At 44.0% G+C, this 288358-nt stretch overlaps 1 protein-coding gene and 1 long non-coding RNA gene across 5 annotated transcripts; both read left to right on the top strand.

The window, feature by feature from the left end:
* The first annotated feature begins 130825 nt into the window (after positions 1-130825).
* On the top strand, positions 130826-232984 carry JCAD (junctional cadherin 5 associated). Of its 4 annotated transcripts, XM_016962882.4 has the most exons (5): positions 130826-130973; positions 150668-150858; positions 198299-198638; positions 215987-219732; positions 227862-232984. In XM_016962882.4, exons 3-5 carry the CDS (start codon positions 198358-198360, stop codon positions 227894-227896), a joined length of 4062 nt encoding a protein of 1353 aa, XP_016818371.4. In that variant the 5' UTR covers positions 130826-130973; positions 150668-150858; positions 198299-198357; the 3' UTR covers positions 227897-232984. The 4 variants fall into 4 exon arrangements, with proteins under 4 accessions (XP_016818371.4, XP_009456473.5, XP_016818370.4 ...); XM_009458198.5 differs by lacking the exon at positions 150668-150858; XM_016962881.4 differs by lacking the exons at positions 130826-130973; positions 150668-150858 and adding an exon at positions 186857-186963.
* An 11499-nt stretch (positions 232985-244483) lies between these two features.
* Positions 244484-254640, top strand: LOC129136268 (uncharacterized). Its single transcript, XR_008537760.2, has 2 exons — positions 244484-244807; positions 252509-254640. It is a non-coding gene; the product is annotated as an uncharacterized LOC129136268 (long non-coding RNA).
* Positions 254641-288358: the final 33718 nt, after the last annotated feature.

The following is a 288358-nucleotide window of genomic DNA, read 5'->3' as shown; positions in this document are numbered from 1 at the left end:
CAGCTACTAGGGAGGCTGAGGCAGGAGAACCGCTTGAACCTGGGAGGTGGAGGTTGCAGTGAGCCAAGATTGCACCACCACACTCCAGCCCGGGTGACAGAGCTAGACTCCGTCTCAAAATAAATAAAAAATAAATAAAAAGGAAATGTAAAATGCAAGCTTGATTTTTAAATGTCAGATTCAATAGACATTATATCCTATACTGTTACTTTGAATTTCTGCATTTATCTTGTCACAGGCCAATAATACAGACGTCACAGACCCAAGCCAGTCTGCAGGGATCCTGGTCTAGAATGTGGTGGGGCTCACTTGTCCTCTAATCAATCTTGTTAATTCCTGCCTCACTTATTGTTGACTAAAAAGATGGCATGCCTCCTCTGGTGATTTGATGCTCAGAGGCCCCAGCTAGGGAAACAGTGCTGCCCTCATTTGTCCAGTAAACAAGTCTATGCACACGCAGCATGAATTCTGTTTGCACTTTCTCCAGTCTCTCAGAGTCTGGGTTAATCTATTTTTGTTTGTTTGTTTTTGTTTTCCAGGCCTTACAGAAAGTCTCTCAAAGGCAACTTCCCTCTTCAGTCTTTTTAGCACAAACTTCATGAGAGTTTCAGTTTTCCATCTCTTTTCTTTAGAGACAGGATCTTGCTCTGTCCCCCAGACTGGAGTGCAGTGGTGCGGTGGCCCAATTACGGCTCACTGCAGCCTTGATGTCCCGGGCCCAAGTGACCCCCGACCTCAGCCTCCTAAGTATCTGGGACCACAGGCTCTTGCCACCACGCCTGGCTGATTTTTTAAATTTTTTTAGAGTTGAGCTCTCCCTATGTTGCCCAGGCTGGTCTTGAACTCCTGAACTCAAGTGACCCTACTCCCTTGGCCTCCCAAAGTGCTGGGATTATAGGAATGAGCCACCAAGCCTCGCCAATTTTCCATCTTTTTAATACAATTATAACAGGGAGTTAGATTTGAGCCTAAAATGAGTTTCATATAGGATTCAAACAGATCAAAAGAATGAAAAGGAAAGCCAGCCAGTGGTCTCACTGAGTGCCTGAGGGGTCTCTTCCTGGGAGAGAATGGACCAGGAGCATTGACACTGCTGCTGCGACAAGAGACAGAGCCCTCGCTCCACAGGACGATGCTTACTCATGGCTTAATAACCATTTGTCCAGCACCTCCTGTGCATAGACCATGTGCTTTATATAGATTATGACCTTTAGCACTTCCCCTGAAATCAGGGAGCAGGGCTAAATATAATTTAATTCTTTATTTGTATTTATTTACTCATTTATTTTGATACAGAGTCTCGCTCTGTTACCCAGGCTGGAATGAAATGGCATCATCTTCGCTTACTGCAACCTCCATCTCCCGGGTTCAAGCAATTCTCCTGCCTCAACCTCCTGAGTAACTGGGATTACAGGTGTGAGCCACGGTGCCCAGCCTATAATTTTATTCTTTGGAGATAAAACTTTCACTTAGTTCAAAATTCAAAATTTACAAAAGGATATGCAGTGAAAACACAGCAAAAAGTCTTTCTCTCATCCTGTCTCATGCCACCCAGGTGTTCTTGACACTGGCACCCATTTTTATAAGCTTCTTGTGTATCTTCCTAGACATCTTTCATGCTTCTGCAAAGACACATTTTTTCCCCATTGTTTTGTCTCTCTCCTCCATTTGTCATTGTATCATGGTAATTATTCTAGATCAGATATTAAGTGCTTCCTCATCCATTTTTAGAGCTGCAAACATTTCCTTTGAATGGATAAATTATCATTTATTTAACCAGCCTCCTACTGTCAGAAATTTGTTTCTAGTGTTTTTTTTTTGCAATTGTAAACAATGCTGCAAATAATATATTGCATCATTGTTACTTGTTTTATGTATTAATGTATTATGTATTAATGTATGTGTGGGATAAATTCCTAGAAATAGACTTCCTGGGCCAAAGGGTTTGTGCATTTGTAATTTTGAGAGTACTTCCAATCTGCCTTCTCAGCAATGTGTGAGAGTGCCTATTACTTTATTTTTAATTTTTATTTTATTTTATTATTTTTTTGAGACTGAGTCACTCTGTCACCCAAGCCAGAGTGCAGTGGCAAAATTTTGGCTCACTGCAACCTCCGCCTCCCAGGTTCAAGTGATTCTCCCACCTCAGCTTCCCAGGTAGCTGGGATTACAGGCGTGCGTCACTACACACTGGCTATTTTTAAAATTATTATTATTTTTAGTAGAGACGGGGTTTCACTATGTTGGCCAGGCTGGTCTCGAACTCCTGACCTCAAGTGATCCTCCTGCCTCGGCCTCCCAAAATGCTGAGATTGCAGGCATGAGCCACTGTGCCTGGCCGAGGGTGCCTATTACTTTAAACCCTCACCAAGAGAGTAGCATCAATTTTTTTCTAATATAAGTAAAAACTGGTGTCATTGTTTTACTTTGCATTTATTTTCTCATAAGTTAGGTTGAGTATCTTTTAGAGTTTTAGGCTCATTTGAATTTTCTATTCTGTTAACTATAGCTTTTGTAAAACTTTTAATTATCTTTTCTATTGTTTTATGATAATTATTTCTAAATTAGGGAGATTAGTTCCTTGACTACAATGTGCCCCCTCATTTGCCATTTGTCCTTTGACTTTGGTATTGTAGCTTTTGCTATGTAAATATTTTTAATTTTATATGATAAAATATATTAATTTTTTTTTCTTTGCTTAGAGCTAAGAAAGGCTTCCCCATTTCAGGATTATTTTAAAATTATCTCATTGTTTCTTCTAATTCTTTGTGATTTTATTGCTTGCATTTAAGACTTTACAGTATCCAGAATTTGGGCCAGGCACTGGTGGGTCACACCCATAATCCCAGCACTTTGAGAGGCCAAGGCAGGCACATCACTTGAGGCCAGGAGTTCAAGAGCAGCCTGGCCAACATGATGAAAACCTGTCTCTACTAAAAATACAAAAATTAGCTGGGCGTGGTATTGCGCACCTGTAATCCCAGCTACTCAGGAAGCTGAGGCAGGAGAATTACTTGAACCCAGGAGGCGGAGGTTGCAGTAAGCCAAGATGGCTTCCAGCCTGGGTGAGAGAGGAAGTCTCTGTCTCCAAAACCAAACTAGCAAAAATGTATCTGGAATTTATCCTAGTATAATATATGAATAGTATCTAATTTATTTTTTTCTAGGTGGCTACCCATTTGTCCCACCGCCATTTATTAAATAATCCATCTTTTTCTCAGGAATTTAAATCCTACCTTTAATATATAGTAAATGTCCATTTGTATTGGGGTCTGTTTTTTTGTATTGATTTGTCTATTCATGTGCCAATATATCATACTGTTTTAACTTTACAGCTTTATGTTTTAATATCTGAAATGGCTTATCACTCTTATTTTCAGAAACTCCCTTGCTTTTTTTTATTGTTGTTTGTTTTTTGTTGTTGTTGTTGTTGTTTTTTTGAAATGGAGTTTTTGCTCTGTCACCCAGGCGGGAGTGCAGTGGCTCACTGCAACCTTTGCTTTATGGACTCAAGCGATTCTCCTGCCTCAGCCTCCTGAGTAGCTGGGACTACAGGTGCACGCCACCATGCCTGGCTAATTTTTAAGTTTTTAGTAGAGACGGAGTTTCACCATGTTGGCCAGGCTGGTTGCTGTCTGTTTACTTTTTAACATGAACTTTAGAATCTGTTTGCCAAGTTCCAACAAAACCTGGTTGGTATTTTTATTGGGATTGTATTAAATTAATAGATGAATTTAGAAAGAATTAACATCTACGTGATGTTTTGTCTTCCTGCAAACGTGATGGACCCTCCCATTTGTTTACATTTTTTTGTTTCTCTCAGTAGTGTGTTTAAAGTTTTCTTCATATAAATCATGCCCATTTCCTGTTATGTTTGTTCTTAGATTGTTTATCTTTTTTTATTGCTACTATAAAGATAGAGTTTTTTTTTCCATTATGTTTACTCATCTACTTTTTTTTTTTTTTTTTAAGAGATGGGGGTCTTACTATGTTGCCCAGGCTGAGCTCATCCTCCCACCTGGGCTTCCCAAAATGCTGAGTGACTGTTTTCAGTATTCTTTTTCTTTTTCAGACAGGTTCTTGCTCTGTCACCCAGGCTGGAGTGCAGTGGCGCGGTCTCGGCTCACTGCAACCTCCACCTCCCGGATTCAAGGGATCCTCCTGCCTCAGCCTCCTGAGTAGCTGGGACGACAGGCACCTGCCATCATGTCTGGCTAATTTTTGTATTTTAGTAGAGACGGGGTTTCACCATGTTGGCCAGGCTGGTCTCGAGCTCCTGACCTCAGGTGATCCACCTACCTTGGCCTCCCAAAGTGCTGAGATTACAGGCATGAGCCACCGTGCCTGGCCCCAGTGTTCTTATTTTTACAGATGAGTAGACTGATACTGAGAGAGGTGACTCACTCAAAATCTCACCACGAGTTATGGCAGAGATGGAACTTGACCCTAGGTCTTCTGATTATACCCTCTACACCAACTTGGAGATAGAAACCATCCTCTCTTTAACATACACTTTGGTGACAAATACCTATGATGGCTCTCACATGTTTGTTCCTTCTTAGAGCTTAAAGGAACCTCAAAAATGATCTAGCCCATTCTCGTTTTAGTCATGAGGAGAATGGCGCAGTATTATCAAAGAGCAGACTGAAATTCACAGGTGCAAGGGGGAAAATAGATTTCTATGTGCTCCTGTCATCTTTGACCAATTCCTTTTTCATGAGAGCAGCTTCAAAATGTGAGGGAGGCTTCTCTCCATTGGAGCTGGAAATCATAACTTGCAGCCTGGATTTATACTTTAATTGGTAATGCTATTTTATTCACGCTGCTGAATTTTTTCATGAAACTGAAATTACCAGGACGGTTTCTATTTTACATACTTGTTTAAAATACTGCATTTTGCTCTGCTACTATAAAATGCACAACAGAAAGTTGTTGGTTTTTTTCTTCTTTTTTGGTTTCAGCACATTTCATTTTATTTTAAAGTAATTGTAGTTTCTGCTGACTACCGTCTTCTATTTTTTCAAGGAACCCAAGAATGGAAAGGTGGCCAGTTATTACTCTCAGGGACCTGCAGAGGGAGCTCAGTGGTTTGTTTGTTTATTTTTTTCTCCAATGCCTGTGGGTCCATTGGTTAATGTGGGAGAGCTTAGAACTATGTCATCATCAGCTTGCTGCTTATCAACTCTGTATTTTTGAGGAGTCAAGGTAATTGTTCCTTTCCTTACAGCTTCACTATATAATGGATTACCACTCTGGGACCGGGATCAGTGCATAGGTAGTTTTAGTCAAATGTACTCTGCAGTGCTTCTGAAAACCTCTGGAAAATCTCCCTTCTAGGGATGGACCACAATACATCTTCTGGCTTGGGTGCTGGGGAAATGTGGTATTAGACCAGGAAGCCCCAGAAACAAAGAAGCTTCCTACTGGGCCTGGGGATGATCATCTCTTTCTTTCTTTCTTTCTTTCTTTCTTTCTTTCTTTCTTTCTTTCTTTCTTTCTTTCTTTCTTCTTTCTTTCCCTTTCTTTCTTTCTTTCTTCCTTTCCTTCCTTCCTTCCTTTCTTTCTTTCTTTTTCTTTCTTTCTTCCTTTCCTCCTCCTCCTTCTTCTTCTTCTCCTTCTCCTTCTTCCTTCTTTTCTTTTCTTTTCTTTTTTTTGAGATGGAGTCTTGCTCTGTCACCCAGGCTGGAGTGCAGTGGCATGATCTTGGCTCACTGCAACCTCTGCCTCCCAGTTTCAAGTGATTCTCCTATCTCAGCCTCCCAAGTAGCTGGGACTACAGGTGACCACCACCACGCTGGGTTAATTTCTATACTTTTAGTAGAGATGAGGTTTCACCATGTTAGACAGGCTGGTCCCGAACTCCTGACCTCAGGCAATCCACCTGCTTTGGCTTCCCAAAGTGCTGGGATTATAGGCGTGAAACACCACGCCCAGTCTTTTTCTTTTTTTAAAAAATAATAAATTAGGCTGAGGGTGATGGCTCACATCTGTAATCTCAGCACTTTGGGAGGCTGAGGTGGGAGGATCACTTGAGCCCAGGAGGCAGAGGTTGCAGTAAGCTGAGATCGTGCCACTGTATTCCACCCTGGGTGACAGAACAAGGCCCTGTCTCGAAAACAAATAAATAATTTCATCTGCATTTCCTTAGACTGGTTTTTTTCTTGGTAAAATGTTTTCCCGCTGAGCGAGGTCCCCTTAGCATCTCAACAATGAAAAGTAACAGAAGTCGTAACAGATAAAAAGCTAACACCAATTTAAAGAGCAGCATTTTATTTTTTACTGTTTAGAGACGGGGTCTCACTATGCTGCCCAGGCTGAGCTCCAACTTCTGGCCTCAAGCGATCCTCCACACTCAGCCTCCTGAGTTACAGGTGTGAGCCACTGCACCTGGCCCAAGAGCAGCATTTTAAATCAAGGGGCACTACAATTGCAAAGCGTTCTGATCTGTTGATCTACATAGTGCTTTTGTAAGAGGTGCTGAGAAGCCAAGGTTCTACAGAAGTGAGGAAGATATTTTTTAAAACAGTGATCTCGCTGAAAAAAATCCCCCAGATTTCCCTCCCAAAAAGCTGAAGGTATTTCCTGAGGGTGAAGTCAAACCTAAAAGGGCTATCATCCTAGTCAGACTGTGGTTCAGACTTAGGCAAAGTGAGATGAAAAATGTTCTTTCAGCAGGAATCATTTTCTGAATCTGTTATGCAGGATGATTTCATTCAAATGGGACTACCAATTTTCCAATTAAAATGTGAGACGAGAAAATAATATTGTAGGTGCACATTTCCTATGTGGCACAGACTTTATTTTATTTCGGTAATGGGTAGGGATGCGGCACAGCCTTGATTAAACACTGAGGAACTCAATGAAGGATCTGAATTAGTTGCAGTAGAATAATTCCTGGGGCCTTTGTTAGCATGCATGAACTTATTTATGAACCAGGGAAGCCTTATTCTCGGAGGTAGAATTTTTGTAATCTTGCCAGAGGAGGCGTTTATGGTTTATATCTACGTCAAAGGCAACGTTATTGTTGTGATCTTTGTTTAACAACCTCCACCACAACAAAAAGCACCAGAACAGTATGGTGGAAGAGGCTGATTAAATTTTTAAGTTAATGTCCTTGAATTCAAGGTTGCATGACCTAAAAGCATGGCATTTGTCACATGTCTAGGTGCTCAGTAAACATATGTTGAATGAATTAAATGAATTACTTTTGTCTCCCACTATGAACTGTACACCTGGGCCCATTTCCTGAGATGACATAAAGGAAACACCTATGCGTCTCTACAGGTTATTGAGGGTCTTCTTGGGCTGGACTCAGAAAACAAAGGGTAAGCAGCTGACCCAGGGCGGCTCAGATAGCTGCCAAGAGACACAGCTGGAGACGTGGGGCTTGCGGGAAAAAACCTGGCTGGCTTGGGTGCTGGGGAAATGTGGCGTTAGACCAGGAAGCCCCAGAAACAAAGAAGCTTCCTGCCGGGCCAGGGGACGATCATCTTCTTTCTTCTTCTTTTTTAAAAAATAATAAATTAATTAGGCCAGGTGCGGTGGCTCATGTCTGTAATCCCGGCACTTTGGGAGGCTGAGGTGGGAGGATCGCTTGAGCCCAGGAGTTCGAGACCAGCCTGGGCAACATGGAGAAACCCTATTTCTACTTACTGAAAATACAAAAAAATTAGCCAGGCATGGTGGCCTACACCTATAGTCCCAGCTACTCAGGAGGCCAAGGGAAGAGGATCACCTGAGCTATAGAAGTGGAGGCTGCAGTGAGCCATGATTGTGCCACTGCACTCCATCCTGGGTGATGGGAGTGAGACACTGTCTCAAAAATAAATAAATAAATAAAATTAATTAATTAATTCTCCCAGCTTTATTAAGGTATAACTGACAAATAAAAATTGTATATGTTACAGTACATAATATGATGTTTTGAACTACATATACATTGTAAAATGACTAAATTCAGCTAATGTACATATCCATTCCCTAACATATTTATCATTTTAAAAAATAATTTATTTTTTATTTTTACTTTTGAGGCATGGTCTCCCTCTGTCACTCAGGCTGGAGTGCAGTGGCACGGTCATGGCTCACTGCAGCCTTGACCTTCTGGGCTCAAGTGATCTTCCCACCTCAGCCTCCAGAGCAGCAGGGACCACAGGTATGCACCAGCATGCGAGGCTAATTTTTTTACTTTTTGAAGAGATGGTGTTTCACTATGTTGCCCAGGCTGGTCTCGAACTCCTGGGCTCAAATGATCCTCCCTGCTTGGCCTCCCAAAGTGCTGGGATTATAGGCATGAGCCACCACACATGGCCTTTATAAGGCACTTTTTTTTGTGAGGAGAACATTAAAGATCTACTCTCAGTAATTTTCAAGTATAGGCTACATTAGCTACATTATTATTAACTGTAGTCTTCATGCTGTACAGTAGATCTCCAGAACTCTTTCATTCAGTCTAACTGAAATTTTGTACCCTTTGACCAACCTCTCCCCATTCCCTGCCAAGACCATCTCCTTCCTTCTGACCCTGACTTCCACCCCCATCCACCCCCATCCAGCTACATCGATTTCTTTACTTTTGAAATTGTGTGTTATTTGTTTCAAATCTCAGGAGTAATGTGTGTTCCTTGTGAAAATAAAAGCTAAAGCACAAAGGAGAAAGTTACCCATAATCCTGGTACCCAGGGCAGAGATCATGCATATTTTAGTGTATGACGCTTTCGTGCTTGTGCCTAAATATGCCTGTGTATAAATATGACTTTTATACGAGCATACATGTGTGTTTTTACAATATTAGGATTTATGATACGTATTGTTTCACATGGTTAGTGTTATTAAAACACAGTGTTTCTTAGAACATGTGTTTTATGCCTCCATAACCTAATCAATGCATGTGACATGTGGTTCTGGAGACTAACTCCCTCAGATCAAATGGTGGCTCTTGGCTCTTCTATTTGATCGTTAGGTGACTTCCGGCAAATTACTAATTTCCGTGTACTTTTAGTTTTCTTTTCTTTCTCTTTTTTAATTTAAAAATGTTAATCCCATTATTTACTTAATGAGTTTCCTTATCTCTAAAATGAGAAAGATAATATCTATCTCACATTGTTGTAATGGAGATTAAAATATGTTAATCAGTAAAGTGTTTAGAACATCGCCTGGCATGTAGTGAACTCTTAATAAATATTATCATTTACCACTAATATTAGTAATATGAGCAATAGCATGAGGAGTAATTTAACAACTCTCTTAATTGTGGGATATTCAGGTCTCAAGTTTTCGATACTATAAATAATTCATTAGAACATCCTTGTAGACAAATTTCTGCATACATATCTGAGTATTTCCTCCAAGTATAATTGCTGGGTGTGCATATTTAAAAGTTTTGGTCCATTTTGCAAACTGTGCTCTGGAAAATTTGCACCATTTCACTTTACAGTCAACACTGAAAAGATGCCAATGTACTTCCTTCAGCACTAAAGATTGTTATTTAAAAATCTGTATGTGAATTCATTTTTTCTTTAATTAGAAGAGAATTATTTTCATATGTTTATAATCAGTTGTATTAAATCTTTTGTGGGTTGCCTCCTTTTCCATGAATTGAATTAAATTGAACACATAAGTTTAATCTATTTATATTTTATATATTGTTATAATTCAGTGTATATTTTATATAACCCACATTTATTGTAATTTAAACACTTTATTTCTACCATATTATTTTGTGTTTTCTGTTTACTATATATATACATTTTCTTTTTTTCTTATTTTGTTCTTTTCTGCTTTCTACTGGAATGTTTTCTTCTTCCTTTTCTTACTTACTTGACTGCTTCTTGGGAAGGTATATATTCTATTATTCTATTTCTATTCTTCTGTGGCTACTTTTCAATTTTTAACTTTGTTCCTGAATTAACAAATTCTTTACTTGTTCTTTTTTTTTTTTTTTTTTTTTTTTGAGACAGCGTCTCGTTCTGTTGCCCAGGCTGGAGTGCAGTGGCACAATCTCAGCGCAACCTCCACCTCCCGGGGGTGAAGCGATTCCCATGCCTCAGCCTCTTGAGTAATGGGGATTACAGGTGTGTACCATGACATCCGGCTAATTTTTGTATTTTTAGTAGAGATGGGGTTTCGCCATGTTGGTTAGGCTGGTCTCGAACTCCTGACCTCAGGTGATCCACCACCTCAGCCTCCCAAAGTGCTGGGATTACAGTTGTGAGCCACCGACTTTACTCAGTTGTTCTTTCTGCCTTCCTCTTGCACAATACACAGTTCTTGGAATGTTTAACTCCCTATCCCTCCAACTCTCCTCGATCAAACATGTCATTGTTATCTAGTATTTTATTTCACTTTTGTACCTCATTCCGAAACACTGTTATCATTCTTGTATAGCTGTTCCTTATTTAGATTTTTCTGAATGCTTGCCAGTTTCATTGCTTACCATTGCTTTTACATCTTGTTTGTTTCTTCTGGGTTTGTTTCCTCCGACATTTAAAGAAATCAAAAGAATTTAAAGAAATCCTTTAAGTGCTCATTCAATGAGAGTTAATGGGCTAAATACTCTCAGTCTTGGTTTGTCTGAAAATATATATTTTTTTCTTTTTTTTTTTGAGATGGAATTTTGCTCTGTCACCCAGGCTGGAGTGCAGTGGTATGATCTCAGCTCCCTGCAACCTCTGTCTCCCGGGTTCAAGTGATTCTTCTGCCTCAGCCTCCCGAGTAGCTGGGATTACAGGTGTGTGCCACCACACCTGGCTAATTTTTGTATTTTTAGTAGAGATGGGGTTTCACCATGTTGGCCAGGCTGATCTTGAACTCCTGACCTTAGGAGATCTGCCACCTTGGCCTCCCAGAGTGCTGGGATTACAGGCATGAGCCACCATGCCCAGCCTGAAAATATGTTTAAGTTTCCCTCACACTTGAACAATGATGGTAGAAATCTAGATTAAGAGCTGTATTCTTTCAGCACTCCAAAAATATTATCCCATTGCATTTTGGTTTTTATTGCTGCTATTAGAATATATTTACTATTAGCTTAAAGAATGCCCTCTCTGGTGGCTTTTAAGATCTTCTCTTTGTCTTGTGTTTTGCATTTTTATCTTGATATATTCAGATGTGCACTTGTTTATTTTTCTTACAAGGTGTTGTACTTCCTGAATCCACAGATTCATGTCTTTGATAAATTCCAGAAAATTTATCTCTCTATAAATACTGGCTGTCTTTATTCACTTAATTCTCTTTCTGCAACTTCTATTACATGTATTTGGATATTTTCATTTTATCTGAATATCTCTTTCTTAAAAATATATTTTTATTGATGTAAAAATTCACATAAAATTAACCATTTAAAAGTGAAATTCAGTGAAATTTAGTACCGTCACAATGTTATGTAACCACCACCTCTATCTAGTAATAACTATTTTCATCATTCTGAAAGAAAGCCTTATACACATTAAGCAATTGGTCTCCATTCTCTCATCCCCCTAGACCCTGACAACCAGCAATTTGCTTTATGTCTCTATGGATTTACATATTCTGAGTGTTTTTGCATTTTTTTATCTGTGTACCACATGTTGTATGACTTCTTCAAATTTACTTCCCAGTTCACTGATTCTCTAATCAGCTGTGTCTAAATCAGGTGATACGTAGCTGCTGAGTTTTTCATTTCAATTACTAAATTTGTTTTTGTTTTGTTTTGTTTTAGAGATAGAGTCTTACTTTGTCACCACGGCTGGAGTGCAGTGACACAATCATAGCTCACTGCAGTCTTTCATTTTTCTTTTCTTTTCTTTTTTCTTTCTTTTACTATTATTATTATCATTTTTTGATACAAGGTCTGGCTCTAGTGTCCAGGCGGGAGTACAGCGGTGCTATCTTGGCTCACTGCAACCTCCACCTCCTGGGCTCAAGCCAACCTCCGACCTCAGCCTCCTAAGTAGCTGGGACTACAGGCGTGCATCACCATGCCTGGCTATTTTTTTGTATTTTTAGTAGAGATGGGGTTTCACCACATTGCCCAGGCTGGTCTCAAACTTGTGAGCTCAAGTGGTCCACCTGTCTTGGCCTCCCAAAGTGTTGGGATTACAGGCATGAGCCACTGCACCCAGCCACTCACTGCAGTCTTGAACTCCTGAGCTTAAGCAGTCCTTCTCCCTCAGATCCCCAAGTAACTGTGACTACAGATGCATGCTACTATGCTAGCTAATTTAAAAAAATATTTTAGAGATGGAGACTTGCTATGTTGCTTAGGCTGGTCTTGAACTCCTGGCCTCAAGCAATTCTCCCACCTTGACTTCCTAAAGTTCTGGGATTGCAGGCATGAACTGCCCTGCCTGGCTGGATTTTTATTTTTATTTTTTTAATTTTTGTTTATTTCTTATTTTTACCTGATTTCATTTTTGATAATGTTATATTATTTTCTTATGCTTTGATTTCCTTTCTTTCTGACATTAGTCATGTCAAATACTCTTAGTTTATAATTTATAAGATTATCCAATTTTCTGAAGTCCTTGGGTTCTAATACTATTGTTTATTATGTCTGCTGGTTCTTAATCATGGTGGATTATTTCCTCAGGCATTTTAGAGGTTTTGATTGTGAGCTTATCCTCTGTGAAAATCTCGTGCAGCCTGAGTTCAGTGCCCTGGGGGTTTTTATTGGCTGGAACCATTTTAATATTATTTTCTTGGCTTTTCGTGAACCATGCTGATAGTGTGAATTTGAACCCAAATTTGAATCAAGTGCAGTTATCAATTTCCAGGAAGGACTTTTTTTTCTGACTCCCAGTGCAGTAAGTAACACAAAAGCTCTCTTATAATGCCACTGTGATATTACATGGATATTTATCTAGTCTAATCTTTTATTGAGATTGTTGTTCTTTAAGTGTTCCTACTTGCTGTGGGAGTCTTCTTTACTTGCATGAGATGAAAACTCTGCCTTCTATCTTAGCAGGAATACGAAAACCCAAGCCCCACGGTTACTGAGGCTGATGATTTCTGGGCAGTCACAGTATCAGCTCACTCGCTCACTGCTCTGGTATTCAGCTCACTCTTTAAGCTGCATTTAAAATAATGTTTATCCTACATTATTCCATATTGCCAGATGTTTGTAATGGTTTGGTTTTCAAACCATCTCATTAAAAATGGAAGCTCCCCCCTTTTGGTTCCATTGCAGCTGACATAATGTTTCCTGTAGGATGGAACTGGAGCTTCAAGAACCTCCTATGCCTTCTCCCCAAAGGCTAGAAAGCCCAAATTTAGATGTGCTCTTCCTGGATTCTTATAATGAATGGAGGGTCTTCATGTAGCACAGAGAGCACAGCTCTTGCTGGAGCTGTGCAATGTGGTAGCCTTGGGTAAAGGTTCAAAGGCACAGCTCAGGACGTACTGTACAGAGACTCGATGTGGTGCCACCAAGTTGCTAAGAGGCAAGATAAAGCAATGGCAGACAGACCTGTCTGGGCCCCAGGGCTTTGAAATGAGCCCCAACCTTCTGGAAGTAGAAGGCCTGGAGGAAATGGTACAGATTCAAGGTGGCTCTTGGCCTTGGAAAGGTGAGTTTTTATTAAATAGTTTATATAGTCTGCCTTGTGTTGGATACTGGCTGAGAGATGCAGCCAGGGTGTTACCAGACTAACACAGGGGACTGTGTTACTCTGTTTTCCTTTGTTATAAAGGAACACCAGAGTCTGAGTAATTTATACAGAAAAGCTGTTTATTTGGCTCGTGGTTCTGCAGGCTATATAAGCATGGCACCAGCATGTGAATTAACAGAGTGAGAACTCACTCATTACCATGAGGAGGACACTAAGCCATTCATGAGGGATCCTTCCTCATGAGGCAAACACTCCCCACTAAGCCCCACCACCAACATTGGAGGTCACATTTCAACGTGACATTTGGAGGGGACAAACATCAACACTATATCTGGAATGTTCACCTTCTAGTCAAAAGCAGCCAGAAAAACAGTGGTTCTGAATTTGAGTATAAAATGTCTCAATTAGGAGGAATATCTGTCATAGATGTTATGCTGGTTTTGTATATTGAAAATAATGACCATTAGAGCTTGCAAAACAACAAACCCCACTTGTCCTAGATCAACCAATGAAGTTAGCAGGGCAAACTTACTATGAAAAAGGTCATATGCCAGCTGGGCGTGATGGCTCACGCCTGTAATCCCAACACTTTGGGAGACCAAGGCAAGTGGATCACTTGAGGTCAGGAGTTCAAGACCAGCTTGGCCAACATGGTGAAATCCCATCTCTACTAAAAATACAAAACTTATCTGGGCTTGGTGGCACACGCCTGTAGTCCCAGATTCTCAGGAGGCTGAGGCAGGAGATTTGCTTGAACCCAGGAGGCAGAGGCTGCAGTGAACCGAGATTGCACTACTGCACTCCAGCCCGGGCGACAGAGCAAGATTCTATTTTGAATTAGTGCCATGGAAACTTCTTGAACTGTAGAGAAATGCTTATTAAGCAGTTTAAAGCTTGAAATGGAAGACAGTTTTAAGAATAAAGAGATAGTTTAAGCAAAAAAAATAGGTCTCCAGACCTCTTAGTCAATGTACCTAGTCAGTTCCTTAGAGTGACAAGTATTTTTATTAATTTCATTACAGAGAGCCTGGAATTAACTGAATCAGATCAAGCTTTGGGAATAACTGATGCCCAGAAATAAATAACTCATGCAGTACATTTTGCAATAGCTCATTGACTGGGGGCAGAGGCTCTTTTATATAATTAAAGTATGTAGGTGAGCCTAGGATTACCCAGAAATGTACTGGTGACAAGTGTGGCAGCTATTTCATTATTTAATCTACCCGAAATGAATGTGCACAACTTCATGTCATTTCCTGGCCTCAGGTGCTGTGAAAAAAAAGTGCCACTCTTTAAGATCTAGGTTTCCCTTCCTGAATAAACAGCTAGACCTCCTTTCCCAGACTTCCTTGTGTAACTGAAATTCAGGTTCAGTCACTTGCTGCTTGCAGAGTCCAATGAACAGGGGTGAGGTCTGGTGTAAAGAAAGTGACGTTATTCTAAGGCTTAGCTTAGGGGAAGATGTACTGGCTCCTGCCTTTAAGGGTACTGCTTCCCTTTGTGGGCAGAAAGCAGGGCTTTTAAACAGGAACCTGGCATGAGCAGCACACAGGGGAGGGAGCGATCAGGTGCAAGGTCTACATGACTCATTGTGTCGCCTTATCTACTGAGTGGTCCAGCTGGTGCCATCCTGGGCAGAGCTAGGTTGTAAGGTGGCCATTGTCTGGAGATACTCTCCAGGTGGGAGCGAGTTCCATCGTGGACGTGCTTTAGGTTGCAGATTGAGTGTTGTCTCTTGAGGTGATCTCCTGGTGAGAGAGAGTCACGGCTCTGGAGCTTCTAAGTAAGCAGGCAGTTAGATCCTCTGGGAGTATCATGTAGGGAGCATCTGGTGAAGGGAAGCTGAGGGTTTTCATTGCATTTCTAAAGAACTAAGTGAGAAGTGGGGAACAAGGAACAAGGAGGAAAGAGAAAAGAAGAAAAAAGTAATTAACAAAATAACTTGTTCTCTTTGTCTTGGAGAAATAGGGGTATGTGTTTATACCTGGAGTTCAGTATGATCATATGACTGAGTGCTTATGAATGGACTATAAGCAGCCGTGTGTGTCTGTCATTTCTAGGTCTGGCTTATAAAAACTTTGCAGGCCAGGCGCAGTGGCTCATGCCTGTAATCCCAGTGCTTTGGGAGGCCAAGGCAGGTGGATCACAACCTCAAGAGCTCTAGACCATCCTGGCCAACATGGTGAAGCCCCATCTCTACTAAAAATACAAAAATTAGCTTGGCATAATGGCGGGTGCCTGTAGTCCCAGCTACTGGGGAGGCTGAGGCAGGAGAATTACTTGAACCCAGAAGGTGGAGGTTGCAGTGAGCCGAGATCGCGCCACTGCACTCCAGCCTGGTGAAAGAGCGAGACTCCATCTCAAAAAAAAAAAGCAGCAAAAAAAACCCCAAAAACTTTGCAGGCATGCTCAGACATGCTCATTTCCTCTTCTGGATGATTGAGGTGGCAACCCTCAGGAAAGCTACATGTTAAAGAGGACTACCATCAGCCACAATCTTGGTTCTCGTATGACTACATGGGGTAGAGTTGCCCACCCAACCCTCTGTGAGCTGTTATATTTCTATGGTGTTGAGCTACTGCACATTTGGGCCGATTTTGTTATCTCAGCCTAACCTCCCTGAACTAATGCATAGTATAACCAGGATGCCAAGGATATTAGAGGTCCTGTGAGCCCCTGTGTGTGTGACTCCCAGTAGAATTATTTTTCCTTGTTCTTTGATGAAAGATGCTGTAGCGCATCCCTGGCCATCACCCAGAGCCTGGCACCTGTGCTCCCTGTCCTTGCCGTCTACCGCGGCCCAGTCGCCAACCAGCCTTTGTCTAAATGTGACTGGCGATTTTGGAGACCTGATGATTCAAATCCCTGGGCATCTGAAACTGGCCCATGTGTTCCCCTGCCACACCCTCCTAGAGCGCTGGGTTTGACTGAGTGATTTTTAGAGGAGAAAAAACATGATTTTCATATTAAAATAAACATTCATGGGTAGAAGGCAAAACTGGATGAATTTCAAAGACCAAGCATAAGACTTCAAAGAGATTTCAAGCTTGCATTTGCAGTTCTGGATCGAGCCCTTGGACCTCCCCTGGGGCACTCGTTCACTGTGTTTTGGGTTGTCAGAACTGCACTTTATTTATTGTTATTCTAAGGGTTTTTAGGTTTTAATCCAATAGCCAAATATTTTCTTTCAATACAGTGCAGACACCTAATTCAAGGATTGTTAAATATTATTAGAACATCAGATCATTTGTTATTGGTTTCTTTTTTCTTCCCGTATCACCACACCCCCCAAAAAAAGAAGGGAAGAAAGAAATTTACTACCCTAGAATATAAACTATGAAGTAGATTTTAGATGTGAGTCTCCCAGCCCACATGGGGAAGAACCAGGCTCCCTTTTAGTCTGTGGCTTCAGAAGCCCCCTCCCCTCCCCACAATGCACTCCCAGCTCCCCAAGCCCCCACTTTTCAGGAAGATGGGAGTAATCCTTCAGGCCCACAGGCCACTGGATTTCTTCACCCTCAACCTAGACAGGTCTTGAGTCTGTGTTGGAATCATGAGCAACCTGGTCGTCTTGGACAGAATGGCCAACTTCTGCTCTGAGCAGTCTTGTGTTTAATGCTTGTACTGGGCACGATTTTTTTCTCCAAAAGTTCATATCTTTTCCTGGTAGTCAGTGTATCTTCAGCTAACATCTACTCAGGGAGAAAATAATCTCCTCAGGAGCTGCCAGCTGATTTGCAAAGAACTTCTCATTTCCTGAGAGTCAACCTTCCATCAGCAGCTCATTTCAGATTCACAGTCCACACTCCCCTCGCTGCACTCAGTCCTGCTTTGTGGTGTCCTCTGGGATTACTGGGCATGTGCTTACTCAACTTGGGGCCACAGTCTTCTGAGTGAGGAAAATACACCCAGGGTCAGATTTGCTTCTGGAGAGGTCTAGGGCAAAGCTGGTGGAGATGGGCCAGCACCAACAAAAGGTCCCGGAGGCAACGCCTTGGCTTGCACTCCCTGAGGACTGGGAGTTGCTGCCAATATCAGAGGAGCTGGGGCGGAGTCTCTGTGCCAGATCCCAGGGGTGAGTGCTCCACCTAGAAGGCAGGGGAGGGGGCGGTCAGGACCATGTGCAGAAATGGAGGGCAAATGGGAGAGGCTGAAAAGACAAGGACTGGAGACAAATGGAGATGCTGGGATCTTGCCCAGGGTAGGTCAGCCTGTCTATAGCCTGGAGCTCTGAGAGCAAAGCAGCAATATTTGCAATGAGAATCTCCTGCTTTTTTTAAAAAAATACTTATTTTGACTAGGTAGTATATCCAGAGGGAAAACAGTGCTTGGCACTGTGGCACATGCCTGTAGTCCCAGCACTTTGGGAGGCTGAGGTGGGAGGGTCACCTGAGCCCAGGAATTCAAGACCAACCTCGGGAACATAGTGAGACCCCCATCTCTACAAAAATTAAAACAAATCAGCAAGGCATGGTGGCGCACCTGCAGTCGCAGCTACTTGGGAGGCTGAGGTAGGAGGATCATTTAAGCCCAGGAGTTAGAGGCTGTAGTGAGCCATGATCACGCCACTATACTCCAGCCTGGGAAACACAAGACCCTGTCTCAAAAAAAAAAAAAAAATTCTCCAAAGTGGACAAAAGGGCCTACTTTCACCTTATCCCCATGACACTCAGTTTTCTTCCCACAAAGCCACACTTCTTCTAGCTTCTCATTTATTGTTCTATAGTTTATGCATGTATAAGCATATGTGTTTGCATTATTTATTGGTTTATCTGTTTATATTTCAAAAATGGCACATTCTGTACAACTTTTCATTATTATGCTTTTGGCTGCAAGAAACTGAAAATCCCTATTAAAATAACTTAGCCTTTATTTGATGTAACAATAAGTTGAGAGGTGGGTGGTTCCAGGGTTGGGTTGAAACACACCTTGCATCTTAGAATCCTCTTACAGGGGTGGATTTCCTTCCCTTGGCTCTAGGCCACAGCCTTCTGGGAGTGCAAAATCCTCCCTGCATCATTTTACTTCCTGAGAGGTTGAGAGCAAGGCTGGGGCAGGGCCTCTTCTCGGGCCACCAGAGGACCGTGTGGCCAAAACAGTGAGTCACGGCCAATATCAGAGGAGCGGGGGCTGGATTTTCCAGCGTCAAATTGCCAAGTAGGTTCTTTCTCGGTTATTTCTCATCTTCGGATGAGGAGAGGTCTTCCTGAGCCAGCTATTAATACTTCCAGGAGGACTTGAGTTATGTTCCAGGCTAGCAGGAATCCTTTCACCAGGGCCTATGAACTCCTGTAAACTTTTCCCCACCATGTCCTGGAATCAGGCTTTGTCCATACCTTTCCCTGTCCTGTGCTGCCTTTTTTGGGTCTCAAGATTTCAGCGAAGGGCCCAGCCCTGGCCCAACACCTGTTGGCGTTGTCTCAGACGTGGGATGGATGTGTGTGCTCCTCGGGGAGGGAGCCTCCCAGCCTGAAGGACTCAGCTGTGCCCTCACGGCTGGCCCCTTGGACCTTCTCGTCTCTCTTTAGGCAGCCCTTCCTTCCTCACCACCGTGCTTCAGGGGACAGCTGACTCCCAGTCGTGTTTCTATTTCTTGTTCTGCTTGTTGTTTTCGAGCAATTCCCCAGTGGAGAAGGCGGAATATCCCATTCGCTGCTGCTCTGGGAGACTGGCCGAAGCTCTTCTCTCTTCAGGTCACACCAGTGCCATTTTCCCCATGATTAATGTTTTTTTTTTTTTTTTTTTTTTTTTTTTGAAATGGAGTCTCGCTCTGTCACCCAGGCTGGAGTGCAGTGGCACAATCTCAGCTCACTGCAACCTCCGCCTCCAGAGTTCAAGCGATTCTCCTGCCTCAGCCTCCTGAGTAGCTGGGATTACAGGTGCCTGCCGCCATGCCCAGCTAATTTTTGTATTTTAGTAGAGATGGGGTTTCACTATGTAGGTCAAGCTGGTCTCACACTCCTGACCTCAAATGATCTGCCTGCCTCGGCCTCCCAAAGTGCTGGGATTACAGGCGTAAGTCACCACGCCCTGCCCATAATGAAAGTCTTTCCTGCCAGCCCACCCTGAGGATGACAGGCACCTGGAGATGGTATTTCAGTCCACTGTTGTTTGTCAGATTACATTAAATTTCATGTATTATTTATTTATTTTATTTATTTATTGTTTATTTGAGACAGAGTCTTACTCTATTGCCCAGGCTGCAGTGCAGTGGTGCAATCATAACTCACTGCAGCCTCAAACTCCTGGGCTGAAGCAATCTTCCCATCTCAGCCTTCCGAGTAGCTGGGACTACAGGTGTGAACCACTACACCCAGCTAATTTTTAAACATTTTTTTGTAGAGACAGGGTCTTGCTATGCTGCCAGGGTTGGTCTCAAATTCCCGGCCACAAGCCATCCTCCCGCCTCAGCCTCCCAAAATGCTGAGATTACAGGTATGAGCACTACACCCATCCCAACGTTTATTCATTTAAATAAGAGAAAGCATGGGATGGCTTCAGGGTTACCCCGGAGAGCCTCTCCCTGTGCCAAGCCCACAGTCAAGGGGCGAATGTGCTGCAGCACCTTCAGTATCTCCCAGGTGGGAAAAATGCCCTTCCCTACAGTGAAAGCCACTGACATTACAGCCAAGGGGGATATCCACACTTGGGTTGTCCAAACTTAGCTTCAATTGTGGCCCATGTCTTGTCAATCTAAAACATTACTAAATCTGGCTGGGCACGTTGGCTCACGCCTGTAATTGCAGCACTTTGCAAGGCTGAGGCAGGTGGATCACTTGAGGTCAGGAGTTCAAGACCAGCCTGGCCAACATGGTGAAACCCTGTCTCTACTAAAAATACAAAAAATTAGCCAGGAGTGGTGGCGCACACCTGTAATCCCAGCTACTGAGGAGGATGAGGCAGGATAATTGCTTGAAACTAGGAGGCAGAGGTTGCAGTGAGCCAAGATCGTGCCACTGCACTCCAGCCAAGGCGGCAGAGTGAAACTCCATGTCAAAATAATAATAATAATTAATAAATTACTAACCTAGTAGCAGTCAACGTGTGGTCTGAGGGCCACTTGGGGCCTGGGAAGCTGCCCTTAGGATGAACTGGGTTATATTTCTGTATTCAAACTATGTTTCCACTTTGGGGAAGAAATTGATCATTTCCATATGCTTCGACAAAAGCAACTTCAACCAAACCATTCGTTCTTGTCAGTTTTGGTTCTGATGAAAATGCGGACATTTAAAATGACATGTATTTTGCCCAGTGATGAAATGCACAGAGTGAAAATCTAGAAAGTCTCTGGTTTACCATGCTCCTGTCATGTGAGTGCGTGAGTAGGACTAGGGTGGAATTAAACTGTGGGCTGGTTACCAATGGTAACATGAACTTGGAAGGACGCATCAGGAGATGTCCAGTGACTACAGGTGAGTGTAGCTCACTGTGGAGACCAAGACTGTGGAGGCAGACAGCCCAGGCTCAGGGGGGCCTCTATTTCACTAGCCACAGGACCTTAGTTTTCTTAGGTGTAAATTTGGGATCATAAGACCTTCTCTGAATTTTAAATAAGAGATCTTAGGTAAAGTGGCTAGATGAATGTCAGTTTTTTAAATGAAAAATTATAGGGAGATGGGACTTGATACCAATTCCAAAGCAAAACTATTCTAGGAAGAATAAAAGATTTGAAAAAGGCAAGGCTTCTATAAGAAACACACACTTTAAAGGGTTATAAAAATAATATATGCGAAAGCACCTTTTTTTTTTTTTTTTTTTTGAGATGGAGTTTGGCTCTTGTTGCCCAGGCTGGAGTGCAACAGCACAATCTTGGCTCACTGCAACCTCCACCTCCCGGGTTCAAGCGAGTCTCCTGCCTCAGCCGCCCAAGTAGCTGGGATTACAGGAGTGCACCACCATGCCTGGCTAATTTTTTGTATTTAGTAGAGATGGGGTTTCACCATGTTGGTCAAGCTGGTCTTGAACTCCTGGCCTCAGGTAATCCACTGGCCCCGGCCTCCCAAAGTGCTGGGAGAAAGCACTTTTTAAACTGTGAAGAACTGCATAAATCTGTGGACATTTTATGATTACCATTGTGACAGCATCAGTCCGAGTTAGATCTTCATTCTTTAAGACGATCACTCACTCACCCATCAGACATTGATGGAGCATCTGCTCTGTGCCAGGCACTGTTAAGATATGGAGCAGCAGCCCGCACAGGTGGGGCTCCTGCCCTCAGAGGGCCAGGAGTTCAGCGGGACAGACAATCAATAACAGTGACAGGGCGATGAAAGTTAAAGACCCCTAGGGTGTAACAGGACTTCAGAGCAGTGGCCTAACTGCCTGGAGAAGTCAAAAGGCCTGCTCAGAGGAGATAACTTAACTAACCTAGAAGAGCTCCCGGGAGGTCAGAGCCAGGGAGGGGACCTGAGGCAGGTGTGTTTGTCTGTTTTTTGTTGCTATAAAGGAATACGTGAGGCTGGGTAATTTACAAAGAAAAGAGGTTCATTTGGCTCACGGTTCTGCAGGCTGTACAGGAAGCATGGCACCAGCATCTGTTTCTGATGAGGGCCTCAGGAAGCTTCCACTCAAGATGGAAGGTGAAAGGGGAGCAGTCATGTCACATAGTGAGAGAGGAAGCAAGAGAGAGAGGGGGAGGTGCCACGCTCTTTTTAACAACCAGATCTCATGGGAACTCATGACCATGGGGACCGCAGGGAGGGCACCAAGACATTCATGAGGGATCCGCCCCCATGACCCGAACACCTCCCACTAGGCCCCACCTCCAACACTGGAGATCATATTTCTTTTCTTTTCTTTTTTCCTTTATTTTTTTAGATGGAGTCTCGCTGTGTTGCCCAGGCTGGAGTGCAATGGCATGATCTCGGCTCACTGCAACCTCCACCTCCCAGGTTCAAGCAATTCTCCTGCCTCAGCTTCCCGAGTAGCTGGGACCACAGGCATGTGCCACCACACCCAGCTAATTTTTGTACTTTTAGTAGAGATGGGGTTTCACCACATTGACCAGGCTGGTCTTCGAACTCCTGACCTCAGGTGGTCTGCCCACCTCAGCCTCCCAAAGTGCTGGGATTACAGGCGTGAGCCACTGCGCCCAGCCTGGAGGTCACATTTCAACATGAGATTTGGAGGAGACAAACATCCACATTATTTGACAGGCACGTGTTCCGGTGTCCCAGCCAGAGGGAACAGCCCATGCAAAGGTTTGGTGGTGGGAGACAGCATGGCACAGATGAGGAACTTAGACCAGTGCTAGTTATATCAGCATGGAAGCGGGAGGAGCCACAAGAAGGGGAAAAGGATTGGAGATGTACTGGAAACAGAGGAGCACAAAAATTATTTTTGGAGGAGAAAATAGATATTTTAGGACATGCCATCTGAGATGGCTCTGAGGGATGTAAGATGTGACAGGCACCAGCTCTGAAGCAGGTTCACCGAGGGGTTTGCAGGGGAGCTCAGAGTGTTGTATCCGCTGGTCAGTGCAGTTCCCAAAGTGTCAGCAACCCCGGCTGGGAACAGCAGCTGCCCAGGTAGGAGGGAGGCAGAAGGTGAGGGTCCTCAGGGGTCCCTTATGGGAGGGACTGAACAGTGTGGGGCACCAGCATTAGCAGTGTGGCCACCGCAGTGGCCAGCCGCAGGTTAGCACTTACATATTGGGGTTACAAAAGTCTTACACAGGTGGAGGAATTTCTCTAGGAGTTTCCATGAATTTTTTGTGACATTCATGGGTGCCAGAGGGCAAGATCTGTTCTTTGACATTTGCTTTCCAATTCTCACAGGGACCCAAAGTCAAACTGGGCAGCTATCCCGTGGTTCCGCGGCCTCATTCCATATGGCTTTACGTTTTTAAAGTTCGCTTACTCCAAAGAATTAAAATGCTTTATAGACTTCATGTAGCAGCTTCGTCAGGAGGAGGCTGTTTCAAAGGAGAAGTGACATTCATGCCGTGACTTGGGGGAAACAGGCAAGGATAGGTACTGAACGGAACCTTAGGACTTTGAAATCAGATGCACCATGTCTTTTATTGCTGCTGTTTTTGTTTGTTTGCTTGTTTTTGAGACAGAGTTTTGTTCTTGTTGCCCAGTCAGCTCACCGCAACTTCCGCCTCCCAGGTTCAGGCGATTCTCCTGCCTCAGCCTCCCGAGTAGCTGGGATTACAGGCATGTGCCACCACACCGGGCTAATTTTGTATTTTTAGTAGAGATGGGGTTTCTCCATGTTGGTCAGGCTGGTCTTGAACTCCCGACCTCAGGTGATCCACCCATCTCGGCCTCCCAAAGTGTTGGGATTACAGGCATGAGCCACCCTGCCCATCCTATTGCAGCTGTTTTGTTTTATGTTGTTGTTTTTAAAGATAGGGTCTCACTCTGTCACCCAGGCTGGAGTGCAGTGGTGTGATCATAGCTCACTGCAGCCTCAAATTCCTGGGCTTAAGAGATCCTCCTGCAGCAGCCTCCTGAGTAGTGAGTCTCAGGGAGTACAGACGCATGCCACCACACCCAGCTTTTTTAAAAAATTTATTTATTTATTTATTTATTTTTTGTAGGGGTGGGATCTTGCTATGTTGCCCAGGCTGGTCTCAAACTCCTAGCCTTCCACCTCAGCCTCCAAAGTGCTGGCATTACAGGCATGAGCTACCATGCCTGGCCTACACCTCGATTTTAACTACTGCTTTGCCATTTTCTTGCAGTTACTTGACCTTGGACAATTTATTTCCTGTGAGCCTCAGGTTCTTTGTATGTGAAATGGAATAAGATTGTTCTATTACAGATTTGTCACATGGAGATTACAGAGTAAATGTCTATCAAGTGTCTAGCTCGGTTCCTGTTTCTCTCAGGTGTCTCCAGGTGCAGCCTGTGCATCATGGAAATGTCTGTAGGTCTGACACCTTTGGCAGGGAATGTCCTGTGGCCCCAGCTCATTCCTTGATGTAGTCTGTGCATCATAAAATGCCACAATGGCAGCTTTGTTTATTGGCTTTCCCCAACAGCACTGGGGAAAATTGCTGCCGAGTATTTTTCCATTTATGGAGAGCTGCTCTCCATATATGTGCTGCTCTTATATAGGATTTGGGCTCAGGCTTGCTGGTTTGCTGGTGTGCATCCTATTGTTGCTAAATAGGGCAAAGAGCACCCCATGGTCCCCTGATGAATATGCAAACTGAGGGCAACTGGAGCCTGAGCAACCTCTCCTGTTTTATGCTCAACCAGTGTTTTTCCCATCCCTTATACACCTCCTCATTCAAAGAAGGATTCCAAGCAACTTACAGAGCTAGAACCAATGTAAGAAGCAATCACGAGTAGCTGAGGCAGGAGAATCGCTCGAACCCGGGAGGCGGAGGTTGCAGTGAGCCGAGACCATGCCACTGCACTCTAGCCTGGCAACAGACCGAGATGCCGTCTAAAACAAACAAACAAACAAAAAGAAGAAATCACGAGGATGCAAAAATAAGAATAGTAACCCAAATGTAGGTCATAAGGCTTTGACTGCATTGGTAGAGGTGGCTTTCAAATTTGGCTCTGAACGTCTTAGCAGCCAGGGTGGAAAGGAAAGCAGATGTAGCCAGCTTGCGATACCATCTGGCAAAACCATGTTCCCAGTACAAAAAGGAGCGTAAATCGTTTTAGCTGGTATTAAGTCTACATATATTTAGTACTCATGGGGCACACGGACCTTTTATGGAGACAGGGACTTGTTGGATTAACAAAAGCAGCAATCTTATCCCTGAACTCAATAACATTTATAATCTGATTTTTCAAGGCAATTAGTTTGTGGAAAGCCACAAGCAATATTTTGAACAGATTTCATGGAAGCAGTGGAGCCGCGGGGCATTCTGTGAGGCGCTCTGCGTCTGGTCTGTTCTCTCTGATGAACTGCTCAGGTGGCATCGGCTCGTCTCAGTCTACCCCTCATGGCACATAGGAATACAAATAGACTCCTACCCAAAAAATGAATGCCACCCTATGTGTGTATTTTGACCACACCCTTTAAACATTGATGAGGTTTTCGCTTGTAGTAAATTAAAAATAGTCAATCCAACAGGGAACTTGAAAAATATATGATTCTCGTTCACACAGTGAAACCATAATTATTTGTGCCCAGTTGGGAATCTCTAGGTTTCCACGTGGTTCTTTCAAAACCCCTGTAACAGAGGAGGCTCTTCAGGGAAGGCGGGGCCTGAAAGCCCTGAACGGGCATTGGGGAAAATAGCTGCACAGTTTTTCTTTTAGTGTTGTGGAGGAGAGAGAGGGAGCAGAGGTCTTGGAGATCATTGAGTACGCGGGGGGCAGAGAGGGTAGAGACAGGTGAAAGAACTGAAACACACTGAGAGGTCACAGAAAGTCCTCTGTTAACAGCAATAGCCAAAATATCTCCCGGAAATTGGGAAACATTGCTGTTATGTATAAAATTATATTAAGCTTCCAGCTCTGAGCCCACGTTTCTTCCTTCAGCCGCACATTCCTTTCCGCCACTCACTCTGCTGCCTTCTTGTCCTGTTTGTGCAACTGACATGTGATCTCTCAAAACCAAGCCTGGACTTGACTTCACTCACCGACCTTTGTTCCAAAAAGAGACCCTCTCGCGCTGCAAGCTTTGGCTCCCTGGAACATGGGGCTGCCCGGGAAGAGCGCCCATTGCTTTTGTAGCAATGGCCTGGGGCACGTGGATTAGGTTTGCTGTTTTGCATTAATGCTGCACACTCAGCCTCACAGGGTGATCCTTGACTGACAGCTGTGCTCCTCCCCAGCTGTGGGGGAAGTTACTATTCTTATCAAACAGCACGGGTCCATCATTATGTTTCCTGCAGCAACCTCACTTGATTTTCACCAAGTATTATCATCAATACCTTCTTCCCAATTTCTCATTTTGAAAATATTCAAACGTGCAGAAATATGGAAAAAATCATAAAGTGAAATTTTTACACTTTTGGACCAGAGTCACCAATTTTGCCCCATTTGCTTGTTCTCTCTCCAGTGCACGCTTGGGTGCACCTCTCTCTCTCTCTCTCTCTCTCTGTCTCTCTCTCTTTCTCTTCCTCTCCCCCGGCCACTCCCTCCCTCTTTGTTCTATGTTATTTATATACATATATCCACTTCTTTTTGCTTAACTATTTGAAAATAAATTGTAGTCATCACAATAGTTCATCTCTAAATACTTCAGCATGAATCTCCTTAGAATTAGAATGGTTTCCTACCTAATTGTAGTATCATTGCCATACTTAATAAAATGAACAATTTCAGCCAGGTGCGATGGCTCATGCCCGTAATCCCAGCACTTTGGGAGGCCAAGGCGGGTGGATCACTTGAGGTAAAGAGTTTGAGACCAGCCTGGCCAACATGGTGAAACCCCATCTCTATTAAAAATACAATAAATTAGCCAGGTGTGGTGGCACGTGCCTTTAGTCCCAGCTACTGAGGAGGCTGAGGCAGGAGAATTGCTTGAACCCAAGAGGCGGAGGTTGCAGTGAGCCAAGATTGCACCACTGCACTCCAGCCTGGGCAACATGGCGAGACTCTGTCTCAAAACTAAATAAATAAATAAAATGAACAATTTCATTATATCTTCTCATGCAGTATATATTCCTTTGTCCAATTCAGGATCCTATTAAGGTTCAAGCATTGCATGTGACTGTTACTGCTCTTTAATTTCTTTATTATAGAACAGTCCACATGCTTTTCTATCTTTTGTGATGCATTTTTTGAAGAGTTCAGACCAATGGTCTTGTGCCATATTCTGCCTTCCAGATTGATCTGGTTGTCTCTTCATGGTGGTGTTTACTGTGTTCCTGGTAGCTCCTATTTTTTCCCTGTAACTCAGAGTACCTTAAGTCTAAATGTGTGATTAGATTCAGCTTAAACAACATTGGTAAGAACCTTACAGAAGTGGCCTTGAAAACTTGTGCTTTCATCACATCAAGAGGAACATGCTATTAGGTTGCCCTAATATTTGTGATGCAAGTTTGATATTTTGGCTAAGACTGTGACCACCAGATCTCTCCATTGTATAGATGCAGTTTGCTGTTGTTTTCAACTGTCAAGTTATCTGTAGGGGGGATACTTTGAGATTGTTTGAATACCTTGTCACTAACAATATTGTGTCCAGCTGTTAAAGAATCCATGAAGAGCCCTGCCTCAATCAGTTATTACATTAAGAGCTGCAAAATTATTTTTTAAATTTGAGAATCTTTTCAACATTTATTAACTGGACTTCTGTAAAAGAGGAGTTTCCTTTCTTCTTCCACCTTTATTTCTCTCTCTCTCTCTCTCTCTCTCTCTCTCTCTCTCTGTCTCTCCCCTTCACTCCCTTTCTCTCTCTTTGTGGCACAAGTCATCTCAGGCTCATCTTGTGCTTCCTCTGCCCCAGATCTAAAGTCAGCCATTTCTCGAGGGATCCCTGGTTCCTTTTAGTGGGAATGACACTTAGAAGCCAAAATCTGGGCACTGGTTGTGCTTAGGCCATTTCAGCCAGCAAAGCTGGGAGATGCGTTGTCAACATAATCATGAGTTCTTTTTTTTTTTTTTTTTGAGATGGAGTCTAGCTCTGTCACCCAGGCTGAAGTGCAGTGGCATGATCTTGGCTCACTGCAACCTCTGCCCCCTGGGTTCAAGCAATTCTCCTGCCTCAGCCTCTAGTGTAGCTGGGATTACAGCTGCCTGCCACCATACCCAGCTAATTTTTGTATTTTTAGTAGAGACGGGGTTTCACCATTTGGCCAGGCTGGTCTCGAACACCTGACCTTGTGATCCACCCGCCTAGGCCTCCCAAAGGGCTGGGATTATAGGCGTGAGCCACTGCGCCCAGCCAGTCATGAGTTCTTAATGACATTTCCTGCACAAATGTCATAGTATAGGACTTCTCTTATCTTCATTTTGTATTTTCATCTCTTTTGTATTTCATCTCTTTTCTCTTACAGAGAGAATCTTGTTTCCTAAGTAGATTATTTGCTTTATCCAAAATAAAAATAGAACTGTTTTAGAGTTACATTGTGTTAGGGTTCTCCACAGAAACAGAACCAGAAGGATTTGTGTGTATGTGTATGTGTTTTTATATGTGTATCTATAAACATATATATATATATATGCCTGTAACCCCAGCACTAAGAGAGGCTGAGGCAGGTGGATCACTTAGGCCCAGTAGTTTGAGACCAGCCTGGCCAACATGGTGAAACTTCATCTCTACTAAAAATACAAAACTTAGCTGGGCGTGGTGGCACATGGCTGCAATCCCAGCTACACAGGAGACTGAGGCACAAGAATCACTTGAACCCGGGAGGTGGAGGCTGCAGTGAGCTGAGATCTCACCACTGCACTGCAACCTAGGTGACAGAGTGAGACTCTGTCTCAAAACAAACAAACATATATAATGTTTATATGTATATATATAAAAAACATATAAACATATATAAATAAACATATATTATATATAAATATATGCAATAAACATATATAATATAAATATATACAATAAACATAGATTTACTCTAAGGAATTGGCTCATGCAATTACAGAGGCTGACAAATCCCAAGATCTGCAGCCAGCAAGACCCAGGAGAGCCAGGCCAAAGGCCAGCAGGCTTGAGACCCTGATAGAACCAATGTTTCAGTTTAAGTCTGAAGGTAGGAAAAGAAATGATGTCCCAACCTGAAGGCAGGCAGGAGGAGGAGTTCTCTTTTATTCATGGGAGAGTCAGGCTTTTTGTTCTGCTTAGGCCTTCGGCTGATTGGATGAGCCCCACCCACAGTCAGGCAGTCTGCTTTTATTCATTCTACCAACTCACATGTCACTCTCACCTAGAAACACCCCCACAGACACACTGAAAGTGTTTGACTAAATGTCTGGGCACCGCATGGCCTGGTAAAGTTGACCTGTAAAATGAACTAACATTACTGCTGTCAACAAAACTATTAAGTCAAGTTTCATATTTATTTACCATTCTTTTTGGCCTTAGCCTGTATCCCATTACAGATGGCAGTCAGAAATAAGAGTAAGTTGAGGGCTGAGCACAGAGGCTTGTGCCCGTAATCCCAGCACTTTGGGAGGCCAAAATGGGAGGACCACTTGAGGCCAGGAGCTCAAGACCAGCCTGGGCAACATAGCAAGATCTCACCTCTGCAAAAAAAAAAAAAAAAAAGAAAAAAAAAAGGAAGAAGAAAGAAAAGTAACTTGAATTAGCCAGCATGAAAAGATTTTTAAAATTAAAAGTTACTTGAAATACTTTTTTTCTCTCTCTGGTTATTTTTTAATTTGATATCTATATTTATGCTTACTTCTGTTTGCATTCAATTTTAGCATTTGAAAAATCCTTTTGGATTTAATTTTATTTTTTGAATATGTAAAACATTTATATGTTTCAAAAATCAAAATGATATAAAAAGTTGTACTCTGAGAAGGCTCATTTCCATCCCCCCTCCCATCCTACTCCTTCCCACTCATCTGTTTCAAGCTCATCATTTTTGCATTTCTTTTAGCAAAAATAAGAAAATACTCTCTGTACTATTTACTGAAGGCTTTTCTAATGGATTCCTCTCCATTTTCCATCACCAAAGTATTACACATTCACTGTAGACATTTCACAAAATGCAGAAAAGTGCCTAAACACCACAAAAATATTTTGGACACCTATTGTTTGATAAATCATGTTAATTAACTGAGCTAGGTCAGATATTCATATGATTGGATTTAGATTTGGTTCAGTGGGATTTTCTTTAGTTTCTTTAAAAACCTCATGCATCTTGTTCTTTTGAGTTACATGATTTAATTATTATTTCTATTTTCACAAACACATTTCCTCTCTAAAGTCAGTATTTCCTTACAAGGATGACACCCCGGAGAATAGGATGCAGGAAGTCATGAGGCCCTTTCTTTGTCTACTTAACAGAAAAGAGGCTTCAGTCAGACGAGTAACACCAGAAAGGACCTCAACCCTGGCTCCACCCAGTTCCCGGGAGGAAGTGCTCATCTCCACAAGCCAGGATGGCCTCTGACAACCGACTCCCTAGAGGAGGGAAAAATGCTTTGAAAACACACTGCATTTCAGTAGCAACCCAGTGCTGCCTTTAGCCTTGCCAGGTGGTGTACAGTTTCAGTTGGTCGTATTTCTCAGGCTAAACACAACACGGCACAATTGGGATTGTACGAAGGACGGGTGTATTTAGAGGAAAAGAACAGAAAATGGCAATGGGGCCAAGACTGGCTTTTAAAAACAATACATTTCATGTGTGTGCAGCGCTTCACTTGCTAGAAGTGGCTTTACATGTATTATTTCCACTGGTGTAACTCTGAAAAGTAGGGTAGAAATGATCATACCTTTTTTAAAGATGGGGAATCTGAAGGTGGTTAACCCAGAGATGCTCTATCAATCAGCGGCAGAGCTGGGAGGCTCAGGGAGAGATTTCCTGGGTCAGAGTCACTGATTTTTCTCCAAGTATGAACAAAGGTTTCAAAGAATGCAAACACTCTTGAAGCCAGAGTCTTACATAAAGCCAAATACCTTGTATTACAAATACTCAGTGTATTAGCTATCTATTGCTGTGTAACAACCCCCATAACATTAAAGCAGCAGACATGCATTTCAAGACTCTGTCTCTCAGGAATCAGGATGCGGTTGCAGTTAGTCTGGGTGCCTGAGACTCTTCATAAGCCTAAAGAAAACCCAGGATCTCTCACAAGAGAGACAGAAATCAAGGTGGTGGCCAGGTCTGCAGTCCTCTCGAGGCTTCACAGAGGACACTGCTTCCAAGATCACTCACGTGGCTGCTGGCGGGCCTCAGAGCCAAACTCGCTATTGGCCAGAGACCCCATTTCTTTGCGGGTGTTTCCACAGGGTTATTCACAGCATGGCAGCTTGCTTCACCCAGAGTAAGGAGGGAGGAGGGAGAGAGACGAGGGGCAGCAGGTGGGGCAGGGGGCAGAGAGAGAGAGAGAGAGACCAGATAATAGGAAAAAAAAAAAGTCAAAGAGAGACCAGATAACAGGAGAAAAATCAGAATCTTTTTGTAACCTAATCTAAAAATTGACAGTCCATCGATTTCACCATATTCTTTTTTTCACCAGGTAGGTCACTAGGTAGCAAGTCACTAGGTAGGTCCAGCTCACACTTGAGGGGAGGGGATTACACAGGGGCATGCATGCTGAAAGGTGGGGCTTACTTACCAGGAGCCATTGTAGAGGCTGCCCACCATATTCAGCAATTTAGTTAAAGCTTTGTGTGTGTGTGTGTGTGTGAGAGAGAGACAGAGTCTTGCTCTGTTGCCCAGGCTGGTGTGTAATGGCACCATCTCGGCTCACTGCAACCTCTACCTCCCGAGTTCAAGTGATTCTCCTACCTTAGCCTCCTGAGTAGCTGAGATTACAGGTGCCCATCACCACGCCTGGCTAATCTTGTATTTTAGTAGAGATGAGGTTTCACTCTATTGGCCAGGCTGGTCTCAAACTCCTGACCTCAGGTGATCTGCCTGCCTCGGCTTCCCACAGTGCTGGGATTATAGGCATGAGCCAGTGAGCCCTACCTTAAAGATTTTATTTTATATTAGCCCTTATGGTGATGTTTTTTAGAATTTCAACAATTCAGTGAGATCTTTTTCAAAGAGAATCTAAAATATTATTGTCCTTAGAAGATATAGATTACTTTCCTCTATCCAAAAGACAATAGAGATTTATAATAGGGTATCTAATGTGATTGAAATTAATTTTGCTCCCCCACCCCCCCAAAAAAACCAAAACCCAGAAAACACCCAATGGGTAGGAGGAACTTAATGGCTGCTGTGTGACCCAAAGGTAATATCCATTAGGAATTCACAAGTCTTCAGAGAAAGATGATGGTAGATCTCAATGCTTATTCCTGCAGAATAAGTGCTATTAAAAGTTGGGATGGCCCTGACAAAGACTCAGTGACAGATATGGGCAATTGAGGCTCTCTGGATAAAATTGCCCCAAGGGCAGAAACCAATGTGATAGTGGTCAGGCCCCTTGACTAAGTCCAGTGATAAAAGGAGAACCATGGTTCCAGCAGCAGATGCTGGAGCCTCTCCTTCTCAGTCATCCTGGGCAAGGCTTTTTGCCCAGTGGGAAAGGATTTAGAAGTGAACCTAAAGAGCTCTAACACTGGGATCCCAGGGCAATGTTGATAGTGGGGGTCTCAAAAGTGGGAAACTCAGCACCATCCATATTTCTCTGGACCCAACAGTGACAACTTATTCCAGTGCCAGCAGCTGCAATGGCAATGTGAGTATGATCTGGGATTTGTTATGTCCAAGCAACCAGGGCTGGCCCTTGGATGTGAGTTAGGGAGCTCCCTGTGAGAGCCTTGGGTTTATAGGGAATAAGGTGTTCTGAGGGTGGGAAATAGATTCCTTACTAATCTGAGGATCTGTTTATCCCACTGTTGTATTTTAGAGGCTATTGCAAGAGGTTGGGAAATTTACATATACCTACATCCAAACTCTATAGCAGAACACCCCAGTTATATTAGATGTCTTAGATACTCAATGCAAATGTTTAAATAAACATCATCAAATCAAAATTACCACAGGCTTATAGCTGGCTGAGATGGTTTGGATCTGTGTCCCCATGGAATCCTATATTGAATTGTAATCCTCAATGCTGAAGATAGGGGCTGGTGGGAGGTGACTGGATCATGAGGGCAGATTTCCCATGACTGGCTTAGCATCATCCCCTTGGTACTGTCCTTGCCATTGTGAGTGAATTCTAATGAGATCTGATTGTTGAAGAGTGTGTAGCACCTTCTCCTTCTCTCTCTCTCTTGCTGTTCCAGCCACGTGACTTGTGTGCTTCCCCTCGGTCTTCTACCCTGATTGTAAGTTTCCTCAGGCCTCCCCAGAAGCTAAGCAGATATAGGCATCATATTTCCTGTACAGTCTGCAGAGCCATGAGCCAATTAAACCTCTTTTCTTTAGAAATTACCCAGTCTCAGGTATTTCTTTATATCAATGCAAGAATGGACGAATACACTGATAAACCTTGCTTCCAGTCCTGGTGCTGTTAACAATTGGGTAAGAGACTTCTCTGAATTTCAGTATTCTCACTGATAGAACAAGGTTGAACTTTTGAGGCATAAGTTCCTTTGAGATCTGCTAAAATGGAATCTTTTAGAACATGCACTGCATCTTACTCATCTTTCCATCTCCAGTCACCAGCCCAGTGCCTAGCACAAGTTGGCACCAAATTTAATATATGTTAAATAGCTTTTGAGTACTTTTATTTTATTATTTTTGTGTTTTGAGACTGAGTCTCACTCTGTTGCCCAGCCTGGAGTGCAGTGGCATAATCTCAGCTCACTGTAACCTCCGCCTCCTGGGTTCAAGCAATTCCCATGCCTCAGCCTCCCTAGTAGCTGGGACTACAGGCACCTGACAGCATGCCCGATTAATTTTTGTATTTTTAGTAGAGACGGGGTTTCACCATGTTGGCCAGGCTGGTCTCGAACTCCTGATCTCAAGTGATCCACTTGCCTCGGCCTCCTAAAGTGTTGGGATTACAGGCGTGAGCCACCGTACCTGCCAACTTTTGAGTACTTTAAAAAGAAATGAACCAAAATGTTGCCCTCTGTTGGGATGACTAAATGCTAACTCCATGATAAGCACAGCTATTTCAAAGCTACATACAGGAGCAAAAACCTTGCACAGTTTTTATATCGAGATGTTTTCAGTTGCAAGTAGAAAAAAATCCAGCTCAAAATGGCTTATGACTAAAAAGGATCTTCTGGCTCAGTAATAACTAAAAGTTTCACAGGTAGTAGGCTTCAAGTGCAGTTTGATCTGGCTCTATTTCTGTGGCTGTCTTACCTCTACCCACCTCTGTGACTGGCTTCACGCTCAAGTTGGTTTCCTTCAGGGTCCCAAGACGGCTGCTGGCAGATCCTGCTACCTCCCATAACCATGGAACACGAGTTCTAAACTATGTTCTAATTCGTCCATCCCTGAACCAATCACTGTTGTCAGATTATTTTAGACCAATCATGATCTATCCCAGTAGCTGGGGATGGGATTAATCCAACTAAAACCTCTTGGCTTCAACACAGTGGAAGAGGGAAAGAGTGGATGTTGAGAGTGGATGTTGGGAATATTGTTAATCAATATCCACACCTTCAAAATGCTCATACTTAGCTGAGAGGCACAAACTTCAGCCAGCTGCAACTCCAGCCTCTGCAGCTAATAATGCCAGGCCAGGATGTAGCTCGTCATTATTGAGTAAATTAGGATTAAATGATAAATTACTGACTCCAACGTTATTGCTCAGGATTCTCAATTACAAACAATGGAATCTACTGGACTATATTAAACAAAAAATGAATTTAGTAAATGACATCAGATAGCAAACAGCATCTCAAAGGGGACCAAAGAGCCACATTCTAAAGCTACAGATTCGGAGCAATGCCCAATCATGCCGCAGGTACAGGTCCAGCAAAAATACTTCCGTCACCGCCACCAGACTTCTACAGCACTTAAGGGCTGGGTGCCAGAAGCACTACCACTATTGCCCAGATAGAACTGAAACCGACTTTGCAAAAATTATAACTGAGAAAATTATGACGGTGAAAGAGATCTGACCTAACTGGCTCCATCTTGCTTCTATTCTCCAAGCCGTCCTTGGTTCATTCCCGGGTGTAGGCCAAACTAACTTTGGGAGGAACTTTGTTTATGGTTTAACTTTGAAACAAAGGCGATAATAGCCCTTTTGCAAAACAAACTCCCTTCTTTCTTGGGGACTAGTCTGCTTTTGTACGACTAACCAATTAGCTGCAAGATTAGAAATTGTGGTTTAGGAGTCGTGCCGATGGAGGCTGTAAGATTCTGAACCTCCGTGAGTTGCTCCTGGGGATAACATCACTATTGTAAAACCTAAGATCAGCACTTGAGATGTTTTGCAGATGCTGCATTTTGATGCACCAGCGGATGCCTCCCATACTAAGTAATTTGGCTCAACCAGTTCTGTGATCCTACTTAGGATGAGAAGACAAGGAAAATCCACTTCGACTCCCTATTATCTCATCTGACCAATCAACACTCCCCACTTCCCGACCCCCTACCCACCAAATCATCCTTAAAAACCCCAATCCCCAAATTTTTGAGGGGACTGACTTGAGTAATAATAAAATTCCGGTCTTCTGTCCAGCCAGCTTTGTGTAAATTAAACTCTCTATTGCAATTCCACTATCTAGATAAATCGGCTCTGTCTAGGCATCAGGCAAGGAGAACCCTTTGGGCGGTTACAGAACCAAACACTGCCTCCACAGTTGCTGAAAGATTCATCTCAATTCTTCACTGTTGCTCTTTTCTGTTTCCACATTTCCCATGGGTGTATCTGATAGGTGGAAGTTAAGCTATGTGTCTGCCCTGTACAGGCAAGGGATTCTGGGGATGTGAATTTCCTGGATTCTACCTTGGGAATGTAGAACTCATAATGTGAGAAGTTATCCAAGATGTAGGATGAATGTTGAAAATATATCAGTCGCAAATGATAAATATATCCTATATTAACCTATAAACATGGGAAAAAGAAGAGGACACATACATTAAATCCTTCCATTTGGGAAAGAAGATCATGGTAAACAAGGTATGTCATATCCTCACAGATGGGAATTCTGTTTCTTGGTCTGAAAGTGGAGTTGGTTTTTTGGCCAACCAATTTGGTATCCCTAAGTTCTGTGTTCTGGGGTGACTCTCCCTGGCACCTGGTTTTGCCCTTTGGGGAATGAGAAAAAGGTTCTGTCTTGTACTTTTTCTTTCTTTTTCTTTTTTTTTTTGAGACAGAGTCTCACTCTGTCGTTCAGGCTGTAGTGCAATGGCACGATCTCAGCTCACTGCAACTTCCGCCTCCCAGATTCAAGTGATTCGCCCTGCCTCAGACTCTCAGGTAGCTGGGACTACAGGCGCCGCCACCATGCCTGGCTAATTTTTGTATTTTTAGTAGAGGTGGGGTTTCGCCATGTTGGCCAGGCTGGTCTCGAACTCTCAACCTCAGGCTATCTGCCCGCTTTGGCATCCCAAACTACTGGGATCACAGGTGTGAGCCATTGCCCCTGGCCTCTTGTACATTATTTTTCATAAGAGAGACATTGGGAAGGAGGCTTTTTCTGGGCCTGCACAGCTTTAGCTTGTCTCATCTGTTGGTGGTAGTTCTGAAACTATATGGCTATAACCCTGGAGGTTAATCAATCATAAGTTTTGTTGGCCAGGTTTGAATAACTTTTGTATCACACCTTCCTAAAAACTTTAGTTTTAGGCTTTTGACCTGTTTGTTTCCAGTCAGTTCCATGGGCTTGCTACCAGGGCCATAGACCTTGTTTAGGTCTGGTCTTCAAATCTGGGAATTCCTATTTCTAACAACAAGCCTCTGTACTCTGGACATCCTCCCAAATCATGGTTTTTAACCATGCATAGTAGAGTAACTTGGGAAGATTCTGGAAACATGGAGGCATCATTTTTCAGTCTCTTCAAATCTCTGTATTAAAACAGAGCACACAGGTAGTAAAGCCAAAATCCCATTCACAACATTTACAACCAAACTAGGTGATGAGATGTCTTCAAGAACCCACAAATACACCAGGTAGAGGCCTACCGGCAGCTACAAGATGTTCAGGTAGTAGCATTTCTGCAGCAGAAAACAAAGAAAATCAACAGAGGAAGCATGGAGGGGCCGGAGAGACAACAGAACTCCAAAATAATGAACAGAGCTTTGAGCTGACTTGAGAATAGTTGCTGAACCTGGGAAGGCTCTTGCTCTTTCCAATAGCAATTGCATGCAAGAGGCTTGTGGTAAGCAAGTCTGAAGGGGCTAGAGCAATGCAGCCCCTGTGAACTCTCAAAACCAACCCATTAGCACTCCTTTCTAAGGGAAGTGTCCAACACTGAGAATAATCTGCTGAGAGTAGAAGAAAAATTGAGGAGCCAGATTTACACACACACACACACACACACACACACACACACACGGAGACAGAGATTGAGAGAGAGAGAAAGAGAGAGAGATTCAAATACCTGTATCTAGGGCCTACCTCAGATTAATTAATTAAATCAGACTATTTGGGGTCATGTGGGCATCAGTAGGTTTCCAAAGCTTTTCAAGTGATTTTCATACGGATCCAGATCCAGAGTTAAGAACTACTGTCCTAGCCTTTGGTTGACCTTTTTTGTGATAGCTTCTCTGAGGAAATTCAGTAGGAAACTCAATTGCCTAGATTGTCCAGGCAACTTGCCCAGGATGTATCCTAGATGCATCTTCATAAAAGATGAAAACAAGCAGATGATATTTCATAAATACTTTAAAATATGTGGTCGGGTTCTCCAAGCCAGAGTTCCCTTACTTGTAAATGAGGAGAAAGGTAGTTCTTTCCATGTATTATCTCATTTAATCCTAACAAGAATCTCTACAGGATAATAATAAATGAGATAATATGTGTAAAGTGATTGGAACAGTACCTGGTACATAGTAAGCCCTTGTTTTTATTGACATGCAGGGTAATTGCTAAGTGCAGTTCCTAACAAATGGAAAGATTGTTGGCAGCTTTTATACACTTGGAAAAACTTGGCTATAGCTAAAAAACTATGAATATAACCAAGTTCAAAGTTTAGTCCTACTTTTTAGGCAAATCCAAACCCCTTATCTTATTGTCCATCTGGTCCCTTTCCCTGTACTCCTTGGAACTACTGTGGTTCGTTTTCAAGGGAAAATATCAAGGTCAGATGCAAGGAACTGAAGAGAGTTCAAGTATTTTTGTTGGAACTGTTAGCATTCTTTTCCCCTGGTGTGAGTGCCCGGGGGTTAAGTGACTATTGCGGTTTTGCAGAGCAATGTGGGGCTATCTAGGGGGCAACAGGAAACACTGGCCCCTTTCCTAACTTTGATTTTGGCATCCAAATCAGAGCTCCCATTTCTGGCCCTCACAACAATACCTGTCCCACGTTCTGCTGAAAGACAGTGTAAGAATGAATGGAATGTCTGCAAAGTGGGAATGACACTGTCACTGTCATCGAGGGCTTTTACTAAGAGCCTCCCTCCTCTGTTCCAGCCCCAAGGCTATATATATGATAGCCACAGAAGCTGGGTAATTAAGAAAGATCGACCCTGCTCTTGAAGCTATGCTTTGAAGCGTGGTCAAGAAACATCAGTGCTGATAAACCACAGCTGTTTGCAGCTCCCTTTCTAAGGCTGTTAAGGTTGCACCGGACTCTGATTTCCGTTCGTTTTTGACTTCTTGACCTTTATGCCCAGTCAGGTATCTCCTCTCCCTCTTGTGTCTTAGCATAGTCCATCTCTCTCCAATGGCTTCACTGCCTTCTACAAATGTGCTCAGGTCTCCCCTACCCTAAACAAAACCTCTCCGAGCTGGGCTGTCACCCTCAACACCTGGTCCATCCTGCCCTTCGTTCGCTGCCACCATCCTCACGTGCTGCCTTAGCGTTTTCCTCACATGTGCTTTGCGCTGCTCTTCTCCATGTTTCTTACCTGCACCTTGAATTAATACTCGTTTAAGGGCGACCTCCAATTACCGCACCCACTGGCCGCTTTTTCATCCGGTCCCCTCAAGTGGGATTTTGACACCCTTCCTCCCCTGGCTTCTGCGCCTGTGTGCCCTGCCCTGTTTTCCTTTGCTTGGCACCAGCTATTCTCCTCTTGTTAGGACTATGTGTATGTAAATGACATTTTTCAAGATTCTCTTTTTGATATTTCACACTCTCTTGCTATGCTCATTCACCCCTTGGTGGTGTCATCCTCTTTCATGACTTGAGAACTGGGCCAAATCAGTTAATTTTTTATTTTTATCTATCTATCTATCCATTTATTTCATCAGTTGCTATTGCTTCAGGATCGGCCAAATCAGTTAAGAGTGATCTCTAATTCCCAAATCTACTTAGAACTCATCTCCTGAGGTGTAGGCCCCTGTTTTCAACTGTGCACTCAGATATGGCATTTGGGGTGTCAAAATTAATATTTCCCAAAGCCGCCCATCCCTTGGAGATCAGTTCTGCTGCTGGCTCCAAGCTAAACCTGGGATCCCATTCTCTTTCACCTTCTACTTTTAATTCGTTGCCAGGAACAATGGAGAATTTCATTATGATTTCTCCTCCCCTTTCTATTAGCACTACCTTTGTCAGTGCCACCTCACACCTGGCTCGGACAATTCCAATAGTGGATTTTTAATGGATTTTGTCACCTTCAGTATCCCTGTCCACCTGTCCTGCACACCATCTCTTGATTGATCTTAAAGTCTTACATGGGTCTTGTTACATAAGTCTCATTACCAACTAAGTCAAGTTTAGTCACCTTAGTGGGATATTCAAGGCCTTTACAATCTGTCCCTATCCTATCTCAGGTTAGCTTTTCAGACTAGTCAAACCATTCCCTTCTTATTCAACAACTCATTCCCTCACAGTACTTCATTCATTGGACAATGAATTAGTGAATACCCTCTTAAGGACCAAGCACTGTTTTTATTTTATTTTATTTCTTTTATTTTTTAATTTTAGTTTCAGGAGTACATTGCAGGTTTGTTACATGGATATATTTCAAGATGCTGGAGTTTGGGCTTCTATCGAACCCATCACCTGAATAGTGAACATGGTACCCCACAGGTCGTATTTCAACCTTTCCTCTCCTCTCTCCTTTCTCTCATTTGGAGGCCCCAGTGTCTATTGTTTTCACCTTTATGTCCATGTGTCTCCATTGTTTTGCTCCCACTTATAAGTGAGAACCCACAGTATTTGATTTTTCTGTTTCTGCATTAATTGACTTAGGAGGATGGCTTCCAGCTCCAGTTGCTACAGAAAACATGATTCCATTCTTACTTATGGCTGCATAGTACTCCATGGTGTATATGTACCACATTTTATTTATCCAATCCACTGTTGATGAGCTCCTAGGTTGATCCCATAATTTTGCTATTGTGAATAGTGCTGCAATACACATATGAGAGCAAGTAACTTTTTGGTAGAGCAATTTATTTTCCTTTGGGTACTTACCTATAAATGGGATCGCTAGGTTGAATTGTAATTCTATTTTTCTTCTGAGAAGCCAAGCACTGTTTTAGATGCCGATGATATGCAATGATGAACAAGACCCACAAAATCTCTGTAGTCATGGATTTTACATCCCAGTGGGCTTCAGAAGTGGACTTTGTGTTTGATAACATCAGTAACCTAAAGAGAATTGCATGAATTTTACTTCTTACTACCGTTCCCATTTTCAAATTCCACTGCATTCATCAATTTTTGCTGCAATCCCAAACAGGCCTAAAATCTCAGTGTTCTAAAACAGCACGTATTTCTTTCTCACTCACCGGACTCGCGGATATGTAGGTAGGCTGGGGCTGATATGCTTCAGTCTGAGAATTAATCAACATTCACACATTATTCTCATAGTGAAGGGTAGAAACTCCCAGAGACATGAATGGAAGCATACAATGTGTCTTCAGGTTTAGGCTCAGAACTAGCTCTTCTGCTCTGATTCCTCTGATCAAAGAAAGTCTCATGGTCCAGGCCAACATTACTGGGTGGGACAACATACACCCCTATGGCGGGGGAAGGAGAAATATAGTCTGCCACACCTACAACCTTCAAGGACAAGCTCAAATCCTTTCTTTCTAATGTATTTTTTTAGAAGTTGTAGGGATTGCGGTATACATTCTTCACATATTGTGGTTTACTTATAGTTAATATGTATCTGATGATATAAAATGTAAGAATCTTGCAACTGTATAGTGTATTTTCCAGCCCTGTGTGTTATGCTGCAGTTATTATATGTAATACATTATGTATATTATTCACTCCAAAATATAATATTTTAATTTTTGCTTTTTAAAATTATTTATTTATTTATTTATTTATTTTTAAAAGAGATGGGGTCTCCCTGTGTTTCCCAGGCTGGTCTCAAACTCCTGGACTCAAGGGATCCTCCTGCCTCAGCCTCCCAAAGTGCTGAGATTACTAGTGTAAACCGCCACGCCTGGCCAGAATAACTTTTTTTTTTTTTCTTTTTAAGACAGGGTTTTGCTCTGTCACCCAGGCTGAAGTGCAGTGGCATGATCATAGCTCACTGCACTCTCAGCCTCCTGGGCTCAAGCCATTCTTCTACCTTGGCCTCCCAGGTAGCTGGGAACACAGGTATATGCCACCATGCCCAGCTAGGTTTTTTTAAAATTTTTTTAAATATTTATTTATTTATTTTTGAGACAGATTCTCACTCTGTCACCCAGGCTGGAGTGCAGTGGTGCAATCAGGGCTCACTGCAACCTCCACCTCCCAGGTTCAAATGACTCTTCTGCCTCAGCATCCTGAGTAGCTGGTATTACAGCTGTGTGCCACCGTGCCCAGCTAATTTTTTTGTACTTTTACTAGAGACAGAGTTTTACCATGTTGGCCAGGCTGGTCTCAAACTTCTGGCCTCAAGTGATCTGCCTGCCTCGGCCTCCCAAAGTGCCAGGAATATAGCCATGAGCCACTGCACCCTGCCGGTTTTTTAATTTTAATTTTTTATTTTGTAGAGACTGGGTCTCCCTACGTGGCCCAGGCTGATCTTGAACTCCTGGGCTCAAGCAATCCTGCTGGCTTGGCCTCCCAAAGTGTTGTGATTACAGGCACAAGCCGCTGCCTAATTTTTGCTTTGAATAATCATATGCATTTTATAAAATTAAGAGGAGAAAATAATCTTATGTGTATACGCCATATTTACCATTTCCTGTGCTCTTCTTTGTTTTCTGAAGATCCAGATTTCCATCTGTTATAATTTGCCTTTATCCTGAAGAACTTTCTCTATTTAGCATTTATTGTAGTCTAGGTCTGCTGAAAACAAATCTTCTTTCTCTTTTTTTTCTCTGAAAGTGTCCTTATTTTGCTTTCATTCTTGAAGGATAGTTGAGCTAGATATAGAAATTGATGGTGATAGTTTTTTTTTTTCTTTTTCAGTCTTTAAAGATGTTGTTTCAGCCATCCTGGAATCCTTTTTTTCTGCCTATTCTCTACTTTCCTTCACTCTGTAACCAATTGCCTACGCTGGGAATCTCCTTCCTTGAAGCCTCTTCTTTTCAGCCCTCTGCCTACTTTGTTTAGAGACTCATTCTCTGGTTTTATCCAGGAGAAATTGTAATATGGGAATATACTGAAAGGGGAAGGGGCACAGCTGACCCTGTGGTTCTGTAGGCAGAAGAGACAACAATGTCTTCATTTCAGATGATATGCCTGTATATGCAGACCATCAAAGTAAGCCTACTATTAGAATTAAATAAGAAAATTTTATTAAATAGGCAGATAAAAGTGAATTTACAAAATTAATATCTTTGAGCTAGTAGTAAAAAGTTGGAAGCTAAAAAGTTTTATATTTCATTCATACATTAAAAATTATAACATATTGGCCGGGCGTGGTGGCTCATGCCTGTAATCCCAGCACTTTGGGAGGCTGAGGCGGGCAGATCATGAGGTCAGGAGATTGAGACCATCCTGGCTAACACGGTGAAACCTCGTTTCTACGAAAAATGCAAAAAATTAGCCAGGTGTGGTGGCAGGTGCCTGTAGTCCAAGCTACTCGGGAGGCTGAGGCAGGAGAATGGCGTGAACCCGGCAGGCAGAGCTTGCAGTGAGCGGAGATCACGCCATTGCACTTCAGCTTGGGTGACAGAGTGAGACTCTGTCTCAAAAAAACAAAAAAATTATAACGTATTTAGAAATAAATATGTTATTTAGCTTGTCTTTTGTTTATATGTTTTTCTATAACTGTCAATTATTATTAACATAAAGCATGAATAAATGGAGAGATAGCTCATGTTCCTATATGGGAAGATTTAATTTTAAAAAATTGTCATTCCCAGTTATTTTAATTTGATTCCAGTAGATTCCCCATTTTTCAGAACTACATACAATCATTACATAGTTCATGTGAAAGAATAAATGTTGAAAAATCAGTGGATGAGAACAGAATTTGAAATTGAATTAATGAATATATGGGAATGTAATATAAACAAAGGTGGCATTTCAAGCCAGGCCAGAAAGGATGATTTATTTAATAAACAATGCTAACTAAGGACTATCCATTTAGAAAGAAACAAATGTAGAATTTAATTTGTATTATATGAAAAACAAAATGCCAAATAGGTTAAGGTGCAAGGTACAATATTAAATAATAAAAATACTAGAAGAAAATTCAAGATAGTATTTGCATTATTTGGGGGGTAACTTCTTAGTAAGACAGAAAAAACAGGAGCAATAAATGAAGGAATATGATAGAAAAAATATATAATATGACTTTATGTGTATGTGTGCATATATATGTGTGTGTGTATATATATTCGTATTTGACGTCATACAATTTAAAAATAATTGTATAGCAAAAGGCACACGAAATAGAATCCTACTTTGGAATCTTCACAGAGAAAAATAAATAAATATATATATAAACAACAGACACACTAAATAGAATTCAAAGACAAATAATATACCAGGAAAGATATTTATAGCACATATAGTGGATACATATGGTAAACCATTCTATTATACAAATCTTATTAACAATTTTTCTAAAAAAGACAGCCCAATGGAAAAATGGACAAAAGGATAAGTGGCCAAGATGGCCATATATTCTCATGCCATTTCTGAAAAGCATCTGTCCAACTAGGAGCCAGATTTCTGAGCCCCTGCCCTCCCTATCTAATGATGTCATGTGACTAGTTCTTGCCAAGGTAAGTGATTGTGTCATTGCCGGGGTCAATGAGGTTAAGGAAAGGGTGTTGCTTTTCTATCCCCTTTTCCCAAAGCTCCAGGGAATGGTGAAACCACAGGATGAAAGGAGCCCACACCCCTGAATCATCTCCTGGAAACCTGCGCACAAAACACCCTCATTGGACTGTTACATGAAAAAGAAATAAAAAGTTTGAATTTTCTTTACTTTTGAATTACATTACTCTAGCAAGTATAGTATGTGAACACAAAATTCATAGAAGTGAATTACCCAGTAGTCAAGGAACATATGATTAGGGATTTAACCTCCATAGCGGTCAAGAAAATGCAAATGAACAGAGATATATCATTTTGAAGAATCCATCAAATTGGCAAAAATTAAAATCCCAGTAATATCTAGGACAGTTAAGATGCAGAGAAATGGACATTGCTGGTGGAAATGCACAATGCTATTATGCAATCTTTGGGGGAAGTAATCTGACAATGTTTATTACAATTGAAAATTCGTATTTATTATACAACATCTCATGTCATGTATATTTATTTTTGTGTTTCTTGCCAGAAATGTGTAACCTTAATCTAATCAAGCCGCTAGACCTAACTTTCAGTTTCAGAAATAGCAGAAGTAAAGAGAAAAATTAAATGATTTAATGGAAAGAAATGATCAGAGCAATCCAGAATGTGGGACATTCTACAAAATAACTTGGCTGGTCACCTTAAATGCCACTGTCTTAAGAAAAAAAATGAGAGGACTCTTCTTCACTAAAAGAGACCAAGGGGTGTAAAACCCAAATGTAATAACATTAACCTAGATTGAAACCTGGTTAGCAAAAAGAGAAAACTGTAAAGGAGATTCTTAGGACAATTGGAGAAAATATGAATATGAACTGAATTATTGGATGATATTATGAAATGATTTTACATTATCTTAGATATGGCAGTGGTTTTATAGCTGTGTAGAAGATAATCTCTATTCCTAGAGAGGCATGCTGAAATATTTAGAAGTGAATTGTCATAATATTCAGGTGTGAATTATCAAGTAGTATAGCAAACATATGAATTATGCATACTTATAGAGATAAATCACACACATATATTTGATCTAGCAGTCCCATCTTTGTGAGCCTCTTCTACAAAGTAACTGTGCTAATACATAAGAATGAATGTGCAGGAGTGCCTGTTGCCTAATTGTTTATTATGACAAGAAATTTAAAACAACTGGAGTGCCCATCAATAGCAGAAGGTGAAGAAATTAGGACACATTCATGCCATGGAATATTATACAGCAATTAAAAAAGAATGAGTATGACTTGTCTGCACTGACATGAAGAGATATGCATGATCTATTCAGTCACAAAAATGTTATAAAATAATAGTGTATTATAAATCCATTTTATATAAGGTGATATTTATATAAAAACAAACCATACCCTCCCAAACTATCTACCTATAGATTGATCAATCATCTATCTATAGATTGATCAGTCATCTATCTACCTATCATCTGTGTGTGTGTGAAATATAAATATCAGGTGTGAACACTGGTGGCCTTAAAGAAGTAGGGGGAGATTTTTTTTTAATCTGTATTATTTTACTCACTACAATTAGTGTGAGTGACAATTTAATTTCTTAAACACCTTAGGAGATAAATTTTGATCTGCCTATGACACCTTTTCCTGCTTTCCATCACTGTTATGGATTTATTCTTCGAAAATGTCATTTCTTATCATTGCAATGGGATTTGGGGAGAGAGAGCAAGTTAATGCATGCTCAATTCATCATCTCAAACCTGGGTCCCTCCCACTGCTCTCTCGAGCTTCCCTGTAGTCATGTAGTTTCTTCTTCCTGAGGCACTCTTACCTGCACATAGAGTTTCTAGCTAGAAATTGTGGATCTGGGAACTCCTTCATGGAACTGTTCAAAATTTAAGCATTGAGGCATCATATGAACTCCTGGACTTGGTTTGTTTGGGGAAGGAAGAGGAATGAACTGTGATCAATGCCTATCTTCAAAATTCCTCCATTCTCTTAAAAGAGATGCATTTGGTGGAACAACATTTCCAGCTGGTCTGATAATATACAGGCTCTCTGTTGGAGATCCACAAGAGATCTTTGCTCTTTCTGTTAGCAGCACTGACCAGAAGCCTTCTGAAGCCATTAACCTACTTTCTAATTGGCACCTGCTGCCTTGGTGTAAGTTATAGGGACGTATTTATAGCAAGCAGTGGGGTGAAAGAGGATAAGCCAACTTAAATCACCAATCATAGAACTGGCACAACACAGGTGGCCAGCATGCCTGGGTTAGGTAAGTAGGTCAACTGTTTCGTTTAGGTGCATACAGGTAGTTTGTTGAGGGTGAATTTTGAAAGAACACAATCCCTAGGTTTGGTAATGTGTGTGTCAGAGGAGAAAAAGGAAATGTCTCAGAGCATAGCTGGGGGTGGAGATTTCTCCTATGGAAACGACAGAGAGTGTATTGTTCCCAATGCCGGATCAGGAAGGAGCCTCTGGGAATCACTGTGTGCAGCGCTCTATCTGGACACAGACAGAGGTGAGGAGCTTCCTTTTTCAATAACTGAAGGACAGAGATGCCACTCCTTCTACAGAAGTGGTTTATGTCATAAAAAGTACATTTTCTCTTCATAAATGATCAAAAATGCCCATTCGGTAAAAGTGGGACTTGGAAAGACTATAATTCTGGTCCCTTTTTTATTTTTTTAATGTTCTCACTCTGTCGCCCAGGCTGGAGGGCAGTGGCATGATCATGGTTCCCTCGAACTCCTGGGCTCAAGCAATCCTCCCATCTCAGTCTCCCAAGGAGCTGGGACTACAGGTGTGTGTGACACCATGATTGGCTTAATGTTTAAATTTTTTTGTAGAGACGGGATATCACAATGTTGCCCAAGCTGGTCTTGAACTCCTGGCCTTCAGGAATTCTCCTACTTTGGGCTCCCAAAGTGTTTGGATCACAGGTGTGAGCCACTGCGCCCAGCCTTGGTCCATTTTGTCATCAAGACACTCATCCTGGCTGCTTGTCCTCAGTGTGTCCCCAGAAGAAACAAAGTGAAGGATAACAGTAAAAGCACCAAAGAAACCCACCTAGGGCAGCCCCAAGAGCAAAGGTGGAGAGCACCAGTGAGAAGGCATGACTGTTCCCTCTTCCAGGCTGTTCCAGCAATGCTTAGCCCTGCCTGACTCCACAAATTACCTGCCCCCAGAAGCCAAGAAACTGCCCTCTGCTTGAACAGCAAGTTCCCGATCCCCCACTCTGCATGACCATGCTCCCCTTGAATCTTGGATTCCCTATTATCCTTCCCACTTGTTACCAGAACAAATTTGGACCAGGGACATCTAACTCAAAGCTCTCATTCACTCTTTCTCCTGCACCTGGAGTCTGGGTCAGGTTTAGAGATTTGATGCTATATTTTGTTCTTCTGGTTTCACATGTTGGTATGATGCTTGCCTACTGTTTGCACATCCTTGGACTTATCTTTCACTCACATAATTTTCCCTGTGAATGTGTACCCTAGGGCATATAAACTTCCCTTATGCAGCTTTTCAGCAACACAGATCAGCCGTCACCATGTCTTGCATTGAAATGGCTCTTAGAGTTTATAAAGCACTTATACATATATTGGCTTGATTTATCTTCCTAGCTGACTTCTAAGGTCAGTGATAGTACCCGGCTTTTTAAAATAAGGAAATTGAGGCACAAGAAGCTTAGGCAATGTCTTAAGTCTACTCACTCAGTCAGTGCTGGGTTGGGGCCAGGATCCAGGTTTTCTGGCTCTTCATCTTCTGCCCTCTGGTCTCTCAGCTCCATTTGGAGCTGAAGATCTCCAAACTCCACTTCTTAGTCCCCTCACCAACTGACTTCCTTTTAGGTTCTGTCAATAGGAAGCATTCAGGGGAGATTGGCTAAGTAGGAAGTGGACAAAAAAGGCTTTTTTCTCCCCCCAGTGTCCAGTTCCAATCAGTGTTGCTCTCATAGCAGCAGGGAGAAGGTTCTAGCTGCCCACTGTGTGACTGCTCCCAGCACCTGCCATGCTGTGCCTGTTCAGTGATGTCCACAGCAGCTGGACCATGTCCCCTTTGCAGTTGTACAGCCAGGCGGGCTATGCTTTTTTTCTCACCCTGAGCCAGTGCTTCTGGACCATTCGAGCGTCTGTGGGGCACACTCCCTGCCCCATGAGTGACTGGAATATCCACTGGGTTGTGCTGCCAGCTCAGACATCCAGGGTATGGCCAGACTTCCTTTTTAGAGGTACAGGTACCAGCTAGACTGAAGATCCTCCTTTAAATATGAGGGTCCACCACTATCAACACCCTCCTTAGCGTCTAGGCACTAGCAGTACAAAATGTCCCCCTGAAGGTCTGATCTCCAGAACATGGCACCCTATTCTCAGAGGCTGCAGTACTAGCTGTGTAGAGATTTCCCTCAGCGGTTTAAGTGGAATCCCTACAACACCAAGGTCCTGATAGCAATATTCCTTCCCTTTTGTTCTTTCAGCCTGGGATGGTAGTTTCTTCCTGGTGTGAATAATTTCAGGGTTATCTTAGCATCTGCTTTTTGTTCTTTCAGTCTTCCAGTGCCTGTGATGAATCCGTAATTACCTGTGGTTGCTTGCAGCAGAGTGGCCCGGAAGGCAAAGCCTTAAGAATGCAGCTGGCTGCTTCTGATGGCGCTGGAGAATTTACAGAGGTGGGAAAGTGACAAACTCAGGTCTTTAAGCCCTCAGCCCTGTTTCTTGGTAGAATAGCCCACAATCTCTAGAATATATATTATAAACCTACTTATGATTACTTAAATAACCCAACAATTCCACCTTGAGATATATATCAAAGAAACATGGAAAAATATCGCCCTACAAAAACTTGTACAGGCATACTTTGGAGATATTGCAGGTTCCAGACCACCGCAATAAAGTGACTATCACAATAAAGCGAGTCAATACAATTTTTTTCCTTTCCTGTGCATATGAAAGTTTTAAGTTTCTTAAAGATTCTGGATATTAGACCTTTGTCGGATGCATAGTTTGCAAATATTTTCTCCCATTCTGTAGGTTGTCTGTTTACTCTGTTGATAGTTTCTTTTGCCGTGCAGAAGCTCTTTAATTAGGTCCCATTTGTCAATTTTTGGTTTTGTTGCAATTGCTTTTGGCATCTTCATCATGGAATCTTTGCCAGGAACTTAAATAAATTAACAGACAGAAAACAAACAACCCCATTAAAAAGCTGACAAAAGACATGAACAGACATTTTTCAAAAGAAGACATACATGTGGCCAGCAAACACATGAAAAAATGCACAACGTCATTAATCATTAGAGAAATGCAAATCAAAACCCACATGAGATACAATCTCACACCAGTCAGAATGGTTAGTATTAAAAAGTCAAAAAATAACAGATGCTGGTGAGGTTGCAGAGAAAAGGGAACACTTATAAACTGCTGGCAGGAATATAAATTAGTCCAGCCATTGTGGAAGGCAGTGTGGCAATTTCTCAAAGAACTTAGAACAGAATTACCATTTGACCAAGCAATTCCATTATTGGGTATACATCCAAAGGAATAGAAATCATTTTACCATAAAGACATATGCACTGATAAGTTCATCGCAGCACCACTCATAATAGCAAAGACATGGAATCAACCTAAATGCCTATCAACGGTAGACTGAATTTTTAAAAAGTGGTACGTGTACACATGGAATACGACACAGTCATAAAAGGGAATGAGATAATGTCCTTTGCAGCAACGTGGATACAGCTGGAGGCCATTATCCTAAGGGAACTAATGCAGAAACAGAAAACCAGATACTGCATGTTCTCATTTATAAGTGGGATCTAAACATTGAAAATACATGGACACAAAGAAGGGAACAGACACCAGAGCCTACTTGAGGGTGAAGGCTGGGAGGAGGGAGAGGATCAAAAACTACCTGTTGAGTACTATACTTATTACCTGGATGATGAACTAATCTGAACACCAAACCCCGTGACATGCAATTTACCTGTACGACAAACCCACACATGTACCCCCAAACCTAAAACAAAAGTTAAAAGAAAAAAAGGTCTTGGGTAGATGTTTATTCCAAGAACATCTACAAATGGCCAATGAACACGTGAAAAGATACTCAACATCATGAGTCATTAGAAAACTGCAAGTCAAATCTATGAATAAGATAATACATAATGCTCATTAGGACAGATATTACAAAAATAATAGCAATAAAATAAAAGTTATGTTTCTACTTATACTGTGGTCTGTTAAGTGTGCAATAGCATTATGTCTAACAAAATAAGCTTAATTAAAAAATACTTTATTGGTGGGAGCTAAGCTATGAGGATGTAAAAGCATAAGAATGACACAATGGACTTTGGGGACTCAGGAGGAAAGGGTGGGAAGGGAGTGAGGGATAAAAGACTACAAATTGGGTTCAGTGTATACTGCTCAAGAGATGGGTGCACCAAAATCTCACAAATCACGAGTAAAGAACTAACTTATGTAACCAAATACCACTTGTTCCCCAAAAACCTATGGAAATAAAAAAAATTAAATACTTTATTGGTCTGGGGACAGTGGCTCACGCCTGTAATCCCAGCACTTCAGGGGGCTGAGGCAGACAGATCACCTGAGGTCAGAAATTAAAGACCAGCCTGGCCAACATGGTGAAATACCATCTCTATGAAATAGAAAACTTACCTGGAGTGGTGGCACACACCTGTAATCCCAGCTACTCAGGAGGCTGAGTCACGAGACCCACTTGAACCCGGGAGGCGGAGGTTGCAGTGAGCTGAGATCACACCACTGCACTCCAGCCTGGGCGAGAGAACAAGCCTCTGTCTCAAAAAAAGAAAATACTTCATTGCTAAAAAATGCTAACAATCATCCGAGACTTCAGTGAGTTCTAATCTCTTTCCTGGTGAAGGGTCTTGCCTTGATGTTGATGGCTGCTGACTGATCAGGATGGTGGTTGCTGAAGGTTAGGGTGGCTGTGGCAATTTCTTAAAATAAGACAACAGTGAAGTTTGCTGTGCCAGTTGACTCTTCCTTTCATGAAAGATTTCTCTGTAGCATGCAGTGTTGTCTGATAGTGTTTTACCCATACATTCCGAACTCTATTCAGAATTGGAGTCAGTCCTCCGAAACCCTGCCACTGCTTATCAACTGAGTCTGTGTCATGAGATCCTTTGCTGTCATTTCCACAATGTTCACAGCACCTTCACCAGGAGGAGAAAATGCTCCTCAAGGGCTTTCTTTGCTCATCCATAAGAAGGAACCCCTTATTCATTCCAGTTTGATCACGAGATTGCAGAAATTCAGTCACATCTTCAGGTTCGACTTCTAATTCTAGTTATCTTCCTCTTTCTATCACTTCTGCAGTGATTTCCTCACTGAAGTCTTGAACCCCTCAAAGTCATCCATGAAGGGTGGAGTCAACTTCTTCCAAATTCTTGTTAATAAAGATATGTTGACCTCCTTGCATGAATAATGAGTGCTCTTAATGGCATCTAGAAAGGCAAATTCTTTCCATAAAGTTTTCAGTTTACTTTGGCCAGATCCATCAGAGGAATAATCATTTATGGCAGTTAAAGCCTTGTAAAATGTATTTCTTAAATAATAGGACTTGAAAGTCTAAATTACTCCTTGATCCATGGGCTGTAGAATGGATGTCATGTTAACAGGCATGAAGACAACGTTAATTTCCTTGTACATCTCCACCAGAGCTCCTGGGTGACTAGGTACATTATCAATGAGCAGCAATATTTTGAAAGGAATCTCTTTTTCTGAGCAGTAGGTCTCAACAGTGGACTTAAAATACTCAGTAAACCATGCTGTAAATAGATGTGCTGCCCACCAGGCTTTGTTGTCCAATTTCTAGAGCACAGACAGAGTAGATTTAGCATAATTCTTAAGGGCCCTAGGATTTTCAGAATGGCCAAGGAGCATTGGCTCCAACTTAAGGTCATCACCTGCATTAGCCCCTAACAATAGAGACAGCCTGTCCTTTGAAGCTTTGAAGCCAGGCATTGACTTCTCTTTAGCTATGAAAGTCCTAGATGGCATCTTCTTCTAATAAAAGGCTGTTTTGTCTACATTGAAAATCTGTAGTTTAGTGTAGTGATCTTTAACAATGATTTTAGCTAGATCTGGGTAACTTGCTACAGCTTCTACATCAGCACTTGCTGCTTCGCCTTGCACTTTTATGTTATGGAGACAACTACTTTTTTTAAACTTCATGGAGCAACCTCTTCTAGCTTTGAACTTTTCTTTTGCAGCTTCCTGACCTCTCTTAGTCTTCACAAAATTGGAGAGAGTTTGGGCCTTGCTCTGGATGAGGCTTTGGTTTAAGGAAATGTTGTGGCTGGTTTGATCTTCTAATCCATTCACACTTTCTTCACATCAGCAATAAGCCTGGTTTACTTTCTTATTATTTGTTTGTTCACTAAAGTAACACTCTTAATTTTGTTCAAGAACATTTCCTTTGCATTCACAGCTTGGATGACTGCTTGGCGCAGAGGCTTTCAGCCTGATTTGCCTTTCTCACTAAACTGAATCATTTCTAGCTTTTGATTTCAAGTGAGAGACATATGACTCTTCCCTTCACTTGAACATTTAGAGGCCATCGTAGGGTTATTAACTGACCTAATTTCAATATTGTCGTGTCTCAGTGAATACGAGGCCAAGGAGCAGGAGAGAGACAAGGGTACAGCCAGTGACACACAATCAGAACACACACAACATTTATCCATTCAGTTCATCATCTTGTCTTATGTGGGTGAGATTTGTGTAGCCCCGAAACAATTAACAATAGTAACACCAAAGATTGCTGATCACAGATCAACATAAAAGATATAATAATCATGAAAAGTTTGAAATATTGCAAGAATTACCAAAATATGACAGAGACAGGAAGTGAGCCCCTGTTGTGAAAATGGCACTGACAGACTTGCTTGTTGCAGAGTTGCCACAAATCTTCAATGTGTGAAACACACAATCTCTGCAAAGTACAAGAAAGCAAAGTGCAATAAAATGAGACACACCTGTACACAAATGTTCATAGCAGTATTATTCATGAAACTCAAAAGGTGGAAACAACCCAAATGTCAATCAACAAACGAAAGAATAAGCCAAATGTGGTATACACATACAAGGGAGTATCATTCAGCTATAAAAAGAAACAGGACAGGAGCAGTGGCTCACACTTGTCATCTCAGAATTTTGGGAGGCCGAGGCATGTGTATCACTTGAGGTCAGGAGTTTGAGAACAGCCTGGCTAACATGGTGAAACCCATCTCTACTACAAATACAAAAATTAGCTGAGTGTGATGGCACACGCCTGTAATCCCAGTTACTCAGGAGGCTGAGGCAGGAGAATTGCTTGAACCTGGGAAGCGGAGGTTGCAGTGAGCTGAGATCATGCCACTGCTCCAGCCTGAGTGACAGAGCAAGACACCGATTCAAAAAAATAAAATAAAATAAGATATCCACAATAGGCAATTTCACAGAGACAGAATTAGTGGTTTTTAGGGCTGGTGTAAAGGGGAGGATGGGGAGTGGCATAGCTTTGGAGGCGATGGACATGTTTTCTAAATGATTTGTGGTAATGGTTGCACAACCCCGTGAATATACTAAAAAGCCCTGGGTGGTGCACTTTAAATGAGTGAATTATATAGTATCTGAATTATATTTTAATAAAGCCGTTACTCTCCCCCCGCAAAAAAAAAAAACCCTGAATAGTAAGAGAATTTATTTCTTTTATAACAGGAAGTCCAGAATGAGGTCAATTTTACAGTTGATTCATTCAGTGGATTAACTGAATGTTAAGTAAAGACTTCAATTTCTCCATCATTTCACTCTTCATCTTCGATTAGCTGCCCTCATGGTTTTAAGACAACTGCAGTAGCTTCAAACATCCTGGAGACAGAAAAACAAAAGAGTTCTTTCCTAATTCCCTTTATTTGGGGAGGAAAAGTCTTCTCCTGTCAGTAGTCCACAAGCTAATCATCCATCATATCTCATTGATTAGAAATGGTCTCCGGCTGGGCAATGTGGCTCACACCTGTAATCCCAGCACTTTGGGAGGCCGAGGCTGCCAGATCACCTGAGGTCAGGAGTTTGAGACCAGCCAGACCAACATGGTGAAACCCCATCTCTACTAAAAATACAAAAAATTAGCCAGGCATGCCGGCAGATGCCTGTAATCCCAACTACTTGTGAGGCTGAGGCAGGAGAATTGCTTGAACCTGGGAAGTGGAGGCTGCAGTGAGCCACTCCAGCCTGGGCAACAGAGTGAGACTCCATCTCAAAAAAAAGAAAGAAAGAAATGATCTCCTATCAAATACTGAACCAGTCCCAGGCAAGGGTACTGGGGTCACCAGGACTGACTTAGAACAAACAGATTTAACTCTGAGTCCTCAGGAAGAGAGATGGAACTGAACTGAATCAGGACTCTGTCACCACAGAAGAAGGGGACAATGGCTGCCAGGTAGGCAACCCCAGTGCCTGCAGAAAATGATAGAAAATTTTCTTGCAGGAAGAGTAAAATCAGAGAGTTGACAGAGAATTTACATCTATCTATCTATCTATCTATCTATCTATCTATCTATCATCTATCTATGTATACATCTATCTGTTAAAGCAAACTAAATATGGCCTGAGAAGTGTAGGGTCCAGCCCTACAGGGCCTGTGGGTTTTCTGTTTGTGTGCGGAGACGAGAGATCTTAGAAAAATAGACACAAGACAAAGAGATAGAAGAAAAGACAGCTGGGCCCAGAGGAGAACTACCACCAATGTGTGGAGCCTGGTAGTGGCCCCAAATGCCTGGACGCACTGCTATTTATTGTATACAAGGCAAGGGGGCAGGGTAAGGAGTGTGAGTCATCTCAAATGATTGATAAGGTCAAGCAAGTCACACGTCCACGTGACAGGGGGCCTTTCCCTTTGTGGTAGCGGAAGCAGAGAGGGAGGACAGCATATGTCAGCATTTCTTCTATGCACTTATCAAAGAGATAAAAGACTTTAATACTTTCACTAATTCTGTTACTGCTATCTTTTAAGAACTTAAAAGGAGGAGCCAGGTGTACAGGTGGGATATGAAAGTGGACAAGGAGCGTGACCACTGAAGCACAGCATCACAGGGAGACGTTCAAGCCTCTGGATGACTGTGGGCAGGCCTGGCTAATGTCAGGCCTCCCACAAGAGCTGGTGGAGCAGAGTGTTCTCTGACTCCCCCCAGGGAAAGGGAGACTCTTTTTCCCAGTCTGCTAAATAACGGGTGCCTTCCCAGGCACTGGCTCTAGCGCTAGACCAAGGAGCCCTCAAGCGGCCCTTATCTGGGCATACAGAAGGCTCACACTCTTGTCTTCTGGTCACTTCTCACAATGTCCCTTCAGTTCCTAACTCTGTATGGCCTGATTTTTCTTTGGTAATAATAATAATACAAAGATTAATACTAAAAACTAATGATTTATAATATCCATATATAATCATCTCTATATTCTATTACTCATATAACTTTCTGTTATCCTAACTATTTTCTTTATTATATTGGAACAGCCTGTGCCTTCAGTCTCTTGCTTCAGCACCTGAGTGGCTTTCCGCCCACAGAGAAGGACTCCATACTTCTATATTTGAGTCCTTGTGGATGAACTGCAACCTAGCTTAATAGGCAGACAAGACTGAAAACCTAACTTAGTAGTATGCACCTGTAACAGTAGCTGAGTCTTGGCCCATCCCAGTGGCCACACTTCAACCACTCATAGACTGCTAAGTGTTCAAACTGTGTTCAAATAAGGCAAATGCCAACCTGTAACCAATCCAGCTCTTTCTTTACCTCACTGCTGATTTCGGTATATCATTTCCCTCTTTTATTTGTCTATAAATGTGTTCTGGCCACGAGACATCCCTGGAGTCTCTGTGACTCTGCTGTGACTCTGGGGGCTGCCTGAATTCACAAATCATTCATTGCTCAATTAAACTCCTTTATATTTTACATCCATCCATCTACCTATCTACTTACCTACTATTTATCATCTACTATTATCTACTGTCATTTACCTATCATCTATCTATTATTTATCACCTATCAATTTAACTATCGTCTATCTATTACCTATCATCTATCTGTCTGTCTGTCCATCTATCTATTCATCTCTATCATTCATCTGCGTGCTTACCTATATACCTCTACGCACGGGTGCACAAGCACATAGATTTTAAATGCCTATACTTTTGACTTCTTGTAACTAAGGAGTATGAATTTTACTTTTTAAAAAAAATCTGCAAAGACATGCATTTTCTTCCAAGTGTCTCAAGTCTGGGAAGATTAGAGAGAGCCAATTCGGCTGGCATACTCCTCACCTCTGGGAGACAGTGTGGGCCTGTGCCACGTTGCCCACCTCTCCATCCTGGTAAAAGTTCTGGCTACCCAGAAGCAGGCCAGGAGGAGGAAGCTGAGGTCTCCTCGGAGTCGGGGGCACACCCTTGATCTTGGCATCGCTTGCCTCTCTAAAGTTTCTGATCCCTGTCTTGCCTTTGCAGACATTGGCAAACGGGCCACAAGAGCTGCCTCAGTCACATGTGGTTGTGTTTAACTCTATAGAACTTTGAACCAACCTCAAGCTGTGCCAGTGGGGAGATCAAAGTCAATAAAGTGTATGTATTTTATAAACGGTGAACTTTAGTGAAGAAACAAAACTCATTTAAGCCAAAGCCAAAGGGAGTGTTATGTTTTGACTGATGCATAAAACACAGAAAGAAGATTTCGTTCCCCGTGTGTTATTTGGTTTTTTTTTTTTAAGACTGTTTATTAAAGTCCATACTTTAAAATAAACATAGAGAACTCTCGTGTTCTCTTTGTAAACATGTTGAGTCCTTTGAAGCCAAGGATAATGAGTATGATAACAGATACTGTTTATCCTCTCCTGGGCTCCATGTTTAGTTAGCTGGGTCTTGAAGACTCTTTCCTCCAGAGAGAGCTTTTCAGAATTGACTCTGTTAGAAAAGAGGGAGAGAGAGAAGACTTGGAGAGTTAGCATCTCTATTCAAACTTCCCTGCCAACAAAGTCCTTCCCCTGGAGGACATAGCCTGGGCCAAAGGCTCGTCTTCCTGGGCATCCACAGTCAAGCCAAAACCCACCAGGAGTGAAGTCCTGCCACCTGCCGGGATGTGCTGGGTCCCTTACTGGTCTCTCCGCCCAGTGACGTGCTGGTAAACGTGGAACTGTCGGTCCTGTGGTGGTGGGGAGAGGAGCCCTCCTGTGTGACACTTGCCCATTTCTGCAGTGCGGCTCGTCTCATCGTGGCCTATGTCAAGCTACCCACAATCTGTCACGTAACCCAGAGCTGAGGATCAGATTGATGGGCACGGTGGCTGGCTCCCCGGCAGGGGAGAGCTGGCCTCCAGCACCCAGCCCTCTACCTCTGCCCTGGAATATTTCCTTCCTGGGCTTGGAAGTGAATGCACAACTTTGTCTCAGTAAATATTTATAAATGGCAGCTTCCTCTGCTGTGGGGAAACTGTCTTTTCTTTTTTTAAATGTCCCATCTCCTTGTGCTGGACAGACCCCGGCTTTCATTTTCTTGACTCTCCCAGCATGCAGGGATGTGCTGGGCTATTTTGGTCCCTTCCCTTGGACATTTCCTTGAATTGTTTGGATGGCATTGTGTGATTCACAGAGCCCAGCTTCCTTTCCCCTCTTAGCAGCCGGGAAAATCAGGCCCCTTCATGTGTTTCTTTGTTAAGCAGTGGATCCTGAAGTCATTCATTCTTCACTGGGCAGGGGCGGGTGAGCAAGGGGCTCCGGTGCCCAGGTCTCCCAGGTATCAGAGATGTCCCTTGATGGGACAGAAGGGGGTCCCAGGAGGAGGCTGGGCTGCTGGGGGTGAGGACGTGCTCTGCTCCACAGGGGTCTCAAGGGTTTCGAGGTCACGGTGAGTGAGCAGAGCCCACGTCTCATCATACAGCTGGAGGCACCTATCCAAAGTGATGAGAGTTGTGTCCAAACACAGAAACACAGATTTTGTGTTTCTATTGTTTGAAAGTTGGGAGAATAAGGAGTACCTCGCAAAGAGGCTGGGAGCTCAGCAGGTGATGCCGATAGCTAACGGGGCATTTGTGGGGCCAGGGAGTGTACTTAGACCCAGGTGAGGCTAGGAAGGGCCAGGAACAGACTCTGAGCTGACAGTCCTGACCTCGTGGAGCCTGACTCTCCTTCCACCCCGTTGGCTTCCCAGGATTGACTCAAAGGGGCCCACGGGACTCTTCTGAGAAAATGGCCTTAGAAATCCGAGGCAGCTTAGCTTTATTACGGCTATTTGGATCAAGGGACCCACAGCAGCTCTTCTGGCTGAGGCAAGAACTGAGGTGAGAGTTGGTTGTGGGAGAAGACCTAGGGCTTCCTCCTGAGCCACCACCCTGCTGTCCCTTAAGCACCTGGCATTTGCTTGGGATTCTGGGGGAGGGGAGATCCTTTGGAAGGGCTCATATCCAAGTAGTTAGAAGTAGAGGAAGAAAAGAGAGCCCCGCAAACAATTAGAAGGATGATTTAGCTCAGTCCTGCCCTCTCCTTGCCACCTTCCAGCCAATAACGTTTGTTATTCCTGACACTGATAACAACAGCAAATAGAGGTATCATTTAGTGCAAGTCAACCCTTCTGCAAACTATCCTGCACCTCTTATGGCATTTAACTACTACATTAACTTGGTTAGTTACATGTTTTATTAATATTCCCATTTTATAACTGGGAAGACTGAGGCTTAGAGGGAGGTTATAGATTTGCCCAAGGTCACATAGCTAAGAGTTAACGGAGGCCAAAGTCTGAGCCCAGGTTTATCTGCTTCGAAAGGCCATCCGTCTACCCACTATCCAATCTGCTTCTCTGAACCCAGGTGGGGATGCGGTGAGCTGGGATTCCTGTGTCCTGGTCATGTCCTAACAGAATATATTAGTAACTAGACCATATCCCAACTTCAGGACCAGGCTCTGCCAAGCCAGGAATATGAGAGGAGGAACAGCACCTCCCTCACCACGCCCCAGAGACTCCCCAGGCCTGAAGGTTTCCCGTGAGAAGTAGTGCGGCACGCTCGGAGGGCATCTGTCCCCACCTCTTCCTAGCTGCGCCTGCACGCTGGGTTCGTTTTTCCACCCTGCTAACTCACACCTGCGTTGCTCTGCCTCCTCTAATCCTCTTGGGCAGATGACCCAGCCAGACAGTCGGCCTGGCTTTCTGTTTCACTTTAGCCTTTGGACTCTGAGCTCAGTTAACATGGTACAGTCCACAATTAAGCCCTGCGGTGCCCAAGCCCAGCTCATTGTCCCTGGTCACTGCTGGGAGACTGGACAGAGCCCCCCTCCCACCCTGAATTTCCTGTTTGGTCCTTGAGTGGAGACACAGACCTCAGCTTCACATTCACCTTGCCTTTCCTGGTTCTTGAGTTCTCATCAGTCTGGGTGGACTATGATTCTTCCTCCTCATGGTGGCAGCACAAATTCGGCCATGGCTAATCAACTCCATTAATTGCCCAGAGTTCATTAAAAATCGTGGTTAGCCTTTGCCAATGTGCAAGGCAAGACAGGGAGTGAGTCTTGGGTCTATATAAGGTCCAGCTAACCCTGTGTGACCTTGGAGAAATTGCTTACCTCTCTCTGCCTAAGTTTCCTTATCTGCACAATGGGGATAACGATAAAACTCACCTCAGCCGGTTGTTTTTAGGATTAAATGAGTTAATATATGCAAAGTTCTTAGCATGATGCCTGGCTCAGAAGAACCTCTGTCTAGGTGTTAGCTGTTCTATGATTATACATAAATTACTTCACTTCTTCTATGGGTCATAATTTGTGGTCACTAAGCAATGGATGGCCAGATCACTGAGCCAAAATAAACTAACTCTTTCCTATTAGTTCCAAGTACATTAGTCACCAACCAGATTCATAGTATGGTACTTGGCTCAATTAGTCCCAGAGCACTCTCAAGTCCTGTTGAACCAGAATTGCCAAACAGTGTCTGAACTAGTTAAGTGAACCCCAAAAGGTGAAAAGAAACTTTTAGCAAAGATGTAGTCTGGTTTTAAATTCCTAAAATCAGCCAGGCGTAATGGTGCACACCTGTAATCCCAGCTACTTGGGAGGCAGAGGTAGGAGGATTGCTTGAGCCCAGGAGTTGGAGGTTGCAGTGAGCTGCAATTGTACCACTGCACTCCAGCCTGTGGGACAGAGCAAGACCTTGTCTCTACAAAAAAAAAGTTAATAAATAAAAAGAGATCTCTAAAATTCCAGTGTAGCCAGGACAAATCACACCATCCTCCCACCCACCCAAAATTATCATATCCAGATGATCTGATGAGTGTCCAACATTTTCAGTGAACTATATGGGAATGTATATTAAAAATTAGAAAGAATAGGCCCCACTTGGAACAATCTAGTATGAGACAAAAAATAACAGTAAATTCCAAAGCAAGCACTCAGGAATAGACTGAAGAATGAGCAGTGATTGATGAGCAAGCGCCTAAGTTGGTGTAACAAAGCAAGGGGAGCTTTGATGGCTGCTTGGTGACTTGGGTTTTTTTGTTTGTCTGTTTGGGGGGTTTTTCTGTTTGTTGGGTTTTGGGGCTTTTGTTTGTTTTGGGGGTTTTGTTGTTGTTGTTGTTTTTGAGGCAGGGTCTAACTCGGAGTGCAGTGGTGTTATCTCGGCTCACTGCAACCTCCGCCTCCTGGGTTTAAGCAATTCTCCTGCCTCAGCCTCCCGAGTAGCTGGGACTACAGGCACACCCCACCAAGCCCGGCTAATTTTTGTGTTGTTAGCAGAGACGCAGTTTCACCGTGTTGGCCCAGCTAGTCTTGAACTCCTGGGCTCAAGTGATCTATCTGCCCACCTCAGCCTATCAACGTGCTGGGATGACAGGTGTGAGCCACCTCACCTGGCCATGGTGACTTGTTTGAGCTCACCATTTGGTTTGCAATGTCTCCTGTCTTTGCTGAATTGGCTCCGGGCCTGTATGTGACAAGGGGAGTTGCTGGAACCATGACTCTCTGGCCGTGGAATTTGTGATTTGCAAGGTGGCTCCAAACTCAGGAGAGACCTGAGTGGGACAGGAGGCTCCCTTCCCACCTTCCCAGCACGTGCCACCCCCATGCTCTGGTTTATTTAAGCCTACCACTCTGAGGCTATCCAGAGAGCTGAGTAAATAAATAGCCCGCCCACCAAGAAGACAAGCAGTCCCTATCCTCTTCAATGCCAGGGAAGAAGGGCAGACCTTCCCAGCCATCTGCACCTTCCCTCGGCCTGGGAAGAATTAAGGAGTTCTTTACTGCAGCATTGTAATTACTGAACTAATGTGTGTGCCTGCATCAGGACAGAGTTCAATAGCTGGCCTTGAAGTTTCTGAGGGCCCTCTGTTTTGTAAGCAACGTTGTGCCAGAGATAATAGTTACTGTTGCTACAGTGTTGCATCTGGAAGACTCATTCCCAGGAAGATGAATGGCTCCTTCCTGCACTCTGGGTTCTGATGCAGTGAGGTGCCTGCAGGTGTGTGCAGCATGGTGCTTAGGGAACTGAGGGAAGGAGTTTCCTCATCCTTTCCCCCTCAGACTCTTTCTTGCTGGTTTTGTCCTTCCTTTCTTCCTCCTGCCTTCCTTGCTTCCTTCCTTTCTCTCTCTTTCTTTCATTTTTGAGATGGGGGAATCTTGCTATGTTGCCCAGGCTAGTCTTGAACTCCTGGCCTCAAGCAATACTCCCACCTCAGCCTCCCAAGTAGTTGGTATGACACGCTTGAGCCACCATGCCTGGCTTCACTCGCTGTCTTTTCCCAACAGGTAAAAATGACCATGTGTTCACGTTGTTGTGAGGATCCATGAGAGAAGTTATGTATTATGTTGGTGCAATTACTTTTGCACCATTTTAACAGAAGCAGGTTGAGAATAGTTAAGCCCTAGACACATGGAGATGCCAGCTGATGGAAAGTGCAGGATTTGGAAATGAGGGGGTCCCAAGCCAGACCCATCTATGAGGAATCCAGATTTGGAAACCAGCTACCTATCAACAGACACTGTTCCCTGAAAAGCATTGACTTGAAATTGGTGGTCTCTGGGAGGAGGGAGGACACATTCTTCCCTGCTCATCTGCTCTCCCTCACCGCACAGAGGCTGGGACTCAGGTGTGGATCCCTGAGCACAGCTGGGAAGCCCAGCACATCTCTCACTCCTGCATGGTCCCATACCAGTACTCGGCATTCTCATTTTCAGCCCTTTTTGCTCCCATGAAGAGGTGAGTCTGATGAATGAATTTCCCCAATGATGCCAATTACTGATAAAGCATAAAGTATTATTCTCTTTGAGATGATGGTGTCTGAAGAGGGAAGAAGAGAATGGCCTTTACATGTAGAATTTCAGGCATGGGCGACCGGAGGGAAAGTGGGCTTTTGATACACACACACACACATGCACACACACACACATGCACCATGCCCCAGTCCTGCAATCACACATAGGATGCATGCATATACCACTCTCTAGAACGGGCAGCGCTGGCTGGCTCTTCTCTCAGGAGGAGAAAATACCAAGGGCATTGTGGAAACTCCTCTTTCTCCCCATCCTCACTAAGTTTGAATGCAGCTTTGATGCTTCCTTTTCTTGCTCGCTAAACTGCAGACTTGTTGAGGCTCCTGTCTTCACACTGCAACTCCTCAGCACATGGGGTACACAGGGCGAGGGAGAGTGAAGGATGGCAAATTCCTCCAGGAAGGCTGGTGTGAGTCTGGCTCTGAGGCCTAGCCCTCCCTGGCACCGGCAGACCCGGGCTGGCCAGGTCCTGCTAGTGCAGATGGCATTCCCAGCCTTTGTGCTCGTATCTCCTCTGTCGCGGGCTAGGTGTTCCTCGGGTGATGGAGCCCACCTCCCCAGCACCATAGCCCTGAAAGCCACATTCGGAGTCAGAGAGAAACCAGGCTGGCAGCAGATTCCACAGCCGCGGCTGTAGGACTGTTCTGTTTGCTCTATTAAGGGACTCTCCTCTTAACTGCCGGGTGAGTCAGAACATTCCATTTCTTCTTCCCTCTCCTGTCTGTCCAGCCCGGCCAGAATTCCTGTCTGAATTCTTCTTCATTAATAGTGATGTGCTCTCCACCCGGAAGTTCCTAAGAGCTCATTTCAGTGGATAATGATTGTTTTTGCAGGAGGGACCCCGATGGTTTTTCCATTTCTGTTTCCATAATATGTACCGAAACCCACACTTCATTGAAAGCAGATGGTGAAAGCGGCCCTCGACATGCGAGAGGAGACGCCAGGCTACGACGCCTCTGATTTGTCTGCCTTCTGGGCAGCCCTGGCACCGATGGGGGCCAGGGCACTGGAGCCCTGGGACTCTGGACATGAGAGCAGGAAGCTGGATAATGGAAAACAAACGGCGGGCCTGGGGCGGGAAGATCAAAAGAGAAGGGAAGAAAAAAGCCAATGGAAGAGATGACATCGGGACTCTCCAAGCCTCTCATTCCCGTGTCCTGAGTCTTACAGTGTCAAATTCTTGGGAAAGTAGTGTGCATCAGGCAGCCGCCCCTCCAGAGGAAATTGGTACTAAAGCCTCAGCTCCAGAGACCTGGGCCTGACCCTCAGCTTCGTCTGCCTCTGTGTAATGTAATGAAAAGCATATTCTCCAACACATCTTTCCCAAGCACATAAGCCCGATTGCTCTGTCTCCAAAAAAGGCAAAGAGAAGGCTTGCTGATTTCCCAACAAAAAACCGTCACCACCGAAGCCTGCTGTGGGAAGCAGGCTTTCCACAATTCTGCGTTGTATAGAGGTCCCAGGCACTGGCCCTATTAAGTCCCTTAACCCTAAGCTTCCAGAATGCAGACCTGGACTCTACTCGCTCAGCATATTCCTCGGTGACTGTTGCTCATCCGAAGCCACTGTCCCTGTAGCTCTGCTGGGCACGCTGGATGGAGGGGGCAGACACCCAGCTCTCCTGGGCAGTGGAGAAACCTGCACAGCCTCAATCCTGACCCCAAACTTCAGCACAGCTGTCTACTGGTGCCAGAACCTTCTGCACCTTGACCCCAAGCCCATTACTCTACATGCACCTGGACTGGGATCTCATCTTGGGGCCGAGTGGAGGGGTGGAGGTTTAGCCCTTACCTGGGGTGGGGAGGCCTGATAAGGCAGGTCTTCCTGGAAACTTTTTTTTTTTTTTTTTTTTTTTTTTTTTTTAGTGAATATTGGAAGCATCTCTTGGGAGAAAACTTATCCCAAGAAACAAGGGAGTCTGGCATGATAACTTTTTTTTTTTTCTTTAAGAGATGGCGTCTCACTCTCACCCAGGCTGGAGTGCGATGGCCTGATCATAGCTCCCTACAGCCTCCAACTCTTGAGCTCAAGAGATGCTCATCCCTCAGCCTCCTAAGTAGCTGGACTATAGGTGCATGTCACCACACCAGGTAATTTTTTTTATTTTTTTGAGACGAAGTCTTGCTCTGTCACCCAGGCTGGAGTGCAGTGGCGCAATCTCGGCTTACTGCAAGCTCTGCCTCCCAGGTTCACGCCATTTTCCTGCCTCAGCCTCCTGAGTAGCTGGGACTACAGGCGTCCGCCACCGTGCCCGCCACCACACCCAGCTAATTTTTTGTATTTTTAGTAGAGACGGGGTTTCACCGTGTTAGCCAGGATGGTCTTGATCTCCTGACCTCGTGATCTGCCCACCTCAGCCTCCCAAAGTGCTGGGATTACAGGCGTGAGCCACTGTGCCCGGCCGAAAGAAGTTTTTCTAGAGCATATACCTAGGAGTGTAGTTGCTGGCTCAATTTGGTGAGATATTTCCAAATTGCTTTCCAATGAGGTTTACCAATTTGCTCTCCTATCAGCAAGATATGATTCTGCATCCTCCATAACATTTTCTTTGGTTTTATCAGGCTTCTTTATTTTTATTTAAAAAAAAGGGTGTTTTTTGTTTGTTTGTTTGTTTTTTTCTAAGCAAAACTTTCAAGTGCGGCAAAATTCAAAACTATAAAAGGACAGAATGTGAGAGTTCTATCACCCTGGTCTCCAGGCGGCCCATTTGCAGTTTGGAGTACCATTTTCTAATGGATCCTTCCATGGGCATTTTATATGGACACAGGCAAATGTGTGTGTGTGTGTGTGTGTGAGTGCATGTTTCTGTGGATGTGTGCATATGTATGTACCCTTTTTTGCTTGTTTTTTGAACACAGAGCTTCCTCAGTCTTTTGATTTGGTTTGTTTTCTTAAATCATTCACTGTTATTTGACTCTTTTTAAAATCAGAATAATAAATTTTTTGTGAAATGTATCATGCATAATAGAATAGAAACCATGTATGTACCAACAGGAGAAGAATGAAATTAATCCCTGCATACTCTTCTCTCAGGCTCAGAAGGAGGATCATGTCCGTAGCTTAGAAGCACCCTTTGATACTCTCCTCTAAGATAGCCCCTAGCCTCCACCTTCAGGAAATCCCTCCCCAGACTTCTGCGTTAGTGATTCCTTTGCTTTTCTTTATAGATTTCCAACTCATGTTTGTATCCTCAAAAAATGCATCGCTCCGTTTTGACTGAGTAGCAAACAAGTAAATTGCTGTCCTGGGAGAAGAAATTCAACTGAATCTCTGGGTTTAGATTCCCCGGATGTGTAAGAGCATCCCTTCTGGAAAGGTCAGGAACAAGGCCATTGTTGAAACCTGGAAACGTGGGAGCACATCACTGAGGCATCCATTTGTGGAGCAGGATCTGGGTTCAGCAGTGAATGGTCAGGCAAGTAGGCTACCCAAAACTTCCTGGGTCTAAACTTAACATAATCTACCTTCAGCTCCCAAGAGTAAGTCAAAGAACATTTCTGTGAGGGTGAAATGAGGATTCTCAGCTGATCCAAGTGGTAGGTCATGGAGTAGAAAGAAGAAACCTCAGTACCGGGACAAGATAAGATAACATAAATATATATGTTACACATATTAAAGTTTTAAATTATACATAAAACTTTATTTAAAAATTTTAATGTATGTTTTATATATATTTAAAGTTTTTAATTATATATAAAAGTGTTTTTCTTCCTGAATGGTCTCTATTTTCTCCAAGTTGATTCTTTTCTGTTTGTTTCAGTCTTCTCAGCTGTGTGCTAATCCTCAGCCTGCACAGTTTAAGAGCTGAGAAGGCCGGACGCAGTAGCTCACTCCTGTAATCCCAGAACTCTGGGAGGCCGAGGTGGGCGGATCACCTGAGGTCAGGAGTTTGAGACCAGCCTGACCAACATGGTGAAACCCCATCTCTACTAAAAATACAAAAAAATTAGCCGGGCGTGGTGGTGTGCACCTGTAGTCGCAGCTACTCTACTCGGGAGGCTGAGGCAGGAGAATTGCTTGCACCCGGGAGGCGGAGGTTGCAGTGAGCTGAGATTGGGCCACTGCACTCCAGCTTGTGAACAGCACGACACTCTGCCTCACAAAAAAAAAAAAAAAAAAAAGCTGAGGAATACAAAACTGATTGGAAGTTCTGAGTTCATGATTGGGACTTGGTGACTTTCACACTAGAGTGTGAGGTGTGCAGACATTTGTTGGGGGACCCCTTAATGTCAGTGTCTTAAGATATTGGTAAGATTCTCCCGAGGCTGTTATAATCTCCTGGCTGAAGAGGACGGGTCTGACCTCCAGCACGCTGGCAATTGAGTGGCAGAAAAGAGCTGGATGTCTGCATTAAGCACTGAGTACACGTACCGTACCTGTGCCCTCCACTGTGACTGGCAACCCCCGGTCCCCTCACCTTCTGTCTTAGCCACTCCAGAGAGGCAAGGAAGAAGTAGAAAATACCAAGGGTGTAGAACCAATGTGAAGATTTCGAGAAGAATTGCTTCTCTAACAGCTTTTACCCTGTTCTCCTTACTTTGTCATCTTCTTTACTCCAAATTCTAACTTTGTAATATCTGGACCTCCCATATTTTATTTCAATTCTACTTTTAGGCTGGAAATAGTTTTTGGTATTTATGTATTTCTTGTAGTCCCGTGTCAGATGCAAGCAATAGAAGCAAACTCATGCTACCAATGTTTTGTTTTCCTGCTTCTTAACAAAAGTCACAAGTTCATTCTGTCCATTTTTCTTGTTGCAGGCAAAGCGTTGTTGCAGGAAACATGCTATGTATTTCGGGACTTTTAATAGATCAGCATCACGTTTCTGGTCCTAATAGCCACATCCATCAGCTTAAGCTAGATTATGTTGCAATAATACACGTCCTCCAAAATCCTAGTGCCTTACAACATCAAATATTTATTTCTTGCTCATATACGTATTGGCAGTGGGTCTGATTTCACTCTGCATTTTTTTTGTTGTTGTTCTGCAATACGGGCTGAAGGAACAGCCTCTATCTTAGTCTTGTGGAACAAAGCAATGGCAGAACCATTCAACTCCCAGAACACGGATGGGTCTTAACACATCTGTTCAGGCATTGTATAAATTCCATGAGACAAAGAAAGCCACGCAGCAAACCCTGCCCTCAATGGGCAAGATGTGTACTCCTCCCACCAGGTGGGGTGCCAGGGAGGGGCCCCCTTGGAGTTAGCCTAGTAGACAGGAGGAACAAATATTTGGAATAAATAATGCAATCCACCACAGTTATTATTGTTGTTTGTTTGTTTGTTTTTCTACCATGACTCAAATACAAGCTTTTAAAATGTTAATAGTTAAACTGACTAATCCCAAACTGGGATTTATCTTTGTTTTTTTTGAGATGGAGTCTCGATTTGTCACCCAGGCTGGAGTGCAGTGGCGCGATCTCTGCTCACTGCAACCTCTGCCTCCCAGGTTCAAGCGATTCTCCTGCCTCAGCCTCCTGAGTAGCTGGGATTACAGGCACGCACCAACATGCTCGGCTAATTTTTGTATTTTTAGTACAGACAGAGTTTCACCATGTTGGCCAGGGTGGTCTTGAACTCCTGACCTCAGGTGATCCGCCTGCCTTGGCCTCCCAAAGTGCTGGGATTACAGGCATGAGCCAGCACACCCGGCCCGGATTTATCTTTTTCATGCTATAATTTTCCAAGGTAAGAAGTTATTATCTAATATCTCTGTCCTCACTGTCTCTGTCTCTGTAGTGAGCACGTGGCCTGGATCCTCAAAAGACAACTGACACTTGTGTTGGCTCCTTAACCATTGCATTTCGTGACCTGTCAGCTTTCCATCCCAGGACATAATGGAGGTTCCCACTGCTGTTCGTCCCTCCAAGGCACCCAGGTCACTCAAAAGCCCGCTCTTCCCCTGGGGTTCTCCTAAATAGAGCCCCACTGCTACTGCTGAATGAGCTCCTAGAAATGCTTTGTATTTGTTTTTTATTTAGGTATTTATTTATTATTTTGTAGAGACAAGGTCTCACTATGTTGCCAAGGCTGGTGTCAAACTCCTGAACTTAAGCTATCCACCCGCCTCGGCCTCTCCAAGTGCTGGGATTACAGGCTTGGGCCACCATTCCGGGCCTTGCTTTGGATACAGTCTCATTTCCACCAAAGTCCTGGTATCCACTAGCTTCCGTCCTTAGGGTCCTATGAGATCCCTGCTTCTCATTTTACTCATGTATATATCCTCACGAGAGAACCTGCTGTGCTTGAAGAAACTTGAGAGAATATGTTCTGGCAAGCAGAAAAATCAAACACACCTCTTGTCTCTAAATAGTCTATATTTGAACACAAGGCAGGTGCTGGATCCTTCATGTTCTCTAGCTGCTGAGTAGGCATAATTAATTTGCTTTACAGTTTTAGGAACAATAATTAGCTCATGATTCACGCTGAAGAAAACATTCCTATCTCTTAGGCTTTATAAGGGTTTATTTCAATTTTCCTTATTGTTTATGTTGAGAGTTCCAAGATCCATTGGCTTCGTGAATTCTGCAAAAAATCCACTGTATAAACAAACAGCACCTTTCACTGGGTCTGTCGGATACAGACTATTTATTTTTGTGTAAAAGTGACCAATATCAAGTTACACATTTGCTCCAGATGTTGCACCCAAAAAAGCTAAACTAGCCAGTGCGTAACAGTGTCAACTCGGCTCCCGAAGTGAGAAAGCTGAAGCCTCCACATGCTTGGAGAACAATGATGCTTAGGCCAAGGGCTGGGACATTGAAGGCTGTTGTGTTTTGTGGTTAAGTGTGGCCATTGTGAACATTTGGCCCATCCAGATACTCAAATTGGTCACACACTCAGCTAGTAGCGATCTGCCAGTATGTGGGTCTGTATTGCATTACTTTGCATGTGGATGTGTCAGGGAAAGTCATAGAATTGGGGTTGCTAGAAAAACAGTTCTTCACCTGGACTCGAGCAAGGGAGGAGGATCCTGTGGCCATCATTAAGGGGCCTCACGCACATTCCCTTTCTCTGGCGGCACACCTAGAATGGCACTGCCCTCTCACCTGGAGCTCAGGTAGGGAATAGGACTTGCTTTGGCCAATGAAATGTGAGTGAAAGCCTCAAGTGCTGGTGTGCCCTTTGCCACGACGCCTTCTCCTGGCACAGTGATGATAGACATACAGGTCAAGGCGGCCCCTGAAGCTCGGATCTCAAGAGTGAAAGCAGGCACTGATGGTCTGTACTGGACGTGCGGTGTGATCAAGAAATTAGCTTTGTTATGTTAAACCAGTGAGAGTCTGTGGTTATTTATTATTGTGGGTTAACTCAGACAGTCTTGGCCAGTGAAATAACCTGGTGACTAACAATCCAAGCTTTTTCTAACTCTGATGCAAAACTCAGAAGCCATGAGAGAGAAGATTATAAATTTGACTACATTTTTTTTTTTTTTTTGAGATACAGTCCTGCTCTGTTGCCCAGGCTAGAATGCCGTGATGTGATCTCGGCTCACTGCAACCTCTGCCTCCTGGGTTCAAGTGATTCTCCTGCCTCACCCTCCTGAGTAGCTGGGATTACAGGCATCTGCCACCATGCCTGGCTAATTTTTGTATTTTTTAGTAGAGACAGGGTTTCACCATTTTGATATGTTGGTCAGGCTGGTCTCGAACTCCTGACCTCAGGTAATCCATCAGCCTTGGCCTCCCAAAGTGCTGGGATTACAGGTGTGAGCCACCACACCCAGCCTAAATTTGACTACATTTTTTAAAAATCAGATTTTTTTCCAAATGGTAAGAATCTCCACACTCAAAGCAAAGGGGAAATAATAAACAGGAAAAAATATTTGCAACTCAGAGCAAAGAAAGGGCTTATTCCTCTAGGGTACATAGAGCACCTACAAACTGAGAAGACCAAAGGCTCACAGAAAAACAGGAAAATGATGAATGGACAGAAAAGAAAATCAAAGTGTCTCTTAAACACATGAAAATGAAGCCTAATGTTACTTCTAAGATAAATGAAAATAGGCCAATTGTGGTGGCTCATGCCTGTAATCCCAGTACTTTGGGAGGACGAGATGGGAGGATTGCTTGAACTCAGGAGTTCGAGACCAGCCTGCACATCATAGTGAGACCCCTGTCTCTAAAAATAATAATAATAAAATAGAAAATAAAAAACCAAAACTATGCTGATGACAATTTTTCGACTAAGAAATTGGAAAAGATTAAAAAAAAACACCTTAATACTACTCAGGTGAGGGTGTGGGGGAGTAGGCTCTCTCCCATGTTGCTGGTGGGAGTAGAAATGGGTAAAACTTAATTGAACAAAAATGTTGCATATCTATAAAAATTTTAAATGCATTACCCTCTGAGTTGTCAATTTGCTCCTAAGAATTTACCTTATGGATTGCACTCTTCTATGCAAACTGCTGTATTGTTTATAATGCCAAAGCTTGGAAACAACCACTAAAATGTACATTCCATGAAGGTGGGGATTATTTCTTTGTGTGCTTGTTTTGTTTGCTATTATGTCCCAATGTGTAGAACCGTATTAGCAGAGGCAGGGAAGGGAAGGCGGAAGACGGTATGAAGGGAAGTTGGTTAAGGGGTACAAAAGTAGTTGTAATGGTTAGGTGCCAAGGCTCACGCCTGTGATCCTGTAACTTTGGGAAGCCAAGGCAGGAAGATTACTTGAGGTCAGGAGTTCAAGACCAACTTGGGCAACACAGTGAGCTACCATCTCTACAAATATTCTTTTTTTAATTAGTTAGGCATGGTGATAATGTGTCTATAGTCCTAGCTATGAGGGAGGCTGAGGCTGGAGGATCACTTGAGCCCAGGAGTTTGAGACTGCAGTGAGCTATGATGACACTACTACACTCCAGCCTGGGCAACAAAGTGAGACCTTATCTCTCAAATAAAAATAAATTTAAAAATACTTAGTTAGAAGGATTAAGTTCTAGTACTCAATAGTACAGTAGGGAAATTACAGTTAACAATAATTTATTGTATACTTGAATATAGCTAGAAGAGAAGAATTGTGAGGTTCCCAACACAAACAAAAGGCAAACATGTGAGATGATGCATATCCCAATTACCCTGATTTGATCATTACACCTTGTATATATGTACAAAATATTACATGTACCCCCAAAAGATGTACAACCATGATATATCAATAAATTAAAAATACCATATATTCACTAATTACTTCAAAAATGAAAAAGAATAACGTTAGGCCATCAATAAATGTCTGTTGAATGGATTAATGATTTTTGTTACGTGAAAAAAAGCAAAATGCAAAACAGTATGAATTTTATGCTACTGTTTGTATTCAAACTGTTAGAAATTCTACAGGACAAATTGGGTTCTTCAACAAATAAATTGCAAGGAATTAAAAAAAAAAAGAAAAGTAGAGGAAGAATCTACAGATTAAAAGAGACTTAAAAGACCTATCAACAATTGCATTCTGTGGACCTTACCTGAGTCCTGATTCAAATAAACAAACTGTAAAAAAAAAAAAATTACATGTATGAGGCAATTGGAAATTTGTATACTGACTAGATATTTGATGATCGTAAGGAATTATTGTAAATTTTCAGGGGTCATTATTGTATTTAGGTTCTGTTTTAAAAGTCTCCATCTTTTCACTATATACACAAATATTGATAGATGAAATGCTATGATATCTGGGAGGGGACTATGGACTGTGGATGAAACAAGATCATTCTGGATTTTATACTTGTAGCAGGTGATGGGAACATGAAGGTCCCATTGTAGGATCCTGTTCACTTATTTATTTATTTATTTTTGAGAAGGGATCTCACTATGTCGCCAGGCTGGAGTGCAGTGGCATGATCTTGGGTCACTGCAACCTCTGTCTCCCGGGCTCAAGAGATCCTCCTGCCCCGGCCTCCCGAGTATCTGGGACCACATAGGCATGCACCACCATATGCAGCTAATTTTTCATAATTTTTGTAGAGACGGGGTCTCGCCATGGTGCTTAGGCTGATCTCGAACTCCTGGGCTCAAGCGATCTGCCTGCCTTGGCCTCCCAGGGTGCTGGGATTACAGGCATGCACCACCACACGGACTGATTCTGTTCAGTTTTCTATTTGTTTAACATTTTCCACAGCAAAAAGTTGACCAAAGGATACACACAGACATGCAGATACACACACACACACACACACACACACACACTCCTCCACTGACTTGTCTATGTACACAGTATCTCTAGAAAAATCCCTAAGCAGCTCATTATGTTGGTTGCCTTTAGGGACAGAAACTGTGTGGTTCTGTGTAGGTGGGAACTTTTATAGTAAACCTATATATACTTTTTGAATTTTGAACACTGTGAATGTATAATCTATTTTAAAAATTAAGTTAAAGTACAATATTTTAATCCAGGTCTTGGCGTCAGACAACCTGAGATGGTGCCCAAACTCCACTATTATTAGCTCTGTGACCTCAGGCCAATATCTCAAGTCTCTCGGCCTAAATTCCCCTTCTATAAGATGAGGATAATAGATGGGGAATGTCAGACACTTAGCATAATGCCCAAGACATGGTAAACTCCTAATAAATTCAGGTCTTTTCATTTGTATCACCTTGAGTCAGGGACAGCGGGAAGCAAGGAGAGGAAATGAGAGTGAGAAGCTCCTTGGCTTGGACTGAAAGCTTAAAGAGAACTGCTTGTTTGTTTTTGGGTGTTCGGATAGTCTCGCCTTGATTAATATCAGCTGCGTGAGAGGAGACAGACTTATTTATCTTAGAGAAGATGACTTTGGTGGGTACCCTGTTTGATTTTCATATGCCTTTATTTTCAAATTGTGGTTTGAGGCCTGCTTCGGGAATTGGAAACAGCTGGGGCCCCGTGAACCTCTGCGTAGTTCTGCCTTGGGCAATTCTTACCTCTCTGTGCCACTAGATCATCTTCATTTGCAAAACGTGTGAGTGAGTCAGGTGACAGTCCAGGACCCTCCAGCCCTAACACACAGTGATCCAGTTAACATCTCCTAGTTACTTCCAAGAAATATTCCCATATCTGGTTCCAGGGTTCTCTGGAGGGCACTTGGAGTTCATTCATTCATTCAATCAGTCATTCAACAAACACATGCCAGCACCGTTCTAGATGCTGAAAATTCAACAGTGAATAAAACCTATATGTTGTCTGCTCTCATGGAGCTTACATTCTAGTAGTGGAAGATAAATAACAAACAAGTGAGCCCACCAGCAATCAACAAGTGTTGAACTGCTTCAGATGATCACATGTACTATTAGGAAAATGAAATAGGACAGTGGCATAGAGAACTATAGGGTGGTCAGCAAAGTTTTCATCCTAGGGGAAAATATTAAGCTAAGACCTCAAAGATAAGGCATGAGTCACGCAAAAATCTGGAAGAAGTCGTTTAGAAAAATGCAACCCAAATGCAAAATAAATGCCTTCTGCTATACCTCCCGCAGTGTCTACTTTTTTAGGAAACCCACTTTTCACGTTCCAATCCACTCCCCCAGCCTACAGAAGGGCTACATTCTAGAAGATGTTTGTTACTCTAAAAAATAATTCATCCTGAGGTTCCTTTGTGAACTTCTCTGGTGATTTGATTTTCAGAAATGCAAACGCTATATTCAGATGATAGATCGATTTGGTAATAAACACCTTATTTTGTTCTGCAGACTATCATAACAAATACTAAAAATTGTGAAAGACCCTAAGAATAGTATTTAATTTACAAGAAGAAAAGAAGAGTCTTTGGAATTTGCTTTTTCTTTTATCTTATCTTGTATTATCTGTTATTTTTCTTCAAGTGCCCATGCCCTCAGAATCTTCACAGAGGAGAGAATGACAAGTCTCTGTTCCTTGATACCTTATCAGCTCCAGGTCACTTTGCTATTCTCCAGGCAGTTGTTTTATGGGACAGAAACATGCACAGGATGGAGCGAGGCTGCAGTAACCACGTGCAAAACTCTTTCTAAGTAAACTCATTCCCTCTTCATTCACCCAAGTGCTTGCTTTCATAGAACTTTTTAATTAAAATGTGCACATAGGCTGGGTATGGTGGTTCACGCCTGTAATTCCAGCACTTTGGGAGACCGACATGGGAAAATTGCCTGAGCCCAGGAGTTCAAGACCAGCTTGGGCAACACAGCGAGACCCCATCTCTATTTTTTTTTAATTAAAAAAAAATGTGTATATATGTTCTGCTGACATTTGAGAAAAGACCTAGTGAATGAAGATCAGTTGAATTCAACCACTGGCGCTTAGCACTATAAAAGTGACCCCCCGGTCACACACAGCATTGATCCTCCACTCCAGGCATCAGGACTCAGTCACCACTTGGTGACACATGCAAGCTACACTCACTTATCAATTGATAAAGAGTATTGTCAGAGCCAATGGCTCATTAGGCACGGTGGGGACAGAGTTTAGGGCTCACAATACTTTCAGACACCCACAAAATGTTTTACTTTCTTTTAAAGTCAGAGGAGAAAATGTTCTAATATATACTGTTGATATATTTATCTTTATACAAACATAACCTTAAAATATAATTTTAATTTTTTTTTAATGGAGGAAAGGCCTCTGAAGACAAAAGAGCCCAGGGCCCTGATATTTTCCAGGGTTCATGACTAATAATGCAAGAATAAGGTTACACCACATTTATTATCTATGATCAGGAGCGGGTGTGTTAGAGGCAGAAAATTTTAAACAGGTTAAGTGAAAAAAAGTCACATTGGGAGAAACGATTTGCCGTATGATGAAAGTCTTGCTTCTGACTTGCTTTTTTTTTTTTTTTTTTTTGAGATGGAGCTTGCTCTTGTTGTCCAGGCTGGAGTGCAATGGTGCGATCTCGGCTCACTGCAACCTCTGCCTCCTGGCAGGTTCAAGTGATTCTCCTGTCTCAGCCTCCCAAGTAGCTGGGATTATAGGCGCATGCCACCACGCCGGGCTAATTTTTGTATTTTTAGTAGAGACAGGGTTTCATCATATTGGTCAGGCTCGTCTGGAACTCCTGACCTCAGGTGATCCACCCACCTTAGCCTCCCAAAGTGCTGGGATTACCAGCGTGAGCCACCGTGGCCCTTACTTGATTTTTTGATCCACTCCATCATTGTCTCCCCTCCCTTGCTTGACATCACTGGTGTCACTTCGGTCATCTTCTTTGTCACACAGCCATAAGGAGGCATGGATAGTTCAGTGGTAGAATTCTCACCTGATGCGTAGCCATTGGGAATAAGTGAGAACATGGAGGTCAAATAAGTAAGTAGCCTATGACCTGAAACACAGCAAGTGCTTAGGAAACCATCTTCCTCTCTCCTGGCCCCTCATCCTTCCTCACTCCATTTCCATCCTCCTTTCCTTTCACTTTCTGCCTCATCCTCTCCCTTTTTTCCTACCCACTTTCTCCTTCCCTCCCTCCGAGTTTCCTGCCTTCCTTTTTCTCTGGTATCATGCCTTTTCTTGCACCATGCCAAGGATGGAGCCAGAAATAACACCAAAAGCAGAAACTCAAGCCTTGGAATTATAAGGTACGTGCAAAGGAATTTTTTGTGATACGCCTGCCTTTCCCAAAGGACTCATCTGTTTTTTTTTTCTTTTTTCTTTTTCTTTTTTTTTTTTTTTTAGACAGAGTCTTGCTCTTTCGCCCAGGCTGGAGTGCAGTGGCGTGATCTCAGTTCACTGCAACCTCCGCCTCCCTGGTTCAAGCGATTCTCCTGCTTCAGCATCCCGAGTGGCTGGGATTACAGGTGCTGCCCACCACGCCCAGCTAATTTTTGTATTTTTAGTAGAGACAGGGTTTCACCATGTTGGCCAGGCTGGTCTCAAACTCCTGACCTTAGGTGATCCACCCACCTCGGCCTCCCAAAGTGCTGGGATTGCAGGCATGAGCCACCGCACCCAGCCTGTCCTCTTACATGCAAGGCAGTGTGTGTGTGTGCATGTGTGTGTGTGCACACACGCGCACGTGTGTGTGTGAAGCCACCTGCTTTAGTTTCTCAAGAAATCTTGCCACAAATTTTGTCTAAGTCTCCACACTGCTTCCCTTAGAAATATCCTAAAAATATATTTCTGTGGCTTGACAGCAAGTTGAGAAACATGACAGCCAAGGACACTGAATTAATGTAAGTCATAAAAGTTTAACTGCCATGAGATTCGCTCTCGAGACCATGAAACTGTAGTCAATGAAAAATAGCAATTGACTACAAGCATGGGGGTAAATCAATTATTTTTTGCATTTTGCTCCAATCTTGGGTGCAGAGTGGCATCATGTTACCTTTGTTGCAAAACTGTGAGTTTGCAAATAAACATGATTTAGACTTTAAAAGAAAATGGAGTGGGGCAAAAGTTGGCTGCATGCAAAAGAAGGTCCTTGCTAAGATTTTCAGCCGCTAGATTTATGACAGTTCTGAAAGGCTGGAAAGTTGAACCATATTTAAACACTGACTCTGCCACTTGCCACAGGGGCCAGGTCCTGACCCCATCTAGAATAGTGATATTTCTGTAATTTTAGTTATCTCTACTCCAAAAGAGCACAATGTCTCAATAATGAAGATTTAGCCCATCCATTATTATACCTAACATGGGATATAAGGTGTGTAAGGTACAAAATAAACACAGTTTATAATATTATTATTTTGAAAAACATTTTATTTATTATAAATATATTGTATAAAGCAATTAAGGATTACACTGGTTTCTAATTACCTATGTATCATTATTTGTGTAGAATATCTGCTTACTTGAAAATGGAAAAACACAAAAATATAGGAGAGGTTAAAATAGGTGAAGCATAAGGAATTTTTTAGGATGGTGAAACTATTCTATAATGTTGGGTCTATTACATGATGCATTTGTCAAAACCCATAGAACATTACCACAGAAAGAGTTAACCTTAATCTATGCAAATTAAAAAATTATTTAGGAAGCTAGAGGATCCCAGGATGGAATGAAGACTAGGACAAAAGACGGACTGCATTACAAACATAGGATACACCCTCACTGGAGGAGGTGGGGAGAGAAGGTGCTGATTAGGTGAAGTCACTTGGGGAACGAATGCCGACTCTAGGACCAGTGGGAAAATGCACTGAGTGCCCATCAACATTGTACTTTTCTTTTTTTTTTTTGAGACCGAGTCTCGCTCTGTCACCCAGGCTGGAGTGCAGTGGCACAATCTCGGCTCACTGCAAGCTCCGCCTCCCGGGTTCATGCCATTCTCCTGCCTCAGCCTCCCGAGTAGCTGGGACTACAGGTGCCCACCACTGTGCCTGGCTAATTTTTTGTATTTTTAGTAGAGACGGGATTTCACCATGGTCTCCATCTCCTGACCTTGTGATCCACCCGCCTTGGCCTCCCAAAGTGCTGGGATTACAGGCGTGAGCCACTGTGCCCGGCCAGCATTATACTTTGGCTGGTAAGATTGCTGCCATGGGGTTATGGTTTCACAATTTCAAATCCGCTAGTCTAGTTACTAAGTCAAGTCTACTGGACTTGAACAATGAAGTAATGTATGGCAGGTTGCAGGAGTCAGGTGTCTTACTGTTGGATTGCAGGGTTACAGACAAGCAAGAAGAGCAAGCTGGAGGGCCAGGTGCAGTGGCTCACATATGTAATTACAGCACGCTGGGAGACTGAGGCAGGTAGACTGCTTGAGCCCAGGAGTTCAAGACCAGCCTAGGCAACATAGCAAGATCCCATCTCTATTAAAGAAAAAAAAGAGAGACAGAGAGAGAAGGCTGGAATAATCCATGCAGTGCCAAGTTAGAGTTGGAGCCATCAATGTGAACTCATGTTTAGCTTAATTTAGATACAGATGGCTACCTACGTGGGTTAGTATACACACATATTTCTTTGCTGTCTGCTGAGCGAGCCTAGAAGGAATGACTACCCAGTAACAACACACACACCCAGCACCTAGATTGTGGTTTCTAACACCATTCTCTGATAGAAGGGACCAGGGTGTCTTGAAGAAATGGCTGTTTCTAGAGAATATACAAGAAGAGCCAACATCTTATAGTGCCAGAAAGTAAGAATGGGCTCAAAACCAAAACAAAAGCAATAAACACCCCCCACCCCTGCAACAAAAAACACATGAACAAAACACGTGCATGGAGTGAAGACACTGGAGCCAACTGAAGGAGCTCGCAAGCGCCAAAGCTGATGTACTTTAAGCAACAAAATAATCAACATACTGGTATTTATAAATACTTATACAAAGTATAACATAAATGTCCACAAGCCCATGCTGATATACATTCATGATCAAATTTTTTTTAAAAAAGGGAGGCCGGGTGTGGTGGCTCAAGCCTGTAATCCCAGCACTTTGGGAGGTCGAGGTGGGCAGATCATGAGGTCAGGAGTTCGAGACCAGCCTGGCCAATATGGTGAAACCCCATCTCTACTAAAAATATGAAAATCAGCCCAGTGTGGTGGTGTGTGCCTGTAATCCCAGTTACTCAGGAGGCTGAGGCAGGAGAATTTCTTGAACCCAGGAGGCAGAGGTTGTAGTGAGCTGAGATTATGCCACTGCATTCCACCCTGGACAACAGAGCAAGACTCTGTATTGAAAAGAAAGAAAGAAAGAAAGAAAGAAAGAAAGAAAGAAAGAAAGAAAGAAATGGGAGAGTATAAACATATGTCCCACACAGAAAAGTTTCAAATAAGTAGATAGACTCTTCTAAAGGGGGAAGAGCCTAACTTTCCATGCCTTAAGTGTGAGTCATGCAGGGGGACTTCCAGAGTATAGGAGGAAAAGGAGGTAGGGGAGAGTAACTTCACAGATGGGAAACTGATGAGCTCTACCTTACCCAGGTGATCAAGGTCAACAGCCACATAAATGGAGTTGATGGCACGTGCCCTTGAAATGATGTGATGAGAACAGCACTTTACCTCTTTCGTCTTCCTCCTCCAAACCCATAACCTCTGTCCACAAGAAAAACGTCAAACTAAGCCAAATTGAAGAGCATTCCTTAAAATACTTGACCTGTACTCCTCAAAGCTGTCAAAGTCATTGAAAACGAGGAAAATCTAAATAACCATCACAGTCAAGAAGAGCCTAAGGAGACATGATGACTAAATGCTATGCAGTCTCCTGGGTGAGATCCTGGAGCAGAAAGAGGACATAGGGCCGGGCGCGATGGCTCATGCCTGTAATCCCAGCACTTTGGGAGGCTGAGGTGGGCGGATAGCTGTTTGAAACCAGCCTGGACAACATCGAAAAACCCTGTCTCTACCAAAAATACCGAAAAAAAAGTTAGCTGAGCATGGTGGTGCATGCCTGTAGTCCCAGCTACTCAGGTGACTGAGGTAGGAGGATCACTTGAGCCCGGGGAGTAGGGTGAGGCTGCAGTGAGCCAAAACTGCACCACTGAGCTCCAGCCTAGGCAACAGAGCGAGACATTGTCTTCAAAAAAAAAAAAAAAAAAAAAAGCACCTAGGCCTGTAATCTTCACTCTTCGGGAGGCTGAAGCAGGAAGATCACTCAAACCCAGGAGTTCGAGGCCGTCCTGGGCAACATAGCAACATGCCATCTCTACAAAAAATGAAATACAAAAATTAGCTGAGCATAGTGGCGTGCACTCATAGTCCCAACTACTTGCTGGGCTGAGGTGGGAGGATCTCTTGAACCAAAGAGTTTGAGACTGCAGTGAGCTGTGATTGCGCCACTGCACTCCAACCTGGGTGACAGAGTTAGACCTTATCTCTGAAAATAAAAAATAACGAAATAAATAAATGTTCCTGTCAAAAACAAAAACAAAAAAACAAGGATACAGTTTATCAGTTCTCTCTCCAAAGAAAAAACCAGAAATTCACCTGCCTGCTCCCTTCTTTTAATGCCTTACATGGGTCCCTCCGTGCTGAGGGCACTGGTGGTTCTCACCATCTCACCATGCCTTTCTTTCTGGGATGTCTCCTCCAGCCCATGGATCTACAGTAACTCCTATTCAATTATAAATGACCTTTGTTCCATGAATTTCTGAGATTTGCACAGCACAAAGTATCCTCTGACTGAGTTATTTGTGATGCATCCACGGATGCCCCCTGCCCCCACGCCACCCCTATCTCATGGTCAAAGCCACCATGACCTCACTGGCCAGAAGCAGAGTGCACCACTGCCACTCACCACACATCATCGCGGATTGTTCCTCGCTGAGTACAATGGCCCGATTTCTTGAATGGATAATCATACAGATGTCCTCTTAGTGCGGTTTGATGTTTGGACGCTTCTAGTGTTTGAACCTTGCAGTGGCTGCAAATGATTTCCTCTCACATCTAAGGGGAAGGGTTGATGACGCCTAGCTTGCCAGGTTGTTGGGAGCTTATAGCTATACGTGGTAATGCCTGCAAAAGGCATGGCATAGCTCTTGCACATACAGACACGCAGTGACTATTATCTTCACCATTTTCCCATTGTCCTGAGGACAGAAGAGGTGTATGGCCCAGTGCAATGCTTTCCAAATTGTGTCCTTGGTATCACTAGCAACGGGCATGCTCTATCATGTATGTTTTGGAAGTTCTGTGCACCACACCTTCTCTCAGAGCTGTAAAATATAAATTAGTCCGTTATGGGGTTGGACAAGCCCTGCCGTAAAGCAAGGCTTAGGCCGGGTACAGTGGCTCATGCCTGTAATCCCAGCACTCTGGGAGGCTGAGGCGGGCAGATAACGAGGTCAGGTGTTTGAGACCAGCCTGGCCAACATGGTGAAACCCCGTATCTACTAAAAATACAAAAATTAGTTGGGTGTGGTGATAGGCGCCTGTAATCCCAGCTACTGGGGAGGCTGAGGCAGGAGAATAGCTTGAACCCTGGAGGCAGAGGTTGCAGTGAGCCAAGATCATGCCATTGCACTCCATCTTGGGCGACAAGAGCAAAAGTCCGTCTCAAAAATAAATAAATAAATAGGCTTAATTTTGCTCACTAAAATTCCCCCCACCCACTGGACTCATTGTGTGTGTGACATCAACCAGCGAACCGGTTAGGGACCCAAGGGACCTAGTCTCGGGGCAGAAGGTAGGAGATGGAAGTTTGAAAAGTAAACATCTAAAATGCCGATGAGGTCAGGAGTGGTGGCTCATGCCTGTAATCCCAGGCCGAGGCAGGAGAATTTCTTGAGGCCAGGAGTTTAAGACCAGCCTCGGCAACACAGTGAGATCCCATCTCTAGATAAAAATTAAAAAACTATTGGGTGTGGTGGCGTGTGCCTGTGGTCCCAGCTACTTGAGAGGGTGAGGTGGGTGAATCACTCGAGCCCGGGAGTTGGAGGCTGCATGAGCTGGGTTTTGAGCCTGGGCAAGAGTAAGACCCTGTCTCTAAAAACTAAATAAATAAAAACAAAATTAAAAAGCAGGTGAAAATGTGGGCTGCCAGCTTCTCATAGGGCATTTGGAAGACTGGCATGAAACAGAGACCTTCGTGTGGCTCCCTGCAGGACTCGAGGCTCTTCTCCCCTGCAAGCATGAAAGGTTACCAAGATAGTATTTGTAAATTCAGAAATGGGACTGTATTAATTTTATAGGACTCAGAAGCTACTGTTTTAATCATTCTTAACATTTATAAAAACCAAAACTAATATTTATCAAAAATGTAATAACAGTCAAGGTTTTCCTTCTGGTTTCACTAATTGCTTTTTTTTTTTCCTGGCTATAATCTGTAAGGCACAATCCCAGTGAATGATTTATTTTGTGCCCGGAATTGGTGGGTTCTTGGTCTCACTAACTTCAAGAATGAAGCCGCGGACCCTCGCGGTCAGTGTTACAGTTCTTAAAGGCGGCCTGTCCGGGGTTTGTTCCTTCTGATGTTCGGATGTGTTGGGAGTTTCTTCCTTCCGATGGGTTCGTGGTCTTGCTGGCTCAGGAGTGAAGCTGCAGACCTTCGCGGTGAGTGTTACAGCTCTTAAGGCGGCGCGTCTGGAGTTGTTCGTTCCTCCCGGTCGGTTCGTGGTCTCGCTGGCTTCAGGAGTGAAGCTGCAGACCTTCATGGTGAGTGTTACAGCTCATAAAGGCAGTGTGGACCCAAAGAGTGAGCAGCAGCAAGATTTATTGCAAAGAGGGAAAGAACAAAGCTTCCACAGTGTGGAAGGGGACCCGAGCGGGTTGCCACTGCTGGCTCCCGCAGCATGTTTTTATTCTCTTATCTGGCCCCACCCACATCCTGCTGATTGGTAAAGCAGAGTGGTCTGTTTTGACAGGGCGTTGATTGGTGCGTTTACAATCCCTGAGCTAGACACAAAGGTTCTCCACGTCCCCACTAGATTAGCTAGATACAGAGTGTGGACACAAAGGTTCTCCAAGTCCCCACCAGAGTAGCTAGATACAGAGTGTCAATTGGTGCATTCACAAATCCTGAGCTAGATACAGGGTGCTGATTGGTGTGTTTACAAACCGTGAGCTAGATACAGAGTGCCGATTGGTGTATTTACAATCCCTTAGCTAGACATAAAGGTTCTCCACGACCCCACCAGACTCAGGAGCCCAGCTGGCTTCACCCAGTGGATCCCGCACAGGGGCTGCAGGTGGAGCTGCCTGCCAGTCCCGTGCCATGCACCTGCACTCCTCAGCCCTTGGGTGGTCGATGGGATTGGGCACCGTGGAGCAGGGGGCGGCGCTCGTAGGGGAGGCTCCTGCCGCACAGGAGCCCACGGAGGGGCGGGGAGGCTCAGGCATGGCGGGCTGCAGGTCCGGAGCCCTGCCCCGAGGGAAGGCAGCTAAGGCCTGGCGAGAAATTGAGCACAGCCGCTGCTGGCCCAGGTGCTAAGCCCCTCACTGCCCAGGGTCAGTGGGGTCAGCCAGCCGCTCCGAGTGTGGGGTCCACAGAGCCCACACCCACCCAGAACTCGTGCTGGCCGGCAAGCACCGCACGCAGCCCCAGTTCCCGCTGGCGCCTCTCCCTCCACACCTCCTGGCAAGCTGAGGGAGCTGGCTCCGGCCTTGGCCAGCCCAGAAAGGGGCTCCCACAGTGCAGTGGCGGGCTGAAGGGCTCCTCAAGGGCCGCCAAAGTGGGAGCCCAGGCAGAGGAGGCGCCGAGAGCGAGCGAGGGCTGTGAGGACTGCCAGCACGCTGTCACTTCTCAATTTCATTTGAGGGAAGTTTTTTTTTTTATTTTAGAAACCCTTAAATATCAGTTTAATGATATAAAGTAAACCTAACACTAATCCTTAAATGTCATGAGGCAAATGAAAAGAATGCTAATTCTAAGGGGAAGGGGATCAAACCCATGTATGTTTGAACTCTTATTTTCCTTATCTGAACAAAACAAGACACAAAACACAAACATAAATCTAGTTATCTCATAAAAATATTCTATAGGCTGGGCGTGGTGGCTCATGCCTGTAATCCCAGCACTTTGGGAGGCCAAGATGGGTGGATCACCTGAGGTCACAAGTTCGAGACCAGCCTGTCCAACATGGCAAAACCTTGTCTCTACTAAAAATACAAAAATTAGCCAGTTGTGATGGCGCATGCCTGTAATCCCAGTTACTTGGGAGGCTGAGGCAGGAGAATCTCTTGAACCCAGAAGGCAGAGGTTGCAGTGAGCCGAGATCATGCCATTGCACTCCAGCCTGGGCAACAGAGCCAGACTCCATCTCAAAATATATATATATATTCTATAAAAGTAGGGTAACAGTAGTTCTATAAAGGTAATCTTTAAGCTAAGTAAAGTCTTTCTCTGAAAAGTAATTTTTAATTTTTACAGCATTCAGAAGCTGTCAGCTCCTATTTAGGCTACTAGTTCAGCATTTTTTAAGGTGATCATATTTATGAGACTACTTATACCTTTCTCTGAAGTTCTGCCAGGTTATAAGGTAAGGCCCCCTCAGCCAATGGGGCTATTCTCTCAATATCTGCCAAAGTCAAGTGCCTTCAGGAAAAATATAGGAAAGAATTGTTAGACACTGACAAACTCCTCACGCCAAAATCATCTTTTCTCAAAAAAAAACAAAAAAACAAAAAAACCCGGAACTATAGTTTGAAATCATTACTTCCCTATTTACACAGATCATTTTAGTGACAAAAAACCTTTTAACTCTGTTTTCATCAACAAAAACCAAAAGACTCCAGAGAAATAATGTAGAGTGCATGAATTTAGTAAGACTCCAGTGATAGATATTAAAATCAAATAATTATTGCCAGAAGCAAAAGTAGAGAGGTTGACTGTCCCTACCCACTAAATGTGTACCCTAAGGATACCTATTTAAAGCACAGGTGCAAAGTATCTGGGAAGGATACATAGAAATCTGATACTGGTTGCCTCCAAGGAAAGGAACAAGGGTAGGAGGGAGACTTCTTTTTTTTTTTTCAACGATATGTTCTTTCCAACCCTTTGGGTTTTGACCCATTTTTAGGCAGGAGAGTAGGGTCTGGAGACAGGGAGCCTTCACTTCAGCCTCTGATTGGTCATGGGCCAAGTCTTCTTTTGCGTAGGATGCAACTTCAGCCTCTGATTGGTTGCAGCCTGAGCCTTCACTTCAGCCTCCGACTGGTTGTGGGCCAAGTCTTCATTTATATAGGGTGTAACCAATAGGAAACCTCTAACGAGTACTTAAACCCCAGAAGATTTGCAGCTACGGCTCTCGAGCTGCTTGCTCAAGCCTGCTCCTGATCTGTGGAGTATACTTTGCTTCAATAAATCTATGCTTTTGTCTTCTGGAAAAACAAACAAACAAACAAACAAACAAGAAAGGTGGGGGCTGCACTGGAGCCGAGGCAACCAGGGACTCCTGTTTTCCAGTTATGTGCGGTGAAAGATGCTTTCGCCCGTGCCCACTCTTCTGCTTCAGAAAAAAAGTGGAACTGGCTTCTAAAGGCCCTTTCTGGTGAAGGCCCCTGTATGCACAATGGTTTGGGGTGACCTGAAACTTCTCCAGGAGGCTCCAGCCTAGAATGGCTTCCCTTGCTCCCTGGAGACTTTCCAACTCTTCTGGGAGGTGAGTGGCTGTCCTTCTAAGATCACTGTGCTTACCGAGATAAGATAATCCCTGGTTTATATGCTTAAGAGGAGATAACTTCAGGGTGTGTGTCTGCCCAGATCCCAAAAGCCTCTGAGAGGAAAAGCAGGCCCTTTCAAAGCAGTCACAGGGAGACTGAAGTGCAAATGTGGCCCAGCACTTGGCTGGAGGAAGGTGGAGCCCCGCGGTGTTTTATTGGCAGAGTCACAAAGAGTCCTAAGTCCTCTCTTTGGTCGATTTAAAAACCTCAGGAACAGACAAAACTCAGAGTGAAACACAGAACTGTATGTTCAAACATGTCTAGGGAAATTTTTCTCACGGGAGACAATTCATCTCATCAGCCCAGTCTTCTAGAGCTCAGATTCTTCTTTTGTATAAATATGAATGTAAAAAACCTAGAGACAGTGCATTTTAGTTATTCCCATAGTCTAGTCCATATCCATAATAATAGAGCTTTTCAGAACCTGCTTCTAGTCCAGTTGCTCCACTGAATGACTCTATGCGACAAAGATGCTCTCTCGTCTTTCTTCTTGTGACAGTGATTTGTTGTTACCAAAAAGTATCTTATTGTGAACATTTAGTTGTGTAGGCAGAAAACAGGGAGTGGTTCTTGAAGCTGTGTGACCCTTTTCTTTTTCTCTTTTTTCTTTTGAAAACTTTTACTTTAGGTTCAGAGATACATATGCAGGTTTGTTATATAGGTAAACTCATGTCATAGTAGTCTGTTTTAGAGATTATTTAATTGCCCAGGTAATAAGCCTAATATGCAGTAGTTATTTTTCCTGATCCTCTACCTCCTCCCACTCTTCACTCACAGGTAAGCAGGCTCCAATGTCTGTCATTGCCCTCTATGTGCCCATATGTTCTCATCATTGAGCTCCCACTTACAAGTGAGAACATGTGGTATTTGGTTTTCTGTTCCTGCATTAGTTTGCTAAGGATAATGACCTCCAGCTCCATCCATGTCCCTGCAAAGGACATGATCTCATTCTTTTTTATGGCTGCATAGTATTCCATGGTGCATATGTACCACATTTTCTTTATCCAGTCTGCCATTGATGGGCATTTAGGTTGATCCCTGTCTTTGCTATTGTGAATAGTGCTGCAGTCAACATATGCATGCTTGTGTCTTTATGACAGAATGATTTATATTCCTCTGGGTATATACCCAGTATTGCTGGGTCAAAGGTAGTTCCGTTTTCAGCTCTTTGAGAAATCACCTATGTGCCCTTTTTTAAACCTGAGTTTCTCATCTGTAAGCTACTTGGTTTTGAATTTCTGGCCTCTAGAACTGTGAGGGAATAGACTTCTGTTGTTTTAAGCTACCAAGTTTGTGGTAATTAGTACCAGCAGCCCTAGGGAACTAATATATCCCTGAAGTGGTGAAGAACTGGGTTTGTTCAGAGATTTGAAGGAGACAGGAGAGCAAGGTGGAGGGTGGCCCCACATGGGGGTGGAGCATCAGAGTCTGGGTCACACCAGGTCTTAGAGCCCCCAGGAAGAAGTCTGGATTGTTCTAAGGACAACAGGAAGCCACTGAGAAGCTTAAAGCGACCCACTTTTTGAAAGGAGACCAGGGCTGTGTGGAGAGTGAATGAAAGCAGGGAGGCCATGCAGAGGAGTGAGTGAGAGACAAAAGCAGCCTGGATGAGGAGGGGAAGTGGAGGCAGAGGGCAGCAGAGCCAATCAGGGAATATTTGGTAGATAAAGTTGACAGGACTGATGACAAATTGGATATGGGGGAAAAAAACAAGAAGAAAGGAAAAAGAAACACCCAAGGATGATGTGTACGTGTATGGTCTGGGCCACAGGAGTGACAAAGAGAGAGAACAGGTTTGGAATACAGTCTGAGAATCCAGGCTTCCTTCTTGAACATGTTAAGTTGTTCAGTTGAGATGGCTGTAGATTATCCAAAGAGAAATGTTAGGTGAGTATCAGAATGTACAAAACTGTAACTTGGGAAAGACATCTAGGCTAGAGATGTAATGAAGACATCATTATAGAGATTATGTAAGGCTTGGATTCCCCAGGGAGAGACAGAGAAGATAGCTCAGAACCAAACCTTGAGAAATACCCACACTTAGAGATTAGAAAGAGGAAGATGACTCAATAAAGATAATAAAAGGGACCAAGGTGGCCAGCGAGATGAAGGGAAAGTGAATTAGTCTGTTTTCACAATGCTACAAAGACATACCTGAGACTGGGTAATTTTTAAAGAAAAGAGGTTAAATTGACTCACAATTCCTCATTGCTGGGGAGGCCTCAGGAAACTTACAATTGTGGTGGAAGGGGAAAAGGCACGTCTTACATGGCAGGAGGCAAAAGAGAGTGAGTGAAGTAAGCAAAGGGGAGGAGCCCCTTATAAAACCATCAGATCTGGAGAGAACTCCCTCACTATCACGGGAACAGCAAGGGGGAATCCACCCCCATGACCCAATCACCTTCCACCATGTCCCTCCCTCAATACCTGGGGATTACAATTCAAGATGAGATTTGGGTGGGGGCACAAAGACAAACCATATCAGAAAGCTAGAACAATATGCTGTCCCAGGGGCCAAGAAAGGGTTTTAAAAAACAAATGATGTGCTCATTGCTGACAAATGCTATTGAGAAATTAAAAAAAAAATAGCATGAGGCTGCAGAACGTTTTTTTAAAAAATATTTTTGGAGAGAGAGTCTCACTGTATTGTGTAGGCTGATCTTGAACTCCTGGACTCAAGTGATGCTCCTGCCTCACCTGCCTCAGCTTCCCAAGTATTGGCATTACGGGTGTGAGCCACTGCACCTGGCTTTAAAAGTGTCTTTTTGATTCAGCAATGTAGAAATCACTGGGACCTTGCCCAACACAATATCAGGAGCAGTGATAAGGTTGGACTTCAGCTTGGGGTAAGTAGAAGAGTGGATGACTCTAAATCAACTCCATATGGAATGAAAGTGAAGACATTAGAACAAATCTATTAAAATATTGTAAGAAAATATAGAATAATATTTTTTACAATCTTGGGGTAGGAAGGACTAGCAAAATAAAATAAAGCACCAAATCAAAACACATAAACATTAATAAATGTGACTACATATAAACAATTAAAAGCTGTATGTCAGAAAAATCATAAACAAGTTTCAGAGAAAGTATGAGTTACAGATTTCGAATATGACATATTTGCAATCTATACAATAGGAAAAGGATTACTATTCAGGATTTACAAAATGATGTCTATGAATCAACTTAAAAAAGGATAAATAACCCTATAGAAAAATGGGCAAAAGATATAAAAAGGCATTTCACAGAAGAGGAAAACCAAATGGCCAAGAAATATAAGAAAGAAGCTCAACTTCATTAGTAATTACAGATATGTTCATATCAAGCGCTGGTAAGAGGTGGAGGACTGGACATTCCCAAACATGGTTGGTCATGCTTGGTCATGGTACATTCCTGTACCAGTAGTGTAAATTGGTACAGCCATGAAGGGCAACTGGAAATGTTCATTAACAATATCCACTTTGTATACTCTGCCCTTGAGGAATCCATGCATGTAGGCTGGATGTGGTGGCTCATGCCTGTAATCCCAGCAATTTGGGTGGTGAAGGGAGAGGATAGCTTGAGGCCAGGAGTTTGAGACCAGCCTGGGTGACATAGCAAGATCTCACTGCTACAAAAAATTTAAAAATTAGCCAGGCATGGTGACATAGGCCTGTGGTTCCAGTTACATAGGAGGCTGAGAAGGTAAGATCACTAGAGCCCAGGAGATTGAGACTGTAGTGAGCTATGATCACACCACTGTACTCCAGCCTAGGAGAGACAGCAAGACCCTATCTCTAAAAAAAAAAAAAAAAAAAAAAAAGAAATGCATGCATGTATCACGTGGTTCATTGCTGCATTGGTAGCAGAGAAATATTGCAATCAAGGGATCAGTGGCCTTACATTCCTTTCTGGAGCTCCGGGTCCTCTTCCAAGCTCACATAACATTGAGGGTTTTTTGGTTTTGATTTTTTTTTTTTTTTTTTTTTTGAGATGGAGTCTCACTCTGTCACCAAGGTTGGAGTGCAATGGCATAATTCCGGTTCACTGCAACATCTGCCTCCCGGGTTCAAGCTATTCTCCTGCATCAGCCTCCCAAGTAGCTGGGATTATAGATGCCTGCCACCACGCCCAGCTAATTTTTGTATTTTTAGTGGAGACGAGGTTTCATCATATTGGCCAGGCTGGTCTTGAACTTCTGACCTCAGGTGATCTGCCCACTTCGGCCTCCCAAAGTGCTGGGATTACAGGCGTGAGCCACAATGCCTGGCCTCAATTCTTTGAGATTGTAGGACTGAGGTCTCCATTTTCTCACTGGCTGTCAGCTGGGGGCCACTCTGAGCTTCCAGAAGCCACTCATAGATCCCTGCCACATGGTCCCCTCCCCACACAACAGTTCCCCCCTTCAAGGCTAGCAGGATAATCCCTCACTGCAGTCTGCTAAGATGGTCTGTGTCATATAATACATTCAAAGAAGTTACCATCCCATCAGCAAGAGGGAATAATATCTGGGAAATCATTAATAAAGTCATGGAAGTTATTCTGGCCTGGTGTGAAGTAGATAAGCCTTTGATAATTTCTGCCCATAAATTTAGTTTATTTTATTGGAAATTAGAAACTGCTTAATTATATGGCCTCATTATACTATGTGTTCTTTGACTTCTAAAAAAAAATTGACTTACCAATCAAAAACTTTACTTTTTGACCAGCCCAAAAAGGTAACCAAAATGAACTCAACTAAGTAATAAAAATAAAAACAATTCCTTCAACGCCAGGCTTCCCGCAGCTCTCTGCCCTGCTGCTACTTGTACTAAACATTTCCATAGCTTCCTCTTTCCTGGAGAACGCTGGGATGTGCTGTCAAAAGCAAGTTGTGTGCAGGGGTTTGCAACCTGGGTTTTGTTTTTCTTCTTTGTCATTGTGGATAAGCTCATTGATGATGTGGTCCTTGATTAGGACTGAATAGGACCAGCGGTGGGGATATATATAGGTATATAGGACCCAGGATTTCCTGCAGAGCTTGTCATCTTTGGAGCATTCACTGTGGAAAATAAAAGAATTCCTCGCCCAGTAGTTCCCTGTGGCTGCAGTACCACAAAGCTGTGTTCTTTGGACAGGTTTGGCTGCCCCAGCAGTCCATAAGAGATTTCCTCTTTGTCACTGAGCCACCATCATGAACAAATTGTTTTGTCAGTTGGCCCGGACCTCCAAAGACTCAAGGGTCACGTTAGCAGGAAACTCCAGCTGTGAGTGTGACTGTGAGGTGGCCATGCCTTAAAGAAACTTTCATTTTTGTTTTGAGTTGTCATCATCTTTTCTTGGGTTCAACAACTTTGGATGAAACTGCATCTATTGTTGTTTCTACACCTGGAATTAAGCGGTCCCACTGAGGATACTCATGGCAACTCCAGGGAAAGACCATGGAAAATAATCAGAAAATCCTTCTGAGAGCCAGAGAAAGAACTCTGCTTTGCACGAAGATGCTCAAAGTGTATCCGAGCCTGTGTCAGCCTTGCATGTGTACCAGGAGTAATCAGACTCCACCACGGGCCCAGTTCTCTTCACCCCTTTCAGCTATAGTTCATCTACTACTCATTTCTTTAGACTTGGGCCAGCCCATCCCCTATCCAGTACCTGCCCTGGGAGGAAATATATAGAAGGTCTTCAACCCAGATGTGCTGATCATTGTACTCAGATAATTAGTGCTGCCTGGGACTTCATTTGTTTAACTCTTTGAATTCCCCACGTGTTCTTGGCTAATGCTAACTGATTTGATTTGGATTTGTGTCCCCACCCAAATCCCATGTCACATTGTAATCCCCAATGTTGGAGGTGGGGCCTGGTGGGAGGTGACTGTATCATGGGAGAGTGGAACCTTCATGAGCAGTTTAGCACCATCTCATTGGTGCTGTTCTTATGATAGAGTTCTCATGAGATCTGGTCATTTTAAAGTGTGTGGCACCTCCCCACTCCCTCTCTTCCTCCTGCTCCAGTCACGTAAGACGTGCCTGCTTCCCCTTTGTCTTCTGCCATGACTGAAAGTTTCCTGAGGCCTTCCCAGAAGTTGAGCAGATGCCAGCACCATGCTTCCTGTACAGCCTGTGGACCTGTGGGCCAATTAAATCTCTCTCTCTCCTTTTTTTAAAATAAATTACCCAGCCACAGGTATTTGTTTATAGCAGTGTGAGAAGACACTAATACAGTTTAGTCCTTGATCTTGGTTCAGCCACCAATGCTCTGTCTTGTCAATCATGGTTGTCATACTCTTTCTAACCCTAAATGTAAATGTTCCCTTTTAGAGTCCAGACAGTGGCCCTCCCCCAATCCCAGTCCCACTGATACTCAAAGCCCACCTGCCCACGGACGGCAGCTTTTTAAATCAAGGCACCCTGACCCTGTCTGGGCTTCACTCCACCTTCCCTCAGGATAAGACTCAAGCTCGAGGAGAGTGTGGGGCAATGGACAAGGTCAGACTCCACAGCAAGATAAGCGATGGGATGGGGGTGGAGATGATGACGGTGTCTGTTGCTTTCATTTCCTGGTAGCATACAAATCACTCCAACATTTAATGCTGTGATTAAAGCTATGAAAAATTGTGTGGAGGTCAAAATGAACTCATCAAAATGACTGGGTCAAAATGGCACTGATATAGGGGTTAAAAAGAAATCACTTAGGCAGATAGGGTATGGGAGTCCTCAGTAAGGCTTTTCTTTTTAATAAAAAGCAGCCCCAAATCATTTTCTAACGAAGAGCAGCCCGTAAAGTTGAGCTGCAGACACGGACAAGCGAGCTGGGAGCTTGCATGGGGGAATGCTGGCAGGAACTAGGGACCGGACATGTTCAAGATGGCGGCTCCATCTTCCCTTTTCAGCCAGCCACGTGTACAGTAAGGAGCAGACAAGAGGGCGCCAACCAAGGGAAGAGTTCACTTGCATAGTAAGACTAGGGTGGGATGACCAGCCTTCCCGCCCCCGCCCCCACTATGTAAATGTCAAACCTGATCCAACCGATCTGTGAGCCCTATGCAAATCAGACACTGCCTCCTCAAGCCAGACTGTAAAATTGGGTTCATCCGCTACCAGATGGTCTTTTCCGTTCGGAAGACCCCTCTCTCTATAGAGAGAGCTCTTCTTCTTTCTCTTTTCTTCTGTCCCTTAAACCTCCACTCCTAAACTCCTCGTGTGTCCCTGTCCTAAATTTTCCTGGCATGAGAGGATGAATCCAGGGTATATACCCTAGACAACATAGCCACTTCAGCACAATATACATACACACGCCAACTGCTCAGTCCTGGGTGACAATAGCTGTTACAAGGCCACATTAATAACCCCTCATTTAGCAGTGTTTCTAAGTTTAAAGAGCACCTTCATATCTCATTTTTAAATTAATTCTAAAATTATATATTTTTAGATGTTTCAATGCTTCTGAAATTTATAGATGTCTTACATTCAGTGTTTTATAGTCACTCTTGGCTAGACATCAGCAATTATGTAGCTGCCATTACCTAAGCTTAAAAAAAAAACAACAAAAAAAAACATCATCAAAGTCTGAAGGGCAGGTGGCAGTCACCTGGAAAGGTCATGGAACAATCAGGGAGCACTCTTATCATCCGTAGGGACTGTTATTTGGTGAGGGAGAAAAGAAGCAAAAAGTGAATCAGATGAGTATAGCAATTCCTAAAGTAGAAGTCAAAGAAGTCAAACTCTTAAATAATTACAGGGCCATCTTAAGAACTTAGTACCATTGGCTTTAGCTCTTTCATGCGTTCTTTCAAGAAATGCTGTATCGGCCGGGCACGGTCACGCCTGTAATCCCAGCACTTTGGGAGGCAGAGGCAGGCGGAACATGAGGTCAGGAGATGGAGACCATCCTGGCTAACACGGTGAAACCCCAGCTCTACTAAAAATACAAAAAATTAGCCTGGTGTGATGGCGGGCACCTGTAGTCCCAGCTACTCGGGAGGTTGAGGCGGGAGAATGGCGTGAACCCGGGAGGCAGAGCTTGCAGTGAGCCGAGATCACGCCACTGCACGACAGCCTGAGCGACAGAGCAAGACTCCGTCTCAAAAAAAAAAAAAGAAAGAAATGCTGTATCATTAAAACTCTTCATGGCACAGAGGACAGCTTATGTAGAAAAACACAGCTATTGGCGACTCTGTATCAAAAAAGCGATTCAGATTAAGATGGCAGATAGGAGGCAGGACTAGCTTGCAGCTCCCGCTCGGATGGACAGAGCAGCATGTGGAGACTCACATCGTGAACTTTTGCTCCAAGAACTACCACTGGAACATACCAGGAAAGCCAAGAGAATCCAAAGACCATTTGAAGGAACTGGATCACCAGTGAAGTCTCCCTGAGACGCCAAAAAACTGTGAGTCTGCTTGCTTTCTCAATGGGGAGGCTCATGGTCTGGGGAAAGTTCTCAGCCCTGGTCACTGGCTGCCTGGAAATAGACTCGGTGCTGTTGTCGGGCGGGGCACAGTAGAAGTGAGACTGACTTTTAGGACTGCTGGCTGTATGGGAGCAGGGTGAGGCCTGTAACTGCTGGCTTTCCCCCACTTAGCTGGCCACTTGTATGACTCAGCAGAGGCAGCTGTTATCCCCCTGGCAACATAACTCCATTAGACTGGGAACCACACTCCTATCGCCCACAACAGCCACAGCAAGCCACGCTCAAGGAGAGACTGAACTCAGACCTGCCTATCCCTGCCACCACCTGGTGGCCTTTCTCTACCCACCCTGGTAGCCAAAGACAAAGATCATAATCTCTTGGGAGCTCTGTGGTCCTGCCCACCTCCTGAGAAACCTGAATACTTAGCAAGGTGTCCTTAGGGCAAGTTTGCATTCCCCCCATAGGACTGCAGCTGATGTGCTTTTGAAAGCAACACCTCCTGGCTGGAGGGCAACCAACACAAAACCAGCACACTAAACAAAAACATAACAAAGGACCCTCAGAGAGTCTACTTCACTCCCCTGCTACCTCTACTGGAGCAGGTGCTGGGATCCACAGCTGCAAGACCTGAAGACAAGACTTTTTGCAGACACTCCCCCGTACAAGCCCAGAGCCCTGTAGCTCCACTGGGTGGCTAGACCTAGAAGGGCAAAATCAATCACTAGGGTTCAGCTCTCAGGAAACCCCATTCCTAGGGGAAGGGGGAGAAAACCACATCAAGGGAGCACCTCATGGGACAAAAGAATCTGAACGGCAAGCCTTGAATCCCGGATCTTCCCTCTGACTTAGTCTACCCAAATGAGAAGGAACCAGAAAAACAATTCTGGTAAAATGATAAAAAAAAAAAAAAAAAAAAGGTTATTTAACGCCCCCAAAAGATCATACCAGCTCACCAGCAATGGATCCAAACCAAGACAAAAATCTCTGAATTGCCAGAAAAGAATTCAGAAGGTCAATGATTAAGCTAATCAAGGAGGCATCAGAGAATGGTGAAGTCCAACTTAAATCAAAAACATGATACAAGATATGAAAGGAAAATTCTTCAGTGAAATAAATAGCATAAATAAAAAACAATCACAACTTCTTGAAATCAAGGATGCACTTAGAGAAATGAAAAAGGCATTGGAAAGTCTCAGCAATAGAACTGAACAAGAAAGATTCTTGAAATTCTTTCCTTCTTCTTGACTTTGGATAACCTGATGACTACGTGCAACTCTGAAGAAAGAACTTAAGAGCTCAAAGACAAGGCTTTTGAATTAACCCAATCCATAACAGACAAAGAAAAAATAATTTAAAAATGAACTAAAGCCTCCAAGAAGTTTGGGACTATGTCAAATGTCCAAACCTAAAAATAATTGGTGTTCCAAGGAAGAAGAGGAATCTAAAAGTTTGGAAAACATATTTGAGGGAATAATGGAGGAAAATTTCCTCAGCCTTGCTAGAGATCTAGACATCTAAATATAAGAAGATTAAAGAACACCTGGGGAATTCATTGCAAAAAGATCATTGCCTAGGCACATAGCCATCATGTTATCTAAAGTCAAAATGAAGGAAATAATCTTAAGAGCTGTAAGGCAAAAACATCAAGTAGCCTATAAAGGAAAACCTGTCAAATTAACAGGAGATTTCTCAGAAGAAACCCTACAGACTAGAACAGATTGGGGTCCTATTTTTAGCCTCCTTAAACAAAACAATTATCAGCCAAGAAGTTTGTATCCAGCTAAACTAAGCTTCATAAATGAAGGAAAAATACAATCTTTTCCAGACAGACAATTGCTGAGAAATTTGCCACCATCAAGCCAGCACTATAAGAACTGCTAAAAGGAGCTCTAAATCTTGAAACAAATCCTCAAAATACACCAAAATAGAACCTCTTTAAAGCATTAATCTCACATGACTTATATAACAATAACAAAATTTTAAAAATAAGGTATTAAGGCAACAAATAACCCAATGAATATAATAGTACCTCATATCTCAATACTAACATTAAATGTAAATGGCCTAAATGCCCCACTTAAAAGATACCAAATGACAGAATGGATAAGAATTCAGCAACCAAGTTTTTCCTGTCTTCAGGAGACTCACCTAACACACAAGTACTCACATAAACTTAAGGTAGGGGGGTGGAAAAAGATATTCCATGCAAACGGACACCGGAAGTGAGCAGGAGTAGTTATTCTCATATGAGACAAAACAAACTTTAAAGCAACAGCAGTTAAAAAAGACAAAGAAACATTACATAATGATAAAAGGATGAGTCCAACAGGAAAATGTCACAATTCTAAATATATATGCATTTAACACTGGAGCTCCCAAATTTGTTAAACAGTAACTACTAGACCTAAGAAATGAGATAGATGGCAACACAATAATAGTGGGGGACTTTAATACACCACTGATAGCACTAGACAGGTCATCAAGACAGAAAGTCAACAAAGAAACAATGAACTTAAACTATTCCCTACAAGAAATGGACTTAACAGATATTTATAGAACATCCTACCCAATAACTGCAGAATATACCTTCTATTCATCAGCACATGGAACATTCTCCAAGGTAGACCATATGACAGGCCACAAAACAAGTCTCAGTCAATTTAAGAAAATCGAAATTATGTCGAGTACTCTCTCAGACCATAGTGGAAAAAAGTTGGAAATCAACTCCAAAAGGAACCCTAAAATCTTGCAAATACATGAAAATTAAATAACCTTCTCCTGAATGATATTGAATCAACAATGAAATCAAGATGGAAATTTGAAAATTATTTGAACTGAACAATAATAGGAACACAATCTATCAAAACCTCTGTGATACAGCAAAAGCGATGCTAGGAGGAAAGTTCATAGCATTAAATGCCTACATCAAAAAGTCTGAAAGACCACTAATAGACAATCTAAGGTCACACGCCACAGAACTTGGGAAAGAAGAACAATCCAAAATCAAACCCAGCAGAAGAAAAGAAATAACAAAGATCAGAGCAGAACTAAATGAAACTGAAAAAACAAACAAACAAATACAAAAGATAAGTGGAACAAAAAGCTAGTTCTTTGAAAAGATAAACAAAATTGATAGACCATTAGCAAGATTAACCAAGAAAAGAAGAGAAAATATTCAAACAAGCTCAATTAGAAGAAAAATGGGAGATATTGCAACTCATACTACAGAAATACAAAAGATTTTTCAAGGCCACTATGAGCACCTTTATGTGCATGAACTAGAAAACCTAGAGGAGATGGATAAATTCTTGGAAGTATACCATCCTCCTACATTAAACCAGGAAGATATAAAATCTCTGAACATACCAGTAATAAGCAGCGAGACTGAAATGGTAATTAAAAAATTGCCAACAGAAAAGGTTCAGGACCAGACAGATTCACAGCTGAATTTTATTAGACATTCAAAGAAGCATTGGTACCAATCCTATTCACACTATTCCACGAGATAAAAAGGGAATCCTCCCTAAATCATTATATGAAGCCACTATCACCCTAATACCCAAACCAGCAAAGAACATAACAAAGAAAACCACAGACCAATATCCCTGAAGAACATAGATACAAAAATCCTCAACAAAATACTAGCAAACTGAATCCAACAGCATATCAAAAAGATAATCTACCATGATCAAATGGGTTTCATACCAGGGATGCAGGTATGACCTACATACGTAGGTCAATAAATGTGATATACCACGTAAATGGAATTAAAAACAAAAATCACATGATCATCTCAATAGATACAGAAAAAGCATTTGACAAAATTCAGCATCCCTTTGATTAAAACCCTCAGCAAAATCAGCATACCAGGGACATACCTTAAGGTAATAAAAGCCGTCTACAACAAACCCACAGCCAACATTATACTGAATGGGAAAAAGGTGAAAGCATTCTCTCTGAGAACTGGAACAAGACAAGGATGCCCACTTTCACCACCTCTATTCAACATAGTACTGGAAGTCCTAGACAGAGCAATCAGACAAGACAAAGAAATCAAGGGCATCCAAATCACTAAAGAGGAAGTCAAACTGTCACTGTTTGTTGATGATATGATCGTATACCTAGAAAACCCTAAAGACTCATCCAAAAAGATCCTATAACTGGTAAATGAATTCAGCAAAGTTTCAGGATACAAAATTAATGTACACAAATCAGTAGCTCTGCTATACAGCAACAGCAACTAAGCTGAGAATCAAATTAAGAATTCAACTCTTTTCCCAATAGCTGCAAAAAAACAAACAAACAAACAAACAAAAAACCTTAGAAATATACCTAACCCCAAGGACCTGAAAGACCTCTACAAGGAAAACTACAAAATACTGCCGAAAGAAATCATAGATGGTACAAACAAATGGAAACATAACCCATGCTCATGGATGGTTAGAATCAATATTGTGAAAATGACCATACTGCCAAAAGCAATCTACAAATTCGATGCAATTCCCATCAAAATACCATCAGCATTCTTCACAGAACTAGAAGAAACAACCCTAAAATTCACATAGAACCAAAAAATAAATAAATAAATAAAGAGCCTGCATAGCCAAAGCAAGACTAAGCAAAAAGAACAAATCTGGAAGCATCTCATTACCTGACTTCAAAGTATACTATAAGGCCATAGTCACCAAAACAGCATGGTACTGGTTTAAAAATAGGCACATAGACTGCTGGAACAGAATAGAGAACCCAGAAATAAAGCCAAATATTTATAGCCAACTGGTCATCAACAAAACAAACAGAAACATAAAGTAAAGAAAGGACAACCTATTCAACAAATGGTGCTGGGATAACTGGTAAGCCACCTGTAGAAGAATGAAACCGGATCCTCACCTGTCATACAAAAATCAACTCAAGAGGGATCAAAGACTTAAATCTAAGACATGAAACCATAAAGATTCTAGAAGATAACGTCAGAAAAACCCTTCTAAACATTGGCTTAGGCAAGACTTTATGACCAAGAACCCAAAAGCAAATGCAACAAAAACAAAGATAAATAGATGGGACTTAATTAAACTACAAAGCTTCTGTACGGCAAAGAAATAATCAGCAGAGTAAATAGACAACCCACAGAGTGGGAGAAAATCTTTACAATCTATACATCTGACAAAGGACTAATATCCAGAATCTACAACAAACTCAAACAAATTAGCAAGAAAAAAAAGACAATCCCATCAAAAAGTGGGCTAAGGACATGAATTGACAATTCTCAAAAAAAAAGATGTACAAATGGCCAACGAGCATATGGAAATATGCTCAACATCACTAATTATTAGAGAAATGCAAATCAAAACCACAATGCGATACCACCTTACTCCAGCAAGAACAGCCCTAATCAAAAAATCAAAAAGAAAGTAAATGTTGGCGTGAATGCCGTGAAAAGGGAACACTTTTACACTGTTATTGGGAATGTAAGCTAGTACAACCACTACGGAAAGCAGCGTGGAGATTCCTTAAAGAACTAAAAGTAGATCTACCATTTGATCCAGTAATCCCACTATTAATTATCTACCAAGAGGAAAAGAAGTTATTATATGAAAAAGATACTTGCACACGCATGTTTACAGCAGCAAAATTTGCAACTGCAAAAATATGGAACCAGCCCAAATGCCCATCAATCAGAGTGAATAAAGAAACTGTTCTGTATATCTACCATGGAATACTACTCAGCCATAGAAAGGAGTGAAATAATGGGATTCACAGCAACCTGGAAGGAATTGGAGGCTATCCTAAGTGAAGTAACTCAGGAATGGAAAACCAAACATCGTATGCTCTCATTCATATGTGGCAGCTAAGTTATGAGGACGCAAAGGCATAAGAATGATACACTGGACTTTGGGGACTTAGGGGAAAGGGTGGGAGGGGTTGAGGAATAAAAGACTACACATTGGGTACAGTGTACACTGCTTGGGGGATGGGTGCTCCAAAATCTCAGAAATCACCATTAAAGAACTTATTCAAATAACCAACCACCACCTGTTCCCCAAAAACCTATTGAAATTTAAAAAAAAATTTTTTTTAAGTGATTCAGCAGAGTCACGGTGTGAATCCAAAGTTGTCTGCAATTTTTCTTATGTTTCCCTTTTAGTATGTGCGTAAAAGCAATCTATTATAAAACCTATGTCGAAATAAGACCAAAACATCTTTTTCAATATGCATAAGAGAAAATTCCTGCATAATACAAAAATATTGTCTCATAGCTTGGCAGTGTTTTTTCTTTCTTACTAATGGTGCATCTCATAGACATTGGCTCTCAGATCATGTGTCCTTTGGTCATTGAGAAGTGGAAGACACTTTGCCCTCTAGTGTGGCTCACTGGTTCTCCTTTTGATGTGACATGGATTCTACTTGGAACAGATGGATCCATTTTTTTCTGTTCTGATAGATTTATCTGTGACTGCAGAACATCCCTTACTTCTCTGGGACATTCACAGTGGCCACCAACATTAAGATCTAGGTTAATAAATGCTTGTAAAATCATCGTGACTTGTAAGAAGCCAAGCTTGAAGATGGGATAGAAAGAAAACTGCCAAAGTACAACACAACTGCCAATGCTGCCAGTTGAATGGCGAACAGGAGGGATGCCAAGCAATTCACTGCTCGGCCAGCAGCCTTGAGTAGGAAAAGTGTGGACAAGGAAAAGTTGCAATCAAAGCTCATGGAAATGAAGCTTAGTGGGACCACAATTACCCTTCATGGGTTGTATATGGGTGCTCGCAAAAGTTCTTATGCCACATTGCACATGCCAGGATTTGATTGCAACTACATATTCAATGACTACCTTCCTTTTGGGGAAAGACACTTATGTTATTGCTATGGGTGACAGTATATCCATTTTCCTTCCCAATAGCTACCTAATTTCCTTACTGGGAATTACATTTCTGTTGAGCATTGTCTTGGCCCAAAGGCATCCTGGTTCCTGCCTCCCACTGCCTCTTCCCTCTCCATCTGCCTCAAGCTCTGGTCAGGTTGAGTGGCTCAGTGACCCAAGCTTGGCCACTCAGTTTCTTGTTCTTGGGAACTTTGGATTTGGTGCATGTGAAACAGGGAAGGAGAGGAATTTCAGAGGTTAGACTCCTCACAGTAGTGCCAGGCATCGTCACAATGCTTATTGCAAAGCTGTTGCTCTGTTTCACTTAGCATGACCCTCCTCTGCAGGTCTCCCATGGTTTTTGCTGTGCCAAACCTGTTCTTTCAGCTTCCCAGCAATTCTGAGAGCCCCAAATGATGTCCCCTTAAATCTCTTATTGCTTCAAGTCAGAGCCAGTTTTTGTTACTTGCTACCAAGAACCGTGGTTGATTCAATTGCATTTCATATGGAATTGGTTTTCTTAGTCTGCTAGGGCTAAAATCCCATAGACTGCATGGCTTAAACAAGAGAAATATATTTTCTCACAATTCTGGAGACTGGGAAGTCCAAGATCAGGCTCCAGCAGCGTTTCGTTTCTGGTGAGGGCTGTTTCTGACTGGCAGACAGCAGCCATCTCACTGTGTGCTCACAGGGCCTCTTCATGCATGTACAGAGGGAGTGTGTGTGTGTGTGTGTGTGTGTGAGAGAGAGAGAGAGAGAGAGAGACAGAGCACCCTGGTGTCTCTTCTAAAAAGGACACTAATGTTGTTGGATTAAGGCCCCACCCTTATGACTACATTTAACCTTAATTACTTCTTCATAGGCTGCATACCCAAATACAGTCACACTGAGGATCAAGGCTTTGGTGTATGAATTTTGGGGAGACACAGTCAGTGTGTTAATAACAGTGGTACCACAAAGGAAAATAGAGGCTGCGGAATTTTCCCCAGAGTGTCCTCTTTTGTGCCATTAGAGAGAAGAGATGAAGGAATGAAATCTTTCTCTGGAGATCTTTAAGAACACAATGATGTTACTTTTGACATAGGGTGGTCCTGACAAAAGGCAGAGTGGCATAATAGACGTGACTGTTGCAAACTTCTCCTCCTCAGGACTTGGTGAACTGTTTGCTGCAAAAGTTCAATAGGATAATATAGGCTAAGAACACAGAACTCCCCTCCAACCGTTCTCCTTCCTACTCTGTCTCTTTGAGCCACCAAAGGGGAGACATCCAGATTACTTTCATATCTTATTCATTTGTTTGTTTTTTTACTTTAGAGACAGGGTCTCACTATATGGCCTAGGCTGGCCTGGAACTCCTGGGCTCAAGTGATCCTCTCATCGTGGCCTCCTGAGTAGCTAGAGCTACTCATGTGCACCACAGAATCTGGCTTTAATATTTTAAAGTTAAATTTTCTTTCATGGTTCCATACTTATTTTAGGCTTGTCAAATCAATATCCCCCCAACCAACCCTGTTAATACATATCAATATTTTTATCTTGGAAACAATTTTGCTAACAGGCAGACATGCCACCTGGAAGAAGGTGATGAGGTATGTATGTGCATTTATTTGGCATTCAAAATGAGTGCTTCCATTGATAAAATTATCTCAGACATTTCTTTACATATTTATTTATTTAGAGACAGGGTCTTGCTCTGTTGCCTAGGCTGGAGTGCAGTGGTGCAATCATGGCTCACTGCAGCCTTGAACTCCTAGTCTCAAGTGATCTCCCACCTCAGCCTCTTGAGTAGTTGGGATCACAGGTGTACACCACTGTGCCTGTCTAATTTTTTAATTTTTTTTAATAGACAAGGTCTCACTATGTTGCCCAGGCTGGTCATGAACTCCTGAGCTCAAGTAATCCTCCTGTCTCAGCCTCTCAAAATGCTGGGATTACCAGCATAAGCCACTGAGTCTGGCTCATTACACAATTAATAGAAACAGGCAAAATTGAAGTGGCAACCAATGACACATTTTAGGAGAAATACATGCTAGTCTCTGAAGGTGAGTCTTTCTTGGTGCTCTTGGTTGCCTCTACTAATAACATTCACCAATGCAGGAAGACTCAGAATTGCCCATATGTGCAGGTGGTTTTGGAGGCTTTCCATGGTACTGCCCTGGCTATTCTTTGTGGTGCAGTGGGGTAGGGATGGGGTACATTTGCTCTGGTTTCCTGAGCCCTGATCCACTGGATTCTCTAAGTAGGCACTATGCTTCCTGTGAGATTTAGACTTCTGAGTCCTCAGTGGAAGAACCCATAATATAAATTATACTGCAAGTAGAGGTAATAAATTTAACTGTCTGAATATATTTTTCATGCAGCTGGCTAGGCTTAGCAGTTCTAGTTAGGATGCTGAATTAGCCCTCGAAGCACTCAGCAGGTGTTCATGTGGTGTCAGCAGTGGGAGTCCAATATACCAGTCTTTAAGTTCCTCCTACTTTTCCTGGGTGTTATAAGAAATGGCTGTGGGGGGATCTGTCTAGTAAATCTTGCTCTAAACTTCAGCAGGAAAAAGGAAGGCAAAGGGGCAATGCTCATATACCCAGTCATGAAAGTTTCTATCAGCTTTGCACAAGCTAATGTGAGATTAAATGTAAATACTTACAAAAAGAGATGAAACTATAAAAGAAATGAACTTAATGGTAAGCACCATGGGTAAAGAGAAAAGCTAAGGTATTCAGTCTCTGGGCAGCACCTCTGAGTTACACATTTAAGGATTTCTTCTGAAATAAAACTTGATACTCGAAGCCTTATTTGCTCACATTTCATTTGGGAAAGGGTTGGCAGCAAGATATAAAAATGAGGTCCTGTCTCCTGTGAAGTAGGAGAGATGGCTGGGCGCTGAAGAACCCATTGGGAAAGGAAGAAGATACCTTGCAATAGTACATGGGAAAGCGACAGACAAAACCTCTTGCCCCTTTTCATCTAGAGTAGTGGTTCTCTAACTTGAGTCGGCATCAGAGTTAACTGGGGCCTTGTTAAAACAACCTGGCCAGGCGCAGTGGCTCACGCCTGTAATCCCAACACTTTGGGAGGCTGAGGTGGGCAGATCACTTGAGATCAGGAATTCAAGACCAACCTGGCCAACATGGTGAAACCCTGTCTCTACTAAAAATACAAAAAAGTAGCCAGGTGTGGTGGCAGGCAGCTGTAATCCCAGCTACTCGGGAGGCTGAGGCAAGAGAATCTCTTGAACCTCGGAGGCAGAGGTTGCAGTGAGCTGAGATCGCACCACTACACTCCAGCCTAGGCAACAGAGTGAGACTCTGTCTCAAAAAAAAAAAAAAACAAAACCCACAATCTGCTGTCCCCCCACTATGAGTTTCTGATCCAGTAGGTCTAGGGTGGAGCGATAGCATTTGCATTTCTAGCAAGTTCCCAGGTGAGGCTGAGGCTGCTGGTTTAATAAACACACTTTGAGAACTGTCAATCCAGAATACTCTATTGGTAAATGCAGTGTGTGTGGTAGAATTCAGAGCCTCATGCCACCTCCCAGGTGCTAACACCGCTGGGTCTCTTAGTGCCTGATTTGCAAACCTATTTAGCTCGTTGCTTGGGTCCAACTTTTATAGACTCTGTTTAAAATACCTGCAGGTAAATCTTGAAAGAAAGGAAGTCAAGTATCTATCTTGACTCTCTAGAATTTATTCCCTGCTTCCATCAGACAATATTTCTGCATATAGGAGATATTAGTGGAAGCTTTCTCTTGGAGTCTAAAGAATAAACACATCAGGAGAAAGTCCAGGCATGGATGTCCTTGGCACTAAACATAGAAATTAGGAAATGTGGCTCCAAGAACAGATAGTACAGAACAGCTCCTGTAATTCAGAGCAGTCTTGATAGTGTCAAGGTCCCAGCAGTGTTCATGATTTGAGCCTCAAATCTCTTTTCTTTGGCAGGCTCCTCCAGGCTGCCCCAGCAAGCTGCTAGTGCCATTGTGGCGATGTGGGCCTCACTTTGGTTCTCACTGGTCTAGATAAATTCTTTTTGTTACAAACAGTTCAAGGACTTCTGCTCCTCAGTGAGTCAGGCAAGGTTTTGGGGTTAGTAACTCAGCGAGTTTTCAACTATTCTGTTCTGAGAACCCCTTTACACTCTTAAACATCATTAGGGACCCTAAAGGGCTTCGTTTATGTGAATTATACCTATCAACATTTACCATATAAGAAATGACAAGTGAGAAATTTATAAAATATGTATTAATTCATTTAAAAGTAACTACAAAACAATACATGTTACCTTTCAAACATTTTAACATTTTACAATTTTAAAAACCCGTATTTTTCAAAACAAAGAAAATGAGAAGGGTAGTCTTGTTTTATGTGTTTGTAAACCTCTTTAATGTCTAGCATAATAAAAGACTACTGGATTCTCATATCTGCTAAAGTCACTGGAAAAGGGAGGAACATTTTATTAGTCTTTTCAGATAATTACGGATATTTTTGCTGGTTATTACATCAAAACTCAACAAGTGGTAGTTTCTTGGCTGGCATAGTGGCTAACACCTGTAATCCCAGCACTTTTGGAGGAAGAGACGGGTGGTTCACTTGAGGTCAGGAGTTCGAGACCAGCCTGGCCAACATGGCCTAAACCCCCATCTCTACAAAAAAAAAAAAAAAAGTAAATACAAAAAGTAGCCAGACATGATGGCACGTGCCTGTAATCCCAGCTACTCGGGATTACAGTAGATGGGTAGGAGAATCTTTTGAACGTGGGAGGTGGAGGTTGCAGTGAGCTGAGACCACGCCACTGCACTCCAGCCTGGGTGACAGAGCAAGACTCCATCTCAAAAACAAACAAACAAACAAACAAAAACAAGAGGTAGTTTCTTTAAGGTTTGTTGCAATATGGAATCCAAGACCATATCAAGGAACTATTCATACTTTTGTTTCATAAAGTCCATGGGTCTTTCTTGCACCTTGAATGAATCTTTTCCCATACTCAATGTTTAAGATGTAATAAAATTTATAATATTTACTGCTCATCTAAGGTGTCCTTTTTTTTTTCTCTTTAGAGACGGGGTTTCACTCTGTTGCCCAGGCTGGAGTGCAGTGGCACAATCATAGATCACTGCAGCCTCGAATTCCTGGCTCAAACGATCCTCCCATGTCAGCCTCCCATATGTTGGGATTACAGGTGTGAGCCACCACACTCAACCCTAGGGCGTCCTTAAGTGAGACGTTTTCCCCTCTGAATGTGTGGTGGCAAAAAACAGAGTGACTACTAGTAAAGTTTGGTGCCACTGCCTTGGTTTATGCTAAGATGCCAGCAGTTTTACCCATAGTTTCTGTGTGAATGTCAACACAGTGGAAAGGTAAATAATATTTACTATCATCGAAAATAGTTTTCGTGCCATGGACTCCCTGGAAAGGTCTCAGCAACTCTCAAAGTGTCATGGACCACAACCTGAAAACAACTATGTTAGGAGAATGAGGTAAGAATTGCATCCTACAGTTTTTTCTTTTGTTTTTTTCTGAGACAGGGTGTCACTTTGTCACCCAGGCCGGAGTGCACTGGCATAATCTCAGCTGACTACAACATTTGCCCCCTGGGTTCAAATGATCTTCCCACCTCATCCCCCTAATAGCTGGGACTACAAGCGAGTGCCACCACACCTGGCTAATTTTTGTATCTTTAGTAGAGACAGGGTTCCACCGTGTTGGCCAGGCTGGTCTTGAACTCCTGACCTCAGGTGATCCACCTGCCTTGGCCTCCCAAAGTGCTGGCATTACAGGTGTGAGCCACTATGCCCAGCCCCATCCTGCATTTTTATCTTGCTGCCTTTTTTTATCCTTTTATCTTTCAGTGGGATTGCTAAAGACAATCTCAAGATCACTTTACGACTCTTCTAGGTCTGGCAAGGTGGCTAAGACCTGTAATCCCAACATTCTGGGAGGCTGAGGCAGGAGGATTGCTTGAGGCCAGGAGTTTGACACCAGCCTGGGCAATATAGCAAGACCCCATCTCTAAAACAAAAAAAACCCCCACTCTTTTGTTTTATTCACAGCATCTAATTACAAGGCAAAACAAATCACTTAAAGAAAAAGAAAATTGCAAAGTCTTTTAAATATAATAAAAATAGTAATGAGTAACCCAATGAGGAGTTGCTCTCCTGGCAGTCAGATCATGAAAGACAGTGCACTTTAGAATACACAGAAAAATATAGGCTTTACTTGCTGTAAATGTATAGAAACTTTTATGAGAAACTTAAAGAAAGAGAATTCAGTGATGTCCATCAATTGACGTCCATCCTCCAGAAACAACAGCTGCAGTTGTTTCTATTTGGTGGAAGCAGTGGGCAGAGCTGGGAATTCTGGGAACCTGGTGGTGCTGAGGAGCCGAGGTGCAGGGAATGAGCACAGAACTGGGACTTAGGGGAACATCCTAGAGCAGGGGCGGGCGCCAGGGAAGCTCAGATGGAAGGAGCCCCGGCCGCTCTCCCTCCTGCTTAGCCAACCCCTGTGCCGTCTGTCCCTCCCCAGCCACATGACACACCAACTGAACTGGGTCAGTCACTCCAGAGTCCTGAAAGATCTGAGAGCCCCAGAGCCTTGCTCCCTGGCCTCAGACTTGAATTGAGACCCAGCACTTCCTCGAACTTGGCTTTTTTGACCAGGTTTCCTGGACCGTGTGATATTTTGTTGTGGATATTCCATCAACTTCATAGGGTAGAGTATGTCCAGCAACCAATTCCCAGGGCCAGAGGGATTCCTATGGAGACTTAAGACCCCCATAGAACATGTTTGTGGTACAGGCATGGCCTGGATGCCTTATTCATTGCAGTCAGGGACCCCAAAACATGCTTTATTAAAAAGTCTCTGCTCAGACAGCGTATTGGCACCATCGGTGCTTTTGATGCTTAGAACTGAGGAAACTTGGCTGGGTGTGATGGCTCACACCTGTAATGCCAGCACTTTGGGAGACCCAGGCAGGAGGATCCCCTGAGGTCAGGAGTTCAAGACCAGCCTGGCCAACATGGTGAAGCCCCACCTCTACTAAAAATACAAAAATTAGCCAGGCATGGTGGTGCCCACCTGTAATCCCAGCTACCTGGGGGGCTGAGGCATGAGAATTGCTTGAACCTGGGAGGCAGAGGTTGCAGTGAGCCGAGATCATGCTACTGCACTCCAGCCTGGGTGACAGAGCGAGACTTTGTCTCAAAAAATATATATAAATAAATAAAGAACTAAGGAAACTCAGGCAGTCCAGTGCAGCTGCCCATCATCCCCATCCCAGTAAAAATGGAAGCAGCCATCGGAGTCTTTTCTTAGGGTTAAACTCAGTGTTTGACACTTGGGGCAGAGACCAAAGCGAGTGGAAGAGAAACTTTTGTAAAAACATCAGAATCAGTTATGATAGAAGCAAGACTCTCTGGTGACTTGTGAAGGAACCCCAGAGACCACCAAACAAAGCTACTTCCCATGCAGCGGGAGGCAGAGATGTTGTTCCATCCCTTCATCTTTAGCCCCCACCAAGTATCCAGCACATAGTAAGTACTCAATAAATATCAGGTGAGTAAAGGAATGGATTGCTGGGTCATCGGAAGCACAGCAAAGGGATCTTGGCTGTGAGGGAGAGGGCACACTCCTCTCTGCATCTCCTGTCCCTGAGTTTGGAGTCTGAGGTGTCTAGACCTGACTGATGATGTTTCCAGGCATTGCCAGACATTGCCAGGCATTGCAGATGGACTTGGCCCCTTCCAGGCAGGGAGCAGGATAAAGAATCAGGCATCCCAGAAAGGAGAGGATGGCATTTTGATGCCAGACTCTCTGATGGCATGTTGAGTTTCTTTGTTTCTTTCTCTTCCATGATTCATAAACATTTAGTTTAATGTTCCAGTGCTATCAGAATTGTCTTGTGGAAAATAAACAGGAGTTTATCTCCACACTGGGGCCAGAAGTTTAAAGAAGAGCAGATCCTTAGAGGCTGGCCTGAAAAAGCCCTAAAAGGAAGATTTTTCAGGAAGCCAGCTGTCAGGATTACAAGGGCCCAGTTGTCCCTCTTCAGAGGTTATTACTTATTTGATTCACCTTTTTTTTTTTAAGAAGAAAGTCAAAATTTTGTCTGAGTGCAGTGGCTCATGCCTGTAGTCCCAGTGCTTTAGGATATGGGAGGATCACTTGAGCCCAGGAGTTAGAGACCAGCCTGGGCAACATAGCAAGACCTCCATCTCTACAAAATAAAAATTAAAAAATTAGCCAGGTGTGGTAGTCTGTGCCTATAGTCCCAGCTATTTGGGAGGCTGAGGCAGGAGGATTGCTTGACCCCACTAGTTCAAGGCTTCAGTGAGCTATGATTGTACCACTGTACTCCAGTACTCCAGCCTGGGTGACAGAGCAAGACCCTGTTTCTTAAAAAAAAAAAAAAATAGCCAGGTGCAGTGGCTCATGCCTGTAATGCCAGCGCTTTGGGAGGCCGAGGTGGGTGGATCATTTGAGGTCAGGAGTTCAAGACCAGCCTGACCAACATGGTGCAACCCCGTCTCATCTCTACTAAAAATACAAAAAATTAGCCAGGCATGGTGGCAGGCGCCTGTAATCCCAGCTACTAGGGAGGCTGAGACAGGAGAATCACTTGAACCTAGGAGGCAGAGCTTGCAGTGAGCCAAGATCACGCCACTGCACTCCAGACTGAGCGAGACTCAAGTCTCAAAAAAAAAAAAAGAAAAAGATAAAAAGTCAAAGTTTTGCCTTGCCATGTTCTCCTTGACCAACTTGATCCTGTTACTTCCTGTAGCTTAGCATGAACTGAAGTCCTGCAGGAAGCAGCATCTGTCAAATACGCATTTGACATTGACCCAAGCCTCTACCTGTAACATCTGATTGCAGCACATCAGAGCATTGTCCCTACTGGGTCATCAGCCTCAAGACAGGCTGGAGGAGATGGAGCCACCCATGTGGCAGGAGCCGATGGTCTAGCTGCTTTGAGAACATGTCACATAAGTGTGTGCTGCTGACGTCAATATCACACTAATAACACAGGGTATCAGTTAAGTGCAAAATATTTTCACAGGCAGCTTTCTGAGGGCCACTAGTTTTTATTTATTTATTTGTTTGAGACAGGGTCTCGCTCTGTCACCCAGGCTGGAGTGCAGTGGCACAATCTTGGCTCACTGCAGCTTCAGTCTCCTGGGCCCAAACGCTCCTCCCATTTCAGCTTCCCAGGTAGCTGAGACCACAGGTGCACACCACCACGCCCAGGCATTTATTTTTATTTTTTGTAGAGATGGGGTCTCACTATGTTGCCCAGGCTGGTCTCACACTCCTGGGCTCAAGTGGTCCTCCTGCCTCAGTCTCCCAAAGTGCTGGGATTACAGGCATGTGCCACCACGCCCTAACTACCCACTGGTTTTAAGTCAACTTAAAAACCCTTCAGTTGATCCTCCTGTTAACAGATATCTTTCAGTAAGGGGCCTCCACAAGAAGAGAGTAGGTGAGCTCTCCTGGTTACTGACTGCAGCAGCCATGGGGAGTTCCAGGGCTAATTCAGTTCTGTAGCTGGGTTTCTACATTTAGATATCTACAAAGGCAGTCTGTATTTTTATAATTCTCTGATTAATTGGTGGTTGTGGCTGGCATTTGGATTTTTTTTGGGGGGGTTTGCAACTCTGTATATAATAATGTTTTAAAAGTTTGTGTCAGATTTAATTAGAAACAAATTTCACAGCATATTCATCTGCTTGGTCTCACTCCCCTGGACTCCCACTAGTAATTTTGTCATAGATCCTTTTCTCAATGGCAGCCAAAATCTCCCAACACAATAGAAGTATAGTTTCCAGGCAGAGAACTTGGGCTCTGGAGTTCGATGGACCCACTCAAGCTCTGTTTGAACTCTGTAGCCACGCCTTTGGCCGGCTACTTAATTATGCCGGCCCTCATTTTCTGATCTATAAAATGGGCATGGTACTACCATAGCTCTAAGAGCAGCTGTGAGGACTATTGGGTGGTCATCTATGCAGGGCATCTAGCAAAGTGCCCAGCCCAAAGTAGGGGCTCAACAAATAATAAAAACTACTTTTAAAAATAATTTTAACCGCCGGGCACAGTGGCTCACGCCTGTAATCCCAGCACTTTGGGAGGCCAAGGCGGGTGATCACCTGAGGTCAGGAGTTCGAGACTAGCCTAGCCAACATGGTGAAATCCCACCTCTACTAAAAATACAAAAATTAGCTCGGCGTGGTGACACCTGCCTGTAATACCAGCTACTTGGGAGGCTGAGGAAGGAGAGTTGCTTGAACCCAGGAAGCAGAGGTTGCAGTGAGCGGAGATTGTGCCACTGTACTCCAGCCTGGGTGACACAGTAAGACTCCGTGTCAAAAAAAACATAATAATAATATTAACTATTTTATTTAATGGTATATGTGTGTCTGAGGTATGGGATGTATATGTGTCAGTAGTGTGTGCATCTGATATGTGTGTGTGTTTGTGGGAAAAGAAAAAATGATGTGTGTGTGCATGCGTGTGTGTGTGTGTGCACACATGCATGTGTGAAGTTCTTGGCTTTGTAAAGAAGGGGTCTTTCCTGACTTTCTCACCGTGGGCCTGCATACATCCGTCTGTCCAACCCAGGTTGGCGTCCAGCTAGCCTCGTTTAAGTACTTCAGCCCCTCATACCTGTGCTTCCTGGACCTTAGATCCACATCTCGGGGAGAAGGAAGACCTTGCCCTGGGATGAGAAGAGACCAGCTGCATTCCTTGCTTCAAAGCAAACCAGCACTTCCTGAGCTCCACAACGACAGGCCCACCCTTTTCCTGGCCCGAGTGTTTATTACTCCTTTTTCTGGTGTCCAGGGACTTCGATTGAGCTCTCCCCACCTAACTCTCTCCAGCAGCAGCCTGGGTGGCACCATTATCCCCTGTCCTCACTGCACCCAGGGACCAGTGGGCCCTGCCATTCTTGCCTGCTACTTTGCAGTCTCTAGAGTAAACCTCCCTGGGTCTGTGTGGGATCAACTGAGCCTTTTGTGAATAACTCATTCACAATGTCATTTGCAGTGTGCAGGGCCTTACAGAGCACCTGCTAGAATATTCAGCGTCAAATATTCTCTAGTTGGGTGCTCAGCGTGACAATGCTGCATTGGCAAATGAACTGTCAACACTGGGACAGACGTCTGTAATTAGACAAACTCAGCAGGGAGCTGCCTTTCGTCTCCTGCCCTTGGTGGGTTTGGATCCATGCCTTTTAAATCTCATGTAGCAGATTTAGAATGAGGACTCCAGAACGAAATGCATGTGTCCCATGAATTATAGCCCTACCGTCCCACTAATTCCAAGCCATACATTTTATAATTTTATACTTCTACCTAAGTGTGGCCAGCGTGTGTATATGCCACCAGCTGGAGACACCGTCTGAAACAAGTTTGGCACCGAATGGAGTTTGGCCTCATCCCACCCAGATGACAACAGAGAGTAATGATTTGATCACTATCAGATACATTAATTTGGCTCCAGGCTGAAATTCTTTTATAGGTACTTATAGTTTGAGGATAGCACTGCTGAGTCTGGAACTAGAAAACCACAGGCACAAAATCATAAGAACCCCTAAACCTAGTGAAAGAACATTCTAGACCAAGACTGCGAGGTAGGAGGGGTGCCTTTCCTCTGTCTCCCTCCTCACCTCTCAGGTCTCAATACCTCGGCCTGTGACTGTCTTAGAAACAAAGAGAGCATGGGAGACATGCAGCCTGTGTTGATAGTACTATCAAGGACTTATTTTAAAATGGAATATGTTGGGTTGTGCCTATGGAAAAGGCCATAACAGCATGAACTACAGTTTCCTTGGTTCCTGAGGTTTTGTGACGATCCCTTTGGAGCCGTGGCAGTGTGGGATTCAGGGCACCCTCAGGGGGATGCAGTCACCAAAATGCTGCAAAGAATCTCATTACAGCACATTTTCCCTTTTAATTTGCTCTCCTGGCAGATTGCAAACTGGAACTGCAATGTTGGTTCTTAGGTGTTTCTACCACGTCAGTGTATGTTACTTTGACATGTAACTAAAAGTTTTTTTGCTTTGATCTTTCTTTCTCTTTCTTTCCTTTCCTTCCTTCCTTCCTTCCTTTCTCTTTCTTTCTTTCTTTTTCTCCCTTCTTTCTGTTTTTTCCTTCCTTCCTTCTTTCCTTCTTTCTTTCTCTCTTCTTTCTTTCTTTCTACAGGGTCTTGCTCTTTGCCCAAGCTGGAGTGCCAGCCATGGCATGATCATAACTCACTGAAACTTCTGCTTCCCAGACTCAAGTGATTCTCCTGCCTCAGCCTCCTGAGTAACTGGAATTACAGGTGCCCACCACCATGCCTGGCCAACTTTCGTATTTTTAGTAGAGATGGGGTTTCGCCATGTTGGACAGGGTAGTCTCGAACTCCTGACCTCAAGTGATCTGCCCACCTCAGCCTACCAAAGTGCTGGGATTACAGGCATGAGCCACTGCGCCTGTTGCTCTCATTGTTCAGTTGTGTAAAATTGCCCCAGAATTTGAGGTTTCCCTACACATTCCGTCTCATCAGAGGGTGGGTGCTTGTGGCTCACAAAAGCACCCACTCTTGTCATGCACAGAGGCTATGATTGACAAGGAAACCTGTCCTGAGAGTGAGATGACAGGGTTCCTGTCATCTTTGGGGTCTACCAATGACAGTGTCTCTCAATCTCAAGCCCTGACCATTGAACATCACTGTGTGGAGGGCGTGACTTATGCCTGGACCTGGAGCAGACAGGGCTGGCCCCAGCCCTATGTCTGCCTCCACTGGGATGACATGTCTGACCATATTGGGCAGCGATTATTTGCTGGTGCTTTTGCCACATCCACAGCCAGGCTTCAGGTTGCCAGCAAAACCCCCCTGTGACTGTGTACAAGATGTTGTAGGTGTGCGTTGTGAGGTTTTTTCACGCTGTGATCATGTCATTCGGGCATTCTTAAATGGTTAAAAACGATGTTTGTTTATTTATTTTAATAGAGACAGGGTCTTGCTCTGTTGCCCAGGCTGATTTCAGACTCCTAGACTCAAGCTCCTAGACTCAAGCTATCCACCTACCTCAGCCTCCTGAGTAACTGGGACTACAGGTGAGCACCAGCACACCCAGCTAATTAAAAAAAAAAAATTGGAGAAACAGGATCTCCTTATGTTACCCATGCTGGTCTCAAACTCCTGGGATAAAGCGACTCTCCCTCCTCAACCTCTCAAAGTGCTGGAATTACAGGCGTGAGCCACCACACCCAGATGATAACATTAAGAACTTCTGACATTGTGACTTTAGGTTGTGTCCATTTACATCCCTGCCCTTCTTCTACATTTTCTCTGGATGTCACTTCCCCCGTCAATTCTGTCCACTCATTTTGTTAAATTCTTAGGACCCCGATCCTGGGCCTATTGGGTGGTCACATGAGGTGAATAGACCTCCGAGGCATCCACCCATGACTCTCCCAGGGCAGGTGTGTCTGGTGGCCGCGTTCCTTATGACATGTGCGGAAGTTCAGGGGGTGCTGGACCATCCCTGAGTGGAGAGTGGAGAATGGAGACACTGGGCTCTGAGCCTGAAGAGGTTCCTTGCAGTTCATTAAGAGATGGTTGACAGTAGGGCATGAGGATCCGGTTTTACTAGTGGGCTCATGCGTCAGCTAAGTCAGGGGTCCCAGCTGCTCTCTGCTGGTCTCTCACTGGTAGCTTCATTTTCAGTCACGGTGTGTGTGCGGGTCGGGGGGTGGGGGGCGGGGTTTGCCCACCCTTCAGGCCGAGCCTTGGAGTTCAGAGGCCTTCCAACAACAGGGCTAGCATTGCCCTGTTCAGCAGACAAAGTGGAAGAGGGCAGGAGTGAGACTGGGCCTCGGTTTTTCTAACCCATTTTCCTGAAATGAGAGCCAAAAGAGGCCAGGCGCGGTGGCTCACGCCTGTAATCCCAGCACCTTGGAAGGCCGAGCTGGGCAGATCACGAGGTCAAGAGATCGAGACCATCCTGGCCAACATGTTGAAAGCCTGTTTCTACTAAAAACGCAAAAATTAGCTGGGCGTGGTGGCGCACGCCTATAGTCCCAACTATTCATTCAGGGGGCTGAGGCAAGAGAATCGCTTGAACCTGGGAGACAGAGGTTGCAGTGAGCCAAGATCGTGCCACTGCACTCCAGCCCGGCAACAGAGTGAGCCTCTGTCTCAAAAAAAAAAAAAAAAAAAAAAAAAAAAAGAGCCAAAAGTTGAATTCTCACATGGAGCTAACCTAAGCAGCAACACTTCAGGCAGACAAAGGGGTGCAGAGATGAAAACCTCCAACACCCAAATTTCCCAAGTTGTAAATAGTTTTCTTCTGAATACACTTTATGTCAGAAATAAAATCCTCTGGATTGTAGACAGTCACAAGCACCCTGGAACCAAGTTATTGTGGTCCAACTTAAGAGGAGCCTAGACTAAAACCTGGACATTCACTTCCCAAGATCTCTTTTCCAGAACAGTCCAGAAAGCTATGAAACCTACCATCAATTTTTCCATCAATCTTTGGTTGAGGAAAACTGGCCTAGTAAGTTAAGGAGAAAGTTCTTTTTTCTTTTTTATTTATTTATTTATTTTTGAGACGGAGTCTCGCTCTGTCGCCCAGGCTGGACTGCAGTGGTGCGATCTCGGCTCACTGCAAGCTCCGCCTCCCGGGTTCACGCCATTCTCCTGCCTCAGCCTCCCGAGTAGCTGGGACTACAGGCGCCCGCCACCACACCTGGCTAATTTTTTTGTATTTTTAGTAGAGACAGGTTTTCACCGTGTTAGCCAGGATGGTCTTGATCTCCTGATCTCGTGATCCGCCCGCCTCGGCCTCCCAAAGTGCTGGGATTACAGGCGTGAGCCACCGCGCCCGGCTGAGAAAGCTCTTTTTAATCATTTCTTGTTCTCCCATCCCCACTCCGACCTGAAAATAGCCTTCCCTTTGGTAGATGAAAGACACCTCTTGACAAGTACCAAGATGAGGGTATATTATTCTTTTGCTTAACTTGTTTGATTGTACCCAAAACTGGAAGAGGGCTGTGTTTTCTGCAGCATCTGATTAACAATGAGTACATATATCCAAGGTCCTCTGGGGGCTCAGAGTAGCAGAGGTATTGAAACTAAGAAGTGATTTTAGCCTTGAGCTGCCTTAAATCCTTGTCAGAACAGGGTAGTTGGGGAGGAAAATTAATAAAGGATTTGAAACCCGGTTCACAACCAGAAGTGGACCCTGAGCCGGGGCCAGGAAGAGAATCTGAGAACCCCAGCCTTACTTAGTGGCCCTACTTCCACCAAGCCGTGCATCCTGGGGCACACCACTGTTGCCTGTTTACTGCTTGGCTAGAAGCTGAAAAAGATGCTGAAAAATGTTCTGGCCTTAAAAGAATTCCTTCCTTCGATCCCAAGTTTTAAAATTTATGAAGAACAGAATATAGTGATTTGTGACAATGTGGGTGAACCTGGAGGACATTATGCTTAGCGAAATAAGCCAAGCACAGAGAGACAGAAGCTGCATGCTCTTTTTTATTTGTGGAATCTAAAACACTTGAGTTCATAGGAGCAGAGAGTAGAATGGTGGTTACCAGGGGCTCAGGGTGTGGATGGGGAGGGGAGGACTGGGAAGATGTGGTCAAAGGATACAAAATTTCTTTCATACAGGAGGAATAAGTTCAAGAGATCTACTGTACAATGTGGTGACTATAGTTCGTCACAGTGTATTGAATACTTGAAAATTGCTAAGAGAATAGATTTAAATGTTTTCAATATAAAAAATAACTGGCTGGGGGCAGTGGCTCACACCTGTAATCCCTGCACTTTGGGAGGCCAAGGCAGGTGGATCCCTTGAGGTCAGAAATTCCAGACCAGCCTGGCCAACATGGTGAAACCCTGTCTCTACTAAAAATGCAAAGATTAGCTGGGCATGGTGGCAGGCGCCTGTAGTCCCAGCTACTCCAGAAGCTGAGGCAGGAGAATTACTTGAGCCCAAGAGGTGGAGGTTACAGTGAGCCAAGATTGCGCCACCGCACTCCAGCCTGGGTGACACAGCGAGACTTCGTCTCAAAAAAAAAAAAAAAAAAAGAGAGAAACGATGTATGTTAATTAGCTTGATGCAATCATTTCACAGTGCATGTATGTATCAGAACATCACATTGTGCACCGTAAATATACACAATTTCTATTTGTCAATTAAACCTTAATAAAGCTGAAAAAAGTATAGTTCAAATAAAGCACTTCAACTTCTCTTGCACAGTAAGTTAGATATAGGAAAGGAGATTGCCTGTTTAAAACCAAAATGCAGGTACCAGTTCTCATGGCAAGTTCAGAGACCCACTCTGGGCCCCAAACCTGGTTAAGCCCTCGTTGATGTGACTTTGAACAGATGACTTAACCTCTGTGTGCCTCAATTTCCTCACCTGCACTCTGTAGATAGTAACTTGCCTCAGGGGGTTGTCATGAGGATTAAAGGGGTTAATATATAGAATGGCTAGAGTACTAATTGGCTCACAGTAAGCACTAGACAGGGGCTAGCTATGATTGCAGAAATCCCTTTCTTCATCTTATAGGATACCAGAGTTGGAATTGCTAGACCTTTAAGGGTGCAATCCACCCCACCTCTTCGTTTCCCTGCCAGAATTCTATTCCAGACAAAAGTCTGTTTCTCTGCATCTTAAAGGTCTCTAAGAAAAGAGAGTCCACAAATTCCTCAGTTATCTGATCAGTAATAATCCTTCCTTCCACTCAGAAAGTTTTCCTTATAAGTAAATTAACCTCTCTTCTGGAAATTAAAGCCATTTCCTCTCATGTAAGCCATGCTAAGATAGAGAAGTGCTTTTCTCCTTAAAACAACTCTCCTATATTTAAGTGCTCTATTAAACCCCATTTTCTGGTTTTTCTTCCCCTGGAAAGAATGGGAATCAGTTACCTTTTCTCTGGGGCGCATTCATATTACCTACTTGACGTGCCCTTGTTTCTTGCTTTCTTGTATTGTATAACATCACTCCTAAAAACCAAAGCCACAACTGAAATAAATCAATTCTGACAATTTTTGTTGATGCCCCAGGTGAGGGAGAGATGCCTGCATAATTCTGGCCCATTTCACTGCTGCTTAATTTTGGTGTTATATATACTGTTTTCATGCCCATGATCAAAGATACCAATAAATGGCTCCCACATCCCAACTACAGGGTGAGTTCTTGACCTTTTCCCATGTTTTACTGTTTTATTCTACTTGTCGCTCTCCATTTCTGGATCTTAGGATACATTTGAGTCTGTCTGATATGCTAGAATCACATCTAAATTTGGACTCATTCTTTTTTTTTTTTTTTGAGATGGAGTCTCGCTCTGCCACCCAGGCTGGAGTGCAGTGGCGCGATCTCGGCTCACTGCAACCTCCGCCTCCCGGGTTCAAGCGATTCTCCTGCCTCAGCCTCCAGAGTAGCTGGGACTACAGGCATGCGCCACCACGCCGGGCTAATTTTTGTGTTTTTAGTAGAGACGGGGTTTCACCGTGTTGGGCAGGCTGGTCTTGAACTCCTGACCTCATGATCCACCTGCCTCAGCCTCCCAAAGTGCTGGGATTACAGGCGTGAGCCACCGCACCTGGCTTGGACTCATTCTTAAATCTGAAGGGCAAGACGGTAAGTTTCTTGAGGCAGAACATTTTATTATTTATCTCATACTTCTCATGATGCCTGGCTCAGAGAAGAGCCTGTGAATACACCATTAGAGACATTTTCTAAGTCACCTCTCACAATTTTCAGTGTTAGGGATTATTAAGACTAGACCAGAGTAGGCCCCATAGTAAGAGTCTTTGGTAGGCTTCCCCTCTGCCATCTCTCCAAATGGACATGGCTGTGGAGTGTGTCTGAACGGGAACTCAGGTGGTGTGTGCCCACAGGGAAACATGGTGCTTAGATTTTCAGCCCAAGTATTATTTTATCTTAGAGTTGGAAATTCTCAAGAAGCCTTTGCAAAGCCCCACAAAGGGAAAATTTGATGTGTTCAGGACTCAGATGCCATTCTGATGAGCTCTTTGGAGAGATATGGAGGGGGAAAGTGGAACGTTGTGAAATCAAACCAACAATTACAATGTCTCGGAACATCAACGTGGTTGGAAATTGTTGATTCAAGTCACGCTCTCCACCAGGCCACTGTCTGTGAGCAGTGTTCTTTAAAAAGAATTATACAGCCACTTGCTAAGTATCTATAAGTCAGATTTATTTCCAGCTACTCCCATATGTGTCCTCTCCGCCCCAAATGGCTGGCCGTCCTCCCTGCTCTCGGCTTAGCCTCATTTCTGTGGCTTTGCTGAAGCTGTTTTCTTGCCAAGTAGGCCGTGCCTGTTCTCCAGTCTAGGGACATCCGACGCAGCATTCAAATCCTTCCTGAGTCCTCCTTTCTCACGTCTTGGTCTGTCCTTGTTCGGAGGTGCAAGTTTGGTCTTCCCAATTACATATCACTGAAGGTGAACCACAGTCTCCCCTTTTCTTCCATCCCTTAATTCCCAGCAAAGTTTAACAAAGAAGAAAGAGCTTCAGATCAGTGTAGTCAAAACCCCACCAGTTTCCAGAATCACCCAATAACATTTTTAAAAAGATCTACTGAGGCCAGACACAGCAGCTCACACCTAGAATCCCAGTGCTTTGGAAAGCCAAGACAGGACGATCGCTCGTGCCCACAGGTTAAAGACCAGCCTGGGCAATATAGCGAGACCCTGCCTCTACAATAAAAAATATGTTTAAAAAAAACTAGCCAGGTGTGGTGATGCATTCCTATAGTCCCAGCTTCTCAGGAGTCAGAGGTGGGGGGATCGCTTGAGCCCAAGAGTTGAAGGCTGGAATGAGCTATGATTGCACCACTGCATTCTAGCCTGGACAACAGAGCAAGACCATGCTTCTTTTTCTTTCTTTTCTTTTCTTTTCTTTTTTTTTTGGGGGGGGTGTGGTGGGGGGAACTGAGTTTCACTCTTGTTGCCCAGGCTGGAGTGCAATGGTGCCATCTCAGTTCACTGCAACCTCCACCTCCCAGGTTCAAGCGATTCTCCTGCCTCAGCCTCCCAAGTGCTGCGATTACAGGTGCCCACCACCATGCCTGGCTAATTTTTGTATTTTTAGTAGAGATGGGATTTCACCATGTTGGCCAGGCTGGTCTCAAACTCCTGACCTCAGGTGATCCACCTGCCTCAGCCTCCCAAAGTGCTGGGATTACAGATGTGAGCCACCTTGCCCAGCCAAGACCATGTTTCTAAAAAAATTAAAAAATTAAAAAAAGATCTACTGAATCAAAATTTCTAGAGATGAAACCCAGGAATCTGCTTTTTACAAAAGCTTTTCAGGGGTAAGTCTGAGAATAAGTCAAGTTTCAAGAACTACCAACAAGATCTGAGAGGAGTTTGTGTCAAGTCAAAATCTTGGTACCTAGATGGTGGAGCCCAAGAACCCTGGGTGTGGTCCCATGAATCCCAAAAAGCTTTCTTCCCAGGAAGCACTCTGGAAGGTCAAACCATTGGAGCCGTGGGCACATTTTGCTGCTATGATGCTGTATACACTGAAATAGTGGCTTTTTGCTCCCTGGAGATATTTACATTTTTATTTTTATAGCTACTGATTTTTATATCCTGCATCACATCTACTTCCAAACTAAATGCCACTGCTCTTACGAAGAGCACTTACCACTGGTCACCAGTTTTGTATTGAGAAAAGCAGGCTTGGCTTGGCAACTCTCATTCTTTATCCCTCCTACTCTGAAAGGTGGTGCTTCCTTGGCCAACACAGGGGACAGATTCTATTCTGCTTAGTGCTTAGCCATGGTTTTGTTCATGACAAGCTCATCAGTTCTCAGAAAGCACAACCCCCGACAACTGTCATTACCACATGCATCCTTCTTTCCCAGGCAGGGTCTTTTCAAGGGTGGTGTTGGGCTGGGTGTCCATGCATTTATTCAGCCATTGTCTAGGCTGTGGGCTCCAGGCTTTAGATTTGCTGTGATGCTTGCCTGCAGCCTTCCTAATCTGTGGCTTGAACTGCCCCATCAGCCACTAATCATGGGTCTTGGATACGCTTTAATATGTCCACATGACCATTTTTGTTGTTGTTGTTTGAAGGCACCACATTTTACTTCCCATGTAATATCTTCTTGTTTTATTTCAAACTACTGGGATGATGTGATATCAATATCAATAAAACAGTTTATTGATAACCTAATATGTCTATGGCAATGTACTGGGGCACTGGGCCTTCAAAGATGAACAAGATAAGGATTTTGCTCTAGAGGGGGCCATATTCTGATGAAAGAGACAGAAAATCATTCAGAAAAAAAGCAATTTACAAGGCCAAACAGCAGATAGCAAGTACAAAAATGAATGGCCCACCACTAGCCCCTGTTTGACTTTGGAGGAAGGCTTGACCATGGAGTACTTGAAAACGTCATGGGGAATCCACATAGCTCAGGGCCTGCTATACAGCAGGGGCAAAATAAGTACCTACCAAGTGAATACACAAATGACTAGATGATGCTAAGTTGTGTGAACCCCGAAAATTTGAGACAGGTCTCAGTTAATTTAGAAAGTTTATTTTGCCAAGGTTGAGAATGCGCACCCGTGGCACATCCTCAGGAAATCCTGATGACGCGTGCCCAAGGTGGTCAGGGAACAGCTTAGTTTTATACATTTTAGGGAGACGTGAGACATCAGTCAATATATGTAAGAAGTACATTGCTTCAGTCTGGAAAGGCGGGACAAACTTGAAGCAAAGGCAGGAAGACTCAAAGTGGAGAGACACCTTCCAGGTCACAGATAGGGGACAGACAAACGGTTGCATTATTTTGAGTTTCTGATTAGTCTTTGCAAAGGAGGCCATCAGATATGCATCCATCTCAGTGAGCAGAGGGATGACTTTTAATAGAATGGGAGGCAGGTTGGCCCTAAACAGTTCCCAGCTTGACTTTTCCCTTTAGCTTACTGATTTGGGGGCCCCCAGATTTATTTACCTTTCACAGTTTTAAACTATGCCCTGAAATACAGTAATGTACACTCAGAAAAGAAACAAACCACATACCACACACAACACACACAGACACACATATTCTTCACCAAGGAAGCCTGAGTCTATTTTCCCAGAGAATAACATAAGTGAGAAATTTAGAAAAGCACACCCTCTTGTGAAAGCTAATCTTTATGGTATTGGCGGGAGTCACTTATTGAACAGTAACTAAGTTAATAGGACCTACCAGATATTGTTTATACTCAGTATATGGATTAAACACTCGTGGTGTAAATTTATTGATTCACAATATAACAAGGAGACAAGAGAGATGACCCTTCTGTCAGCTGAGCTATGCACGGAAACTACCTGATTTATTTCATAATCAACTAACTTATATCCCACCTCCTCCCAAAACAGATTTAATGTCAAACTATTTACAACACCCAAGGTAGGAGGCAAGTTATTAAAAAGGTGAGAAATGGGACATCAAAAAAATGATAAGGCTGGGTGCAGTGGCTCATGCCTGTAATCCCAGCACTTTGGGAGGCCAAGGTGGGTGGATCACCCTGCAGTCAGGAGTTCGAGATCAGTCTGGCCAACATGGTGAAACCCCATCTTTACTAAAAATACTAAAAATTACTAAACATTAGCCAGGTGTGGTGGGATGTGCCTGTAATCCCAGCTACTTGGGAGGCTGAGGCAGGAGAATCGCTTGAACCCAGGAGGCAGAGGTTACAATGAGCCAAGATCACACCACTGTACTCCAGCCTGGGCGACAGAGTGAGAGTCCATCTCAAAAAGAAAAAAAAATGACAAGAAGCTGAATTAATTGAGTCTCCTTGCAACTTTGGCTAAAAAGAAGTCACATGGGGCCGGGTGTGGTGGCTGATGCCTGTAATCCCAGCACTTTGGTAGGCAGAAGTGGGCGGATCACAAGGTCAGGAGATTGAGACCATCCTGGCTAATATGGTGAAACCCCGTCTCTACTGAAAATACAAAAAATTAGCCGGGCATGGTGGCGGGTGCCTGTAGTCCCAGCTACTCCGGAGGCTGAGGCGGGAGAATGGCGTGAACCTGGGAGGTGGAGCTTGCAGTGAGCCCAGGTCGTGCCATTGTCCTCCAGCCTGGGCAACAGAGCAAGACTCCATCTCCAAAAAAAAAAAAAAAAAAAAAAGTCACACGGGTTAGTTAGAATGTAAGTTTTGGAAAGAGAAAAGAAGAAAACTTTCTCCTAGTCCTAATTTCAGAAGGAAATTATGTCATGGGGCTATTTCTCTAACCCTAGCCCCTTAATGACTTGCTGCTATCCCTATTTTTATGACTAGTGGGACTCTTACTACCAGCTAGGTAGCTAACTTTCTATGTGGTAGGCGTTGCATGAATTCCTATACACATACTTTAAAAACATTTAATCCTACACCTGTCCTGTGAGGGGTCCTATTGTCTCCTATTATCTTGCAGGCAGCCTTTTTTTTTTTTTTTTTTTTTTTGAGATGGAGTCTCGCTCTGTCGCCCAGGCGGGAGTGCAGTGGCGCGATCTCGGCTCACTACAAGCTCCGCCTCCCGGGTTCACGCCATTCTCCTGCGTCAGCCTCCCGAGTAGCTGGGAAACTACAGGCGTCCGCCACCACGCCCGGCTAATTTTTTGTATTCTTAGTAGAGACGGGGTTTCACCATGTTGGCCAGGATGGTCTCGATCTCCTGAACTCGTGATCCGCCCGCCTCGGCCTCCCAAAGTGCAGGCAGCCCTTTTTACCTGTAGCCTTCCTAAAGCAGCTGATGTTCTCCATGAGCAGGTTTTCTGCAGCCTGGGAATTAACATGTGGAGAGAGAGCTACTGCAAACAACCGGAAGCCTCCCCAGCAGCACATAAGAAAATCCTGCTCCAGAGACAACTTTTATCTAGAGAGAGAGGCAGGAACACACTGCTGTGTTCTGCCAAAGCAACTCAAGGACACTTAGAAGGAGGTCTCAAGACTGATCAAGGGGCAGTGCCACTTCTGACCATTGGGGACATTGATTTTGATCAACCACTACCTTAGTTGTTTAGAAGCAAACATGGTGTGGAAGCCAATACGTTAGACTTGAAACCCAAGAAGTTGTTTCCAGGCCTAACTCTGCCATTGCTAGTGGTATAAATTTGAGCAGGTCACTTAACTTCTCTTAGCATCAGTTTTTTCACCTGGTCATTGTGGCAAGAAACAGCTTCACCATCTGCTATGCCGATAACATGGAAACTGTAAAGTATTGAAAATGAAAGCTACAATATGTTATTGACATGGTTTGGATTTGTGTCCCCACCCAAATCTCATGTTGAACTGTAATCCCTAATATTGGTGGAGGAGCCTGGTGGGAGGTGATTGGATCATAGGGGCGGACTTGCCCACTGCTGTTCTCTTGATAGTGAGTGAGTTCTCACAAGATCTGGTTGTTTAAAAGTGTGTAGCACCTCCCCCATTGCTCTCTTTTCTTCCTGCTCTGCACATGTAAGAAGCGTATCCTTCCCTTCCACCTTCCACCATGATTGTAAATTTCCTGAGGCTTCCCCAGCCATGCTTCCTGTACTGTCTGGGGAACTGTGAACAAATGAAACCTCTTTTCTTTTCTTTTCTTTTCTTTTCTTTTTTTAATAAATCACCCAGTCTCTGGTATTTCTTTATAGCAATGCAAGAACGAACTAATACAGTTATTTAGCCCAAATTTTAAAATCCTACATGTTCTTCTTCCTACATAGGCCCTAAGAATCACTAAAATTTCATATTATCTAGTTTCTGCTATTTTAATTTTCTTCTTCTTAATACTCTTTGCTGCCTCCATGCCCTCTTCCCTGTGCCCTAAATCCTGGTGATTGGCTGCCTCTCAGCCCCAACTCTTTCCTTCTTGTTATCACTTAGTTTTACAAGACCCTAGATAAGAAAGGAAAGGAAAAGGATGGGAAGGCATATTAGTCTGCTTTCATGCTGCTGATAAAGATATGCCCAAGACTGAGTCATTTATAAAGAAAGAAAGATTTAATGGACTCACATTTCCACGTGGCTGGGGATGCCTCACAATCATGGAGGAAGTCAAAAGGCACATCTGACATGGTGGCAGGCAAGAGAGAGTGAGAGCCAACCAAAAGGGGAAACCCCTTATAAAACCATCAGATCTTGTAAGACTTATTCACTACCATGAGAACAGTATGGGGGAAACTACCCTCATGATTCAATTATCTCCCACCGGGTCCCTCCCACAACACGTAGGAATTACGGGAGCTACAATTCAAGATGAGATTTGGGTGAGGACACAGCCAAACCATATCAGAAGGGAATGGAAGAGTACTTATTGTTGTACAAACATCCTATACAAAAATTAGCCAGGCATGGCAGCACGCACCTCTAGTCCCAGCTACTGGGGAGGCTGAGGCTGGAGAATCACTTGAACCCGGGAGACGGAGGTTGCAATGAGCCGAGATCATGCCATTGCACTCCAGGCTGGCTGACAGAGAGATTCCATCTAAAAAAAAAAAAAAACTTTACAAAAACAAAGGCACTTTCATAAAAACCAATACACCTACCATCACATCACCTTCGCATATCAACTCCTCCTTCTCCTACCCCATTTCCAGTTTATCCATAGACATTTATGCTTCTAAATGGCTGTGATCATAGAGCCGATACGTTGTCTGGTTCTGCTAGTTTTATTTATTTAACATTGCTGTAACTATTTCCTCAGTTGCTACATCCCTTCATAATTAACCCTGCTATTGGTTGTAAACTATTCCACGGGGTAAAATGTATTATGATGAAAATCATAATTTTCTTAGTGTTGGACATCGAGATTTAATTTAATAAATAATGCCACAACAAATACTTTGCATACTTAGTCTTTTTCCCCTCTCATGAATTAGATAGAAAAGTGCGTATAATTTTTTTTCTAAAAGCTGACGAAATTTTCTAAATTCCCTGCAGGCTGAATATTTATCACCCCTTTTTGGTCCCTCTTTTCTTTACCTTGCTTTATTCCTTGTGGGATCTTCTGGTCCTTGAGGCAAGGATTCAGCTAGCTGCTGTTTCTTTTTTTTGAGACGGAGTCTCACTCTGTCACCCAGGCTGGAGTGCAATGGCTCGATCTCAGCTCACTGCAACCTCCGCCTCCTGGGTTCAAGCAACTCTCCCGCCTTAGCCTCCTGAGTACCTGGGATTACAGGTGCCCACCACTACACCCAGATAATTTTGGTATTTGTAGTAGAGATGGGATTTTGCCATGTTGGCCAGGCTGGTCTCAAATTCCTGACCTCAGGTGATCCACCTGCCTTGTCCTCCTAAAGTGTTGGGATTACAGGCTTGAGCCACCACAACCGGCCTTTTTTTTTTTTTTTTTTTTTTTTTTGATCAGCTGCTGTTTCTAATCATGACTTTTTCCATCAACAAATCTCTCTGAAAGCTGTTTCTTGTTCTCCAAAAAGGCCAGAAGAGTTACGTAGATGGCTTGCTAACACTTGCCTCATTGTAGTCAACTCTGTAGAAGTGATCTTGTCCAAAGCAAGAAGGGGAATTCTATCAAATAGCACAAAGCTCTGCCCAGACAGTCTCATCTCCAGCCGACAGGTGTATGCTGGTTCTTTAACCTGGACCGGAGTGGTATAGAGAACTATACCAATCAGGGTCCAACCAGGAAAATGGGATCTGCTCTAAACATTAAAATAGAGGAAATTTGGCTGGGTTTGGTGGCTCACACCTGTAATCCCAGCACTTTAGGAGGCTGAGGAGGGTGGATCACCTGAGGTCAGGAGTTTGAGACCAGCCTGGCCAACATGGTGAAACCCCGTCTCTACTAAAAATACAAAACATAGCCGGGCATGGTGGCAGGTGCCTGTAACCCCAGCTACTTGGGAGCCTGAGACAGGAGAATTGCTAGAACCCAAGAGGCAGAGGTTACAGTGAGCTGAGATTGTGCCACTGCACTCCAGCCTGGGCTACAGAGTGAGACTTCATCTCAAAAATAAGTAAATAAATAAATAAATAAAATAGAGGAAATTTGGTAAGTGAATTGGTTACACAGATGAAGGAAAAGCAGAGAGGTGCACTGGGGACAGTGAGGCAATGCAGAGATCAGACATAGCAGGAAGCCACTACCTCACTTCCCTTCCAGGCTGAAGGACAGAGCCAGAAACACTTGTCAGAAGCTGAGCCCAGGGGACCTGTCCCAGCAGAGCTCAAGTCCCAAAGGAGAGGACGTAGCCCTGCTGGAGACACTAACTGAGGTTGGGTGGGGGAGAATACCCTGGCTTCTCCCTCCCTCCTGCCTTTTCCCCTGCCACCATGTCTCCCATTGGTGGGACTCAAGTGGAAACCACAACACAGTCTACAATACCCAAGGAGCAGGGCCAGCCCACTGCCGGTCCCCAATGCCATGACACAAGGCAAAGAGGAAGAGAGTGAAGAATAAGCCCAAAGGCAAAGGAGCCAGGCATTAGTACAAAATCACATTGACAAATATTCATTCAAAACTGCATCAAGGCCAGAAAGACAAATCCTGAGAGTTGGTCAAGAAAGCAAAAAGAAACTATACAGTTTTGTTTTCAGTACCTGTATCAACCATACACATTTACATTCTTAGTTGCAAATGATACCACTAGCTTGTTGGAGAAAAAAAAACGTTCATCAAAGGGTATCACTAGGTCACAGAAATTCTGGGAGACCAGAGGCAGGCATGGGAACTGCACAACCAGGAGCACTAAACAAGTGACACACTGAGTCCCCTGTGGCCACAGAGGTGGGGCCAGGCAGACACCAAACAGGACACCAGACTGGCCCTTTCTGAGACCAGCCAGAGAGTTGTGTCCCCCTGCCAGATCGCACTGGCCTCCCATAGCATAGATTCGCTCCCTTTTCTGCCTCCTCCTGGTTCTTACTAGTTGGGTCTCTTGCAGTGCCCCTGCTGTGCGGCCTGTAGCACCTGCCTGCACCCCAGCTGCAAATGAAGCTGGAAAAGAGAGTCTTGGCTTCTACTGTGGGGAAGGGGAACGCAATGGCGGAAGTCCAAGTTTACCAAAGGGAAATCGTTCACCAGATGTGAGGTGGCCATACGTGTGATAACTGTGCAATTTTTGTTCAATACAGAATGTTCCCAAGTTTGCCACAAGGTGACCATGAAAATGGATATGAATAAGGGGGGTAATGTCACCCACTGAAATAATGGCACAATGCTAATGACAACACCACTTGCCATGCCCGGGCTGGGTCCTTTCATGCCCTGGGCCTGATGGGGACAAATCTGCATCCCGTGGCCATGTGATCGCTTTATCGTCTGAGGGTGTCACATCAGAGAACCCAGGCTACTACCAAGCCTTAGAGTTCGTTATCATAGAAGGGAACTCAGGGGACACCCAGCCTCCTTCCCACCAAACACGACCCTCTTCAGAGTCTCCTGACAACTCTAGCTGTTAGAAAGATCCTTTTCCTAACTGCAGTTGATGCGTATTTCTGCAATGAGGCTCTTCTTTCCGAAATTCAAAATTCAATGAGTGACTGCCAAAAGAATGCATAAAAGTCAGCTCCACCCAGGGGCAAGAGTTAGAAGGATAAGTCCAGGTTCATCCCTGAGGAAGACCATTTTAGGAACCTCGTCTTCAGAGACCATCAGGCAACCCTTTTATTCACCACCCTTGAGATTACGTTCTGGTGGAGTAAGACCGATTGAGTTATTTTTGTCATAACCGTTAATAGAGTATCCCCTCTATATCTTTGACTGTTTTAGATTCTAGGGATAAAAAGATGAATAAGACGTGGTGTTTGCTCTCAGCAAACCCACAGTGCAGTAAGAAAGACAAAGACAAAAATAGATAATGGGGGTGTAACTAAGGTAAGAACTACAAAAAGAGAATTAGCAAAATATGATAAGAGACGCTGAAGGAAGAAGCTGAGAAGATCCATAGAGAGCTTGAAAGACAAGGTACCCTTGGGAATGACAAGGAGGAGGCCCTGACAGGGCTCCAAGGCTTCTATATGAGAGACCAGTTGAGAGACAGCCATGGTGAGTTCTTAGAGGTGAAGTCAGGTACACTGTGTCTATCCATCAGTGTGGCTAGGCAGGAATGGGAGTACCTGTGTAAAAGACTTCCTCTGATGAGTGAATAAGAAAATTGGAGACTTAAGGCCTGAATATGGGTTGGTGGTGTAAGTAGATGTTCTCTCCGTAGTATGATCTTTAGGAATTATTGAAAAAAAAAACATGTTATTCCTTTCTTCCACCCATTGAAAAATAAAAATGATGCAAAACAAAACAAAAAACCCTCTGTAGCAGAAATTTTTCTATGAAGAACCAGTTAACAAATAGTTCGGGCCTTGCTGGGCCTCACAGTCTCTGCCGCATCTATTCCACGCTGCTGCTGTCATGCAGAAGCAGCCAGACACAGTGCGTAAATGAGTGTGTGGTTGTAGACCAATAAAACTTTATTGACAAAAATAGTCAGTGGGCTGCCTTTGGCCCAAGAGCCATGGTTGGTCAACTCTTTTTTTTTTTTTTTTTTTTTTTGAGACAGAGTTTCACTCTTGTCACCCAGGCTGGAGTGCAAAGGTGTGATCTTGGCTCACGGCAACCTCTGCCCTCCAGGTTCAAGCGATTCTCCTGCCTCAGCCTCCTGAGTAGCTGGGATTACAGGCATCCGCCACCATGCCCAGCTACTTTTTTTGTATTTTTGGTAGAGACGAGGTTTCACCATGTTGGTCAGGCTGGTCTCAGACTCCTGACCTCAGGTGATCCCCCCTCCTCAGCCTCCTAAAGTGCTGGGATTACAGGCATGAGCCACCACACCTGGCTGGCCAACTCTTGATCTACAGAATCAAATTTGCAAACCATCGCTTACCACTTTGTTTGCCAGCTCTTTTCTGAGTGCACATTTTGAATTTGTGTGTGTAGGTAGGATGGAAAGAGTCCTCTGTGGGAGGGCAGAGGGCGACTCTGGAAGAGAAGTGATGGGCAGAATGAAGAGGTCCCATTGAGCTGTGTGAAGAAAAGGATCTGCTACCAGAGAGAAGGACAGGCCCACTCATTCCTCCTTGAGGAGTGCCTCCTGGCCGCGTGTCCTGCTGTCTAACCGTGGCTCCAAACTGACTGGTTGCATCTTGGCCAACTGCTCCTAGGCAGGGCTGCATTTCGTCCCCGAGGTGACAGTGCACATGATAATTTATATTTTGGTGCAAAAGCACCTCAAGCTCCTTTGAGATAAAAGACTCTATATAAAACTGAGTTATGACCCTGCTTAATAGGAGCACTGTTGCCTTTTTCCAAAAGTGGAGTTAAACCCCTCTGGCATCTGCAAAGGGCTGGCTGTAAAGGATCGTTGGCCCTTTCAGCCGCCCTCATTTTTGCTGTTGATTCTGTGTGCCATAAATCATTCTCTTCCAAGTCCAAAGGCGGCATTTGTATTTGCCAAAATACTAAGGAGGAGGATCTCCAACTGGTTGAAGCTGAGGTTGGATCTTTGCTTTTTAAGTTGTGTGGGAGGTGGGGAGCACGCGTGCGTGCTCACACACACACACACACACACACACACACATTAATCCTCCCTTAATAACCTTCCAGAATAGCTATTCCCTTACCCTACAACTTCCTATGGATTCTCATGACACTGGTTTTGTTTTTGCACAAAAGATTTGACTTGGTCAGTCACACTCCTTTGTTATTTTGTACTTTTAACCCCCTTTCTCTGTGGAGAAAGGCTACCACGAGAAAGGTAACTTTCTCTTGTCCAAAGCCCAGGACCACATAGGCTCGGTACCAAGCTTCTTTTGGGACAGTATTTGACAGGGCATACCAACACGTCTTTTTTTAGAAAAGACCATAAGTGTCTTATCTTACTCCTTTGGAATTTTCCGCAGTTATTTAATCTCTAGTTTAGGAAAAGTTGGTTTGAGGGTTCTTCAAATCTCCTCGAACCTCTTACATCAGATCTGTGAGCTTGATTCACTTGAGGTGGATGGGGGCTGTGTTTGCCAGCATACCTCATTTCCATCTCTCCTCCCTACTGACTAGAAACCTTGTGGTTAAAATAACACACAGCCTCTATTCAGAGCTCAAACTTAGAGCTGCTCTCGGAGGAGGATTTTAGATTTAGGAAATTCTCAGCAGAGCATCCGAGGGGCTTTTGAAAAATTCAATTCTTTAGACGCTCATGAAGAAATCAGGGATTTCCTCAGGTAAATATTTTCTTCCCTTTTCCATTGTTTTGTTGAAAGGATGATTAAGAAAATAGGGCCGGTAATCACTGAAAAACGGCAGCTGCTTTCTAGCTTTTTGCTGGTGAACAGGGCTTGTGACAGTTTCTCTGAAAGGGGAATAAAGTGATAAAACAAGGATCTCCTGGAGAGAGAGCTGCAGAATCAATTCTCTGTTTGTGGAGAAAGGGCTGGGTGTCTGAGAAAGAGAGAGGCTTCGTTGGAGTCACCGCATCGCATTTGGTTGTATATAGGTTACAAAGGTAGAAAACAGTCGGTTGGTCTTATTCACTGTCTGGGGCAGTGGCTCTGAGGTTGGTCACGTGACCAGCTCATACAGAAGCGGTTCCCAGCACTATCTTAGCATCATATGTTCTTATTGAGTAAAACTAAACTGGTTCTCCTTCCTTGTGGCTGCTCTTCAAGTAATCAGGTGTCACTGCTTTTATCTGTTTATATTTCTATCTATCTATCATCTATTATGTATCTATCATCTATCTGTCTACCTATCTATCTATCTATCTATCTATCTATCTATCTATCTATTCGGCTTTAAAATTTTTGTGAAATACAGTTCTATTATCTCATATTTTCATATTTTTTAAACTCATGACTTTCTAAGTGATACATCATTAGAGACTTGTCTTAAATCTAGTGCAAAATGTGTTAACATTTTCTTCAAATACCAGTAACTATGGTCTCCTGAACTAAAAGAACAGTTCATTTGCAGAATGAGTCATTTTTCTGAAAAACCTGCCACCACACCTCTTGGTTTTTTTTTTTTTTATTTGTGCTGTTTTGTGTTTTTTGGTAAACATCTGTGCCTATGAAAGCTTTCAATATATCTCATTGTGGCTGGACCAGGTATTTTCCAGTTTGCCAATCCATAACTCTTCTGAGACATTATTTGTCCTTTGCAGTTGCATTTGAAGAAAATTTCCTACCTACTTGATGATAAAGCCAAATCAATCAATCAGTTGTCAGTCAAACATTTATTCATGTGCATTATATATGCTCTGCATTGAAATAGTTACCAGGGTTGGGGGAAGACAGTTTCAAAGAAGATAAATATCACCCTTGGTGTTTATCCTGTATCTCCCACCCACATTTATCAAATAATTACAAAACATTATCAATAGCACAAAATGAAGTGCCAAATTTCAAGCTTCAGATTACAGGTGAGGTTGAAGTGGCCATAGAGCTATCATTCTGGAGAGCCCACTGTGCACGGGGAACTAAGTCAACCACTTTGTGATCATCTTATTTTATTCTCTCAATAGCCCTTATTTTACATATGAAGAAAGAGAAACTTACAGAGGGGGCTAAGTGCCCAGTGTCATAATGCTGACGAGTCGTAGACACAATGCTCAAATCTTTAATGCACCCAACCTTTAAGAGGCTGAGGCTGGAGAATCATTTGAGGATAGGAGTTCAAGACCATCCTGGGCAACACAGCAAGATCCCATCTATTAAAAAAATTATTTTTAAAGGAAAATACACCTAAGAAGAAGTGGTCCCTGGGCAGGGTGCCAAAGGGTGTTCAAGTATTCAAATGGCCAGGAGGAGCAGTGTGCAGGTGAGGAACAGGTTGGAAGGGTCCAGAGTGTCTGGGGGACAGTGCAACAGTGCATGCCCTGATGAGAGGTAAAAAGGGAAGTGCTAGGTGAAGAGAGGTGGAGGGGGGTGGGCCCAGAAGTCGCCCTATGAGGAGGGTGGAGCCAGGTTCTGATGAATGCTGCTCTGAGCCATCTGTCTGTTTTGTGCTTCCTTCCTCTCTGCTGGGAGGCTTTTTTTTTTTTTTTTTTTTTTTTTTTGACAGTGTCTTGCTCTGTCGCCCAGGCTGGAGTGCAGTGGCACGATCTTGGCTCATTGCAACCTCCACCTACTGGGTTCAAGCGATTCTCCTCCCTCAGCCTCCCAAGTAGCTGGGATTACAGATGCCTGCCACCATGCCCAGTTGATTTTTGTATTTTTAGTAGAGACAGGGTTTCACCATGTTGGCCAGGCTGGTCTTGAACTCCTGACCTCAGGTGATCCACTGGCTTTGGCCTCCCAGAGTGCTGGGATTACAGGCATGAGCCACTGCACCTGGCTCTGGGAGGCTTTTTGCCTACCTCACTGAGGTTTCATATCCTCCCGCCTCAGGTCTTTGCCCAAATCTCCACTCATTTGTGAGGCTTTCTCTGACCCTCCTATTCAAAGAGAACCCCATGACCACCTTCATTGACTCTCCTTAAAAATTGTGACAAAATACACATAGTATATAATTTACCATTTTAACCATTTGTAAAGTGTACAGTGCAGTGATATTTCATACTGTACATTCACGATGTCATGCAACCATTGCCACTGTCTAGATCTAGAGCATTTCATCATCCAGAAAGGAAACCCTCTGCCCATTAAGCAGTCACGCCCCATTATCCTCTTTCCCAAGCTCCAGGGAACCCCTGAGCTGCATTTCATCTCTATGGATTTTTTTTTTTTTTTTTTGAGATGGAGTCTCGCTCTTTTGCCCAGGCTGGTGTTCAGTGGTACAATCTTGGCTCACTGCAACCTCTGCCTCCCGGGTTCAAGCGATTCTCCTGTCTCAGCTTCCTGAGTAGCTGGGATTACAGGCATGTGCCACCACGCCTGGCTAATTTTTTTATTTTTAATAGAGACAGGGTTTCATCATGTTGGCCAGGCTGGTCTCGATCTCCTGACTTCAGGTGATCCACGCATGTCGGCTTCCCAAAGTGCTAGGATTACAGTCATGAGCCACCGTGCCCAGTCTGGATATTTCATATAAATGAAATCATACATTATGTGACTTTTTGTGTCTGGCTTATTTCACTTAGCATAGTAATTTTTTTCGTTTGTTTAAATTTAATTTTTCTAAAGAGACAGAGTCTCACTGTGTTGCTGAAGCTGGAGTGCAGTGGCACAATCATAGCTCCCTGCAGGCAGCTTTGAACTCCTAGGCTCAATCGATCTTCCTGTCTCAGTCTCCTGAGTAGCTTGGATGACAGGTGCATGCTGTTGTGCCCAGCTAATTTTTTTTTTTAATTTTTTGTAGAGACAGGGTCTCATTTTGTTGCCTAGGCTGGTCTTGAACTCCTGGCTTCAAGTGATCCTCCTACGTCAGCCTCCCAAAGTGCTGGGATTATAGGTGTGAGCCACTGCTCCCAGCCCAGCATCATATTCTTAATGTTTGTCCATGAGGTAGCCTGCATCGGTCCTCCATTCTGTTCTACGGCTGAATGATAGTCCATTGTGTGTATATATCACATTTTGTTTATGCTTTATCAGCTCATGGTGATTTGAGTTGTTTCCACCTTTCAGTCATTGTGAATAGTGCTGCCATGAGCATGGGTGGACAAGTTTTCACTTAAACCCATATTTTCAGCTCTTTGGGGGCATCTACCTGGGAGTGGAATTGCTGGATCATATGGTGAGTCTATGTTTAACTTTTTGAGGAACTGCCAAACTATTTTCCACAGCAGCTGCACTATTTCACATTCCCACCAGCACTGTAGGAAGGTTCCAATTTCTTCACATTCTTGCCAAAAGTTATTTTCCGGTTATTTTTATGATCGCCATCCTACTGGGTGTGAAGTGTGAGCTCACTGTGGATTTGAATCGCATTTCCCTCATAACTAATGACACGGAGCCTCTTTTCATTTGTTTGTTGGCCATTTGTCCAGTCATTCACTTTGTATTTCCTTTATCTGGCTTTATTTTTCTTTATACATAGCTTTATGATTTATCATGTCATGTCACATCACATTTTTACTTATTTAAATGAATAAATAAAATGTAACGTATCTCCTCCTAGGACTATGAAAGCCTCATGAAGACAGAGATTCTGTCTACTATTGCATCTCAGTACTTAGGACTGTGTTCATCACTGTGGGAACTCAATATGTATTTGCAGAATAATTGAAGAGCAAATTATGGTTATTCCCCAGCCCTGGGCCTAAGGTCTCTCCAATCTTCAGATGGGTCAATGGTGGGACAGGATTGCTTGAGGCCAGGAGTTAGAGACCAGTCTGGGCAACATAGCAAGACCCCATCTCTACAAAAAAAATTTTTTGAAGAAAATGCACCCAAGAAGAAGTAACCCCTGGGCTGGGTCCCGAAGGGCTGTCAGGCACTCAAATGGCCAGGAGGAACAGTGTACAGGTGAGGAACAGGGTGGAAGGTCCAGAGTGAGTGGAGAGCCACAGCTGGTCCAAACATCAGCAGGCCCATACATCAGGGGGTCCATGCATCAACCAGTCCGTATATCAGGTCGGGGGTAGAGGCATACATCAGGATGTTCACCCATTAGCTGGTCTATACATCAGGGGTCTATACATCAGCTGCCCCATACATCAGTTAGTCCATACCTAAGTGGGTGCATACATTAGCTGGTCCATACATCAGGGGGTCCATACATCAACCAGTCCATATATCAGGTTGGGAGAGAGGCATACATCAGGATGTTCACACATCAGCTGGTCTATACATTGGGGTCTATACATCAGCTGGCCCATATATCAGTTAGTGCATACCTGAGTGGGTGCATACATCAGCTGGTCCATACATCAGTGGGTCCATACATCAACTGGTCCATATATTGGTGGGTCACTCATCAGGAGGTTCACACATCAGTGGTCTATATACCAGGGGTCCATACATCAGCTGCTCCATACATCAGGGGTCCATACATCACCTGGCCCATACATCAGCTGGTTCCTATATCAGAGGAGGCATACATCAGGAGGTTCACACATCAGCTGGTCCATACATCAGTGCGTCCATATGTCAACTGGCCTATACATCAGCGGGTCCATACATCAGCTGTCCTATACATCAGGGAGTCCATACATCAGCTAGTCCATATATCGAGGAGGGCATACATCAGGAGGTTCACACATCAGCTGGTCCATACATCAGGGGTCCATACACCAACAGGTCCATACATTAGCCGGTCCATACACCAGCTGGTCCACACATCAGCTGGTCTATACATCAGCTGGCTCATATATCAGGGAGTCCATACATCATCTGGTCCATGCATCAGTAAGCCAATACATCAATGAGTCCATACATCAGCTGGTCTATACATCAGCTGGCCCATACCTCAGGGGTCCATACATCAGGAGGTTCACACATCAGCTGGACCATACATCAATGGTCCATACATCAGCAGGTCCATACATCAGCGGGTCCATACATCAGCTGCTCCACACATCAGCTGGTCTATACATCAGCGGGGAGTCTATACATCATCTGGTCGACACATAAGTGAGTCCATACATCCATGGGTTTATACATCAATTGGTCCATATATTGGGGGGTCATATATCAGGAGCTTCACACATCAGTGGTCCATACATACATCAGGGGTCCATACATCAGCTGGCCCATATATCAGGGGGTCCATACATGAGCTGGTCCATACATAGGGGGGTCTACATATCAGCTGGTCCATATATCAACTGGTCCATACATCCGCTGGTCTCTAGATCAGCTAGTTCATACACCAGGGGGTCCACACATCAGCTGATCCATACATCAGGTGGTTCATACATCAGCAGGTCCATACATCAAGGGGCCCATATATCAAGAAGTCCATATATCAGGGAGTCCATACATCGGGGGCCTATACCATATTATTTATCCTCCCCACATCCCGCCGATGCTGCCATGGCAAATCATAGTATCCTTCCACCATCCACCCAACCCTTGGATTGTGGGGATGGAGGCTGGAGCAGCAAAACAATTATTTGGATAATCAAGGTTTGAGATAGTGAGAGCCAGAACTCAGGAAGCCACAAGGAGAGCAGAGTGACAGGGACAGACAGGACAGAGACACTGAAGGAAAAAAAAGCAACAAGATTGGGTGACTGGCTGGTTGAAACAACAGGGGCTTGAGCTGAAGACAGGGCCACAGGCATCCATCAAAGATAACTTCAAGTTTTGAACTTGGAAGTCTGGGGAAATGGTGGCACCATTAACTAGATAGGGACATTAGGAGTAGGAAAAAGGGAAGGCTTGCTTTCTATTTGAGAAGAAAACAAGAGAGTGAAAGGTCCTTAATGAACCAAGCCTAGACATGCATTTCAGAGAGTCTGTGATGATGCCCCTGGTACAGGCAGCCTCAAGAATCTACTGTGGCTTCTTTGTCCCATCAAGGCCAATTCCGCTCCGCCAATCATAGTCTCCCTGCTTGGTTGAGAAGTGGACAGAATGGCCTCAATGCACACAGACAGATTATCAAGATAACCAAGCATGGGGGCTGGGGAGGGGCAGCCTGAGGACGAGGGAAGATGCTGGGTGCCAGGGCGTGCAGCGGAGAGCAGCTCTGTGGCCCTCTGTCTCCAACTCAAGCTCCCGTTGTTTCAACCAGCAAGTTGGGCCAAGGACTCCAAGCTCCACCTCCTCAAGATTCAGGACAGAGAAAAGTCTACTCTTTAAATGTTCACTGTGCAACATACTTACAAAAACTTGACAAAAGCATGTGAGAGCTACTTTTTCCTTTTTTTTTTTTTTTTAATCTTGAGCACGTAGAAGGGGCCCTTATATTTCACAGGAATTTTCTCTTCCATGGGTGTGTAGGCTGAAATGTAAGTTTACGAAGAAGGCATTTGTTACCTAGGCTGGAGAATTCTGACTTAAAGAAGAAGCATGTAGTGGCTGAAATCTCCTCCCACAGACTTAGTGAAAACTCTAGTGAGGGGATGATCACTGCCATCATTTCTTTCTGGCTTTGGATACTGCCAGGCTGCTCATGTGTGACAACTAAATGTTGGGATATCTTCAATGAATGAACAATGAACAATGAACGATGGGATATCTTCTCCTTATAAGCCCCTCACTCTGAGCGTGTACTGTGGTTCTGTTCCTGCAATCTTTCTGATAAAATTCTCGTCGCCCCATTGCAAAGCAGTGTTCCCAAACTCAAGGCTATGTGGATGCCTATCCCTCTGCAATTCTGAGCTTGAATAAAGAGAAAGCCTTGGAGAGCCAAGTTCACTTTCCTGACACCATGACAACCACCCCTGATAACGCCATCACTCTTTTTTTTTTTTTTAGTATGGAGTTTCGCTCTTGTCACCCAGGTTGGAGCGTAATGGCATGATCTCAGCTCACTGCAACCTCCACCTCCCAGGTTCAAGTGATTCTCCTGCCTCAGCTTCCCAAGTAGCTGGGATTACAGGTGTGCACCACCACGCCCGGCTAATTTTGTATTTTTAGTAGAGACGGGGTTTCACCATGTTGGCCAGGCTGGTCTCAAACTCATGACCTCAAGTGATCCACCTGCCTGGGCCTCCCAAAGTGCTGGGATTACAGGAGTGAACCACCGCACCCGGCCACCATCATTCTTAAGATAGGGCTCCTGACATATTTCTGGAACATAACCTACTGACTAAGGTATCCTAGACAGAAAAGGGGCATTCCAGGATAGGGGTGCATATTTTATTAGACACTATGGCCAACTTTTTTTAAGTTTTAAGGTAGCTGTTCTTTAGGCAATTGAAAAGGAAGTAAGTTTCATCTTAATTCTGAAATGATGGGGCTTCAGGATTGACTTCCTTGGATAATGTGTTTTCCGATTTCATTCAAACATGCATTAATTTAGATACCTCATCATGTTACTTGAAAGGGGTCCCAATCCAGACCCCAAGAGAGGGGTTCTTGGACCTCATGCAAGGAAGACTTCAGGGCGAGTCCATAGAGTAAAGTGAAAGCAAGTTTATTAAAGAAGTAAAGAAACAAAAGAATGGCTACTTCATAGGCAGAGCAGTGGCGTCGGCTGCTCAACTGATTGTACTTATCGTTACCTCTTGATTATTTGCTAAACAAAGGTTGGATTATTCATGAGTTTTCCAGGAAAGGGTTGGGCAATTTCCAGAACTGAAGTGTCCTCCTCTTTTTAGATCATATAGGGTAACTTCTGGACATTGCCATTGCATCTGAAAACTGTCATGGCACTGGTGGGAGTGTCTTCTAGCATGCCAATGCAGTATAATTAGCATATAATGAGCAGCAAGGATGACGAGAGATCCCTTTCATCACCATCTTGGTTTTGGCGGGTTCTGGCTAGCTTCTTTACCTCATGCTGTTTTATCAGCAAGGTCTTTGTGACCTGTATCATGTGACCTCCTATCTCATCCTGTGACTTAGAGTGCCTAACCTACTGGAAATGCAGCCGAGTAGGTCCCAGCCTTATTTTACCTAGCCCCTATTCAAGATGGAGTCGCTCTGGTTTAAACATCTCTGACAATCAAATGAGTATTTGTGTAAGCCCACTGAAAACTCATCAACAGTCCCATGGGGAGGGATGTGCAAGGCTCTGTCCCAATTCTCCAGTGTTAATAAAGAATCAGGACTGCCATGGGACAGTAAGTGACAACAGAAGAGAAATGCACAGAAAGCAGTGCTGTGAGGACAGGCATGCAGGGCTGCCTGCACCCAGCTGTGGTCTCCCTACATTTGAGCTGGCAGCCTTCTTCTTGGCATGCCCAGCCAGGAGGATAATAATTGAGAAATCAAATGGGGAAATGGGCACTTTGCAAGGCATTTAAGCTCAAAGAGCTACAACGGGCCAGGCATGGTGGCTCACTTCTGTAATCCCAGCACTTTAGGAGGCTGAGGTGGGCAGATCACCTGAGGTCAGGAGTTCAAGACCAGCCTGGCCAACATGGTGAAACTCTGTCTCTACTAAAAATACAAAAATTAGCTGGGCACAGTAGCATGCACCTGTAACCCCAGCTACTCAGGAGGCTGAGGCAGCAGAATCGCTTGAACCCAGGAGGCAGAGGTTGTGGTAAGCCAAGATAGTGCCACTGCACTCCAGCCTGGGTGACAAAGCACTACAACGTTCATCCAAACTAATCTTCTGTGCTACTCTAGGCTTCACAGTGACAAAGTTCTACAGGGACACATCTGCCTTTTTGCGTTGTACTTTTTTTTTTTTTAAGAGACAAGGTATTGCTCTGTTGCCCAGTGCAGTGGTGCCATCATAACTCACTGCAGTCTCCAACTCCTGGGCTCAAGCAATCCTCCTGTCTTAGCCTCCCAAGTAGCAGGGACTACAGGCACACACCATCATGCCCAGCTAATTTTTTATATTTTTTATTTTTTGTAGAGATGGGGTCTTGCTGTGTTGCCCAGACTGATCTTGAACTCCCGGCATCAAGTGATCCTCCCATCTCAGCATCCCAAAGTGCTGGGATTACAGGTGTGAGCCAATGCCCCCAGCCTGCATCTCTTTAAAATAATAAATGATGTCCAAAGCATAATCTATAACCGTGGTTCTATGGCTCTGGAATTGTGAAGGAACAAAAATATTGGTTGGGGTCTTAGTACTTGAAGATATTTTATCCTGAAGGGAGTGCTGTGTTCCTTCCTAGATGTGATCACTAGGAAATAAATGCTTGGAAGAGTTAGCAGAGTTACATTAATGCTGGGTCTTAACCAATTCAGAATATAGGATGCAAAATCACCATTTTAGATCTTTACACATAAATTGTAAAATCAGCTCTTGATGTTTTACACTTAACAAAAGCAGTCGTGTCAATTAATGTCAATGCTAATTTATCATAGCAGATGATAAAAAATAACACATTGGCATTAGGCTTTGACAAGCATTATGTGAATTATTTTACAATAGCCTTATTTTTCTGATTCTTAATTTTCTGAAACTAATATGAAAATTATGTTGCATTATTTCAGTACATGCAAACAAAAACTGAGGATTTGGACTAGAAAATAGGCAGAAAGGGTTGGGTTTGTGGTTCACACCTGTAATTCCAGCACTTTGGGAGGCCGAGGCAGATGAATCGTCTGAGGTCAGGAGTTCGAGACCAGGCTGGCCAACATGGTGAAACCGTGTCTCTACTAAAAATACAAAAATTAGCTGGGTGTGGTGGCACGTGTCTGTAATCCCAGCTACTCGGGAGGCTGAGGCAGGAGGATCACTTGAACCCAAGAAGCAGAGGTTGCAGTGAGCAAGAGAGCAATACTCCATCTCAAAAAAAAAAAAAAAAAAAGAAAGAAAAGAAAACAGACAGAGAGGAAGGAGCCCCTTAGGGATTGAATGTCACAGTTGCAGGGCTGGTGACAGCACAGTCAATCTCTGCCTTTGTCTTCTTTTCATCTTTTTAGATATCTGCCATTATAGGGATGTTGAAAAATTATTTTCACCTCTCTCATGCATACCTGTCTCAAAGAAATCATTGCTAACTGGATTTAGTAATACAGGGCAGGACAGCAGCTCAGTGAAGAGGGTGCATTTAGGAATAAAAGTGACCTAGATGCTCCTACAACCTGCCTCTTTCTAGCAAGTAACTCAAGCTTTCAAACTCATTTCCTGATCTGTAAAGTAAAAATAATAAAAGCTCCTAGCCTGCAGGAATGTTGTGACAATTAAGTGAGCTAATGTATGCAAAGCTCTTAGCACATTCAATCAATGCTAACTATTATTATCACAGGTAACATGCGAATAACAGAATTGAGCTACCATTTTTCAGCCAACCCCCAACCCTCCGCTCTTCTCTCTTCTCTAAGTTTAATTGTAAAACACAGTTCATTTAAAAAACAAACAAACAAACAAACAAAAACAAAAAACTTTTGACAAGCATATGTTTTTAATTTTCAAATAATTTCAACTTTTTTTATTTTAGATTCAGGGGCTACATGCACAGGTTTGTTACATGGGTGTATTGTGGGATGCTGAGGTTTGGGGTGTGGATGGTCCCATCACCCAAGTAGTGAGCATAGTACCCAACAGGTAGCTGTTCAACCCTTGCCCTCCTCCCTGGACGCTCTAGTGGTCCCCAGTGTGTCTATTGTTCCTATGTTTATGTCCACGAGCACTCAATGTTTAGCTCCCACTTATAAGTGAAAACATATGGTATTTGGTTTTCTGTTCTTGCATTAGTTTGTTTAGGACAATGACCTTCCACTGCATCCATGTGGTTGCAAAGGATGTGATTTCATTCTTTCTTATGGCTGCATAGTGTTCCGTGGTGTATATGTACCACATTTTCTTTATCAATCCACTGTTGATGGGCACCTAGGTTGATTCCATGTATAAACCACAGCTCTAATAAAGTTACTCTTCTGCTCAAAAACCTGCTACTGAATCAAATCCAAACTCCCTTAACACAGCATGTAAAGCCCCTTGTGAAATTGCTTCACTCTCCCTCCCACCTGCAACCCTCTCAGGACTTACGCTCCACGACCTCTGAAATCATTTTCCTTTTCCTGAATGAGCCACATGCCCCCAGGCCTCTGTAAGTTAACTTCTCAGTTTCCTCTTTCTAGGAACTTTTTCCTCCCTCTCTGCCTTCAGGCTAGTTCCAACCAGAACTATTCAAACTAGAGTTCAATTCTTTTGGTGTATCCCCATGATACTTTCTTTGTGCCTTTGCCATAGCACTTACCACTCTCCCATTGAACTGCATTTCCTGTGTTATATGGCAAAATTAAAATAATACAAAAAATTAGCCAAGCGTGATGGTGCATGCCTGTAATCCCAGCTACTCGGAAGGCTGAGGCAGGAGAATCGCTTGAACCCAGGAGGTGGAGGTTGCAGTGAGCCAAGATTGCGTCATTGCACTCCAGCTTGGGCAACAACACAAAACTCTGTCCAAAAAAAAAAAAAAAAAAAGAAAAGAAAAATTGACTCACTAACTGTTTATTATCAGTAGGTTATTATAGTATAGTAGCAATAGAGAAAGGGCTTATTTGGGATCAAAAGAACTGGCTGTGAGTGTGTGTGGGGGTGTGTGTGTGTATTTATACATAAATATACAGGCATTTCCTCATTTACTTTAATATTTGAACAGGTATTTTCTTATCTATTTTAACATCAATTTTAACATTTAACATTTATTTTAACATTTGACATATAACGTTTGAAGTTCCTTCCAACTCTTAAGTGTATGAATCTGAATTATTTGCCTTTATCTCCTTACATACATATTTAAATATTATGGCAAAAGAACAACCAGGATTGCTGGATCATATGATAATTCTACTTTTAATTTTTGAGGAACAACCATACTGTTTTTTGGTAGTCCTATTTTTGGGTATATATCTCAAAGAATTGAAGTCAAGATCTTGAAGTGATAGCTTTACTCCCATGTTCACTGAAACACTATTCACAATAGCTAAGATACAGAAACAACCTAAATGTCCCTCAGAAGATGAATGGGCAAGGAAAATGTGGTCTATGCACACAGTGGAATATTATCCAGCATTAAAAAAAGGGGAAAATCTTGCCATATGCAACAATATGAACTGGGAGGATGTTATGCTAAGAGAAATAAGTCATATGGTTTGGCTGTGTCCCCACCCAAACCTCATCTTCAATTGTAGGTCCCATAGTTCCCATGTGTCATGGGAGGGACCTGGTAAGAGGTAATTGAATCATGGGGGTGGGTCTTTTCCATGCTGCTGTCAAGATAGTGAATAAGTCTCATGAGGTCTGATGGTTTCATAAAGGGGAGTTCCCCTGCACATGCCCTCTTGCCTGCTGCCATGTAAGACGTGACTTTGCTCTTCATTTGCCTTCTGCCATGATTATGAGGCCTCCCCAGCCATGTGGAACTGTGAGTCCATTAAATCTCTTTCCTTTATAAATTATCCAGTCTTGGGTATGTGTTTATTAGCAGTGTGAGAACAAACTAATACAATAAGCCAGGCACCGAAGGGCAAATACTGTATGATTCTGCTTATATAAGGAATCTAAAATAGTCAAACTCATAGAAGCAGAGTAGCATGTTGGTTGCCAGGGTTTGGGGTAGAAAGCGGAAGATGTTGTTTAACAGGTATAAATGTTCAGTTTTGCAAGATGAGTAAGTTCTAGAGATCTGCTGTGCAACATTATGCCTATAAGTTAATATTGTAATGTGCACTTAAAAATGTAAGAGGGTAGACTGGGTGCAGTGGCTCACGCCTGTAATCCCAGCACTTTGGGAGGCTGAGGCAGATGAATCATCTGAGGTCAGGAGTTCGAGACCAGGCCAGCCAACATGGTGAACCCTCTCTCTACTAAAAATACAAAAATTAGCCAGACATGGTGGTAAGCACCCACTGTGATCCCAGCTAATTGGGAGGCTGAGGCAGAAGAATTGCTTGAACCCAGGAGGTGGAGGTTCCAGTAAGCCAAGATCATACCACTGCACTCCAGCCTGGGCGACAGAGCAAGAGTTTATCTCAAAAAAAGAAAAAAAATTAAGAAGGTATGTTAAGATCTTACATAAAGTGTTCTTACCACAATAAAATAATAATAAAAATCATAACCAGGATTCTGTCGTCTAGAGCCACAGAAAATTGACTAGGTGGGAGATGAGTTGTGGAGTGGTCTGAAGGGTAGAGTATCAGCTTACCCTCTGGCCCTCACTGGCCTTTCCCAGGCAAAGGCCACACTGGCATCTGCTCATTACTTCAGTCCCACCCCTGAAGTCAGAAGGTTGAAGCTTTCCTGTTCTTCATTGCAACACTGTACATGTATGTTAGAACCTTGCCCACAGTAGACACCATGCAAATGTCTCTCAAGTGAATGAGTGGATAATCTCCCCTTTCACTGAAACACAGTAAAGTGAAGATAAGATTTCTTAAGATGTTTATGACAGGATTTTATGCTTAAAAGACTATGAACCAAAAATAAAATTCCAAGCCCCCCAACCACCTGAATCGACCCCTCCTCTCAGCCACAGGCATTCTAAAGTTAGCCTGAGCCGGGCATGGTGGCTCAGACCTGTAATCCCAGCACTTTGGGAGGCCAAGGCAGGTGGATCACTTGAGGTCATGAGTTCAAGACCAGCCTGGCCAACATAGTGAGACCCTGTCTCTAAAAAAAAATTAATAATAATAAAATAAATAAGTTAGCCTGAAAAACTAGTTTCATGCCATGATAGGAAAGGAGGGTCGGACATGCCTCATGACACCCTCCTCCCTTTTGGAATTACTAATAAAACAGACTCTTTTTTTGAGACTGAGTCTTGCTCTGTCACCCAGGCTGGAGTGCAGTGGTGTGATCCCGGCTCACTGCAACCTCCACCTCCCAGTTTCAAGAAATTCTCCTGCTTCAGCCTCCCGAGTAGCTGGGATTACAGGAATGGGCCACCACGCCCAGCTATATTTTTTGTATTTTTAGTAGAGACAGGGTTTCACCATATTGGCCAGGCTGGTCTCAAACTCCTGACCTTGTGATCCACTTGCCTTGGCCTCCCGAGTAGCTGGGATTACAGGAATGGGCCACCACGCCCAGCTATATTTTTTGTATTTTTAGTAGAGACAGGGTTTCACCATATTGGCCAGGCTGGTCTCAAACTCCTGACCTTGTGATCCACTTGCCTTGGCCTCCCAAAGTGCTGGATTACAGGCATGAGCCATCGCACCCAACCAGAACAGACTCTTTAAGTCTGATGAGAAACATTTATAATCTATTCTCTCTGAAGCTTGCTACCTGAAGGCTTCCTCTGCATGATAAAACCTTGATCTCCATAACTCGTTATCTTAACCCAGACATTCCTTTTTATTGATAATAACTCTTTCAACCAATTGCCAGTGAGAAAATCTTTGAATCTGCCTGACTTGGAAGTCCCACTTCCAGTTATCCCACTTTTCTGGCTGAACCAATGTACATCTTACAAGTATTGACTGATGTCTCATGTCTCCCTAATATGTATAAAACCAAGCTGCACCCTGACTACCTTGGGCACATGTTCTCAGGATCTCCTGAGGGCTGTGTCAGGGGCCATTGGTCACTCATATTAGTCCTAATTACCCTCTCTAAATCCAATCAAGTCATTATGCCTCAGGCTTTGTTTAAGAATAAAGTAGAATAGGCCAGGGTGGGGTGGCTCACACCTGTAATCCCAGCACTTTGGGAGGCCGAGGTGGGCAGATCACCTGAGGTTCGGAGTTCGAGACCAGCGTGGCCAACTTGGTGAAACCCCATCGGTACTACAAATACCAAAAAATTAGCTGGGTGTGGTGGTGGGCGCCTGTAATACCAGCTACTTGGGAGGCTGAGGCAGGAGAATTGCTTGAACCCAGGAGGTGGAGGTTGCAGTGAACCGAGATTGCGTCACTGCACTCCAGCCTGGGCGACAGAGTGAGATCTGTCTCAAACAACAACAACTACAACAAAAACCCTCAAACAAAACAAGAACAACAAAAAGAATAATTCAGAATAAATAAATCTCTTCAAATATTTTAGAGTTTGACTCTTCGTTAACAAAACAAAGTCATAATTTCCACCAAGAATATCAACCCTTCTCTATGTTATAAATAAAGTTTCAGTGCCGTAAAAGAAATAGCACTTGAATGTAAAATTTTATTTTTAATTCTCAGCAAGGCAAGCTACTTCTATAGAAGGGTGCGCCTTTACAGATGGAGCAATGGTGAGCAGCACACTTGGACAAGGGCGGGGAAGGGGTTCTTATCCCTGACACACATGGCCCCTGCTGCTGTGTCCTTCCCCTGTTGGCTAGGGTTAGACCGCACAGGCTAAACTAATTCCGATTGGCTAATTTAAAGAGAGTGACTGGGTGAGTGGTTTGGTGGGAAAAATGGTTATGCAGGATGGAGAATGAGTCAGGGCAGAGCAGGTAGCAGCTAATCGGAATGAGTTAGGGTGGAGCCGGTAATCGCAATGAGTCAGGGTGGAGCAAGTGATTGAAATGAGTCAGGGTGGAGGAGGTAATCGAAAAAGGTTACTTTACGAGGAAGTTAAGTTTAAAAGTAGAAGACAAAGAATTGAACATATACTGACATATTGATTCTTTTTAGAACTCATATCTAACATCTATTTTAGTATAAATTCAGATTTTTTCATTGTATATGGCATTTGGCATAAAGATTATTTGTAGATCCTGTCATTATTTAAAATTATATTATATATATTCATATGTTTATTATACCCCTTCCTGTTAAATATAATCTCCATGAGGACAGGGATTTTTTTTTCATCTTATTATTCATGCTGTTTCCCTAGCACAGTGCCTGGAACATAATAAGTGCTTCACAAACACTTACTAAAGAGGAGTTATTTATATCAAGAAATTGGTACTAAATAAAGTCTATTAGAAAGAGAAAATTATTTAACTAGATAAGAAACTCATTCTGAAGAAAACAAAGCCTGAGGCATAATGACTTGATTGGATTTAGGGAGGGTAATTAGGACTAATGGGAGTTTTACCCCTGATTCTTTAGGAATGAGACAGAAAATGAGAAGTTAGGAATAAATCCCCTGAAGGCTTTGGAAATAATTAACTGAGATCTTTCTTTTGCAATGATGTCTTATGTTTCAAAGATGAGGTGTAAGATGAGTTGGGATTATGTTTACGTTTCATTTTCCCCACTTTTAAATAATTTTCTTTAAAAGAGAATAAGAAATAGATTCACAGTTTAGAGAAAGTCTATGGAAAAAATAATAGAAAAATCCTGGGTGAAGGATAAACTACGAATTTCAAAAGATAATGCAGCTATCTAAGTAATAGACACCTAAGTAATTGGTAGCAAGTAAATAAGGAGCTCAGAGGCTATCAGATAAACCAAGTGAAGGAAACTGAAAAAACCAAGGCGAGTACATCGCCAAGAAAAGAACCACAGATGTGATTCAGCTTGCAACATGAGCTCCAAAGGTTTAAAAAAAATCAGGAAGTTTTTGGGGGACGATGTAGTAAGTGGAGCAAACAAAGGAGAAGTGGGTGGAATTTTAAGGTTGAAGATTTCATGATAATAAGTTATTGGACAGTAAGAACTTTGGAATGGCACTCAAAGAGAATATGAGTCATCCTAAAGCTTAAAGAGATTTTTTAGGAAGATGTGAAAGTGTTAGGGATTGGAGGACACTTGTCATGTCGAAAATCTTAGAAATAAACTGGAGTTCATTCATTCTTTCATTTTGCATTTATTGAGCACAATCCAGGAACTGAGGACACAAAAGCAAATGAATCAGGCCAAACACAATCCCAGCTTTCTTGGAGTTTACAGTTGAATAAATCAGTTCATCTCACTGATGCACGAGTATATTCAAGTAGGTATTTGCTGGGAAGAAATGCAGGGCGAAGAGTGACTAACAAAGAAACCAGGCCTAGATGTGGTGGGGATGGGTTGGGGATTCAGGGGGCCTTCCAAGGAACAAACTTGAGCTGAGATCTGAGGGTGCCTAGGAGCCAGCTGGGGGAGAAACAGGGGTAGCATGGAAGAAACCTTCTAGATAGAAGTCCTGTGGAGGAAGGATCACGGCACCTTCAGGAAGCAGAAGGACGATCAGCCTAGCTAGAGAACAAAGAGTCAGGAGAAGTCATATAAACTGAGGCAGGAGCTGTGGGCAAAGCTACTTTAGGCAGACCCGAGGGTCGCAGGAGTTATTTCTCCCAAGAACAAAAGGACATCACAAGGTGCTATTAGGGAGGGACTGAGACGTGACCAGCAGCTGGACTCTCCAGATAACCAAAACTCACCCATTTGTGCAGCAATACCGTCCATATTTTACCACCTTTGATGGCCAGAAGTCTGGATTAGGGTTGCTCATTTTCCCTCTATCCCTTCCTGGAGCATCTGTGGTTGAACTCTTGACGTTTCCTTGATGACTTTGAGGTATAAAGGCTGCTTATCCTTGGGCTCAGGAATCCCAGGCTGTTTTTCTCCTTTGAGTCTTGTTTCCTTTTCAAACTTTTTCATTTCTGGGGGGTGCTGCCATTGTACCCGTGTCTCTTTTCTTTCCTTTATTTATTTATTTATTTATTTTTTGAGACGGAGTTTCCATCTGTCGCCCAGGCTGGAGTGCAGTGGGGCAATCTCGGCTCACTGCAAACCTGTGACTTCCGCCTCCTGGGTTCAAGCAATTCTCCTGTCTTAGTCTCTCGAGTAGCTGGGACTACAGGCCCACTACAGTGCACCACTACGCCTGGCTAATTTTGTATTTTTAGTAGATGTAGGGTTTCGCCATGTTGGTCAGGCTAGTCTTGAACTCCTGACTCAGGTATCTGCCTACCTCAACCTCTCAAAGTGCTGGGATTATAGGCATGAGCCACTGCACCAGGCCCTGTGTCTCTTTTCTAATTGGATGCATCTGATATGCTGTAGGATGAAAAATAGAAAACTCAATGAATTGGCTTCCTTTGAGCTTTAGGGTGTGGGCTTTATGGTGCCTTGGGGGCCTTTGACATTTCCTCCTTTGTCCCACTAATACCCCAGGCTGCAGGGGGCTTAGAGTAAGCACCAGCTGGTATCTGTGCTGCTCAATACGGTGGCCACTAGCCACATGTGGCTATTTAATTTTAATTATTTAAAATTAAATAAAGTTAAAATTCAGCCCTTAGTTATGCTAGCTGCACGTGGCCAGTGCCCACCATATTAGACAGTGCAGATTTGGTTTGAGCATTTCTATTGCTGTAGGAAGTGCCATGGGCAGTACAGTCTTAGAGTACTGTGGATAGGATGGTCTACATTATTGTCATTGATGCTGTTGAGCATCATTTGACAGCAACTCCAGGCATGCTCCAAATACAGAACTGGATGTGGCCTTTCTTATTCTGCTAAGCTTACAAAAATACATCCTGTAACTTATTCCTTTCAGAATTGTTATAATTACTGTAATGCTATTGAAGAAATGCTCAGAGATCTATTTCCAGCAGAGAAATGGACTCGAAGCTAATTAAAATTCTACATTTGCTCACTGGAAAATTTGAGCTCTTGCTGGATTCACCTTCCCACACTGTCTCCAAATAGAATACAAGTCACACACGTGTCGTGCAGCCTTAATCTATTTGAGACATTCCATGACACCACCTGAGCCTTCATCAATTTATACTTCAACCTCAGGAGAAGAGGTACATTCAGGGACCTGAGATGTTGGCACAAACAGATGCTCATTAAAAAAAAAAAAAAAAAAAAATCCCAGCTCATTGAACTGATGAGCTAGTTATCCTATGTTCTGAACTCAGAATAGCAAATAAGAAGATACAGATCGAAGATACTTCAGCTGAATGTTATATAAAAGTCATGTCAAGGTGTGATGAATAATGCATTAGTGATTCCTTGATTTTCATTATGTGCCAGCTTGAGAATGTGATTCCTGCCTAGAGATTTCCATAATAATAACAATAGTAATAGCATTTTTGCATTACCACTGATCCCTGTAGCAACTCTGCAAGGTAGGTAGCATTTTCCACATCTTACAGACGAGAAAACTGAGGCTCAGGGCAGTGGGGTTGGTGGTGCAGCAGGAGTTGAGCTCTAGGCTGATTTGGTGGGGCCACCCATCATCAGTGTTGGTCTGCAATACACATGCCTCTGTCCCCAGCACCTGGGGCGGTGGGGCAGGTGAGTCAGGAAGACACAGAGAGGCAGGGTTACAGAGAAGACCTCAATGGCCCAGGCTGATGGCATCTTTCCTGGCAGCTTCTCCACACACTGGCCCCTCTGATGGCTGTGTGGATCCTGTGGACTGAACCTTGACTTTTACTAACAATAAAACAAAAAAAGCAAAATACTGCATTTTTTCCCTAGCTTGTGGTCAGTGGACTTAACATGCCACAAGCTTCAAAGAGAAGTTCCGCCTTACTGAAAAACAAATGAGCAAATAGAAACACACAAAGAACCCCTGCAAAAAGTCTCTGGGATGAATAGGAACAGCCTGTCACTTACTAATGTGGTCATTTTTTATATTACCACTGCTCCAGGAGTGAAGTACTGTCTATGGCAAGACTGGGCTTATAGAAGGCTCTAAGGCTTCTCCTCTGGGGAACTCTGCTGCTAACCTCATCAATATCTCCTGAGCATCTCTCGTGAGCCAGGCACTCACGATTCTAAGATGAGCGAGACACAGCCCTTGACCATGAGGAGCTTGTGATCAGGACTGGGAGATCCACAGGTGAGCAAATAATTAAAACATAGCAGGATAAATGTTCCAATACTCAGATACATGAAGTGCAAATGAGAAAAGAACAAAATGCACAATTCCAGCCCCAAATTCAAAGTCAGAGCAGGTCGAATGGGGAGGCAAGCTCAGCAATGGGAAGAGATGAAAAGTGGGCTGTAGGTTGTTGGGTGGAGCTGAGAAAATACCTCCAAGGCACCTGGGACACTGGTGCCCATTGTTGAGGCCACAGGGCCATTGCAAGGCTGGCCCAGGAATTAATTTAGAACAATAGGTTAAAAAGCCATGACTCATTCCCCCAGGGGTAGAATCAATTTTAATGATCAGTAAATATCTATCAACAAAACTGAAAGAGAAGTGAAGAAATGGGTCAGGGATCAGAAAATAACGTTAAGAGACGAGAGCCATGAACTTGTCCATCATGGGCAAAATTGGGAACTGCAAGTTTTATGCAGGAAAGAAAAATAGAGGCATGAACCAGGGAAGGACCCAGAGTTCTAGGGCACAGAGAATAAACATAAAGTTCGTCCAAGGGCCAGAGGGATGCTAAGGAAAAGGATGAGGTGACCAAAGGGACTCAGAACTACACCCTAGCTGGAGGTGCACCGGCCAAGATCCACCCCGGGCTGAAATCTGAATCACTGGGTCCAACAACCTACTCAGACAATTAATAAAACTAATTTCTGGTGAGAACTAGATGTCCTCCTTTGCACTCCCAAATGGGGGACTTGGTGTGCTTGTTTCAGAGAGAGTGTAGGAGGAGGAAAAGAAGGGAAACGACTCCACATCTCAGCGAGATCAGGGAGACAGATATTCGGGAGGAGGTGGGAGAGTGAAAATGACGGGGAACAGGTGGGCTAAATCGGTGAGGTGTGTGGGGAAGAAGCTAAGTTAGGAGTGGGCGGCTGGTTTTTCCAAAGGCAAAGATGGTGTCTTAGTTGGGAGCAGGAAGAGAACTGATTTCTTTCCATGAGGCTGCCATGCAGTCTCCTCCAGACTGCATAAGGGAAAATGCAGGTAGAAGTAGCACTCGTCTGCTTTCAACAAAAGATGAATATTGCATGCACTGTGGCAGCAGCCCCACGGCACCTGGGAGGCTTTGTTCCTTTGTATCTCCCATATTTCATAACAGCCCTCTGTAAGCAGTTTTTTGTTGTTTTGTTTTTGTTGTGGTTTTTGTTTTTGTTTTGAGATGGAGTCTGTCTCTGTCACCCAGGCTGGAGTGCAATGGCATGATCTTGGCTCACCACAACCTCCGCCTCCCAGGATCATGGGATTTTCCTGCCTCAGCCTCCGAGTAGCTGGAACTACAGGCACCCACCACTATGCCTGGCTAATTTTTGTATTTTTTTTTTTTTAGTAGAGACAGGGTTTTACCATTTTGGCCAGGTTGGTCTCGAACTCCTGACCTCAAGTGATCTGCCTGTCTTGGCCTCCCAAAGTGCTGGAATTATAGGCATGAACCACTGTGCCCAGTCTGCTGTTGATGAACTTTCATCTTGACTTAACAAAGCAATGACAATGCAGGGAGGCAAGTTCCTAATGATTTTCCTTTATCAACCCCCAAAGAGAATCACACTCTTTTCCTTCCTGCGGCATCAACCATCTCATAGTTAAGTCCTCATGCGCCGAGCAAAGTGTTATGTAACAAAGACAGAATCCCATGAAGGCCCCAACCTCTTTAGAACAAGATATGCAAGCTTTCAGGAGAGGACCCAATTAGTGTGGGCAATAGTCAGTCATCCAATATTCTATACAAGCAAGAAGTTTGGCGTTTAATTTGGAGACTCTTGCAAAAGGACTTGGATCTGCAAATACTTACTGAAACTCTGAGCTAGACTCTATCCCCGGGATTCCCGTGCTTTTAGTGGTACCAACCAGAGTTAAGTCCTGAGGATCAGAGTGCGGCTCTGATAATAAAAAAGAGCCACATGCGGGGGGCTAGAGCTCAGGACATATTTGGCAGGATCTCAGGAACAGAAGGCACCAAGCCATCCTATAAGAGACTCATCATTAATGCAGCGAGCCAGCAAGACTCTTTCTCAGTTTGTTCTGCAGTCCTGCAGGGGGCCAGCTGTGAGTCTTATGTCTGTCTCGTACCTCTCCACAGGCAGCTTATGTGCACTGAAATGCCAATTTCAAATTATCCAAACTGATGTGGGTGCCCAGATGTGAACACTATCTTGTAAGCAACACGAATATGTGGACACCAAAAGTTATCATAGAATGAGTATGCCATTGGGATTTCCATGGAAAAACCAGGAGATTGCGGGTTTTATCAACATTTAAACCACACCCAGTGTGAATCAATTCCCTTGCTTATGGCTAAAGGTAGATTCCTTCCCTGGCATGGTCTCAGTATCTACCTCAAGAACACAGCTCTTTCCCATCTCAAAGTTAGAAAACACATTGGTAGACTCAATATCTAGAACCTTAGTGTATCTGCAAATTTTGAATTCCTTCCATAGTCTATTCTATTCTTTTTTTCCAATTGTTTATTGTGGTAAATCCATTATTTTAAAATTTATCCCAAAGCTCTATTTTCTGGCTAAAACCCATGGCCTACTTAGAGCATTCTGCCGTCTTTTCACTTTCAGAATAAGCATAATTTATTTAGGGATCTTTTACTGCCACAGAATATTCTATTTTTCCATAACACCCCTCCAGAGGTACCAAGCAGAAAAACAGTGAATCCTGAGTTGGAGATGCTAAGCAGTAAGCGAGGTTCCTTCACTAGCTAAATGATTCACTCTCACCCTCAAACATTGCTCTTGTACCATTCTAGTCCATGCTCCGGTGGAAGTACAAATTATTACATGTCACAGGTTTGGGGGGTTGTTCAAAGATAGTCAAAGCTGGGAACGTTAAAGCTCCCAATGCCAAGCATCCAACGTGCTGGCTGGGTGCTGTTATTCATCCTGCCCACAGGAAGGAGAAAGCTTCTTTGTGGAACACTCTAAGCCACTCATCGTGTGGGCTGCCTGACATAAAACGCTGGGCTTGTGCTCCGTGGTGAGATTCTCTCTTGCCCGCTGTTTCCCAGGTTTGGTAAACTAAAAACAACGCATTGGCCTGCTAGCTTCTGTTCGGAGGGCTTGGGAACTAGATGGGAGAGTGGGAGTGGTTGTGATGGTTTTGACAACTATAGAATTTCCCAGCTACTTTGCTTTGTCTACCAGCATAAGCCAGGAGGAGCTGGAGTTACACACCAACATGAGAATATTTGTCCTCAGTCCTTCCTGCCACTTATCACCTTCCTTGGGTCCCCGTGCACAGCGACTCACTGGACAAACTCCTCCCCTTCCTCTGCTTTCTCGGCCATTCTCCTTTCTCCTTCCAGAGGATCCCTAGTGTCGTAGAAAATCTACTCTTTGTTTTTAGACCTAAAGTAGATAAACTTTAAAGAACTTCTTGCAAAGAGTTAAAATGTTATATATATATATATATTTAAAGTAACTTTATATATATATTTAAAGTAACTTTATATATATATATATATATATATATATATATATATATATTTTTTTTTTTTTTTTTTGCGGTGGGGGATGGAGTCTTGCTCTGTTGCCCAGGCTGGAGTGCAATGGCATGATCTTGGCTCACTGCAACCTCTGCCTCCTGGATTTAAGAGATTCTCTTGCCTCAGCCTCCCAGGTAGCCGGGATTACAGGCGCGTGCCAGCAGGCCCAGCTAATTTTTGTATTTTTATTTAGTAGAGACAGGGTTTTGCCATTTTGGCCAGGCTGCTCTTGAACCTCTGACATCAGGTGATCCACCCGCCTTGGCCTCCCAAAGTGCTAGGATTACAGGAGTGAGCCACCGCACCTGGCCTAAAAAAAAAAAAAAAAAAGATTTAAAAACTTAGTCCAAAGTAGAAAAAAATTATAAACCATGTAAATGAAGAATTTCAACTGTTTTTAGTATTTTGCCTGTCTTATTTAAAACAATTCTCTAGCATCAAATTATTATGTCCATAGATAATTACATATGTATCCCTAAATAGCCAAGGACTTAAATAATCATAAAATTATTTAAAATATAGTTATTGAGGTTAGGGTGGGAGGATTGCTTAAGCCCAGGAGTTCAAGACCAGTCTGGCCAACATAGTAAGACTTTGTTAAAAACTAAAAATAAAAAACAAAGAATAGTTATTGCTATTATGAGGAAATTCAAGTCGTTGATAAAGTTATGTTTTCACATCTTCCCACCTTCCTACCTCCTACGCCCCTCCAAGAAAAATCTGACGCCAGTTTGCATGTGTTGTTATAACCTATCTTTATCCTCTCAGCCTTGTTTTTGACAAGAGCTTCCTTTAAAGACAAATTTAGGAAGAGATTCCATTATGTTATTAGAATCTCGTCCAGAATCACATCTATTTTCGAAAAATTTTTTCTTAGCTCTGTTTAGTGATCTCTTAATGATGCCAAACAACTGTCAGAAATCATATTGCAAAGCCTCTCATAAACGTACCAGTCGGTTGTCTTTAAGTTGCCATGTTGTTACTCCTCCAGAGTTTTGATGATTTTATTTGGCCATGAAGATGACGACCAGCGTGTGCACCTGTGGTCTGAGTAAGTCAGTGGGCCTGGAAGATTAATGAGCTTGGCCCAGGCTGGCTTGGGAGGCCCAGCCATGAACCCTGTTGTTTTCCAAGGCTTTGCCTGCATCCGGCTGGCATTTCTAATCCTGCCGTGGGGTTTGGCTCCGGTTCCCTCCCTTGCCCCCCATCTTATTTATCAATAGCATGTGAATTAGAGCAGAAGCTAACGGACAGACAATGAGCTGGAAGCGACCAATCCTTCCACCTTGGGAGGACAGCTGTGTCCCAGAGGCCTGGAGGCACCACGTTCCCTACAATGATTTGGTTTTCAGTTTTTAGGGTCCTGCGCGTCATGGTCTGATAGGACTTTTGACTGAATATGGGAAGGGATTTAGGAGTAGACAAGAATAAGAAGTAGAATGTTCACATTTTTCCCTTTCCCCTCCCCTCCCCTCCCCTCTCCTCTCCTTTCCTTTCCTTTCCTGAGACAGAGTCTCACTCTGTCACTAAGGCTGGAGTGCAGTGGCAAAATCTCGGCTCATTGCAACCTCTGGCTCTGGGTTGAAGTGATTCTCCTGCCTCAGCCTTCCAAGTAGCTGGGATCACAGGCACCCGCCACCATGCCTGGCTAATTTTTGCATTTTTAGTAGAGACAGGGTTTCACCATGTTGGTCAGGCTGGTCTCAAACTCCTGACCTCAAGTGATCCACCCGCCTCAGCCTCCCAAAGTGTTGGGATTACAGGCGTGAGCCTCCGCAACTGGCCTGTGCAAATATTTTCTTCTCAAAAATTCTGGAAGCAATCTGCAAGTAACCAAATAGTGCTCATGATGGTTTGGGAGCTTGATGTCCTCTTAGGGTATTTTTTGTGTTATTAGCTTCAGAAACACAGGAATATAAAGAACACCATTTATCATATTGCTGAGCCCAGCAGCTGTTTGGGTAATAACCTCTAAACTAAAGATGATGGCACTTGACTACATAAGCACCCATCAGGTTGAGAAGGAAAATGACCACATATTCTCTAGCTGTTGGTGAAGTTAACCAGGGAATGTATGGACACACACATTCTTTTTGACCATTTTCACCAACGTAATTGGGAACAAAACAAATCAGTCATTTCGAATTTATTTTGAAACAATCATGATTTCATGTATTGTGAATCACTTTTATACAGCAGAGCTGATGTGTATGTGTGTGTGTGTGTACTTTAAAAACCTTAAAATACAGAAAAGCCTTGCTGTTCATTAGACATCTGGCATCTGCTGCTCTATTCCAAGTGATTAACTCATCTGCACTGACTTCTTACCCGTTTGAATAAATCAGACTCTGTCACTGGCTACAAGAATGGTGATGGTAACCCTGTATTCTATGAAGCAATTATCTAATGAACTCTAGATATTTTTATGTATTTCAGAAGGGACTTTTGAAAAGGTCTTCCAACATTTCCATCCCTGACAGCCATTAGTAGCAAACACACACACACACACACACACGGAAGAAGCATCCACATTTCACACTCTCTATCCCTGATGTTCTGCTGGGATTTGACAGACGGAAACACAGCAGTAGTTTGCAAGTGACTGCCAAATGGGGCAGCCAGACTGAGCAGGGCGAGAAGAGGTGTTATTCAATTGCTGGAAGACAGATGCTCTTCTCCGAGCCTCTGCCTTCTCTCCAGTAGCCATTCGCTGACACCACTGTGGTGCAGTTGCACTCGCCAGGTAGAAGGAACTGGAGCCAGAAGCCCACCCTCACCACCTAGGGAAGAAAGCTCTCAGCTTCTTCATTATGCAGAGGACGAAATCTTGATGCATAGTGGGAAATTGACTTTACCAAGGACATGGTACAGCCTCCACCCCCAGCACAGTGCTCAATCCATCATACTTCCAATGATTCATTGCCACCATAGAACCTAAGAGGGATTTAGGATCTGTAAGCCCTTCTGTCATCAATGGTTTCTAAAATTTGCACTAAAGAGGGAAAATAAAGCTCCATTTTGGTTAATTGCATTATTTATTTATTTTTTGAGATGGCATCTCGCTCTGTCGCCCAGGCTGGACTGCAGTGCTGCTATCTTGGCTCACCTCACTGCAACCTCCACCTCCTGGGTTCAAGAGATTCTCCTGCCTCAGCCTCCCAAGTAGCTGGGATTACAGACATGCGCCACCACCACCCCTGGCTAATTTTTGTATTTTTTTAGTAGAGATGGGGTTTCACAATGTTGGCCAGGCTGGTCTTGAACTCCTGACCTCAGGTGATCCACCCCCTTCAGTCACCCAAAGTGCTGGAATTACAGGTGTGAGCCACCGCGCCCAGCCAATGAGCATTATTTTTGGACTCTGCCTCTCTCCTTGGGATAGAGATAAATTATCTGTCCGTTGTTTTCTTTTCTTCCCATGGACTTTATCCAGTTCCTGCCTTTGGGTTATTGTATTTCGGAATCTTATTATTTTTAAAAGAGAAAGAAACTGAAATTGAATCAGGGCCTTTATCTTGCTATCTCCCAAACTACTTGATTTAAAACCTGAACACTAAGCTGACCGATCTCTCTGCTTGCTCTAAGTAAACAAAAGAATCAGGAGGCCTGCAGTGAGAACTCCTACAGCTTTGGCTGAGACCATCAGGCTCTGGGAACAGGGGTGTGTTCTGGAACTCCTAGGGTGACTGTTTTAGCTCCAACTTCCCATGGGGAAAATGATTGCCCTGTTTTCCATTCTGATGCTAATGACCTATCTTTGGGAGTTCGAAGCTGGATCAACAGTCAGACTGACTTCCTATTTCTAATTTTCACACTCAGCCTACTTTGCTTTTTCACCAGGCCCACTCTCCACCTTCACGAATTTTAGGTAAAAATTTACAGAAGTCAGCTGGGCATGGTGGCTCACGCCTGTAATCCCAGCACTTTGGGAGGCCAAGGCAGGTGGATCACGAGGTCAAGAGATCAAGACCATTCTAGCCAACACGGTGAAACCCTGTCTCTACTAAAAATACAAAGATTAGCTGGGTGTGGTGGTGCATGCCTGTAGTCCCAGCTACTCTGGAGGCTGAGGCAGGAGAATGGCTTCAACCCGGGAGGCAGAGGTTACAGTGAGCTGAGATCATGCCACTGCACGCCAGCCTGGCGACAGAGTGAGACTCTGGCAAACAAACAAACAAAAATTACAGAAGTCCAATAAGGTTTCAGATACCATGCTAGACCTTTTCCAATAGGAATGAAAAAGTAATACCCACTTCCCCACCCTGCTTTTTCTCTTCCCACATTCAAAATCAGTTGAGTTGGGCAATTGTATTACCGAAAAAATGGAGAATTTTTTCTGGAGAATGATGCTTCAGTCTACTGGCCAAGTGGGCTTGTTAATACCATGTCCCTAAATGAGATATACTTTCCCTGCCATGGACAGTGTTACTGCTAAACAACTACAGGCCACCCTCCTTGAGAACTGGCCAAGAGTGTGCACTAACTGGTACATTCTAAGAGATGGAGGAGAAAGTGCTAGACTGTGTTCAGCTCCTTCTCCCAGACTTTTTTATTTTTTATTTTTACTTTTATTTTTATTTTTGAGACGGAGTCTCTCTCCGTCACCCAGGCTGGAGTGCAATGGCATGATCTCGGCTCACTGTAACCTCCACCTCCCAGGTTCAAGCGATTTTCCCTCCTCAGCCTCCTGAGTAGGTGGGATTACAGGCACCCACCACCATGCCCAGCTAATTTTTGTATTTTTGTAGAGACAGGGTTTCACCATGTTGGCCAGGCTAGTCTTGAACTGACCTCAGGTGATCCGCCTGCCTCAGCCTCCCAAAGTCCTGGGATTACATGCGTGAGCCACCGTGCCTGGCCTCCTCCCAGACTTGACAATCAGATGCCACTTAGCCTCTTTGCCTGGGGTAGAGTTTATAAAAAAGTGGAGAGGAGTCTGGAGCAAGACTCTATCTCACTAGCAGGAATAAGGGTTCCCCTACCACACTGTGTGCTTAATTGGGAAGGGCCAAGACTCCCCTCACCCCAAGTCTCTGGACCCTGAGTCTAGGGTTCGGTTTACTATATTTATCCCACTGTAACAGGTGACAGCAGGAGCTCTTTAGCAATAAATAAAAATCTACCAACACTAAGAAATCTGCTCTTCACTTTTAAAAAAGAGAAAAATAACTGTAACCCTTTTAGAAAACTATCTCTGACTTCTCAGTCTGATCTAACTTCTTTATTTATAAAAGGTATAGGAGCATTTTCAAATCACATGCATCAGATTGGAAAGAGTTTGAATCTACAGTTTGAAAAGGCTTGGTGGACAGCCCCACCGTTGCTTCATCCAGCATATGTGCTCTGGGAAGTATTGCAGTTAAAAAAGCAGGGATGACTTTTGTTTGTTGGAACAAAGCATTGAACAACTTTTTTCATTAGTAGGATTGGATTTCCACCCAGGGTGGGTGGTAATTAATGATCAGGATTTGTGACATGGTTTTCAGCCTGCTGAATTCACTGCTGAAGATGCAAAGCTGAAGAAACTGATGCATTCAAACACAGAACTTTCCACCTTCTGTCAACTGACATCATCCTGTAGGCAGCTGCAAACCAAAAGAAGTAAGCTCTCAACTGGATTGTCTAATGCAGCTCATTTAAAACTCAGTAGTAGCTTCTATCTTCTGCCCTGTCAGTGAATGCTCCCTTTGGGATAATGCCCTACATCGCTGACATGCTGGTTACACAAATTTGTCCACTAAGGGTGTGGAGGGGAAAAGTTCAATGCACAAAAGAGGCAGACAATAAGTAGACTTTGCTTCTAGATTTTTTTTTAAGATAGTTAATCAATAGTGTACTTTGTACATGTTCCTTTTTTTAGGAAAATCCTGTCTTTAAAAAAATAATTTTTTAATGTAATTGTTTTAAATTTAATTTTAAAAATTAAAATTAATTTTAATTTTTGGTGATAGTTTAATGCTGACAAAAGTCTAAATTTCCCACATTCCAATGAGTTAACAGACATATACAGAGTTTTATACATTTTGCCTGCAACTCACCCAATTTGTCACGTAATTTTGAATTTTAACATTTCAAAAGAGTTCATTAAACAAATAGACTTTCTAGGGGAAGGACTGGATTGGTGTTTGAAATTGGCTAAACAAACGCTCGGGGATGTCATACATTCCTGCTGTGCAGATGTGTAGGACATCATGTAGTTCATGGATTGGACATTACCTTAAACCCATGGGCACTATTAAATAGAATAGGTAACTGAGTCATGACGGATGCTAGAAATCAGGACTCTGCTCAGTTGCAAAGTGGCTGGAGGGCCACTTTTTTAGGCTCAACCTATCGCTCCCCATCTCCACTGCCCACCCCTACACATGATTCCCAACATATGTCGTTGGTCTTGAAACCAATTCTCGCTTTTTTGGCTCTTAACTCACATTGCCCCTCTCTGGGAAGCTCTTCCTTCATCCCATCATGTAAGGGCATCTCATCCTTGTCAAGGAGCTTTCCATGATCACACTGCTTCCTTAATCTCTGTCTTCTCAAAACCACTGCAAAACCTTTGCCTGTATTACAATCCAGCATATCTTCTCTCTAGCTCAATGACAAATTTATTGGAAGCAGAAACCATGTCTTTTATTTATTACAGAATTTTTGAGCTAGAAGGAATCTCATGGTAAGAACGAACTTACCATAAGATGAATAAAAGATAAATGTAGAAATACTAGATAAATGTAAAGACCAATTCAAGGTCACAAAATCATTTTACGTAAGCCTGCTTTTCCCCTGATGTCCCAATTTGAAGCTTGCTGATACCAGTTGTATAAATCACACCAAAAGACAATCAGGTTACTCCTTTGAAATAGGGAAAAATATAACACCAAACCTGAGTTCATAAAGAAACCAAAAGATTAAAACAAGAAAGGTTATATAACTGGAAGAAAAGAAACTGATGAATATCAGGATACCTACTGCTCTCATATCAGGATTGTTTCTTTATTTTATTAATGTGATGGCAAATCAGTTTGAAAACTGTGACTATATAAACAAGATGAACTTAGATCGAGTGACTACGATTATTTTGAGTGCAAATAATTGCTATCTGTATTCATCAGTGTGTTACAGAGAAGCAGAACCAACAGGATGTGTGTGGGTAGATGGATAGATGGATGGATGGATGGATGGATGGATGGATGGATGGATGGATAGATAGATAGATGGATACAGATTTGATTTATTATAAGAAATTGGCTCATGCCATTATGGAGGCTGACAAGTTGCAAGATCTTCAGCATGAGTTGAGAATCCTAAGACCCAGGAGAGCTGATGGTACACATTCCAATCTGATGGCCAGCAGGGTTGAGACCTGGAAGAGCCAGTGTTTCACTTTGAGTCTGAAGGTGGAAAAAAGCCAACTTCCCAGTTCAAAGGCAGTCAGGCAGGAGGAATTCTCCCTTACTTAGGACAAGGTCAGTGTTTTTGTTCTATTGAGTCCTTCAACTGATTGACTGAGGCCCCTACCCACTTTAGGGAGGGTGATTTGCTGTACTCAAGTCTACCAATTTAAATGTTCAGCTCATTCAAAAAACAGCCTCACAGAAACACACAGAAGAATATTTGACCAAATACCTGGGCCACCCCTTGATTTAGTAAGCTGACACATAAAATTAATCATCACACTATATTTTATATCAAGTCAAATTTATATTTCTCACTTCTTGAATAATAGTGAAGTTTTCAGATTCTATAAAATTGCTTTGCCTATTTGCATATTTTCCTTTCTTCCTTCCTTCCCTTTCTTTCTTTCCTTCTCTCCCTCCCTCCCTCTTCCTTCCTCCCTCCCCCTTCCTTCCTTTTCTTTTCTTTTTTCTTTTCTCTTCCTTTTTCTTTCTCTTTCTTTCTTTCTTTTTCTTTCTCTTTCTCCCTTTCTTTCTCTCACTCTTTCTTTCTTTTTCTTTCTTTCTTTTTCTTTCTATTTCTCTCTTTCTTTCTCTCTCTCTTTCTTTCTTTTTTTCATTCACTCTGTCACCCAGGCTGGAGTGCAGCACCAAGATCATACTTCACTGCAGCCTCGAATTCCTGGGCTCAAGCTATCCTCCCACCTCAACCTCCTCAGCTGGGACTACAGGTGTGTACCACTATGCCCAGCTCTTTGTATGTTTTTGCAAAGATGGCGTCTCACTATGTTGCCCAGGCTGATCTGCAACTCATGGGCTCAAGTGATCTTTTTGCCTGGCCTCTCAAACTTTTGGGATTACAAGCATGAGTATCGTGCCCAGCCACCTTTTCTTTCTTATGGCTTAAACACCTATGTTTCTGACTCATGCCTGACTTACGCTAGTGCTGATGGACAGAAGTTTCATTTCATTTCCATGTAAAACTATGAATTGCGTTATTTAAACACAGATTTGCTTATAGGCATTTTAGCTTAACTTTAGCGGTCTCTAGACCCTGTATTCTGTGGTATACAAAGAACTCTTTTGTCTCTATTGAGTAGAACAGAACATCTGCAAATATATTTGTTTGCCCTGAGAACTGTTTGTGGCCATGCAATATGTTGTTTAAAGATCTTTTATCAAAACATTTTACTTAGTAGATCCACATGAACATACACATACAGAAAATCTGACATGAGTGACTATTTATAGAACCATTCCTTTAGAAAAGGACTGCTGAGCATTTGATGGAGGTGGTAGAAAGGATAAAGGAGAGGAGACTTGACTCCAGCTTCTGCTCTGACTCTAAATAGTTGTCTGACCTTGGACAAATCATTGCGTCATCTCTACTGATTTCTCTGGTCCTAGAAATCTCTACTTCTATAAAATTAGAGATTATTTTTTCCTTCTTCTCACAGTTAAAAAAATAAGAGATTACACAAATGGGGATAGGAAAACTATGTGTATTTGGAAAACTCTGGAAATTTGCACCATTTAATTCCAAATCAATTGTATCATCTTTTTTTGTTTCTGTTTTTCTGTTTGTTTGCTTTTTGAGATGGAATCTTGCTCTGTTGCCGGGCTGGAGTGCAGTGGTGCAATCTTGGCTCACTGCAACCTCTGCCTCCTGGGTTCAAGTGATTCTCCTGCCTCGGCCTCCCAAGTAGCTGGGACTACAGGTGCGTGCCACCACGCCCAGCTAATTTTTTTTTTTTTTTTTTTTTTTGAGACAGAGTTTCGCTCTTGTTGCCCAGGCTAAAGTATAATGGTGTGATCTTGGCTCACCACAACCTCCACATCCCAGGTTCAAACAATTCTCCTGCCTCAGCTTCCCAAGTAGCTGGGATTACAGGCACGCAGCACCATACCCGGCCAATTTTGTGTTTTTAGTAGAGACGGGGTTTCTCCATGTTGGTCAGGCTGGTCTCAAACTTCTGACCTCAGGTGATCCACCTGCCTCAGCCTCCCAAAGTGCTGGGATTACAGGCATGATCCACCACACCTAGCCTAATTTTTTTATGTTTAGTAGAGATGGGGTTTCACCATGTTGGCCAGGATGGTCTTGATCTCTTGACCTAGTGATCCACCCACCTCAGCTTCTCAAAGTGCTGGGATTATAGGTGTGAGCAACTGTGCCCGGCCCATATCATCTTTTAAAATATACTTTCAATTAGGTTTTGTGTTGTTTGCTTAGAGAATAATATGAATTTTTATTTTATTTTTTGCAGTTTGTGAGTTGTCATAGTTTTCCCATGTCAAATTTTTTACAAAATAATCCATAACCTAAGGTATTAGATTAAGTGAGAGCTTTTCTTAGTACTACCTGAGAACTAACTCTATTTTTCATCCTACGGGAAGCTGGATTTGACAGCTAATGGATCTGTTTTGTTCTAAAACTACCATCTGTTCCAAGGCAATTTTTAAGGTTTTAATCATCACCATTATGTGTGAGATATAAATATATATTCATAATAATTCATTTCAAAGAAAAAGGTAAAAGCACAATTACACTTAGACGTAAAAGATATATTTAAACAAGTGTAGCTCAGTTTAAATATCAGCAAATGAGGAAATTTAATGTACCCACTGACCCTCTAGCTACAAACACATTTGATATCTCTAAACACTAAAAGAGGTTCTTAGTGCAACAGAATTATAGGCCATACTGGAGGTTATAATACTACACACAGCTTCCAAACAAGCGTCTACTAATTTCAGGAGCTACTATGCAGCAGACATGAGTGATCCCTTTAAGGGCATTTCTCAGGGACACAGTTTTCTTTTCTAGGCAGCGGCATGTCGGTACTGCTGCTGGTACCTGCTGGCATTCAAATCTTGGGCTCAGGAGGCCAGGTGCGGTGGCTCAAACCTGTAATCCCAGCACTTTGGGAAGCTGAGGTGAGTGGATCACTTAAGGCCAAGAGTTCGAGACCAGCCTGGCGAACATGGCGAAACCCCGTCTCTACTAAAAATACAAAAATTAGCCAGGCATGGTGGCGTGTGCCTGTAGACCCAGCTACTCAGGAGGCTGAGGTATGAGACTTGCTTGAACCAGGGAGGCAGAGATTGCAGTGAGCATAGATCATGCCACTGCACTCCAGCCTGGGTGACAGAGCAAGACTGTCTCAAAAATAAAATAAAAAATAAACACTGGGCTCAAATTCAGCTCTATGCCTTCACTTACCCAACTTGTTTGTTCAACCCTTCCTCCAATTCTGTCATTCAATTAAGTCTTCCAAGATAAATTGACCAAGATAGTTCAAACTGGGTTTCTGCCCTTTGTAACCAAAGAAATTCCAGACTGATATGTAACATATCAAAATATAGCTTTGTTCTACTCCTTTACCTTTCATGCTCCAGCCAATCTGTTAAACTAATCCATGGTACAAATTCACTAGGTGTCAATAATGTCTTATCCCTTCCAGGTAACACAGATGCCTTTTAAGCTTAACCTCAGGAAGCATTTGCCTTCATCTGGGAAACCCCAGGTGGTCGGTAGTAAGGAGATTTGGGGCAGAGAAAAGATATGTTCTATTGTTCTTTAGTGATTTTGGTATAAGTACACCTGGTGCGAGTCTAAAACAGAGTTGCTTTGGTGAGAAGAGAGAATCTGTTTTCCTCTATCCCTAAACTGAGAACAAGTCATGGAAGAGGCTTCGGGGGCCATCTGGGTAGCAGACATCATGGACAGGAAGATGCTGTTTGACCATAAGAGGGCAGTTCTTGGAAAGCATGCAGGATGTGCAGGCCCGTGGTTTAATGCTGGGGGATAGCTCCCGGACTTGAGTTGAACAGGGGCACAGGAGTGGGTAATAAGGGGATCATTCCAGAGGGGGAAATGGCCAGTAGAAAGGCTGATGGGGCAGGGGGCCTGACTCAGTGGCCTGCAGAGTGGTGAGATTGGGGGCTGTCCTAATGACTGGGGGTGAGTTAAGGAATCATGAGATTGGGAACTTAAATGTAGGAAGCATGTGATACAGGCATTTGAATTTGACAGTGGCTTGAACATAGGTTTGTCAATGGAGAAATGTCATGATCGAAATGGGATTTATGTCAGATTGCTCTCTAGGCTGTGTAGGAAATCTAAGTCTGTAGAGTAAGGCCAACGGAAGAGCCCCAGACATAAGACTATTGCCAAAATTGCAGGAATATATTGGAAAGGATGGGTCAAGAGGATACAAATACAGGACTCAGCAATGACTCACTATTGGGGAAAGAGAGAGAAGGGTGGGATAGAAGTTGACTCAAAGTCATGAGCCTCAGGAACTGAGAGGAGAGTTCTCTGTGTTGCTGTTTGAAGATGGGAAGGAGGGAACAGGGAGTAAAAGAACCCAACACTAAATATTTAAGAAAAAAGATTCAAGTGGTGCTTTGAAACTTGGTAGTTCTTCTAAGATAAGAATTCCAAAAGGGAAAAGGAACTTTTAATTTTTTTTTTCCCTCACTCACTGACTATTCAACAAAACCACTGGACAGGAAGAGAATTGAGTCTCCCTGGCCTTCTTCTAGGTAATATCTAAACTACTCAACTCAGGTAGCTCAGTAAGGAAATTATCTTATAAGAGTTTTTTTTTTCTGCCAAGAGACTTATATAGATATTCTTTATCATTCTTGCTCTTTCTGTGGGAAGAGGGGTTGTTTGAAAAATTAAGTAAATGATGAATAATGATGATTAGGAACAATTGTAAAAGCAAGTGAGGCCTGACCTAAATTATTTTTATAACATATTCTCATGATCTGCAGAAACCATTCTAAGTTTTAGGCAAGGGAGAAAAATGTGAAGTCCAACTGTCTGGTTTTTGTAAGTGCAGAGTTGGGTATGAATGTATCAGACCCATCACTGTCTCTGACCCCAAGAAATTCTTTTTCCCACTGCTCTCTAGTCTTTCAGTAGGAGTGGCCATGTTGTGTGTCCTGAGAGCAAGCCCCCTCAGCTGATTGGAGCCTGGTGAATCAGCTGACCCAAGGGCAGCCAATCCATGACCAGGAACCAGGAAGAGGTTTACAAAGATTCTCTGCCTAGACAGGGGCAATGGTGATTGAGTAGACCAATCAGATTATTTCTTTTGGAAGTTTTTCTCCTTAAAACTCAAAAGAGTCCATCTGAAAAATAACATCTGCATCACTTCAAGGTTCACTTCTACCTTTTTGCTCTCTGTTGCCAGTTCACCAGAAGCCTCTGTGATGATTACTATTCTTTTTTTTTTTTTTTTTTTTTTTTGAGACGGAGTCTTGCTCTATCGCCCAGGCTGGAGTGCAGTGGCACATTCTGGGCTCACTGCAAGCTCCGCTTCCCAGATTCACGCCATTCTCTTGCCTCAGCCTCCCGAGTAGCTGGGACTACAGGCGCCGGCCACCACGCCCGGCTAATTTTTGTATTTTTAGTAGGGACGGGGTTTCACCGTGGTCTCATCTCCTGACCTCGTGATCTGCCCGCCTCGGCCTCCCAAGATGATTACTATTCTTGACTTACTAACAAGTTCAGCCAGATTTCTAGGCTGGCATTACCAGCAGAGGTGGGTTTCCCTGCTGTTCACTGGAATAGTCTCACTAAAGTCTGAGCACTCGAGCCTAGAGCCAGATTTGTGGGACACTTACCTACCTACCTTCACTACTGTTATTCCCTCCATGCCCACAAATGAAGCTCCCAGCTTCAAGGGCACACAAAGAAGACCAGTGTGGCACATGACCTTCTTTTACTGGCGTGTACTTGAGAACGCCAGCCACAACATTTCTCTCCTGAATGTTGCCAGCATCAGTCCCAGAACCAGGGTCACCATCCTCGTAACTGTCATCAGAGAGATGCCTGCTGCAGCTCAGATATATCTACTTCTAAAAAGGAACATACGATTGTCCTGTGACTTTTTGTGTAGTAGTGTAAAGGGGACCTGTTGCCATTAGCTGATCATTAGAGGAGCGACTCGTTCAAGATGCAGCTCTTTCTATCACAGGTATAATTTCATGGTCTTGCTATCAGATCAGAGCAATCATCGTTGTCCTCAAAAGCAGTGAGCCCCACAATGGCCGCTTTTGTCCAGCCATTCAGCCATTAGAGCAGCTACTTCAACTACCTTCACAGGCTTGATGGGTGAATTGCCTGCTTTGCACTAAATGGCAGTTCTCTGATGCTGTTGTATTAAAAAAAAGAAAGGAAGAAAGAAAAAGAAAGAAACCCTTCATCCTGCCCCAGAGAGAGTGCAAAGTGCCTTTCTTGATTCAGCTGTTTGCCTTCCTTCAATTCCAATCAGTCTGTGCTGTGTGGTATGACAGTGACAAGGTGAAATCCCTGCTGAGCAGCTCTGAAATCTGTGAAGAAATAGGCTTCATACACACATTGTTTGGTTGAACAAGAGAAACTACTGGAATTTCAGAGGAAAAGCCATACCTATCTTTAGTGACTAAATTAGAAAAAGTATGGAATGCAAATAAAAACTACAATGAGATACCACTTCATACCCATTAGGATGGCTGTGTAAAAAACAAAACAACCACAAATATTGGCAGGGATATGGAGAAATTGGAACCCTCCCTTCATTGCTGGTGGGAATGTGAAATGGTACAGTCCTTATGGAAAACAGTTTGCCAGTTCCTCAAAAAGTTAAACGTAGAATTGGCATATGATCCAGCCATTCTACTTCTAGGTATATAGCCCAAAGAACTGAACATAGTGACTCAAACAGATACTTATGCACCAGTGTTCATAGCAGCATTATTCACAACGGCCAAAGGTGGAGAAAACTCTTGTCCATCAATAGATAAATGGATAAATGTCATATATGTACCATTGAAGATTATTCAGCCTTACGAAGGAGTGAAATTCTGTGTGTTGCAACATGAATGAACCTTGAAAACATGCTAGGTGAAATAAGCCAGACATAAAATGAGAAATATTATATGATACCACTTGTCTGAGGTATCCAGAAGAGGTATATTTGTAAATGGAAGACAGAGTAGAGGTTATCAGGGGCTGAAGGGAATGGGGAGTTATTGCTTAATGAATACAGTTTCTGTTTGGGATGATACAAAGTTTCTGGAAATGAATAGTCATGATGGTTGTAAAACACCATCAGTGTACTTAATGCCACTGAAACGTATACTTTAAATGGTTAAACAAAAGTACAGAAAGGTCAGGCATGGTGGTAGGTGCTTGTAGTCCCAGCTACTTGGGAGGCTGAGGCAGGAGAATCACTTGAACCCAGGAGGCAGAGGCTGCAGTGAGCTGAGATTGCACCACTGCACTCCAGCTTGGGCAACAGCACGAGACTCCATCTCAAAAAACAAACAACAAAAAAGGATAGAAAGGCCAATTCTATTTGATTCTATTTGCTCAATTCCTTGCCAAGAGCTTAGGCATCTCTGTTCCCAATACCATCTTCTGGCCAGGGATTTGTAAATATATTACCTTGCGCCCAAGAAGACTAGACACTCAGACTCTGTGAAGCTGGTTTCACTGATGCTGTGGCTCTAGGAAGCAGGTTTCAGTGGCCCGCCCAGGCTGCCTTGCAGAGGCATTAATATACTCTGCAATTCCGAATGTCTTCATACGTTTTTCCAAGTTCAATCAAATATGTGTCCATTTTTCTGCCTTCCCTTCTGGGCAGGTCAGTTCTGCTGGGGAATGTGCCTTCTCCACTCCCCGAGAATCCTTTTAAAATGAGCAAAACGTGGGCCTGAGCGATTCGGCCCTCCTAGCTGGTTCGCACAAGCTTAGAGTATGTCTTTTGTTTCTTTCTTCCCTTGACAAGCGTGATGGCTTTGCTTTCATGCTGACTTTCATTCCTGTGATGTTGAAGGTAACAGGCTGTCTGCTGGTCCCATCACAGCTGAGTTTTATTTTAAACTCTAATGGGTAGCAATGCTATATACCCACATGTGTCCTTATATATTGTTCTAGCTGCACGTAGATAATCCTTCCTAATTTCACTCACAATTATAAAAGGGGTAGCCAAACAGCCCTGGGACACCGCCCCTTTCTGAAAAGGGAAGGCTTGTTTCTATATCTAGCTGAGTGTGACCCACAGTCTTGGGGAATTAAGATACTGAAAATCTTGAGGGATAATCCTAGTTCAAAGAAACATAAAATAAGAGAAAAAAAGACAATGAAAATCAGTTTCACCTGTGGTTTCTACACTCAGCAAATACCTGTACACTGTAACTATTTTGATCAGATAAAAACTTTGATGTTCTGAAATAACTGTCAGATTTCTGTATAGGTACTAAATGCTCAAAAAGTCCCTGTTGGCTGGGCACGGTGGCTCACACCTGTAATCCCAGCACTTTGGGAGGCCGAGGCAGGTGGATCACCTGAGGTCAGGAGTTTGAGACCAGCCTGGCCAACATGATGAAACCATGCCTCTACTAAAAATACAAAAAAATTTAGCCGGGTGTAGTAGCAGGCACCTGTAATCCCAGCTACTCGGGAGGCTGAGGCAGGAGAATCGCTTGAACCCAGGAGGTGGAGGTTGCAGTGAGCCCAGATCATGCCATTGCACTCCAGCCGGGGTGACAGAATGAGACTCTGTCTCAAAAAAAAAAAAAAGTCCCTGTTTGAACCATATTTACAAGTTGGAAGTAAAACCACATATGCCTCAGGAAGCATCAGGCTAACACCATTTGTCATTTTGGTGTAGATGATTCAGAACAAATGACAATGCTTGGAAATAGTGCTATAATACAGTGAGGATACAGCCGTGTCAAGCAAACGGAGTAGACCCAAATGCATGGGAGCTCCTTTGCTTTTTGCCCTAATTCTTCCGAGGGGCTTCTTCCTCCCTTTCATGGATATTAGGAAAACAAGAGCAACCCGCCCTCATTTCAAATGCATTTTTCCCCTTCCTGCTCACATCACATTTTTCTAGTGTGCTGCTCCAGAATCTGCCAGCATGGATTCTGACAGGTTGGCATCTGCTGGTGTTTGATGTTTGGCATTTCTGATGTGACACTGGCTTCATTTTATGCAAGAATTTGTATTCAGCGTAGCTTCCCAGGGTGGGTTAAGAAAGGGTAGGGCTTTGGATTGAAATCTAACAGTGGGAGGAAACCTCGGGTACACTAGCTTTTTAGCTGACTGTTAGTCCATTTATTAAATAGCAGTTATCCTGTATCATTGGTACCAATGTGAATATTAAATCAATTGGGCCATTCCACAGAGTTGGACTAAAGCTACATGAAATGTCACCAGACCTACGGGTTTAATGAGAAGAGCATGTTGTTCCTAAAAAACCCAACTAAACGCATGTTGGAAGCAATATGTAAGCTTATATGGGATGAGCTTCCTTATAATATCAGAGGGGAACTAGGATCGTATTGGATCCTCCATTCCTAAAGCTCATTTATTCCCTTCAGAGAGTAGGACAACTCCAACCTGTTTCATTCAGATTCCAAGGCCTTTTTCTTCATAGAAGAATAAGACATTTCCTAGAATTCTATGTATATTTCTAGATTGTGCAATCAGAATTTAAACAAAATAATTAAACCCTTCAAAAACAAGTCTGGCCTGGTATGGTGGCTCATGCCTGTAATCCCAACACTTTGGGAGGCTGAGACAGCGGATCACTTGAGACCAGGGTTGAAGATCAGCCTGGGCAACATAGTGAGACCCTGCCTATACAAAAATTAAAAAATTAGCCACACATGGCAGCATGTGCCCATAGTCCTAGCAACTCTGGAGGCTGAGGCAAGAGGATCGCTTGAGCCCAGGAGTTTGAGGCTGCAGTGAGCTAAGATGGTGCCATGGCAGTCCAGCCTGGGTGAGAGAGGGAGATCTTGTCTCTTATTAAAAAAAAAAACAAAACAGTAGTATAATATGGGGGATGGAAAGGAGGTATTCCTTCCTATATCAGAAAGCAGTCGCGTATGGCATGGTGGCCATGCCACAGGAAACACAGGCCTCATGGTCTCCTTTACCACTACCCACCTCTGAGGAGGGTAACCACGTCTTCCAGACCCTTTTTGAATTCTCCTTTCATCTATAGCCCTACCACACTGAAAGCACTCAATCTCTGAATTCTCTTCCCATGAGGGGATCGCTGGCAGCTGGAGGTGGGCACAGGTGCAGGTCCTGTTGTCTCTGCCTGGAAGTCGTCATTGTGTGTTTAGGTGGGTGCAGGGTACATCAGCAGGAACCCTCATGACCCCCGATCTGTGAGGGGGATATTATCAGCTTGGGAACATATGGAAGCCAGGCCCAGATAGCCAGGTTGGCTGAGGATTTGGCTCAAGGTACACAGAGAGTACTTGAAACCACTGAATCTTTCAGTGAGTTTATAATATGGTCCCATTCCTCTCTGCTTGGCCAGTTGCCTGCTTGGCATCCTCCAATTAAACTTGGAAGAAGTGGTGAAAGGAAGTGAAGTAATGTCTTAGCCACAGGTACAATGTGTGTCAATATCCAATGGAGGAGATGTAAATGAATCCTGTATGCCTCAAAGAATACTCCGAATTTACTATCAGAGGGATATTTTGTCCATAGCATTTTTGCCAAGATTTCCAACACCAAGACTACTCTTCTACACTGTAAAAGCCAGCTTTTACTGCCCTCTTCACACACAGGTGTCACACACACATGTACATATGCATGCACGCACACTCACAGCCATATGCTCAGATTAAGCTCACATTTCCCATTACATAAGAATCTTCTCATTAAAGTGTTATCTCGCAGTCTTGTGCTATCTGGGTTCCCTGGCAGAATGGAAGTAGCTCTAAATATCCTGCCTTTTAGGAAATCTTGACTAAACACTTTGTGTGCTTCAATAGTTTTAAGAAGTCTAAATGCTTTGTTTCAACCTGAAAAGGCACATACGATTTGCAGTACTATTCAGGAAGGAAGGGAGGGAGAGAGGGAGGGAGGGAAGGAAGGAAGGAAGGAAAGAAGGAAGGAAGGAAGGAAGGAAGCAAGGAAGGAAGGAAGGAAGGACAATCTTGCTATCCTGTCCATTATAAATGCTAAATGGAATGGTCTTTCTAAAATTTCTTAATCACCTTCCATCTCTGTAATATTTTTCCCACAAAAAGTAAATGAATATAGAAATAGTATCCTTCCATGTTCTCAGCAAATGAGCTCATTAGTTGTATTTAGTCCCCAGAAATGGAAGCCACCTCCCGTTTGTAGAGTGCCATGATGTTCGAGGTGCTTTGCATTTCTCTCATTCATTCTCACACAAACTTCATGGAGTGTGCAGCGCAAGAACAGCTAATGTTCATAGAATGTTGGCTCTGTACTAAATGGTTTCACCAAATATCTAATTCTCATAACCAGACTGTGGATCATTATCATATGAAATTTTAGAAGGAACTGAGGCTCAGAGACATGATGTCATTTGCCTGAAGACACACAATGAATGGCAGCATTGAGATCCAACCCAAATCTGTCTGACCCCAAAGCCTACGTACTTCTTCCTATTCTGGGTTATGTTACCTCCTGATAAACAGGGAAATTGGGAAGCACTTTACTGTGAATACCTTCAGCTCCCCAAATGGGGCCATCAATCACTTTGTAGTTCATGAGATCTACAGGGCGAGTGACCAGGTGTTCCCAAGAGAGCCTGTCCCTGTAAAGTGAATGTTAGGACTGGTCATGCCCCATGGCTCTCAAACTTTGGTGCACATTAGAATCAAAGAAATTGTGGCTGGGTGCGGTGGTTCACACCTGTAATCCCAGCACTTCAGGAGACCGAGGTGGCACAGGAGTTTGAAATCAGCCTGGCCAACATAGTGAAACCTTGTCTCTACTAAAAATACAAAAACTAGCTAGGCGTGGTGGCAGGCACCTGTAATCACATCTACTCGGAGGCTGAGGCAGGAGAATCTCTTGAACCCAGGAGGCGAAGGTTGCAGTGAGCTTAGATTGCACCACTGCACTCCAGCCTGGTCGGCAGAGTGAGACTCTGTCTCAAAAAAAAAAAAAAAGAAATTGTTTAAGATTTCTGGGCCCTACCTCTAGCTTCCTAACCAATAATAGCCAACCACGACTTCTTTTTCTTTTCAAATGATCCATAAATTTACTGATTTATAATTTCATAGATTCAGACTATGACATTTCCAGTCTTAATAGTTTATTTTGTGAGTAACCGTTGTCATCAGATGTCTTGCTATTAAGAACTTGCAATCTGGTGAATGAGATCTTTATGGATATACAAATGCTGCAGGAAGGCATAGACATATTCAGATAGAGTAGATGTAGTGCCTAATATAGCATAGAACATAAGATAAATCATGTAATCTGGAAAATGGGGATGTTACATAAATACACATTACTGAGGAGCAGAGAGAGTTAATTATGAACTAAAGGAGTTTCATGGCCTGTAATTTTTTTCTTTCATTTCTTAGCTTCAGATGGCTTCTAATTTACATGCCTCTAATTTACATCCCTCTCCCCTCCCTCTCTCCTTCCCTCCCTCCTCCCTTCTTCCCTTCCCTTCCCTGCCCTGCCCTGCCCTTCCTTCTTTCCTTCCTTCCAGAATAGTATTGCAAATAGCATGTGCCTTTTCAGGTTTTTTAAAAAAGCATTTAGACTTAAAACTATTGAAATACCATAAAGTGTTCCATCAAGATTTCCTGAGGTTAATATTATAATCTCAGGTGAACAGAGTATCGAGTGAGTGGAGCTTATAATATTAACCTCTGTTCACTTGCCTTTATGAGGAAGAGGAGCATATTTTGTTTTCCCAAAGCAATAATGTATTAGTGTCAGAATTCCTTTTTATTTTGTTCATATAAATGTAGTTAGTGTTTCAAATCTGCATGTAAAAACTTGTCTTTTAACTTTTATTTATTTAGTTTTGAGACAGAGCCTCACTCTGTCTCCCAGGCTGGAGTTCAGTGGTGCGATCTTGGCTCCTTGCAACCTCCGCCCCCCAGGTTCAAGCAATTCTCCTGCCTCAGCCTCCAGAGTAGCTGGGCTAATTTTTGTATTTTTAGTAGAGACAGGATTTCACCATGTTGTCCAGGCTGGTCGTGAACTCCTGACCTTAGCTTATCTGCCCGCCTCGGCCTCCCAAAGTGCTGGGATTACAGCCATGAGCCACTGCACCCGGCCTTAACTTTTAAATATATTTTCTTAAACACAGTTATTAAGCCCTTAACATTGTACATCACGTGGCTTGAAATCAGATTTACCATCCTGCAATGGCTCCGACATTAGAAGATTTTTGTCCTCACAGTCCTCAGTCTGTCACCATTTCCAGAGGTTTCCCACATGCTAGTGCCTCTTTGATACTACACTTCACTGGGAAGGAGAGCTAGGGAAAGTAAAAACAACAATAATGATGATATTAGGACAATTTGTCATGTGAGGTCACAGCAAAGAATCAGAAGAACTAGGAAATGTTTTTCTACATTTTTATTAATACTTTAGGCTGGGGCGTGGTGGCTTATGCCTGTAATCCCAGCACTTTGGGAGGCCGAGGCAGATGGATCACTTGAGGCCAGGAGTTCAAGACTAGCCTGGCCAATATGGTGAAACCCCATCTCTACTAAAAACACAAAAATTAGCCAGACGTGGTGGCGCATGTCTGTAATCCCAGCTACTTGGGAGGCTGAGCAGGATAATTGCTTGAACTCGGGAGGGGGAGGTTGCAGTGATCCAAGATCACACCACTGCACTTCAACCTGAGCGATAAAGCGAGACTCCGTCTCAAAACAAACAAACAAACAACAACAACAACAACAAAAACACTGTATTAATACTTTAACATATAAAATCCACCATAACTCCATATTTAGATGTGCCTACTGATAAACAGGCCCCTGGAAAATAAATAGGTAGCCCCTGACCCCAAATAAGGTAGTACTGCTTTTAAAAAGGTATTGGTTTTGTTTCTGAATAGCGTTTGTTCCAAGATGTATAAAACTGTGGCTCCGGCATATGCTGTAGCTGGAGGGAAAAAAGTTGGGATGGATTTAATGCTACATCTGTGACCAGTTAGTTATAGTAACCTCCAGGTACTTGATGGTTTCAACAAAAGTTCTAATACACATTCCAGGCATCCAGAACTATATGGAAGACTGTAAAAAGATGCGGACAAATAATTCATACATCCACTAATTTGCGAAAACTAAAAAGTGCACGTAGTTCCCTGCTGACTTGAAAATGGTGCTCAATTCATTCTTTTGCAAGGAAGTTGCCGTGGGTACCCACGCAAGGATAGAGCCTCGAGGGATGGTATGTGCAGATGACACAGGACATCCTGCTGGATCTTATCAGCGCTGACTGGGGAAAATGCACTAAATTATCAGTTCAGGGAGGGAGGGGGTCAGAGAAAGGAAACATTGCAACAGTTACCAGGGCCTCAGAGACACTGACCAATTGTTCCAGCTAGATAAGACACTGGCTTTGGATTTTCACAGTTATTTTTCAACTGTGGCTGATAAGCTGACTTTCATTTGATTTATTTTCTTTTCTCGGACTTATATTTCATGTTTATGGGTGGCCTTCCTCCAAACCACTAATTATCCTCTGTAGTCGCTCTTATTTGCACGATTTGATTGATTTGCTGTAGAAGTTTTGATTTTTGTGGGATTAAACAAAACACACAAATAGCATGCCATCTGCTTGATATACATGTCATTCAGGTCCATAAGAGGCTAACCAATGAGTTCTGGGGTGGTTAGCTGGGTTTAAGTTAGAACACAGAAAAAGCAAAAATAAAACTCCCAACAGATTTAAAACAAATTGACAAAGAATTCAAGAAAGCCTAGATATTTTCTAACATTTTCTGGCCATTTTGTTTTTCTTCAGACAGGGTCTCCCTCTGTTGCCCAGGCTGGAGTGCATTGGTGCAATCACAGTTCACTGCAACCTTGACTTCCCGGGCTCAAGCGATCCTCCTGCCTTGGCCTCTTGAGGAGCTGGGACTACAGGTGCATGCCACCACGCTTGCAGGCACATCTAAATATGGGGTTGTGGTGGATTTTATATATTAAAGAATTAATACAGTGTTTTTTTTTTGCGGGGGGGGGGGTTGTTGTTTATTTGAGACGGAGTCTCGCTCTGTCACCCAGGCTGGAGTGCAGTGGTGTGATCTCAGCTCACTGCAACCTCTGCCTCCCAGGTTGAAGCCATTCTCCTGCTTCAAAATTAGCAGTGGCTAATTTTTTTTTTTTTTTTTGTAAATTTTCTGTAGAGATGGGGGTCTTGCTATGTTGCCCAGACTGGTCTCGAACTCCTGGGCTCAAGCAATCCTCCTGCCTCATCCTCCCAAAATGTTGGGATTACAGGTATGAGCCACTGTGCCTGGCCATTCTGGTCATTTTGCCTCACTCCTTTGGTCAGCCCCAGTCCTCAGCTAATGCTTTGGCCCCCACTCCTATGGTGAAGATTCCCCACTCTGGATTTCCACAATGTGAGCCGAAGCGACCATTTCCACTTCAGAGGTATTCAAAAATTCTATTCAACAGACATGTTTCATCTACCTGTCCAAAGCTATGGTGCTAGGCTGTGGTCAACGGAGAAACTGATTTGTGCCTGGGTCATAATTTATAAAGGTGACTAAGTGACATCTGAGAGGCCAATGCTATTGAAAGCAAAGATTAAAGTTACTCGCAGTTGCCCTATAAACGAGAGGCACCTCAGGCCATGCAAAGCCTGGGGTAAGCACCAGTGCTGATCAGGACGCAGAAAGGAGTGAGAAGGCCTTGGCCACAGCCATTACTGGGATTTTCACAGGAAAGGCAAGGAGAGACAAGGGAAAGAGCCTAGGATTGGCCAGTTGGAATAATTCCAGTGGCTTTGGGACACAGTTATCCCTAGTTGTCTGGGACGTAGCCCTGGGTTGATTCAGGGCTGGGAAAATATTGGCTTGCTGTGAAAGAGTCAGATAAGGAGGTGGTTGAGAGAGCAGGCTCTGGATCACAGGGGAGGTGTGAGTAACCTTGGCTGTTAGTTTGGCCCTGTGATTAATGAAGGCCAAATAAACAAACTAAGTCCAAACTAAGAAAACACAGTTAGGGCAGGGATGAACAGTGTCTTCTACCAGGTATTCGGAATCCAGTAGCTGAACCAAGTATCATGTAAGCAAATCCAAGATATGCCCTGATAAATGCAGTACTGCACCAGCAGCTTCCATGTGTGATGGGAGTTTGAGGGAGGCAGGCGACTAATGAAATGGAAAGTTTTCTTTCACAGGAGATTTACATCCTCTTTTTTTTTTTTTTTTTTTTTGAGACAGAGTTTTGCTCTTTCACCCAGGCTGGAGTGAAGTGGCACAATCTTGGCTCACTGCAACCTCCGCTTCCTGGGTTCAAGAGATTCTCCTGCCTCAGCCTCCCAAGTAGCTGGGCTTATAGGTACCTGCCACCATGCCCGGCTAATTTTTTGTATTTTTAGTAGACATGGGGTTTTTCCATGTTGGCCAGGCTGGTCTCGAACTCCTGACCTCAGGTGATCCACCTGCCTCGGCCCCCCGAAGTGCTATGATCACAGGCCTGAGCCACCGCACCTGGCCGTACATCCTTTTACACTTAACTAGAAGACCACTGTCATGCACTGCATAATACTTCAGCCAACCATGGACCACATCTATGATGGTGGTCTCATAAGATTATAATACTGTATTTTTACTGTACTTTTTCTATGTTTAGGTACACAAATAACACTGTGTTACAATTGCCTGCAGGATTGAGTAGAGTCACTTGCTGCATGGTTTGCGGCCTAGGAGTAATAGGCTATAGCACGTAGCCTAGGTATGCAGTAGGCTACACCACCTTGGTTTGTGTACATGCACTCTAGGATATTTGCACAACAATGAAATCACCTAACAACACAATTCTCAGAACGTATTATCATCATTAAGTGATGCATGACTGTACTTCAAAACCATACAACCCTGCTAGTAAGTGCTACCCTTTTGTACATCGAAGGACATAAGTCAAGGCCTAGCCCAGTGCCTGGCACATAAGAAACATTAAAACAAAGATAGTTCTTGGCCAGTTGCAGTGGCTTACGCCTGTAATCCCGGCACTTTGGGAGGCCAAAGTGGGCAGATAACCTGAGGTCAGGAGTTCGAGACCAGCCTGGCCAAAATGGTGAAGCCCTGTCTCTACTAAAAATACAAAAAATTAGCTGGGCATGGTGGCACATGCCTGTAGTCCCAGCTACTAGGGAGGCTGAGGCAGGAGGATCGCTTGATCCTGGGAGGCAGAGGTTGCAGTGAGCCGAGATCGTGCCACTGCACTCTGCACTCCAGCCTGGGCAACAGAGCAAGTCCCTGTCTCAAAAAAAAAAACAAAAAAAAGGTAGTTCTCATCTCTCCCTTCCACCTTGTATTGCTAGGCATCACTGACTTAATAAAAGCCTGATACACCATTCTCTCCCCAAATGGAGGCATTCTTTTTACAATTAATGTAGTTCATAGTTATTCGCATAGTTCTTTTTTTTTTTTTGAGACAGGGTCTTGCTGTGTTGCCCAGGTTGGAGTGCAGTAGCATGATCATGGCTCACTGTAGCTTTGAACTCTTAGGCTTAAGCAATCCTCCCACCTCAGCCTCCTGAGTAACTGGAACCATAGGCATGTACTACTATACCTGGCCATTTATTTTTATTTTTTAGTTTTTTGGAAACAGGGTCTCACTCTGTTGCCCAGGCTGGAGTGCAGTGATGCCATCTTGGCTCACTGCAACCTCTGCCCCCTGGGTTCAAGTGATTCTTGTACCTCAACCTCCTGAGTAGCTGGGACTACAAGCACATATTTTTTAGTAGAGAAGGGATTTCACCATGTTGGCCAGGCTGGTCTTGAACTCCTGACCTCAAGTGATCTGCCTGCCTCAGTCACTTGAGGCAGGTGTGAGCCACGGAGCCCAGCCTATTTCCCATTTTAAAAACAAAAAGTCATATGGGGTTAAAAAATGCTTGAGTTAATTTTGATTTATTCTTGACTAGCTGGTATGGAATGGTGGGAGAGGCAGCCCAAGGGGTGCCCACGTCTGGACCACTCTGGTGCTGGCCACACCCCTGTCTGCTTGAAGCCACATTGGCATCCCCCCGGTACCAGCAGGATCCCTGACAGCCACTGCCATTCCCTGGAGGGCACCACCACTCAAGAGGCCTCCTTATGAATTTGGCAAAGAATTTTATAAACTGCAGGCAGGGGGAAGCTTGGAATGTCTTTCTACCACTAGTAAACAGCAGCTCTTTGCTACGGTGAGTGTAACAGAGTTGTTTTCCATTAATATGTGGCTTTATGTGAGAACAAGCTGACACGAGGAGAGCAAACAATTAGAAATGATTTTTCTCATGCAGTAACTATGCAGATTCAATCTCCTCACAGTGGAGGTATAGGATTGAAAAACTGTTTGTCACTCTCTTCTTGGTCCCCAGCATTGTAGGTTTTGTTTCAGTTAGCGTCAAATCTTCTAAGCCAACAGTAAACATCTAATGCACTTGATTAGTGAAGGATGTTGCTATGTGACTCTCCATCATCATACAATGATGTTCACGGCTACTGTCTTTGCACTGTATACTATGTGTCAATCAATCCATTCCTCTCTTGACACAGATCATTTCTATTTATTGTGCTCCATCCCTGCTTCTCACACTTTACTGTATGTGAGAATCATCTGGGCATTTCCTTAAAGTACACATTCCAGGATCTCAAAGGTAGAACTTAGAAATTCTGATTGCATCGGTTTGATGAGGCCCAGGAATTTGGCCTTTAGTCAACTCTCCCTCCCCCAGTTGATCCTGGTGTAGGTGGTCCATGGAGCAGACTTTGAGAAACAGATTTCTAGTTCTTGGTTAAAAATAATTATGCAGGGCTGGGCATGGTGGCTCATGCCTCTAATCCCACCACTTTGGGAGGCCAAGGTGGGAACTTTGCTTGAGCCCAGGAGTTCAAGACCAGACTGGGCAACACAGGGAGAGCCCGTCTCCACAGAAGATACAAAAATTAGCTGGGCATGGTTGTGTGTGTCTATAGTCCAGTTACTTAGGAGGCTGAGGGAGGAAGATGGCTTGAGCCCAGGAGGTCAAGGCTGCAGTGAGCTGTGATCACACCACTGCCCTCCAGCCTCAATGACAGAGTGAGAGTTCATGTCAAAAAAAAAAAAAAAATTATGCGATATAGTCTGTGAATTAATATAAAGCATAGCAATAACTAAAAACAAGTTTTATTAGCACTTATTGACATAAAATCCTTTCTAGATTTTTTTCAATTTGGTATCTTTTTATTTATTTATTTAATACATATTAGATGTAGATATTTTCAGGATCCATGTAATAATTTGATAAATTCATATAATCAAACCAGGGTAATAGGGACATCCATCACCTTAAATATTTATCTTTTCTTTATGCTAGGGACATTCAAAGTATTCTCTTCCAGCTATTTTGAAATGAACAATTGGTTAATGTTAACTATAGACACTGTACTGATGTATCAAATGCCGGGTCTTATTTCTTCTAAGTGTATATTGTATGTATTAATCAGCTTCTTTTTATCCAAACCCACCCTTCCTGGCCTCTGGTACCCACCAATCTACTCTCTATCCTCACAAGATCCTTGCCAGTTTCTGTGTAACCACTATTGCCTGACTTTCTAAAACAAGCCAACAAGAGAGACCTCAAGGTTTTATCGAGAATGTGGGGTTTTGGCCGGGCACGGTGGCTCACGCCTGTAATCCCAGCACTTTGGGAGGCCAAGGCGGGTGGATCACGAGGTCAGGAGTTCGAGACCAGCCTGACCAACATGGTGAAACCCCGTCTTTACTAAAAATACAAAAATTAACCGGGCGTGGTGGCACGTGCCTGTAATCCCAGCTACTCAGGAGGCTGAGGCAGGAGAACTGCTTGAACCCGGGAGGTGGAGGTTGCAGTGAGCCGAAATTACACCACTGCACTCCAGCCTGGGTGATAGAGCGAGACTCCATCTCAAAAGAAAAAAAAAAAAAGAGAGAGAACGTGGGGTTTTTTTGGTCAATGGGTACAAAGTTTCATTTAGGAGGAATAAGTTCTGGTGTTCTATCTCACAGAAGGGTAACTGCAGCTAACAAGTGTATTGTATATTTCAAAATTGCTAGAAGAGAGGATTTTGAATGTTCTCAACCCAAAGAAATGGTAAATGTATAAGGTGATGGCGTATTAGTCCTTCCATTGCTTATAACAGAATACCCGCATGTGGGTCATTTATAGAGAAAAGAAATTTACTTTTTACAGTTATAGAAATTTATTTCTTGTAGCTGAGATGTCCAAGGTCAAGCGGCTGCATCAGGTAAGAGCTTTCTTGCAGGTGGGGACTCTGCAGAGTCAACCTAAGGTGGTATAGGGCATCACATGGTGAGGGGCTGAGCATGCTCACATGCTAGCTCATGTCTCTCTTCTTCTTCTTATAAAGCCACCAGTTCCCCGCCATGATAACCCATTAATCCATTAACCCATTAATCTATTAATCCATGAATAGATTAATCCATTCATGAGGGCAGAACCTTCAGGATCCAATGATCTCTTAAAGATCCCATCTCTTGGGCTGGGCGCAATGGTTTTCGCCTGTAATCCCACCACTTTGGGAGGCTAAGGCAGGCAGATCGCAAGGTCAGGAGTTCGAGACCAGCCTGGCCAACATGGTGAAAACCCAACTCTACTAAAAATGCAAAAATTTTCTGGGCGCGATGGCACTTGCCTATAATCCCAGCTATTCAGGAAGCTGAGGCAGGAGAATTGCATGAACCCTGACGCGGAGGTTGCAGTAAGCCGAGATCACGACACTGCACTCCAGGCTGGGCAACAGAGCAAGACTCCATCTTGAGAAAAAAAAAAGATCCCATCTCTCAACACTGCCACATTGGGGATTAAGTTTCAACATGAGTTTTGGAGGAAACAAATATTCAAACTATAGCAGATGGATATGCTAAACACCCTGATTTAACTATTACAGAATGTATACAAGCATCAAAACATCACACTGTACCCCATAAATATGTACAATTATTATGTGTCAATGAAGACAACAAATTTTTTTTTTTAAAAGAGCGTTAATCTTTTAAAAAATGAGAACTGGTAGTGTCTTTACAGACTAAGAAAAACAAAATCAATATCTAAATCAGCTAAAGGAAACCTTACAGTCTACAGAGAAGGGCCCTAAAGCAGGGAGGGAGGAGGGTTGCTCTAGGTCCTTGAACAGGCAGTAAGTTAGAGAAACAAGATCTTGGCTTTTATTTTTTTCTTTCTTTAAGCAGGCGGTTAAACATTATTTCTCTGGTTACTGCACATCTGCCCAGTGACTCAATAATCCAAGTTCCTTCCTGAGTCTGTGAAATCCCTTCTCCAGGACTCAAGAAAGGCGGGGACATTGGGCATCCAGGGCTGGATCCTGGCACATGCTCCCAGGGCTGTGCCAGACTTCTAACAGCTTCATGTTAAATGCTGTTTTCAATCATAGTTTATATTTTACATCACATAAGCGAGTTTTTTTTTTTTCCTGTGTTTAAATCTCCCAAGATCAAGTAAGTGGAAGCAAGAGACCCAAATTGCAGGAAAGTGGGAGTGGGTAGGGATAAGGGAATTAGGAGGTTAGGCTGGTTTCTCTCACGTCTTGCCCACCATCCCTTGTCCATGTACTGGTGACCGGTGTGGAAACTGGCCCAGTGGATTTTCCTCATTACCTTTTATCTTTATTATCTTCCTACATTTATGATTAATCACCTGCTCATACTCATGCATCTTTTCAACCTTACTCTCTGATATGGTTTGGCTCTGTGTCCCACCCAAATCTCACCTTGGGTTGTAATAGTCCTTACGTGTTGTGGGAGGGACCCAGTGGGAGGTAATTGAATCATGGACGCAGGTTTTTCCCATGCTGTTCTTGTGATAGTGAATAAGTCTCATGAGATCTGGTGGTTTTATAAAGAGTAGTTCTCCTGCACATGCCCTCTTGCCTGCTGCCACGTAAGGCGCGCCTTTGCTTCTCCTTTGCCTTCCACTGTGATTGTGAGGCCTCCCCAGCCATGTGGAGCTGTGAGTCCATTAAACCTCTTTCCTTAATAAATTACCCAGTCTTGGGTATGTCTTTATTAGCAGCATGGGAATAGAATAATACACCCTCTTTCCTCTTTGTTAATTCTATTCCCATATCTTTAGAAAAGCTTTCCACCTTTCTGCTTGCCCCTCTCCCCACATCCACAGCCTCACCACCATCTTCTCTCCCCATCTTTTCATTCTGCTTCTTTGTTTGAAATGGCCTTAGTCATGCCAGGAAAACATTAGAGCAGGGCTAGGGATACATCAGTACTGAGGAAAGACAGAAGCCAAACATTTTGAAATGAGGATGTTAGGATAAAGAGCCAGGGTCAAGAAACCACAAGCATCTTGAAATTGTGAAGTCATCTTCTCTAGAATCTCCAGTATTTCAATCCCATTACATTCCCCTAATTGAATCTGCCTTTGCCAGCCTTTCTGCTAAAATACAATTTCTTACTAAACTTGATTTGGTTTGGTTTAGCTTAGCTCCTAGCATTGAATCAGTGTTGTTTTCTGATTTACTGCAACTCTACTCTGTTGTTTTGCAACTCTACAGCCCTTAGGTACATTATAAAACTTCCATGGGGTTAACCTAGAAACCCAACAATATGACATTGTTCTGTGGGGAAACACATCCTAATCTCAATTCACTGACTGATAAATGTTCTAGCAGGAATACTTGGCTCCCTAGGTGTCTGCACCATGCTGGGCACATAGAGGTGCTCCACCCCAGGACAAAGTTATTTCATTGAGTTGGCAAATTGAGGAGAAACAGGAATTCTATAAGTCATTGAAGAAATCCATCATCGAATGATGCTTTTTTGACAAGAAGTAATATCACTGCTGTTAATAACTGTGACTCCCCAGAAAAAAAAAAAAAACTTCTGCATTTCCTTTTCTATCTTTTAAATTTTGTCGAATCCTATTTTCCCAGACTTTGTGTCTCTCCCTAGCCACAATCCACTTGTCCTTCAAAGTCTTCCCTGGTGGCTCCAAGTCAAACAGCAGTAGCTGTACAAGTGTTAATGGTAGTAGCTACTATTTTCTTTTCTTTCTTTTTTTTTTTTTTTCTTGAGACAGAGTCTCACTCTATTGCCCAGGCTGGAGTGCAGTGGCATGATCCTGGCTCACTGCAACCTCCACCTCCCGGGTTCATGTGATTCTCCTGCCTCAGCATCCCGAGTACCTGGGATTACAGGCACCAGCCACCACGCCCGGCTAATTCTGTATTTTTAGTAGAGATGGGGTTTCACCATCTTACCCAGGCTGGTCTCGAACTCCAGACCTCCGGTGATCCGCCTGCCTTGTCCTCCCAAATGCTGGGATTACAGGCGTGAGCCACCACGCCCGGCCACCATTTTCTTCACTATTACATGTACCTGAACTAAGTGATAAGAAGGCATCATCTCATTGAATTCTCATGACTGTCCTATGAGATGCAAACCATCATTACCCCCACTTTGTTAGAGAGGAAAGTGAGGCTAACAGAAGTAAAGTACAACATCTAGAAAGTGGCAGAGAAGCCAAGCCCGGGACCTGAGCTACCTGGTTCTCGAGCCCCTAATCAGGCTGCCCGCTCCTATCGCCACCATCTGGTTTCCTCCCACGCACTCCTGATAATGCACAATACAACACTCAATTACATTGTTCGTTCTTTTCCAGCAATAGTGTGTTTAGCTTTTATGCTGTGTTAGATTATACGTTGCTACTAACCATGAGGAACATACGATTCAAGAGAACAAAGAAAACGACCTTGCTCTGGTGGTTCAGAGCAAGGGTCTTGGGCTAGATTCTGCAGCTTGCCATCTGTGCCCGTCCCTGAGCCCATTCCTCATCTGTAAAGTGGTGCCCATATCATCAAACTGTGATGAGGATTAAAAGAAATAATAGATAGGAAGGGCTCAGATGTGGTAATAGAGCAAAAAAAGTTAGTTATTGGTGTTTCGACAGCAAATACAGTCCTAAAATCATGATGTGGCTAAGTAGTTTTCTGAAAACTAATTTGGCAAGGTCACCAGTCTGCTGTGCCATCCATGTTTTGTCTGGGTGGACTTAACTAACATTCCCTGTCTCTCCCCAATGCATCAGCAATATTTCACATTTTTTGTCTTCTGTCTGCCTTCCAAAATTATGAAAACGTTCGCCCTGAGCAGACCCAGGCAGCAGTCTAATCTTTCTGCCCCTTCCCGCTGTAAGAGAAATATGGAGTGGGTTTGGGGTTACCCAAATGACCCCAAATGTTCATTCTGGTCTGAACTCTCCCACTGACCTCCTCCTATCTCTCCTCCTACCCCTGCCCTGTAGGCAAATCCTGCTCCTGTCATCAGTTTCCTCCTCTGCCACAGGAGAGTATGGGCCAGCTGATCTGAAGGTGGCTTCCAGACTCCTTCAGACTTTTTTTTTAAAGAAGTAAATCCCAAGCTGTTGTCACCATCACTGTTTTCTGCTCTTCATAATATCGATGTGTTATGTGGGTGCGTTTGTGTGTGTGTGTGTGTGTGTGTGTGTATAGCCATACTGTGTTCCCATGTATGTATGTATATGTGTCAGTGTGTTTGGCTGCATCTGTGCGTGACTGTATATGGGTGTGTCTGTGTGCACCTGCGTGTGACTGTATTTGAGTGTGTGTGCACTTGTCTGTGACTGTGTGTGCACCTGTGTGTCCTGTATATGTGTTTGTGTGCGCCTGTTTCCTGTGAGTGTGTTTGTGTGCATCTGTGTGTGGGTGTATATGAGTGTGTTTGCATACATCTTTGTGTGTTTGTGTGATATGAATATGTTTGCTTTGTGTGTATCTGTGAGAGTGTGTGTGTCTTTGGACATTTCCACAGGGTTGACGTGGCCCAAACCCAAGTGACAAGAAAAGAGGGAATGGTGGTCAGCCCACTTGTGCCTTCTGCGCGACCCACGCAGGCGGACCCCAAAAGCCTAGGAAGCTCGTGGCCTGGATACCGCCCTCAGCGCAGAGGAGGCAGCCCCGGGCGGTGGGCGGGGCGGGCCCGGGCGGTGGGCGGGGCGGGCCCGGGCGGTGGGCGGGGCGGGCCCGGGCGGTGGGCGGGGCGGGCCCGGGCGGTGGGCGGGGCGGACGGCGGTTCTCCGGGCATGCTCGGCCTCGGCGGCTGCAGGCGGGGCGGGTCGCGCTGGTCCCCGGCCGGCCGGAGCGGCGGCGGTGGCGGCGCGAGGCGGCATGAGGGAGCCGCTCGGTAAGTCCCGGCGTCTAACCCTCCTGGCTCCCACCGTCCATTAGGGCCGCTCCCACGGCGCTTCGCGGGCCTCACCCGCAGCCTCCCGCACTCCCCCCAACTTCTCCAGCTGGGACGTCGCTCCGGTTCCAGCCACCCCGGCGGTGGGGGATGTCTGCACCCCCAGTCGCAGCCCCGCCTGGGCCCCCCGCGCGGTGCCTAGCCCGGCAGCCTCGGGGTGGAGGGCGCCTGCCAGCCCGGGAGGGGCGTCCCCTCCCCTCAGGTGCCCCGCTCGGAGCGCGGGGGTCCCGGGGCGGGCACCGCGGGCCGCGGCTGGCGTTAGCGCTCGCGTCGCCCCTCGGCGCGCGGAGGGCCTGGGGGGCTGGGGTCACTCACTCCCCTCTCGAAGTCGCCCTCCCCAGCCTGTGTCCACCAACCCCTCCCGCGCCCTCGCGCCCAGACCTCGCGGACCTCACCCCAGAGCTGACAGCCGCCGCGCTGGGTCCCCGAGGTCCCAGTTCCCACGCTGCCCCGGCCGTCTGGACTGCCCGGGACGGTGGGGGGCTCCCGCCGCGGCCCCGCTCCCGCTCCGGTCTCTGCGCGGTCGGCGCTGGGGATTAGGGCGCTAATCGCGGCTGCCTCCCAGCGAGTGCCCAGGGCCGCCCGGCTCCTGGCTGCGCGTGGGATGGGAGAAGGGCAGGAGCCCCGCCTAGGAGTGCTGTAAATCCCGTTAATCATCTCATTTATGGGATCTGGAACCCGCCCTCCCAGGGTCTCTGCGCTCAGATCTCCGCGGGCACCCTCTACATCCCCCGTCTCCAGTCGGGGTCCGTTCACCCCCAAAATGCCAGGGTTTGCCTCGATGCCCTGGCCACAGTGGGGCCCAGCACTAGCTACTAAAAAGCGCCCCTCTCGCTTCCCGTCAAGAAGCAGAGCGCCTGGGATTCTTCTGGGCGTTTGTAAAGAAGCTGTGATTTCACTACTGAAGAAAAAAATAAAAACGAGAACTTTAGGCCAGCGCTACCTGGGCATGCCCTGGTGTTTGGTCATCCACGCGCTTAAGGAGTAGAGAGGCCTTGGGGGAATTAGCTTGGGCACATCACCTCCCCACACCTACACCCACTCTCCCACCGCCGCACGCACTCCACCCGCCTCCCGTGTCCTCATTCCCTCCCCAAATCTAGTAGCTTGGTCTTAGTCTTGGGGAGAGGGGTGGGGCGGTGCAGACCACACAACTCCCAGGGTTTCCTGTCCTGACAGTTTAATGTGATGTTTCTCCCACAACTTGTTTTCCTTCTCCGGTCTTTTGTCTTTTCAGATTTCCAAGGAATAGATAACCCAGAGATTGAGGGCTAGGGTTGCAAAATACAGGGATGTGGGGGAAGGGGCCTGATGGGTAGGATTCGGGCAGCCAGAAATGCTCTGGCAAAAAAAGGCAGTCTGCATGGTGTGAACTGAGGGTCATGGGCTGTACAGGTAAAACTTTGGGAATGTCAGTTCATTTTAGAATTTTAAGACCACCCGGCAAAGCAAGAATGCATACAGGCTTTTTTGGAAATCATATGCAGATTCTATTTCATGGGACTTGTGTTGGTTTTCGTGTGAAATTGGGAGTTTGTTAAAGTGGTTTGGTTTTCCATAACGTCTGTGGATTGGGACTTAATTATTTACCTTGACATTAGGTGTCTAATTCTTAGTCACCAGCTTAACAAGCTTCCTGAAGTCTCTAAGTGTCACTGTGGGCATGCAGCATGTAAGAAACTGTTACTCCGCCTGGAGTGGGCGAGCAAATATTTATTGAACAGAGGCCTTTAATCTGCTGGGCCTTCCTCCTGTAAAACTTCACCCTTTGCTGCAGAGACTGGAAGGTCAGGCCCTTGGCAGGCCCAGGAGAATTAGGAGATTTGGGTGGGTGGAGAAAGACTGTTTCGGGGAAAAAAGAAGTTTGGCCTGAGTGTCCACATGCTCTGGACGACTTGACAAAGTCATCAGGGTTATCAAATAGCTCATCGAGTGGTCACAGATTCCAGAAGCCTGTGGTCTATTGTTCGGCAGCTATAAAATGTAACAGGGTTGGAGGTACACAAGGAAAATAAATAAGGACCAGTTTTTTTCACTTAAAAAAAGTAAATATGAAAAGATTCTTGTAGTCTAATTTTTAACATGCAATTTAAAAATAAATCCTAGAAATGTTATCAGCACAGAAAGCCCAGAAGTCTGTGGCTCCCCCAAGTTCTCACTGGCCAGTTTGGGAGGACAGTAAACACCAGTCATCCTTAGGAGTCCTTAGTTTTTCTTTTAATGAGCTTGGCGAAACTCCATGCTAATTAATCTGGAGAGCGTTTAGAACACAGAGCGTTGGAGTGAAACAATTGTTCTATTGTGTTTTTTATTTCGATAAGCAAAGACTATCTCTCTGAAGTCCTCTGGGCCTATTGCTGAACCCATTACTGCAGTTTACTTGGGTTTTTAACAGATGTTGTTTTTCCTCCTTTGGATGAGAAGGGTTATCTCTCTCATTAAAACCTTGCTCTTGTGCTTTGTTTCAAGGGCCTGCTGATGGAAGGAATGTTGAGGTCCACTGACTTGCAAACGCCAGCAGCCCAGGGAGGGGAGGTGTTGGGCTTTGATATATGCTTTAAACACTAAATGGTGTTTAGAAAAATACAGGAACCCCTCCCCCAGATACTAAAACCTCAATTATCTTGATTTGAATTGAAGGTGTCTTGTTAAAAATTTGGATTATCTATAACCAAATATCTTTCCCAACAACTTTCTATAGATATGCTTGGGAATAGCCTGGTTAAATCAATAGGCTGGCAGATTTGTTATCAGATCGTGAAGTATCCTTATAGTTTTGGGCTTATTGGTTGTCTTTATAGTTTACCTGTAAAGATTGTTTTTTCTGTATGTAAATGAAAGAATTTAGATACTATTAGGAAGAAGCACCAAGATACATTCCAAAGAAGGAAAGAAAAAAAAAAAATAAGCAAGCAACTTGTCTGTGTAGGAAGAATAGTTAGAGAAACAGAAACCAGATTGTTGCTACTGGTTATCTCTTGGCACAGTGGGGTTACTAGGAACTTTTCCGTTTTACTTAAGCACTGAGTTTTGTAGTGTTTACTTTTGAAATCACTTTACATGACTTTTGTACTTAGGAAATACATAGAAATGTAAAGATCATATGAAATAATTTAAGTCAAACACTTGGTAAAGACTTGGCTTTTTTTTATTCTGAAGATATTTAAAAACAAAACCAAAAGAAGGGTAAGTTTAATGGAATATTTAAGGTATCTTTACATGTGGAGCTTGACATACATGATGATAAGGGAATAAAACTCTAACCTATGATGATGTTTTACAGCTATTTTTGCAAATAGCCAAAAATTCCAAAAGATTTAAAAATCTTATCCAGTTTGAGTCCTTTCTTAATGACTTCTAATCTTTCAGAAATGTTAATGAGGTACTTAAGGTCTCATAAAAATATTGCTAGCCAAAGCAATAATTGTGTGACACAGAATTTAGAGGTGAAAGAGAAGACAGGAGAAAGAGTGTGTGTAAGTGCATGTGTGTGTGTTCACATTAGTTGTGGAAAGAAAAAAAAGAGGAGTCAGAAGGGATAATACTTAGGAAAAAAATTCAGTGCATAATGTTGGGGACTTTTTTCTTTTTCTTTCTCTTTTTTTGAACAAATGCCTTAATACCAATCCACCCCAGCAAGATTAATGTTCCAAGGTCCTTTTGATCTTAGACACAAGTTTTCCAACTCATTTGTTTTTTGTCACCTTAAAGAAACCTAAGGATGTCCTCCTAAAATGATTACTTCACAGATTAAGTATAATTTTTTACATCTTGTGAGATTTTAACAACTTGACTGCCTTGGCAGAGTTGGTCATCACACATGTGGTATGGTAACAGCAGTCTGTGAGAACTTGGTGTCCCAGGACTTCAACTGGAACTGTTGTGTTATTTAATAATTAAGACTGGAAAGGGAAATAGCAATTCTATTGTTCATAGTAAAATACACAATTCTACCCTTAGGAAAAAATCTGTGGAAAGCATTAAAAACCTACGTGTCAGTTAGCAACATACTCCATTCTGGTTTGTTTTATGTCTTGGTGATTTACCTCTTGTTTAAAGAAAGTACTTTGTTATATATTAATCATAGCATTAGACCTAAATGTTGTCAGTTGAAGAGATATTTACACTGAACTGCCAACAAATTGAGGGACCAATTACATCTTAAGCATGGAATGTCAGTGAATACAACTGAAAAGTTTTAGGTCTTTTAGAGGAGTAACAATGTCTAATTAAGACCTTTTTAGAATGCTGGTTGTAAGCTTGTATTAGATTTCTTCAGCAGCACATGTGATTTTGGCTTCCTGAAAACAGGTTAAGAGTCTCTCTGGCAGATAAGGCACATGTACCATATACTAGAGCCTTATGTGATTTACTACTTATTTATTCTTTTCTTCAATGTTTCTTTTATTGTCATTGAGGCTTCCAAATACCTAACCTATTTTTAAAGATGCATTTTCCTCATCTAACCTAAGCAGCATTTCATTTATGAAAGTTTTTTTCTGATGATGAAAGTTATATATAACTTAATTAAGTTACGTAATATGTTAATATATTAAGTTATGAATAATGATGATTGGTGATGAAACAATATTGTTATATTAAATTATATAATAAGAATGTGGATATTATATATGTTGTTATATATACTTAAGTTAATATTAAGTATATAAAGTTAAGTATAGTAAGTATATGAAATTGCCAATATTTGACTATTTTTGACCTGCAAAATGACAATTTCATATGATTGGACCTAATACATTTCATGACAGAATATCATAAGATTCAGTAAAGTATAAATAAGGAAATTTTTCAAAAACTCAGAGTCCATCACCTCTGCTGACATTTTGGTATGTTTCCTTTCAGTGTTTTTTCCCTTTTCAAGTACATATGTATATAAACAAATTTGGTATGACATTGAATCTAGGGTTCTGTATCCTGTCTTTATTATTTAGCGTGGTATCACGAGCATTTCCCTGTGCTGTTGTATACCTGAAAACATAATTTTATGTATGTGTATACATATTATAGTCCACTATATGGATGCACCAGAATTTTTTTTTGAGACGGAGCCTCATTGTCCCTCAGGGTGAGGTGCAATGGCACGATCTCGGCTCACTGCAACCTTTGCCTCCCAAGTTCAAGCCATTCTCCCACCTCAGCCTCCTGAGTAGCTGGGACTACAGGCGCATGCCACTACACTTAATTTTTCTTGGATTTTTAGTAGAAACGGGGTTTAACTGCGTCGGTCAGACTGGTCTTGAACTCCTGACCTCGGGTGGTCTGCCCACCTCAGCCTCGCAAAGTGCTGGGATTACAAGTGTGAGCCACTACACCTGGCCCAGAATTTTTTTTTTTTTTTTTTACTAAATTAGACATTTAGTCTAATTTTGTTATTATCATAATTAAAACTGGGATACTATCCTTATACAAAACAGTGTGTATCTCTGATTATTTCATTAGGACAGATCCTAAGAAGTGAGATTATTCCATAGGGTTTCAGATGTTTAAAGATTTTGTTACATATTAATAATTCTTTTCTTTTCTTTTCTTTTTTTTTTTTTTTTTGAGACAGAGTATCCGCTCTGTCACCCAGGCTGGAGTGTAGTGGCACAATCTCCGCTCACTGCAGTTTCCACCTCAGGTTCAAAGGATCCTCCCACCTCAGCCTACTTGGTAGTTAGGACTACAGGTGAGCGCCACCACACCTGGCTAATTTTTGTATTTTTAGTAAAGGTGGGGTTTCACCATATTGGCCAGGCTGGTCTCTAACTCCTGACCTCAAGTCATATGCCTGCCTCAGCCTCCCAAAATGCTGGGATCAAAGGTGTGAGCCAGTGAACCTGGCTAATCACTTTTAAGAAGGGAAATACTCATTTTCATTTACATATAGCCTGCACCCCCCCCACCCCCCACCATTTATACACACACAAACAGGAGAACCCTTATAGCTCCTCATGCCCTTACCAACAACAAGCATTGCTTTTTAAAAGCTTTAATCATCTCATAAGTGAATAATGGCATTTTGGTTTAATTTGCATTTCTTTGATTACAGGTGAGGGTGACCATGCTTTTCATCTTTTTAATAGTATATTTGTCTCTCTTTTTAAAGTTAATTTTTAGTTTGTGTTCTAGGCCAATTTTAAAAAGGAAAAAAGTTCTGGTTGATTTAATGAGTTCCTTAATGTTTTGTTTCCTTTCACTGTCTTGAGCATTATAACTGTAAATATGAGAATTAAAATGCTTATTTTTATAAATGGAAAGGAAGGAGAAGATGGTACCTGTTAAATGGCATTCATTTGCCAGTCCTAACCTTTAGTGATGAGAAGATCCGTAATTGAATAATACCACCTAGACCATAGCATCGCAAGGGAGGGTGCTGACGGGGTCTTATTTGTCTTTATATTCTTCAGCCCAGTGCCTGGCACTTCCAATGTAAAACAAGTGCCCTGATGAATATACGTTGGCGTAAGCGTGCAGCACCCGCACTCTGGGATGGAGAATTGCTGGATGTTTCGCTCCTGGCCTGCCTTCCCTAGCCCACTCCTTTCTTCAGTGGGTGGCCATTTATCCCTACTCTCTTGGGTGGCCTCTGCATGGGTGCTAATAAGGCCAAGGTCAGAGGTTCTGTCTTCAGATGACCTATTTAGCCCTGTTCTGTGTCGTGGCCACAAGCTGTACTCTTTTTCCTGGGGCAGCTGACTTCGATGCCTGCTGCTCATCACAGGCGAGAATAGGCTAGAGAAAGGGGCCTGCTTCCTAGAGCTAGAAGGACTCTAAAGAACCTCTAGTTCAGCCTTCTCATTTTACTCCTTCAGGAGAAGACTGAGACCCAAAGGGTTTTCTCCTTTCCTCCTGTGCAGTGACTCAGGCTTGATTCACCTCACAGATAAATACCGTGCACCATGGAGAAACAGACACTCATCCCAACAGCGAAGCGGGAGGTAACCCAGCCCCATGCCCAATGTCAGTGGATCGTTAACAGCAACTTCCTAATTCTATAATCCTTTCCATTTGAATAGACACCATAGAGCTAATATTTAAAGAACTTTGAAAAGGTGCCATGCAATAAGATCACTGCAAGTGGTCTTATTCAGGTTCTTTGGAAGGACAAATCATTAATCTTTGATGAAAATCCATTTGATGATTTGGGGAAAAGAGAATTTTGTGAGACTAGGTTGGTTAAATCAAAATAAAATGAGCTGTCATCTTCTCAAACCAACAATTATTTCCAGTTTCTATATTTCTATTAATGGAATGATCATTATCCTCGTCACTGAGGCTAAAATCCATTGTACTTCTTCTCCTGAAAATTACTCTTATTATTCCTTTTTTTTCTTATCCCCTCTGCCAGCCCCCCGAGCATGTTACAATAGAAAGGACTTGTAACTACAGGTCCCCCATCTGTTCTCGCTCTATCCACTTTAGTCCCCTGCTTTTCTGCCAGATTTCCCTTGCCCAAACCCATTTGTGGTTTGCTGTTGTCTATTCAAATTAAGTCCAAATTCTATTAATGTTGCAGATAAGAATGGCTATTTCTATATAGGACTTTTTTTTTCTTTAAGAATTTATTTTTTTAAAGTTACTCATCTCCCACTTATTATAGATGTCGTTTGTATACATTTCAGTTTCATACAGCAGGCTTTATGATAGCCCCATGTTATTTATGAAAAGCTCAAAACTCCAAATGATGAAAGAGGTCTGTTAAGGTCACAAGGCAATTGCATGGTGTATTCGAGAACGAATCATATTACTGAGCATTTAAACATTAACACCAGCGTTGCCATCAAGACATTATAGCCAAGTGAGGCATCAACTCGTGTGTGTGTGTGTGCGCGCGTGTGTGCGTGTGTGTGCGTGTATGTGCATGTGTGTGTGGTGTGTGAGAAGAGTCATCTAGAAGAGCCATTCTGCTCCTAGAGAATAAAGGAGAATTTTTTTCCTTTTAAATATATGGTTTTTAATTTTAATGCCACCATGCCTTCTCTCTTTCCTTATTTATGTGTATGGATTATTTGGTAAAGTAGGAAACTTTTTTGATGTTAAGGAAGAAAATATAGATGAGTGAACCTAAATTAGTAGCCTGAACTTTGAAGCTAGACAGACCCAGTTCAAACCATGGATCTAACACAAGCTGTGTAACCTTGGACTGTCAGCCTCAGTTTTCTTGTGAAAATGGAAACATTCCTGTCTACATCGAGAAGTTTGCTGGAAGCATAGAATGAATGAAAGTGTGCCAGTACAGAATCTAGCACATTACAGATGGTCATGAATAGTTGATGTTATTAGATTTCATGTGTGCTGCAATCCTGGGTTTATAGTTCAGGTTTTTCCTTGGAGTTGGTAGAGGAAGAGTTTATTGGGCTGGTGGGGAGGGAAGAATCAGTTAACTACGATTGAAAGATATTCTTGCTAAATATAATTACCATGCAAACACATAACCATATTGGACCAACCTATCCAGCCCCAGGAAGAAAATGGCCCACATCTGTGTTTTGTGAGGGTTATGTCTTCTCTGCCATTCTGACAAATGGACTGTAGCACAACCAGCTGTGTGCTGCACATGCCTGTTCCTTAGTGTATTCGGTGGCCACTTGGAGTACAGTGCAATTTGCTTTTATTTTAAAGAGCCCGGCATAGTAAGAGAGAGAAACTGAGTGTTGTGAGACCTAATGCTAACTTTAACTGTGATGCTGACCCTGTGTGTGATGTTGAACCTGTGTGTGATGTTGAACCAGTGAGCCTGGGGACTTTGTTCTAGTCTGCCAGGATTCTGTTACTAAGCCATTAATTTCTTTTCTTTCTTTCTTTCTTTCTTTTTTTTTTTTTTTTTTTGAGACAGGGTCTTGCTGTGTCACTCAGGCTGGAGTGCAGTGGCATGATTTCGGCTCATGGCCACCTCCGCCTCCAGGGTTCAAGCGACTGTCCTCCTTCAGGCTCTTGAGTAACTGGGATTACCGGTGTTTGCCATCATGCCTGGCTAATTTTTGTATTTTTAGTAGAGACAGGCTCTCACCACGTTGGCCAAGCTTGTCTCAAACTCCTGGCCTCAAGTGATTCACCCACCTAGCCTCCTAAAGTGCTGGGATTATAGGTGCGAGCCACCGTGCCTGGCCCCATTTCTTTACCCTTGGGATAATTCTACTCATAATCTATTTTAAATGCCAGTTCCCCTTCTCATACACAAACACATGCTCTTTGCCTAATGAATTCCTAACCATTCTTCAAAACCTAGCTCAAACACTTCTGTCTCTCATTTGTGCATTTTCTCAACAAGTATTTATTGAGTTCATACTGTGTGCAAGTTGCTGGGGATAAAGCATCAAACAAACCAAAGACCCTGCCCTAAAGCCTGACTCTGTTCCTAAAGCCCTTTGCTTGTGATGGGATCTCATTCCTCTGTAATCCCTCGCATGGTGGAACTTACTCTGTTGAATTAAAGAACAAACCCTTGCTTCTCTGGTCCTTCTTTGTCTGTTGAAGCAAATGACCCAAGTTGTACAACTCCTTGAAAGACATGCAGTAGGAGTGTCAGGAGTGGCAGAGTTGCTATGGAGATTTTTCTATTAGTACAGTAGCTGCCAGAGCTTGTCAGCTTCCATAAAATGTAGGGACATAATGGAAAATTATCAACTTCCAAAGTTTGATACTCTCCATGCTGACAGGCGAGACTTTCCCTACTGTAATCTAGCAGGTGATGAAGAGTGAGGACAGGCAAGCAGAATTGTGCGACAGACCCGAGTAAGAGCTCCCAGTGACAGGAAGCACATGCCGCAGGCATCTTCCTTTCACCTGCACACGGGCCAGCAGGCGTTTCCTGGCCATTGTTCGCCATGGCTGCAGCGGCTCTATTTCCGTCCACCAGTGAAGTGGGGTTGGAGCTGGCTGAGCTTTTTGATGGGGCTGGCTTTTGTGGCTTTTGTGTGTCTCTCACCCAGGCCAGCATTACCATCAGCCCCCGTAGAAGCAGTGGTGGGTGTATCCGTCTGACCAATCCGTCTTACGCCTTATCATCAAAGGGAAGACTTAGGAAGAAAGATGTTCTCATGTAGGAATAAACAGGGCGGCTCTCCCTCTTTTGCTTGTAGGTAGGTTTCTGCCCATTTTCATTCTTCTTTGTGGGTATTCTTGTTTTGTGCAGCTTACACTGGAGGAAGCTGCTGCTGTTGATTCAGGTACTATAGCAGGATTTGGGTGTGGACATCCTTGGCTGAGAGATGCAAAAACTTTTCCCCAAGATCTACTGGGAAGAAATTTGATTCATAAAAGTTTCATAAGGAGGCCGGGTGTGGTGGCTCATGGCTGTAATCCCAGCACTTTGGAAGGCAGAGACGGGTGGATTACCTGAGTTTAGGAGTTCGAGACCAGCCTGGCCAACATGGTGAAACCCTGTCTCTACAAAAAAATACAAAAAATTAGCCAGGCGTGGTGGCACATGCCTGTATTCCCAGCAACTCGAGAGGCTGAAGCAGGAGAATCGCTTGAACCCAGGAGGTGGAGGTTGCAGGCAGTCGAGATCATGCCACTGCACTCCAGCCTGGGCAACAAGAGTGAAACTCTATCTCAAAAAAAAAAAAGACTTTCATAAGGAAAAGAGAACTCTGGGCTTGTGTAGTGAGTTGGGTGTGTATGATTGATCAGTGTGTTGTTTTCTCATCATGAACCCAAAGAGTTAAAATCTATTTTTGGTTGCTAGTTAACTGCCCCGGGGTGGCTGCCCTGGCAGTTGCTGTTTCGATGGCTTCCGCCGAATTGTATCATGACTGTGTTGATTAAAGATCTCACTCTCTCCTAGAGCAAAAGGTATGTCTACAAGATGAAAGCAGGGGCGTGTCCTAAGATTAAGCTGGATATTGGTGGTTTCTCTTTTTAGAAACATGAAGCAGTCATTGCAGCTCCCAGGTCTGTATTTTTTTTGTCCGCACTCCTTCCGCCTGCTGTTTGTAGGTGAGTGGGACAAGGGGAAGGTGGACAGTGTTAATCATGTCACTGCTTAAAGCACGGTGCCACATGCTCTTCTACCAGAGGCAGCCATCGAAGGGTGAGGTCCTCAGGGTTCCACCACATCCTCTAGAGCCAGAGCCACACCCACTTTCTAGGTGAATAGAATGGAGAGTAATTTCAGGCAGAGCCATCCCTGTGTCCCCTCTTTCTGTGCAGGTTCTGTGCTGTGTCCATCGCCATGGTCTGGTTTGGTGGGGGGACCACGGGAGGAGGAGGTGTCAGACTGACCTCCAGGGAGACCTAGTCACAAATAGAGCTCTCTGTTGTCCTGCAGTGCTGGGTCCTGCCACCACCATGGTTCCAGTGGTTGAGCTTTGCTGAAGCCCAGGCATCATGTACAGTGTAGAAGACCTCCTGATCTCTCATGGATACAAGCTGTCAAGAGACCCCCCGGCATCACGCGAGGATAACCCCAAGGGGCGCCAGGCAGCGAGGACTGGGACACGAGCAGGCCAGGGCCTGCAGAACGGGCATGAGGATGGCCCTGCGGCCCTCGCACATCGTAAGACGTCCGCGGGGAAAGGACATGTGAGTGACTCCGAAAGCCGCCGCAGCACACCGAGGGGCCACGGGGAGCCCCAGAGCACTTCTGCTTCCAGAACCTCGGAGGCGGGGTAAGTTTCACTGTGAACCCACCGTTTTCTTTTGACTCAGGAGTTTGGCGGTGGGTGATGTGTAGGTAAACTCTTTCAAATCTATATTTGGCCAGGGCCAAGGAGGGAGAAATGGTATTAGACACAAGAACACTTTTTTTGCTTTTTGTTTTGTTTTGTTTTTGAGACGGAGTCTCGCTCTGTCGTCCAGACTGGAGTACAATTGTGCAATCTCGGCTCACTGCAACGTCTCCAGGGTTCAAGCAATTCTCCTGCCTCAGCCTTCTGAGTAGCTGGGATTACAGGCATGTGCCACCACACCTGGCTAATTTTTGTATTTTTAGTAGAGACGGGGTTTCACCATGTTAGTCAGGCTGGTCTCGAACTCCTGACCTCGTGATCTGCCCGCCTAGGCCTCCCAAAGTGCTGGGATTAGTGAGCCACTGCACCCGGCCACCTTTTTTAGAGACAAGGTCTCACTCTGTTGCCCAGGCTGGAGTGCAGTGGTGCAGTCATAACTCACTGCAGCCTTGACCTCCTGGGCTCAAGTGATTCTCCCACCTCAGCCTCTCGAATAGCTGGGCCAGGTGCACACAACCACACCTGGCTAATTTTTATTTTTTGTAAAGACAGAGTCTCACTGTGTTGCCCAGGCTGATCTCTAACTCCTGGCCTCATGCAGTCCTCCCACCTCAGCCTCCCAGAGCACTGGGATTAGAGTCATGAGCCACCACACCCAGCCCAAGATCACTTGTTTCCACTGTGATATTCAGGGTGTTCCAGCAGCACTTAGCACAGGGCTTGGCCATAATGGGCCTTCAATAAATAGCAGTGAGTAAACACATTCTGTCATGCTGAATGCCATGTGTTAGGACTCTGCTTCTTGGTTCCCTTGTAATCTCTTCATCTTGCCTCAGATAGGAGTCATTTTAGAACTTTGTAAAAGCTATTTCACAACCACGCACCCATTCACAGTATATTTGGCTTTCTTATTAACACAATTCAATATTTTGCAGGTTACAGAGAGTGAAAAGGGCTCTGTATTCCCCTCCGTTTGTAAAACAAAACGTTTCTTCTGGTATATTCATATCATTCCATTGGCTTCTGACCTATCTTTTCCTTGCACACACACTGGCCCTAATGTGGGCATCCCATCTGAATACAGCTGCATCTGTGGGTGTTTCCTTACAACAAAAAGAGAGGGCGGGTTAGCTAGGGGAACAGGATGGTAAAAAAGGAGAGAATTTCGGCAGCTTGCCACAGAGCCAGGCTGGGAGAGGAGCCCTGAAACCCTCTCCCAGGCGGTTTCCACCTGGAGGAAACCTTTGTCATCCCTTCCTAACACTGTGTTTGCCTTTAGTGGTGCACTGGGACCAGGCACAGATTGGGGAGGAAGAGCTCTGAGTCTACAGAGCGTGTTATGTAACTGCATGTCAGCAGTTAGATATGGACAAAGGACACAGACGGAATCAGGGACCTTTCTTTAAGAAAAACAAACAAACACACAAAACAGGCAAGTCTGATGGGAATGAACTCGCCTTCCATGGTTCGAGGTCACCCTTGCAGACAAAGGACCTTCCTTGTTGGTTGACAGTTTTCAGGCAAAAATGGGAAGGATTTTGTTTTTAGTCAGAGCACTTAACACATTATTGGAGAAAAGCAAAGGTGAGAGCCCTCGTTTCTGCCCAGCGTAGTAAAAGCAGGTTTAAGTTGCCAAGTCAGATGCTTCTCCAGTGAGGAGCAAGAGGAGTTAGCACTGATGGAGCCAGGCTCAGGGGGGAAAATCACAATGAAGAAGGGGCTGGAAGCTGTTTCTCTTTCACCTTGTGCTTCAGAACTCACACTTCTGTCGACTACTGTCAAGGCCTTCACTTTCTTGGCCGCCATTTTCCAGCATGGAGCTGGAAAAGGGGTCTTATGGGTGAGTTGTCTGAGGGTTCAGATAACCTTAATGACTACCACACAAACGGGTGCTTGTTTTTGTTTTGTTTCTTCATTTAGTTTTCTGCTGAGTATATTTGTACCTTCCAACTTGGATATCAAGGTACTGAGATTGTACCTTGTCTCCTATTTCTTTTGTTTCTTGTACAGAGTCTTACAGTACAGGGCATATATGGTTATTTAATACATGCTCATGTGCTCAATTTATTCTTTCCCCAATTGTAGCAACTGTTGAAAAGCAGAACAGTCAGTTTCTAATGAAGTAAAGACAGGGCTATGGAATCCCTGCAGGTGGACCATGTAGGTTACGTGGGGTCTCCCTCAAATTTGAGGGGCTGGATCAGAGTTGAGTCTCACGGTGGGAGGCAGGAGAATCCCCTTTAGAATTCTGTGTGGGCAGTGTGGCTGCCAACCTCATCCACAACTCGCTCAGGACTTTCTAGCCCCTTGTGTGGTAACAGGTTCCTGAGGACTACGGCATAATCAGATCTGCAAGCTGCCTTTGTTTCCATCCTGAGTGAAGGGCTCAGATAAGTGGCTTTGTGTAGCCCTGGGATGTTTTCATACAGATGACAGAGTTCTCGACAGATCTGGCCTCTTGTCCATGTTGTTGAGATTGGCCGATTCACATAGATGGTGTAGAGTGGCTTTTGGATTGAAGGTTGGCTCCTAGGGTAGAAATAGCAAATGCATACATGTTTGCAGACATCTCTGCCAGTGCCCCAAGCTTCAGAGACTGGCTGCAAGGTTCCCTGGGTTGAAATGAAAGACTTTTTTTTTTTTTAGGTGCCCAATAGAGAACTGAAAATTGGAGGGAAACAGAAAGGTAGGCATGAAGGAGAATTGTTTTTCCCCATCAGAAACAAAGTGCTTTGGGAAAAAGTAAATAGGTGTCAATAGTTAACAGCTTAAATTAAAAAAAAAAAAAGCCAATACTGCTATGACTTATGTGAATTCTGAATCTGATGAATAAATGGTGCTGTCAGATTGCAGTCTTTGGTTACTCAAAAGCACAGCTGTGGTCTTGCTGCCTCCTCCATCCCACACAGTGACCTCTGCTGGGCTGGCCTCCCGGTCTAGGGGGTACCTGGGGCCCGGGATAGCCCTGTCCAACTTGAAGCCATCAGCGTGATTGGGAAGGGTCACGAGGGTTCCTCTTCTGCAGTTTCTTGGTTGAGGGCTGCCTTAAAGTGTGTCCCCACACTTTGAGCCAGTCCTCAACACCCCACTCATGTCCTAGGAAAGATGGAGATCAAGGTCATTTGGAAGGCCACAGGGGCTGAATGAAAATTTGTTTTATTCTGACACAATAGTGGAGACCTAGGCATGTTGGCAATATTATTATCTTAGAACTGAAGAACATTGCATTCATCCAATGTGTGCTGCTGTAACAGGCTGGGTAATTTATGATGAATGGAAATTTATCAGTTCACAGTTCTAGAGGCTGGGAAATCCAGGGTCAAGGTGGTGGTATCTCATGAGGGCCTTCTTGCTGTGTCATCTCATGGTGGAAGGTGAGAGAGTGAGATCAAACAAGAGAGGGCTGAACTCATCCTTTTATAAGGGCACCAATCCCACCTAGGAGGGTGGAACCCTCATTACCTCATCACCTCTTAAAGGTCCCACCTCTTAATACTGTTACAATGGCAATTAAATTTCAACAGGAGTTTTAGACAGAATAAACATTTAAACCATAGCCAACACAAAGCCCAGAGGATGTCACTGGCCATGAATGGCTGCTCAGTGCAGCAATGGAGGGAGCCCAGCTTGAGCCACAACTCCCCCGCCCCCCCGGCTGCCAGATGCCTTGGGGCTGCCACCCTGCAGCAGCACTGGGCCTGGCTGAGCTCTCCCCAGGTGAGGACTATTATCGTTTGAAAGGAGCACTTGATTCTGTGAGCTCCCGGGGTTACCATCGCTGGATGGTCTTTTCTCAGTCCCTTGTCCTCCACCCTCCCCCTGGCATGCATGGACGTGTGACAGCTCTCAGAGCCCAGCTGTGTCCCTTTCCTGTCTGAAGAGGCCTATAAAGACTGCATCCTGACCTGTCTACATGAGATAATGCACATAACACTGCTCTTCTGTGGACATTGTAAAGGGAGCATACATGGAAGGCAGGATTATCCATCATCTGGGGCTTAGCTGGAATATCAGCATTGTCTGGTGAGAATGGTCAGGACTATTCCTTACCCTGTAATGATTAGTATCAGTTTAGAACAGAGTTTCTGATTTAAAGACCAGCTCTATCTAGTAAAATTTTTTTACTTTTTTTTTTTCTTTTTCCCTTTCTTACTCGAGGGACTTCTAGTAAAACTTAAAAAAAAACAAAACACAAACATGAAGCTTTGATGAGATTTTTGAGCATACAGGATACTTGTTTCCTAATGTGCTGAGGGGGCTGTTGCTTTGAGCTTTCACTATTAGCAGATCAAGTAGTATTGAGCATCTAGGACAGGAGAAGAATGACAATTCTGTTGGGAAGAAAGACAAAGGAGCATGTGAACTTGCTAAAAATCTCTTAGGTGCAAGTAGTGGAGAAGGACCAAGAGTTGGTTCTCCTTCATACATAGTTTATCTAAATTGATGAGTAGACAGTAATTGTTTTTGAAGCTACATGTTAACGTGTTGGGCCATCGTTCATATGACTGGTAACTTTACCAGCGTTTAAAGCACAGCAGATGGACTGTGAAGCCTGACTGTGGGACCCCTGGCTCAGGGGCCCTCCTTGCCCCCAGGCTGAAGACTTCCTAGCAGTAAAGTTTCCCTCCTTCATAGATCCTTTGGGAGGCAGGAAGTGGAACCTACCTGAAAGGAAAGGGAGGGGTCGTTGTAAGGATTCATGGAGAGATTCACGGACCATTCATAGGAAATGGAGAAAAACTGGCTGGCCTCATTAGAAATGGAATGAGAAGGTGTCCCCCTGGATTGTGGGTTATTCCCCTGGGGACTCATTCATCTCTGTCCCCCATTGCCACCCATCTCTGCCTCCCATTGCCACCCATGTGTGCGTCTCCGGGTACTTGTTTTGCTCCTCTTCCCTTCCCTGACAGCTTCTGCTTCCCCGTACCTCTGGCTGGCAGAGACTTAGACTCCGCCCTTGCTCCCCTTGATGGCTTAGCTTCAGAACCCACTGCTGTCAACTGCCCGCATCTCTTAGTTGAAACTTTTGAAAAAATTGAGTTTCAGACAGCCGGTGGATGCTTGAGTCTGGGTTAGGGTGTCTCCCCGCTCCGATCAGAGGGGAGGGGCTGGACAAGGGAGAGGGAGGTTGGATGGGGAGGAGGGAATGACCAGGCATGGGTGCCTGAGCTTTCCCCACTGCAGGTGCTGCGGGTGAGGACAGTTTCCAGGCCACAGGGACTCCCTGTGTACCCCAAAACATGTTCTCTTCACAGACAATTTGACAAATAACACTAAAGACTTGGCATTTTCCCCTTTTTAAGTCGTTGACTCCACAGAGAGCTCATCTAGATGCTAGCCCGCTCCTAAATGGTCTCAGTTAACAGACTGTAGTGATGAAACTGGCTGTGGGCTTTGCATGAAAGGCACTGACGTGGTCCAGGAAAAGACTCACAGGCCATGTCCAAAGCTTGCCTGCTGAAACACACACACACACACAAACACACACACAGTAAGAGGAAGTGGGCAAAGAGGAAAAACTGTGTTATCTGCACATGGAGGAAACTGCATGCTTAAAATACAAGTAGCCAAAACTAAATAATACTTAACGACCATTAAAATATGTAAAAGGCTGTTATCAGGCACTCAGGGTTTCCTTAATGTGTTTCCTTTGAAATATTATAATCAGAGGAAGCTGTAAAATACACTTAACATAGCAGAGGTTTGAAGCTGAAAGTTATACCATAATTGGCTCTTCTCTGCATAGCCCCAGGAATTCTGGTAAGATTTTTTTGTTAGTTACCCATGAGAATAACTTGTAATTATCTCCTGTCATCAGTGGCAGTTGTTAACTAATGAGAGACTTAGCAACCTAGGGAGAGTCTCTGATGTGGTGGTCTGGGGCCCTCATCTTGGGAGGTTTCTATTTGATCAGTAAACATCCATTCTAGATAGTGCTACTGGATATGGTAAACAGTTCATTTTCAGGGTCTTTTAAAGCTTCTCTTAAATCATATCCTGCTTATAAGGGTTTTCCAAAAACAGAGAATGCTTCAAGTTTAACATCTGTTTCTATGTTCCTCTTTCTTTTACAAACTTACAAATCCTCAAACACGATTTGCCTTTTCACTGCTTGTTTCCATCCTAAGCATTAGCTGTTGGTATTTTGACCTCGTTACGAGGCAAAGCCTCTCTTTCTTGAGGGCTGGCATGCTCATGAACACCAGGAAGACACAGGCCGCCTCTTCCCTCACTGTCTTCTGTATGCCCTTCTCCTTGGTCTCGTTCGTAAGTGTGGAAACTTCCAGAAGCGCCTGGAAGCTGGTCCTGTCTCCTGCGTGTGCCCCATGTAGCTTTTACCAGCACCAGTTTCCCCACTAAAAAGCAGGTTGTGTCCTTTGAACATGAGGCTTCTGGAGGTGCAGTGGTGTGGAGGTGCAGGCTTCTGGAGTGACAAGGAAGATCCAGCGACAGCACCGCCGAGGGCCTCATGTGTCTTGCTGGTTATGCCATCCCCAAGAGGAGAGTTGTTCGTGTGGAATTCTGCCTTCAGCTAGAGAACTGGATGAGTCTGAGAGCTAAGAAATGCCCCACAGAGAGACACCAAGGGTAGGAATGTGAGACGGGGGTCCAAAAGAGACCCGAGTGGGTCTTCCGGTCCAGCCGCTTTGCCTCAAAGATGGCTGTGCCTCTGCGTTCTCGACAAAGGACAGGGTGTGGACTGGGGGTGTCACTGGTGGGCCGCTGTGCAGCTATGGAGCCTGGGGCCTTTAGGCGGCCTCCCTAGGGTGTCATCACCAGAGACCCAGCTGCAGGGTCCTTCAGGCTCTCAGAAACCCATGACTAGTGACCGCCTTTTCTGCTCCTCACAGCCCTCATCTTGGCTTCTGAAGAACCGTGGGTCGGAGGCACCGCGAATACTCCATAAATATTCGTTGAATAAATGAATAAGTAAATGAAAGCAAGAGTGGTGCTAGAAAAAGGCAAATGAGAATGAGGCTGGTCTTTCTCCATGTCTGTCATGGCACTCTGTGGTTCACACTGGTGAAGGCAGTTTAACATGGTAAAAATCTGACATGCCCTTATTAAAGAGAAAATATGAAAATACTGAAATAATCTGCCTTACCTATTAGATACGCATGAGAGAGAATGGATTAGAGCTTCTCTTCCTGCCTTGTTTTAATAAATGAAATACTGGTTTGTTCTATATCCATATTGTGGAAATGGGTGTAGCTTCTTCATCAGAGACCAGCCATCCCCAGGAGGAGCAGCGTCTTGTGATGACAGTCAGCTACGTCACTCTTTCCTGGCATTGTGAAGGCCTGTTGATTACAGCTTAGACAAAGACAATGCCGATCTGAAATAATCATCACCTTCAGACAGACACTCGGTTCTTCACCCTTTCATGTGTGCCACCCGCACCCCCTTCCCCAGGCGATCAAGCAAACAGAGCTTCAAGATAACCTACTCCATTGAGAATGTATTTTAATTGAGTTAATACCAAATGAAACAAGGGCTTCTTATGTGTCAGGCACTGTGCTAAACACTCTGAATGTATCATCTCATTTAATTCCTCCCAGGATACAAAAAGGAAGGTGTAGTCCGTCCCTGCAGTACAGATGAGGCATCAGAGGCAGGGGCAGTTAAGGATGCTGCCGACAGCGTTCCACTGGACAGCCATGGTGTTGGCCTTTAAACCCACGCCACCCCTCCAGTGCCCAGGGCAGCCGCTCACCACTCTCCTGGCAACGTTCCAACACTGCTCCCTGTTGGTATGATGAGAAGCCAGAAACCACCCCTCTGCACGTGCCCCGAGCCTGGACTGTTCCGTTGACCCCGGGCAGCCGTCTTTGGGTGTCAACTGCAGGTTCATCCGGCTCCCCAAGGACTGGCCACAGACATTGTTTTCTCAGCCTATTTTTCTCCATCTGTACCTTTTCTTCCTCAAGTTAGGGAATCCACAAGAAAGTGATGAATAACACTTTGAAGGTATTATCTCATTTCATCCCTCCCAGAAAACTCAAAAGGAAGGATTCTGTCCCTGCAGTACAGATGAGGCATCAGAAGCCGAGGCCGGTCCGGCTGCCCACCCATCAGGTGGGAAGGGCCTCACGTTGTGGGAGGGAACAGTGTCTGCCCTGCGTGCAGTCACCAGGACTTCTCCTAGTCACTCGGGTGGGGAACCATTTCTCTAGTGCTTCCTGTCCCTGCCTGTGAGGACATCCTCAGGGGTGGCTTCCTGTAGGCCCTGGGATGCTCCCGGGATGATCATTGATGTGGAGGGACAGGGTCCTCTATCAGTGGGATCCTAGCATGGGAGGAGCGTCAGCATATGGCCCTCTAGGGAGTTTGCCTCCGAGTAAGGGCCACCCAGTGTGGCTTCTTGCCTTTACATTCATTAGAAGGCATCAGTGCGTCCTTGCCATGTTAATCAGTAAAAGGAGTGGGCTCATTTAAATAGCTGGCGTGAGTCGGGGGTTAGGGGTTTATGACCCAGCTTTCTTCCCTTAGAAGTGCAGTTGCAGGAAGGATGTTGTTCAGAGATACCCTGACTCCCAGTGAGAGGTTCTAGCACCTTCACTGGGGACACGTTAGTACACGCAGCTGGCGGCTGCCCCAGGAGCCCTCACAAGCTCCACCTACCTTTTCTCCAGGTTATTGTTTTCCTTCTCCTTCCACGTGAACCTATGCCCTTCTTCCTTCATTTGTATCCCTTTGCTCCATCCTGCTTCTCTCTTCTCTCTTCTCTCTTTCTCTTTCTCTTTTCTTTTCTTTCCTTTCTTTCTTTTTTTTTTTTTTTTTTTTGAGACAGGGTCTCTCTCTGTCACCCAGGCGAGTGCAGTGGCACCATCTCAGCTCACTGCAGCCTTGACCTCCCAGGCTCAAGCAATCCTCCCGCCTCATCTCGAGTAGCTAGGACCACAGGCACTCACCACCACATCTAGCTAATTTTTCTTTTTAAATTTTTTGTGGAGACTAGGTCTCCTTATGTTTCCCAGGCTGGTCTCTAACTCCTGGGCTCAAGCGATCCTCCTACCTCAGTCTCTCAAAGTGCTGGGATTACAGGCGTGAACCTCCGTGCCGGCTCTCTCTTTGTCTTCTCTACCTGTAGGTTGGTCAGTGGTCCACATCAATGAGGTGCCCCCTTGCATGAGTGGTCTCCCAGCCCCTGATTTTGTTACGTGCATTAAACACTACTAGAATTACCATGACAGTTTCCAAGCTGGCGCCATCCTTCACATCAGCACCAGTTGTGAATTTACTAATTTATGAAAAGGAAGCAACAACCCCAAAACCCAGTCCCAGGGGCGGGGCCCGTGGACCGTGGCCTCCGACTTACCTTGTGTGTATAAAAGTTCTTTACTAGACCTTGCAAAATCAAAAGTCTACTGAAGCCCTAACCCAAAGATGATTCAGAAACCTGCTGGCAACCACAAGAGAGCAATTTGTGTCCATTTCTAGCCGTCAGAGTTTAAAAAATATTATGGTCTTGTGGCTGGCCAGGTTGGCACTGTAGTGGCAATGGCTTCCAACTTTTTTTTTTTTTTTTTTTAATTTTTCCATTCTGAGTTCATCTTTGTGGAAGCCAGACCCAAGCGCAGGAGTTCAAAGCCCATGCTGTGGAGGAACTGTGACTTCAAGGGCTTCCATCCAGGTCGATATCAGTGGGTGCCTTTCCAACATGCCTCCTACTTAATTTCCTCTGTGCACGTTGATAACTCAAGTGCCTTTGAATTGCTTTCCTGTGCCCCTTCTTCAAATGTCCAAATTTAGCATCACTTCTGAGTCCTCAAATTTATTATGCTTCCTCTTCCAGACCCATTATTTGTGTATTTTTTTTTTAATAACAAAACTGTAACCTCCAGAAATAGTCCGCCAGGTACTTTATGTTTTAACTGAATCTGCACTGCCTGTCATCTAGAGTCATTCATTGTGACATCATAAAAAGCAGGCCTGACAATGCATTAGCAGTCTGACTGGGCATTTGTGGATTTTCTAGTTACCATTCTGCCAGCGCAACCTACAATTCTTGTTCAAATTGAACTTTGCTGAAGAGTAATATTCATCCATTATGTTTTCAGAGCAGTTTTCTCTTTTCTGACTGACCTTTAATTTTATGCTAACCTCTATACTTCAGTCTCCATCTTCTCCGGACCCCAGATTTCCCCTTTCCAAAATTAGCCCATTCGTTACCCTGTGTCAGAGGGATATTTGCACGGGGTGGTATACTGAATAGACCAAATCATGCTGAAAAAAGAAATTGCAGCCTTCCAGGCCCAGAGAGCTTTCAGAGCAAATTCTGGAGCGGAACATGGCTGAGGCCATCACAGAAGCATGTTAGGCACCTGACAGCGGGGTTGGTGAATGTGAGTCGCTCTAAAGAGATGCCCAAAGCCCTTTCTGCCAACCAGAGGAGAACGCTGCTCCTGGCTCTTTCAGTGAGACCTACAGCCTTGGCGGTCAGTTTCTGTATCTGGATACCAATGCCTAGATACAGACGCCTCCGGAAGGGGAGTGGCTTTTGAAGGAACAGGCTAGGCTAGTGTGTCATGACCATCCACTGGTCTAGAACATGACACTAGGGTTGGAAAGCAATGGAAAGCAGCAGGCATCTGCGAGACTGCAGATCTGGGAACCAGGAAGGGATCGCTGGATAAAGGCATGGCTTTAATGGGGCCTCCCCAGCCCCACCCCAATGACCACAGCGAAGCATGGCTGACTGGACTTTGAGGGCCCCCACGGGAGGACCAGGCTCAGGATTTTGTTCATGGAGGAGGGAAGGGTAACTGTCTTCTCACTTCCCACAGAACCCCCAGTTCATTAGGCAGGCAGCAAGCCTCTGGCTGATTTCTTAAGTTAATCCACACATCTATCCCGTGCTCCTGGGTATCAGGCCCAGTGCCAGGCTGCAGCTGCCTGGGTGATAACAAGTCAGTGTGGCTCATGAGGACCTTGGAGGCCACTGAGAAGATGGGGAATGTGAGCCAGTGGTTACAGGCATTCCAAATGTTGCTATTTTTTTTGTTTTGTTTTGTTTTTGAGATGGAGTCCTGCTCTGTACTGCCCAGGCTGGAGTGCAGTGGTGCAATCTCAGCTCACTGCAACCTCCACCTCCTGGGTTCAAGCCATTCTCCTGCCTCAGTTTCCCAAGTAGCTGGGATTACAGGCACCCACTACCACACCTGGCTAATTTTTTGTATTTTTAGTACAGACGGGGTTTCATTCACCATGTTGGTCAGGCTGGTCTTGAACTACTGACCTCAGGTGATCCGTCCGCCTCAGCCTCCCAAAGTGCTGGGATTATAGGCGTGAGCCACTGTGCCTAGCCCAAATGTTGCTATTCTAAGGAGAATAACTTTTTAAAAGAAGGGTATCATTTTCCATTGTGGTTGAGAAGGAGTCATGTGAATGAACAGAACTGTCTCCTAATTTTTCTCATAATTAGCTGCTGCATATGCAGTGAATAGACTTGCTCATTTTCTGTTAAACATATTGTTTTTCACATGCTCATATTTCAGATGTTTCCCAAGCAGTTGCTAGTAGTTGTTTCGCTGGCCTCATCTCTCCTGAGATGAGAGACGGGGCTGTTGGCAAGTGTAACTTCTGTTTCATCTCCGTCCCGTTCACCCGGGAATTCTGTGTAAAGACCCTGCTTGTCCCATTGAACTCATGGACACAATTTGTCTGGGCAATCACATTCCACTTTGCTTTCCTTATCTTTTTCCCACCCTGTGTTAATGTGTTCAGCATGTTTTCCTAGAAGTGCCATTGTTAATGTCTTTTAAAATGTAAGATAATTAGTTTCATTTTTCTAAAAAGAAAAATTTGATCTCATTTCCTTAAACATATCAGAAAATATATTTTTGGCTTTGAAACCCTATGCAGCAGTACACATTTTAGCTGTAATGGGCGTCCTATAGCGAAGCTACTAGAAGAGCCATTCTTGCTAACTTGTCTGAAGGAGAAATCTACCAGAGCGACCCCCATGGGGAGTCCGCTTGCACCTGTCAGAGCCCAGCCCTTGCTAGGTACAAAATAGATGTTTATTAATTAAATGGTTTATAGTTTTCTATGTCATGTGGACTGCATTGCAAAGTAGATAATTTAAATTTTCCCGGATGACCTGTATTTTTATTAAATTGGAATTTTGGCACCTTGTGCAAACAGAAGGAAGTTTAACCCAAAATTCTTAGTTATTTTGGTTTGTTATATATGGCAGTTTTGACAAAGTTAAAGTGATAGTGTAATATTTTTGGGTGGAGAAGAAAACCAACCACGCTCCCTCTGTAGGAAGTGACAGGCTGTTTGTATTCTTGTCCTATTTCTGTCATTTTTTATCTGTCTTCTGATTATGCTCGTGGCGTGTACTTGCACAAGTAGCACCTTAGGATTTTAGCCCCTTCTCCAAGCACACTGGGAAACCCGATTATCAATTGAGAAAACGCGTCAAAGCCACACGGTACGGTTTCCTCCCTAAAGTCATGCAATCCAGGAAAGCGTTCACAGGACTGTCAGGAATGAGAACGGTGCTTCATAAAAGCCTACTCACCATCAGCCTAAGAGCAGAGGTAAGAGGGTAGATTGTTTCTGATGCAAAGCACCAACCGCATACTTCCTAATGATTTCTTTTAGCCTTTCACAGTGGGGTGTAACAATTGTAATGCCTTATTACATGGTAGTTTTTAAGTCTTGCCCTTGGATTTTCTATAGAGTCTGGGAGCCTATAGACAGTAGGTGCTGAAGACTTTTCAGTGGTTCATGTTCTACAGCATTTCTCAGGCTACTGATGGGCGGTCACACAGGAGTCCCCAGGGGAGGACTCTGTGGCTTCTGGAGCTGCAAGCCTGGCTCAGCTAAAGTGGGGAGGGAGGGAGGAAAGGGGCTATGCAGAGGGGCCAGTGGCGATGGCTTTCAAAATGACTAATCTGTGTCGAACCTGACCAGGAAGCCGTCTTCTCAGCATTCAAAACCCAAATGCTCAAAACATAATTTCAATGACAACAAAAGCAACACAGAAATTGTGACCTCCTACCGTGCCCGGTGTTAAGACAGTACAGGTCTTATACCACGTACAGGTCGTTAACACAGAAGCATTGAGGCTGCTCAGTGGCAAATGTCTTACCTCAGATTGATTGTGGATATTTTCTGGTTTTCCAGCCCATAACTAAGCTTTGCTGTAAATGACTGCCTAACAAGTTATCAGGGGGTAGAAGTAGATACAGAATTATTGTTATTATTATTATTATTATTATTATTATTGAGATGGAGTCTTGCTCTGTCGCCCAGGCTGGAGTGCAGTGGCACGGTCTCAGCTCACTGCAACCTCCTCCTCCCGGGTTCAAGCGATTCTCCCACCTCAGCCTCCCGGGTAGCTAGGATTACAGATGCCCGCCACCACACCCGGCCGATTTTTATATTTTTAGTAGAGACAGGGTTTCACTATGTTGGCCAGGCTGGTCTCATACTTCTGACCTCAGGTGATCCACCCACCTCAGCCTCCAAAGCGCTAGGATGACAGGCATGAGCCACTGCGCCCGGCCTTGGATACAGAGTTTGAGGGGCTATCCTTACCTTTTAAGGCAAAGAGGTAATTCCAAAATAAGAATAGTAGCAATAAAAATAGAAGTTTTTACCAGGGCTCCTGCCCACAGCCTTCTGCCTCTGTGATTGGAAGGGCTCTCCTGCAGCCCAGGCCCCAGCAGGGACTCTTCCCAGGCTTCACGCACTGTTGCTGCATAGAACTGGTGGCCTTGCACCTCCCAGTTTCATGTTGTGTTCACTCTGCTGTGCCACCAGCTGAAAAGCAGACTGTGTTGCTGGAATCATTCGAAACCACAAAATGTATAATAACACCTAAGCACATGGGGAAAAAGAAATCGACCTCGCTAGTAATCAAAGAAATGCAAATTAAAGTAGTGAGAAGTTATGGGGAAAAATAGTTGTAATAACTAGGGATGAAAAGGTTCAGCAAGACCGGCTCTCCTCTGCACGACAGGAGGGACTATAAATTGGATAGTTTATCTAAGGTCAGTTTGACAACATGCATCACACAACACCCCATGATCTACTCACTTCTTTTCTAAGGACTTACTCTAAATGATCTGAGACCTACATCACGTGTTTGTGAACAATAGTGTTTTTCAAAGTGTTTTAGAATAGAATCCACATCAATATCCAACACTGGTAAAGGGTTAAGTAAATCCCGTGTGTGTGAGGGAATACAATTCATCCATGAACATTAAGCACCTGAGGGGGTTTTCATTACACTGGAAGAAGTAAAATGCAGGGTTAATTGAGCGTTTTAGGTTCACATTTCTTGGCTTAGAGCTCTTTGACAAATTCTTGCAGGCTGTGTAACTTGGGGAAATCATTTAACCTACCTGTGCCTCAGTTTTCTTATCTGTAAAAGCGGGAAGTAGTGGTAATTATAACGTTGAAATGAAATAATTCACTTGGCATGCTTAGCACCATGCATGGTACAGCATGGGTGCCCAGTAGATGTTAGTATTAAGCAAGTTACTTAACACCTGTGCCTCAGTTTCCTCCTCTGTAGAGTGGTAATGACAGTAGCTTCTACCTCAGAAGGATGTTGGTGAAGCTTAAATGAGTTAGTTTGCAGAAAGCACGTGGCTTGGACCTAGCACACAGCAACCACCGTGTAAGCAGCTGCTGCTGTTTGTGCTACAAGTGTCAGGAAATGTTCACATAATACCAGATACCTAGTAGAATACTCAGGCTGTTCAAAAATTCACATCCTCACACACACACACAGGTGAGAAGATATGTATCAAAGTAACCATCTCTGAGTAGAAAGAGTATAAGCAATTTTTGTTTTTTGTACTTTTTTATATTCTTCCAACATTCATTTTCAACAACGAATCCATTACTGTAATAATTTAAAAAGCAAACAGCTATCCTAGACTTGAAACATTTTTCAAGTCAGCCCGGCCCATGGTTAATCAAAACTGTTGAGTCCCCTGAACTTCCTTCCAGTTAATGGTTTTTCCCTATTACATGGCCCTAGTCTCTGATCATTCATGGGTAGTAGCTTCATATTTCTGCACATTATGTTCTTCAGATACTTTCCTTTGGTTGCATTAGAACTGTGATTCTGAACTCTCCCCACATGCTAGAGTCATTTGGGAGATTTTGAAATATACTGGCTCCTCATTAGACCAATTAAATCCAAATATTTGGAGATGGGCCCTGAGCTTTGGTATTTTTTAAAGGCTCACAAGGAAATCCTAATGTGTGGCCCAGTAGTGAACAACACCCTGCGTTTGATACTACCATTTCCTGCCTTGCAGAGAGTTTCACCCCATGAACAGGGCTCCCCTCTTCCTCTAGACAATCTCAATGTAAGCCCTAGCAGTGTTTCCCAAAATTGAGGATAAGAATCCTCTGAAATGCTTGTTAAAAATACAGATGGGGCTGGGCGTAGTGGCTCACTCCTCTAATCCCAGCACTTTGGGAGGCCGAGGTGGGCGGAAGACTTGAGGTCAGGAGTTGGAGACCAGCCTGGCCAGCATAGTGAAACCTCGTCTCTACTAAAAATACAAAAATTAGCTGGGTGTGGTGGCAGGCGCCTGTAATCCCAGCTACTCGGGAGGCTGAGGCACAAGAATTGCTTGCACCCAGGAGGCGGAGGTGGCAATGAGCCGAGATTGTGCCACTGCACTCCAGCCTGGGCGAAAGCGAGACTCGGTCTCAAAAAAAAAAAAAAAAAAAAAAAAAAATACAGATGGGCCAGGCATGGTGCTTCATGTCTGTAATCCCAACACATGAGGAGGCGGAGGTGGGAGGATTTCTTGAGGCCAGGAGATCAAGGCCAGACTGGACAACACAGCAAAACCCCATCTCTACAAAAACATCTTAAAAATTAGCAAGACATGATGGAGTGCCTGTAGTCAGTCCCAGCTACTTGGGAGGCTGAAGTGGAAGGATTGCTTGAGCCCAGGAGTTTGAGGCTGCAGTGAGCCATGATTACACCACTGCACCTAGCCTGGGTGATAGAGTGAGACCCTGTCTCAAAAATAAATATATAAATAAAAATATAAATACAAATGCCTGGGCCCTAACCCAGACCTACCAAGTCTGAACTTTCAGTGGGAGAGACTTGGTAATGTGTATATTTTACAAGCCCACTGGGTGATGCTTACCATCAGAGAGATGAGGGGACTCTGCTAGAGACATCTTTCTCAATCTTGGCTGCACACTGGGAATCTCCGGGGACACTTGGAGAATCTCGGATGCCTGATTGCCTCGCCCTCCATTTACCACCCACACGTCTTAAGATTGTAATGTAATGTGTCTAGGATACTGCCTGGCATCTGGATTTTTGAAGCCTTCCTGGATTCTAATGTGCAGTCAGGGTGAACAACCACCAGCAATGATGATTCTCAAAGTAAGGCCCTGGGACCAGCAGCATCAGCATCATCTGGGAACTTGCAGATTATAGAGCCCCTCTCCAGACCCGCCAGATGAGAAGCTGGGGATGGGACCCAGCAATCTCTCTCTTAGCAATTCCAGGACTCAGTGATTCTGATTCTCAATAAAGTTTCAGAACCCTTGCTTAAAAACAGTGTTTTTAAAAGCAGGTTCCCAGATTCCCTCCCAGAGATTGCACAGGAGGTCTGGACTGAGCCGGCAATATGCTGCAAGTGGTCCAAGACCACACCTTGAGAAATACTACTGAACAGTTAACCCTTGTTCCCTTGGGCATTTTTTTTTCCTTATGAGGCAGGGTCTCACCGCTGCCCGGGCCGGAGTGCAGTGGCGCAATCACAGCTCACTGCAGCCTCGAACTCCTGGGCTCAAGCAATTCTTCTACCTCATCCTCTGGAGTTGCTGAGACAGGTGGGCACTACCATGCCTGGCTGATTTTTAAATTTTGTGTAGAGACAGGGTCTTACTATGTTGCACAGGCTGGTCTCAAACTCCTGGCCTCAAGAGATTCTCCCAGCTTGGCCTCCCAACGTGTTGGGATTACAGGCATAAGCCACGGTGCCCGGCCTTCCACCAGACATTTTAATGTTTATAAGGACCTTGACATCTCTGGAGTACGCCCAACATCCCTGTATTCTTGTGGGCTGCCCACTGCTGCCCCTTCTTGGCCCTTGATGCCAAAACACGTGGCTGTCTTCCAACCATAATTAATGGGATATGTTTTCTTTCAAGCTGGCAAGTACTGTGGCTGGGAACCAAGTTTTCAAAGTTGCTGACCTGAGTTTGACTTCGAATGCCAGTCACAGAAGCAGATGAAGACATGTTTCTTCTGTGCCTAACGTCTGTGACTCTTTGTTTTGTAGGTTTTGTAATCAACCCCCCTCAGCATGGTCCTCTCATCCCCCGACTGGTAACGACCAAGCCTACCGGAGAAGAGGACGGCAAGAAGCCAGGAGCCAGAAGCCGAGGGAGCACGAAAACCTGGAGGCCAGAGGAATGGCCCAAGCCCACAGCCTGCCTGTCCACGTGAGGGAGGGTCCATGGGAAGTTGGAGGAAGGTCAGAGCATGTGATGAAGAAGCCGGTTTGGGAAGAAGAATTGAGAATGTCAGGTCCTGCCAAGTGGCAGAACGTCAGCCTGGAAAGCTGGAACCAGCCAAGGAAATTAGGGAGGCAGATGTCTGATGGGGATGGGGAGAGACTGTTTCAAGAACTGTACCCATTCATTCAAGGAGAACATGTGTTGAATTCTCAAAACAAAGGGAAGTCTCGCTCACTGCCTAGAGTTCTTTCCCCCGAGAGCCTGAGTTGCACGGAAATTCCCATTCCATTAAATGAAAGACATTCACCTAAAATGCCACCGTATCCTCCCACTTGCGCACCAAATTTGGACTCCACGAGGAATTCTGAGAAGAGTGGCTGCTCAGCCCCATTTCCCCGGCCTAAGTTTGGGAGGCCCCTCAAGCCCCCATCTTACAGTTCGCACCAGCAGTCTAGGGGAGGAGCGGACAGCAGTGACTCTCAGGACAGCCAGCAGATGGACGCCTATGTCCCCAGGCATGAGCTCTGCCTGTCAGACCCTGGATTGGAACCTCCAGTGTACGTGCCTCCGCCCTCATACAGATCGCCCCCGCAGAACATCCCAAACCCCTACTTGGAAGACACGGTGCCCATAAATGTGTGTGGCGGTCACAGTCAACAGCAGTCTCCGACCGAGAAGGCTGGGGCCAGCGGTCAGCCTCCTTCAGGCCCCCCTGGAACTGGGAATGAGTATGGTGTGAGCCCCCGCTTGCCTCAGGGGCTCCCTGCACATCCCCGACCCGTCACTGCCTACGACGGCTTCGTTCAGTACATTCCCTTTGATGATCCACGGTTACGACATTTTAAACTAGCTCAGCCCCAGGGTTTCTGTGAAGACATAAAGCTTGACGATAAATCATATAACTCCAGTCCTGTCACTGCCCAAGAGCCGGCTCATGGAGGAATGCAGCCTGATGGTGCCATTTGGAATCCACAGAGCTTAATACCCCCGTCGGGGGATGACAGAGGCCTGGTCTTGGCCAATTCCAGCCCCCGGTGGCTGTGGGGCCAGCCCCCCGGGGATGGGGAAAACAGTGGCCTCCCCAACCAGAGAGACCGCTGTGTGGCAAGGGGACAGTGGCCTGATGTGAGAGGCAGCCAGCACGGGCACACTGGAAGACAAGTTTCCTCCCCATACTCACAGGGCGAGAGCACCTGCGAAACTCAAACCAAGCTCAAAAAGTTCCAAACTGGGACTCGGACCAAGAAAAGTTCAAAGAAAAAAATGAACGAGACTATATTTTGCTTGGTTTCTATCCCAGTGAAATCAGAATCACATCTGCCAGATAGAGATATGGACAACAATGACTTAAAGCCCAGTGCTGATCAAAAGAATGGGTCTGATAAGAGCCCGGCTCTGCAAGAACAGAGTCTGCTGAGCATGTCTTCCACCGACCTGGAGCTGCAGGCCCTCACAGGAAGCATGGGTGGGAGAACGGAGTTCCAAAAACAAGATCTAGGGGAACCAGAAGAAGACAGACAAACAAATGACCTCAGTTTCATCCACCTTACAAAGCACAGAGAACTCAAGCATTCTGGCTCTTGGCCAGGGCACCGGTACAGAGATCAGCAAACACAAACCAGTTTCTCCGAGGAGCCCCAAAGTTCGCAGCTGCTCCCTGGTGCAAAGCTGGGAGGGCCGAGTCGTGCAGCATTGAGTCCAAAATGTTCAGACCCTGCTGCCTCCGCAGCTCAGACGCACACAGCATTCCCTACCGGTGATCACAAACAGAGGCCAAGTGCCCGTAACCTGAAAGGTCACAGGTCCCTCAGCCCATCCAGCAACAGTGCGTTCTCAAGGACTTCCTTGTCCGTGGACCAGGCGCCGACGCCAAAAGCAGGCCGAAGTCAGCCCTGCGTGGATGTCCACGGGCTTGGAGCCCACCCTGGGCCTAAGCGGGAGGTGGTGAAGGGGGAGCCCACGGGCCCTTGCAACAGTAAACAACTCTTTGGGCAGTTTCTCCTGAAACCGGTCAGCCGTCGTCCCTGGGATTTGATCAGTCAGTTAGAAAGTTTTAACAAGGAGCTCCAGGAAGAGGAAGAAAGCAGCAGTAGCAGCAGCAGCAGCAGCAGCAGTGAGGAGAGTGAGGCGGAGCCGCAGCAGGAGAACCGTGCTCACTGCAGACAGGAGGATGTGGGCTTCCGCGGAAACAGCCCGGAAATGAGGGTTGAGCCACAGCCGAGGATGTGGGTGCCGGAGAGCCCTGTGTGTAGGTCGGGAAGAGGTGAGAGTAAGTCTGAGAGCTGGAGTGAGGAGCTGCAGCCTGGCCACCCACGTGCCTGGCCTCCATCCCCGGGCCGCTTTCGCCTGGAAGAAGGTGGCGGTGCAGATGGAAGCACGAGTGCAGAGAAGAGACACCTGGAGGTTAGCAACGGAATGGACGAGCTGGCAGGTAGCCCATTTCCTGTGACGAGAATGTCTTCAAGATCAAGTGACGCAAAACCACTGCCCACGTCCTATCCAGCTGAACCTAGGGAGCCCCAGGAAAGTCCGAAAATCACCAGTGCTTTCAGCTCTGTGAAACCAAGTGAAGCGGTCCCTCGGAAGTTTGACAGTGGTGGAGAGAGGGCGGCAGGGCTCCCACTGTCCCTGTCTAACAAGAACCGAGGGCTCTCAGCTCCAGACTTACGGTCTGTGGGGCTCACCCCTGGGCAAGAACAGGGTGCCAGTGAGCTAGAGGGGTCTTTGGGTGAAGCGAGCACAATAGAAATCCCCCCAGGTGAGTCCTTGCAAGCCAGGGCTGCAAGGATCCTGGGCATTGAGGTGGCGGTGGAGTCCCTCCTGCCGGGCACCCGGAGAGCGGGACAGAACCAGCCTGCTGAGCCCGATGCAAGTGCCTGCACCCCAGAGTCCCCCCAGGAAGAGTTGCCATCTCGCCCAGCACCGGCAGATGTCCCCAGGGTGTCCAGTGATGCCTTTTATGGCAGGAGGAAGTGCGGCTGGACCAAGAGCCCTCTCTTTGTAGGGGACAGGGACAGTGCCAGGCGGGCTCCTCAGGCTTTTGAGCACTCAGATGTGGACGGGGTTGTCACCAGCACAGACCCTGTCCCTGAGCCTGAGCCCAGCCCCTTGGAGTCCAAGTTCTTCGAACAAAAGGATGTGGAAACAAAACCACCCTTCAGGTCCACTTTGTTCCATTTTGTAGAAAGAACCCCAAGTGTGGCAGGCTCTGAAAAGAGACTTAGAAGCCCTTCCAAAGTGATTGAAAGTTTACAAGAGAAACTGGCCTCCCCGCCTAGGAGAGCAGACCCTGACCGCCTGATGAGAATGAAAGAGGTGAGCTCAGTGTCACGGATGAGAGTCCTGAGCTTCAGGAATGCCGACTCCCAGGAGGACGCCGAGGAATTGAAGGCCACCACAAGGGGCCAGGCTGGGCTCCCGGGAGGCCTTGTGTCTCCTGGCAGTGGGGACCGGGCCCAGAGATTGGGCCGCTCACTCTCTGTCTCCAAGGACAGCATCTCCAGGGAAGAGAAGGAGCATCCGGCAGCACAAAAGGAGAAGAGCATGGATCAAGACTTCTGGTGCCCAGGTGAGGAATCAGGCAGACAGGCAGGTGCTCAGTATACATTTGGAGTTTTTAGTCAGTACAAAATACCAGGTTGGTGGATAATGTAAATCTGCATATTCAGAAAAGATCAAGTTGACCCTGGGAATCGTTTTATCGAAAGATTCCTCATTTTCGAAGAATTATCCAGAAGCCATCTTTAAAATTCAAGATCTTGCAGTATATTTTATTTTTTTGAGATAGTATCTCACTCTGTCACCTGGCTGGAGTGCAGTTGTGCAATCTCTGCTCACTGCAACCTCCGCTGCTTCCTGGGCTCAAGCGATCCTCCCACCTCAGCCTCCTGAGTAGCTGGGGCCACAGGCATGCACCACCATTTCCAGCTAATTTTTTAATTTTTTTATAGAGACGAGATCCCACTATGTTACTCAGGCTGGTCTCGAACTCCTGAGCTCAGGTGATCAGAAGAAGAGTTGAGATAAATGTCAAAAGATCCACATCATAAGCCATGGACTGGAAGGGACCTTCTGTCATTTAGTCTAAGCCTTTTCTCCCTCCCCTCCCCTCCCCTTCCCATTTTTTTCTTTTTGAGACAGAGTCTCACTCTGTTCCCCAGGCTGGAGTACAGTGGCACGATCTCAGCTCACTGCAACCTCTGCCTCCTGGGTGCAAGCGATTCTCCTACCTCAGACTCCTGAGTAGCTGGGACTACAGGCGCGTGTCACCAGGCCCAGTTTATTTTTGTATTTTTAGTAGAGATGGGGTTTCGCCATATTGGCCAAGCTGGTCTTGAACTCCTGACCTCAGGTGATCCGCCCACCTTGGCCTCCCAAAGTGCCAGGATTACAGGCGTGAACCACTGAGCCCGGCCCAGTCCAAGCCTTTTACAGTAAGGGGAAAAGAAAAACTTGGTCCCTACGAGTTGAGTTAGAGGAATGCTCTCTCCTGAGCTGGGCCCTTCCCTCTTCCTACCCAGTCTCCAGCAGGTGGTTCTGCTCCTCCCACCCCTTTCTATTTTCTGTTTTGAAACCCAAGAATTTGAAGCAGATAGAAAAGAGCCGTTGTTTCAGTTGGAAGTAGTCAGAGATTTCTATTGAACAAAAAAATGTAGGGCCGGGTGCGGTGGCTCAAGCCTGTAATCCCAGCACTTTGGGAGGCCGAGGCGGGTGGATCCACGAGGTCAGGAGATCGAGACCATCCTGGCTAACCCGGTGAAACTCTGTCTCTACTGAAAATACAAAAAATTAGCCGGGTGTGGCGGTGGGCGCCTGTAGTCTCAGCTACTCGAGAGGCTGAGGCAGGAGAATGGCGTGAACCCGGGAGGCGGAGTTTGTGGTGAGCCGAGATTGTGCCACTGCACTCCAGCCTGGGCGACAGAGCAAGACTCCGTCTCAAAAAAAAAAAATGTACATGGGCACTCTCAAGTTTCCCCCAAATACAGTGGGATTCTTAGGGGTGTTAGCCAGTGTTGCTTCTCTGCTCCTTATGCAAAACACATGATTGAAATAATCCTTCGTCGGGGCCCCGTTGGATCCTGTAGTTGGACAAGCTGGGCCTTTGCAGTGGTAGAGAATACTGAGAATGTGAAGGCTTTGCCATTATGGTGGAAAAAGGGTTACCTGCCCATTTTTTGAGCTGTCGGGATTTATTGTAGCCTTCAGCGTAATTCCTCTGCAGTCCCCCTTCCTCCTCAAAAAATATGCCCACTAGACTTTAAGGTTAGTTAAAACTTGTCATAGACTTCTAAAGCAAGTTTTCTTCATCTGTAAAATCAGGATGATTTTCTCAGTCCTACATCTTCCTGAAAATTGTAAGGAGTTTAAAATAAGACAAATAAATCCTGTTGTAATACAATACCAGTTGGTCCATATTTCTGTGTCTCAGTTCATGGACACCTATTTCAGGGAGGTTTTTTGTTTTGTTTTGTTTGAGACAGAGTCTCACTCTGTGGCCCAGGCTGGAGTGCAGTGGCATGATCATAGCTCCCTGAAGCCTTGAACTCCTAGGCTCAAGCGATTGTCCTGCCTCAGCCTCCCAAGTAGCTGGGACTACAGGCATGCATCATCACACTCAGCTATTTTTTTAGTTATTTGTAGAGATGAGGTCTTGCCTACACTGCTCAGGTTGGTCTTGAATTCTTGGCCTCAAGCAATCCTCCTGCCTCAATTATGGTGCCCAGTCCAGGGAGTATTTGATAACACAAAATTTCCAGTTCAGAAAAGCACTCCTTCAATTTTTAACTTGACTATTTAGCGTGAGAAGGTCCAGTAGGTATCTAAAAACACCCAGGTAATGCAAATTTTAATTTTAGCCAGTTATTAACAACACTTCCCTCGTGACGTTTTTGGGTTTTTTTTTTTAACCACTGCTACTAACAAGCAGAAAATTTAATTATGTTTTTCTCCTCTCCATCTGATGCATTTGCTAATATATGATAAAATGGCCAAAAGTCTGCAGGCAGAGAGCCACTCATGTTGACAGCTTCCTCGGGCATTTTCAAGTACAGTCATGCGTCGCTTAATGGGGCTGCACTCTGAGAAATGCATCATTAGCAGTTTTGTCATTGTGTGAACACCATAGAGAGTGCACTTCTACAAACCTAGATGGTAGAATCTACTACACACCTAGTCTTCATGGTAGAGCCTATTGGTCCCAGGCTGCAAACCTGTACAGCCTGTTACTGTATGGAATACTGCAGGCAATTGTAACGCAATGGTAAGCATTTGTATATCTAAACATATCTAAAGAAAAGGTACAGGCCGTGCGTGGTGGCTCATGCCTGTAGTCCCAGCACTTTGGGAGGCTGAGGTGGGTGGATCACTTGAGGTCAGGAGTTCAAGACTGGCGTGGCCAACGTGGTGAAAACCTGTCTCTACTAAAAATACAAAAATTAGCTGGGTGTAATGGCAGGCACCTGTAATCCCAATTACTTGGGAGGCTGAGGCAGGAGAATTGCTTAAACCCGGGAGGCAGAGGTTACAGTGAGCTGAGATCGCGCCATTGCACTCCAGCCTCAGCAACAAGAGTGAAACTCCATCTCCAAAAAAACAAAAAGAAAAGGCACAGTAAAAATATGGCATAAAATATTAAAAAAAAAGAAAGGACCACTTTTGTAGGGCACTTACCATGAATGGAGCTTGCAGGACTGGAAGTGGCTCTGGGCAAGTCAGTGAGTGAGTGGTGACCGAATGTGAAGGCCTAGAAAATTCCTCTACACTACTGTAGACTTTATAAACCCTGTACACTTAGGCTACACCACATTTGTTTAAAAATTGATTGCACTATGACATGACGTCACTAGATGACAGTAATGTTTCAGCTTCATTATTATCTTATGGGACCACTGTCATCTATGTGGCCCGTCATTGACCAAGATGTTGTTCTGTGGCGCATGACCATAATCGGAGGGGAGAGCACCATTAGGGACAATATCTTACATTTGTTTTGCTCAGGTGGCCCCCTATGGGCCTTTCATGTGATGGTCACCAGGCCTCAATATTCAAAACCACTCGTCTTGAGAGCAACTGAGGTCATATGATGGAGGTAGTAATACTTTTGATGTATGTCCACTTTTCCGCTCACTGTTGCTTCACAAGTTAGAGTGAAGCCTTGTTGTTATGTCAGTGAGAAGCGCTTGGACTTTGCTTTCCTTTTGATGTATGTAATCATTTTAAACATAAGAATCCTCATCTCTTCCCCACTGCACTGCTGCCCCCATGACCCCAGCATGCTAGAACTGCTTCATTGCTCCTAAATTTGTAGCCCATTTAAATTCAAGCATCTGTTCTGGCACTGTAACACAAGGCCATGCCATGTCTATCCGCACCACCCCGCCCTACACACACACCCTTGTGCCGTGCCTGTCATATCATCAAGTGTCTTGAGATTAAAGTTGGTCGTTTCAGCTCACATGTCTTTAGTGGTCTTTCATGCCTCTGGTTAAGAAATCAACAGCCCAAAACCAGTTCGGGTCACAGACTCCCATCTTTGCTGGATGTCTGATGCTCCAATTCGGAAGTGTCATCCCAGGCATTGATCGTACACAGAACCTCCTGGTTCCATCATCCTCTGTTGCAAACTCTGTTAATATGAGTCCAGGGGAAGAATGAGAAGAGATATCTGCGTGAGGCCCAAAATGAGGGAAATCGGGGAAGGCTTCATGATACCAGATCATGCCATGAGAAGGCTGGATGTTGGCACATCTCTGAGGGCGTTAATGTGTGAAATACCCACCAGGACAGTCCTCAGTGAGTTGTCCTCAGCTGAAATGGAGCCCACAGGAAACAGGATTCTAAATTCTCCAGGTAACCACCCTACCCTCTAGACCTGTGCTGTCCGATATTGTAGCCGCTCATCACATACAGCTACTGGGCACTTGAAATATGGCTCATGCAAATTGAGATGTGCTGTAAGTGTAAGATACACACCAGATTCCAAAGACTTAGTACAAAAAAAGAATCTAAAATGTCTCAATAATTTTTATATGGTTACATGTTGAAATGATATTTTGAATATGTTTGGTGAAATACAGTATTAAAATTAATTTCACCTGTTTATTTTTATGTGTTTCAACATAGCTACTAGAACATTTAAAATAATGATGGTTGGGCATGGCGGCTCATGATTGTAATCCCAGTACTTTCGGAGGCAGAGGTGGGAGGATCATCTGAGCCCAAAACCAGCCTGGGCAACATAGCGAGACCCCTATCTCTACAAAAACTGAAAAACAAAATTAGGCTTGGTAGTGCATGTCTGTAGTCCCAACTACTTGGGAGGCTGAGGGAGGAGGATCACTTGAGTCCAGGAGTTTGAGGCTGCAGTGAGCTGTGATTGTGCCACTGTACTCTAGCTTGGGTGACAGAGTGAGACCCTGTCTCTAAAAAATAATGTTTTGTGGCCCACGTTATAATTTTACTGGACCTGGATAGTCCATGAGCTGAAGAAAGAGCCCAGGGGACTGTGGGCAGCAGGTGTGTCCTGTGGAGGTGTCTCTAGTGTGCCTGGCACAAAAGACCACTAAAAAGGTGTGAGCTGAAATGACCATCTGTAATCTAAAGACACTTGATGGTAGGTACAACACAGCACAGATAATAAGGGTCTCGAAGGGTGTGTGTGTTGGGTGGGGTGGTACAGACAGACATGGCATGGCCTGTTCAGTGCCTAGCGTTATGTAATGTGAGGCTTAGCCTGGAAGAAACTAAGCATCTTAATAACAGGTGCTCCCACTAGCCGAAGTGTGACTTCCACACGTTCTCATAATTTCATGACCGCACACCTTATTCTCAATGGAGGAAAAGACACCTTTGCTCACAGGAGGACCCTCTCAGAATGTGAACACTCTGAGGCTGATTGAGCGCAGAAATGAAGCACCCAGCTATTAATGTCTCATATCGTTTCATGGATGTTGTTAAGCATCAACAGTCAGAAAGAATTTATGTGAACTCCCCTTCCTTTTAGCCAGATTCTTCCTGCGTGCAGCTGATGATGTTTGAGCAAACTTCTTTTCCTAAATGCAGAGACTGTCCCATCTGGTTAGTAATGTAGGGCTTTAAGTACTCTGAATACTGTCTCAGTCATCACAGTCGTGATACCTGTTGTATCATACATCTGTCTCAGCCAGGTTGAAAAGGAGTGAGGAGGATGTGTAAGACGTTTTGCTGCTGGAAAAATTGGAATGTCTATGGCCTTTTTAATGCACAGTTGTCCAGATGGATTTCAGAAAAGATTGTTTTTCACTTGTCTTTTTCTTTTTTTTTTTTGAGACCGAGTCTCACTCTGTTGACCAAGCTGGAGTGCAGTGGTGCGATCTCAGCTCACTGCCACCTCCACCTCCCAGGTTCAAATGATTCTCGTGCCTCAGCCTCCCGAGTAGCTAGAACTACAGGCATGTACCACCACACCTGGCTAATTTTTGTATTTTTAGTAGAGATGGGGTTTCGCCATGTCGGCCAGGCTGGTCTCCAACTCGACCTCAGGTGATTCACCTGTCTTGGCCTCCTAAAGTGTTGGGATTACAGGCATGAGCCACCTTGCCCGGCCAAAAGATTGTTTTTCTAACTTTTTAGATACTTCCAGATTTCTTTTTTTTTTTTTTAAGTGAATCACCTTTTTTGACCATGCTGAGACTTGCTATTTTTTTTCTTTTTCTTTTTTTCCCAGCTTTATTGAAGCATGATTGACAAAAATTGCATATATTTAAGGTATAGAACATGGTGTTTTGATTCATCTATAGGTTGTGAAATGAGTACCCCAGTCAAGGCAGTTAACATAGTCATCTTCTCTCATAGTTACCAGTTTTTTTGAGTGTGTGCTGAGAACATTTGAGATGTACTCTATTAGCAAATTCCAAGTGTACATGATGGCATTAGTAACTAAAGTCACCATCCTATGCACTCGGTCTCCAGTACTTACTCATCTTATAGCTTAGGGTTTGTACCCTTTGGCCAGTATTTCCCCTTTTCCTTCACTCCAGCCCCTGGCAACCACCCTTCTACTCTCTGTTACTGTGATTTCAACTTTTTTTTTTTTTTTAAATGATTCCACATATAGGTGAGATCATGCAGTATTTGTGTTTCTGTGTCTGGCTTTTTTGACTACCATAATGTCCTGAAGTTTCATCCATGTTGTTGTAAAATGGCAGGATTTGCTTATCTTTTAGGGCTGAATAATATCCCATTGTGTGTGTATATACAATTTCTTTTATTCTTTTTTTTTTTTTTTTTTTTGAGACAGAGTTTTGCTCTTGTTGCCCAGGCTGGAGTGCAATGGCGCCATCTCGGCTCACAGCAACCTCCGCCTCCTGGATTCAAGCGATTCTCTTGCCTCAGCCTCCCGAGTAGCTGGGATTACAGGCACGTACCACCATGCCTGGATAATTTTTTGTGTTTTTAGTATAGATGGGGTTTTTGCATGTTGGTCAGGCTGGTCTTGAACTCCCAACCTCAGGTGATCCACCTGCCTCGGCCTCCCAAAGTGCTGGGATTACAGCCGTGAGCCACTGTGCCCGGCTATATAATTTCTTTATCCATACATCCAGTGATGAAAACCTCGGTGATTAGGTAGTTTCCTATCTTGGCCATTGTAAATAATGCTGCAGTGAACTTGGCTATTGTAAATAATGCTGCAGTGCAGATATCTCTTCCATACTGATGTCCTTTCCTTTGGATACATACCCAGTCATGGGATTGCTGGATCATATGGTAGTTCTATTTGTAATTTTTTTGAGGAACTTCCATAATGTTTCCATAATGGCTGTACTCCTTCCAGATTGCTTAGACATTTTCTCTTTAAAAATTAAGAACCCTTTGAGCTGCTATGGCAGGAAAATCTTACCACAGGAGGCGCACGCGTGAGCCTTAGGTTTGTCTGGGTTCCAGACAGACATCTGTGAATTGGAGGTTGTGGGACTTGGCAGCACCCAGCAGCAGCAGTAGTGGCAGTTTAGGATGATTGCTCTTTTGTATGGTGTCCCGTTTTAGAAATCCAGGTCATCTGGGCACAGATTGGGATTTTTCCATTGACGGCAGTAGAATGGATCAGTGCGTGAGGGGCCAGACTCGTACATACCTGTGTTAGAAGGCTCTAGAAGCCTTGCGCTGACAGGTGAGCATCCAGCCCTGGGGCTGCCTAGTGGTCAGTGGTGATGAGAGACAGAAAGCCTCTCTCTGCCAGCCAAGCAGTCAGGATTTGAGGATCCTCATGCCTTCAAGGGACAGTGTTTGATCACAAAGATGCGTTTTCTAAAGCAAGCTTTCTTTTGAGCTGTAATTTACCAAAAAAAAAAGAAGAAGAAGAAGAAAGAAAGATAAGACATCTACCTTAATATCAGCCAAACACATCACTGCCAGTTTGGAAACATTGCGTTTAAAGTGAAGTATATTCCACGGTGAACAGGAAGGAGCCGTCGAAGTATTCAGCAGTTCATATTTTCCCATCTGTGTTTGGGTAATGACTATGCACAATTCTTTGAAAACAGCCTTTTTGACAAATAGTTTTTTACTCCTTAGTGAAAACATGATTGTTAAAATGTCTAAAAATTAACCTTTATACACTTGTAGATTTTGTTCCCTAGACAAATTTGTGGTCTAAGGATTAAACAGAAAATAGAGCAGTTGAATATACCACTAATTTTCTTTTCTTTTCTTATTTTACAGATTCCTATGACCCTAGCAGAGTGGAGAGGGTGTGATGAAATGCCGATGGAGCTTGCATTCCGTTGCGAATTGAGTATTCTCAAGTAGCTGATAGATTTAGTCTATCAGCCCCACTTCCCCATGTAGAAGCTGGAAGCTGCTGAGTTTTTAGCATCCTGATAACATTCTTTACCACTGCCACTAGGAAACTTGCCATCCTCTCAGAATTGCTTTGTGGCGATAAAGCGATCGTCCGTTGAAACCATCTGTTTTTATAGCATGAAGATTTAATGCCTATAATTAGGAAGGAGTTTTCACAGAAACCCTCCCTCATGACAGATTTGACCAAGCTGGTAAATAGTTTGGTGTTGCTCTCATTCTGGGTGAAGATTTCAATGTGGAAGATCTAGCAAATGCTTTGGAAAGGCCTGTGAATGGTGTGCTCCCCTCTGTGTCTCCATGGCCTGCAGTCCATGCTCTTGTGAAGGAGTTTGGGACACTGGCTGTTGCCCGGTGTTTCAGCACTTTCAGTTTAGGGGAAATGTGAATCAATAGGTATGATCCATTTCTAATCAATTTGGCCTTCTGCTGCTGGAAGTAACTTTACTTATAAGTAACTTGCCATCAGAGAATAAAAGCAATATCTTTTAAGTTCCTGAAAAATTAAAACTTGTACTGTAATATACTAAGAGTATTATTTATCTGGCAGTGAAATATTTTGATCATTTGCAAACACGCCATTGTCTGCTTTGCACTCAGTATTATCTATTTTTATTTTCTGTATGGGTATTTAGAAATTCTTTATATGAAAAATAATTGCTGGTTTAAAATAGACCATTTTAACAAAGTGACTATATTTCTTTTTACGAAAATGCTATTTTTCTATGATGTAAACAATTGTTAGGCGGCAGATTTTTAAGGAAGTATTATTTTATTTAAGAGTCTGTATCCCTTTGTGTGAGAGGAACCCAAAGAGGGTTCACTTTTGCTTTAAAGCTCTGTCCCTTACCCATTGACAACTCTGCTACTTTTATTTTATCTTAGAAAATGTCAATATAGACATATCACAGGGTTAATAAAAGAAACTTTTCACAAAGATTTTTGTACAAGTGTAGCTATCAGGTTATATTTGAAAATAACCCTCTCAAAACCAGCCAACATTGTCATGACAATTTTTGCTGCCGTATCAACTAGAATTACCAAAAAACATAGTTTTATCTTTGTATGTGTGTGGGGATCTACCCTGAGACCATGCTTTTCTTCCCACCCCGCCACCCCACCCCTTTAAAGAAATATGTATTTTTATCTAGAATGATCTTGAATTAGTCTCTGCATATTTTTAGAAAGTGCTTGGGGACATTATATATATGCCATTACAAAAGCATTATGAGGCCTATGTATTCTACTGTGTTTAATACTGCATTAACCTGCACAAAGTTTATGCATTTTTTTATGCATTTTTTTCCTTCTTTCTAAGTAAGGTATTCTTGACAACTAACATTCCCTAAATCATTTCCCCTCCCTCCCTCCCTTCCTTCCTTTCTTCCTTCCTTCTGTCCTCCCTCCCTCCCTCCCTCCCTTGCTACCTCTTGCCCTCCTTCCTTCACCCTGTCCTCCTTTTCCCTTTTATTTTTTCCCCTTCTCTTTCATTTTATTTTCTTTTAGAGAAACCACCTTATCTATTTTTAGACATTTCGAATTCCTAAAATGTGAACCGTTGGGTGATCTGTCCTTTGGCCCTAAAACGGCTGGCCGGGCTGTCCCGGCCTGTTCTCATCTGTACCGTATGATTTTATTTCATAATAACTTTATGTATTTGGACTGTAACAAAACAGAATCTAAGTCGCCCCAAAAAATCTTTCCAAGTCTTTTCAAAACACTTATCTGCAGTCCAGAATTCAGCTCTTATGAAAAGTGAGAGTGCACTCCAGTTTTCACAGCAGCAATAAGCGCGGGAAACAAAAAGATCCTCTTCCCAGGAAAAGTTGAGTGGGGAAGAGTTCAGACACTGTTGTAGCTGGTGAATCATTGAAGTCACCTGGTAGTACCAAATAAGGGCTGAGGTGCCTGGAGGTCTTTGTGGGGTCTTCCCTCTTTAAATGCAAACATAAGAAGGTATATGTGTATATACATTTATATACGTGCACGTGTATACTCGTACATGTATGCACACATACCCATACATGTATATGAACTCCGTTCTGATTTCCTCTGAAATTTTGTTGATACCATCTAAATACCTCTTTGAATCAAAATAACTTAATTTTAGCTCATTCCTCAAGAGAAAGAGAAGGATCCCCAAGGAAAAAAAAACTGTTGTACCTTCTGTGATTCTCAAACCAAAATGTGATGTGCTTCTGTTTTGTTATCTTAAATTGTTGTATCATATCTTTCTGAAACCATTCTGAATTAAGTTGAAATTTTCAACATTTATACTTTAACTGTTCTAAATTTAAGCCTACATGTAAATCTTTTTTGGGGGGAAGGTAACTTGAAAAGTTTAACTTGAAAATTTGACCTTTAAACTTTCATATTCTAAGGTAAATAATAGCCTGTAACCAACAACAGCTTTCCCAGCGGTCTTGAATTTAACACTAATTGTTTAGTTATTGTTTCTATTTCTCATACATACATAACTTCGTTTTTTGTGGCTGGAAGAAAAAGTTTCTATATTTTGTATTTGTCTTTGTTCTTCTCATGCACACAATTTACTGTTGGTGTTTAATAATTTGGAGCTCATAAAATTAAAAGTTGTAATTTTGACCATTTGGGCTAAAAATTATATGAGGGATTACATATGCAATGGATTAGTATTTCTTGATTTGCAAAAGAAGGGAAAATGATGATAATTTAGCTCAAATTGCCTTTCTTTGAAGAAAATTTCTGAATGACTGAAAACCAAATATCTATATTATCACTTTCAACCTCGTGTTTCTGCAAAGTACAGAAAAACTCCTCACTGACAGTGCACCCAGCCCCTGACTGGGTTTTCAGGATTATGTCCATGTGCATAACTGCTTGGATTTCTTCTTTTAAAGTCCCTAAAACATGAATCTGTTCTTTGAGATCCTGGTTTCCTTAGCAGAGTTGTAGGTTGCGGGTTTCATTCATGTGGAAATTCTAAGTAGAACTTTTGCTGCCCCATTTTACTGTTGGTGAAGGGCCGTTGTTAATGGAAGTTTACGTTTTAAAACTCAGATGACTCAGAAACCAGACTGTGATCATTTTTTGCAGCAGCAAAATGACTTATTCTGACAGCATCTCGGTTTGGGGCTTCTGAAGAAAAAGGATGAAGCTGATCTGTTGAAACAACTACTTTCCCAACTCGGAGGCAAAAGGGGCTGATGGAAGATAACATTCACCTACCATTTCATCTTGTGACCCCCGAAGATCACGTTTGCGTGTTCTGGCTGAGTTTTTTATTATTGTTTGTTTTAAGTGATTAAATAATACACAATTAAATGTCAGGATAGCATCTCTTACAAAGTGACCAGTGCAGCAGAATTGTCTTTCTATCCATATTTGAGCTTAGAGAAACATTTCCCATGTCCTAAGTTCTTAGAAGCAATTACTTTAGCGTTGGGGAGCGTTGTTCTACCAGACCCATTTGTGCAGGGGAGATGAAGCTTAAAAGACGGGATGTGGGGTGGGAGTGTGTTTCTTAAGCCGAAGCTGTTGCAGGCTGGGGGATTTTTGCATTTTCTTTTTGTTTTGTTTTTGACTGCAGATTCTGTACATCTGTCTGTGGGAGGAGAGTTGCTACTTAGGACAGGATTTAAGAGACACATTCCAGTGACCTTTAAGAATCTGCGTGGCGGGAGGTCCTTCTCCAGGAGTGTGGGTTGGTCCACTCTGGGACCCACCACGCTAAGAAGGGGGAGATGATAAAATAACATTAAAGGAAGAATGGCCTCCAGCCTGCAGGTTTTGTTGGAAAGAAATAAAAAGGGAGTCATTAAGACCATAAATTCAGATTGAGGCCTCTTGAAAAGGTTGATGTGGGCTAGCAACCTGCCCGTCGAAACAGTCCTTGGTTCATCAGCAGTGTGGGGAGGCAGCCAAGGCTCCTGCAGATTCCTGGCATCGACCTTGGAAAGCCTCTGCGATACTTGTGTGTACGAATACAGCAGAGGACAGGGAGGTCCTTGTTCTGTGGTCTCTGTTTAGTGACTGAAACTTAAACCCAAAGGCAAGCCCAGATTGTCTGGCCGTTCATCCCCATGCTTTGATAGGGGTTAGGAGGAACCCTTTCCGTATGAAAGACAGGCCCTACTAGGGCTTACAACCAAGCCAAAGGACCATCTCTTCTTTCTTCCACCTCCCTTCACCCCTGCCCCGCAGCAGAGCCGAGATGTGAGACATTCATTGTCACGGAGCAAGGAGACAAAGGCAAGTTCAAGTTGAGAAGCACATGGCAGCAAACAGAAATGAAAACCATATGTCCCAGCAAGGGGAAAAGCAGTCATTTCCAGATTATAAAAATCACTGAAGTACTCTCCACCTAGGTCAGCTGAAATTCGAGCCCTCACAGTCAGGCCTGTCAGAGAAGTTAAGCAGAAACATCTCAGGGGGACTTCTAAAATTTAGTGAAGACAAGACCTTGCAACTCCAAAGAAACTTTTTTTCCCCCCCTTGAAACAGGGTCTTGCTCTGTTGCCCAGCCTGGAGTGCAGTGGTGCAGTCATGGCTCACTGCAGCCTCAAGCTCCTGGGCTCAAGCACTATCCCCACCTCAACCTCCTTAGTAGCTGGGACTACAGGTGCACACCACCATGCCCAGCTAACCACAGAAACTTTCATCTCTCCATTGTTTCTTTGGGCACCATTAATACCTAAGACAGGTAGAAAGGGTCCCAGAAAGACACCATTGGTAATGGCCGATTGCCGGCTGCAGTCATCGCCCCCAGATCAGGCTGGTACAGGATGCCTTAAGGTGATGAGAGGTGAGGGTGCATGAAGAATAATGAGCACAGGGAAGAGAGAAGCAGGACAAAGTAGCAGATAAAATGCCGGCAAAGCACAGATGAATGTCTTCAAGAAGCTCTTGTATTTCTCTGCACAATGTAAATATCCTTGCTATTTCAGGATGGCGGCTGGCCTGCTCAGTAACATACATGTTCCAAATAAAGATTTTGCATGAAAGTACCTATGTCCATTGTCTTTTACTGTGGGTGCAAGAGCTGCCCTAGAGGCTGGTTCCTGAAGGGCGGGCAGCAGGCTGCACGGGGAGCAGCTCAGATGGTGTGGGTAATGCAGGGACAGGTAGCCCACAGGGTTCCAGCACCTTTGGTCTCCACTGGGATTTCCCGGGAGTTAAAGCTCCTGTTTACATCTCCCCCAAGGCTTACTGACATTGTGGAAAGAGGCCTAGAGTTAATTTGGGAACTGGGTGTGAATATTGACTCTATCAATAACCATGTGACTTTGTACACATCACATCCCTGGCTTCTGTGTCCTCCCCAGCCTCTCCTACCAAAGGAACATAAGAATCCAATATATAGAGAACCTCCAGCACATTGTGGGTGTTGACTGCATGGAGAATGAAGCTAGAGCAGTGCCTTCTGGGGAAAATACTTGCCTGGAAGTGTTGTAGGTTTTACCATCCAGGCCTCTGTCTTGTAGGGCTATTCTGGAAGCAGAGGGAGACTCAGTGCAACATCATACTCTCCAATCGTTTCTATCATCAGACCAATAAACCTCTAAGCTGTTGTTTCTGAGTTTTTAAAAACATGGTCCTTCTTTCCAGTGTAGGCTTCCTCTCTCTCCTGTAAGCTTTTGTAAGCTGTTTTCCTCATTTCTTCCTTGGCTCCACATGTGCAAAGCCCCAAAGCTTGAGTATCCCAGGGCCCTCTAAGTAGTATGAAATTTCAGATCACATTAAGATGTGTGTTTTAAAGTAAGGACTATCCCCTAGTTGGTTGATAAGTTAATCCACATATTAAAATATAACTGAAAAAAATCCCTTGACCACATTAATGCTAGAAGATGAAACACACAACCCAGGAATTGGGGGACTCATCCTGGGCCTGGCTCTGCCATTAACTAGCTGTGACATTGACCCCCTTTCCCTGGAACACTTCATCCTGTAAGTGGAGAGGGAGATTGAGCTCAGTTAGCTGGTTTCTTCCAACTCTAAGCTTATATAACTATTTTCTGGCAAACCTGAAAGTCCATAGGGTCTTTTGTCCTGCCAGAAGGGTTCAAGAGTAAAACAATTGGAAAACTACGTCTGTACGTGACTGCGGACTGGGTCATGGCCAGGGTGGGAGTCCTGCCATTATTTCTCTCACCAGGGTGGTCCACTTCCCCCATTCCAGTAACTTATCATGCATCTCCCCATCACCGTCGCTATGGCCCAGCCAAGGGACTGACAATATTGAATTCTCCTGACATATTTTTCTTACGTTAGGGCAGGGCACTAGGGTGTTTATAAACTGGGCAGTCAGCCCAAGGCATTAATCTGCAGTCACCCACATAGACTGCTTTTCTCACTATTTGGCTGCTGGGGTCCTTTTAAATGCACTTAGTTTTGGAGATATTTGTGTCTCACCAGCTAAATCGCCTTTCTGCTTCTACCCCACACACCAGTGTTTCCCCAAGTGGTCAGCTTGCAATTGACTGGCTGGAAAAGCTGCCAGTCCTACAGTCCTACGTTGCTCAGGGTTTTGGGGACCAAAACTCCATGGGAAACTGAGTGCTAGCCCATATGCCTCTGGTTTGGTTTCTGCTGGAAAGTCCAGCTTTTCTTGGAGTTAGATGAGATTTATTCTGGAGACCCTGGTCAATGTTTCTTCTCTTGACTTCCTCACTCTGTCCTGTACATTAACCGTGATTGTTTGTTGTAATTTTTTTTAATTTTAGAGATGGGGTTTCGCCGTGTTTCCCAGGCTGGTCTCAAACTCCTGGGCTCAGGGGATCTGCCTGCCTCAGCCTCCCAAAGTGCTGAAATTACAGATATGAGCCACCGCACCGGCCAGCCATGGGTTTTTCTACCTAATCTAACTCCACTGGTATATATATATATATTTTGAGATGAACCTTCACTTTGTTGCCCAGGCTGGAGTGCCATGGCACAATCCTGCTCACTGCAACCTCCACCTCCCAGGTTTAAGCGATTCTCCTGCCTCAGTCTCCCAAGTAGCTGGGATTACAGGCATGCGCCACCACACCCAGCTAATTTTGTAGTTTTAGTAGAAACAGGGTTTCACCATGTTGGTCAGGTTGGTCTCGAACTCCTGATCTCAAGTGATCCGTCTGCCTTGACCTCCCAAAGTGCTGGGATTAGAGGCATGACCACCGCGCCCAGCCCCACTGGCATATTTCTGAGTTTATGATAGCAGGCTCAGCTTGTGTGGAAATAAACCCAAATCTGCATTTACGGGTTGAGCACCCCAAACCAATATGCTCCAGAGTCCAAAACTTTTTTTTTTTTGGGGGGGGGGGACAGAGTCTAACTCTGTCACCCAGGCTGGAGTGCAGGGGCGTGATCTTGGCTCACTGCAAGCTCCCCCTCCTGGGTTCACACCATTCTCCTGCCTCAGCCTCCCAAGTATCTGGGACTACAGGCGCCCACCACCTCGCCCGGCTAATTTTTTGTATATTTAGTAGAGATGGGGTTTCATCATGTTAGCCAGGATGGTCTTGATCTCCTGACCTCATGATCTGCCTGCCTCGGCCTCCCAAAGTGCTGGGATTGCAGGCGTGAGCCACCTTGCCCGGCCAATCCAAAACTTTTTGAATGCCATGATGCCACAAGTGGAAAATTTCACACCTGACCACATGTGATGAGTGCACAAAATTATTTAAGATGTTATATAAAATTCCCTTTAGGCTACGTACCTAAGGTGTGTATTAAACATAGATGAATTTCATGTTTTGGCCGGTCGCAGTGGCTCATGCCTGTAATCCCAACACTTTGGGAGGCCAAGGTGGGCGGATCACTTGAGATCAGGAGTTCAAGACCAGCCTGGCAAACATGGTGAAACCCCCACCTCTACTAAAAATACAACAATTAGCTGGGTGTGGTGGTGCACACCTGTAATTCCAGCTACTCAGGAGCCTGAGGCAGGAGAATTGCTTGAACATGGGAGGCGGAGGTTGCAGTGAGCCGAGATTAGGCCACTGCACTCCAGTCTGCATGAAGGAGTGAGACTCCATCTCAAAAAAAAAAAAAAAATTTTTTTTTGTTCAGACTTGTGTTCCAAAATATCTCATTATGTGTATGCAAATATCCCAAAGTCCAAAAAACTCCAAAATCCAAAACTCTTCTGGTCCCAAACATTTTGGATAAGGGATACTTAACGTATACCTAGAATTTTTTAAGTATTTAAAATAAAATGCACAACATGAGGAAGAGGGGAAGACAAGGAAACTAACATTGTTGGTTCCTTACTGTGGGCATCGCATATTATATGCATTAATTAATTTAATGCACACCATTTTGTGGGAGACAAAACAGGTACAGAGAGACTGAATTATTGCCTGCAGCACACAGCTAGCAGCCAAGCAGGGATTCAGACCTATTCACGTTAACCCCAACATCCATGCTGCTCCTTTTAGCTTGTTATATCCTAGGAGGATGACAGAATGATCCTCTATTTAGTCATGAAATTCAAAGGTAACATTCTTACAATGCTAAATGCATTTGTTAGGATTGGGTTAAGCTGCCTGCCAGAAAATTGAAAATAGCAGTGGTTTAAGTGAAGTGGAAACTTATCTCTCTCACACTTCAAAGGAGCCCAGAGACAGGCAGTCCAGGGCTAGCACGGAAGCTCCTTGGCAATCAGGGATCCGGATTCCTTGTATCTTTCTTTTCCAGCATCCTTGCAATGGCTTCCATCCTGAAGGCAAGTAACCTCATGGTCCAAGATGGCTGCTATAGTGCCGGCTATCTTGGACACTTTCTAGGCAGCTGACAAGAGGAAGAATTATCCTCCCAGATGAGTTAGCTTCCTTTAAAGAGACTTCCAGGAAGTCCTACACTCTTCTGCATATACAGTCAGCCCTCTACATTCACAGGTTCTGCATCCACAAATTCAACCAACTGCAGATCAAAAATATCAAGAAAAAGAAACAAAATAACAATACAACAACTTAAGAATACAACTATTACAGTATAATAACTACATAGTATTTACATCATATTAACTATCATAAGTAATCTAGAGATGACTTAAAGTTTACAGAAGGACATATAAATATTATATGCAAATACTACATCATTTTATACGAGAGACTTAAGCATCCATGGATTTTGGTGTCCTTCAGGGACCTGGAACCAATTGCCTGCATACCCCAGGAGGACTGTATTCCATCTGCAAGAATTCAGTCACAGAGTCAAGCTGCAAGGGAGTCTTGGAAATGTAGTCCACTTAACTGGGTGCCGCTGTGGTTCTAAATAAGATCAAAGTTCTGTTGCTAAAAAAGAGTTACAGTAGTTATTGATTGGCAACTGGCAAGCCCTGACACAATTAACCCACCAATGAGCTGAGCATTAGCCCCAGGGCAGATGGAGGCTCACTAGACGGCAATACCAAGCAGCTTTTGTGTGTCCCGTGTCTCTGTGACTAACTGATGTGACCAGAACCTCAAAGGCAGCACGGATGATTTTGTCTCACCAAAAAATGAAACATGCTGCCCCAAAGAAAAGGGGGGTTCACATCTTTAATTCCCCCACTTTGGGAGACTCAGGAAGGAGGATCACTTGAGGCCAAGAGTTTGAGGCTGCAGTGAGCCAATATCGTGCCACTGCACTCCAGCCTGGGCAACGGGGAGACTTTGTCTCAAAAAAAAAAAAAAGGTTGGGGGCGGGTTAGTAGTGCCTTCAGTTTAACAAGGGAGCAACCACAAGGCCAAGAGGGTTATCTGTAAGCAGTTGCCTGTGTAATTTAGTTCCAGGGTCTGTCAAGTGCAAACTCTCACATTCCTGGGAGATGCCCCTTCCATAGAGGAAATGACTTTGCCCGGACAGTGGCCCTTGCTGTTCATAATAGGGATACATGAGAAGAGGTGAATGGCAAACACAGGGGTCTAGATGCCAAGTTTCTGGGTTCTAGGAACAGCAGACCTCATCCATCATTGTGTGCTCTGCAGAGGAGGCTCTTCCCATTTTCTGCAGAGGCAGAGGCTGTACATGAGCGTCCTAACATCTTTAGAAGAAAACCATCAGGGCAGCTGGGGCAGGGGCAGCTGGTGGGTGAGACTGGGGTCGGGGAAGAGGAAGGGTTAGGACTAGATGACACAGAGAGGGATGGAACCACACAGACCCCTGCATCCTACTAGAAAGTCCCCAGGAAGGGCCTTTATCACTGCCTTCCTGCCCGAGATGGAGCCCACAGCCTTGGAAATTCCAGAACAGGCCTCTCTGTTCAGATATCAAGTTTCGCTGCTGAATGCTCTGCCTTTCTGTTTCATTCTTTCAGTTGGTCTCAGTTGCAGAGGAAGCATTCTGAACTCAGTTTCCTGGTTATTGAGATTTTTATTTATAGAGATACCTCTATAAATCCAGAAGATGCACCCCAGGAACAGATTTCAATTTTTTTTTTTTAAATGAGACTCTGTGACTAAAGGCAAAAATGAAACAGGTGCCAGAAGAAAGTGATGAAAGATATCAGGGGCAAAATTGTGTCCAAGGAGAAAGTTCATGCAGCACAAATTAACATGGCAGCAAATATTCTGAAGGATGTAGACTATCCCCTCAGTGGGTCTTCTCGATGAGGAAGGAGAGCCTGGGGGACTGTGGGGGAAGACAACTGCTGTATTTCATCACGTGCAGAAGACACGCCATTTTATTTGCTTCATTCCAAAAAAGGAAGACAAGCCTATTGATGAACTTACTACTTGCCATTGATTATAAGTGCATTCCAATTTCGAGAAGTTAAAATGTGAGAGAAAAAAAAAAGTGCCCGTGCAGTTGATGAAATATGGTAACTAACCTTCATTCATTTGCTTTTTGTGGTTCAGCAAATATGCCTGTCCCCCATGCCTCCCGTGGAGTCCCTTGCTGAGCTGGTTCTGGAAGACCCTGTAAGACTTGCACTGCAAGAGCTCCCCGGCCATCACACACAAGCAGTGGAGACTCTAGGGCTTTGGCTATCAAACTTCAACGTGTATCCCAGTGCCTGGAACGCGTTAAAAGAGAAAAAGATGCTGATTTAGTGCATCCGGCATGGGGGCCAGAACACTTCATTTTTAACTAGTACATACGTGATTTTAATGCTAGTGGTCCCATAGCCACTTGAGGTGTCTTCAGACCCAGTACAATAGACCGTCCACCAGCTCTTCTCTGGGTCCTTTATCTTGGCGCCAGTGTGTGTGCCAGTCATTTGTGCTGGTTGGCCTTCGCCTTCTCTTCTGTCAATTTCCATTCATCTGCCATGTCTGTTTGAGCCTCACGTTCCGCAGCAGCTCCCCTGACCTGGCCAGGTGAGGTTAGGCGGTTCTGGTTTAGGCTTCCCCTTCATACCACTGTAAAGACTGTAATGGAGAGTGCTGAAAGTATCAAATGTCACTGTCCCCTCCTCCTAGGCAACAGTGTCTGGAGGGTTTGGACTGTGTCTCCCTCACAAATCCACAGGGGCTAACAAAATTCCTGGCACATATCAATAACATGACTTATCAATAAATATTTGTTTTGAAGCAAATTTGTGTCTAGGTATTAGACAAAACAGGGAGGCAGGGTACACCAGGTCCGCTATTTTATTTTGGTAGAGCAGGAGGTCCACACCATAGTACAACAAAAGTTTAGAGCAAACAAACCTGGATATGTTTTCACCAAAATGTTAACAATAATGACTTCTGGAATTGGGGTTATGGGTATGTAGGTATGAATGGATTGCTTATCTGTATTTACTATAAAAAAACAAGTATTGCATGAAAAAAATTGGACAAGTGGGATCACAGCAAGTTAAAAAGCCTCCGCACAACAAAGGAAACCATCAACAAAGTGGAGGCAACCCACGGAATGGGAGAAAATATTTGCAAACTAACCATCTGACAAGGGATTAATAACCAGATTATATAAGGAGCTCAAACAACTCTATAGGAAAGAATCTAATAAGCTGATTTCAAAATGGGCAAAAGATCTGATCAGACATTTCTCAAAAGAAGGCATACAAATATCAAACAAGTATATGAAAAGGTGCTCAACGTCACTGACCATTAGAGAAATGCAAATCAAAACTACAGTGAGATATCATCTCATCTCAGTTAAAATAGCTTTTATCCAAAAGACAGGCAGTAACAAATGCTGGCAAGGATGTGGAGAAAGAGAATCCTCATACACTGTTGGTGGGAATGTAAATTAGTACAACCATTATGGAGAACAGTTAGGGGGTTTCTCAAAAAACTAAAAATAGAGCTACCATTTGATCCAGCAATCCCACTGCTGGATATATACCCAAAAGAAAGGAAATCAGTGTATCAAAGAGATATCTGCATTCCCATGTTTATTGCAGCACTATTCACACTAGCCAAGATTTGGAAACAATCTAAATATTCATCAGCAGACAAATGGATAAAGAAAACATGGTACATATACACAATGGAATACTATTCAGCCATAAAAAATAAAGAGATCTTTTCATTTGCAGTAACATGGATGGAACTGGAGGTCATTATGTTAAGTGAAATAAGCCAGGCACAGAAAGAGAAACTTGGCATGTTTTCACGTATTTCTGGGAGCTAAAAATAAAAATTGAACTCATGGAGATGGAGAGTAGAAGGATGGTTAACAGGCTGGGGAGGATAGAAGGGAGGGGGGAGTGAGGATGGTTAATGGGTACAAAAAATAGGCAGCATGAATAAGAGCTAGTATTTGATGGCATAACCAGGTGACTATAGTCAACAATAATTTAATTGTGCAATTAAAAATAACTAAAAGAGTATAATTGGATTGTTTATAACACAAAGGATAAATGTGGGCCAGGCGAGGTGGCTCATATCTGTAATCTAAGCACTTTGGGAGGCCACAGTGGGTGGTTCACTTGAGGTCAGGAGTTCGAGACCAGCCTGGCCAACACCGTGAAATCCCCTCTCTACTAAAAATACAACAACAAAAAAATAGCCAGGCATGGTGGCTCATGCCTGTAGTCCCAGCTACTTGGGAGGCTGATGCACGAGAATATCTTGAACCTGGGAGGTGGAGATTGCAGTGAGATCACACCACTGCACTCCAGCCTGGGCAACACAGCAAGATTCCATCTCAAAAAAAAAAAAAAAAGATAAATGCTGAGGTGATGGATACTTCCTTTATCCTGATGTGATTATTACACATTATATGCCTGTATCAAAATGTCTCATATACTCCATAAGTATATATAACTACTATGTACTCAAAAAATTAAAAAGTTAAAAAATTTTTACAGTAAAAAAATAAATAAATAAGGTTGAACTTTATAATCACCTAGCATATTGCAAAAATTATGGTGTGCCAATTCTGAATCTAGATCATAAAATACACCATGGCTTCCAACCTGTGCTCTTAGGGAAGCCAACTGCCATGTTGTAAAGGCGCTCCAGCACTCCCGTGGGGAGACCTACATCGTGAGGAATTGAGGCCTCCAGCCAACAGCCAACACCAGTTTGCCAGCCCTGTGAATGATCCCCCATGGACATGGATCTTCAAGCCCAAGTGGAGCCTCCACAGCCACTGACATTTTGAATGCAACCTCCTGAGAGACCTCCAAACCCTCAAGTTCAGCTACTCCTCTGTGCTGGCCCATGGAAACAACATGAAACAGTAATTGTTTATTATTCTTTTAAACTGCTGAGTGTGGGCCGGGCACTGTGGCTCACGCCTGTAATGCGGCATTTTGGGAGGCTGAGGGGGGCAATCACTTGAGCTCAGGACTTCAAGACCAGCCTGGGCAACACTGCAAAACCCTGTGTCTACTAAAAACATAAAAATTAGCCAGGTATGGTAGTATGCACCTGTAATCCCAGCTACTTGGGAAGCTGAGGTGGGAGGATGGTTTGAGCCCAGGAGGCAGAGGTTGCAGTGAGCTGAGATGGTGCCACGGCACTGCACTCCAGCCTAGGTGACAGAGCCAGGCTCTGTCTCAAAAAAAAAAAAAAAAAAAAAAGAGAAAGAAAAACCTAAAAGAAAACCTGCTGAGTGTAGAAGCAATTTGTTTTGCAGAAATAGAAAACTTATTAGGAGGTTTGACTTTGAACCTGAGAAGGTTAGAAAACAAAAGAAAAACTTGTAATTGCTACAGAGAAAAGAAGAAATATGAAGAATGGGGCTTGGAGCATTGATTTTGATGGCCTCATAATTTTGCCATAGAGCCTGTCTTCTTTGTCTTCAACTATGGAAGGACAAATAGAAGCCATTGGAAGAGTTATTTCTGCCTGTGGGAAACGCCACATGCATGAACTTAGACGGCACACTATGCTTGAATTATGCCAATCTTGTGCTGCACGATTTATGCCAAAAATTTTAAATGGCTATCTTTATTATAAAGGTAAGATCTGTTACTTTTAGGAGATTTCCTGCAGTTATAACTGTACCTATATTATATCTGGTTCAAATCCATCCCACATATATAAGGCTGTACCATGAAGAAAAATAAGCTAAACCCAGCAGAAAATGTATTGCATTTACAATAGATCATCTTTATTAAGTTTGAGTGCTTCCAATGAATGATGCCTACAAAGGGTTTCATTTTTCTCTTCATCCCGAGAAGTTTCAAGTTACAGAACCATTGCATAGACCCTGGAATCATATATTATACAATAGAGAGAAGATGCCTTCTGGTGAAAATAAAACATGGTTATCAAAGGGCAGGTCTCTCTGATATGCCTTGCTCATGGCCGATCTAGGAATCTCGGGGTGGCAGGGAGGCACCCACTTCACAGACTGAGCTCTGCAATCAGGTGAATCTCTTTTGAGATAGTTTTGGTTTCTAAAGGAATAGTGACATGGGAGAGAACAGAAAATATACTTGAGGTTTGTGAAATCCAAGTTGAAAATCCTGTCAAGTATCAATACTTATCACTAGCCATTGAAATAAATGGCTTCAGAGGTGACAGATCATAATAATTGGTGTACAGAAGTCACTTTCAGAGGAAAAAGCTCCTTGTAGAGCGAAGCCTGCTGAAAGTGGCCGGCTGACCCAGGCAGCACAAAAATTCTCGGGACATTTTCACATGGGGTCCCTTGCCCTTTGTGTAGGAGAGGCCACTCAGTGGGAAGTGGCCCATTCTTCAGAGTGGGAAATGCCGGACTCTGTTCTGCTCCCCATGGGAAGGCGAGGGGCTGACCTCTTGTGCAAGCTGAGCAGAGGTAGCAGCCTGCTGGCATTTCAACGCTAGAGGGCAGCGTACGTGCATGCCAACGGAGGACATGTTCACTGAGCCCCACATCCAGGCGGGTTGTGCTAATTGCTTGCTGTTTTTCCTACAAGCAGAACCTGCAGACCTGTCTACCTAAAGATCTAGTTGGAAGTACTTTGCTGCGACAGGCTGGCAGAAAAGAGAGGCTTTCAGGGACTCTGCTCTCTGGACCCCAACTTTATTTCTAAAAATGTGAAGATAACTCACAAGTCCTTTGTTGGAAGCATATCTGGGCCTCAGAGCCAGATAAGATCTGCAATGAGTTGGAGCTTTGTCACTTACCATGCGATGCAGGCATGTCACCCATAGAAAGGGTTGTTGTGAGGATTAAATAAGATGATGTGTGGGAAGGGCTTGGCATAGCACAGTGCCTGGAACTTGCTAAGTGTTCAGTGAGTGTCGATCAGCAGTCATACTGTGCACCAGGAAAGAGGTCCAAGCCAAGCTGGAGCCCCTTAGGAGACAGTGTAGGAACTGGGGCTCCTACATGTCCCACTCCCACGGGAGCTCAGTGAGAGCCCCTCCAGGGCCAGAGACCCTTGCTGACACTTGTTGAACAACAAGGAGACCTCAAGCCACAGGCCACAGAACCTTTGAGCCTGTCCTTCTTCCTGGCACAAAAAGAACGGGTATGAACCCTCTTCTGCAAAGCAGAAGAGCAGCAACGTCCATGCAGGTGTGAGGGTCAGTGACTTCCCACTCCCATACGCCTGAGTCCTGCTCACCACTCTGCAGGTCATGGGGTCTCGATTGCTTCCGAGTGCCCGCAAACTCCCTTGTAACCCCCCAACACCCATGTTGGCATGCTGGAGCAGACCGTGGGAGAATTTTGATAACCCAGAACAAAGCCTGGTTATTTAACACACGCATCGCCTGCTTTCAAATGAGCTCAGCCTTGGAAACTGCAGAAGTTTCTAATGGTGCTGACTTCTCACTGTTGATGGCCTGTCACAATTTGTAGATTCTAGTGGGAATGAGTGAGGCTTGAGGGGCATTAAAGATGATCTTGCCAGTGGTGTAGTAGAAATAGCAGAGGGCCTAGAGCCTAGATTTCTCAGTGCTAGACATGGTGATTCACCAAATAGCTGGGTGGCTTTGGACACGTGCTGAACCTCTCATGCCTGACTCTCTTTCCACATAAGCATCATGATAGGGTTATTTTTACCCCTTCCCACCTCACAGGGCAGTTGTCAGAGTAAATGAGGTTAAAGTACTTTACACATGCATAGCACTTGCACTTTCTCAATAGTGCTTGGTGGGGAGAAAATTCTCCACGGGTCTCTTGCCTGGAAAGGCAGAAGCCTGTTTTGCCAAGAGAGACACGGACCGCTTTTGTTCCGGACTAGCTTTCCAAGGGTGTTTGTGCAGAGAGCAGCCTGGGAAGATACAGTCAGTGTCTCTGTCTCCAGAGGAAAGGGCAGGTTTGTTTACTGCCCAGTAGAATAAAGATAATGTCTCTCTCAGGGACAAAGGTCAGGCAGGCTTCCTACTCATACTAAAAATAAGTGACTTTCCTAAACTCAGGTTCCTGCCTGGTGTGACCGTCTCACCCGGCCTCTTCACGTCGCGCTCTGGGTATTGGAGTCTACGGATCCCACGCAAGAAAATGCCAAGACTCTGGCTACTGCTGTTGCAGTGAGTAATGAATTCCCTTGGCTCTGACCCAGGAGTCTTGTGTCTTCTATCCCCATTCATGAAACTGGCAGGCCCACTTGTAACCTGACAAATGGGGTAAAAACCTCAGCCCTGTCACAGTCCTTGACAATTTTCAGCTGCTGTTTTCTTTCCGTTTTTACAACAACTCTGAGAGCCAGGCACATCAGGTATTCCTATTTTGCAGATGAAGTAACAGAGGGTTGGGAAGGTTAGGGATGCTTCCAAGGACAGCTAATACCATGGAACAGTAGACGCTTAGATCTAGAAAATAAATGCTACATAATTAGAGACACTAGTGTCTCCAAACTTCTCTTCCCCAACCTGGATGGGGTAACTAGGAGTTACTTTGCTCATTAGTGTTTTTTTGTTTTGTTTTGTTTTGTTTTTTTTTACCATTAATCTGCAGCTCCCTACAGAGAGAAGGTGATGTCAATGGGATTTTGCACAATTATCCTCTTGTCCTGGGGTCCCAAAGTACATAGGGTTTTCCCTCAGCCCTTAATCCTGCATAGATTTTCCCCAGAAAGGCGGTGGCTGCTGGAGCTGAAGCAGCCACACACCTGGGCACCTGTGTGTGGAGCAGCTGGTGGCCTCCAGACATCCCCCTCGGGAAAGCTGTCAGCCCATGCCAATCAGCAGCTCCTGCCAACCAAAAGGACTGCAGGCAATGAGCCCTGAGGGTCCTTTTCCCAGGCCTGTGAGTGGAAGGTGACAAAGAGGAGCAGAGAGAGGGAGGGCAGAGGCTGAGCTCCGTGTTCCGCCCAGAGAGGAAAGGGCCACTGCTCCCAGGATCACAGCTTCCTCACCAACAAAGGAACTGGCTCTGCCAGACCTGGAGGGACAGTGACAAGAGGAGGGGCCCTTCTGGGGCTTGGCATCTGCTGGGGGCAGGAGGACAAAGTGATGGAGCTTCTCTGAGGGATGTCAGCAAAGGTTGTGGGACCTACAGGGTCCAGCAACCAAGAGATGCAGAACAGCACGACTGTCTCTTCTGTTTATCCCTCTGTTTTATGTTGTGGTTTGGATTTTTTGTTGTTGTTGTTGAGACAGAGTCTCACTCTGTTGCCCAGGCTGGAGTGCAGTGGTGTGATCTTGGCACATTGCAACCTCTGTCTCGTGGGCTCAAGTGATCCTCCTAATTTCAGACTCCAAACTGTGTGTGTGTGTGTGTGTGTGTGTGTGTGTGTGTGTGTGTGTGATGTGAAGGAAGGAGGTGCACACTGGAAAAGGGAAAGCAAATGGGCTAGGCTGGCATTTGGTATTTGGGTGACAGCCTCAGGCTCTCAGACAGACTAGAATTAATATAGTAGGGCCCAAGCACTGCATTTGTTTGTTGTTTTGGGCACAAGAAATTTTTTCATAGCCACTCCCCCACCACCCAGGTGATTCTAACACCCTGCAAGGCCTGAAAACTCTAGTTAGATGGCTGTTCAATACTGCAAGCCCCGGCCACAGGTGGCAATTGAGCGCAGGGAGTGCAGGCGGTCCAAATTGAGACATGCTGTGAACGTAGAATACACCCAGACTTCGTACAGAAAGTGAATGTAAATTAGCTCAATCTTTTTATATTACATAGTGAATATATATATTACTATTTTGTTTTGTTTTGTTTTTTTGAGATGGAGTCTTGCCCTGTTGCCCAGGCTGGAGTGCAGTAGAGCAATCTCTGTTCACTGCAACCTCTGCCTCCCAGGTTCAAGCGATTCTTCTCCCTCAGCCTCCCTAGTAGCTGGAACTACAGATGCCCGCCACCATGCCTGGCTATTTTTTTTTTTTTTTGGTATGTTTAGTAGATTTGTATTTTTAGTAGAGATGGGGTTTCACCATGTTGGCCAGGCTGGTCTCGAACTCCCGACCTCAGGTGATTCGTCCGCCTCGGCCTCCCAAAGTGCTGGGATTACAGGCATGAGACACCTCGCCTGGCCCTATATATTACTATTTTTGATATACTGGGTTAAATAAAACATACGAGTAAAATTAATTTCACCTGCTTCCTTCTCCCGTTTTTAATGGCGTGATTAGAGAATTTAGTTTGGATCGCATGTACAGCTCACACCGTATTTCTGCGAGACAGTGCTGCTGTAGCAGCCACTTCATGTTACAGTAAAGGGGCAGAAACTAAGTGGCAGAGCTAGATCCAAGGCAGCGACTCTCCTACCCAAGCCCAGCCTCAGAGCCAGGTGGCCACGTGGTGGTTCTCGGTTGCAACCCCTCACCCCCACGCCATCTTCCACCTCTCGAGTTTTTGAAGGAAGCTTAGTCTTGAAGGAAGAGACATTTCCGTTTTTATCATGGCTGGAAGCACCTAGCAAAATGACTGGCACATAGTAGGCACTGGATGTAGTAAAGTTGATGAATCTTTGACACTTGTTGCCTCCTGAGGGAGCTCGCCTGTCCTGCAAAGCCTTTGCAATGCTGTCCCCTGCTGGCTGGTTATTGGAAGTGCTCAGTGAGGTCCCTAAGAAGCCGGCTTGGGTGTATGCTGAGTACACATGTACTGTGTTGCTTGTGTTGCATGTGTGTACGGTGTATATGCATGTGTTGTGTGTGTTGTGTGAGCTTGCACTGAGTGCACATGTGCTGTGTGTCCTGTGTGTTGCATGTGTGTGTGAAGCATATGCATGTGCTATGTGGGTTGTGTGAACTTGTGTTGTGTGCACATGTATGGTATGTCCTGTGTGTTGTATGTGTGTGGTGTGTATATACATGTGTTGAGTGAACACGTATTGTGAATTTTGTGTATTGCACGTGTGTGTGGTGTGCATGCATGTGTCATGTGTGTTGTAAGCTTGCATTGAGTGCACATTGAGTGTTGTGTGTGCTACATGTGTGTTGTGTATACAGGAGTTGTGTGAACTTGAATTATGTGCACATGCACTGTGAATTTTGTGTGTTGCATGTGTGTGTTGTGTATGCAGGTGTTGTGTGAGCGTGTGTGGAGTGTACATATTCTGGGTGTCACGTGTGTTGGATGTATGTATACTATGTGTGCTGTACGTGGGAGGAATCATGCATGTACACAACAGTTGCACTTCCATTACCACACCAAAGGCAACAGTGTCCCTTAGCTTAACTCTTTTTCCCATCCTGGGAGTCATGGATGCACACCCTAAACATCCTTAGGCAGCTGTGAGAAGAGCCCCGTTTACAAGTCAGGATCCCCAAACCTCATGAGGGTCTTGTTGCAGCGTTACAAATTTATTCTTCAATACAAAATTACTCTTGTACTAGTTCTCCACAGGCCTCAAGACGTCTCAAGCCAGAAATTCTAGTTCAAGCCTGTCTTTGAGATTCAGACGTTCCAGGCTCTGCACTAGACAGCTTGATTTCAGGCCCTGGGGTGATATTTTCTCGAGGAAGGCGGCAGTGAGTGATCGAGGGTAGCCACGGGAGAGTAGAATTCTCCAACGTGGAGGGAGCCCTTGTCTTGTGCCCGACAAGAAAAAAAAAACGAGACATGAATATCTGATGGCTGAGCTTCCTGGAGAGCCCAAAAACATGTGGAACAAATGTTCATGCATTGGAAACACATGTCAATCACTGGCTGAATGTTCCTTACTCTCCCGCATCTGAGCACGACACGTGGAGAATGCAGGTGGGGTCCCAGATACTCAGATGGCTTTCCTTCCCTCACTTTGTAAGAGTCAAATAAAATCACAGTATCTGTTGACACCACACAACCTATGAATCCACTTTTAAAAACATTATTTTTTTTCCTCCAAGAGACAATTACGTTGTGGTTTCTGGACAAGAGAATCTACTGACTTGTCTTCACATAATCTTAAGCAAGTCATCTCATTTTCTGAGACTGTTTCCTTATCCATAAAACGTCCCCCTTTTCTCAGTGGGGTAACTGGAAGATCACTTGAGATCCCACATGTCAGTGGGTCTTAGTCCTGGAGGCACATTCAGAAAGACTGCTGTTTGTGTTCCTCCAGACCAATGAAATCAGAATTTCTTGGTGTTTGGATTAGGCCACGGTGATTTGATAAAACTCTACCATGCAGCCACATCTGCTAACTGCAAAAGCCCCTCTAAGAACAGAGAACCATGGCAAACTCTACAGGCATGAGAAACTCTGCATATCATTTGCGCGTGGTAACCAGACACTCTCCCCAGATAGAGGATCCAGGGGTGTTCTGGCTGTGCCAGGCTTCCTGTGGTTAATCCACCCTTTCCCCACACCCTGGGCTTGTGACAAGTGTCACATGACCAGCAGAGCTCCCATGCAGCTGTCCTCTTGGGTACTTCCAACAGCAGATGACTGGGGAGTCGGGCTGGCTTTGTGTATATGTCAAATAGGCTGCCTGGCATCTTACTTCACCTGAGTTCAGGGAATCTTGGTGGTGGGTTGAACTGGGATCAAATTTCCCCATAGGAAAAACAAGTATCAGGGGCAGGGCATGCAGCCCTCGGTTACCCCTCCCTCACCCCCGCTCACCTCTGACCTGTCCTCTGTCCCCTCCCAGTCTCTTTCCTTTGGTTAACCCTTCCTGAGGTTGTCTAGGAGGTGGGAAAGGAAGGGGCTCATTTTTGTTCCCTTCCTAGTCCTGTCCAGGCACCAGTCCCAGGACTCTGCTCAAGAACCTGGACCAAAAACCAAGGGCAAGAGGAGGCTCTCTTGTTCCTTTTCAATTAGCTTTTTTTTTTTTTTTTTTTTTTTGAAGGAGTTTCACTCTGCCGCCCAGGCTGGAGTGCAGTGGTGCAATCTCGGCTCGCTGCAGCCTCTACCTCCTGAGTTCAAGTGATTCTCCTGCCTTACCCTCCCAAGTAGCTGGGACTGCAGTCACCTGCCACCATGCCCAGCTAATTTTGTGTGTTTTTAATAGAGACAGGGTTTCACCATGTTGACCAGGCTGGTCTCAAACACCTGACTTCAGATGATCCACCCTCCTTGGCCTCCCAAACTTTTTTTTTTTTTTTGAGGCAGAGTCTCACTGTCACCCAGGCTGGACTGCAGTGACACAATCTTATCTCACTGCAACCTCTGCTTCCCAGGCTCAAGTGATTCTCCTGCCTCAGCCTCCTGAGTAGCTAGGATTACAGGCGCACACCACCACACCCAGCTACTCTGTATTTTTAGTAGCGATGAAGTTTCACTGCGTCAGCCAGGCTGGTCTTGAACTCCTAACCTCAAGTGATCTGTCTGCCTTGGCTGGGATTATAGGCCTGAGCCACCTTACCTGACCCCTTTTGTTCTTTTTCTACTATTTTCCATGAGCCTTTTGGTTATGCAGTTAGCTTTGCCCCCAGGCTGGGAGGATAATTCCTCCAGCACAGAAATTCTTCAGGGAAGTAGGAAAATGTTGGTCTGCCCGTTGTTGACAACCCCCAAAAGCCATAAGGTGATTTTGGCCACATCCCAGCATAGCAAGGGAGGTCCCTGAGGACCTACCAAAAATTCGGACCATCCCCCATCTGCTTTCAAGCAACCCCTATCCTGAGATGGCTTAACTGACTCTCCCTCAGGAGTGTGTTTTGGGAGTGACAGAATGCCTGTCTTTAAACAGTCTTTGGCCCAAAATCCAGGGACATGCAGGGAGTTCGAGGAGATCAAATACAATCTAGAGAGATTGTGAAAAATGGATTAGTCCTTTGCTGAAGGGTGCTTTACTTTAGGATTCGAACTTGAATTTCTTGTTCGGTAGACATTGCTTTCCTCCTCTGGCCTGTTCTCCCCTACTTCCCGAGTACTTGACCCCACAGCTAAAGTCTACCCTCCCCAGCCTTCCGTGTGACTGGGTGTGGCCATATAACCAAGTTCTTTTCAGAGAGACAGGTGCCACTTCTGCCTCACTTGCTCAAGAGGAATTTGCTGTCCCAGACGCTCTCTCTTTTCCCTTCAATGACATCTCACGACCTGGCCCCAGCTTTGCAGCCAAGGGCAACACCCTAGGAGATGATGAAATCACAAGACAGACACCCGGGTCCTTGCCAGTGAGGGTCAATGCTCTGATTTATTTAGCAGGAACAGTCTTCCAATGTGGAGACCATTACATGAGAGAGAAATAAACATCTGTCTTCCTTCAGGCACCATGTGTTTGGTCTCTTGGCTATAGCAGCTGAGCCTTTATCTCGAGGCACTCATTGTCCACATGAGTTTCAGGGATCATAACCTCTATGCCACGCTTCCACTCTTAGCACAATTGTCAACACCTCCCTTCTCAAGAACAGCAATTTGCCTGCCTCTATTTTCCAAATACTTTGAAATCCATCAGCCTTTCTTATGATCCCAGGAGTGGCCAAAGATTATTATGATGGAGAGCGCCCTACTTACAAATCAGGCTCTATAGTTAGAGGACAAGATGAAAGTCATACAGAGTCAAAGAGATCCTTGAAAAATGCTCCAGGGGGAGGGTGCAGTGGCTCACGCCTGTAATCCCAGCACTTAGGGAGGTCCAGGTGGGAGGTTCACTTAAGGCCAGGAGTTGAAGACCAGCCTGGGCAATGTAGCCAGACCCCCTCTCTACCAAAAAAAAAAAAAAGTGTTCTGGAAGTCTCCATGTAAGATCATCTCTCAATAAGCCCAACATGGGGTAGCTTTTTCTTCACCCCAGGGTGTCTGGATTACATCCACAAGCTGTGCGGTAGAAGAAATATCTCTGAAACATGTTCAGTATGGCAAGATGCTCACAACATGTCAAAGCCTTGAGTTTCAAGACAGACAGAACAGAGAGCAGATTCTCATGCTCAGCTCACCCGGGGCAGTGGTTCTCAACCAGAGGTGATTTTGCCCCCAAGGGGGACCTGTAGCAATGTCTGGAGACATTTTTATTATGACTGGTGTAGAAGGCTCCTGGCATCTGGTGGGTAGAAGCAGAGATGCCGCAAAATATCCTCCAATGCACGGGACAGCCACCATAAAACAAAGAATGATCTGGCCCAAAATGTCAAGAACTCTGAGGCTGAAAAACCTTTCTCTAAGGCATAGGTTTATTGAGAGGCATGGCCTAGCAGATCGTCATGTGTAAACACTCCAGAATTCTCCCCAGCCCTTTCCCTGACTTGTCCGTGTTTATTTTCATTTGAGCAAGTTAAATATGCTCCCCTGGCTGCTCTTTGAGCCTGACAGGATGAGGATGACAAGATCATGGATCCTTGGCAATGTCTTGAGTGTCCTAGAGACCAAAGATATCCTATCCAGGCTGGTTCAGGGAGTTTCATCAATCACAGTTCACCGTGCTGGATCTTGTCTAATTTGTTGCTTTCTAAATAGTAGCCTTCCACTCTCCTGTGGAAAGAATGTTCTGCTGATGTGAGGCTTTCCTTGTCAGGGACACCTCCCGCCACAGCCAGTCTCAAAGCTTCTCTCCTTTGTTTCATCCTGGAATGTTTCAAGAAACACCCACCCCACGCCAGCTGCACACATCTCATAGTTGCTCTCCCAGGGTGTCTTCTGCTCTCGTGATCCCCCTCCAGCCTTGCCTCGTAAATCAGCCCGCGACCTCGCCTCCCCGGGGCTGCTGCGCTTCTCTGAACTCGCTCCAGTGGGTCCACATCTTTCTGATAATGAGGTGCCAGACAGGAGCGGAGGGGCCTGCTGCGATCCGTGGGAGCGTTCAAGCCCCGTCCTGGGGAGCGCTGGGGGTGGAGGCCGGTGTCATGGTAGGGAGGGGGCCCTCTGGAAGCTTCAGTGCCTGAAGGGCTCACATAAGGCACCTCACTTCTCTATTCTTGCAGAGGCCCTTGATGGTGGACAGACCCCAGCACGGCCCTGGACAGATTGTGAGGCACAGAGAAGTCACCTGCCACCTCCCCACCGTCAGAACAATGATGGCAGACACCACCAGGTCCTGAGGCTCTCCTGGCCTTTGGGCACTGTTCCTGCTGCCTTACAGACATGATCTCATTGAACACTCACAACATCATAAGCCTCACTCGGGCATCTATGCCAGACACTGAGGGGACAGCAGAGAGCCACGCAGACAAAAACCCTGGCTGTCAGAGAAAGAGGTTGCGTTCTAGTGGGGGAAATAGACAAAATAAGGAACACACATGGTACAGTTGTGTGTCACTTAACGGTGGGGATATGTTATGAGAAATGCGAAGGCAATTTCATCATCGTGTGAACATCATAATGTTATAGGAGTTATTAAGAAATTATTTTAGGCAGATAGGGAAAGTGGTCCTTGGAAAGTTTTTGTTTCTTTTAAAGCAGCTAAAGAAAAGTTTCTTATCTAGCAGGAAAGCTCCGGCTCTTAGAGCTAGGCCGGCAACCTCTGATACGCAAATAAATGCTGGCCATTAGAAAATGGGTCCACCCAAACATGGCGATTCTCGCCCTCTTCCTTGCCCTCACATGTGCCTGGCAATATGGCGGCACCCCCATATCCCCATGTGTGTAGAATATCATGGCGCCCTGCATTTGCAAAAAAAAAAAAAAAAAAAAAGTGTATATATAAACTTCTGTTAATCAAAAGTCGCAACTAAGAAAATAAAAATGCAAGCCACAAAGTGGGAGAAGTTACTTGCAATACATTTCCTAACAAAGGATTCGTATCTAAAATATATAAAGAATTCCTACAAATTAATAAGGAAAGGGTAGATGACCGCAAAGAAACATTACAAAGTCTTGAATAGACACAGAAGACAATATCCAAATGGCCATTAACATAGGAAAAAGTATTCGACTCCATCACTCATCAAGGAAATGCAAATTAAAACCACAATGAGGCCTGGCGCGGTGGCTCATGCCTGTTATCCCAGCACTTTGAGAGGCTGAGGCAGGCGGATCACGAGGTCAGGAGATTGAGACCATCCCGGCTAACATGGTGAAACCCCGTCTCTACTAAAAAAATACAAAAAGTTAGCCGGGGGTGGTGGCACACGCCTGTAGTCCCAGCTACTCAGGAGGCTGAGGCAGGAGAATCACTTGAACCTGGGAGGCATAGGTTGCCGTGAGCTGAGATCACGCCACTGCACTCCAGCCTGGGCAACAGAGTGAGACTCCATCTCAAAAAAAACAAAAACAAAAAAACCCCAAAAAACACGACAATGAGGTGTCTGTAGACACACATCGAAATGTTTCAAAATTATTAAAATATTGACCGCATAAAGCGTTAGTGCGATGGTTAATTTTAGGTGTCATCTAAACTGTGCCACAGAGTGCCTCATTAAATCATATTTCTGGATGTGGCTGCGAGGGTGTTTCTGGATGAGATTAGCATTTGAAGGAGTGGACTCAGTGAGGCAGATTTTCCTCCCCAATGTGGATGGGTACCATCCAATCCATTGAGGGGCTGAATGGAACAAAAAAAACAGTGAAGAGTGAATTTGCCAAATTTTGCTTCCAGCCTTCCTGTTTGAGCTGGGACATCAGTCCTCTGCTGCCCTTGGACTGGGATTCACATCGTTGGCTCAGGCCTTTGGACTTGGACTTAGACTGGAATCACAGCACTGGTTTTCCTGGGTCTCCAGCTTGCAGATGGCAGATCACAGGATTTCTCAGCCTCTATAATCACCTTAAGCCAATTCATTATAATGAATCTCTTCCTATGGCTTATTTGTTCTATTTCTCTGGAGAGCCCTAACTAATACAACCAGTGGGTTGTGAGGCAATGGGAACTACTTCTACTGCCTATTCAAGACTTTTGAATGATTCTTTCGGGTCGTCTACCTCTTCCTGATTGATTTGTAGGAATTCTTTATATATTTTAGATGTGAATCCTTTGTTAGGAAATATATTGCAAGTATCTTCTCCCATTTTATGGCTTGCCATTTCATTTTCTTAGTTATGGTTGTAGCAGTATAAATTGGTACAATCACTTTGGAAAACTGGTTGCAAGTATCTATTAAAACTGAACTTATGTGAATCCTAGGATCCAGTAATTCTATTCTTCAGTATATACGCAATGTGTTCACCAAAAGACATATGCAAGAATAGCCCTAAACTGGAAACAGTGCAAATGGATAACTAAATGATGGGATATCCATGCAGTGAAATATACACAACAATGAAAATGAATAAGCTACTATGTCCTACAACAGCAAGGATAAATCCCAAAAATAATATTGAGTGGAAAAAAGAAAAACAGACACCAGAAGAGTAACAATTTTACTATTCCATTTATATAAAGTTCAAAAACAAGCAAAGTGAATCTATAACAATAGAAGTTTAGGTGGTGGTCACATTTGGAGAGGCAGTGGTGAGTGTGGAGGGCTTCCAAGATGCTGGGAATGTCCCGCGTGGAGATGTGGTGGTTATGGAGCATGGACATAGCAAAACCCATCAAGCTGTACGCTTAAGCAGAGGGCACTTTACGTACTTTACTGTGAGTATGTAGCACCTCATTTTAAAGAATCGATCCATTAAGCAAATTCATAGGGGTAAAAAAAATGTTCCACCAAATCATTCTCCGTGCAAGTGGCATGCAGTGGGGTGACACACAGTGCAGAAGCAAGGGGTGGAGGGTGTGTATCTACAAGTTGAAGCACAGGGTCTTTTGTAACTTTGGTAACTCCTCACAACCACCTCCTCTACTCCTTCCCAGTGGGAAGCAGGAAACGCCTGCTGATCACTTAAACTCGCTCTGCTCACCAACAATTGTACACTTTTTCATATCCAGAGTTATTTCTGGGGGAGATGGACACTTTCATACATAGCTGGTGAGAGTGAAAATTGGAGGACAATTTGGCACTTATCAGTCACAGTTTTTCAGGTGCATGTCTCCTCATTCGACAATTACAGTTCCAGGTGTCTGTATGTGTGCACGGAGATCCTTATATGAGGATGGAGGAGGCTTATTGCAGCACTAAGAGCAACAATAACAAAAAAGCTGACAAGCTAAACATCAATAGGAAATCATTACATAAAACAGAAGCCGGGCGCGGTGGCTCACGCCTGTAATCCCAGCACTTTGGGAGGCCGAGGCGGGTGGATCACGAGGTCAGGAGTTCGAGACCAGCCTGGTCAACACAGTGAAACCCTGTGTCTACTAAAAATACAATAATTAGCTGGGCATGGTGGTGTGCACTTGTAGTCCCAGCTACTGGGGAGGCTGAGGCAGAAGAATCAGTTGAACCCAGGAGGCGGTGGTTGCAGTGAGCCAAGTTCATGCCACTGCACTCCAGCCTGGGCAACAGAGCGAGACTCCACCTCAAAAAAAAAAAAAAAAAAAAAAAAAAAAAAAAAAAAAAAAAAAAAAAAAAAAACCTTAGCTGGGCGTGGTGGCGCATGCCTGTAATCCCAGCTACTCAGAAGGCAGAGGTTGCTGTGAGTCGAGATCTTGCCGCTGCACGCCAGCCTGGGGGACAGAGAGAGACTCCATCTCAAAAATAAAATAAAATAAAACATAGAGCATAACAGAATGAAATTATATGCATTATGCAGGCACTAAAAACATAAGATGAACTAACATGGAAATACATCCAGAAAATACATCTTTTAATGAAAAATAAAAATTAAGATATAGAGTCAACACGAGAAAGAGTCTGACTTAGTGGTTACAAGCAAGAGTTTATGACCAGACCACTGGGGCTCAAACCCTAGCTCTGCCACCTCCCAGCTATGTGAAATTGGACAAGCCAATTAACCTATGTGTGCCTCAGTTTCCTATCTGTAAAATGGGGATACAAATAGTGCCTAGTAGGGTTATCGTGAGACTAAAATGAGATACTGCATGTAAAGGACTTATAACAGTACGTGGTGCCATGTAAGCACTCCTCAAAATGTTAGCCACTAACATACACATAGTACCATCCCATCTATGAAAATCAAGAAAAGGAAAAATGGCCGGGTGCAGTAGCTCACACCTATAATGCTAGCACTTTGGGAATCCAAGGCAAAAGGATTACTTGAACCCAGAAGTTAGAGACCAGCCTGGGCAACATACCAAGACCCCTTCTTTAAAAAATTTGTTTTAAAAAAACATTAGCCAGGCATGGTGGCACACACCTGTGGTCCCAACTAATCAGGAGGCTAAGGTGGAAGGATCACTTGAGCCCAGGAGTTCGAAGCTGCCATGAGCTATGATTGCAACACTGCACTCCAGCATGGGTGACAGAGCAAGACCCTGTCTTAAACAAGAAAAAGAAAAGAAAAATGTATATGTGTCTTCATAAATATACACGCATATATCTAAAGGGGAGGTACGTAATATTTTATCTCTACGTATGTTACTGATGTAATCTTTTTAAACAGTACATTTTAAAAGGTCACCTTCTCTGCTGTATAAAGCAGAGAAATAATCCCAAATGTCTTCAATCTGGCTTTGGGATGCAGTCACCTGACCCAGAGGCATTCTATGACATATCTGAAGACCCAGGCTCCTATCCTCTCCAGATCCACTTTCAGCATCCCCAGACCTGTCTGGTCTGTGATTAAGGATATTACAGAGTAAGGGCTGGCACCGTTATGAAGCAGGAGTTTTGCCTTCCCTCTTCCTAGCCTCTTCTTCCTTCTGTCTTTCCCCTCTATGTTTCCCTGCTCTCGAATTCCATTTCCTTACCCTTTAGAAAACCACCCTTAGTAAAGTTTCTAATCGGCTTATACATAATGAGTTCTGCATAACCGATGTTTTTTATTTGTTCTCCAGGAGTTTTTACCTTTGTCCATGGACAAAAGCAAAGATTTACACCCAAAAGGAAGACTCTGTTATTGGGGATGAGCAAAGAGCCATAGTGTGAGTCTCTTTCTGATAAGAGGTTGAATAAATGTTTCTACGTGTGATTTCTCCTCCATCACTACAGCTGTGTCTTCCACCATGGCCAGAGCCTGCTCCTACTGTTCATGTTTAAGTATCAAACCCCTGGTGTTAAGCCCCAAAGTCATGGGATTTGGAGTGAGTCCTGGATTCTAACGTGAGTCCTTCTGGGATATCTGGAAATATGGTTTTAACTCTAGACTTTAGAAAATAAAGATGATAATAGTTCTTGCATAGCTGTATATGTTGTAGGTATTTATGACATTTCTATTTAGAAAGTACTTTGAACTCCTTAAGGGAATATCTCAATGTATTGAAGTTCTTCACTGTTTTCCTTTTCATGCGTATTTTTTAATCATATAAAATATATTGTGCATAAAGAATGAAAATCTTTGTTCCCTTATTTTTTTCTTCTATTTCTAACCAAAGAAAATGTATTGAATACGGTGAGAAAACAACTGATTTTCAAAACAAAATGATCAGTTCTTAATAGGTATAATCAAGCTGAAAAGGAACTTCGGACTCACTCAAATCATGCTAAAATTTTCCAGAAGCCTTTGGGGGTGGGGAGTGTGAACTAGCATTGATGTCATTCCTCAGAGAGGACCATCAGAGTAACTCCCTTTGAGATAAATAACTCTCTCTCAAATGTTTATCTTTTGCACATACTTGTGGGAAATCTATTACTTGAGTTTTGACTTGCCTGTGCAGGGCCGTATTCTGAGAAACAAAGGCATGTGCCGTCAATACCCTGTTGTCAAGGAGCTTAACAGTCTAGCTGCCCATAAAAATTTTTAACAGGGGATCAGAAATGTGGCAGGAGATACCAGCAGTCAATTCTGCATGGACAGAGGAGAAAACGATTAGGGAAAATCTCGGAGAAAATGCACTTTAGATTTGTCTTGCAATATTTATAGCAGCACAATTTGCAATTGCAAAAATCTGGAACCAGCCCAAATGCTCATCAGTCAATGAGTGGATAAAGAAAATGTGAGATATATGTATATATATACCATGGAATACTACTCAGCCATAAAAAAGAACACAATAATGGCATTCGCAACAACCTGGATGGAATTAGAGACCATTATTCTAAGTGAAGTAACTCAGGAATGGAAAACCAAACATTATATGTTCTCACTCATAAGTGCGAGCTAAGCTATGAGGATGCAAAGGCATAAGAATGATACATTGGACTTTCGGGGACTCAGGGGAAAGGTGGGAGGGGGCGAGGGATAAAAGACTACACAATGGGTACAGTGTACATTGTTCAGGTGATGGGTGGACCAAAATCTCAGAAATCACCACTAAAGAACTTATTCATGTAATCAAACACCACCTGCTCCCTAAAAACCGATTGAAATAAAAAATAAATTTAAAAAAAAGATTGTCTTGCAAGATGGATAGAATTAGATAAATAAAAAGCTGTTAAGCAATGTGAGGGAAGGTGGAAAGTAGAACGGCACAGAATCTTCCAGGGCAGGCTTTCTCAAAGAGTTGTAGAACAGCTCATTGGATTAATGGGAGGATTTCGGAGCCTGGGTTACAGAAGGAGAGAGTTGCCAGAAATATATTGAGAACAAGCAGTTTTGCTGAGATCTGTCCCCAACACACCAGTGTTTTTTGTTTGTTTGTTTGTTTTTTGAGACAAGGTCTCAGTCTGTCACCTAGGCTGGAATGCAGTGGCACAATCATGGCTCACTGCATCCTCAACCTCCAGGATTTAAGCTATCCTCCCACCTCAGCCTCCCAAGTAGCTGGGACTGCAGGCATGCACCACCACACCCTACTAATTTTTTATTTTTTTGTAGAGATGGGTCTTGCTGTGTTGCCCAGGCTGGTCTCAAACTCCTGGGCTCAAGTGATCCTCCTGCCTTGGCCTCCCAAAGTGCTGGGATTATAGGCATGAGCCACTGCACTTGGCCCTACACCAGGGTTTTATACTGAAGTAGCAAATATCCATGGAAGGTTTCCGAACAAGTGATTGACTAGATCAAAGTAAATTTAAAATATATGAGTCAAGCTGGACATGGTGGATCACACCTGTAATCCCAGCACTTTGGGAGGCTGAGGGGGGTGGATCATCTGAGGTCAGGAGTTCAAAGCCAGCCTGGCCAACATGGTGAAACCCCGTCTCTACTAAAAATACAAAAATTAGCCAGGTGGTGGGCACCTGTAATCCCAGCTACTCTGGAGGGTGAAGCAGGAGAATTACTTGAGCCTAGGAGGCGGAGGTTGCAGTGAGCCGAGATTGTCCCATTGCACTCCAGCCTGGGCGACGGAGCGAGACTCCATCTCAAAAAATAAATAAATAAATAAATAAATAAATAAATAAATAAATAAATAAATAAAATAAAAACGATCAAATAAAATAAAATGTATGAGTCAAGCAACAGGACTTCTTAATTGCTGGTGGAAAAATACAATGATCAGCCTCTTTGGAAGATAATTCAGTGTTTTCTTACAAAACTAAACATAATTTTACCATGCAATCTGGCAATTGCATTCCTTCGTATTTATCTAGATGAGTTGAAAACTCACGTCCTCACAAAAGTACGCACATGAATTCCTAATTGTCAAAACACAGAAGCAACCAAGATACCCTTCAATAGATGAATGGATGTGCAAACTGTGCTACATCCAGACAATGGGTTATTCAGCAATAAAAATAAATGAGTCATCAAGCCATGCAAAGACCTGGAGGAACCTTAAAAGTATACTGCTAAGTGAAAGAAGCAGATCTCAAAAGCACTTTAATATGAATGTACTGGACGACTCTCCTAACTATACGACATTCTGAAGAAGACAAAACTGTGGAGACAGTAAAAATACCAGTAGTTGCCAGGGGTTGGGGTTGGAGCTGGAGGAAAGATGGAGACAGAAGTGGAGCACAAAAAACTGGGGGGGACAGTAAAACTACTCTATACGATACCATAATGGTGGACACACGTCATTATGCATTTGTCAAAACCCATAGAATGTGCTACACAAAGAGTGAGCACTGATGTAAACTATGAGGCTTTAATAATCATGTATCAATTTTGGCTCGTTTAAAAAGTTAACTAAAAATACATATGTATATGGGTCAGACTGGATGGAAGAGAGCAACAGAGAGAGCCAGGAGGTGAGAGAACAGTGGAAGCTGGTACTGCTGATGCCTGGGAATGAGGTTGAGAGACCTTGAAATACGGTGTTGAAATAGGGCTTAAAGTAGAGAAATGGGTGTTAAGAGTAATCTGGTGAGCTTTTTTAAAAAAAATTTTTTTGTACAGATGGGGTCTTACTATATTGCCCAGGCTGGTCTCGAACTTCTGATTTCAAGTGATCCTCCTGCCTTGGCCTCTCAAAGTGCTGGGATTATACTCATGAGCCACTTATATGAATAAATATAGATTTATAGACTAGTAAATTAATCTATATTAATAAATATAGATTCTCTGGGGATTAGGCCTTGGGACTTGTGTTTTTATTAAATTATTCCAGATGATTCAAATGACCAGCCCAAGTAGGAATTCCTGGTCTTGGGGTTCTTAAGATGCTCCTGACTTAGGATTCTTTGATTTTGCTGTTCAGCCCTTAGAGGAGTGAAGTCACTTCAAAGACAAGAATTCCTTGCTTGGACTTTTAAAAGCGCTCGCAAGCATTATCCCATTTCAAGCAGATTTCTCCAATTTTTCAATAAGGAAATTGAGTAAATAAAGATTTGTCTAAAATCACTCTGAGTTAATTGTGAGTTGATGGGATCTACCCTCTTTTCTCACTCAAGCTTCTGCCTCTGGGTGGATTAACTTACTGTTCACAAGAACTTTTCTCCCCTAGGTCTGGGAACCCCCATGCTCTGTGATGTGTGGAGTCCATGAGGTCTCTGGGCTGAGGATGGCAATGACTGTTTCCAAGTCTCTTGCTACAGACACCCTGTGTTTAACTCCAAGACCTCTCACCTGTGGCTTCTAGACCCTTCTTACTCCAAGTGTGGTCTGGTGACCAACAGCATCAATGGCACCTGGGAGCTTGTTACGAATTCTAACTCTCAGACCCCACCTCAGCCCTAATGGGTCTGCATTTTCATAAGATACCTAGACAATTCATTTGCATTCTGGAGCTCTGAGGTCTTCCCTCCACCTGTTGGCTCACCTGCCTTTTTTCTCAGCTTTGTTTTCACTGTCCACCCCACCTGTGAGCTCTGTTGCCATCACAGAGACTTGGCACGGGGCTCTGAACGTCCATCTCTGAGCCACCAACCCCACCACCAGCAGCATTTTGCTCATCATCTGCCTATGGAGACCCCATGGTTAGTGAGCCAAAAACAAAGAATCATCACAGGAAAAAAGGGGTCTACTATTTGATGCATCTGGGGTTGTTTGTTTGAGCTGTTCCCTCCCTCCCTCCCTCGCTCCCTCCCTTCCTTCTCTCCTTCCCTCCTTCCTTCCCTCCTTCTCTCCTTCCTTCCCTCCTTCCCTCCTTCTCTCCCTCCCTCCCTCCTTCCTTCCTTCTTTCCTTCCTTCCTTCCAAAACCAACCTTCCTTCCTTCCTTCCTTCCGAAACCATCGCTATAAACTTTACAAAATTAATCAGGGAAGAAGGGAGGGAGAGAAACAAAAATACAGCAGCCTTGCACACACTCAGCATTAGTCCTGGGGTCAGCTGCTCTCTGACCCTTCCTCATAGTGGTTTGCTGCCTATTGCCCCAGAATCACACGGAACCTGTTACATATCCCCTTAACTGCTCTACAAATAACAACTTGAACATTACAAAATGTTACATTTTCCATTTGAGATATTCTTTCAGGTCCTGGGCACCAGTGAAGCTACTGAGGTCAGGTGGTCTGAAGGAACCTACCAGAAGCTGACTCACTGAAGAATGCAGTTTCACATCCTGATGATTTCACCCTCTCTTACTCTGACCAATCAACAACTCCAGTTTTCCAGCCCCTCACCCTCCGTGATCTCCAGCCCAGAACTCCTGGGGGAGACAGATTTGAGGGTCTCTTCCCGTCTTGTCAATGGTGCCCTGTGATCATCAAACTTTTTCTCTGTTGCAAACCTTGCTGTCTCAGCATAATGGTCTCTGACTGCACAGCAGGCATACAAACCTGTTGGTTCTGTAACACTTCCTTCTTTCCTTCCTTTTCTCCCTCCCTCCGTGTCTTCCACCCTCTCTCCCTCCCTTCCTTCCTTTCTTCCTCTCTCCCTTTTTCACTTCCTCTCTCCTTCTCTCCCTCTCTCCCTTTTTTCTTCCTTCTTTCCTCCCTCCCTTTTTCCCTTCTTCCTTCCTTCCTTCCTCCCTCCTTCCTTCCCTCTCCCCTTCCTCTGTCCCTTCCTCACTCCTTCTTTCCTTCCTTCTTTCTGCTTTTCTTCATCAGTATTTCTCAAAGTGTGGTCTTAGACTAGCAGTATCCACATCACCTGGGAGCTTGTGAGAAATGCAGATTCTTAGGCCCCAGCGCAGTCCCACTGAATCAGAAGCTCTGGGAGGGGAGGCCCAGTAGCCTGTGTTTAACAAGCAAATTCTTTCTTGCTCTTCAGGAGCGGCTTTGTATTCAGGCCCCTCATTGAGCAAGACAGGCCATTTCAAGAGAGGCCACTAGTATTCTTAAAGTGTCATAATTGGTATATTGATTCCAATCTGTCCCCATGTGTTTATTGATTTGGAAAACAAAATAAAAGATATACGACTGACTATTGAACTACCAGATCATAATCTTTCCAGTAGGTTGTTTCTTTGGTACAACAAAAGGCATTTCCAACATCTGACCATTGATCTGAGAAGCTAAGGAGCAATTTCTTCCCATTGTGTAGGTCCAGCTCCCTTTGGCCTAAATAGGAGGCAATTCTGTCTTCCAGATAATTACAGACCCTCCTCCCCACGTACCCCTTATCCCACGTGATGAAAAAATGATCATTGGGCCGAATATTTTAAGGAAAAGAAATAACAGATTCAGAAGCATTTTTCTGTGCAAAAGATTTCAGTTTCAAAGGTGTATTTTCTTCTAATAACTATAGGTATCATTTTTGAAAGTAAGAGACGTGGTGAATGAGAATTTTAAAAGCGGCACAGGAGCACTTTAATGATATAATCACTTTAATGATATAATCACTTTAATGATATAATGTATTTCAGAAATTACTTTCCCCCTTGATAATGCAGTCTAAGTTCATTGTCATAAGTAATGGGCAGAGATTGCTGGGCCCCTGAAATGAAACCCAGCCTTCTGGGATAATTAAGGCCTCTTTTTGCAGACAAAAAGGTCCTAGAGGAAACAAATGACAAAGACATTAACAGAGGAAAGGAGTGGGTGAGGCTCTTTTCTCTGAAACCAGGGCACCCCATGGCTCTTCCTGCCTCATGCCCTATGGCCATTTAATCACCATGTCCTGTCCCTAGACTCCCAGCCTGCTTCACCCCAAATATACCTTCCTCCATCCTGTGGTTAATTCTTACTCATCCTTCAAGTCTTAGTTTATCTTTTTTTTTATTTTTTATTTTTTAGAGATAGGGTCTGGCTCTGTTGCCCAGCTGGAGTGCAGTGGGATGATCTCAGCTCACTGCAGCCTTGAACTCCTGGGCCCAAGCCATCCTCTCATCCCAGCCTCCCAAGTACCTTGGACTAAAGGCGTGTGCCACGATGACCAGCTAATTTTTAATTTTTTGGTAGAGATGAGGGTCTTGCTACATTGCCCAGGCTAGTCTCAAACTCCTGGCCTCAAGCAATCTTTCTGACTGGGCCTCCCAAAGTGTTGGGATCATAGGCATGAGACACTGCACCTGGCCTCGGGTCTTCGTTCAAATGTCACTTCAGAGAGGAATTCTCGAACTCGAGAGAGAGCTCAAGTGATCCACCTGCCTCTGCCTCCCAAAGTGCTGGGCATGAGCCACTGCACCTGGCCCAGACAGGAATTCTGTTACTGTCTTGACTAGAGTCTATCCCTTTGTTCAGCTTCCCCATAGGACCCTATCCTCCTATTCCTAATACAGGGCTCTGTCTGTAGTCTACTTTAGAGTCCTTCGACAGCAACAGCATAAAATTACTAATTCCTTTTTTTTTTTTTTTTTGAGATGGAGTCTCGCTGTGATGCCCAGACTAGAGTGCAATGGCATGGTCTCGGCTCACTGCAACCTCTGCTTCCTGAGTTCAAGCGATTCTCCTGCCTCAGCCTCCCAAGTAGCTGGAACTACAAGCGTGCGCCACTATGCCTGGCTGAGTTTTGTATTTTCAGTAAAGACGGGGTTTCACTATATTGGTCAGGCTGGTCTTGAACTCCTGACCTCAAGTGATCCACCCAGCTCTGTCTCCAAAAGTGTCTGGATTACAGGCATGAGCCACTGCACCTGGCCCAGAAATTACTAATTCCTATTAGTTTAAGGATTACCACCTAGGCCTTGTTGCCATCAGCGAACAGAAGAAAGCCAAGCCCGAAGGCAGCCATGATAAGTGTTCCTATTATCTATTCTTGATCAACCCTCCAACCTTTCAATTAGCTTATAAATACTGGAAATAGGGTTTTTTAGGTTGAAAACAATGGATTGTTGACTGATACGTTGAATTCCAGCGCAGCGATAAGCCCTCATTAGTGAAATTAAAGGAAGTCAAGATGTATAGACAGGAGAAAATATTTTAGAAACACTTCTCACCCTTCTACATAAGTCATCACTTAACAGTGTCCATAGATTTCCGGAAACTGTGACTTTAAGTGAAACGAGGTATAACAAAACCAATTTGTTTTGGCTAACTGATATAAATGAGAGTGAAGTTCCTACAGTGTGTTTGTGTTCACAAAAACATCACCAAACTTCTAAAGACCAAAACACTTCTAATAGTAAACATTGAAATAAATGAAAACATTGAAATAAATGTGAGCTATATAGACATTTACAAGATGAATAACAACAATATGATCATTATTTACGCACTTATTCCAGTTGAAGGTTGCTGATGGCCAGAGCCTGTCCCAGCAGCTTACGGAGCCAGATAAGACCCAGCCCTGGGCAGGATGCCATCCCACTGCAGGAGTCACCCACAGCCACACCCACACTCACTTAGATTGGACAAGTTGACACATCAGTTTGCCTAACCTTGCACATCTTTGGGATTTGGAGTAAATTTCAGTACCTGGGGAGATTTCACACAGACAAGGAGAGAAAGTGCAGAATCCACATAGACAGTGACCTTGGCCAAGAATTGATTTTTTTCTCATCAATGTTATAACCTAAGGACATTGAACAAACCATGTTGTTCAAGGACTGGCTATATGAGAGAGCCTGTAGCCTTTATTCTTAGACATGGTCCTGATGCTTCCCCCCCACTGGTCTTGCTTCTGACATTTGTTTAAGGTGGATTTTTTTTTTTTTTTTTTTTTTTGAGGCGGAGTCTTGCTCTGTCACCAAGGCTGGAGCGTAGTGGCTCAATCTCGGCTATTGCAACCTCCGCCTGCCAGGTTCAAGCAATTCTCCTGCCTCAGCTGCCCGAGAAGCTGGGACTACATGTGCCCGCCACCATGCCTGGCTAATTTTTGTATTTTTAGTGGAGACGGGGTTTCACCATATTGGTCAGGCTGGTCTTGAACTCCTGACCTCAGGTGATCCACCTGCCTCGGCCTCCCAAAGTACTGGGATTACAGGCATGAGCCCCTGTGCCCAGCCTCAAGGTGGATTTTTGCTGCCTGAGGCCAGTAGAATTCAACCCATGGAATGTGCTCTTATCTGGAGTAGTCTTTTCATGCAAGGACACACTTGGATACCTAAACAGACAGAAAACTGGGCCTTTGTCAAGCTTTCAAATTAGTTATCTAAACTTTTGGCCTGTAAGCTAATAAGCATTTGTTTAACAAATGTCTCTGTTTGGGACAAATTTCAGTCTACAGCTTGCTTTTATTATAACCTGGTAGAGAAATGCAGGGAGTAGCCAACTCTCAGTCACCTTGAATTTCTTCCAGGCTGCAGTGGGCTAGCAAAATGAGCCCGAGTGCTTTGCAAGACCTAACTGTGATGAGTTGCCTTAAGTCTGCTTGTTCCTGGTCAGTTGTCAGCTCCAAAGAGGCAGGAACTGCTTATTCAACAAATCAGAGGAACAAAATCCATCTGCAACCTATGGCCAAAGTGTTCTTGCCCAAATAGCTACACAAAGATAGCCCAGGAGCATGCCAAAGAAAATATAAACGGACATGTGAAGCATAAGTATGAGAACACATTTGCCAAAAAAATATGTTTTATGAAATTTCACTGGAAAAAAAAAGGATGGTGAGAAAGCAAAAATATTTATACATTGGCTTTTTTTTTTTTTTGAGATGGAATCTTGCTCTGTCACCCAGGCTGGAGTCCAGTGGCATGATCTCAGCTCACAGCAACCTCTGCCTCCTGGGTTCAAGCAATTCTCCTCCTCAGCCTCCTGAGTAGCTGGGATTACAGGCATGTGTCACCACGCCCAGCTAATTTTTGTATTTTTAGTAGAGACAGGGTTTTGCCATGTTGGCCAGGCTGGTCTCAAACTCCTGACCTCAGGTGATCCAAGTGCTGGGATTACAGGCGTGAGCCACCACGCCTGGCCAGTACACTGCTTTTTTGTTGAAATGATTTTTCTTCGGACTTCTTAATCCTTATTTTCTGTAATTCAAAATTCTCTGTTTCCCTATTAATTAGAGATTATGTATTAATATGGGATGGGGCATGGTAATGTTTTCTTTTTTTGTTTTTGTTTTTGAGAGTAATGGAGTCTCACTCTGTCGCCCAGGCTGGAGTGCAGTGGTACAATCTTGGCTCACTGAAACCTCCACCTCTCAAGTTTAAGCAATTCTCATGACTCAGCCTCCAGAGTAGCTGGGACTACAGGGGCTTGCCACCATGCCCAGCTAATTTTTTTTTTTTTCTATTTTTAGTAGAGATGGGGTTTCATCATGTTGGCCAGGCTGGTCTCAAACTCCTGACCTCAAGTGATCTACCCGCCTCAGCCTCCCGAAGTGCTAGGATTACAGGCATGAGCCTCCATGCCCGACTGGCTTTTTATTTTAACGTTATTGAATAAATTATGAAATTTTCCACATCTCACTCAGTTCCTGTCAATTTTTTATGCTTATATGTCCACAGGGCATAAAATACAGTATGTGTGAGGAGAAAACAATTTTAAAAACCAAACAAACAGGAAAAGAGGCTCCAGGTACAGATGTGCACTAATTATGTGTTAGATTGAACTGAGAGAAGACTAGAAATTCTTCTTCTGGTGTTTATTGTCTTCATCTGTTATCAGGAAAGAGATTGTAACAGCCAAAAGCTCACTACTCTCTGACTACTGATTATTCTAGGACCGTTGGCTTGTTCTATCCCGTGGCTCGCTTTCTTTTGACTAAAAAGGAGTTGAAGGTTAATCAATGTTGCTAGAGATTCAGATTGAAAGCTCTTCTGTATGATGTGGCAGCCACTGGCCACATGTGGCTGTTGAGGTCTTGAAATGTGGCTAGTCTGAACTGAGATGTGCTGTACGTATAAATAACCACTGAGCTTCAAAGATTTAATAGAGCAAAGAATGTAAACGATCTATTACAATGTTGATATTGATCATGAGCTAAGATAATATTTCGATATTTTTCACGTGTTAAGATAATTTTTTACATCAAATAATAATGTTTCACATCAAATAAAATACATTTTAAATTAAGTTCATTCACTTCTTTTTACTGTTTTAATGTAGATACTAAGGGATAGTATCTATATTAGGAATGGTATCTACAATGAGCTCACTTATTTCTTTTTACTTTTTTAATGTAGATACTAAGGAATTTTAAATCACATGTGAGGTTTGCATTTGTGGCTTGCATCGTATTTCTGTTGGACAATCTTCCTCTTAAAAAAAGATTCCATTGGAAACACAGCTGATGAGATGAAATGAGATTGTCCATGCTCTGGCACAGGTTGCTGGCACTTGGCCCCGGCCATCCATGGTTCCTGCTAAGTTGAGCCATCTGGACCTGTCTAACTTAGGCCAGAGCTAATGTCCCTCCCTTCTGCTTAATTTCTGCTTAAGGCCTCTGCTCTCTACCAGGTGACCACCAGCTAACCTGATAAATTAATCCTTGTGAGTGAATGGGAGATACTGGTGCACTAATGAGTTATCCCAATTCTGCAATTCCATATGGTCCTTCTGGATATCCATGATGACTTCTGTTCATTCATTCAAGTATCTACTGACTACCTACCAAGGGCCGATTACTTCATTCATCCCTAGACCAGAGACACACACTATCTTCTGGTCTTCAGTGAGAGAAAAGAGAGCAATATAATTTGAGTGCAGTGAGCAAGTTTCTGGTGTAACAGAGTAGAGGTGGATAGAATGGATTTGGAATCTCTGACTTCATACTGGGAGAAGTCCCAGAAGCCTTCACAGAGCAGCTACTCAAAATGGAAAAGCATTTTGAATAGCAAATAAATGATCTCTAGGGGGAGAAGTTAGAAAGAACCTCCTACACAAGGGAGCAGCACAGACAAAAGCACAGATCATGGAATGTCTTGACTCATTGATGGAGGGAAATTTCAAGTATCCCAAAGCCTTCCTCAGTTATGGGCTTGTGTAAAGAATCTCTTCTAACTCTTGCTTCTGGGGATTAAAGAGATAGAGGCAGCATCACTGATAACTGATAAAGGGATCATTTCTGCCTCAGCCTTAGAATTGGGGGTGAATCATTGCTGAAAAAAGCTTCAAGGACTTCTTAACTTCCATGCTAATTAAATCAGGGAACTCCAGGAGAGAGTGATGACTAACTAACTTCATATGAGGTACTTAACATGCCTGAATTAGAATTATCCTCTATTTCTGATTAAAATAGAGAGAATGAGAAAGAAAGAACCCCATTACTCATATTGGACAAGTGCTATATTAAGCAGTAGTCTCTGGGTCCGTATTCAGTCAGTTATGTCCTGGCAGTACAACCCTATGGTTGTCTTTGGGGCCCCATGTACTTTCATATTGAGGTCAGGACTTGTTGGCAGCTGTAGCCAGTGGGTTGGTAGTTGGCACTCATGACCAGGGAAGCATGAGCTCTGTGCTCTTTCCCTCTGTGGATTGAGGGACAAGTGCTCACCAGGCATCCTCTGCTCCTTCCCTTCTGCTGGTGAACTCTTTGTGGGATTGTTATTCCTTGGGATCCTACAGACTTACCTGGCCATGGTGTCAGCTTTATAAATAAAAAATGTCTTAGGAAAGAATATAATTCCTACCTTTCAACTTTTCATTTGGAAAAATTTTAATCTTACAGAAAAGTTGAAAGATTGTATAATGAATACCAGAATATCCTTTTATCAATTGTTAACATTTTGCACATGTCCTCTCTTTTTCTCTTTCCCATTTAAAAATCAGAAACAACACAATACTTCACTGCTAGGTGTGACAGGTATTCTAGGTATCTCCTAAGAACAAGAACATTCTCCTACATAATCAAAATCGCGTGATCACACCCAAGAAATTTAATATCAATATTATTTAATACAGAATCCATATTCAGAGTCCCCAGTAGTCTAAATAATGTCCTTTATAGTGGTTTAGTCAAAGTTTCTCATTTTGTTTCTTTTAATACAGAACAATCTCTTGCCTTTTTTTTTTTTTTTTGGTTTGTTGTTTTAATTGCTGCTGTTTTGTTTGTGTGTTTGCTTGCTTTGAAGGGGATCAGAACATGCCACCCTGAAACTAGCCACTCTGGCATATTGATTATTTTGAGCTGAAGGGAATTGAGAAACAGCAGGTGCAACAAGGGCTCTCCACTCTCTTCCTTTCTATCTAAAAGTAGGACATAAAATTTCCATAAGAAGGCCAAGTGTGGTGGCTCACACCTGTAATCCCAGCACCTTGGGAGGCTGAGGTGGGCAGATCACCCAAGGTCAGGAGTTCAAGACCAGACTGGCCAACTTGGTGAAACCTCGTCTCTACTAAAAATACAAAAATTAGCCAGGTGTGGTTGTGCATGCCTGTAATCCCAGCTACTTGGGAGGCTGAGGCATGAGAATCGCTTGAACCCAGGAGGTAGAGGTTGCAGTGAACTGAGGTCATGCCACTGCATTCCAGCCTGGGCAACAAAGTGACACTCTGTCTCAGAAAAAAAAAAAAAATCCCTTAAAAAATATGCCCTTCCTGTATCATGAAAAGGAGAACATTTATTGCCAGAGATAGGAAGCTGATGCTAAGATGAGTCTGTGCAAATCTTGCTAAAAAACCTTAAGCAAAAAATCCTTGCCTTCCATCAGTTCCCTCCATATATTTCCTAGTCGATTTTTCCACAACTTTCCAGCTCAACCCAAGCTCCTTTTTTTTTTGTCTTGCAACATTACTACAATTTACCATTCTTTGTTAAAATGGTATATAAGCCCTCATAGCTAACTGCTTCTTTGGGGGGTCTTTATTCCTTTCTACAAAGCCCCTGTGCCATATAAAGGCATTAATACCAAATAAAATTAGTTTACTTTTTTCTCCTGTTAATCTGTCTTTTGTCAGTTCAATTTATAGGTCCCAACCACAAAACCTAAAAGAGTAGATGAAAAGTCTTTCCTCTCCTACAGTTTATTTTGGCCTCTTGTGACATTGAATGCCAGAACATGACATTTCTTTACAGAACCCAGCCCAGTTTTTGGGGGGAAGTGTCTACATTCTGGATTTTTCTGATGTTTTCTGATTTTAAGTCCAGGTTACACCTTTTGGGCACAAATATGATATAAGTTCTGTGTGTTCTCCCACTACATCTCATCAGGATATCCATGATGTCAGTTTATGAAGAGATTTTTATAAGTTATGGGCTCGAAATTTTCCCAGATGAGAGATAACCCTAAATAGCTTCACCTGCGTGGTCCAGATGTAGTGAATAAGACATCTGAGAAATCTGCATTTGTCCAGTTATTTATTAATAAAACAGAACTTAGATGCACAAAGAAAAATGGAAAATAAAAGTTCTTCTGAGGATCCTGTCAGTGATAGAAAGAGGTTCACCCCTCTCTGTCTCTGTCCCCTTGGGCTGCTAATTTGATGTGAATATTATGTTAATTACCATCTTGCTGCCTCTATCACTTGTATTTATGAAATATTCCACCTAGCACACAGATCTGCCTGCACAACTCTGGCCAGGGCTTCCTCTCTCCCCCAGGGAGCCATTGGCTTCCTCTGCACATGTGGAGTTGAACTTTTCCTCTCCTCTTTCATTCTGCTTAGTAAGCAGACCCTGACTAACTCCACACCTGCATCCCATTCACTGTGCAACCCGAGCCAAAGGGTAAGGAAACAGGCCTGCAAGCACTGAGGGGCTGGGTGTGGCATGGAGCTCAGGGGATCCCTCAAGCCTTCCCTTCTCCTCATCAAGCAACACAACTGGAAGGTTCCATCGAGGTTAGCCTCGCATACCAATCAACAATGAGGTTTATTGCTTATTGATGTATACATTCATTCCAGCCAATCCCCGCTGAGGGTCAGTCTTTGCTTCCTTGTTACTTGCCTTTTAGTTGAACAAAAATCTGATCCAGGCTGGAGTGCAGTGGTGCCATCTTGGCTCACTAGGGCCCCAGTAAGGTAGACTTTGGAACAAAGGAACAAACAAAAACGCAGATTATTTCCTTCCCAAATTTAATATTTTGAAGATTTACGTTCTAAAAGCACTATTACACCTCTGCTAAAGACAATAGCTATAGCGTAAATAAAGTGTCAGTTTGAGAATAGAATCATTGACATAAACACCAAATGTCTGCATCCTTACTATCAGTGGACACAGGCTCAGCGTGTATGCATATAAACATTTGTCAGATAAGTGTACACCACAATGTCATTATCTCTGGTATCTCAAAACGCTGTCACCAGGGAGCTTATTAACATAAACATTAACATTACCAAATGCATGGCCCTGATTATATTTGTTTTGCTATAAATTAACATTTAGGTTACATTTCCATCCCTTTCTCAAGCTGGGGGTGAACAATGATACATTCCTTCTTTCTTTTCTTTTCTTTTTTTTTTTTTTGAGACAGAGTCTTGCTCTATCACCCAGGCTGGAATGCAATGGCACCATCTCAGCTCACTGTAACCTCCGCCTCCCCGGTACAAGCGATTCTCCTACCTCAGCCTCCTGAGTAGCTGGGACTACAGGTGCGCACCATCATACCCAGCGACTTTTTTGTATTTTCAGTCGAGACGGGGTTTCACCATGTTGGCCAGGCTGGTCTTGAACTCCTGACCTCAGGTGATCTGCCCACCTTGGCATCCCAAAGTGCTGGGATTACAGGCATGAGCCACCATGCCCAGCCAACAATGACATTTCTGATCAGGGCACCTGCTGACAGGCTGAATAGTGATGTCCTATCTAGCAGCTGAGCAGTTAGGCTGGGGTTACACGTCCATATGTGAACATGCGTTTTCTTACTCAAGAGATACTGAATAATGCTAATATTTATCTACTGAGCACATATTGCATTCTGAGCACTGTGCTATGTGTTTTTGTTTTGTTTGTTTGTTTGAGATGGAGTCTTGCTCTGTCACCCAGGCTGAAGTGCAGTGGTGCTATCCCGGCTCACTGCAACCTCTGCCTCTCTGGTTCAAGCAATTCTCCTGCTTCAGCCTCCCAGGTGGATTACAGGTGCCCGCCACCACGCCCCGCTAATTTTTGTATTTTTAGTAGAGATGGGGTTTCACCATGTTGGCCAGGTTGGTCTCGAACTCCTGACCTTAGGTGACCACATGCCTTGGCCTCCCAAAGTGCTGGGATTACAGGCATGAGCCACCACTCCTGGCCTGTGCTATGTGTTTTACAGATATCACCTTTTGAGGTAGTTAATAAATAGGAAACAGAAAGTAAAAATACTGTCCACTGACAGATGAATGAATACACAAAGTATGGTATACATATACAATGGAATATTTGTCAGCCTTAAAAAGGAAGGACATTCTGACACATGCTACAACATAGATGAACCTTGAAGACATTATGCTAAGTGAAGTAAGCAGGTCGCGAAAGCATGTATTGTATCATTCCTCTTATATGAGGTCCCTAAAGTGGTCAAATTCATAGAGACAGAAACTAGAATGGTGGTTTCCAGGGGCTGAGAGATGGGGAAATGGGGGCTTAGTGTTTAATGGGTACAGATTTCAGTTGGGGAAGATGGCAAAGTTGTGGAGATGGATGGTGGTGATGGCTGTACAACAATGTGAATGTACATTTAAAAATGGTTACAATGGCCGGGCATGGTGGCTCATGCCTGTAATCCTAGTACTTTGGGAGGCTGAAGTGGGTGGATCACCTGAGGTCAGGAGTTCGAGCCCAGCTTGGCCAACATGGTGAAACCCCATCTCTACTAAAAATACAAAAATTAGCCAGGCGTGGTGTCACGCTCCTGTAATCCCAGCCACTCAGGAGGCTGAGGCAGGAGAATCGCTTGAACCTAGGAGGCGGAGGTAGCAGCAAGCCGAGATCATGCCACTGCACTCCAGCCTGGGCGACAGAGTGAGACTCTGTCTCAAATAATAATAATACAATAAAGGTTACAATGGTGACTTCTATGTTGTGTATATTTTACCACAGTAAAAAAGTAAAAAGATTGTCCTGTGAGAAACTGACATTACCAAGTGATTTTTTATTTGATAAGCTTGGGAATTTCTATCATAAAACTTTTTTTTGATAGCTAACATGATGTGGATCTGTGTTCCTGCGAAATTTCATGTGGATTTGTTGTCCCCGGCACTGGATGTAGGGCCTGGCAGAAGGTGACTGGATTGACTGGATTGTGGGGCAGATTTCTCGTGAATGGTTTAGCACCATCCTCTTGGTGTTGTCCTCGCAATAGTGGGTTCTTGTGAGATCTAGTCATGATCGCACCCCTCTCTCTCATGCTCCTGCTTTCACCATGTGATGTGCCTGCTCCCACTTCCCCTTCCGCCATGATTGGAAGCTTCCTGAGAACTCCCTGGAAGCAGATGCCAACGCCATGCTTCCTGCACACCCTGCATGACCATGAGCCAATTAAACCTCTTTTCTTATTAAATTACCCAGTCTCAGATATTTCTGTATAGCAACTCAAGAACAGCTTAACACAATAGCCCATTATCTGTGGATTTAACTTAAAAAAATTTTTTTATTATACTTTAAGTTCTGGGGTACAGTGTAGAATGTGCAGGTTTGTTACATAGGTATACACATGTCATGGTGGTTTGCTGCACCCATCAACCCGTCATCGACATTAGGTATTTCTCCTAATGCTATCTCTCCCCTAGCCCCCCACCCCCCGACAGGCCCCAGTGTATGATGTTCTCCTCTCTGTGTCCATGTGTTCTCATTGCTCAGCTCCCACTTATGAGTGAGAACATACGATGTTTTGGGGTTTTTTTAACGGTAGAGATGGTTTTCTCAGAACTATCTATGTAACCTTTATCCCAATGTCTTGAATAAAGGAAATTTCTGTCTCCTATTCACCATTGTGTATTTGATTTGCCTCTGAAGTGATGGGGAATGCTGTTCTCTCTCCTGAATGTTTATCTCCTGGTTTGACTTCCACTTCCTGTGAAGAAAAAGGTTCCAACTAGTCTGGCCTGAAGTTACCTGGCCTGATGCCCATGTGGGCTGGGCCCTTGCATCTGAAGATATGAATCCTTTCCACTAAAGATGCCACAGATGCTGCCTCACAGAATCAACCGTGAGGGCAAGTGGGGTTTTCATCATGGTGTGGGAATTGAAAACATGGTCTTGAGTCGAAGGTGCTTCTTGGACATTTCCCTGAAGGAGACAATCCCTGAAATAGAACATCCTTGCAAATCATTGCCAAGAGTTTGCTGATCTCCTTCAGGGATGTTTTGTGCTTTGCACTGGTGATACTTTATTATTATTAACTGATTATTTGTTATTGTCCTTTACTATGTCTTAAGTGCCTTGATTTCCCCATTTGATCTCCACAACTATAGCATATGATTTTTACCATTTTGCAGGGAGCGAGGAACATAAGACCAAAGACATGAAGAGATTTGCTAAGACCATGGCTCTTAAGTTTGAGCATGTTTCAGAATCACCTGGAGGGCTGGTAAAACTCAGATTGCTGGCCCCACTCCCAGGGCTTCTGATTCAGCAGGACTGGGCTGGGGCCTGAGAATCTGAATTTCTCACAAGCTCCCAGGTGATGCCGATGCTGCTGGTCCCAGCCACACTTGGAGAAGCACTGGCCTCAGGTCACAGAGCTGTCAGCAGCAGAGCCACACCCAGCCTTCCCTCCCCTCCGAGAGCTGTCTACCTAAAGACGAGAATGCATGCAGAAGGGGGATGTCAATTCGTAAAATGAGCCCACAAACCTTTCCTCAAAAGAGTGTGATTATTTTGTAACCAGACAACTATTCTATAAGCCCCTTAACCCATTTATGCCAGAGGTTACAATTTGTGTGTGTGTGTGTGTGTGTATGTGTGAAAAATCAGACCTTGGCAATAACCTTGAGCAGTAGGATATAAATAACTCCCACAAGCTTAGTGTCCCAATAATGGAACGCTAGGCATAAATGGGTTAAAAACAAGAATCACGGACTTCACTCCTTCCCCTCAACGTCTCTAGCCTAGTAGGCTACAAGTGGCTGTTGGTTAACAAGAAAGATATCATTTACCCAGGTACATGGTTTGCCCAGTCAGTAGACTGATTTCTAAGGTGCACTTTTCAATCTCTGGGAAAACTGACACGCCAAGTGTTCCTTCCATCGCACCCTAACCTGCTCGAATGTTCTTCAGTATCATGTAGCTCAACACAGACATGATGGATTAGCTGCCACCCTTTCTCCTGCTTGCAACAGAAGACTCTCCTCCTGGAAACAAAATCTGTAACAAAATGTGGTAACACCCATAAATCTCCTTGTAATGATTTGGGCCTGCAGGCTGAGTTAAATCAGAAGCCGAACAGCACCTGCTGCTGCTAGCAATGCCAACAACATGTTACATGGAGGCCACTCACTGTCATCGGAGCATCGGAAGTGGCCCTGCGTGGCTCAGGCACTCTCTGCACGCCACATCTGCACTGTGTTAATGTCCAGGCCAGATGGCTTCAGCAGGATCTGCAGTGTGCCTGGGGTGGGGGGGGAGTGGGATTTCTTTATGACATACTCACACACTCACACAGAGACACACACTGACACATACATGCCGACACACCGATACACACATATGCATACACAATTACACACAGTGGCACACTGACACACACACACTGACACACATACTCATTGACACACACTGACACACTCATGCTGACACACATACACACTAACATACACATACACAATTATACACACTGAGAGCAAATATACATATATTGACATGCACACACACACGAACATACACATCACAATTACACACAGTGGCACACTGACAAACATACATACTGACACACACACAGATCCAGGCTGACATTTGCATACACTCTAACATACACACACGTAACTATACACACTGACATACACATACACACTAACACATTCACACACACTGACACACAGACACTGGCACTCACATACACAAGCACACACACACACTGACACACACAGAGTAATGTATTTGTCCAATCCTCTACACAAATACATGTCCTTGTTTTGAAATGAATCATTTTGATTTTTATTGTATTAACAGCCTGAAAGGAAGACTGCAGTTTTCTGGCAAATACAGATGATTAAATACCCAATATGAGTGTGTGTATGTTTCAGAGGGGAGAGAGAGATCCAGCCGAGGCCTGGGGCCTGACGGGAAAAGGGTCTGTTGCTTTAGATCTGAATTCTGGGTTCATTTCGGCTCTGCTTTCGAGGTCCCTGAGTGCACCCTGCCCTGGCCCACAGACCTTCGCCTCTGAGGCTGGGAATCTAGACCTTGATGGGGTGCTATTCTAATTATGTGTTTGTTTTTACTTCCCTACGTCCTTCCAATAACAATTGGGAGCTCTCTGCTTTATGTTCTGGTGAATGTTAAAAAGCAAAACAAAACAAAACAAAAACCCCATTTCTGAAACATCTGAAGAGGCAAGATGGAAAAGGCAGTTTCTGAACATATGCTTAGCAAGTGGCATTTTCCCTCACAGTCCTGCTTCAGAAAGAAGAAAGAAAATGTGGAAGTGCTCTAGCAAAGCATAATGTGTGCCCAGGAATAGAGATCGTGCACTTGGCCTTGTGGATTCGAGTTTGTGCAGCAAACTATCTTGGATTCTGAGGCAAAAGGAAAATTCAGTCATACTGAGCCTGTCTTTATTTAAACTTTTGATATTTTGTTCATTATGGATTCCTTTGCATATGTTTATAATGTTGCATTGATATGGTTTGGCTCTGTGTCCCCACCCAAATCTCATCTTGAATGTAATCCCTTCATGTCAAGGCAGGAGGGAGGAGGTGATTGCGTCATGATAGGATTGAGTTCTCACGAGATCTGATGGTTTTATAAGTGACTGGCCTTTCCCCTGATTGCACTTCTCTCTCCTGTCATCATGTGAAGAAGGTCCTTGCTTCACGTTCACCTTCCACTGTGATTGTAAGTTTCCTGAGGCCTCTCTAGCCATGTGGCACTGTGAGTCACTTAAACCTCTTTCCTTTAAAATAACCCAGTCTCAGGCAGTTCTTTATATCAGTGAGAGAACAGACACTGCTGTAATATATGCATTAAGATATTATTTATCTTTTTTTTTCTTAGAGACAGAATCTCACTCTGCTACCCAGGCTGGAGTGCAGTGGGCACAACCATACCTCACTGCAGCCTCAAACTCCTTGGCTCAAGTGATCCTCTCTCCTTAGCCTCCCAAGTAGGTGGGACAGGAGGTGCATGCACCAACACACCTGGCTAATTTTTAATTTTTTTGCAGAGACAGAGGTCTCACTTTTTGCCCAGGCTGGCCTAGAACTTCTGGCTTCAAGCAATCCTCCCACCTTGGCCTCTCAAAGTATTGGGATTACAGGCATAAGTCCCTGAGCCTGTCCTGTTTATCTTAATTAGAGTTTTCGGTGCCCCCTTAAGTGATGCTCCTGGGATGAGTGTGCCCTTCTCTCCTCATCCTAATCTGGCTCTGAGTTTGTGGATAATTTTCAGATGGCCACATACCTGAAACCCTGGGTTACTACAGCAGGTCTGGGGTAATGATTTGGGGAGATGGGTAATGTTCTTTATACTATATCAGCTTAGGCTTGTAGAGTGCTTTGGGTTTGCCGGGCACTTCTTGGGCCTTCTCTCATTCTGTAAGCTCCACATTCTGTCTTCGTCATACTGAACTCTCCAAAACAAGGATGGTCCCTTGTACCTAATAGATGTTCAATAAATATTTATTGAATGAATGTTCGACCCTATGATGTTAGTCTTGTTATTATTCTCATTTTACAAACAAGGAAACTAAGGTTTTGTAGGAATTTGGCAATGGCCCAGATTTATGCAGCCAATGAGTGCAGGAGCCAGATCTTGAGTGCCCGGGCTGTCCACTCTAAATGCTCTGTTCTTCACAGGTGACCTTTCTACCCCTTCCGTTGTCACATAAAGCTGAGAATTCAGCCGGGTGCAGCGGTGGAGGTACCTGTAGTCCCAGCTACTCAGGAGGCTGAGGTAGGAGGATTACTTGGGTTCAGAGCTCTAGACTATAGTGTTCTATGATTATTCCTGTGAATAGCCACCACACTCCACCCTGGGCAGCCTAGCAAGACCCTTGTCTGTAAAATAAATACACAAACTTCCAAAATAATTTTTCATTCTAAAGCTGAGGATTCCATCCCTCAAAGTTTTCCATTGCCCATCAATGTTGATGGTTGTTACTTCTTATAACATTAAATAAAATAACTCTGTGATTGACTGCGTTTGTGGTTTTCTTTTGTTTAAGCCTTGTGGGACATGTGGGACCCCTGGGCTCAGAGGCCTCTGCTGAGCCCCCTGCATCCAGCCAGCAGGTGGAGGGAGAGAGTGAGGGGAGGATTCCTCAGGATGCGTTGACAGTCCAGGCTTGAATGGCGGGCATTTGGTGACTCTTTCCATGTTCTACTGGCCAGAACTCAGGGACCTGGTCATGCCTATCTGCAAGGAAGGCTGGGATTCACTGTGTGCCTGGAAAGAAAAAAAAAAAACTGTTTTCTTTTCCCCAAGGACATTGTCCTCATGGTGGTGGAGTCTGCAGTCCTACTGGTGCAGTTCTAGCCTTCAGGGTCATTATGATTTAAACAAGCATCTTCTCATTGCCAGGGGACTTAACTCCCACATACAAAATGAGTTAAGTAGTAAAATGTGTCCTGATGAACAAAATAAAGACATAAAAAAACTTTTTTGAAATGTGACTCATAAGTTGTGAACTCCTGTAAGAGTTTAATCCATTTTTTAATACTACGTAGCTGCCAATCTTTCCACTCTCTACCTGGAATTTTTGGGTCACAGTTATTCAGCCTGCCTGGTACTAAGAACGAAGGTGTTGAGACTCATACACAGACAGCTAGGCTGCTGTTTTCACCTGTCAGGTAGCCAGAAGCTTCCGAGAGCTGTCACAGGACAGCACCCTCTGTTAAGTACCTATCAGCAACTCTGACTTTTGTGGGGTCTGGTCAAAATATTTTAAGATATTTACTCAGAAAGTCAATCTAAAATAAAACACGAAGGCTAGTGGCCTTGCTGCTGTATTCTGTAAAATAAGAATACATGAAATTATAGCTACTTGTATGAGCATAGCCACGGCACTCCTTTTACCTAGGAAGGTGGGCAATTGCCTTTGCCTCATGGGCAGAAGTGGGAGAGAATCCCATGTCTCAGGACTGGGAAAGCCAGAGAAAAAGGATGAAGAAGTCCAGCTTTCGGCTGGGTGGCTCACGCCTGTAATCCTAGCACTTTGGGAGGCCGAGGCACTTGAGGTCAGGAGTTCGAGACCAGCCTGGCCAACATGGCAAAACCCCATCTCTACTAAAAATACAAAAATTAGCCAGGCATCGTGGTGGACACCTGTAATCCCAGCTACTCGGGAGGCTGCCGCAGGAGAATCGCGTGGACCTGGGAGGCGGAGGTTGCAGTGAGCTAAGATCATGCCACGACACTCCAGCCTGGGTGACAAAGCGAGACTCCTTTTCAAAAAAGAATAAAATAAAATCCAGCTTTCACTAACACAAAGCATACTCATCTAGGACGAGGATCAACAAGCTTTTCCATAAAGGACCAACACAAATGGGCCTGACTGTATTCCAATAAAACTTTATTTACAAAAATAGGCACGAGGCCAGCCTTGTCCCACAAGACAAGCTGTGGTTTGCCAGTGTTTGATCTAGAATGTTGTTTCCCTTTACTTAATAATGTTATGCTAATTTATCTACGTATTTCCAAACCAAATACACGAATCGATAACAACAATGATGGAAGCTGGCATTTATAGGACATTTACTACTGACTGAGCATATATGCAAAGACTCTCTCTGGGTCTGCAGAAATTAGCATCCGTATGGAGTCCTCCAGCTCCTTTGCCACCCCTAATCCAGGCCCATCATCTCTCACCTGGACTATCCCAGTGAAGCCCTAGTTTCATATCCCTTCCTCCACTCCCACCCTGTTCAATCCGTTTTCTACACTGAAGTGATCTTTTAAACACATAAATTATATCAACCTTCTACTTACAACCCTCCAGGGACTTCCTACTGCTATTAGGATTAAAACTCAAATGTGCCCTGTGACCCAGAGAACCCTGCATGTCCTGGCTCAGCCTACCTTCCCTCTGTCACTGCCCCCTTGCTCTCTGACCTTGAGACATGTTGGCCTTTTCTTTTCTTTTTTTGAGACAGGGTCTCCTCCATCACCCCGGCTACAGCACAGTTGCGTGATCTCAGCTCACTGCAGCTTTGACCTCCTGGGCTCAAGTGATTCTCCCACTTCAGCCTTCCGAGTAGCTGGGATTACCATCCCTCTCTACTCTTGGCCAATTCCTCAGCCTCCATCTCAAGCATCACTTTTCCTCAAAAGAGCCCCTTCCTGATGTCCAGAGGAGATCAGGACCCCCTGTTATTTCCTCACTCCAATCCCTAGAATTTTCATTCCTAGGGCTCACTTCCATTGATAAGTTATTGCTCATTCATTTTTCTGATGCTGGGCTCCTGTTTAAACCACAGGCTCCATGAGGGCAATGCCCAGGCCTGTCTTATTCAAGTTGTGTACCCAGCACCTAGCAAATAGCCTGGCACGGAGTGGGTGCTCCGTAAATAGTTAAAGAGCACGGAAATAAATGAAGCCGTGGATCTGATGGAATCAGCCCCCTTACCCAATGTGTCATCAGTAGGCTGAGGTTGGTTGATAGCAAGGAGGGAGTCACAAGGAGATGAGGGTGACTGGGAACCTGAGAGTGTCATTCAGCCTGGAGAATGGCGAGGAAAAGGCAAGAGCTGTGTGCAAAGGGGAAAGAGAAGGACTATAGCTTCCAGGCTGAGGAAGCCAGCAGGACAACCCTGCAGAGAAATGGGGCAGGCGGTCTGTTCAGGTTTGGGAAGCAGATATCTGGGTCAGGACAGACAGTGCCTGTTTCATCACAGGCCAGTGGAAAGCTTTCTTCTTCTTATTTCCTGGCCTATCATGTTGAGATCAAAAGTTGGTCGCTCAGCTCCCTGGGTTCCCAGATATATAGCTTTCCAAAAAGCCATTTAGACTTTCTCGACCTTTTGGTCAACACCTTGAAATACCCACTTGATGGTATCACAATTAGACGTGAGCCCAGAGTTAGAGGCTCTGAGAGAATTTTATTGGATATGGAAGCACAAAGTTTAAGAACTTCAATTTCCTTTCTCTGACATATGGAGGCAACCTGGCTTAAGGTTAATGGCATGAAATCCAGATGCTGACTACCCAAGGATGAATTCTGACCCTGCTGCCTGCCAATGGCTGCTGACTTTGTGAAAATTGCTTAACCACTGTATTCTCATAATGCTACGAAGAAATACCCGAGACTGGGTAATTTATAAAGGAAAGAGTTTCAGTTGACTCACAGTTCTGCATTGAAGAAATACCCGAGACTGGGTAATTTATAAAGGAAAGAGGTTTAATTGACTCACAGTTCCGAATTGCTGTGGAGGCCTCAGGAAACTTATAATCATGGCAGAAGGCAAAGGAGAAGCAGGCACCTTCTTCACAGGGTGGCAGGACAGAGTGAGAACAACCTGGGGAAATGGCAGACGCTTATAAAGCCATCAGATCTTGTGGGACTTATTCACTATCAGGAGAACTCCCTGGGGGAAACTGCCCCCATGATCCAATTTCCTCCACCTGGTCCTGCCCATGACAAGTGTGGATTATGGGGATTACAATTCAAGATGAGACTTTGGGTGGGGACACAGCCAAACCATATCAATCACATTCTATCCCACTATCTTCACCTGTAAAATGGGGAAACCTGAGTGCCTACCTCAAAGAGGAGTTGTGTGGATTTAATGGCACAATCTATATACAGAGTGGGGTAGGGCCCAACACATTGTGAGTGCTCAGTAACCAGTGTCACTTTCATCATGTCAGAGTCAGCCTGTGGAGGTGTCTTGGCCCAAGGATACTGGAATGACATAGAGGCCCCATCAGAATCTGAAATTTCTTTTCAAATTTGGGTGGGAGGTAGTCCTTGGAATCCTGGTGTGGGACTTATCTCTTGATCCACCCTGGTTCTAGGACCATGACCAGGCATGGACTAGGGGAATGGGATTTGATGAGTCTAAGAACACCCGTCTGCCTCTGCCATTGAATTGTCAGCTTCCACTCTCCAGAAGAAACTGCCCCAGGGCAGAATCATAGGTTTCCTTTCAGGCTCCAAAGCGACACACTGAGAAAGCATGGGGGCTGGAGATGCTCCTTTGATCTCTGTCCCATCCATTCTTCCCAAAATCACAGACCCAGAACCTCCTGCCAATTTCTGATCTTTTGTCCTAAGTCAATTCATGAGCAGTCATAAATTGCTTTGAAGATAAAAGCACCACGTCGGCACACTGTGATGTCACTATTATTTTAATAATAGAGCTTGCACATGTCTTCTTGACATATGAACTGTTCAAAATATTTGTCTTGCTTTTCGGCTCAGCTGCTTGGGAAAAGCACTTGCCCTGTCTCTCCTGCATGCTCCTCCATACCCTACGATGTGGAGTGAGCATTGTTTTCATAAAAATGTTTGCCTTTTCTCCAACAAAAGAAATTGATGTTTCTCTTGGGGATACCTCTGTGTTAGCCAAAACTGAAGTAATTATTTTTAGAGATATGCACTTGAAAAATGTCTAATTTATTGCAATGCTTACAAATGCTAATAAAATGCACTATAATAGTCACAAGGCCAATACAGTTCAATGTACATAGAAAAAAAAGAGAAGAAACATATATGTGAACATAATAATGGATTCATAAATAAACATAAGAATGAATTTGACCTGCAGAGGAGGAAAAGAATAGAACATTTTATTCTCTAGATCTACCACTAATGTCAGTTCTATACCCAGGCTAAGAAGAGCCTTTGTAAATGTTTATTTTATTTATTTATTTATTTATTTTGAGATGAAGTCTCACTCTGTTGCCCAGGCTGGAGTGCTGTGGTAGGATCTTGGCTCACTGCAACCTCCGCCTCTTGGGTTCAAGCAATTCTCCCTGACTCAGCCTCCCGAGTAGCTGGAATTATAGGCACTCGCCACCATACCTGACTAATTTGTAATTTTCATATTTTACAAATGGGGTTTCGCCATGTTGGCCAGGCTGTTCTTGAACTCCTGACCTCAGGTGATCTGCCCACTTCGACCTCCCAAAGTGCTGGAATTACAGACATGAGCCACTGCACTCGGCGTAGAAGAGCCTTTTAAAGGAGCTTCTCTGGAGAATATGTTCTACCATATCATGACACATGCCTTCTGCAAACATTGCCAGCATTACCTGCACTAACCACTAATTCCCCTACAGCCCTTCCCTAAACTCCCCAAACACCCCTGCCTGTTCCCCAGCTGGGATCCACTGTGCACTGCCTTGTGGCATCTCTTGCATTGTGACGTCTATATTGTAATTACACTTTTTGCAGATGCCTTGTTTCCTCAACTATTTGTACCATTTCATCTGCTTGGCTTCATTGGCGGCTCCCCAGTGACATTCCAGACCTGGCCCGTGTGCATAGGACTGGGAGGAGGCAGAGAATAAGGAAGGTTGCTGCCGCTGCCAGTGGAGGAGAGGCCATCAGCTGGGGCTTGACAGCCCAGAGTCAGTTCCTCAACCCTGGGCCTAGGACTTGCACCAGGAGGGTCCTCACGTCTGCCCCAGTTTGTAGGCTTTGTCACTTGGTTGCCACTTCAGCCTGACCATCATGTGCATTTTAGCCTAATTTAGTCTCTCAGCCATTGATGAAGGGAGTGAGTCCACAGTGTGGTCCGACAGGGGCCATGTCTGGGGGAATATACTACTCCATGAAGTGGAATATGCCCATTCTGAGCCTTCCCAGGAAGCCGGGCCTTCTCCTCTGTCTTAGGCTGAAATCCAAGGGGTTCTGGATAGAACCATATTCCTGATTCCCGCTTCCTTCAAACATTTTCTCAGAAGCAGATATGGCTTTCCACAGACCTGGCTCTCTGGGGTTAGCCAAGGGCCCCGACTGGGCTCTATCAACTGTTCCTGAACCCCAGGAGCTTCACTGATCGCTAATTTCCCCACAGCCCTTCTCTTCCCTAAACTCCCAAAGCACCCCTGTGTGTTCCCCAGCTGGGATCCACCGGGCACTGCCTCAGGGCATCTCTAGAATCATTCTATCCATATTGTACTTAAATTTGTTGCAAATGCCTTGTTTTTTTGTTTTCTCAACTAGTTTGTACCAAGCAGGGAAGGAAGGAGCAACTTGGTTAGATCCACAGAAAAGAACTTAAATCCCAGGATACCTGCCCCGGGCTGGCACCCATTCCCAGTCAGTCAGCGCCCCACTGGGCATGGTGGCTCCGACATATGCCAGACTAAACACATGCTGCAATACTTTAGCACCCCCACAGGCAGAAATATGTTCCAGAATTCTCCCTTGAGTACCTACTCAGGGAGACTGTCTCCACTCATAGCAAAATAAATGAATGCATTCAAGGTCTTTGATCTCTCATAAGAGCAAATTGTCTCTGGCTATCAGGGTTGGGAGCAGAGGGTCTACCTCTGCTCCTATCGCTCCCAGATTGCAATGTGGGCTGATGTAGAAAACTGAAGCTGTGGGTATGGGCATGTGTGGGCTTCATCTGAGCCATGGCATTTCCAGGAGCAGTTCCAGGGAGTGACAGAAACGTTCTTCTCCGGCACTGAAGGTGTGCTCTGGTTTACTGACCACTTTAGCAAGTGCCAGCCTCGCTTTGGATGCCACTTACCCTTCAATATGGTCAGTATTACTGGGTCCGTAAGTACATTCTACTCCCTCTCCCCTGCCCACAGGCGTGGCTGGCTGCTGCTGCCTGTATTTTCAGCTGTCGAACTGCCGCATTGCCTTTTGACTGATCTTCCAGGGATCAGTCTGTTTCCTACTGTGTCAAAACTTACAGAGGCCGGATGCCTTTTTTCTCATACATCTGGCTTTGCTGGAAGTTTTGAAAATGGAATGGGAAGTCTCTCAGATTCACGGGTCCAGCCAAGCGATCGGCATGTGGTCCAGTCCTCATCTGCTGCAGCCGAGACGGGATGGGGCCTCTTCTCCCAGATAGTCAAGCGCTCAGCTGCAAGAACCCAAGAACCCAGACGTGTGTCCGTATGTAATTGATGATATAATAGAACGCGCTCTGGCTGCAGGGGAAATGTGATACGGCGTCAATCACCCTGCCAGAGAGAAAATGAAAGTGAGGTCCAAAATTTGAAAATGATGACTTCGCTTTTGTTGGTTAAAGTCATCATCAGGTAAGGGATCCTTCCCATATCCCAAACCCTCTGAATGAGAAGGAGGAGAGCATTCTATACTATACAGGGGCCTTGAACACTAGAGAAGAGGGAAGGAACTCACGGTTGATGGGGTACCCAGGCCAGACACACTGCTGGTGAATCCTGACTTAACTACCCCAGCAAGCCGATAGTACAGACCTTGTTTGACAAACTGGGAGACTGAGTGTCTTCATCTGCCAGGGAGGCTATAATGGAATGTCATAGACTAGGTGGCTTATTAACAACAGAAATTTATTTCTCACAGTTCTGGAGGCTGGAATCCTGAGATCAGGGTGTCAGTGTGGCGGATTCTGGTGAGGGCCTCTTCCTGGTTGATAGACAGCCGTTTTCTTGCTGTATCTTCACATGGCAGAAGGGGCCAGGGAGTTCTCTGGGGCCACTTTTATAAGGGCACTAAACCCATTCATGAAGGCCCCACCCACATGACCTAATCACCTCCCCCAGGTCCCACCTCCAAATACCATCATACTGTGGGGTAGGATTCAACATATGAATTTCGAGGAAACACAAACATTCAGTCTATAGCACTGAGAGTCGGAGAATTCAAGTTGTGTGGAGACACACAAGAAACATGTGATGCACACGGAATTCTAATCTGAATCTTTTAAATCCAGGGCCCCTTTCCAACACCACAATGTCGAAGCAAGATGGGGAGGACTGGGGCCCCAAAGTGCTGAGAAAAGAGGCTTTGGGGAGGCCCCAGTGAGAGCACAGAGGTGCTGAGAGGGAAGCGAAGCAGAATGGGTGGAGCCCGCATGGTCTGACAGGCAGGCAGGTGCTGTGGCATCAGGCTAGAAAGCAGAATCTTAGGCTTTTAGAGTGAATTGTGTAACCGCATCATAAAATGTGAATGCATTCTTTCTGATATGACAACATGAATATTATGATAGCCAGAGATAGTCTTATCTGTCTCCTTTTTCCTCCCAAGGTGTAATCTAAGCAAGGCTTAGCACATAGTAGCTGCTCAGTAAACGTTTGTGCATGTCTTTATTGAGTCTAGAATAACCATCACCTTTTCCTTTGCTCTCAATACTATTTCGCCTTCTTCATTTCCATGTGTTTACTGAGAAAAAGTTGTGTCCAAATGCACAGCTCATTTTATACTAAAAGCGCCTAGGCAGACGATGTCACTGGCAAAAGTCTAAATCCCTTATTTGAGTGTGCTGCTTCTAAGAATTGTCTCTAGGGTGCTTCCAGAAAGGACTCAAAAGCCATCCAAACTGTGTGGGTTGCACAATCAAAGAGTGCTCGTTCTTTCGCTGATCTTTTCCCCTTGCAAATACCTTGGGCTGTGTTCACCTCCTGCAAGATGGATTACTGAGCCCGAGGAATTAGTTGGCAAATACCACCAACTGGTTTTGACAACTGTTTTTCACAAAGTGAGAGAGAATTTTCCCTTTTTTGAAAGGCTGAAGGCAGGAGACATTCCCCTGAGACCAGGTCTTGGGCCCCTGCCAGGCTGCCATGGGCCATTGCCCTGCGGCTTTCAGAGTGGCTGAACCCTGCCTGACCCTGGCCTCCCTAGGGGACTGTGACCCTGGCAGGACACCAAGCAACAATACCAGCCTTCCCTGAGAGTGATGAGACTAAAAGGGCCAGGCAAATAAGGCAACAAGAGAGGGCAGGTCTTAGCATCAGAGGTGGGAACAAAGGGGCCCAGGTGTGGTAAAGATGAAGAGCAATCGGTCCCTAGGATACAACTCCTGCAGTGTCATCCCAGAGGTTCCCAGGCATTCAAAAGAGAAGTTTCCAATTTGAACAAAATATTTTCCTATTATTCAACAAGCCCAGGTATTCGCGTGTAGATCAAACCTAAGCGCCTGCGCATTTCCAGTCTTAATATCTGCTGGAAGGGATGGCAGGCCTTGCCCTGTTCTGTGCTAGGGGGAGTTTTCAGTGGGCCCTTTCCCCGAAGCTGTGAGACAGGGAAGCCAGGAAGCCCAAGAGGAGGAGTGAATGGAGCCCTAATAAAGGCAGACTGGAGAAAAGAGAAGTTTCGCTGCTACAATATACTGCACTTTCTGCATAGGGTGAA

This window comes from Pan troglodytes, chromosome 8, assembly GCF_028858775.2.
Source record: "Pan troglodytes isolate AG18354 chromosome 8, NHGRI_mPanTro3-v2.0_pri, whole genome shotgun sequence".
In the NCBI taxonomy this organism is placed as follows: Eukaryota; Metazoa; Chordata; class Mammalia; order Primates; family Hominidae; genus Pan; species Pan troglodytes.
The sequence above is the reverse complement of the archived record's forward strand: the minus strand, read 5'-3'. Positions and strand labels throughout refer to the sequence as shown.

What these genes read in the sequence shown, in the direction of transcription:
- JCAD (XM_009458198.5), top strand. Translation starts at nt 198,358, where the DNA reads ATGTACAGTGTAGAAGACCTCCTGATCTCTCATGGATACAAGCTGTCA. An exon ending in TCCAGAACCTCGGAGGCGGG is followed by an intron (nt 198,639 to 215,986) that starts GTAAGTTTCACT and finishes TTTGTTTTGTAG; the next exon opens with GTTTTGTAATCAACCCCCCT. An exon ending in TCAAGACTTCTGGTGCCCAG is followed by an intron (nt 219,733 to 227,861) that starts GTGAGGAATCAG and finishes CTTATTTTACAG; the next exon opens with ATTCCTATGACCCTAGCAGA.